General features: G+C 43.8%; 1 protein-coding gene, 1 non-coding gene and 1 pseudogene across 2 annotated transcripts; 1 reads left to right on the top strand and 2 right to left on the bottom strand.

Moving 5' to 3' along the window:
• Nucleotides 1-22307: 22307 nt before the first annotated feature.
• Nucleotides 22308-22425, top strand: LOC124796681 (annotated as a pseudogene).
• Nucleotides 22426-38625: 16200 nt separating this feature from the next.
• LOC124796399 (collagen alpha-1(III) chain-like) lies at nt 38626-241807 on the bottom strand. Its single transcript, XM_047260576.1, has 8 exons — nt 241739-241807; nt 125470-125556; nt 125247-125381; nt 96699-96996; nt 79935-82597; nt 64563-64841; nt 53367-54673; nt 38626-41114 (listed from the first exon to the last, which is right to left on the bottom strand). Exons 1-8 carry the CDS (start codon nt 241802-241804, stop codon nt 40691-40693), a joined length of 5259 nt encoding a protein of 1752 aa, XP_047116532.1. The 5' UTR covers nt 241805-241807; the 3' UTR covers nt 38626-40690.
• Nucleotides 223135-223241, bottom strand: LOC124796955. Its single transcript, XR_007016848.1, has one exon. It is a non-coding gene; the product is annotated as a U6 spliceosomal RNA (small nuclear RNA).
• Nucleotides 241808-257626: the final 15819 nt, after the last annotated feature.

Here is a 257626-nt window from a genome sequence, read left to right as displayed (position 1 = left end):
AGCTTGCACAGGATGGAGTAACATGGAGAGCTGCTGCAAACCAGTCTCTGAACTGAAGACCACAACAACAACAAAAACAAAAGCAACAACTTAATTTCTACTTGTGGCGTGTTTATTTCAGACAACAGAATTTCTGAAGTGTTAAGGCTATTTATTACAGTCACACAAATGGATCTCAGTACATCATGTTAATGGGGAGTATGTGAACACGTGCAACATAAAATTGTGCAGCTATTATCACTATGACCATTATGTTTGTCGTAGTAATGCTGAATTTATAACCACATCTCCATCCATGCACAACTATGTTCAACTGTCGATCATTTTCTAAAATGCACGCCCCACAGGATATTGGTTATTCTTGAAATATTTTTGTTGCTGATAATAAAAGTCAACTACAGCTGAACTTTTTATTTAAGCACTTTCCCCACCCTAGGATATTGGCTACTCTTGAAATATTTTTGTTACTGGTAATAAAAGCCAACTTCGACTGAACTGTGATTTGAAAAATCAAAATACAAGGCACAGAAGTAACTATCATTTAGACTTTACTTTCTTATCTACGATTCAGAATGGAGTTGTCTACTCTGATGCAGCAATACTCAGTAGTTCTTGTGTAACATAAAGCTTGAAATTGGGAATCCCAAATGAAGTTGAAAACAAGCCTTGTTATCCACTCCTTTAAATTATGTTGTTATATAGATTCAAGGATCGAGAATTCTTTTAACAGCATAGAGGGTATCAGTGTCCACTGTAAATGTGTGTGACGAGTAGTAGTGGATTATTAACAGGCCTCTGTTATGCAGATGATGTTAACTATTTTCTTTGCAAAATACCAATTTAATGAAGTGACCAACAGAAGATAAACAATAAATATGTAATGTTACTGAGAAAGCAGCATCTTTTTTCAAAGTAGTGTAGAGACTATGTTTCTAAGAGTTGCTTGTCCATTAATGTTGACTTTGACTTGTCCCATGTCCCTAGTCCCTAAAGATCCTCTATTTTGATGGACTGTGTGGAATGTGATAAATGTCTGAGTGAATAAAGATGTTTGCTCAGTTGAGAGTTAAGATTCCAATAAGCTGGCACAGCTTTTTCCTTCTTCTTTAGAAACAAGTGTTTCTATTGTGTGTTTGTTGATAGACAAAAAAAGGGTGCAGGCAACTATTGGTGCGTGAAGTAGATTACACTTTTCCTCTCCATACACACACACACACACACACACACACACACACACACACACACACACACACACAGCTCACCTCTGCTGCAGTATTCATGATAGGTGATGGTGGTGGTGATGATGATGATGATTGCGAGTTGAGCCAACGGGTCACAGTGATTTTAGTGGAGGGGAACAGGGAAGGGCTATGGGAGGAATGAGGAGTAAGATTTGCAGTGCAGGAGGAAATAATGAGAGTCAGGAGGAGGGAAAACATTACCTTCAACAGTGGTGGTAAAATGTAGGATACTAGTGACATCTTTCAATTGGGGTTGGATGGGGAATGTGTCTGAAAGGAAAGGAAGGAATATTAGAGCTTAACATCCATTGATGATAACACCATTTGGAGACTTGGCACAAGCTTATATAGGATAAGGTTGTAAATAGAAATTGTTTGTGTCCTTTTCAAAGGAACTATCGTGGTTTTCACTCTTAATCGATTTGCTGACATTTAGTGAGGAGAGGATGCAAGTAGGTACAGTTGAATGTTGGCCAAATATGTAGGTATACAGCTAGTTAATTGCAAGATCTCACGTTATGGCAGCCCTGTGTTATACACTTTCAGATACCTAACCAGTGTCTTAGGTTGTCTTGGCACAATATTTCAACAACATATTGGTAGGTGCTCCTGACTGTACATGAGAAATTGACTGCATACCTGAGAGATGGTCATGTATATTCTTAATTGTCGTAGCCATATAGGACGTAGGATAGTAGTTGCAGCACAGCTGGTAACTGATGGTTGCTTTCGTATATAACTATCTTTGATAGGAAATGAAATATTTGTGACAGAACTGAAATAGAAAAAGGTGTGTGGATGCATGGACAATTTTTCCACTGTGTGTATGTCTAGCCTCTCAACAGAGAATAATCCATGGGGAGGGGGAGTGACAGTTGGGAACAGGAATGGTATAGGAATGGACTAGGATACTGCATTGGCATGGTGGGTAATGGAATACCACTCGTGGAAATGAAGATAGAGTTTGGAATGTGATATCTCTCACTTCTAGGCACAGGGGGTACCTGGAAAATTATGATGCTGACTTTCTTAAGGTCTCTATAATATTCAGTGATAAAGGACGTACTTATCAGTGCCTTGTTACAGTGGCAACAGATTTGTTGGAGTTAGAGCAAGAAATGTTGCAGGAAATTGTTTGTGGACTACTTTGTCACAGTATTGTCCACCTGTAAATGCTGTAACAAGTTTAATAATATGTTGAAATAACTTCTACATGCCACTGCAAATGTATTCTTGCACTGCCTTGAACATTTTTAAAAATTTCTTCTATGCTTTGAAGGTACTGTTGGTGCTTGGTGAATGTGGTATGGACAGAGATTTTTAAAACCCTTACAGAGGTGGAGGTTAACATTCAGGAAAGTAGCTGACTGAATTGAAAAGGTCCTGGTGAAGCAGATTTGGGTGGCAAGGAAAGAGCAAAGGGTGCCCCTGCCAGAGTCTAAATCATGGAGATATCATCAGTGATTCATAACTAGGCAGGAAATATTTGTTTATTAAATGGTTTAGGTGGAAGTGATTAAAAAATAAGTTTACATAGTGCAATGCTTTACATATACTCATCCAAGTTTAGGGAACTCATGTTGTTAGTAGCTTAGTGCATTGAAAGGAGTAATAATTATAGGTCAGTTTTGGAAGGAGGTAGTCTGTTTGGTATTGGGTTTCACTGATAAAGTTCTGTTGAAGCATAGCTATGTATATGGGAGATGTTGTTTACAGGGACCTAGCAGCCAGAGAGATAAGAAAAGGGGCCTAGCAGTAATCAGTTAGGAAATGCGGAGAAGTCAGAAGAGGAGGTTATTAGTGGTCTACGGCTAGCATCTTTCACTAGAGATCAAAACGTCCTTGGTCCATGGTTTGAACCCTGCCTCTGTTTAAATTTTGAATGAAAAGTATCAGCAAAGGCAGCTGAAGACTTGTGGTGTACGAAGTCACCCTCATTCTGCGGACATTGTCAGCGAGGGCAGAGAAGTGGACAGAGGTTCACAGCACTCTCTTGCCCTTAGGGTGGGAAACTGCCCTGAAAGGTGCAAGAATTGGCATTGATGAAAGGCCTGAGATGCAGAAGGTAATAGAAATCACTGTATTAAAGACACACAATGTGTATCCACAGGACACAAGGCTAGTAACTGAAAAAGTGTCATGATGATCTCTCCATTGGCAAAAGATTCCAGACTGATTCCCTGTTTGGATCTCTGGAAGTAGACTGCCAACATGAGGTGACCATGAGAAAAAGATTGAATAACCAATGAAAGGATAACATTTTATGAGTTAGGGTGTGGAATGTCAGATGTTTGAATGTGGTAGGGAAGATAGAAAGTTTGAAGGACATAGTTGTGGCCAGTGAACTGAAATTAATGAAGATAAGGATTTTTGGTCAGATGAGTATAGGGAAATATCAACAGCAGTAGGAATAATTATGAATTGGAAGGTAAGGCAGAAATTGAGTTAGCAGATGAAAATCTAATAGTACAGGGTGTCCCACTCAAACCTCCCTGATTTCAAAGACCCAGGAAAAATACAACAACAACAACAACACACACACAGTAGATATGACAATGAAAAATGCACCACATTGTAGAGCATCTCAGAGAATTTATTTATTTATCATCAATACACCTCTACATGTCAACCATTTGTAGCACGAAGAATATAGAGTCTATATTCAATTTCTTTCCAAGTTCTTTGTAACATTTCCTTTGTTATTGCTGCAATCGCCTTAGAGATACGATGTCACAATGTAGGAATACCGTCCACTTCAGTCGCATACACGTGGTCCTTCATGAATCCCCACATCAAGAAATCAAACGGTGTAATGTCAGGTGAATGTGATGGCCAGGCTCCTCCGTGTCCGATCCAACGATTGGGAAATTTCCTTTCCAGGAACTTGCGAAAAGCCGTTGACCAATGTGGCGGAGCTCCATCTTGTTGAAAAATGATGTCGGGTTGCAAGTCTTCTATCTGAGGGTACTCAAACTGCTCCAACATGTCCAACACACTGACCCATTCAGTGTTTGTTCCGCAAAGAAGAATGGTCCAACAATCCTGTCATGCATTACCCCGCACCAGACGTTTAGTTTAGGGCTGTCACGAACATGTTCAATGACAACTTGCAGATTTTGCGAAGCCCAAATCCAAACATTATGCCTATTAACCCTTCCTGATAGATGAAAGGTTGCTTCATCTGAGAATAAACATCTTTCCAGGAAGCTGGCATCCAAATCAGTACACTGCAGCATATGCGCAGCAAATTGTTGTGGGCGTGATTTGGCGTCAGATGTTGCAGAATGTGCATTTTGTAAGCACACATACAAAGACGCTGGTGATCTACACGATGCAATGTTGATCGAGGTACATCAGGTTGCCTAGATGCTTGACGAATTGACTTACATGGGCTTCTGAGAAACATTTGTCTGATGTCCTCCACTGTCTCTTCTGAAAGTCTGTAATGTGCACTGCCAGAATGTTTCAGAACACTTCCTGTTGCCAGAAACTTCCTATACCATTCCTTAATTGTTTTCATATCAGTTGGATCACATTCATACACATGATGATAATTTCTTCGCACAGTAATCGCCGATTTTGTTTCTGCAAACCACACTACTGCTTGCGCGTGCTGCTGTGGAGTCACCGTTTTCACGTCATCAGACCATGCTGCACTCTGGTGGCGATACTTGGCACTTCTGATGTGGGAATATAAATTCTTTGAGGTGCTCTACAATGTGGTGCATTTTTCATTGTCATATCTACTGTGTTTTTTCTCTCGTGGGTCTTTAAAGTCAGAGAGGTTTGAGTGGGACACCCTGTATTGGGGGAACTGGAATGTGGTTGTAGGGGAAGCAGTAGAAGAAAGGGTCATGGTAGAACATGGGCTTTGAAGTAGGAATGAGAGAGAGGAAAGACTGTTTGAGTTCTGCAATAAATTTTAGGTAGTAATAGCAAATCATCTGTTCAAGACCTACTAGAGGAGGGGGTATACTTGGAAAAGGCCAGGAGATAAGAGAAGATTTCAGTTAGATTACGTCAAGGTCAGGCAGAGATTCCAAAATCAGATATTCAATTGCAAGGCAAGCTCATGAGCAGATATAGACTCATATCATAATTTAGTAATGATGAAGAGTTGGCTGAAGTTTAAACGACAAGTCAAGAAGAATCAAAGCACAAACAAGTGGTATTTGACCACATACTACTTAAGACTTATGGGTTTCTTTTTCGTCCATTCTTCCCAGTACTACTTCATTTTCTCTCCAACTGTTCATCTGTCCTCACTCTCTTGAGTCGAAGTTTTGGCTCATCTTCTTCATAGTTTGCGTTTTCTATCTGTAGCCTGAAGTGCTTCCTGTCACATATTATTTCTTCTGCAACCCCTGTTTTGTTGGCACCTTTCTTTACTGCTTCTCTCCATCCTAAAGTTGTTTTCAGCTTACTAATGTAATTAAAAATGTTCTTTGTAATCTGTGTTTCTTCCGTTATTTTTAAATGTCCATAAAATTTTAGCCGTCTATTCCTCATTGTATCTGTAATCTTTTCTGTATTTTTGTAAAAATCTTCCTTTATCCTTTTAATCCACCTGTTTTCGTTGTTTTTCTCAGGACCTAGAATTTTTCTTAGTATTTTTCTCTGTCTTTTTTCTAGTTATCTTAATTCGCCTGTCTTATTCAATGTTAGGCACTCTGATCCATAAGTTGCTTGTCTCCCAATTACTGAATTATAATGTCTAATCTTTGCTTGTATGGACATTGATTTCTTATTGTAGTAGTTTTGTGTTAATTTATTTGCAAATTTTAACTTTTTTATTCTTTCTTTATTTGTTGTGTTATCCAGTCCATTGGCTTGGATCCACTCCCCAAGGTATTTGAATTTATCAGCTCTTTTCATTTTTCCATACTTTGTTTTCATGGTCTTTTCTGTATTATGTTTGTGTTCTATATAATCAGTTTTTTCATAAGATATTTTTAGCCCAGTCTTTTCAGCAGTCTTGTGTAACAGATCAAGCATACCTGTTGCATTTGTTCGGTTTTCAGTTATCAATGCCATATCATCCACTAAGGCTAAACATTTCACTTCAAATTTGATCTTTCTTGGCCCATGCTTATACCCTGTGTGCCCCCGTTTTTTATGTGTTTTCCCATGTTTTTACTATTTTATCTAAAACTAAGTTAAAGAGAATTGAGGACAGTCGATCTCCTTCTCGAACTTGAACCCCGAAGTGGATATCCCAGCCAAATGCCATATAATCATTTCATTTCATTTCCTTTTTTGATTTTGAATGGTTCAGAAATTTCACCTCGAAACTTAATCCTTGATGTTGTATCTGTGAGTGTTTGTTCAACAGGTCTTCTGGTGTTTTCGTCTATCCCTGATTCATAAAGTATCTGGAATAGCGTTTGACTGTCAACTGAGTCGTAGGCCTTCTTGATATCTATGAAAGTAACTACTGTATTTTTATTTTGCATAGCTCTCACTCTCAAAATTGTTTTTAAATTAAGAATCTGTTCTGCACATGATCTATGTTTTTTAAATCCTGCTCGATAATCTCCTATATTAGAACCTGCTTGTTCTTCTATTCTATTTAAAAGTGCTTTAGACAGTATTTTGTATGTTACTGGTTACAAGGATATACCCCTGTAGTTGTTGGTGTCTGTTTTATCTCCTTTTTTGTGGAGAGGACGAATCAATGCTTGTTTCCAGTCACTGGGTATGATTCCTTTTGTCCAAATGTCTTTAATTAGCTTCTGAATTTTCTGATTCTTGCATTTGTCAGCTCTTGCAATCTTTTGAATTGTGTGGATGGCATTTTTCCAAAAGTCTAATGGTGTACCGTCACTCTCATACATGCTACACACGAACATGAATATCTGTTTTGTTGCCACTTCCCCCCATTATTTTAGAAATTCTGAGGAATGTTATCTATTCCTTCTGCCTTATTTGACCTTAAGTCTTATAAAGCTTTTTTGATTTCTGATTCTAATACTAGATCCCCTATCTCTTCCCTGTTGACTTCTGTTTCCTCTTCTGTCACATCATCAGACAAGTCCTGCTCCCCAAACAGCCCTTCATTATACTCTTTCCACCTATCCACTCTCTCCCCTGAAGTTAAAAGTGGAATTTCCATTTCCTCTTAACATTACCACCCTTGCTTATAATTTCACCTAAGATTGTTTTGTCTTTCCTGTGTGCTGAGTCAGTCCTTCCGACAATCATCTCTTTTTCGATATTTCAATTTTTTATGTGGTCATTTTGCTTTAGCTTCCCTGCACTTCCTATTTATTTCATTCCTAAGTAACTTGTTTTTCTGTATTCATGAATTTGCCTTAACATTTTCATACTTCCTTTTGTCAATCAACTGAGGTATTTCTTCTATTGCCCCTGGTTTCTTTGCAGTTACCTTCCGTGTACCTATGTTTTTCCTTCCCACTTCTGTGATTGAACATTTTAGAGAGGTCCATTCCTCTTCAACTGAACTGCTTATTGAGCTATTCACTCTATTCCTTAGTATTTTCATATACCACTTGTTTGTGCACTGTGTGATACTAAATTATGATACAAGTCTATATCTGCTCATGAGTATGCCTTGCAATGACTATCTGATTTTGGAATAAAAAGAGAGAGAGAATGGAAAAGAAAATTGTATTTCTGTTAGATGATGATCAGTTTGGCTTCAGGAAAGGTAAAGGTACCAGAGAGGCAGTTATGTTGGTAATGGAAGCAAGACTGAAGAAAAATCAAGACTCATTTATAGGATTTGTAGAGCTGGAAAAAGTATTCAACAGTGCTAAATGTTCAAAATTCTGAGAAGACTACGGGTAAGTTATTGGGAAAAATGGGTAAAAGACAGTATGTGCAAGAACCAAGAGGGAACAAAAATACTAGGAAACCATGTGCGAAGTGCTTGGATTAAAGAGGTTGTAAGACAGGGATATAGTCTTTCAATCCTACTGTTCAGTCTATTCATTCAAGAAGCACTGATGGAAATAAAAGAGAGGTTTAAGAGTGGTATTAAATTCAAGGTGGAATAATATCAAGGATAAGATTCACTGACGACATTCTAATCCTCAGCGAAACTGAAGAAGAGTTAGAGTATGTGTTAAATGGAATGGACAGTCTAATGAGTACAGAACATGGATTGAGAATAAATTGAAGAATGATGAAAGTAATGAGAAGTAGCAGAAATGAGAACAGCGAGAAACTTAACACAGAATTGGCGACCATGAAGAAGATGAAGTGAAGGAATTCTGCTACCTCGGCAGCAAAATAACCCATGACGAACGGAACAAGGAGAACATAAAAAGCAGACTAGCACTGGCAAAAAGGGCATTCCTGGCCAAGAGAAGTTTCCTGTGTGTTATAATAATTTTAATAAAATTTAAAGGATAATACAGTTGCATTATTAGACATGTTCTGCTTGTTTGAATTTATGCTATTTGGACTTCCTCCCTTACATTTCAATTGTAGATGCAGGCAGCCGACTTCTAGGACACCAGTGCATGTCAAAAAAATGAAAAAAATCCTTCTTAACTTGGCTCCACTTCACTTCCATAAAAATACTTAATACTGTTGTTAAATATACTTTTATTTATATACACATATGATGCGTAGCACTTGTAATACTTCATACCTTAAGTTGTACATCTTTATCATCCTTCTACATATGAGAGAGTGAAAAACAAAATCATGTACAAAGAAAAATGAATGATGGTTTTGTTTTTCATTTGTCTGCGCCTTACTGCACATTCATAATTAATGTCTTTGCCAACACTTATGCTTGATTAGTGTTTCATTTTTTGTTTTTAATAAATTTTAACTTTACGATACCCTGGGGGTCTTTCAGTATGTAACTACACATCTGGTATCAAACATAGGCCTTAGTCTGAGGAATATATTTCTGAGAATGTATGTTTGGAGCACAGCATTTTATGGCAGTGAAACATGGGCTGTGGGAAACTGGAACAGAAGAGAATTGAAGCATTTGAAATGTGGTGGTACATAAGAATCTTGAACATTACGTGGATTGATAAGGTAAGGAATGAGGAGGTTTTCCGCATAAGTGGCGAGGAAAGGAATATGTGGAAAACACCGACAAGAAGAAGGCACAGGATAACAGGACACTTGTTAAGACATCAGGGAACAACTTCCATGGTACTAGATGGAGCTGTAGAGGGCAAAAATTGCAGAGGAAGACAGAGATTGGAATACATCCAGCAAATAATTGAGGACATAGATTGCAAGTGCTACTCAGAGATGAAAAGGTTGGGACAGGAGAGGAATTCATGATGGACCACATCGAACGATTCAGAAGACTGATGACAAAAAAATGTGAGAAGGGAGACTGCAAATTTTGATACACAAGGCAGAGTATCTCTCTGTGGAAACATTGTAATCAACCACACAAGGTTAGCTCATTCCATCTTAATATTAGAAGTTTGAGTAATAAGGTAGAAGAGGTCCCTCTCTGTTCAGAAAATTTAGAGTGCTCTGAAAAGATAGACCTCTTGTGCCCATCTGAGCACCACATAACCACGGGGTTAGACAAGTTAAATGTAAAAGATTACACTCTAGCAACTTACTCAAGTAGAATTAATATGGGGAGAGAACGAGTTGTTCCTTATATTAAGACAAGCACAAGTTCAAAAACATTGAGGGAAGTAGATTTTTTAGTGATCAATACATAGAAGTACGGTATGTGCTTGTGAATTAACATTGAAAAATAATTCACTTTTTGTTGAAACTGTATAAACACCCATGAAATTTTGAATTGTTTATAAGGAATATAGATTCCTTACTGTGCTGTATGACAGACAGCACCAGGCAGTTCTAAAGGATTCTGATAGGAAAAATGACCGGGAACCCTATTTCTATCCTAGAATTTGATCTCGCCGATTAACTTTCCCACACGGATGGATAAAGACTGAAGGATCCTAATTGATAATGTTTTCTTTTGTGAAGCTCAAAGTAAGAAAACAATTGCATACTGGGCACCACAGTTTCTTCATTTGTAAGCACCAATCTCAACCGACAACTAAGACAGGTATAAGGTAACAGCCCTCTTACAATATTCCCGTGATGAAACTAGTTAATCCAATGGCAAAGCAGACAGACTATGAAATACTGGAAATAGTTAAAACTGATTCAAATGATCAAAGCAATTTCATTCACTTTAGGCTCTCAATAACTTATATAAAAAAAAAATCTGAATTGTCTATCCACACAACCTGACATTATCATCTTAACAGTGTATCTGTTCAAAAATAAAATTTTTACTCGATAAAAAATTAATTAATAAAATTGATCAAAAATAAATACAAAATTTAATTACTTTGGCTCTGTGGACAAGAATCACAATATACATAAACCAGATATCACACACACACACACACACAAACCCTGTGGACATCATCCAGTACAAAACACACATGTGCAACACAATTGTTATTGCCCACTGCACTGGCTTATCATGCCAGCATTGCAGTGTAACTCATTACTGCCAAAACACTACAACCCAAACAAATCACACTGTGATATTTGATGGCTGAGCACAGCTTAAGATAAAGTTATGCCAAAGAATTTGTGCTTAACAGTCTTACTCCAGATGTAAATTATCTTAAACCAAGAAGTAAACAACACTTAATTTACCATAGTGCACCACTTCTAAGATTAAAGAGGTGGCCCTTTGAGATATCGGTGATTCTAAATCTTTTATTTTTTAGAATTTGAATATACACTGACCAGCAGTGAAACAGCATGCTGGCATACCTTGTCTTAAGCCTAGATTTTACGTAGAACAATGTGGGAACCACTATCACATCCTTAATGTTTAATCCCTAAAATCCTTATGGCAAATAACAGCTTAACCAAGGTATGATTACAGATAAGACTTTCACTGCATCACCCACATGGGGCCAGAGTCAAATGCTTCAATAATTTAACAAACTTGGAAAGCTCTTTGCACGGACAACACACATTGGGAAGATGTGTGTAAACACATTCCCACGTAATGGTGTAAAGCAACACTGCTAGTCCACACGACAGTGAACAAAATAGAAAAAAAAATGAACAAACCACAACTTTCCATAACTTTGGGAAACTAGACCAGTAGCAGCAAGTGCCATGTCGATGACAGAACAGTTAAAAGGTCCACATTTCATGATATTGCTTCACATCAGTTTAAAACAACACCAACCTCATTCCATGCCACTCAGTGCTGCACAAAACCGTAGCATCCAGCAGTATCTGTTGTGTAGTGTCAACTTTCCAGCAGTTTATGGAATTCTCAATGTTGACTGTCGGTAATACAATCAGACCACCTTGCACTACCAATCCATATTCTACGTAAGAGGTGAACACTCGGAGACACATTTGGATATTTGTTGATTCTGTGCTTCATTAATTTTTCTATTTCTTTGGAAAATGCTGGAAGGAGGGATATTGGCCGACAGTTTTCTACCTTATGCTTGTCACCGTTTTTGAATAATGGCTTCACTTTTGACATTTTCATCCTTTCTGGAAACACTCCTTCACTAAATAACGGCCTTGCAATTTGTGCAGCTGTCATTGTTATGATATAAACAGGCACCTCATCTACTCCTGCTAACATTTTAGGTTTCGGGCTTTTTATTACTTTGAACACTTCATGTTCATTTGTTGGATCTATCCTCATGCTACAAGAAGCTTTTGGAAATTCTGGTTTTTCTTGGCTTGTAAATTTTGTGCTTAATGAAGTTGTTGCATTTATGAAATGATTGTTGATGTAATGTGCCAAATCTTGTTTTTTAATATTGACATTTTCTGTGTTTTTGAGAACGATATCCTGGTCTTCGCATCTCTTTCCTGTCTAGAGCCTTCATGAATTCCAGATGACTAGATGTCGGAGTGCCATGGAAAAACTTCAGGATAGCTGGCCATAGGTTAGCTGGGATGCTGGACAACTATTTCTATCCCATTGGATTATAGTTTGTTATATACAATTTCCCATTTATTAATTGTAATCTTCCTTTGGTTAGTTCCTCCTCTTTCAAGGCTTCTGTGGGTTTCAGCAATGCTGGATCTTCCCTCTGCTCAAATGTAATGACATTTATTGCAGCAATGACTGAGATTTTGTCCACACTGCTTTGTTCTGCCATAGGATTCATTGAAAGACTTTTAGCATCATTGTGTTTGTGCCTATTTTTGTATAACACTGTGAAGACATAATCCTGAAGCCTCAGTGTCCATCATGCCAGTGGACGTGATCGACCCATCAGGCTAGTCAGTCAGCACAGAGAATAGGGGTCCATCAGAACTATGAATGGTTTGCCAAATAAATGTGACTGGAACTTATTAATGGACCAAATAACTGCAAGGCACTCTTTCTCAGTTGTTGAGTAGTTCATATCAGATTTGGAGAGTACTTTGGAAACATAAGCTATCACCTTCCAACAAATACCTGAAGTTCTACAAGAACTCCTCCTGTCTCAAAACTGTTAGCATTGGTGTGAAGTTCTGTCTCAGCATTCTCATCATGCAATGCTAGGATTAGAGAAGATGGTAGCACCTCCTTAAGGACAAGGAAAGGTCTTTCTAGTACCTTGTTCGAAGAATATTTGGCATCGCCATGCAATAGTTCTTGCAAGGGGTGTAACTTGGTACAAAAGCCCTGTATGAACTGCCAGTAATACAAGCACAAGCCTACATAACTTATCACATCATGAATGTGCCAAGGGTTAAGAAAATCTATGAATACTCTTACTTTCCATGAATCATGATGGATTCCATCACCATTAACTTGGGGCCCCAACTTTTATATTTCTTGGGCAATGAAGAGGCACATTTATTCAGGCAGAGGCCTGCAGTCTCAGTGCATGTCAACATGGTTGTCGGATGGCTTAGATGTTGTTCAGATATCTTTGAAAAAATGATGTCATCGAAGTAGCAAACACATGTCGTTCATTTAAGGTGGCTAAAAGTATTAGATAGTCCAAATGGCATAACTTTGAAGTCATAGAGGCCATCAGGAGTTATAAAAACAGTTTCTTCTCTGTCAACCTCAATGTGCGAATAGCTTGTCTGCATGTCCACAGTAAAGAAATACTTTGCTCCTTCAAGCATACAGGGTGTCATCAATGTGCGGCAGTGAGTGTGTAGACATCTTTCTTTGTGATTTTCTTCAGTTGCCTGTAGTCATTGCAGAAACTCTATGTGCTGTCATTCTTCTTCGCTAGGGCCACAGGAAAGGACTAAGGATTCTCTGAACATTCACTGATGGTGTCACAGTGCAACATCTTCTCTGCTTATCCCTGAAGTATGTGTTGTTCCATCAGCAACAACCTATATGAATGCTGGCTAATGGGTGGATGATCCATGCTTTTGGCTGCTTGGCCTGTGTTTCCTCCATTTTGGATATGAAAGCATCCAAAAACTGCTGCGGAACTGCAAACATTTGCTAACATTGTTCTTCAGTGAGACCAGATCCTGTTGGCAGTTAGTAGCTTCCTCCACTGAGTTGTCTGTAATGATAGAAGAGCGCATAACTTCATCAGTGACACTGAGCTGCCTGACCTGGGCTGGTTTATTTGTTCCTGTGCACATACCTTTAGGGATGAGTTGTGGTTGCTTGTGATAGTTAATTATCCAAAGCTCTCTTTGGTCACTTGTAATGCATAACATACGCTGCTGTGTTTCTTCTCTTACTATCTTGTGTATGAGAAGGACGAGCTCGTGTGGTCTTCCACATCTGCTGTAGGGACCACATTTGGCAGTTGATCATACCTGATTTGACTAATTCTTTTCTGTTGCATTTCATGGATTCGCTGGCACCATTGACGAATTCCTCTGTCGTCACAAGATCCTTTATCAGAAGAGCTTGGTACATATCTTCTGTAACTCCTTTCATCAAGTGTGAGATCTGGCCTGCTTCTGTCATATTCAGAGTTACAATTTGACATAGGGCCAAAGCATTCTGTATGTACACTGATGTGACAAAAGTAATGGGATAGCGATACACACATATACAGACGGCAGTAGTATTACATACTCAAGGTATAAAAGGGCAGTGAATTGGTGGAGCTGTCTTTTTACTCAAGCGATTCACGTGGGAAGGTTTCCAACATAATTATGGCTAAATAACAGGTATTAACAGACATTGAATGCAGAATGGTAGTTGGAGCTACACACATAGAACATTCCATTTAGGAAATCGTTAAGGAATTCAATAATCCAAGATCTAGAATGTTAAGAATGTGCCGAGAATATCACCATTCAGGCATTACCTCTCACCATGGACAACTCAATGGCTCACGGACTTCACTTAATGACAGAGAGCAGCGGTGTTTCCATAAAGGTGGGGTCAGTGCTAACAGAAATGCAACACCGTGTGAAATAATCGCTGAAATCAATGCGGGATGTGTGACGAACATATTTGTTAGGGCGAAATTGGGCATTAGTGGGCTGTGGCAGCATACGACTGATGCCAGTGTCTTTGCTAACAGTATGACGTCACCAGTAGCGCCTCCCCTGGGTTCTTGACCATATCATTGGGATGCTATATGATTGGAAAACTGTGAGATGGTTAGATGAGTCCCGATTTCAGTTGGTGAGAACTGATGGTAAGATCTGAGTGTGGCACAGACTCCATGCAGGCATGGACCCAAGTTGTCAACAATGCTCTGTGCACACTGGTTGTGGGGACTATATTTACTTGGAATGGACTGGATCCTCTCGTCCATCTAAACTGATCATTGACTGGAAATTTCCATGTTCGGCTATTTGGAAACCAAATGCAGCCATTCATGGACTTTGTGTTCCCAAACAATGATGGAATTTTAACGGATGACAGTGCACATTGTCACCATGCCTGTTCGCGACTGGTTTGAAGATATTGTGTACTGTTTGAGCGAATGATTTGGCCACTCAGATCACGCAACATGAATCCCATCGACCATTTATGGGGTATAATCGAGTTCGTGCACACAATCCTGCATCAGCAACACGTTCTCAATTATGGAGGTCTACATATTTCTGCAGGGAGCTTTGAACAACTTGAAGAGTCTGTGCCGTGTCGAGTTGCTGCACTATGCCGGGCAGGTGGTGGTCCGACATTATATTAGGGGGTATCCGATGACTTCTGTCAGTTTAAGACTCTGTTATTTCCCCATGACCTTAATCACTGATCTTCAATTTTTCCAGCACACAGTTCTAGGCGCTTCAGTACAGAACCGCACTGCTGCTACGGTCGCAGGTTCGAATCCTGCCTCGGGCATGGATGTGTGTGATGCCCTTAGGTTAGTTAGGTTTAAGTAGTTCTAAGTTCTAGGAGACTGATGACTTCAGTAGTTAAGTCCCATAGTACTCAGGGCCATTTGAACCATTTGTTCCAGCACAAAGCGAACACTGCTGATTGTCACCTAACGTTTTCTTCAGTTCAGTGTGGAATTTGTCCGAGTTATTGAGCTTCTCTTTGTTGTTATCGAACCAATGCTGGACTGTGCTGTTCAGGTAAAAGAATACATTTGCCAGGCACGTCATGTCATCCCACCTAACGACTCAGTCGAATCCTTCTAGCATTTCGTCGAGCCTTGACCAGAGTCTCCAGAAAACACAAATGGATGCTTGATGTGCAGGTGGCATGCTGTTGTTTTGGAATCCATCCGTGTCCTGAACGTAATGATCTTAGGAACGATGTACTACTTGTGTTCCAATTCCTGTCCGAAAAAGCGACGCCTTTTATGTTGCTTATTTGGTGCAATGGTGGTGTAAGTGTATTGAAGTACTTGGTGCTTCCGCCAAACAATGTCATATCGTAACCACAATCAAGTCCAAATACGAAGGCAGGGTTATCAGTGAAGTTCAACACTTAGCACTGAAAGCACATTTATTAATGACACCTTCGTACAGCCAAAAAAGACCTGTCCCCTTGAACGGTGCTACATGACACAGTGGATAACTCTCTGGAGCTACCCAGATTTAGTTTTTCGATTATTTCCCCAAATCACTCTCGGCAAATACCAGGATCGTTCCTTTGAAAGGGAACGGCCGATTTCCTTAAAAAATAACGGGAGAGCTTGCGCTCCGTTTGTAAGGACCTCGTTGTTGATGGGCCGTTGAACCTTAACCTTCCTTCCTTCCTTCCTTTCCTTATACTGCTGGATGGAGAGTGGCGATATTAATACAGATATCGAATACTCCAGAACATATAAACATAACACACAATACATTTCGAGAACCTTGCAGAAACGACAGATAATAAAACATATTTTCTGGTGCTCAGCTTTCCCCTTCTGACACGGAGCGCGCCATCCAGCTAGCATCGTAACTTACGACAGTATGAACTTTTTTCGCATGTCGTCCGACATCCCATTTACTACTGCAAGTTGCTTAAGTTCACTATAACCTACGGTGAGTCTGAATTGTTATGTACTAGTACCAACAGACGCTGAGTTTTCAAATAGTTCAGAACGTTCTTTTCTGCATACGAAAGTCAGTGGAGGTAACTGTTTGTCTCACATCCGCTAAATTTTTATCCAGACCACAACAATACATTGCTCAAATCCAAAAGCTGAGGTTAGAAAACGTGAAGAAATTCTACAAACATGCTTAGAGGAAGTGCACTCTTTCTTTCGTACCACTTAGCGTTAATACAATGAACGGGAACATGAGTCTACCATCGATAATGCTGTGAGTGGCGTGCGCGAAATGCATTGACGATTAGGAACCTATAAGATTCATCTTGGTGGCCCAGTGGTGTACAGAACGCGTTCTCACGCTGGGAAGCTGGCACAGTCGCTATGAAATTGTACGTAGCCTCTCAGAATAACAACAATTAACGTCTTTGTGCATTTCAGTTCTAAAATTGAAATAATTTCGGAGATATTCCAAATTACTTAAAACCGATATTTTGTAAGTTCCCATTAAAGGCAATATCCTAACACGTTAATATGTTTCTGTAAATGCATTAGAGGATGAACTAAAATAAACACTTTTTCACTAAATAGTTAATTAAATAGTATTTTGTCCATAACAGTCTAAGTTAGGTAATATTTTCCGCTTTTACACAGTAATTATTATTTTCAGTTGTTTGACACCATTAATTTCATTTATTCTGCTATCAGAGTAAGTGAGGGGAGGTAAATGCAGCAAGTAGTGACGTATGGATCTTGAAATTTGCTAATGATTATAAATGAGCACGCGAATCACGCTGCGTAATCGTGCAGTCAGTCACATACATGCCATGAAATGCATTTGTTATGTAGCCAGTTTAAGGATTCGAAAAACAAAATCTTTACTTCCATCCTCAATACTTGTAAAGATGAGGTTCTTCTGAGTGTATTTTCTTTTCGAAAAATACAACGTTTGGGAAATAATTAACGAAATTCTGAGTTAGGGAGAGGTGCTTCCACGAAAAACTATGAAGCTGATTCGCTAAATTATATTCCATCCATTTTGAGAGGAGAACGATAGTCTGTTCTAGAAGTAGGAGAATTTGCAGCCGCTCGTCTCGAGGACTCGTGAGTGAGCCTCGGTAGCATGAAGACCTGTTATTCGGTGTTCTGATAAGTTTATAAAAAATATTGTAATTTGCTTTTGGTCAGACGATTAGTGGTTAGAAAACTGATGAGCTCTGTTGTAAATGGCGTTTCCAAAAGGTTCGTGATTTAAAAAAAAAAAAAATGTTTGCTTTCTTCCTACCGGCTATAGAATTCCGTGTAGCATGCTGTGTAGTCTTATTTCAGAAACTTCAGATTACTGAATATCGAGGAACTGCGTATTACTACGTGAACATACCAAACTGATGAACACTGTGTGAACTTCCCAACTGTTTACTGACGGGCAACAGTTGCTGCCCTAGAGAGAGAACATGCTATGTTAGTGAACGGAGTAGTGCAAAGTACGTGCAAGTATACGCTTTTGCTTCAGGAACTGTGTGCTAGGGTGGACTTGATAGCAGCACGTGTATTACTAAAGTGAGGGTACAGTACAGACATTTTAGTCAAGAACTTGTTTTATTTGGCGGCTTTAGTCAGACCAGATAGAACGAACCTTCTAAGTTATGCGACAGAATAATTGATCCAGCCTTTCTTTTAAACAGCTTTTCCAGGTCGATTCACACTATGCGGCTTCAGTGCAGAGCGTGGATGTAAGGAGCGGACTAAGGTATGAGAGTCACTTTCAGAAAAAGACCGACACCGCGGCGCTATCACATCACATGTGTACCAAGGAACATAGGAAACCAGAGCGCATTGTCGTTGACAGCTGTCTGTCGTCAGGTTGACGACGCGATCGCGCCTTGGTTTGGTGCCTAACTTCGAAGCGGTTTTGCTTTCCATGTTGGTATTCCGGTTGCTATGAGTTTAACTGTCGATTGTCATTTTTTATTTGTTGTTCACAATTATTTGAGTTAACATATTGTCATTTTGAGATAATGAGTGAAGCTGTGGATGTTAGAAAAAGGAGAAATCAGAACATTTCCGATGTGTTCTTCCGTTGGAGTTCTACAGAGGGGTGACAGCAGTGGAGGCAGTCAGAAGCATTTGCGCTGTGTGTGTGTGGGGGGGGGGGGGGGGATAACGCCATTGGACAGAGCACGGCAAGAAAAGGGTTTTCTCACTTTAAGGAGGAGCGTTTTGACACTAGTGTTTCTCCACGATCAGTAAGACCTTCGGGGTTTCATGAAGATCGTTTAAACTTATTAATCCACAATGATCCACGTCAGTGCGCTCAAGAACTTGAAAATGTGATGAACTGTGATCATTCCACCATCGTGCAACATTTGCATACAGTGGGGAAGGTTCGAAAATGTGATGCATGGGTACCAGATGTTCAAAAGCCAAAATCACAAAAATCAGTGGGATGCCACACGTCTGTCTGCTTGTTCTACATCTACATGGACACTCTGCAAATCACATTTAAGTGCCTGGCAGAGGGTTCATCGAACCACCTTCACAATTCTCTATTATTCCAATCTCGTACAGCGTGCGGAAAGAATGAACTATATCTTTCCGTACGAGCTCTGATTTCCCATATTTTTCGTGGTGATCGTTCCGCCCTATGTAGGTCGGTATCAACAAAATTTTTTCGTATGCGGACGTGAGAAGATTCCGTCGCAACGAAAAACGCCTTTCTTCTAATGATTTCCAGCTCAAATCCCGTATCATTTCTGTGACACTCTCTCCCATATTTCGCGATAATACAAAACGAGCTGCCTTTATTTGAACTTTTTCGATGTACCCCGCAGTCCTACCTGGTAAGGATCCCACACCGCGCAGCAGTATTCTAAAAGAGGACGGACAAGCGCAGTGTAGGCAGTGTCCTTAGTAGGTCTGTTACATTTTCCAAGTGTCCTGCCAATAAAACGCAGCCTTTGGTTAGCCTTCCCCACAACATTTTCTGTGTGTTCTTTCCAATTTAAGTTGTTCGTAATTGTAATACCTAGGTATTTAGCTGAATTTACGGCTTTTACATTAGACTGATTTATCGTGTAACCGAAGTTTAACGAGTTCCTTTTAGTACTCATGTGGATGACCTCACACTTTTCGTTATGTAGGGTCAACTGCACTTTTCGCACCATTCAGGTATTTTTTCTAAATCGTTTTGTAATTTGTTTTGATCTTCTGATGACTTTATTAGTCGATAAACTACAGCGTCATCTGCAAACAACCTAAGACGGCTCCTCAGATTGTCTCCCAAATCGCTTATATGGATAAGGAAGAGCAAAGGGCCTATAACACTAACTTGGGGAACGCCAGAAATCACTCTTGTTTTACTCGATGACTTTCCGTCAATTACTACGAACTGTGACCTCTCTGACAGGAAATCACGAATCCAGTCACATAACTGAGACGATATTCCATAAGCACACAATTTCACTATAAGCCGCTTGTGTGGTACAGTGTCAAAAGCCTTCCGGAAATCCAGGAACGCGGAATCGATCTAAAATCCCTCGTCAATAGCACTCAGCACTTCATGTGAATAAAGAGCTAGTTGTGTTTCACAGGAACGATGTTTTCTAAACCCATGTTGACTGTGTGTCAATAGACCGTTTCCTTCGAGGTAACTCATAATGTTCCAACACAATATATGTTCTAAAATCCTGCTGCATATCGACGTTAACGATATGGGCCTGTAATTTAGTGGATTACTCCTACAACCTTTCTTGAATATTGGTGTGACCTGTGCAACTTTCCAGTCTTTGGGTACGGATCTTTCGTCGAGCGAACGGTTGTATACGATTGTTAAGTATGGAGCTAATGCATCAGCATACTCCGAAAGGAACCTAATTGGTATACAGTCTGGACCAGAAGACTTGCTATTATTAAGTGATTTGAGTTGCTTCACTACTCCGAGGATATTTACTTCTACGTTACTCATCAACTGGCTCGTTAACAACACCGATCACCCCTACCGTGCGTCGTCACGGCGACGAGAAATGGTGTCTTTGTGCTAATTTAAGGAAAAGAAAGAAATAGTTGTGCCCAAACAAGGGAGCAACTCCCTATAAAAAGACCTGCACGCGTCCATAAAAGCCACGCGGAGTAGCCGCGCCGTCTTAAGCGCCTTGCCACGATCTGCGCGGCTCCCCCCATCGGAGGTTCGAGTCCTCCCTTGGGATGGGTGTATGTTTTATCCTTAGTGTAAGCTAGTTTAAGTTAGATTAAGTAGTGTGTAAGCCTAGGGACCGATCACCTCAGCAGTTTGGTTCCATAGAAACGTACCACCACCACCCCAAAAGATAATGCTATGCATCCGGGGGAACAGCAGTGGTGTGGCGTTCTACGAGTTGCTTCCCCAAGGTGTAAGCATCACTGCTGATAGTTATTGTCAACAATTGAGACGTTTGCAGGCAGAATCCAAGAACAACGACCAGGAAGAATGCGTGAATGATACTACTCCACGCTAACACCCACCCGTATTCTGATGGACTGACAAAAACGCTATACTGGAGTTGGGTTGGGAAGCCATTCCGCAGCTACATTATTCACCTGATCTTGCGCCGTCAGATTTTCATCTTTACCACTCACTATAGACCAAAATTCAAGGACCTTCCTTTCCGTATGAAAATGCGCTGCGAGCATGGCTCGATGAGTTCTTCGCTTGAAAACCACGAGATTTCTGCAGCCATGAAATCTAAAAGTTACCCCAGCGTTTGAAGATTGTTGTAAATAGTGAAGGAGAATATCTTATTGATAACCAAAATCTGTTATGTGTATCTGTTGCGTTTATTAAACTTATGGAAAAACGCTATGAACTTACGCACTAGCCTAATATTAGAATTGCGGTAGGAGCTGTGCCGAACACGTTACATGTGAGAACACAAAGGACCTAGATCGTTGCCTTCACAGAGGTCTCGCTCAGCCATTCAATGTACCGATACCGCGCACCGCGAAAAGCAGATACCTGTGGTAAAGGGGAATCTCGTTCGGGGTGGGGGCGGTTTGAACGCCGAAAACTTCCTCTTCCGTACACCCATACAATAGGGCCACATTGAAGGAAGTTATTTTCCACATTTCATAACTACTCTGTTAGAGCATGTAGCACGAAAAACAAAAATAACTATTCCTCTCGTAATCTTCTGCACAACGCAGCACGAGATCGACTACCGAAAAATTCCGGACGGTGTTTGGTGTCACTGCTTGGAAGGAAGGGGGTCTTTGATTGGGAAATGTTTTGCAGTTTTCTGCTGCTGTTGCGTCAAGGCCGATGTCTATTCAAGATTAGTACAAGGTCTTTGAGCCGAATTTGGCAGAGTCACTGAAGGCCTGGGGCGACGCACTGGGAGCGATAACTCCTGACCCGCAGGTCGCGCTCCACTCACCCAGTCGTTGTGCCGCTTCCTGTATGAAGGATTGCAACGAAGTTCCGAGAATATTGCGGTATCTTGGACGATACCGGTAGCATATTTTTATGCAGCTACCCAGCGCTGTACGGGCTGTAACAGTAGGCGGAAGTCTGTAAAACGTATTTTTATAGAAATAGAAAGTGTTACACCATGAAGCACCAGTCTGATATTAATCAAAGTTTTCGGAGATTCTCATGACATAACCGATATTAAATCATTTAATTTCATTCCAATATTTTATTATTGAACACTAAACCTTACTTGCCAATGGCCTTGCCGCAGTGGTAACACCGGTTCCCGTCGGATCACCGAAGTTAAGCGCTGTCGGGCTGGACTAGCACTTGGACGGGTGACCATCTGGTCTGCCGAGCGCTGTTGGCCAGCGAGGTGCACTCAGCCCGTGTGAGGCAAACTGAGGAGCTACGTGATTGAGAAGTAACGGCTCCGGTCTCGAAAACTGACATATGGCCGGGAGAGCGGTGTGCTGACCACATGCCCCTCCATATCTGCATCCAGTGACACACATGAGCTGAGGATGACACGGCGGCCGATCGGTACCGTTGGGTCTTCATGGCCTGTTCTTGAGGAGAGGAGGACAGGGAGGAGGAAACCTTACTTGTTGTATGCCCTGAAATACGATCGAGTCTGAGACTATCTGCTGTAAAATATCTAGGATGAATCCGTGATGTGTTACAAACTTTCAGAGATGATGGAGAATGGTTAATGTGTGTTAATTCTAAGATTTTAGAACAGGCAGTCCCGACGAGCACTTAAGTGCAGGTTGGGGCAAAACTCAACTATTCCAATGCAGATGGCGTACTTTGTACTGACATGAGCAATCATAGTATACAATGTCGGTACTGCAGTAGACCGCAGTCTGCGTTTACAAGTTGAAGTACTAAAGTCGATAAGCCCTAACTAAACGGAATTGTACCCAGTGGCGGAACTTGCAGAAATGATTTTCATGTATGGGCAAGCATATGGAAGCAGGAAACATGCGGAAAGGTTGTACAGGACCAAATATTCTCATAGAAGACATCCGGCTCACACCATGTTTCCAAGACTTGCAACGATTAATTGAAACGGGGCACTTGGTATTACAGTACAATGAACAAGGAAGACGATGAATCACACGAACTCCCGACTTACAAGATGCAGTGCGTGCTCGAGTGCGTGAGGCGCCTGCAATCAGCACTCGATCAGTTGCACGTGAAATGAATGCTTTGGAGAGTATTGTGTGGCGAGTATTACGGGAAATGCAGCTATACCAGTACTATCCACAGAAAGTGCATGCTTTGCCTTGTGCTGACTTTGGTTCTCTTGTCGTGTTCAGCCAACTTTCCTGCACAAGTAGTTCTCACGGATAAAGCTTACTTCGCCAGAGACAGAATGCTAAATAGTTACAATAGTGATGTTTGGGCCGATAAAAATCCCCACGCTACAATTATGAAGAGCCACCAACACAGATTATGAGTCAGTGTATGGGCAGGCATTGTCAATGATTACGTACTATGCCCGTTTCTTCTCCCTCCACCAGTGAACACAGTGTTTGTCAGAGACTTACTACCCATGTCCCTGTAAAACATCTTACTTGTTACTTGACAGCAGATGTGGTTCCAACATGATGGAGCCCCACCTCACTTTGGACCTTCTCCGTGAACACCTGGAGGATCAGACTTTCGCTGAAAAGGGGGTAGGAAGGTCGTGTTTTGTGGCCAGCGTGTTCACCTGGTCTCATCCCACATGATTTCTTCTTGTGGGGCCCTGTGAAAAGTCTTGCGTACGAGACACCTGTCGACACTGAAGGGGATCTCCTGGCACGAATTATCGCTGCCTGTAACACTCTTCAAACAATGTGCATATTACAAAGGTTAGAGCAGAACTTTGGTCCGTCACACTGCTTGATTACAGACAGATCACGAATGAGAAGCCTGTGCTGGTAGTAGTTGCCCACCGATAAAGACACGTTTAACGTCTTTGGAGCCAAACATTACGTAGGCTTCGGTCACGGCTTCTATGCACGGCCACCATGACTGGTGCGGGCAACCTATCCAGTTAGGCCGCGCCCGTCTCGTCCCGCATTTTGTGTTCGCTTACTCGGTCATCCGAGACTTTCATTGATTTCATATTGAGCTTGTGGCGTGTCGGGAAACCTTGGGCCCGTTCGAACCGAGAATATCGTTTTACCACCCTTAGTGTCAACAAGTGGATAACGACGAACCATTATGAAGCACTGGCACGAGTCAGTAGACCCAAGCGACTCAGCGGTAACTATTTACATTTACAAATAAAAAATGCTACAAAAAACAATAAAAGAATAAGCAGGACGAGTTGAGATCTCGTTTTACCAAGTCGTGTAGGTCACTATCCATAAGCTTGAGAATTTTTAATCTGCCATCCCAGCACATGTACTTCCTCATTAGATCGGGAGTTAACGGCACCGATGAGTTAAACACAGAACTGTTCCTGATTAAATCTGATCCAACGACAGAAAGCTAATAGCACATTTTAATATTGGACCTCAACGGCGTCAATGCATTAAACACACAAATGTCCCTGATTAAATCTAATCCAAACGACAGAAAGCTAATAGCACACATTAATATTGCAGCTCAAACGTCCTGAGAGCCACACGTGGATTTCCTCAGGGTTTTAGGTTTGGGCCTTTGCTGTTTATGATTTAAATAACTGACTTGCGCAATACTATGATGATAAGTCCATGCTTTATGCAGATGACTGTTTTTGATACAGCTGGAGGAGACTTAGAAGCACCGACGCAAGAAAGCGAAGAACTCCTTTGAATCTCTAATATACGGGATGTGTCTCCTAAGAGTCGTCAGGCGCATTTTCTCTAGTGTTTTGGCAGATACCTGCAATTTCGCTTTCGCACTGTGTAGCTGAATTCAGCCCAAACTGTTACCACTCATCACGCCCAGTATCGGCATAAAGTGTCGGCTTGTTTCCCATTACAAACAAAATTCTTTTTAGAGCGGAATTTTTTGTGCCCATTCGATATGGCAATAGTCTGGTGCGATATTTATTTTGTCGACATGTATGAAAAGGGAAAGTAAGACACGAGGAAAAAACAGTAGTCCAGCAGCGACTGGGTAGCGCTGCCTGTTCAGCGGCAGTAATCAGCGCGGGCCAGGGCGCCGCTGGAGTACTCGTTACTCTTCGAGTTTTACTGCCCCTGTTAACACATATCGATAAAACAAATATCTCGCTGGGCAGGTCTGGGACTGCTCTATCGAATGGGAACGTGAAATTCCGCTTTAAAAATCATTTCGTTTGTAATGGGAAGCAAGCCAACACTCTGCTGACACTGGGTGTCGCATAAAATAGATGATGAGCAGTAATTGTTTGGGCTGACTCGATCTGCACAGTGTAAAAACGAAATTACAAATATCTGCCGAAACACTAGAGAAAACGAGCCTGATGACCCTTGGGAGAGATACCTAGTGTATTCTTTGGAGTCAATTAATTTCAGTTTAACTATTCGGAAGTTATAAACACTCTTCTTAGTGCGTATAGTAATGGCAATGATGATAACTCTTCACCTTGGCCCAAAACTAACTTGAGAAAATCACACATACTGCATATCTGCTAAAGTAGCTCGAGTCGCCTATACGCTAACCATACTTAGGACTTATTTAAATGCGAGTGTTTAAATATTATACCTTTTTCGCAGGCACATAACCTTTGGGTTATTACTATGGCGCAATTTCTCGTAAGAACAGTATTTTTATTTTGTAAGAAAAGAGACAGGTACATCTGTCAAATGAGATATCAGGAACACTGCAGACCAAATTTAAAAAAAAGGAAATACTGATTTTTGTATTTCTACATACACTTAATCGTTAGATGCTGACCAAGGGAAACTAATAGAACCACAAACAGCGACAGTGTATACACAACTGTAACACACATCGCAAGCTGATACAATTATTTAACGTATTACGGACACGAGCGCAAGGAGTTTCACTGAATGCCTTAGAACCACTACACAATGATTACTTAAGAAGAAAGAATTTTACACAACATCAGAATTTAAACATGTGGTAAAAGTGATCCTCTGCATCTGCGTCTGTAACTCTAGTTGTTAGTATTACTGATACTTTTTTTTGTTTTGACATTTTAATACTTTACTGTACAATTTGATTCTTAATGTACATACTGTCTAGTACGGGACTGAACCGTGCTTCAGTGCGGATCTAGCTGATAGTCCTGGCAGCTTCATGCTATCACGATCAAGTTTTCCCCGATCTGTCACCGAAGCAGAAGTAATGTATTTAGGTGCTCATGCAACAGGCATGGACAGTTTAGTGGACTTGTGTACCGTTTGTATGTATGTATGTACGAAACCGGGGATCTAGAAACGACGGAGAGGCTTCGTCCGTCATAGCCCTCAGTGGTTCACAACCCCACAACAGGCCACAGCAGTTCACCCAACCCACCGCCGCCCCACACCGAACCCAAGGTTATTGTTTATTGTGTGGTTCGGCCCCCAGTGGACCCCCCACCCCCCCTCCCTCCCTTCCACTTCCAGGGGACGTCTCATACCAGACGAGTGTAACCCCAAATGTTTGCATAGTAGAATAATTATTGTATACGCGTACGTGGAAACAGTGTTTGGGCAGCAACAGTGTAACAGTGTAACTGAGGCGGACTAAGGGGAACCAGCCCACATTCGCCGAAGTAGATGAAAAACCGTCTTAAAAACCATCCACTGGCTGGCCGGCACACCGGACCTCGACACTAATCCGCCAGGCAGATTCGTATCGGGCCGCTGGGGAAGCAGCGCATTAGACCGCGCGGCAGCTAGGTGTGCTGTGTACCGTTTAGTATTCGTCCTACTACCTACGGTCAACTGTTTGTTCAGTTCCCCAGTCGTCTTTCGCACCTTTCGATGCAAGTGTTCGGTCGGACTTTTATGCACGCAGTCCTAAAAGTTTATTTGGTGAGAAAATTAAGCGTTGGCGGTACAGATCGCGGCTGAAAGTGGGAGCGATGTTGGTTTGTTCTACTTGGTTCACATTATTTGTTAACTTTTTTTGAAATGTGGAAATGCTGTTTAGCCTCGGTTAGGTCTACCAGCAACAGATTAGAGCTGTTGCCTTTGATTGGCAGCTCACTAGCAACTGTCGGTGTGCTTTTGTAGGGAGAGTAAAAGACTTGCGTGTTCGGGAATCGGGTATAGCTCCATGGGGAGTGTTTCGCTGTGATGTACAAGCAGGGATTGGGTACACAGGTATCGGGTGTACGTTGGTAGTCTAATGGTTAGAATCTTTCCTGCGGTCGGCACCCACAAGCTGTCGTTGGAACCGGTTTGCAGCAAGTATCGATAGCGTATGTGTTCCTCGTTTGTTGGGGTAGCGCATCATGAATCGATTATAGCTCCAGGACGAGTGGTTCCACTGTGGCGTGTAATCAGCAATGAGGCACACATGTGTCTTGTACAGGGTGACAATTATTGAACTATATGAAAAAAAATGTAAATCAGTTACAAACTACGGCGTGCACACACTTTATTCAACATGTAAACGTCACTGTAGATATTCAGATTTAGGTTATGACATGTTAAACATGCCTGTCATCATTGGCGATGATGTAGTGCAGAAGAATAGCGAAATTCTGCATGACCTGCTGAGGTGTCGGAACATCGATGCTTTCGATGACCTCCTGAATGATTGTTTCCAGCTCAGCAATGGTTTTGGGGTTACTGTTGTATACTTCGTCTTTAATATAGCCCCATAAAAAGGAGTCGCATATGTTCAGATCCGGCGAATATGGTGGCCAAATGAGGCCCATGCCAGTGACCTCTAGGCACCCCAGAGCCAGAATGCCGTCACCAAAGTGCTCGTCCAGGACATCAAGCAATCACCTACCTCGATGGGGTCGAGCTCCGTCTTGCATGAACCATATCTTGTCGAAATCAGAGTTACTTTCGATAATGGGGATGAAATCATCTTCCAAAACCTTCACGTAGCGTTCGGAAGTCACCGTGCCATCGGGGAATATCACACCGATTACTCAGTGAGTGGACACTGTACACTATGCAGTCACCGTTGAGCGTGAAGAGACTTCTCAATTGCGAAATGCGGCTTCTCAGTCCCCCAAATGTGCCAGTTCTGCTTATTGACGAACCCATCTAAATAAAAGTGGCCTTCGTCGCTAAATCAAACCATACAGCGCATACTAATTGCCATCATGCCTCGCGGCCAACCTTGCAGTTTGAACGTCCTAACGCAAACCGTTCAGAAGTTATGACGATTTTATTTCATGTAGTTCAATAACTGCCACCCAGTATGTTTCCTAGTTCAACCACGTGAAAAGTGGTGGCGTATAATTTGCCTGTCTGTTGTGTTCTATTAGCTTGTGCGAAGACCGTGTAGCTTCTGTCTGAAATCTAGCTGACTCGGTGTCTTAGTCATATGGCACGAGCAGTTTTTACTGTAGAGGTAATAGCACGTTTCGGAGAGGATGTACGGAAAGTATGACGTCCGTGTCCTGTGCGCAATACCAGTCACTAAAGAAAGACAGGAGGGTCCGTTAGTTGCATGATCTGAGGACATGTTGTTTGTGACAGCTATGTTGACACAACATTTTACTTGGTTGTATTTAGTTTGCTGTGATCTTGTTGTTCCTGACTGTACTTACGTCGGCGTGTTTAATAGCGTCGCTCTCGAGTTTCCTTGTACTGGTTTCGATTGTTCCCGCTGTAATTTTGGGATGACTTGTCTATGACATGTGGTCTCAGAGTTGCTGTCGTGCATTTTGAGTTTCTTTTTTTTTAAATACAAGGGCCTTATGGCTTGTTGTATGAACATTTTATGCTTGTCCATGCTGTTTATGTGGTGGCTGTCTCCACAGTTAAGTATGTGACCTCATGTAGTGCAAAATGAACAACGGATGTGTGTCTGTTGTTGCCGTAATCCGCTTCTTTCAGTGGCGACCTTACGTCTCTTTCCCAAAGTCTTACACCAAGAATGATTCTCACTTGGTGGTGACTGAGTAACCTAAGGTTCATCTTACTAGTGTAGCGTGTTTGCTTTTCAGTCATGACTAGTTCCTGTTTACTTTTAAGGGATTTAGGTCCCCGCCTTATATAGTTCGCTGTAAGGGCCTATTGACTTAGTTCTAAGTGGTGCCGAGCTAATTAAGGTACTAATTGTGAGTTCACCAGTTTGAGTAATATTGGCTTAGAGCCAACCTTGGCTTGGCTTAAAACTGCTGCTGTTTGCTTGTTATGTGTACTAATTTCGATTACCAACAGGGCACACAGAGAAACTTTAGCTCTATAGCTGTTTGATGGTGAACGCTCGTTTGTGTCCATTCTCCCCCCCCCCCCCCCTCTCTCTCTCTCTCTCTCTCTCTCTCTCTCTCTCTCTCTCTCTCTCTCTCTGTGTGTGTGTGTGTGTGTTATTTTTAATGTTAAAAATTTGCTGTGACCAGATTTTTATTAATGCATTTCCTGTTTACTTCTATGAAAATGCTTGACGGTTTGCTCAATACTAAATATGAGGTCAGAATTTGTTGAAGTTTTCCGACTAAATTGTGTGGTAATGCTTCAAGTAATGTTTCGCTCTTTCGCTTTTTAAAAAAATGTCGTCGGACAGTGGTGTTGTGCCGTGCAATGTGACATAGTTACTTATTCAGTCTCTATTACAAAGCAAGATTGTCCCGCATTCCCTGCGTCTTGCTCATGCGCGCCGGAACTGTCGGTACGAGTCCTTGCTTCAGGCACCCGGATCACTGAAGGGACATCGGGTGTTGAAATAGGCGCCACATCCAGCAAACTGCTGATGCACTATCGTAAAAGAGAAAAGGAAAAAACATTAAGGTAAAAGTTTGTTTCAGCTCTGAACAGTCTCAGTCGCAAACACGCAGATCTCTATCTCCTTTCCCACGCTCCCTGCTCATTTCGTACAGCTGATCAGCCTTCTCAGGCAGATATGCACTATGCATATGTTTAGACATCATCGTAGTAACTCTTACTTCTTACAAACTACTATGACATCAATAGCGTGAACAATACTAGAAGGTGGATAAATGAATAACCAGAAAAAAAGCTGTTAGACACTGAATGTGGAACGTTTCTGGCAAAACTGCAGTTGTTCAGTCACATAACGAATACATTAAACTGGGAGCATACTTTATTACGTGCTAGAAGGTAGAGACGAGATACCACAGCTGAATTCAGATTTTTCCATGTGGCAGGCAACCCCACCGGAACAGGTATTTTGACGTTTGTACATTAAGCCATGCGGATGAAACTTCCTGGCAGGTTAAAACTGTGTGCCGGACCGAGACTCGAACTCGGGACCTTTGCCTTTCGCGGGCAAGTGCTCTACCTTCTGAGCTGCCCAAGCACGACTCACGCCCCGTCCGTTCGAGTCTCGGTCCCGCACACAGTTTAAATCTGCCAGGAAGTTTCATACCAACGCACACTCCGCTGCAAAGTGAAAATTTCATTCTGGAAGCATCCCCCAGGCTGTGGCTAAGCCATGTCTTCGCAATATCCTTACTACCAGGAGTGCTAGTTCTGCTAGGTTCGCAGGAGAGCTTGTGTGAAGTTTGGAAGGTAGGAGACGAGATACAGGCAGAAGTAAAGCTGTGAGGTCGGGGCGTGAGTCGTGGTTGGGTACCTCAGATGGTAGAACACTTGCCCGCGAAAGGCAAAGGTCCCGAGTTCGAGTCTCGGTCTGGTACACAGTTTTAATCTGCCAGGAAGTTTCATATCAGCGCACACTCCGCTGCAGAGTGAAAAACTCATTCTGAAGCCTTGCGGATGACTCAGGTGCGAGAGCAAGTACCTAGCTTTCAATGACAAATTCCGAGGAGTGAGGGGGAGATCTAACAAGGAGAGGCCACGACGTTCAGATCGCGGATTTATTTCAAACTTTGTTCTCTTGTAGTAGTTCATTAGGGTAATATAATGTGCAAATAGTAAGGCGTACTACTTAGGCGGTTTCGAGAAAATCGTCAGTGATGCACCGGTGCGTAGCGACCCTGAGCACGAGTTGGCGGCGGTAGTGTGGTTAGCGTTCAAACTCCGTAATCGGTTCATCGCAGAATCGAATCTCGCTCGTCTCTTTCTATTTTATACGTTTTACAACACTACTCATATTATTTCGTACTTATTACGTTTGAAAGGTATTATGATGGAAAGACAAATGTATTTGCACGAACTTTTATTGGATTTCAAATGTTATATGGGTATCTACTAATTTTTATTATTACAACAAATATTTATTTCTAGGGGCAAGTTAAAAACTTCATCAGGTGCCTTCAGACTTGTTTGTACATGATTAACAATGAACGGAGAAACTGCTTCTCGTGAATATATTATAAAATACATTTAATCGTTCATCGCCAATTTTCGGCACCGATATTTACGAAAATGTTGCGTTAAACATAGTTCACATTCAGACTGTCGGAAGAAAGACTGTTTTTCCAAAATGTCAAAAATATGTGTGTGTGTGAAATCTAATGGGACTTAAATGCTAAGGTCATCAGTCCCTAAGCTTACACACTACTTAACCTAAATTATCCTAAGGACAAACACACACACACACACACCCATGCCCGAGGGAGGACTCGAACCTCCGCCGGGACTAACCGCACAGTCCATGACTGCAGCGCCTTGGTCCGCTCGGCTAATCCCGCGTTCCAAAATGTCAAGGAAATTTGTTTTTTCTTGGAAACTCTGCAGATTCCTTGTGCATGCGGGAAACTTGCGTTTATTTGATGTAGTACATCACATATTAATTTATCTTTCCTATGTCTGTAAGAAAAATTTCATCCTGCAGTTTTTACTGGCGAAAGCACTTCTGACGGCTGGTCGTACATTACCCTCATATTCTGACATACTGTAACTCATTGTATTATTGAATAAAGTTATTTATACCTTTATTTATCGATGTTTGACTTGGGCTTATCCAAGCCTGTCCCCGACCTTGAAATGTGTGTCTGTAGAACCAAGCAACCAAGTGGAAAGTAGTACTCGGTCCTTATCCTATTGCAGGATAAGGTGAGGTATCATAGATCGATAGCACCAGCATCTCACAGCAGGCAACAGAAACGCACGTTTCCAACAGACAGCGATAGCGGTCGTGCAGGGACCTGGCGGATCCAGTGATGAGCGCCCACTGAGCCACACCTTCAGTGGCTTGACTACGAGTGCCCTCTGTCACTGCGTTTAGGCTGCACGGCCAGTCTCAGTCGCAGTATTCGATAGTCTTCAGTCTTAGTCAGCCTTCGACAGTTCGCTCCTGTGTTAGTAGCACTAACCTCACACTGCGCGATGCGTATTAGTTTGTTTCTTGTAATAGCTGGACTCTGCTGCTGTTTGTTCTTTTGAGAAGTTTCTTCACAACGCTTGGAGAACGCTACAAGTTAAGTAAATCCTCTGATTACTGTATTTACGTTTCGCTCATCATTTCTGCTTCTGTCCAGCTTCCTAACGAAGACAGTTGTTGCATCATTCTGTGGCCGACCTCTCCATACTGTTGTGCGCAAAGTAGTACACAACAGAAGAGATTTTGGAAATCACAACAGACATACATTTTCAGAAAATCTTTATGTGTTTGTTCGTTTACTTGTCGATAGTTATAATATTTGTTGTAATAATGAAGATTAGCAACTAGCAAATAGCATTGAAAACAAAAGTTCATGCAAATACGCGTGTCTTTTTTCCATATTACCTTCCAAATGTAATACGTATGACATAATATGATTGGTGCTGAAAAAAATGTAAACTAAGAAAAAGATGAGTGGGACTCGATCCTGCGATGCACCGATTAAGAGTTGGAAGCTAACCACATGACCGCCAGCAGCTCGTGCTCAAGGTCGTAACGCATCACTGCATCATGGACGTGAAAATCTTGTGATTTTTTCGAACTCGCCTAAGTAATGTGCCTTATTACCTGCTTCAAACTGTGTTGTCCCAATAGACTTCTAATAGTGGACAAGGTTTGAAGCAAATCCTTGATCCGAATCTCGTGGCCTCCCCCTGTAAGCCTAGAATGTTACTGTTGCAGCGTATTAAAGACACAGTAAAATTGCTAGCTTATGAAACGACTGATATTCAAATTGTTTTCCGGAGTTGCTTACCTTGCTGCGTCTCTCTATGGTTCACTTGTAGACGAGTCGGCGCCTGGGTGATTTTCAGTCAAGTGGTACTTAGATCATACCTTAATGCTACACGTCAAACAGGTTCTGTTCAACTTGGTCTAGTGGCCACGTGAATCGTAGCATAGGCTACGAAAAGTGCTCTCTTGTAATTCTGGAGTGTTGTATTAAGTTGACTTTAACAATAAAACACTACATTTAAATTCACGAAAATGCTTACCAGATTTATAATTTGATCAAATAATAAGGCTGGCTGCACAACAAACTGCTATTCTTGAGACGATTGTTAATTTACGCATCCAGCTGCAGAGGAAAGGAGAAAAGAAGATAATTATTGAGACAACCGTTACCTGTTGTGCACCAGCTGAAGGGTAACATATGCTGTTAACAACATGCTACACCCAGTGAAACAAATCAATCAGGGCGATACTAAGGCTGAGTAAGCACGATCTAGTGGCAGCTGTGGGTCTAAGGGGAGAGTGGGAGGGGGTTGGTCATGAATCTCGCCGCTGCCACCATCACCACCGCCACAAAAAAAGAAACCTTTTAATAAATGTATTTATATTTTTATCTGCATAAGTTTCCAAATTTCTTTCGGAGAACAGAGTAGTCTGAAAACATCGAGTATCGAAAATGGCAAAGAATTCTAGGAGTTATAACCTACCGTTATGTTTAACATTGGATACCTTTAAGTTACTTGTTGAGGTCCTACACTTTTAATGCGATTGCTACTCGGCCTCCTGCAGAGAACATTCCATCCAGGAAAAGACGCACATTCACAGGGTGACAGTTTTTGTTTTCTCTAATACACACATCAAAAAAAGCTTTGCATCACCCCAGTTCCCAGAACTCCTGAAGATAGACGTTGACTGTGGATATTGTATCACAGACACAGTTCCTTTGTTCAGAGATGTCACTAAACCCGGCCACAGATGTAAACAACCATGCATGAGCAGCGCCTTTTAGACGGAGGGTGTCCGACAGCTGATCAGTTCCAGTCATTTCACCGGGAAGGAGGTACACGGCTCGTGTTGTCTGTAGTTCTACCATGCCGAGACGGTCAGTACCGCGGTTCTATCGCGTACGCATTGTTACTTTGTGCCAGGAAGGGCTCTCAATAAGGGAAATGTCCAAGCGTCTCGGAGTGAACCAAAGCGATGCTGTTCGGAGATGGAAGAGATACAGAGAGACAGGAACTGTCAATGACATGCCTCGCTCAGGTCGCCCAAGGGTTACTACTGCAGTGAATGACCGCTGCCTACGGATTGTGGCTCGGAGGAACACTGACAGCAACGCCACCATATTGAATAATGCCTTTCGTGCAGCCACAGGACGTCGCGTTACGACTCAAACTGGTCGCAATAGGCTGCATGATGCGCAGCGTCCATGGCGAGGTACATCTTTGCAACCACGACACCATGCAGCGCGGTACAGATGGGCCCAACAACATGCCGAATGGACCGCTCAGGATTAGCATCACGTTCTCTTCACCGATGAATGTCGCATATGCCTGCTGTTTTGGTGTGGCATTATGTGGGGCCGACGTACGCCGCTGGTGATCATGGAAGGCGCCGTAACGGCTGTACGATACGTGAATGCCATCCTCTGACCGATAGTGCAACCATAACGGCAGCATATGGGCGAGACACTCGTCTTCATGGACGACAATTCGCGCCCCTATCGTGCACATCTTGCGAATGACATCCTTCAGGGTAACGACATCGCCGCCTAGAGCGGCATAATCCCTATCGAACACGCCTGGGATATATCGAAAAGGGCTGTTTATGGACGTCGTGACCAACAACCACTTTGAGGGATCTACGCCGAATCGCCGTTGAGGAGTGGGACAATCTGGACCAACAGTGCCTTGATGAACTTGTGGATAGTATGCCACGACGAATACAGGCATGCATCAATGCAAGAGGACGTGCTACTGGGTATTAGAGGTACCAGTGTGTACAGCAATCTGAGCCACCACCCCTGAAGGTCTCACTGTATAGTGGTGCAACAGGCTATGCGTGGTTTTCATGAGCAATAAAAAGGGCGGAAATTATGTTTATGTTTATTTCTATTCTAATTTTCTGTACAGGTTCCGTAACTCTCGGAACCGAGGTGATGCAGAACTTTGTTTGGTGTGTGTAAATCAGCACAAACTGATTAATACATACTGCTGGAAAAAATGCAATACTCAGGGACTGCGTTCAGTGGCACCAGGGTATAAATATGCATTCTGAGGGATTGTAGTGTTAGTGGTTCATTTGACACGGTCATTAGCGATCATATGACACTCAGGAGGTCTATCTGTACACTGTGCGTTTTGACTCTAAAGGCAGTAACTGTTCTGAGTTTAGAGGCGAACAGTGTTTGCAACACTGATTCTATGATACAATCATGCCCCACCGATGAGTACATACTCCTGTTGACCATCTTCAGTCATCTAAAGGGTGTCACGTTGCGTGGCTGCGGGAAGCTGGATGGACGTATCGACAGACTGATGCACGTGTTGGACACGATGTATCGATGGTGTGTCGCTGCTTTCAACAAAGGTCTGTGGAACTTCCACTGCACCTGTAGACCACGTTCTGGGCGTCATGATCGATGCTGTGTGCGAGCAGCGGTCACCTACCGAACATCATCCAGGGACGAAATCCGGGCACGTGTTGTGAGTGCTGTATAATCAGGGACCATTGGCAAGAGCCTGCTTGCAGCAGGATTAAGGTCGTGTATGCCTCTGGCCAGGCTGCTAATGTCACCATGACACCTCCAAGCATTGTTATTCTGGTGTCGAAAGAATTGACCGGAAAGTGGACTAGTGGTCTGTTGTCTTCAGTGATGAGAGTAGATTCTGTCTGATACGGATGATGGACATACACGAGTATGGTGTAGACCGGGTGAAAAGCCTATTCCGGATTGCATTCGCCCTTGACACGTATGTCCCATCACATGCTTCATGTTGTGGGGAGCCGTCAGTTACAACTCGCGCTCACATTTGGTGTTACTGCTGGGTAAAGTAGTCAGTGGCCGCCACACTACATAAGCTGTTATCCTGGTGCTGCAATTATTTCTTCGACATGAAGATGATGTGCATTTTCAGCAGGATAATGCATGTGCACATACAACTGCTGCGACGCAACGTGCTCTTCGTGGTGTACAACAACTGCCCTGGCCAACAAGATCACCAGATCTCTCGCCAATTAGACACGAATGGGGCACGATGATGCGGGAACTTACTCATTCTCCGGGGCAAGCAAGAACCATTGCTGAAATGCAACAAAAGGCGCAAGATGCTTGCTTGGGGCAGTCTATGGCAAGATGCCATTCGGCTCTTTATGATCGTTTGCATGCGAGAATATGCACCTGTCTTGCAACGAGAGGGGAGTACACAGTGTACTGATGCGACTGTTTGGGCACCCTTTATTGTGACGTGTGTTTCGCTTGGTCTGAATTTGTTACCATATACTTCTACAATGATTAACTACCTCTCACCTCACTTACCAATAAAATCACCTTGTCCTCGAGGCCGTAGCATTTTTCCGGGAGTGTACAAGTAATTCCCATAATAATCAGTAGAGTAGATTAGTACCGGACTCGTATCTGGGAGGACAGTGTTTCAATACCTGGTTTGGTCATCCAGATTTCGGTGTTCCCTGATCTCCTTAATCGCTTAAGGCAAATGCTAGGACGTTGCTGATAATTTTTGTTTTAAGGGCATTAGGCCAAGGTCCAATGCATATTTATCTGCCCAACGTTGCGTCTTCCAGTCCTAGAGACGCTATCAGAGGCATTGGAAGACGAAACATTAGGCAGATAAATATGCCTTGGACCATGGCCTAACGCCCGTGAAACAAAAATCACCAAAAACACAAATGCCGATCTTGACAGCCTGCATTATATGATTATATGCTGGGATGGTTCCTTTAAAAAGAGTTCGAACGTAATTTTCCTTCCTTTCATTTTTTTTCTTTTCACCTTTGGGTATCACATGCTGTCGACATCTGTCCTTTTGGGAACAACTTATTGGCCTACAGAATCAGAGTAACGTTATCTAGAAACAACCCGACGAACTTGAAACAGAGCTCAATAGCAAAAGCTTCCAGGACCATTTTATAATACGAGTGTTTTGTGCTAATACGAAGGTACTTTTTGTTTATTGAAGAATTGACGTACGTGTGGTAGCCGACCTGTGAAGTCACTACTTGTGACGCTCAACGGGATGGCCGAATGGAAATTGCATTCACGTTCGCTGCCATCAGCCAACACGCCGAGTGTCATCTTGCATTCACTTCACTTGTCGGCTACCGTACGGGCATTAGTTCTCCCATAAACAAAAATTACCTTTCTATTAGCACGAAACACTCGTACCACAAAATGATTCTCGAGACTTTTGCTATTGTGCTCTGTTTAGACTGCTTGTCACAGTGTGTCTCTCCACAGAGTCATCGGACGCATTTTCCCTGGTGTATGGGCAGATATTTGCAAGTTCGTTTTTGCAGTGCAGAGATGGAGTCGGACCAAGCAAATACCGCTCACGTTATGTTTCATGCGACGCCCGTTCTCAAAGAAAAGTGTCGGTTTGTTTGCCGTTACAAACGAAATGATTTTTAGAGCGGAATTTTGTGTGATAATTCGATACGGCGGTCTCAAATTAGTCTAGTGCAACATTCGGGTTAGCGATATGTGTTAACGGGGACAGTAAACCAGAAGGTTAACAGTAACTACTCCAGTAATTACTGAGAAGTGCAGCTGCATTGCGGTAGCAGTCAACGCGAACCACAGCGGTACACGACTCGCTGATTCGCTGCTGGGGTACTGATTACTCTTAGCGTTTTAATATTCCTCTTAATACATACCGACAAAACGAATATCGCACTAGACTAACAAACAGATGCTTGTCACTGACATTGGGCTTTGCGTGAGAGATATGAGGAGCAGTGTTTGTTTGGCCTGTCTCTAGCTACACACTGCGAAAATGGTATTGCAAATACCTCTCGAAAGACCAGAGAAACTTCCCCTGACGACTCTTGGTAGATACATCCCATATAAGATTCGTTGTACAAATAGTATTTTGTCTAGCTGGCATTCGAGGTTGCTGGAAATTAACCACAATGGCCTAGTATTTTCGTGCCACATCGTGCATCTAATAGTCCATTACTGCGCAGGAACAATTATGTTCCCTCCCAATAGGCTTAACTTTATAGCGACTTGTAACTAACTTACTGAAAATTTGCAGGCAAAAATTCTATTGTAAGTGTTCAAAGGTCTTAAATGGTACAATCAATAACCTTACCTTCAATGAATCCAGAGAAGTGCTATTGTTTCCATGTCTTTCTTGCTTTTACAAATATGTACAGCTACAGTCACAAGATAAAAGAAGGTAGAGACAGTCGATCTATATTGATTCTCTGTACTAATGAAACTGCCAACAGCTGACAAATAAATACAGAACAATGGTAATGTTAATGCACAGTTTATTTCTTTACCTCAAATCCTGAAGCAATCCATGAGATTTATTGGTAACATATAGTTTTTGTTTAGTTATAATTCACAACATTAGACAAAATACTGCTTATTCATTACAAAACTGTGGACTGTTTGACATTTTAACGTCTAATCGATGTCACAAGTGTATTTCACTGCTTTATGCTATATGCATTTGGCAGTATTATAAATCACAGGACACTTAAAATTCTCTACTATAAATAACGCAAAGTGGCGCAAGTGTACGTTAGTCAGTGGGAGACTGGTACAAAACTCACTACACTGAATTATGTGGCAGTACTGAGTTCATAGTAAACAGACAGTAAAGTAGTTTAATATAAAAATGTACATTAACTACATTTCTATTCTATGTCAACTAAACTTTTATAAAAATGTTCGTTGATTTTCCTCTAGCTTTTATTGTGTGATGGACACAGAGGACGCTAGTCAGTATGATAATAACACAAACTAGTAACATGATTTCTTCCAACAATTCGAAGCGGAATCACAGATGACAGCACATATTTTATGAGATGGTCGGCTGCGTATTGCTATCAAATAAGCGTGCTTACCGTCTGGCTCTTTAACGGATTAGTAAATTATGCAGATGACTGTTCCACGATCAGAGTAAAATTATGTGGCAGAAATTTAGTGCTGCTCCGTAATGAGCTCGCACACGCACGAGACATTGGACAGGGATATGTGCCACTCTGTATTCCCATTTCTGAGTATTAAATACAAAATTAGAAAGAAAGCATATGCTACTTTCTGTAGATATGCTCTGCGCTGTTGCATGATGAAACAAAAGAGACGTGGAAGGAGATGGCATTTGCCGGAGACTGATTTTTCACTTTTAAAGAAGAATGCCGTACAGGAACTTGTAACGTTAATATGATGATACAATGTTTTTTCGAAAAGCAAATATCACGAGTTAATCAAAATGGAGATCAGTTAAATATTCAAGTGCAAAAAGCTTTCTTACAGAAACTTTCAACGATCGCATGCGTACAGGATGAAAAACGAACATAAAAAGAATATTGGAGCACCTAAATAATGAGATTCAGTTGGCATGTAACGATGTGAATCAGAAAAAGGAGACACTGCAATCAGACAAACGAAGAAACTAGTAGATTACGGTCCATCTGAATGTGTTACACGTTCTGGATCGTAGCACTAGTTAAGAAACGTTCAGAGAATCAGGCAAAAATAAAAAGAAGTGTAAGAATTATGCGCAGAAAAATCGATCTCTACGACACTTTTCAATGCGCTCGTGATAAAAATGATGACAAGCGAATGTAAATGAATGGAGCGCACTACTGCAACGAAAAATGCGATCTGCTGAGATCATTGTATGAAGATGACATGTAAGAGAGAAACAATGATAACCGTGCATGCATGTAGGTAAAATGTAGAGAGAGTACGCTAGAAAGCTATTGTGCATAAGAAAATGATAACAACTGTGTTCGACGAAGCCTGCGTCATAAATGTGATATCTTAAGTCTACGAAGAAAAATATAAAAAAAACAGAAGCACGAAAGGTGATTACAAGCGTCAAAATTAACGTCGTATAACGATTAATTCGTAACTGAATGTCTAAGAGATGCCAGAGTATTGATAAACTAGTTGAAAGGTAGTCAGATAACGTAATCCAGCTGAAAAAATAAATGTATTCGGTACCGAGAAAGGTAGGTATCGTTTCCCGAACCAGTTGCTTAGTGAATTGTTTAGTGTGGACACTATTGAACGTAACGGAGAATTCGTACTGAATATTCTGTTACATGTCCCAGATAGCAAAAATGAGATCATATACTTGTTTCCAAAGTATCAGTTAAGATGAAAGCGTCCGCATTATTTTTATATGTTTTTTCCGATAACGCAGATAATTCTCCGACTGGTGCTACAATTCAGCTAATGCAGTTACGTAATAGATTTGTAAGCATTGTTTGAGTATTGCCAGAACTAGTATGAAATAAGAGACAGGGAACAGTACAAAAGTGGAATCTCTCGAGCTGCGTTTAGTGGACGGCGGAGCAGGTGTCTAGCAGCAGCACGGCGTGCCGTCTGGGTTGGTGGGCGGGTTGGGCTTGCAGATCTTGGTGCGGCCGTTGGAGCCGTAGACGACGTTGCAGGAGAAGGTGAAGTAGCCGCACGTGGAGGACTTGGAGTAGTAGGTGTGGGTGTACTTGCCGCCCGAGGCCGCGGGCTGCCCCGCGCGCCCCCTGGAGGCGGCGCCGCCTCCCCCGCCGCCGGCCGGCGCCAGCTGTCCCGCCACACTATTGGTGACGGTCACGAAGCTGTCCGGCACGGCGTCACCGGAGCGCACGCGCGGCCTCAGCACGCGCACCGTCTGCGTCTGCGACCGACCGCCCCCGGAGGCGGAGGCGCGCGTCGAGTCGCCCGCTTGCGACGTCGCGCCGGAGCCCGAAGTGACGCGGCCTCTGAAGCCCGCCGGGATCACGTACCTGTTGGCAGGGGCACCGCTTACAGGGTGGTCGCGAACTCCTGCATCTGCATCTACACCTGTACCCCGCGAGCCACCTGGCGGTGTGTGGCGAAGGGTATTGTATTGTATTGTATGTTAACCCGGGACGTAGAAATGACGGAGAGGCTCCGTCTCCGCCGCAGCCCCACGACGACTAAAGCAGTCCACTTCAACCCTCCGCTGCCCCACACCGAACCCAGGGTTATTGTGCGGTTCGGCCCCCGGTGGACCCCCCAGGGAACGTCTCACATCAGACGAGTGTAACCCTTATGTTTGCGTGGTAGAGTAATGGTGGTATACACGTACGTGGAGAACTTGTTTGGGCAGCAATCGCCGACACAGTGTAACTGAGGCGGAATGAGGGGAACCAGCCCGCATTCGCCGAGGCAGATGGAAAACCGCCTAAAAATCATCCACAGACTGGCCGGTTCACTGGACCTCGACACAAATCCGCCGGGCAGATTCGTGCCGGGGACCAGGCGCTCCTTCCCGCCCGGAAAGCCGTTGTGTTAGACCGCACGACCAATCGGGCGGGCGTGGCGAAGGGTACACTGTGTATCATTGTCGCTTCTCCCCTTTCCTGTCCCAGACGCGAATACTTCGCGCTGTATTGGAACCGGCCAATACCGCTCGTTTGGTGACGTTAGTAGCACACGATAGTCGAAGTACTGGACCTTGCGATATTCGAAGTTTAGGACTTCACGATACAGAAGACATTTTTCCTGGAAATATACTAATTCTTTGTTTTTTTCTCCTAACAAATTATCTTGTCTACGTAAAAACGTAAAAAACACCTTTTAATTAATTTGCTCATTTATGTCTTACCTTTAAATGTCAACTACGTCAATAATCACTATCGATAAAGTTACTTATTTCACATTTAAATCTGAAGAAGTGACATAAAAATTGAAATGTAACATATACTTTTGTAAATGTAAGTTCGAAAATCGTTGTATCGCGTTATTATCTTTGAACTTGCGTATAACGCAGCTTTTTGTGTATCCGAGTGGGGAAACGCATGGCCCATTCTGTTGTTTGTTGGGATTAAAGGTGGGTGTATCGAGTTACTTGTTCATTTGTGTTTTTATTAACGAATGTGCATATACCAACTAGCTGATGGTAACAGAAGAATCAAATGAAATTTAAAAACGCGACTTACATCTGAGACAATTTTTTGTGTGATTGGTTGGTTGATTTGGCGGAGAGGACCAAACAGCGAGGTCTTCGGTCCCATCGGATGATCGAAGAATGGGGAAGGAAACCGGACGTGCCCTTTCAAAGGAACCATCCCGGCATTTGCCTGAGGCGATTTAGGAAAATCACGGAAAACGTAAATCAGGGTGGCCGGACGCGAGTTTGAGCCGTCGTCCTCCCGTGCTAACCACTGCGCCACTTCGATCGTTTTTTTGTGTGATTAGCATGACACAGGAACGCAATACCCATCAGTTTTTGCAACCAAGCAAGAATTAACATGCTCGTAGACAAAACGAAGCCAACATACTTCATGGAGATGATTTACAAGATTCGACCAGAAACAAGCTAAGTGAACTGATTCATTACTGTACAAATAGAATTACCGTGAAACTTTCGTGTACTACTAGGTTTTGCACGAATGTATTTAACCTAAAACTCGCTGTAACGGCGAATGTTGAAATATCGTGAATCTGATTAAATTTCACCCATTAGTAACAAACGAAATAACGACAGGAAAAGGACCCGGTAAGAGCGGGAAGAACGATTTCCGGTAAAGCCGTCGGCACATGGGACGAGTTAGTTAACTTTGACCTGGCGCTCTACGAGTTTTGTGACTTCACTTCCTGCTTTACGTCGTTGAGGAGCCATTTTGTCACGTGAAACACATAAGAAGTTCTGCGGTATTTCGGCAACGTGCCACATAAAGTAGAACCAATAGGAAGCAAAAACGCTCCCTCCGCCACAAGCAGAAAGCAAGACGCCATATTGTATTTTTGGTAGGGGGAAGCCGCATATTTGTTGACTTTTCTAGGAACGTACGCTCTCAAAACCTTAAGAATAAACCACAACGTGATGCAGAACGTCTCCCTTGCAATGTCTGCCACTGCAATTTGTTACTCATTTCTGTAACCCTTTCGTACTTGCTAGGTGAACTTGAAACGAAACTTGCTGCTCTTCTTTAGATCTTCTCTGCGCCTTCCGTCAGTCCTGCCTGGTAACGATGCTACGCTGATCAGCAATATTCAAGTATCGGTCGAACGAGTTTTTTGTAGGCTCCTTCCTTTTTGCTGATTGGACTACATTTCCTGAGAATTCCTCCAATGAAAGTCAGTCTGCCATCTGCCTTACTAGCGATTAATTTGATTCAGATCGCTCTGTACGAAGACTCCTTGATTTTGTAGAAGTAACTGCCTCCAGCGATTGTTCTGCAGTTGTGTTCTCATACAATAAATGATTTTCTGTCTATGTATTCTCAGTACGTTATGTTTCTTTATGTTGAGGGTCAGTTGCCACTTGCTGCACCAAGTGTCGACTCTCTGCTTGGCTTCCTGCATTTCGCTACAATTTTCTAGAGTTGTCGCTTCTTTGTATAAAACAGCATCATCTGCGAAAAGGCTAATGGAAGTTACGACATTTTCTGCTGGGTCATTTATACATGTTATGAAAAGTAATAACCTGTAACACTTCCCCTGGGACACGCCCGTAGTTACTTTTAAGACTGAAGACTTCTCTCCGTTCAGAGCGACATGCTATGTTTTATTTGCTAGAAACTCTTCAGTCCAGTCACGCAGTTGTTCGTGGTCTGATATTCCACACGCTTGTATTTTATTCATTAGGCAACAGTGCAGAACTATATCGACTGGGTGTGTTGGACTCAACCAAGTGCTGCCAAACTCATAATATTAAACAAATTTGTAAGAATCAGTGTAACAAAACAAGCTGGAAAGTATAAACTTTCCAATGTGGTAAGGCTCCCATGCTACAAAATGATATGTCCTACTACTCACATACGCTGTGGTCGCGAAACCCATAGGATAGCGATATGCACATATACAAATGGCGGTAGTATCGCCCTCACAAGGTATAAAAAGGGCAGTGCATTGGCGGGGCTTTCATTTGTACTCAGATAATACATGTGAAAAGGTTTCTGATGTGATTATGACGGCACGACGGCAATCAACAGACTTTGAACATGGAATGATAGCTGAAGCTAGACGCAAGGGCAATTACATTTCGGAAATCGTTGGGGAATTCAATATTCAGAAAATCACGGTGTCTAGAATGTGTCGATAATAGCAAATTTCAGACATTACCTCTCACCACGGACAACACAGTAGCTGACGGGCTACACTTAACGACCGAGAGAGCGGCATTTCCGTAGAGTTGTCAGTGCTAAAAGACAAGAAACACTGCGTGGAATAACCTCAGAAATCAATGTGGGATGTACGACGGACGTACCCGTTAGGACAGTGCGGCGAAATATGGCGTTAATGCGCTATGGCCGCAGACGACCGACGCGGGTGCCTTTGCTAACAGCACAACATCGGCGGTAGCCTCTCCTAGATTCGTGATCATATCGGTTGTACTCAAGACTACTGGAAAAGAGTGGCCTGGTCAGATGAACCCCAATTTCAGGTGGTAACAGCTGACGGCACAGACCCCAAGAAACCGTGGACCCAAGTTTTCAACAAGGCACTGTGCAAGCTGGTGGTGGCTCCATAATAGTGTGGGCTGTATTTACATGGAATTGACTGGTCGTCTCGTCCATCTGCACCCTTCATTGAGTGGAAATGGTTATGTTCGGCTACTTGGAGACCATTTGCAATCATTCATGAAGTTCGTGCTCCCAAACAATGATGGAATTTTTATAGATGCCAACGCGACATGTCACCAGGCCACAAGCAATTCGCGACTGGTTTGAAGAACATTCTGTAGAGTTCGAGTGAATGGTTCGGCCACCCATAAACATTTATGGGAAATAATCGAGAGGTTAGCTGGTCCACAAAATCCTGCACCGGTAACACAGTCGCAGTTGTGGACGGCTATAGAGGCAGCATAGATCAATATTTCTGCAGGCGACGTCCAGCGACTTGTTGAGTCTATGCCAGGTCGAGCTGCTGTACTACGCCGGACAAAAAGAGGCCCGAAAGGATATGAGGAGGATCCCGTGATTTTTGTCACCTCAGTGTAAGTCGCTGATGACAGTTTTTTTCGCCCGAGGTAGGGATTGTGTCTACCCTGCGTAAACTTTGATTTACGGCGAGATGTCACACAATTGTCATAGGTCGCTGACAAACTGACTGGAATGGTGTTTGCTCTGAGAAGCTTTCAGTGTCTGTTGTCACAGGTTGGGGCCAAGGGTTCAAACAAAATCTGCTTGGAACTGGATCTGCAGACAAAGAGTTTGCGGCACAATACGAGCGCCCCAGCTGACGTCACAACTGAAGGATCAGATGAGATTCCGTCTGACAACAGGACTGTGACTACAAGCAGAGGTTTACGGGAGATTACCGAATATCGGACCAAAATTGTGACTGGATTCAAGGCTTCCTTGCAGACAGAACTCAACACGTCGCTCATAGCGGAACAAAATCAATCGACGTAAAAGTAATTACCGGAGTACCCATAGAAATGTGATAGGATCGTTACTGTTTACATTGTATGTAAATGATTCAGTAGAAAGCGTCGGAAGCTCTTCAAGACTTTTCGCAAAGCAGCTGTCTGTAAGAGATTAGCAACGCCAGAAGGCAGTATCGATTTGCAGAATGACCTACAGACGATTGATGAATGGTGCAGAATCTGGCAGTTGCCTCTGAACATAAATAAATGTAACATTTGCGCACGTATGAGGAAAGAAATTCACTACTGTACAACTACACTACTGTAGACAAACTGCTGAAAATAGTAATCACCGTAAAATATCTAGGACTAATTATCCAGAGCGACCTTAAGTTGAATGACCACACAAAATAAGTAGCAGGAAAAGCAGATGCCAGACTGAGATTCATTGGAAGAATTTTAAGAAAGTGTAACTCATCCACGAGGGAAGTACATTACAAAGCGTTTGTTCGACCTGTTCTTGGGTATTGTTCGTCAATCTGGGACTCTTACCAGGTAGGTCTGGTAAAAGATACAGAGAAGATTCAACGAAGAACAGCGCGTCTCGTCAAGGGATCGTTTGGTCGGCGCGAGAGCCCTACAGAAATGCTCAACAAATTCCAGTGGGTGACGCTACAAGAGAGGCGTTGTGGACCACGGGAAAGTTTACTATTGAAATTTCGAGAGAGCGCGTTCTGGGAAGAGTCGGGAAAAATATTACTTCCTCCACACAAACGTCTCGTCCTACTACCACGATGAGAAAATTCGAGAAATTAAGAGCTGGTAGAGAGGCTTACCGACAGTAATTCTTTTCACGCGCCATCCGCGAGTGGGAAAGAGAAGGGGCTATCAGTTAGCGGGACCAGCCACACATCGTCAGATGGCTTGCGGGGTGTTGATGTAGATGTAGGTGTACGAAGTTGTCATCGAGACAACAGCTGAGAGAGGTGGAGAAACCCGACGAACCATCACCCAAAAGAGAGTGGGGAATATTTTGAAACCTCAGCTGTGTCTGAATACAGAACAAAACCCTGCACAGCAATCAAAAGGAAGAGGACTAATTTGAACTTGATATTTTGGACTCGAAAGTTCCTTTGTGGTTGTATCACTCTGGCTACTAAATGAGTTTCATGGTTTTCACCAGTCTCTCAGCGACACTGTGGTTTTCCATGCTCGTCGTAACACGCTCTCTTGTACGAAAGAGGAGTCTTTCATTCACCGCAACGGAGCTACAGGGAGTTGTGCAGTGAGTACCGACGACCCTGCGTTGTCTACAATGACTGCCAGATGATATTCGCTTTGCAGTTTCTTTCAAGCCATCACGACCGGAAGATGTAATTCTCTTACAAAACATGCTCCACCCTTCAGACCTACGCCAAATGCCTTCAGACAGAGTTCTCAGCTGACCTGCCAAACTCGTCATTAACTTTTCCTGTCTTGTAAATTATGTCATATTTTGATGGCTAACTGCAATTTCAGTTAGTTGAAATTTTTCGTTTTTGGAACAGACATTACACTAATTGAAAATGTTTCCTCAAAGATAACAATTATTTCCAGGACATCGCATAAAATTATGTTAACTGTTTTACCAACAAATGGCGCCTAGTAGTTCCATCATATTCACTATTTTTTTATAAATAAATTCACAATGTCGTGGGCTCTATATAATTATTGTTTCTTAATTGGATGGTCTTATCCAGCAGAAAACGTGTGGAAGTATTTGGAATGTTGGGTGAATCGTAGCAAACAACATCTCCACAATTCTGTTCCTGTACGGGATCTAATCACGAACGAGTGACTGCAGCTGAATATGACAACTACTGGACCCTTTTTCTCGTCGAACTGAAGCCATTATCAAGACAAGACGTGGTGTTTTACGTTATTAGCGCGGTACCTCCTCGTGATGCCTAATTTTTTCTTTGCTGTGAGTACATTAGCTTACAGATATTGAGGCATGGCGCCTTCGCTCGTGTCTAGAGCCTGTGTATCTGGAGGACGACTAATGCGTGCACAATGACAGATGGTCTGAAGCGGGTTCAGTCGAGTACGTAGTTCTAATGTTCATCCACTAGAGTACAGTAGCGGACAGACACAGTACAGAAACATGTCAAGAGAATGTTTTTGTGAATTGTTCTGTTTATTTCTTGAAGGTTTTTTTGCTTGTTTATGTTTGTACAGTTTTGTATATGCTTTTAGTAGTGTGAATGAAGCGTGAATGTGGTCTAAAGTAAATATGTAGATCATTGTTTTCATAATGAACACTGTAGTGTGAGAAAGTTTTAAGACAGTGAGAACGCAGACAACGGGGAATCTTGTGTCATAACATGTAAGTTTATGGTAAGAGAAAAGCTACTTCGACTGCAAATGAAAATAGTTAATAACGTAAAGTATAAATAAAATATCAGAATGTTAAATATTTATGTCGGAAAAAAGTACAGTTCGAAAGTGTGTTATTTTGTGATTGGTTAGTTATGAAAAGCGCGGACTAACGCGGGAGAATAATGTTTTTCTATTGGCCTTAAAGAAAACTGACCAATCAGAACGGAGTATTCTTCGCACGTCTTTTGTCTTGGAGATAGAGAATGCATACAGCAGCCCAGCCTTTCAATGGTATGGTCGTGTGTAGTATGAGCTCCGAAGGAAGTTATAGTTTGTCGGTTTCAGTTGTGTTACACGCCTCAAAAGTGCTTGAAAGTGAAGGCATATTTATTCCGGTGCGTTTTTTTAGAAAGTACATATTTTTTAAGTAATTTTGTGTATGAGAAAAGACAGTAATTCCACGTGGCATATTGAGCAGATCGGTGACCAAAATGTTGAGTGCATTAGACATCGATAAACTTAATAGTGTGGCGAGAATTTTCATTTAAGAACAATCAGTTTTTAGAAGCTGTTCAGATTTCGGAAAATACGATACCAAAAACTTGCTAACGTGAATGAAAGGGTTTGTGCATGACTCTGTTAGGATTAGCACGGGCTTGGCGGGGAATGTATAATTCTCAACTTCAGAATATACCGAAATTATGCCAGTATTTCCACCTTTCATTCAAAACTGAGACTTTTTCCCGATTCTAAGAACGATTACGATGTATGCAGCCTGGTGCGAGTTGCAGTACAGTAGGTTCCTGCTCGGCTTCCTTACCGGCGATGGAGTTCGCCGGTAGGTGCTGGTAGATAGCACGAAAGGAACCGCTACGCCGCAACCTGATGTCACGCTAATATGCGATGTTGTTCATTGTAATCCAAAGGTTGGATAAAGTCAGAGGTGAGTTCTATTCGTACAACAGGATGTACCAGTTTCTCTATTTCTATAGATAATCTTTGAATTCAGATGGTGCAGTATTACTCGTAAACTGTACCATACCCAAAGAGTTTCAGTAAATCAGGTAAAGCGGTGTGGCGAGGTACCGTAAATAGGAGTAACTTTATGACTAGCGTGGAAACTTCATGATGGTAGCACTGCAATACATTTCAGATTTCGCCTCGTCTCGCTCTCGAGTTTTTCAAGGTTTCCGCTATGTGTGGAAGAGCCCTAGAATGTGCTGCAATCTGGTGACGGGTATTTGAGTTACTTGCATTTCTAGTGCCGTTCTGCATCGCAATTGTTGTGAATAGAGCCGAAACTTCCATCTACCTATAGGCATACAAAAGCAACAGGACAGAGGCAAATAAATATTATGAATTGGCGACCAGCTCCGACTTCGCACAGGTGGCTCAAAGTATCTATGGCTGGATGACTTGTTCCTAATATGTAGTGAGGAGCGGAATAATGCATGAAGCTGTAGATAAAGAGTCACGTGATTCCTCGCTTTTGGAAGGAGTTTCCAAAGAGCGAATTAAAGTCTGATATCTTCGAGCCCCAACAAGTCTCGCCCCAAGATTTTTATTGGAGTCTTAAGACGCATAGTCCTCATTGTTTTAGCAGTTGTAGTGTATCGATAACGATTCGACTGTTTTCTAGACATTTTTATTTGTAAACAACGAAATCAAAAAGTAATTAGTACGCACTAAAAACACAAAGCACACACAATAAATTCCGTTTTCCTAGCCAAGAAGTCAAATACAGATAAAACCTGTCGAAAGATGGAAAGTAATTTCGTTAAGTTTCTAACACACAAAGCGAAATCGATAAATCTGAACCATCCTATGCAAGTAAATTCAGTGTTACTTTGTATTAATAAAGATAAGATTGCGGCGCTTAATTCTGTCACTGACATAGACCTCCGAAAAGACTTCCGTCACTGAGGAAAAAAAAAAAAACTAACACCGCCGTCTAATGGTTCTTTGGTGTACTACATCACGACGATCCTGTGACTACGGGAAACATCCGAATTATTAAGCTGAGCAGACTTCTGAAACTTCAAATTAATATATCTTTTTTACATGAACTGATACTGATGAAGAAAGCCTCTTTGATGCCCCACACTGCACTCAAGTTACGTGTGAAAATCCCGTGAAAATTCGTCTAATAGTTTCGGGGATCGGCGTATTCAGACAGACAAAGTTTCTAAAAATAGTCTCATTGTATCCACTTACACTCCCTACGTGACCTCCAATCCGTTTATGGCGAATATTTTCAGTTAACAGATACGGTGGTTTTACAATTTAATTATTAACATAAATATGGAAGGTACAACATATTTAGGCGTATGAAACTTCCTGTCGGATTAAAACTGTGTGCCGGACCGATACTCGAACTCGAGACCTCTGCCTTTCGTGGACAGGTGCTCCAGCAACAGAGCTACCCAAGTACTCGCTCTCGCTCGCACATAACTGAGGTTCGAAACCTCCACTGGTGTTGGAGTGCTAGCGCCTCTGGGGCGCTTCTCCTTCCGGCTTGATGTGGTGTGGGGGAAATTGCACGGTGGTGCTGAATTGGACTTGGCTTTGTGCTGGAGCTACCCAAGCGCGGCTCCGGTCCCGTCCTCAGAGTTTTACTTCCGCCAGTACCTTGTCTCTTAACGTCCAAATCTGCCAAGAAGTTTCATATCAGCACACACTCCGCTCCAGAGTGCAAATTTCATTCTGGATATTTAGGCGGACGTTTTCGTGAACAAGAGATACGTGTACGCAATAGTTATCGATACACACGTACGAAAGCCATTTTTCATAGATTTGCTCTCACAAAGTTACTCCATACATAATTTCGAAGTTTTAAAATTCCATCTAGTTTTACTTTGACAAGAGACAAAGATTGTACAAGCTTACGAATGCGGCTCTTGCGTCCGTACCAGCCAAGAAGACGATTCCACGGCGTAACCGAGAGTGCTATTGGTGATGGGCAGAAATATGGAAACACCAAAAACGTAACACATTACGACGCCTAACACGGCGTAGGAAACCCGTCAGCATTCAAAACAGCTTCCAGTCGTCGCGGAATGGAAAAATACGGGTCCTGTCTGGTGTGCGAGTAAATCTTGTATTATTAGTCCGGAAAAAAAACGCTGTAGTATGTTCAGGTAACGATGGTGGAGATGGGTAGCATTCACGCACCCTACTCTCCCAAATGGAATTCAAAGGTTCAATAATATTGATGACTGTTGACTGTGGTGGCCAAGTAATATGCGGAAATTCATTCTCGTGTTCAGAAAAGCAGTCCTGGACGATGCGAGCTGTGTGAACATGGGTCCTGTCGTCTTGGAATACAACACCACTCTTGGGGAAGAAACATTCCGCCTCGAGATGACCCTGTTAACCAAAATGGTCGAATAACCCATGGCAATAATGTAACTTCGCAGAGTAACAATGGGTGCCAGGGAAGGGCACGATATGGCTACCCAAATTATCACCGAACCTCCGCCATGTTTCACTTTTGGGACGTAAAGACGGCCAGAAGCCGGAAACAGTGTGAAGCAACACTCATCCGACCACATGACATTCTTCCATTGCTCCATTGTCCAAGTTTTATGGCTTCGGCACTACGTTTCCCTGTTAAGGGCGTTTGCATCGCTGATCAGTGGTTTTTGAATTCCAGATCGCCCTGCAGTTTCCTGCTCCTGGAGCTCCCTTCGTGTTGTTTTGGTGGTCGGAGGGTTCGCGAATGCGACGTTCGGTTCTGCGGTGACTTTTTCAGTGGTCGTCCCTTTTATTGTCCATTACGATCGTTCAACAGACACTTACGTCCACCGTCTGACTTAGCGGATTATGTTTTTCTGCTTTTCCTGAACGTGGTACAAATGCTCGTTACGGTACCACTCGAAACGCCAAACATTTCAGCTACCTAGATTAGGGATGCACACACCATACGACCTTGTATCATTGGAATACACATAGCTTCGACGTAATGCACTCATAACTAAACAGAAAACTCTTTTGAGCATGACTGATGCATGCAACGTATTGAGGGCATTGCACAGGTGCCGTTAGTGGTAAAATACAACAGCGTAACCTGCAGGTTTAGCTAGGATCTACATTTATGTTCAACCGTGCATTTCTTGCTGCAGTGTTTCCTATTTTTGTCCAACCCCTGCACACTGAGATGACAAAAGTCGTGCGGTAGTGATATGCACATATACAGATGGCTGTAGTATCCCGTACACAAGGTATAAGAGGACAGTGCATCATCGGAGCTGAGAGTGATTCATGTGAAAAGGTTTCCAGATGTCATTATGGCCGCACGACGGGAATTCACGGTCTTTGAATGCGGAATGGTAGTTGGGGCCAGACGCATGGGAATCGTTAGGGAATTCAGTATTCCGAGACTGACTGTGTCAAGAGTGTGACGAGAATACCGACTTCCAGACATTACCCATCATCACAAGAACACAGTGACCGACGCCTTTCACCTAACGACTGACGGCGTTTGCGTAGAGTTGTCAGTGTTAACATACAAGCAACACTGCGCGATATACCCGCAGAAATCAATGTGGGACTTAGGACGAACGTATGCACTAGGACGGTGCGGCGAAATGTGGCGTTAGTGGGCTGTGGACGCAGGCGAGGGCGTTGCCTAACAGCATGACATCGCCCCAGCGCCTCTCCTGGGCTCGTGTGATCACATCGGTTGGACCCTAGACGACCGTGGAGTGGTTAGGTGAGTGCCGATTTCAGTTGGTAAGAGCTGACGGTAGGCTTAGGGTGTGGCGCAGATTCCAAGCAGCCACGAACCCAAGTTCTCGACAAGGCACTGTGCAAGCTGGTGGTGCCACCATAATGGTGTGGGCTGTGTTTACATAAAACGGATAGGCGCTCCGGTTCAACTGAATCCATCACTGACTAGAAATGGCTCTGTTCGACTACTTAAAGACCATCTGCAGCCATTCGTAGACTCCACGTTCCCAAACAAGGACGGAATTTTTACGGATGACAATGCGCCATGTCAACGGGCCACAATTTTCCGTAATTGGTTTCAAGAAGTGGAAAATTCGAGTGAATCATTTAGCCATCCAGATCGTCCGACATGAATCCCGTCGAACATTTATGGGACGTAATTGAGGCGTCAGCTGGTACGCAAAATCCTTCGCCGGCAACACTTTGGCAATTATGGACGGCTATAGTGGCAACATAGCTCAATATTTCTGCAGGGGACTACCGACGACTTGTCGAATCCGTGCTACATCGAATTGCTATCACAATGCCGGGCAAAAGGAGGTCAGACACGGTATTGGGATGTTTTCCTTGACCTTTATCACGTCAGTGTATGTTGGACAGAATAAAGGCTTACCCTGGGGAGCCAGGCACGCTCTGTCCCGGCTGCAGCAGCACCTCCTTGCCCGACGACGAGGACGAGGAGGAGGAGTCCTGCCTGACGAGCACGGCCTTGCCGCCGGAGCCCGCGACGTAGATGCCCTGCGCCTGGCTGGGTGCGCCGCCCCTGCCGCCCGCCGACACGACGGAGCCGCCGCCACTGCCGCCTCCCAGGTGGACGTTCTGCGTCTGGCCGCCGGGCGGCGCCTGCACGCGTCGGCTGCCGCTGCCCGCCGTCACCGTGCCGTGCGGGCCCGCCGACAGCGTGCGCTGCCCGCCGCCGACGCCGTCTCCGTTGCGGAACAGGTGCCGCGAGGGCGCCGACGGCCCCGACGCCACGTCCTCGTCCTCGTAGTCGCCGGAGCCGTCGTAGTCGCTACCCTCCCCGGCCCCCGACTCGGGGAAGCCGCCGCCGGAAGGGGGCATCGACTGGCCGCCGCCAGACGGAGGTACGGCGTGTCCACCGCCCGAAGGAGGCACGGCGTGCCCGCTGCCGGAAGGAGGCACGGCGTGTCCGCTGCCGGAAGGAGGCATTGCGTGCCCGCTGCCAGAGGGAGGCATGGCGTGGCTCCCACCAGAGCCGGAGGGCCCGGAGTAGCCACCGCGACCGGAAGGAGGCATGTACGAAGAGTCGGCCCCCGACGGCGCAGAGGTCCCGAAGCGGTAGCCGCCCCCGCCGCCGCCCCCGCCGCCCCCAGTAGTCCCCACCGTGTGTCCACTGGCACCCCTCACACCGCTCGTGTCGAGGTGCGCCCCGCCAGCGTGCCTACCGTTTCCTGCACCCATGCCGGCGCCGCTTCCGCGTCCATTACTGGTCGGCATTCCCAGACCACTGCCTATACCGCCTCCGCCGCCTCCAACTCCTCCACTGCCTCCACTCATGCCGGCTCCAACTCCTCCACCGCCTCCACCCATGCCGCCTCCGTTGAAGCCACTGCCACCCATGCCACCTCCACCCGTGGTGCCTCCGCTCAAGCCACTGCCGCCGCCACCCATCGCGCCTCCAGTCGAGCCAGTGCCACCTCCGCCACCGCCGCCGCCAGCTAGTGCTCCGCTCCCGGCGTCACTACCCACCGCTGCACCTCCGAAAGGCAGCTGTCCACCGCCGATGGCGCTGCCGAATGGCCTCCAGCGCTGCTCCTCGGGCGCGCCGCCTCCGCCTCCGCCTCCGCCTACAGCCCCGCCCCCGCCACCGGCGCCGGCGACCGCCGCCCCCTGCCCTGCATTGGATCCTGCTTGCGCGGCTCCAGAGTAGCTCAGTCCCTGGCGGAACGAGCCCTGCACCTGCACATCATATAGGGCGTAAGCTGTGGAAACTAAATTACGATCAGTATTACAAGTATAGCCGGCCGAAGTGGCCGTGTGGTTCTAGGCGGTGCAGTCTGGAACCGTGAGACCGCTACGGTCGCAGGTTCGAATCCTGCCTCGGGCATTGATGTGTGTGCTGTCCTTAGGTTAGTTAGATTTAACTAGTTCTAAGTTCTAGGGGACTAATGACCTCAGGTGTTGAGTTCCATAGTGCTCAGAGCCATTACAAGTATATTAATGCGTGGTGTTTGCCATTTCGGACACCACGTATACATAGTGTGTTTGAAAAAGAACTCCTTAGCTTTAATGTGTCCTAGAATCTGTGCAAAGTGGCATACACTATTCCAGTTCGTAATGTTCGATTCATTTACTCTCCAAGTTTGTCTCCCCTGCAGTTGGTAGGTCTGCTTCACCTTGAGACGGCACCAGAGCTGTTTTTTTCCTCTGTTCCCGCAGTTCAGTCCAGGTGTGCGTGCAGTGCGGTGCAGAGCAACTCAGCAACAATGTGTACTCCGCAACATAAAGTACAGTGTGTTATATGGCTTGTGAAAACTGAGTCAGTTATAACAGTACAACGTAATTTTAGACGCCAGCATAGTGGTGAACCACCTACAGCATAAACTATCCGTCATTGACTAAAGTCTTTTAAGGAAACCGGTAGTGTTTTATAAGGAAAATCACCAGGTAGACCGAGAACTTCTGAAAATGTTGTTGAACAGATCCGTGTTTTGTGTGTTCAGAGCCCGAAGAAGTCATTGGCCAGACGTAGTCTACAATTAGGAGTGCATAAGGTACTGTGTGTGATGTTGTGCGTAAAAGACTTTAGTTGCGTGCCTATAAATTGCAAGTGTTACATGAAACAAAACCTACTCATAAAATCGAAAGGTATGACTTTGCTGTTAACTTTCTGCACAGAATTGATGATGATGTCATTTTTCTGAAACTATTCTTTTCTAATTAGGCTACATTTCATTTCAGTGGAACAGTTAATCGACATAACTGCAGAATTTGTGGGGCAGAGAGAGCATCCACATGAAATTAATCGGCATCAACCCCACTGGACTTCTTCTTTTGGAGCCACATAAAAAAATGTTGTGTGCAGTGAAAAGATCAGAGATATCAATCATTCACGGGAAAGAATCGTCGAGGAGGTTGGGACAGTTACACATGAAATGTTGGTGAAACGTGGCGAGAAGTGGAATATCGTCTCGACGTGTGCAGGGCAAGAAATGGATCCCACGTTGAAGTCTACTAACATTAAACAAAACTTGAAGGAATTCTCTTTCATGATATACTCATTGATGTAATTTTTCATTAATTTCCCCATTAAATTTGTACTTAAAACTAGGAGTTCTTTTTCAAACACCCTGTATAATTGACTCGCTACGACGGGCAGTGAATCCACAGTCTTCAGTGTGGGTGCACATGGAAGTTCCACCTCCAGCGGTAATCTAAAATTAGCGACCACAGAGGACACAGACAGGCTTCAAATGGCTCTGAGCACTATGGGACTTAACATCTGAGGTCATCAGTCCCCTATAACTTAGAACTACTTAAACCTAACTAACCAAGGACATCACACACATCCATGCCCAAGGCAGGATTCGAACCTGCGACCGTAGCAGTAGTGCGGTTCCAGGCTGAAGCGCCTAGAACCGCTCGGCCACCCCGGCCGGCTCGGACACAGACAGGGACTGAGGATGGGTGGCTCTGGGTGGGAATGTGAGTCGATAGGGGAACTTGCCGAAATAATCCGCGCATTTGCCATAAACACGGTGTTTGGGTGGTGCAGTGGTTAACGCAACTGCCTAATACGTAGGCCCAGTCTGGCACACATTTCCACTCGTCGCCGCTGATTTCACATAAAGTCTCCATGAAGCTGATATCATTAGTTCCTTTCCTTTCCTTTCCTTTCCTTTCCTTTCCTTTCCTTTCCTTTCCCTTCCCTTCCTTTCCTTTCCCTTCCTTTACATTCCTTACCTTTCTCCCCCCTCCATCTTCTATTTACATAATATTACAAGTCCATTGCATGTATGGAACCACCGTCGCTGCAAATTTACTGAGGGAAGTGAAATAGCCTCACTGACCGTGGGAGTATTGCGTGTAATTGTTCGTCGAGCTGGCAGAAGACTCGGAAGATACAGGTCTTCGTTCCATACGTATATTGTGGCAATTTTGTGACTCAACCTCGTTCTTGTTGTGTTTTGGCTGGCTCTTTGCTCCCTCACACACGTAATATGCGGCTTCACCATTCGCTGCCTTCCGTCAGGAATTTTTAAAGCTTATCTTGTCTCCGATATAAGAATATGTCACTTACGAGATTTTCTGCAGAGCTTTGAGTTTAGGCATAGGTAGTAATGACTTTGACCCAGTGTTTATTACTTTTGTTTGAACTACTGTTATCTCTCTGAAGACACAATCGAGTTGTTAAATTCGCTGACATGTATGCCATTTGATTTTTAGACGTTGATCGTGTGACGTGCAGTTTTATTGAAATGTGAACTAAAGGATTTTAATTTAGTTTACGCTAGCACAGTGACAAACCCGTAGAAGGTTTTTTTTTCATTTTACTCACGAAATTCACGTCTGTGAAACTACGTTTCAATGTCATTTGACGACAATGCTAAATGTAATTCATATTTTAACGTTTTTTGTGCTCACTGCTGTTGTACGATGTCTATTCAAAAAATTCTAGAGTGGTGTGTTGGAGAGAAATGCGGTTGGCATGCCTGCACACGTCTGTGTATAATGTGTAACTGCCGGAAGTTTCATTGTTGTACGTCTGTTAGCTATTGTTCAGTGTTGTACAGTGTAGAAAATTGTATCGCACAGTTTGCGAATTTCTAGGTGGCAGAGTAAGACGGGCAACGCGTCTGCATTAAATTTTGCGTGAACCTCAAGAAAACCTTTACAGAGACACACCAAATGATGCAGGAAGCTTACGGTGATGAGTACTTAAGCCGTACTCGCTCTTAAGAATGATTTACACGGTTTAAGAATGGCCGGGTGGAAGTTACAGATGATCCTCTTTCAGGATGCCCTTCAACGTCTACCGAAGACGCTCATGTCAGGAACGTCAACGGAAGTGTGCGTGCCAGTTGGAGAATGGCCCTCCGAGAGATTTCACAAGAATGTAACATTTCAGTTGGATCGTGTCATGAAATTCTGACACAGCATCTTGGAATGCGTCGTGTTGCCGCCAAGTTCGTCCCACGGCTCATGAATCAAGACCAGAAAGAAGAGCTTTTGGATCGCGAAAATGAGAAGGAGATGTTCCTTAAGTGAATCATAACTGGTGAGGAGACGTGGGTCTGCGGTTATGATGTTGAGACTAAAGTTCATTCTTCACAATCGGCCGAGAAAGGTTCTCCAGGTCCAAAAAAAGCTCGCCAAGTCAGGTCAAATGACAAAGCCGTGATGATAGTTTTTTTTTTTTTGAAGGATTAGTTGGTCATGAATTCGTGCCACGGGAACAAACTGTTAATCGATGGTACTATCGGGACGTTTTTGCGTCGCCTGCGAGAAAATATGAGAAGGAACGATCTGAAATGTAGCGGGACATTTCACGGCTCTTGTATCACGATAACGCACCTTCACATTCATCCCTATTGGCGTGTGACTGTTGCACGAAAAACGAAATCACTGTGCTGCTCCATCTTCCGTACCCTCCAGACCTGGCCCTGGCCCCCCTGTGGAATTTTTAATATTTCCAGAGCTGAAACCCCCCCCCCCCCCCCCCCCGTCGATAGGACGAAGATTTGCGACGATAGACGAGGTAAAAGAAAATTCGCAGACGCCGCTTCGCGCGATTAAGCAAGGGGCGTACAAAGACTGCTTCCGGTAGTGGAAACGGCGTTGGGAGTGGTGTAGCAATTGTGGAGGAGAGTATTTCGAAGAAGACCATGCACAAGAAGTAAAAAATAAGAGTAGAAAAAGTTTCTGGATGAAGTTCCGGAATTTTTTCAATAGACCTCATATATAAAAGTTGTATCCCTTTCCACCATTTTCATAAGTAACCTTTATTGGGTATGCCATTAGATGGTGCTTCTTTCTCGCAGTAATGTGCAGAAGATATAACACGAGAACACAGTTTTGCACTCTGACGGAGGTGTGTAAAAAGTTTTATGTACATTTCTGACCTTATTTTTCCAGTCTTGAAGCTATTGTATCTTTTGTCGTTTGCTTCACTACCAGGTGGCGTGTAAATTCCCAAGGGGGTGAAATTAGCTAATTGTGCGAAAGCATGAAATAAAGTGTTTATTTCAAAAATGAAAACGGTCTACGCGGGAAGTGCCTTCCCTCAACAGATCAGTGTTACGTTGATCATACAATGTAGTACGACATCATATCTACAGTGCGATATTACAGTTATTACGAATTACGATGCAAACAACGACAATGAAAATATGTGCCGGACTGAGACTCGAACCCGGATTTCTGCTTATTGCGAGCGGTCGCCTTACAATGTGGCTATCCGAGGACGACTCGCAGCCAAACCCAAACTTTGATGTATCGTCAAGCAGATGTCTACAATCTGTACTGGTACATCCATTTTGTATCTTCCCGTGCACGACAGACATTTTACTAGAAGGTCGCTGCCGGGTGTCGGCGGATAAATACGGTATTGCAGTGCCTGTGTCACGATGTAAAGTTCCGTCGGACATGTAAGCATTGTATTAATGTTTTATACTGAAACGTATCATTTCCTGCCCACGTCGATTGATTTCATCGTTGGTTATCTGGTTTCTGATACCTGAAGCACGGAGGTTCAGGCTTTTGCCCTGCCTGAAGATGATGAATCGATATTTCTGTAATCTCCCTAAATGGATTGTGACTGGGGCCTACTACGCTGCCTTTGAGATATTAATTAGGTGGTCGTGATTCAGTGATACAGTTGTAAATGGATTGATTTCTTTGTCCCTGCATATCAGCAACGTTGACTGGATATGCCAGCCGGAGCCGTGTGGGATAGCCGCGCGGTTTAGGCGCCTTGTCACGGCCCGTGCGGCTCTCCCCGTCGGGCATGGGTGTGTGTGTGTCGTCCATAGCGTAAGTTAGTTTAACTTAGATTAAATGGTGTGTAAGCTTAGGGACCGATGACCTCAGCAGTTTGGTCCCATAAGACCTTACCACAAATTAAGGCCGACCAACAGGCTACAGCAGGATAACCGGCGAGCTCGCACACTGACCCACAAACACATCGCAAACATCACCCTACACTGTGCATCTGATATATGACCTATCGGACACAAAACGATGATGAACCTAACTGTCATGTTCGAGTATAATGACTGTTCTGGAGACTGGAAATCTTCTCTGTAGGAAGCAGCATGGGTCTCGAAAAAGACGGTCGTGTGAAACCCAGCTCGCGCTATTCACCCACGAGACCCAGAGGGCCATAGACACGGATTCACAGGTAGATGCCGTGTTTCTTGACTTCCGCAAGGCATTCGACACAGTTCCTCACAGTCGTTTAATGAACAAAGTAAGAGCATATGGACTATCAGGCGAATTGTGTGATTGGATTGAAGAGTTCCTAGATAACAGAACGCTGGATGTCATTCTCAATGGAGAGAAGTCTTCCGAAGTAAGACTGATTTCAGGTGTGCCGCAGGGGAGTGTCATAGGACCGTTGCTATTCACAATACGCATAAATGACTTTGTCGATGACATCGGAAGTTCACTGAGGCTTTTTGCAGATGATGCTGTGGTGTATCGAGAGGTTGTAACAATGGAAAATTGTACTGAAATGCAGGAGGATCTGCAGCGAATTGACGTGTGTAGCAGGGAATGGCAATTGAATCTCAATGTAGACAAGTGTAATGTGCTGCGAATACATAGAAAGATAGATCCCTTATCATTTAGCTACAAAATAGCAGGTCAGCAACTGGAAGCAGTTAATTCCATAAATTATCTGGGAGTACGCATTAGGAGTGATTTAAAATGGAATGATCATATAAAGTTGATCGTCGGTAAAGCAGATGCCAGACTGAGATTCATTGGAAGAATCCTAAGTAACTGCAATCCGAAAACAAAGGAAGTAGGTTACAGTACGCTTATTCGCCCACTGCTTGAATACTGCTCAGCAGTGTGGGATCCGTACTAGATAGGGTTGATAGAAGAGATAGAGAAGATCCAACGGAGAGCAGCGCGCTTCGTTACAGGATCATTTAGTAATCGTGAAAGCGTTACGGAGATGATAGATAAACTCCAGTGGAAGACTCTGCAGGAGAGACTCTCAGAAGCTCGGTACGGGCTTCTGTTAAAGTTTCGAGAACATACCTTCACCGAAGAGTCAAGCAGTAAATTGCTCCCTCCTACGTATATCTCGCGAAGAGACCATGAGGATAAAATCAGAGAGATTAGAGCCCACGAACAATACGAGACTGGAATAGAAGGGAGAACCGATAGAGGTACTCAAGGTACCCTCCGCCACACACCGTCAGGTGGCTTGCGGAGTATGGATGTAGATGTAGATGTTACAGGTATGCTGACGCTGACCGACATATCAACACTGGCACCCAGCGGCAGCCGCCGAGTAACAACACCGCATAACGTCAAAGGTATCGACCTTTTTCCCTCTGCCCTTCAAACGGCTACCCTTCGTTCGACTTTCGACCAAGTCTATCTCCAGATGAGTGCGTATTAAAGTTCAACCTTGACCAGACGTACACAAACATCGCAGTACCCACATCCTGCGACACCTCACTTTAGTGAAAACCAACCCTTATGCATAGATGGCAGTAGAGACTTTGAGTCGGCCGTCGTGCCGGTGTGGGCGTGGAGGGGCTCCACCTCTATTTATTGGATTGATTTCTGTTACTATTGGTTTTACCCTTTTCATATTTAGAGATGAGGTTGTGCTAGACCTGTACACTCGTAGAACGTACATAGCGGACAATGAAACACAACAAGATTGACAATGAAGTCTGGTAGTAAGAAAATACTTTTCCCGTCGCCAGTAACACAGAGCATGGGCTACCAGGGGGCAAGCAAAAGAATATACACCGTTCACCCAACAAGTTACGACATTTTTATTCCTGGCGTAAAAGCGGCGTTAGCGCGGCAGCCTCGGTGGCAGCTTGAACTAACAACTGTAACAACAGATATGCATTCGACCACTCAGTTGCGAACAGGCGGTGTCAACTAGTGGACTTGCGATCATTGCGTATCGACGTTATTGTGCCACAAATCACAACGGAGCAATATCTGTAAATGAATTGTTCAAGACGTTCTCTGGAATGTCTGAAGAAGATAAAAATGTGTGCAGAGATTAGCCTGTACACCTTCACTAGCACACGAAAACAACAATGCTTGGTCGGCTGCCTACTATGACTTGATTGAAATGGAAATCTCGCAAAATTATTTTCTGAAAAAAAAAATCATCAGGGTTGAGAAGACTTGGTGTCATCCATCAGCGTACCACAGAACGACAAAGTGCAGAAACTCGAATGAAGACTTTGACGACGTAACTGACATTCAACGCCCCAAAGAAAAACTTCCCACAGTTTTACAAGTTTCTGTGCCTCGTTCTGTGTATTGGATTCAAGTGGGGGGGGCGGCTGGAGCGGGGGGGGGGGGGGGGGAAGGAGACCATGTAGAAGCATTAATACCACCATTTTAACTCTTACCTCAATCCAGCCTTGATACGTTTTGGACTAGCGGGTATGAGAAGTGAAATCTGTTCGTCTATTCGTACGTGTCTATACAGGGTGGTCATGAACAGGCTGAAAAACTGTGAGGGTGTTGAGGATAGGCTATGCTGAGGAATAATGGTTGCACCGTTTCCGAGGTAAATAGCGTCGAAGTTACCCACGCAAATTCAAGCGGGCCGCTAGATAAAATTAGTGTCAGTTGTCCGCATAGCGTAGATGAGTGCAAGAGACTGCTCAGCCTTTGGCTCGGGTTCGATCCTTACCACCGTTCCGTGTCCAATCTCTGTACCGCTCTCTAGTTCGGTTGTAGGAAACCAAAAGAAGAACACGTTAAGCGACTCAGTTTCTGGCAGTCTGCTTGAATTTGCGAGTGCAAAGGCCTGCTTGGATAACTTTAATGCTAATTAACTCGGAAACGGCGCAACACATCGAATTTTTTTCTTAACAGTTACACTACTGGCCATTAAAATTGCTACACCAAGAAGAAATGCAGATGATAAACGGGTAGTCATTGGACAAATATATTATACTAGAACTGACATGTGATTACATTTTCACGCAATTTGGGTGCATAGATCCTGAGAAATCAGTATCCAGAACAACTACCTCTGGCCGTAATAACGGCCTTGATACGCCTGAGCATTGATTCAAACAGAGCTTGGAGGCGTATACAGGTACAGATGCCCATGCAGCTTCAACACGATACCACAGTTCATCGAGAGTAGTGACTGGCGTATTGTGACGAGCCAGTTGCTCGACCACCATTGATCAGACGTTTTCAATTGGTGACAGATGTGGAGAATGTGCTGTCCAGGGCAGCAGTCGAACATTTTCTGTTCAAATGGTTCAAATGGCTCTGAGCACTATGGGACTTCACATCTGTGGTCATCAGTCCCCCAGAACTACTTAAACCGAAGTAACCTAAGGACGCCACACACATCCATGCCCTAGGCAGGATTCGATCCTGCGACCGTAGCGGTCACGCGGTTCCAAACTGAAGCGCCTAGAACCGCACGGCCACACCGGCCGACAATATTTTCTGTATCCAGAAAGGCCCGTACAGGACCTGCAATATGCGTTCGTGCACTATCCTGCTGAAATATAGTGTTTAGCAGGGATCGAATGAAGGGTAGAGCCACGGGTCGTAACACATCTGAAATGTAACGTCCACTGTTCAAAGTGCCGTCAATGCGAACAAGAGGTGACCGACACGTGGAACCAATGGCACCCCATACCCTCACGCCGGGTGCGCCACTATGGCCATTACGAATACACGCTTCCAATGTGCATTCACCGCGATGTCACCAAATACGGATGCGACCATCACGATGCTGTAAACAGAACCTGGATTCATCCGAAAAAATGAAGTTTTTCCATTCGTGCAGCCAGGTTCGTCGTTGAGTAGACCATCGCAGGAGCTCCTGTCTGTGATGCAGCGTCAAGGGTAACCGCAGCCATGGTCTCCGAGCTGATAGTCCACGCTGCTGCAAACGTCGTCGAACTGTTCGTGCAGATAGTTGTTGTCTTGCAAACGTCCCCATCTGTTGACTCAGGGATCGAGATGTGGCTGCACGATCCGTTACAGCCATGCGGATAAGATGCCTGTCATCTCGACTGCTAGTGATACGATGCCGTTGGGATCCAGCACGGCGTTCCGTATTGCCCTCCTGAACCCACCGATTCCATATTGTGCTAAGTCATTGGATCTCGACCAACGCGAGCAGCAATGTCGCGGTACGATAAACCGCAATCGCGATAGGTTACAATCCCACCTTTATCAAAGGCGGAAACGTGATGGACGCATTTCTCCTCCTTACACGAGGCATCACAACAACGTTTCACCAGGCAACGCCGGTCAACTGCTGTTTGTGTATGAGAAATCGGTTGGAAACTTTCCTCGTGTCAGCACGTTGTAGGTGTCGTCACCGGCGCCAACCTTGTGTGAATGCTCTGAAAAACTAATCATTTGCATATCACAGCATCTTCTTCCTGTCGGTTAAATTTCGCGTCTGTAGCATGTCATCTTCGTGGTGTAGCGATTTTAATGGCCAGTAGTGTACTTCTAAGCACAGCGTACCCTTACAAGCATTTCAGACTTTTTCTGATGACCCTGTTTACGCGAAAGTAATATCTGCTGATGACCCTTGTACGGTTACATTCATTAGAACAATATCATTAATAAATTAGTAAGAGCGGCAGCAGCGCAGTACCTGCGTCTGACTCTGGCCGGAGAGCGCGCCGGTCTGCGCGGAGGCGCTGCCGCCGCCCAGGAAAGGCGAGCGCTGTCCGCCGCCGTTGCCGCTGCCGGCCTGGGCGCCGCGCGGCGAGAAGCCGACCTGCGCCTGCGAGCTGGTGGAGCCGGCGCCGCGCGCCTGCGCGTCGGCCAGCCCGCCCGCCTGCCCCGCCTGCACCTGCGACGATGTGCCGTGGCCCCAGCCGCCGCTCTGCGCCTGCGCCGCCGTCGCGCCCGACGACGACCCCACCTGCACCTGCCACACCTCTCCCACGTCCAGCACTGCTTTGTCTAAAAGCCTAATCGCCGCAACAAATCTGATCTAAAGTATTCGGACTCCAATTAGTGGACATTAATATAGGGTGTGTTCACCTTTCGCCTTTATGACGGTTTGAACTCCAAGCCGACATTTTCAATTATGTGTCTGGTATGTCTGAGGAGAAGTGGCAGCCCATCCCCCCTCAAGAGGCGAACCCAAAGAAGGTAGTGATGTTGGATGCTGGAATCTGGAGTGAACATCCTAACTGATCCCAAAGGGGTTCCTCTGGGTTCAGGCCGAGACTCTGGACAGACCAGTTCATTTCAGGAATCTTTTTCTCCGCAAACCATTGCCTCACCGATGCTGCAATACGACAGAGTGCACTGTCCTAACTGTTCGTCTACTGTAGGCTACATAGTTCACAATGCTGTAAAATGTGTTCATATCCTTCCACAATTACTGTTATCTTAAGCGTAGCATAGGAACCGTACTCTATCCACGAAATACATACCTACACCATAAGACCACCTCTTCCGTAGTTCACTATCGGCCCTGCACCTGACGGCATACAACGTTCTCCAGGCATTTGCCACCGAGCGAGGAGGCACAGTGGTTAGCACACTGGACTCGCATTCGGGAGGACGACAGTTCATTCCCGCGTCCGGCCATCCTGCTTCAGGTTTTCCGTGATATCCCTAAATCGCTCCAGGCAAATGCGAGGATGGTTCCTTTGAAAGGGCACGGCCGACTTCCTTCCCCGTCCTTCCCTAATCCGATGAGACCGATGACCTCGCAGTTTGGTCTCTTCCCCCAAAACAACCCAACCCAACCCAACCCAGGCATTTGCCACACTCACACCCTTCCATAGGACTGCCATAGGATGTATAGCTTGATTCATCACTCTAGGTCACTCGTTTCCGTCATCCACAGTCCAGAGGCGTCGCTCTATGTAGTATCTCAAACGTCGCTTAGCACTGACTGTAGAGATGAGCTGCTCGACCATTGTACCTTTGCACTACCTAGCCATAGTCGTTGTGTTAGTTGGACCGCTGGCAGCACTTTGAATTCGCGACTGATTAATTCCACTGTTTTTAAACCACCTTCCGCAATGTTCGAAGGTACGAGAGGTCTGTCTGGTCTCGGTTTAGCTGTAGCTATTTGTTCACAATTCCAGTTCACATTCACATCGCCGACGTTGGACTTGAGTGGGTTAAGCAGGGTTGAAATTTTCCTGTTGGATTTGTTACTCAGGTCACATCCAATTACTAGTCCACGGTCGGAGTCACTGATGTCTCCTGACAGACCCATTCTGCTGTCACTGCCTCTCTATTGTGTGTATTGAACTGGGGACCTAGAAACGACTGAGAGGCTTCGTCCAGCCATAGCCCTCAGTGGTTCACAACCCCACAACAGGCCATAGCAGTCCACCCACCTCACTACCGCCCCACACTGAACCCAGGGTTATTGTGCATTTCGGCCCCCAGTGGACCCCCACCCCTCATTCCCCACCCCCGGGGAACGCGTTTCATTCCAGACGAGTGTAACCGAAAATGTTTGCGTGGTAGAGAAATTATGGTGTACACATACGTGGAGACAGTGATTGCGCAGCGATCGCCGACATAGTGTAACTGAGGCAGAATAAGGGGAACCAGCCCGCATTCGCCGAGGCAGATGGAAAACCGCTTTAAAAACCATTCACAGGCTGGCCGGCACACCGGACCTCGACACTAATCCGCCGGGCGCATTCGTGCCGGGGACCGGCATGCCTTCCCGCTCGGCAAGCAACGCGTTGGACCGCGTGGATAGCCGGGTGGGCTAACTCTCTATTGACAACACAGTACTCTGTCTCTCCTTTTATACTGGCAGGCCCGCCTCTCATGACATCTAGTGGTCAATTCCGCATGACAGAGGGGATCCGGATTATTTTTTTTTTTTTTTTTATCAAGTGGTGCACGTTTAAGGTCAGGCTACAAGAGTACTGCCTGTAGCAGTCAGATTCGATAAACTGTATTAATGTTTTATTCTGAAATGTATCATTTCCTGCCCACGTCGATTGATTATATCCTTGGCTATCGTGTGCGCCATAGATAGTTTCTAATACCTGTGGTATGGAGGCTTTCCTCCTGTGGAGATGGTGGATCGGCCTTCTTGTAATCCTCCCAAATGGATTGTGGCCGACGCCTACTACGCTGGATTCAGACTGGGCGATGTTCTCTTGATAGTAAGCATTTTCGAGCTGCCGTTGGAAATAAATTTTGAAATAGTGTGGTAGAAGGCAGCTCTTTGCGGTAGAGTAGCAAATGGCCAACGGAAATACCTGAACTCTGTTTTGAAGCTGACAGTGTGAAGTGGCAAAATGTTAAAACAAATAAGTCGGCCGACTGTTCTTGCGCGGTGTATGAGGCAACCCTTGTGGCCTTCAGGCGAAGGTGGTGTTTCGAAGTGTATTTCTGCAGTCAGCGATATTTAGTGATCAATGAAGTTGTTTTTAAAATATAGAAAACCTGCAAGAATCCGAAATGCTTTCCATAAGCAGCCGTGGAACTCTGACTGGGGCACTTCCAGTATTTTGAGTGAGTTGTGTGGTTTAGTTCAAATGGTTCAAATGGATCTGAGCACTATAGGACTTAACTGCTGAGGTCATCAGTCCCCTAGAACTTAGAACACATCCATGCCCGAGGCAGGATTCGAACCTGCGACCGTAGCGGTCGCGCGGCTCCGGACTGTAGCGCCTAGAACCGCTCGGCCACCCCTGCCGGCGTGTGGTTTAGTGAATGAGTATACGCTCAATAGAAAAAATTCAGATCCGATCGCAGAGCCAGCAGCTAGTTTAATGTGATGTTGGATAAAAGTTATGGACTCAGGGAGATTCAGTTGAGGCCAGTAAGTTTCTTTGTTTCTGTGGAAACTTCAAATGCGGTCTCTTTTGAGCAGTTGACTTTGAACTGTATTCCTGTTTTATTGTCGTACAGGTAACCAGCAAAAGTCGCTAACAACCAGCTGAAGGCACTGTATGAAATGCTGCTGTGGCGTGCAAATAAGAAGGTTAGTATGTTATGTTCTGAGGAGAGAGGGGTGGAGAAACTTTGTGGCATCTCCAGTGTGTTCTCTGTTTTTGTCCTATGCCACACTTTCCAGGCTTACCTGCCACACTGTTTCTGCTTCTGACTCTCCCAAGACAGATTTACACTGAAGAGCCAAAGAAACTGGTACACCTGCATAATATCGTGTAGGGCCACCGCGAGCACGTAGGAGTGGCGCAACACGTCGTGGTATGGTCTCGACTAATGTCTGAAGTAGTGTTGGAGGGAACTGACACCATGAATCCTACAGAGCTGTCCATAAATCCGTAACAGCACGAGGGGTGGAGATCTCTTCTGAACAGCACGTTACAAGGCAGCCCAGATATGCTCAATAATGTTCATGTCTGGGGAGTCTGGTGGCCAGCGGAAGTGATGAAAATCAGAAGAGTATTTCTGGAGCCACTCTGTAGCAATTCTGGACGTGTGAGGTGTCACATTATCCTGATGGAATTGCGTAAGTCCGTCGGAATGCACAATGGACATGAATGGATGCAGATGATCAGACAGGATGTTTACGTACGTGTCACCTGCCAGAGTAGTATCAAGAGGTATCAGGGGTCCCATATTACTCCAACTGCACACGCTCCACACTATTACAGAGCCTCCACCAGCTTGAACAGTCCCCTACCGACATGTAGGGTCCATGGATTCATGAGGTCATCTCCATACCCCTACATGTCCATCAGCTCGATACAATTTAAAACGAGACTCGTCCGTCCAGGCAACATGTTTCCAGTTATCAACAGTTCAATGTGCCCAGGCGAGGCGTAAAGCTTTGTGGCGTGCAGTCATCAAGGGTAAACGAATGGGCCTTCGGCTCCGAAAGCCCATATCGATTATGTTTCGTTGAATGGTTCGCACTGTGACACTTGTTGGTGATCCAAAAATTAAATCTGCCGCAATTTGCGAAGGGTTGCACTTCTGTCACGTTGAACGATTCTCTTCAGTCGTCTGTGGTCCCGTTCTTGCAGGATCTTTTTCCGGCCGCAGCAATGTCTGAGATTTGATGTTTTACCGGATTTCTGATATTCACAGTACACTCGTGAAATTGTCGTACAGTAAAATTCCCACTTCATCGCTGCCTCGGAGATGCTGTGTCCCATCGCTTGTGCGCCGACTGCAACACCACGTACAAACTCACTTAAATCGTGATAACCTGCCATTGTAGCAGCAGTAACCGATCTAACATCTGCGTCAGACACTTGTTGTCTTATATAGGGGTTGCCGACCGCAGCGCCGTATTCTATCTGCTTACATACCTCTGTATTTGAATACGCATGCCTATACCAGTTTCTATGGCACTTCAGTGAATATACAACCGTTATCACTTAACATAATACGTGTCACGTTTATGTTTTATGCCCCCCCCCCCCCCCCCCCACACACACACTCAATAATGAACACCACAGCTTTTAAATACCCTCGCAATGGCTACCTCGCTTGAAAGTCAATGCTAAAAGTGGTGTGCGCCCTCTGCAGAGCACCGTAGTCAGACGCAGCAGAATGACGCTGTTGGTTAGAGCGTCACACAGTACACTGCCCCTTGCCTCTGCATATCACCCTCTCATCATCCTCGTTACACGCACACCACCAGAGCGACACTTATTTTCCAGTCCAATGGTGAGATCTCAGAATATTTTTGAAAGTAGGTAGAGCGCTACAGGGACTTTATTAGTAGCATGTGAGGAGTGAAAATTTAACCATGTCTCGTGGATGAAAACGAGCCTGGCGAGCCTTGTTTATATCGATTCAATGGTGTAGCAGTGTAGAGAATTAGTCCGGCTCTATCAGTACACGTATCCGAGTAAATCTGCCGATCTGATGTACACTCCTGGAAATGGAAAAAAGAACACATTGACACCGGTGTGTCAGACCCATCATACTTGCTCCGGACACTGCGAGAGGGCTGTACAAGCAATGATCACACGCACGGCACAGCGGGCACACCAGGAACCGCGGTGTTGGCCGTCGAATGGCGCTACCTGCGCAGCATTTGTGCACCGCCGCCGTCAGTGTCAGCCAGTTTGCCGTGGCATACGGAGCTCCATCGCAAGTCTTTAACACTGGTAGCATGCCGCGACAGCGTGGACGTGAACCGTATGTGCAGTTGACGGACTTTGAGCGAGGGCGTATAGTAGGCATGCGGGAGGCCGGGTGGACGTACCGCCGAATTGCTCAACACGTGGGGCGTGAGGTCTCCACAGTACATCGATGTTGTCGCCAGTGGTTGGCGGAAGGTGCACGTGCCTGTCGACCTGGGACCGGACCGCAGCGACGCACGGATGCACGCCAAGACCGTAGGATCCTACGCAGTGCCGTAGGGGACCGCACCGCCACTTCCCAGCAAATTAGGGACACTGTTGCTCCTGGGGTATCGGCGAGGACCATTCGCAACCGTCTCCATGAAGCTGGGCTACGGTCCCGCACACCGTTAGGCCGTCTTCCGCTCACGCCCCAACATCGTGCAGCCCGCCTCCAGTGGTGTCGCGACAGGCGTGAATGGAGGGACGAATGGAGACGTGTCGCCTTCAGCAATGAGAGTCGCTTCTGCCTTGGTGCCAATGATGGTCGTATGCGTGTTTGGCGCCGTGCAGGTGAGCGCCACAATCAGGACTGCATACGACCGAGGCACACAGGGCCAACACCCGGCATCACGGTGTGGGGAGCGATCTCCTACACTGGCCGTACACCACTGGTGATCGTCGAGGGGACACTGAATAGTGCACGGTACATCCAAACCGTCATCGAACCCATCGTTCTACCATTCCTAGACCGGTAAGGGAACTTGCTGTTCCAACAGGACAATGCACGTCCGCATGTATCCCGTGCCACCCAACGTGCTCTAGAAGGTGTAAGTCAACTACCCTGGCCAGCAAGATCTCCGGATCTGTCCCCCATTGAGCATGTTTGGGACTGGATGAAGCGTCGTCTCACGCGGTCTGCACGTCCAGCACGAACGCTGGTCCAACTGAGGCGCCAGGTGGAAATGGCATGGCAAGCCGTTCCACAGGACTACATCCAGCATCTCTACGATCGTCTCCATGGGAGAATAGCAGCCTGCATTGCTGCGAAAGGTGGATATACACTGTACTAGTGCCGACATTGTGCATGCTCTGTTGCCTGTGTCTATGTGCCTGTGGTTCTGTCAGTGTGATCATGTGATGTATCTGACCCCAGGAATGTGGCAATAAAGTTTTCCCTTCCTGGGACAATGAATTCACGGTGTTCTTATTTCAATTTCCAGGAGTGTATTCGCGCGCTTCATTAAGAGCGTGTTTATGTCGTACGTGGTCGCGACTGGCACGCAGCGCAGCACGATGCATGATGTACAGAAGAAGGGAACGTTTCAGCACAAATGTAATGTTCAGCTCTGTATTGTCTACTACATTTTCCAAAATTTGCCTAAGATGTTATAAGACGAAACTCATCATTATCATCATCATCATCTACATTGATGGATTAGGTTCGAGGAACCATTCCGGCCTTAGCTTCTTAGCTCCGTCGTTTTGTGGGCCAACCTACGTCCGTGACGCCTTTGGGTATATATGACAAAACTTTTTAGAGTATCTGCTTGTTGCATTCCGTTTACATGTTCGTTGCATGTCTTTTATATGCATGAATTTTTTCTGTTATTGCAAATATTGTAAGCTCATTTGTAATATCTTCTTTCTCGATCTATCAATTGATCTGAGAAATTTCATTTCTGACACTACTATTCGATTTATGTCTTCCTTGTTTGCTATTCATTCTGAAATTATGATTTTGAGCAATTTGGTTTACTTTAAACATGTTTCTTTGTAATTGTTCTTCAGAAATGGCTATTATAGCATAAGTTAGTGTGTTTATACAGGGTGATTTCATGATGACGTTACAAACTATCAGGTATGATGGAGAAGAATTAAAGTATCAATTTGAGGTAAGGGACTCTATTCGGAAACGACCGAGTTGAAAGTCATAAGCGAAAATCTACTCAAATTACACCTTAGCCTCGCGCAGTGCTCGAACAGAGGGGCCCCAACTTCGGAGCCCTGATAACGACGTACAGAATTCCCGCTGAATACTTCCCAATACCATCAGATAATTTCCCCTGTTGATGGACTAGTAACGGTGCACGTAACTTGATGTCAGAGGGCTCGAAAATGCTACGACTTCGGTACAGTAACACTGAATTCCATTTACCTGCACAAGTTTCAAAAGCTGCAATCCTTTACAACAGTTGTTCAAAATGGCGACCCCAAGTGCCAATGCAGACGTGGAGTTGTCACACAGTGTTCTGCCGTACCCGTTTTAACATCGCCAGTGTCGTTTGACAACGGGAGTTTTTGCCAGGAGATCCTTCTTCAATCTAATCAGGTGTCTCGTATACAAGAGTTGTCACATGGCCCCGCAAGAAGTGGGGTGAGTTCAGGTGAACGTGCGGGTCACGAAACTGGGCCTCCTGTGCCTATACACTCTTCAGGGAACGTCTGATCCAGATTTTTGACGACCCTCAATCTAAAGCGAGGTGGGGCTTCATAATGTTGGGACCAAATTCTTGACAAATAACAAGTGGGATATGTTCCAGGAAACCTACAGAATTAGTAACGACAGCATTGGTATATGTATTCCACTGTCAAAATTGTCGCAACAATTTTCGCTTATAATTTTTACTCGATCGTTTCCAGACCAGGGCCTCACCTCAAATTGATACATTTTTCCTTTTCCATCGACCCTGGAAGTTTGTAACACCGTTGAGGAATCACGCTGTATCGTAGCCCCTATTTAGTTTTATTCCTTTATTATTGTTGTTTCGTCGTTTCACTACCTCATTTATATATGAACTGAATAGAATTGGGGAAAGACTGGAAGCTTGTCTCACTCCTTGGTTAGTTATATTGACATTCTTACTTGTTTTGTTTCCTTTTTAGGGTTTCTTACCTCAGTCGGTAAAAACGGAACCCTTACTGGATCACTTCGATGTCCGTCTGCCCGACTGTCTGTTCACCTGTTAAAAACGCTTTTTTCTCATGAACGGGTAGACGCTTCACGGTGAAATTTATGTCGCTTATTAAGGTACACGGTCCGTAGGCACTATAATAAATGTACGCTTCTAAGTCAACTCAGTTTGCAGATACATCTATTTATATCACATATTTTGACACTTGCAAACTCACTCATCAAAGCATACAGGGTACTTACTTTTGATCTGGAATCATAAAATTTGGCAAGAAACACGGTTTCACAGTACAACTAAAGGAAAAAACTCAGAAAGTTGTTAGAATACAAGAAAATTTTTTTCTCATTTGTTATCTGACAGTCCGACCGTTTGTTAAGACCCCTTTTTCTCGGGAAAGTGTAGACATAACAAATTTAAATTTATGCCACATACTAAGTTGTAAGGTCTCTTGGCATTGTGATAAATGTAAGCTTCTAAGTCTGTGCAATTAAAACATACGACGAATTATATCACACATTTTGATACTCACAAACTCGCTCATCAAAAAGTGTAGTGTACTTCCCGGTGACCTAGAGTCACGAAATTTGGCAACAAGCAAAGCTTCACAGTACAAGCAAAGGAAGAAATCCGAAAGTTATCAATTTTTTATTATGTCAAATAAAAATATTTCTTTTGTTATTTATTATTTGACTTCAGATTTCAGATTGAAACATTCTCGAAAGTCTTGAAATTCCTGGAAGTGATGTCTCGCCAGTATCAAAGACGATAACACGCAAAAATTGTCGATATTCTCGATTCCTGGAATGGATGAACTCTCTCTATATTGCCCCCTGCGTGCAAGTCCTAGTTCCACCTCGCCAATTTTTTGTTGCAAATTTAATTTCATTATTTGTCTCATATTAAGTATCACCTTGGCGTTGATAGGGAGGCTTGCTTGCCCCAGCGATAGAGGTAACCGTACCGCAGGTGCAACCACAACGGAGGGGTATCTGTTGAGAGGCCAGACAAACGTATGGTTCCTGAAAAGGGGCAGCAGCCTTTTCAGTAGTTGCAGGGGCAACAGTCTGGATGATTGACTGATCTGGCCTTGTAACATTAACAAAAACAACATTGATGTGCTGGTACGGCGAACGGCTGAAAGCAAGGGGAAACTACAGCCGTAATTTTTCCCGAGGGCATACAGCTTTACTGTATGGTTAAATGATGATGGCGTTCTCTTGGGTATAATATCCCGGAGGTAAAATAGTCTCCCATTCGGATCTGCTGGATGGGGGGGGGGGGGGGCTACTCAATAGGACGTCGTTATCAGGAAAAAGAAAACTGGCGTTCTACAGATAGGAGCATGGAATGTCAGATCCATTAATCGGGCAGGTAGGTTAGAAAATTTAAAAAGAGAAACAGATAGGTTAAAGTTGCATATAATGGGAATTAGTGAAGTTCGGTGCAGGAGGAGCAAGACTTCTGGTCATTTGAGTACACGTTTATAAATACAAAATCAAATAGGGGTAATGCAGGAGTAGGTTTAATAATGAATAAATAGATAGGAGTGCGGATAAGCTACTTACAAGTTTATATGCCAGCTAGCTCCGCAAATGACGAAGAGATTGAAGAAATGTATGATGACATAAAAGAAATTATCCAGTTAGTGAAGGGAGACGAAAATTTAATAGTCATGGGGGACTGGAATTCGATAGAAGGAAAAGGAAGAGAAGAAAATAGAAGTTTGCACAGAGCATAACTTAATCATAGCTAACACTTGGTATAAGAATCGTGAAAGAAGGTTGCATACGTGGAAGAGGCCGGGAGACACTAAAAGGTTTCACATAGATATATAATGGTACGACAAAGATTTATAAACCAGGTTTTAAATTAATAGACATTTACAGGGGCAGATGTGGACTCTGATCATAATTGGGTATCAACTGTAGATTAAAACTGAAGAAACTGCAGAAAGGTGGGAATTAAGGAGATGGGACCTAGATAAACTGAAAGAACCAGAGGTTGTTGAGAGTTTCAGAGAGAGTATTAGGGAACGATTGAGAAGAATGGGGGAAAGAAACACAGTAGAAGAAGAATGGCTAGCTTTGAGAGCAGAGGCAGCAGCGGATTAAGTAGGTAAAAAGACGAGGGCTAGTAGAAAGCCCTGGGTAACAGAAGATATATTGAATTTAATTGATGAAAGGAGAAAATATAAAAATGCAATAAATGAAGCAGGAAAAGGAATAAAAATGTCTCAAAAATGAAATCGACAGGAAGTGCAAAATGGGTAAGCAGATAGGGCTAGAGGAAAAACGTAAGGATGTAGAGACATATATCACTAGGAGTAAGATAGATACTGCCTACAGGAAAATTAAAGAGACCTTTGGAGAAAAGAGAACCATTTGTATGAATATCAAGAACTTACATGGAAACCTAGTTCTAAGCAAAGAAGAGAAAGCAGAAAGGCGGAAGGAGTATGTAGAGGGTCTGTGGAAGGCCGATGTACTCGAGGGCAATATTATGGAAATGGAAGAAGATGAAGATGAAATGGGATATATGATACTGTGTGAAGAGTTTTACAGAGAACTGAAAGACCCAAGTCGAAACAATGCCCCAGGAGTAGAAAAAATTCCATTAGAACTACTGATAGCCTTGGGACAGCCAGCCCTGACATAACTCTACCATCTGGTGAGCAAGATATACGAGACAGGCGAAATACCCTCAGACTTCAAGAAGGATGTAATAATTCCAATCCCAAAGAAAGCAGGTATTGACAGATGTGAAATTTACGGAACTATCTGTTTAATAAGTCACGGTTGCAAAATTCTGACATGAATTCTTTATAAACGAATGGAAAAACTAGTAGAAGCCGATTGGGGAAAATAGGTTTGGATTCCGTAGAAATATTGGAACACTTGAGGCAATACTGATCCTATTACTTATCTTAGAAGATAGATTAAGAAAACGCAAACCTACGTTTCTAGCGTTTGTAGACTTAGAGAAAGATATTGACAATGTCGACTGGAATACTCTCTTTCAAATTCTGAAGGTGGCAGGGCTAAAATACAGAGAGCGAAAGGCAATTGACAATTTGTATAGAAACCAGATGGCAGTTATAAGAGTCGAGGGGCATGAAAGGGAGGCAGTGGTTGGGAAGGAAGCGAGACAGGGTTTTAGTCTATATCCTATGTTATTCAATCTATATATTGAGCAAGTAGTAAAGGAAACAAAAGAAAAATGTGGAGTAGGAATGAAAATACATGGAGAAGAAATAAAAACTTTAAGGTTCGCCGATGATACTGTAATTCTGTCAGAGACAGCAAAGGACCTGGAAGAGCAGGTGAACGGAATGAACAGAGTTTTCAAAGTAGGATGTACACTACTGGCCAATTAAATTGCTACACCAAGAAGAAATGCAGATGAGTAACAGGTATTCATTGGACAAATACACTCCTGGAAATTGAAATAAGAACACCGTGAATTCATTGTCCCAGGAAGGGGAAACTTTATTGACACATTCCTGGGGTCAGATACATCACATGATCACACTGACAGAACCACAGGCACATAGACACAGGCAACAGAGCATGCACGATGTCGGCACTAGTACAGTGTATATCCACCTTTCCCACAATGCAGGCTGCTATTCTCCCATGGAGACGATCGTAGAGATGCTGAATGTAGTCCTGTGGAACGGCTTGCCATGCCATTTCCACCTGGCGCCTCAGTTGGACCAGCGTTCGTGCTGGACGTGCAGACCGCGTGAGACGACGCTTCATCCAGTCCCAAACATGCTCAATGGGGGACAGATCCGGAGATCTTGCTGGCCAGGGTAGTTGACTTACACCTTCTAGAGCACGTTGGGCGGCACGGGATACATGCGGACGTGCATTGTCCTGTTGGAACAGCAGGTTCCCTTGCCGGTCTAGGAATGGTAGAACGATGGGTTCGATGACGGTTTGGATGTACCGTGCACTATTCAGTGTCCCCTCGACGATCACCAGTGGTGTACGGCCAGTGTAGGAGATCGCTCCCCACACCATGATGCCGGGTGTTGGCCCTGTGTGCCTCGGTCGTATGCAGTCCTGATTGTGGCGCTCACCTGCACGGCGCCAAATACGCATACGACCATCATTGGCACCAAGGCAGAAGCGACTCTCATCGCTGAAGACGACACGTCTCCATTCGTCCATCCATTCACGCCTGTCGCGACAACACTGGAGGCGGGCTGCACGATGTTGGGGCGTGAGCGGAAGACGGCCTAACGGTGTGCGGGACCGTAGCCCAGCTCCATGGAGACGGTTGCGAATGGTCCTCGCCGATACCCCAGGAGCAACAGTGTCCCTAATATGCTGGGAAGTGGCGGTGCGGTCCCCTACGGCACTGCGTAGGATCCTACGGTCTTGGCGCGCATCCGTGCGTCGCTGCGGTCCGGTCCCAGGTCGACGGGCACGTGCACCTTCCGCCGACCACTGGCGACAACATCGATGTACTGTGGAGACCTCACGCCCCACGTGTTGAGCAATTCGGAGGTACGTCCACCCGGCCTCCCGCATGCCCACTATACGCCCTCGCTCAAAGTCCGTCAACTGCACATACGGTTCACGTCAACGCTGTCGCGGCATGCTACCAGTGTTAAAGACTGCGATGGAGCTCCGTATGCCACGGCAAACTGGCTGACACTGACGGCGGCGGTGCACAAATGCTGCGCAGCTAGCGCCATTCGATGGCCAACACCGCGGTTCCTGGTGTGTCCGCTGTGCCGTGCGTGTGATCATCTCGCAGTGTCCGGAGCAAGTATGGTGGGTCTGACACACCGGTGTCAATGTGTTCTTTTTTCCATTTCCAGGAGTGTATATTATACTAGAACTGACATGTGATTACATTTTCACGCAATTTGGGTGCATAGATCCTGAGAAATCAGTACCCAGAACAACCACCTATGGCCGTAATAACGGCCTTGATACGCCTGGGCATTGAGTCAAACAGAGCTTGGATGGCGTGTACAGGTACAGCTGCCCATGCAGCTTCAACACGATATCACAGATCATCAAGAGTAGTGACTGGCGTATTGTGACGAGCCAGTTGCTTGGCCACCATTGACCAGACGTTTTGCATTGGTGAGAGATCTGGGGAATGTGCTGGCCAGGGCAGCAGTCGAACATTTTCTGTATCCAGAAAGGCCCGTACAGGACCTGCAGCACGCGTTCGTGCATTATCCTGCTGAAATATAGGGTTTCGCAGGGATCAAATGAAGCGTAGAGCCACGGGTCGTAACACATCTGAAATGTAATGTCCACTGTTCAAAGTTCCATCAATGCGAACAAGAGGTGACCGAGACGTGTAGCCAATGGCACCCCATACCATCACGCCAGGTGATATGCCCGTATGGCGATAACGAATACACGCTTACAATGTGGATTCACCGCGATGTCGCCAAACACGGATGCCATCATCATCATGCTGTAAATAGAACCTGGATTCATCCGAAAAAATGACGTTTTGCCATTCGAGCACCCAGGTTCGTCGTTGAGTACACGATCGCAGGCGCTCCTGTCTGTGATGCAGCGTCAAGGGCAACCGCAGCCATGGTCTCCGAGCTGATAGTCCATGCTGCTGCAAACGTCGTCGAACTGTTCGTGCAGATGGTTGTTGTCTCGCAAACGTCCCCATCTCTTGACTCAGGGATCGAGACGTGGCTGCACGATACGTTACAGCCATGCGGTTAAGATGCCTGTCATCTCGACTGCTAGTGATACGAGGCCGTTGGGATCCAGCACGGCGTTCCGTATTACCCTCCTGAACCCACCGATTCCATATTGTGCTAAGTCATTGGATCTCGACCAACGCGAGCAGCAATGTCGCGATACGATAAACCGCAATCGCGATAGGCTACAATCCGACCTTTATGAAAGTCGGAAACGTGATGGTACGCATTTCTCCTCCTTACACGAGGCATCACAACAACGTTTCACCAGGCAACGCCGGTCAACTGCTGTTTGTGTATGAGAAATCAGTTGGAAACTTTCGTCATGTCAACACGTTGTAGGTGTCGCCACCGGTGTCAATCTTGTGTGAATGCTCTGAAAAGCTAATCATTTGCATATCACAGCATCTTCTTCCTGTCGGTTAAATTTCGCGTCTGTAGCACGTCATCTTCGAGGTGTAGCAATTTTAATGGCAGGAGTGTAAAGTGAACATCAACAAAAGCAGAACGAGGATAATGGAACGTAGTGTAATTAAATCACATGATGCTGAGGGAAGTAGATTAGGAAATGAGACACTTAGAGTATTATATGAGTATTGTTATTTAGGGAGTAAAATAACTGATGATGGATATAAAATGCAGACTGGCAATGGCAAGAAAAGCGTTTCTGAAGAAGATAAATTTGTTAGCATCGGGTACAGATATAAGTGTCAGGAATTTTTTTCTAAAAGTATTTGTATGGAGTGTATCCATGTGTGGGTGTGAAACATGGAACATAAATAGTTTAGACAAGAAGGGAACAGAAGCTTTCGAAATGTTGTGCTACAGAAGAAGGCTGAAAATTAGATTGATAGATCGTGTGACTAATGAGGAGTACTGAATAGAATTTGAGAGAAGAGGATTTCGTGGCACAGTGTGACTAGAAGATGAGATCGGGTGGTAGGACATGTTATGAGGCATCGAGGGACCACCAAGTCAGTATTGGAGGGCAGTGTGGAGGGTAAAAATCGCAGAGGGAGACCAACAGATGAATACACTAAGCAGATTCAAAAGGATGTAGGGTGCAGTAGTTACTTGGAGATGGAGAAGCTTGCACAGGATAGAATAGCACGGAGAGCTGAATTTCTTGTATTGTTGAGCAGAGTTCTTGCCTTGTTTAAACTATTAAACGCCTTGACAAAGTCTATCATGGCCACGTGTGTCTTATTATTAAATTCTCTTTTCAGTTCTGCAAAGTGAATATATTGTCCACTGTTGTACGTCCACATCTAAATACACTCTGATCATCAGTTAAAATTGTTTCACCTATCGGCCATAAACTTGGAGTTAAGTTATTAGCACTCACCAAACTAAAACGATAACTTAGCGAGATCAGTGTGGCGTACCTGCGCCTGCGCCTGCCCGCGGCCCGCGCGGCCCTGCGCCGTGGAGCGCGCGCCCTGGCCGGCCGCCTCCACCTGCCCCTGGGCGCCGGTGCCGCGGCCGCGGTCTCCCGTCTGCGCCTGCGCCTGGAAGCTGCCCCCGGCGCGGGCCGCGCCGCTCACCTGCGCCTGCGCCTGCGCCGCGCCGCCCGCCAGCGCCCCCTGTGCTGACGCCGCCGCGCGCGTCTCGTTCTCCTTGCGGTCCACCGTCGTCTGGGCCTGAGCGTCGCCTCCCGCCTCTCCCGGGTAGCCGGGGACGCGCGCCAGCTCTCCCGGTACTTGCGGGTAGCCCGGAACTCCCGGTACGACTCCCGGGGGATACCCGGGCGCGCCGGGGACACCCGGAACTTCACCCGGCCTTACTCCCGGAGGGTACGCTCCCGGAGGGTAACCGGGTACGGCGACGCCGGGGGGATAGCCCGGAACGGCGGGAATACCCGGGTACACTCCGGGCGGGTAACCAGGTGCGCCCGGAGACACTCCGGGTGGGTAACCGGGCGCCCCCGGAGGCACTCCGGGAGGGTATCCGGGGACACCAGGTACTCCGGGCGGGTATCCGGGAACGCCTGGAACGCCGGGAACGTAGGAAGGGATACCGGGTACTCCGGGAGGGTAACCGGGGACACCCGGTACGCCGGGAACGAGTCCTGGTGCGACGCCGGGAGGGTAACCCGGCACGCCGGGTCCGGTCGGTACTTCTCCGGGTCGTGGAGCTGCGGGGTATCCCGGGACGCCCGGTCGGACACCCGGCGGGTAACCGGGTACTCCCGGTACTTCACCGGGAGGATAAGGTGGGACGCCGGGTCGCTCGGCGGGAGGTGGCCGGATACCGGGTGGGTATCCCGGAGGGACACCGGGTACTCTTCCGGGAATGTCGGGAATTCCCGGTCGAATTCCGGTAGGGTAACCGAAATCTCCCGGTCTGACGGGAATGGGCTCTCCCGGACGGTAGCCCGGTAGCTGACCTGGGATTCCGGGCACTCCCGGATAGACTCCTGGTGGTACTCCGGGTGCTACACCTGGAACCCCTGGCACAATTTCTCCCGGATACATCCCTGGGCGGTCTTCGGGTACCCCTGGTGGTGACGGAACTGCTCCCGGCCTCAATCCCGGAACACCCGGAATCCTCTCTCCGGGAACAGTGCCCGGATATCCTGGAGGATAGCCTGGTACTGACGGTGGCCGCATTATGTCGCCTGGTGGGTAAGGTGGCTGTCTGGGGGGACCAGTCGGATATCCTGGCACTCCTGGAATTCCGGGGATATATCCTGGCACTCCTGGTAGACCTGGGACAGCTTCTCCCGGTCGGACACCTGGTGGATATCCGGGAACACCTTCTCCTGGTCGAACTCCTGGAGGATACCCAGGTACACCTTCTCCTGGTCGAACTCCTGGAGGATACCCAGGTACACCTTCTCCTGGTCGAACTCCTGGGGGATACCCAGGTACACCTTCTCCTGGTCGTAATCCTGGAGGATAGCCAGGTACACCTGGAACAGCCTCTCCTGGACGGATTCCTGGTGGATAACCGGGCACACCTGGTACAGCTTCTCCTGGTCGAGCTCCCGGTATGTAGCCAGGTACTCCAGGTACAGCTTCTCCCGGTCGGACTCCTGGTGGGTATCCAGGTGCACCCGGCACAGCTTCTCCTGGTCGTCCTGGTGGGTACCCGGGCACGGCACCTGGCACAGTTTCTCCCGGTCGAACTCCTGGTGGGTATCCAGGCACACCTGGCACAGCTTCTCCTGGTCGGAGTCCCGGTGGGTACCCAGGCACGGCACCTGGCACAGTTTCTCCTGGTCGAAGTCCTGGTGGATATCCAGGTACACCTGGTACTGCTTCTCCCGGTCGGACTCCTGGTGGGTATCCAGGTACTTTTTCTCCTGGCCGAGCCCCCGGTGGGTATCCTGGTCTACCTGGCACCATTTCTCCTGGTCGTACTCCTGGTGGGTATCCAGGTATACCTGGAACATATTCTCCTGGTCTGGCACCTGGTGGGTATCCTGGCCTTCCTGGCACTACTTCCCCTGGTCGAACTCCTGGTGGGTACCCAGGCACACTAGGTACAGCTTCCCCTGGTCGGACACCTGGTGGGTATCCTGGTACACCTGGTACTGCTTCACCTGGTCGGACTCCCGGTGGGTACCCAGGTACGCCTTCTCCAGGTCGAAGGCCTGGCACAGCTTCTCCTGGTCGAATTCCTGGTGGGTATCCAGGTACTCCTGGAACTGCTTCTCCTGGGCGAACTCCTGGTGGGTATCCTGGTACAGCTTCTCCTGGTCGGACTCCTGGTGGATATCCAGGTACACCTTCTCCTGGACGAATCCCTGGTAGGTATCCTGGTGCTCCTGGCTGAACTCCTGGTCGTACGCCTGGAGGATATCCAGGTACACCTGGTACGACTTCTCCTGGTCGAACTCCTGGTGGGTATCCAGGTACACCTTCACCTGGTCTGACGCCTGGTGGGTATCCTGGTACTCCTGGTACACCTGGTATGGGTTCTCCTGGGCGCAGTATTTGTGGCTGTGGAGGGAAGAGCCCTGGATAGCCGCCACCGAGAGGGAAGCAGTCTGCACAATCGCCGGTGCCAGACTGGCTCTGGGCCTGACCCATGCCGCTGCTTCCACCTGCAGGAATAACAGTAATGAGTTTCCAGTATATGACTGTTGCAATCTATTATAGATTTACATATGATCAAGTTATCATATGACATAAGACTTTTGCTATATTGTATAATGATTTGCAAATACTTCTTTTCATTATAGTTCCTGAGAGCCATGAACACTTACGTATGATAAGACAAATCATGATACACATTGCCAATAAGTTTACTGAACATGGCATACATTGAGAGACAAAATAACATCATTCTTCTGGTTCAACTTGTTCCTCTGCCGTCATCACCAACATCCACTGTTTGTGTGGACATATAGTTGAATGGTTCACTAGAATTAGGGTCTATGCCTTGTGCAGTTAGGTTAGAGAAACAAGCAATTTTTCTAAATTTCAGTTTTCATCCGACACGCAAGTTGAACAGAATTTAGTTTTGGTACAGCACTACTGAACTCGACAACAAATCCGTGGGAATTCGTTTTGAAATTGTCCATCGTTTATTGTCACCTTTCAAACCTCTCACACATAAATTTATAGTTCAGAGATTCTGTGAAGATTTATAGTTTGATTCAGGGGTGGCTGAAAACTTCACGAAAACCACTGTCGTGTCCACTTATAAGACGATGTTTCCTCGCGCTTTTCTGGTGAAGTAGAGTTATTGGGTAAAATTCCATCGTTACTGGGTCGGAGCTGATAGCCGGAAGTGAAAGTTTTCAAAATAATGTCGTTATAATGCCGCCTCATTAGCTTCCTAACAGTTCTTATGAGAACCACAAATCTTTTCAGTCTACATAAACAGTTTATCAGGAGAAGCGTAAGCTGACCTCAGACGTTTCGGGTTTAAATAAATGATTTACTACACGGGTTGTAAATAAACATACGCTGCCTGGCAGAAAAAGTGAAGTTCCTGCAAGACGTTGTCAGATTGCAACTTCGTACATGCGCACACATTCGGCTCGTTTGTCAATGGTTAGAACTGTACCTCTCCACGTCAGGCAGAACTACCCCCACAGGGCACTGGAGCTGTTCTTGTTCAGCGTTGTTATCAGTCGTGGTGGGGCGTATAAGGGGCGTGAACAGCGTTAGATGTTGAGCGATCACTGTGAAGTGGGAAGAAGTGCTATCAGCAACTGACGCAGTTTGAAAATTGTGGGTCTGTTTTTAGGTGGCTGGTCGAATCGTGCACTATCGACGTTTGTGGGGCGTCCGGATGTGACTTTTCTTCACTTTTTCTGCCACGCAGCGTATGTTTATTTACAACCACTCAGTGGCGTCCGTCAACAACCTAAGATGGCTGCTCAACCCGTGTAGTAAATCATTTATTTAAACCCGAAACGTCTGAGGTCAACTTACGCTTCTCCTGATAAACTGTTTATGTAGACTGAAAAGATTTGTGGTTCTCATATAAACTGTTAGGAAGCTAATGAGGCGGCACTATAATGACATTATTGACTGTGTACGAAATTGAGTACAGGCATACATGTCGTCAAGGTTCCTTTGACCATCGTAAGGAATGTTACACCGTCGTGTCTGTGTCTGCAGTCCGAGAACAAGTGATGGACCGAAACTTTCTGGCAGATTAAAACAGTGTGCCTAACCGAGACCCGAACTCGGGACCTTTGCCTTTCGCGGGCAGGCGCTCTACCATCTGAACTACCCAAGCACGACACACGACCTGTCCTCACAGCTTTAATTCCGCCAGCACCTCGTCTCCTATCTTCCAAACTTCACAGAATCCCTCCTGCAGGGGAGCCTCTGTGAAGTTTGGAAGGTAGGAGACGAGGTGCTGGCGGAATTAAAGCTGTGAGGACGGGTCGTATGTCGTGCTTGGGTGGCAAAGCGCTTGCCCGCGGAAGGCAAAGGTCCCGAGTTCGATTCTCGGTCCCGCACACAGTTTTAATCTGCCAGAAAGTTTCGTATCAGTGCACACTCCGCTGCAGAGAGAAAATTTCATTCAAGTAATGGACGCCTCGCAACATTCTGTATCGTTCCGCACCATTGAGCAGAGGCTATCAGTAGCCGGATTAGAGAATTACCATACCATATGTGGTTGCCCTTAACAGCAAAACGCATACGGCGGCGTTTAGAGTGGCGCCGTGATTGCGTAGCATGGACTGCTAATAACTGGCGTTGCACTGTGTTCATCGATGAATCGCGATCCTGCACTACTCCCGGATGACCATCGTCGGTATGTATGGAGGCAAGGTCACGTTCTGCCAATGTTCTCGAGAGGCGCAGGGGCTTTACTCCTGTCCTCATGATGTGGGAAGCCATGGCATATGACTTGAGGTCACGGCTGGTAGCAGCTGAGGGAACTGTGACGTCACGGACACCCTGCGTCCTCATGTACTACCTCTCATGCGACAGTATTGTGTTGCCATTTCTCAACACGACAATGATCGTCCACATATGGCACGTGTCTCAATGAACTTCCTACGTGATGTTGAGGTACTGTTTGTCCCAGTGCTAATGCACAGGATACCAAGAAACAATTAAAACAGTTGTGGACCAGCTCGCCTCGGGGGAGGATACGACAGCTTATCACACACTTCCCAAGCGAATCAGTGTATGTATCGAGGTCAAAGGAGGTGCAAGTTGCTTTGTAAACTCGACTCGATGCTGTAATCACTGGAACAACATCACATACCCATTTCAATCTGATAGCTTTCATTTAGTTTCCTCTTTGCCTTTTGGGTGCTTCGCAGTTTTGTCCGACACTGTAGAACAACTTGTTGTATCGCATAGAAACTCACCTTAAATATGGATGAATAGTAGAATGATTGAACATCAAAGTATTCAGATAAATATGTGGACCCTCTCACAGCGTTAAAATACCAAGGGGTAACACTCCAAATCGATATGCAATGGAATGGATAGGTGAAATAGTTGGGTAGGAAATGCACGTGGAAGACATATTTGTTGCAAGACTGCAATACTTGGCGTTCTCACCGTGTCAGCCTGGAGAAAGACCAGCTAGGGCCGTAAAGAATCGAAATAGTTCATATTACATTGTGACATAGATGCTCAGGGATCTTAAGTGTGAAATTTTCTAAGAACGGTAACATAGCTCTTGTGAAAGTCTGCTAGTTAAATTTAGATAACTGCTATTCAAAATGAATTGTACAATATTATTAATATTTTTATTGATTAGAATGAAATTTTCACACTACAGCGGAGTGTGCGCTGATATGAAACATCCTGGTAGGTTAAAAGTGTGTGCCGGACCGAGACTCGAAATCGGAAGCTTTGTCTTTAGCGGGCAAGTGCCCTACCATCTGCGCTACCCAAGTACGACTAAGGCCTCCTCCTCACAGCTTCACTTCCGCCAGTACCTCGTCTCCTACCTTCCGAACTTCACAGACGCTCTCCTGCGAAACTTGCAGAACTAGCACTCTCACTCTGCAGCGGACTTGCCGGCGAAAGGCAAAGGTCCCGAGTTCGAGTCTAGGGCCGGCACAGATTTTTAAATTGGCAGGAAGTTCCATATCAGCGCACACTCCACTGCAGAGTGAAAATTTCATTCTGGAAACATCCGCCAGGCTATGGCACAGCCATGTCTCCGTAATATCCTTTCTTCTAGGAGTGTTAGTTCTGCAAGTTTCGCAGGAGAGCTTCTATGAAGTTTGGAAGGTAGGAGACAAGGTACTGGCTTAAGTAAAGCTGTGAGGAGGAGGCGTGGGTCGTGCTTGGGTAGCTCAGATGGTAGAGCACTTGCCCGCGAAAGGTAAAGATCCCGAGTTCGAGTCTCGATCCGCCACACAGTTTTAATCTGCCAGGAAGTTTCATCTTCATTGTATGTTTGGCGTAGAAATCTAAGATTATGAAGATTAGGGCGTGTAAGGAAACGTACCGACACTGCTCGTTTACCTTAGCCCTATTTCACAAGGGAACGGAATATGACCGGGAATAGTTAATAATAGTGCAGTGTACCCTCCGCCATGTTATATACGACTGTACTAAGTGTACTGAAGAAAAGAAAAGAAAACACCGACGACGCTTAGTGTGCTTTGCTGGAATACTTGACTAACTCGTCGCTGTGTGGCGCTGCGTGGCGCCGAAGTTCGACGGCTATGGCGTCAGTGTTTCATCGGACTGTTGGTGGTAGCACAATTCTGACCGCATCCCTGCCCATATACGGCATCTTTTTTGTTCTTCATTCCCGCCACAGCTGGTTAGCTGAGCTGTGTACCAGTGCAGTAGAACTGTGGAGAACATTAACACGTGTACCAACGCATAAGTACTGTAACAAGCAAACGGCAAAGTTGATAGCAATGGCAGAACTGCAGCGCTATTGTATAAGGACTGGTTTCCCCAACAGAAACATTCCGCATCATTGGAAACCCTCAGCAATTGAGAGAAGACTACGAGAGATTTGAAAGTTGCAAGTTGATACCGTGTTTTTCACTAGATCCTTCTTTTACAAAACTGAAGCATGTGAGTGCCCAAAAATGCGTTTTCTGTGCTTGTTACGCTGGGCCTTCGGCAAGTAATACAACACTTTTTTTCTGGAAGCAGGTTTGTTTTACTCAGGATTCCAATACACCATATTATTTCCCACTCTTTTGGCTACGAAATCCTACTTTTAAACATAATCGCCGTTCAGTGCCTCGGCCTTACGTGACCTTAGTGGGAGGGCCTGTGTGCCCGCATGGTACCACTCTGCTGTTCGGCGTCGGAGCCAACATCTTATTGCATCAATAACTTTCCCATCATCCAATCATCCACGTACTGCTTACCGCGAACTGCATCCTTCATTGGGCCAAACAGACGGAAGTCGGGGGGGGGGGGGGGGGGGGTGCAAGAACCGGGCTGTAGGGTGGATGAGAGAAACAATCCAATGAAGTTCTGTTACCTCCTGTCACGTGCGCACACTTGTGTGAGGCCTTGCGTTGTCCTGGAGAAGAGAAGTTCTTTTGCATTTTTGTGACGACGAACGCACTGAAGTCGTTTCTTCCGTTCCCCGAGTGTAGCACAATACACTTCAGAGTCGATAGTTGCTCAATGGGGTAGGACGTCAAACAGAACAACCCCTTCAGTGTCCACGAAGACCATCGCCATGACTTTGCCGGCTGAGGGCGCAGCTGTGCACTTTTCCTTTGGGAGAGACTTGGTGTGGCGCCAGTCAGTGCACTGTCGTTTTGTTTCCAGTTAGAAGTGATGAATCCATGTTTCATGGCCTGTGACGATGTTCGGCAAAAATTTGTTACAATCAGCCTCGTAACGCTCAAGCAATGCCACGCAGATGGTCCTTCGTTGCTCTTTATGGTCTTCTGATAGCCGGCGAGAAACCCAGCGGACACATACCTTCGAGTACTCCAACTGGCGACGAGTGTGCCAGCACTGCCGAAAGCGATATTCAGTTGTGCAACGAGGTGTTTTGATTGTGATCCGTCGATCACCTCGAATGTGAGTGTTCACACATTCCAACACACGAGGAATCACAGCTGTGTGCGACCAGCTGGCGCGCGGAGAATCGGACAGGTTTGTGCGACCTTGCTGCGATGATGACAGACGCCTCGCCCAACGAATCACCGTGCTTATTTTCACTGCCAGGTATACGTAGACATTTTGCAAGCGCCTTTGAATATCTACGATGTCCTCGTTTTCCGCCAAGAGAAACACAGTAATAGCCCTCTTCTTGGAACGCACTTTCGTTACAGACGCCATTTTGAAGGCTACGCCCGGTATAGGATATTTATATGAAACTATAAGGGCTGAAGCGGCGATATTCCACGACGGTCCACAACAAATTCCGCAATTCTTCAAGCGAAACTGGCCGAGAAAAAAATATGTTGTATTTCTTATTGAACGCCCCTCGTACTGTGCGTTAATGAAAAATTTACATGTTCCACAACCCTTGGCAGGCAGCCTCACGGTTTGTGCCGAAGGATACTTCTGGAACAGTTATTTTTTGCCCACTTCTGTCTTTCATTCACGAAGATTAGAGATTAGATTAGTACCTGTTCCATAGATCATGAATACGACACTTCGTAATGATGTGGAACGTGTCAGGTTAATAAAAGGTGTCTATACAAGATATTACATTACACAAAATATTACATGACACTTAATATTTTTAATTTTTTTGGAGGGGATTGGGGAAATTACCCACTTACTATATCCAACAATTCATCTAATGAGTAGAAGAAGTTGCCATTAAGAAATTCTTTTAATTTCCTTTTAAATGCTATATGGCTATCTGTCAGACTTCTGATGCTATTAAGTAAGTGACCAAAGGCATTTGTGGCAGCATAATTTACCCCCTTCTGAGCCAAAATTAGATTTAACCTTGAGTAGTGAATATCATCCTTTCTCCTAGTGCTGTAGCCATGTACACTGCTACCACTTTTGAATTCGTTCGGATTGTTAATAACAAATTTCATAAGTGAATATATACATTGTGAGGCTACAGTGAAGATCCCTAGCTCTTTAAATAAGTGTCTGCCGGATGATCTTGGATGAGGTCCTGCAATTATTCTGATTACACGCTTTCGTGTAATGAACACACTTTTACTCAATAAAAAGTTACCCCAGAATGTGATGCCATACGAAAGCACAGAATGAAAATAGGCGTGGTAAGCTAATTTACTGAGATGTATATCGCCAAAATTTGCAATGACCCTAATAGCATAAGTAGCTGAACTCAAAGTATCGGCAAATCTTCAGCGTATTTTTTACAGTTCAACCCCTCATCAATGCATACACCTACAAATTTTGATTATTCTACATTAGCAACCGATTTCTGATCGAAGTCTATATTTATCAATGCCGTCATTCCATTTACGATGTGGAACTGTATACACTGTGTTTTGTGAAAGTTTAATGAGAGCCCATTTGCAGATAACCACTTAATGATTACCTGAAAAATATCGTTTAGAATTACATCGCGAATGTCGAGTGGGTAAAAGGGATTGTGAATGAACCTCCGTATGGACTCTCATTTCCCTTATTTTTTTGTCATGATCGTTTCATGAGACGTATACTGATACCTGGTCGCCTCCACACCTACGACGATCGTGTCACCTGCACTCGTTCTTGAAGAGAACCCGACGCCATTGATTCAGTTTCCACTCCAGCTTTTCCCCAGTCCACAATTTCCGCACACTGCAATGTGGGGAGGGGTGGAGGTTTCTCGTACATTCTTCTACGAAGCATTAATTGTAGGCAGCGGTTATCAACTGGCGTTGTCGGACAAAGGCGATGTTTTGAGCTGGTGTGGCGACTGGACGTTCTAACGACAGCACTGCGGTATACGCCGGTTCAGCAGCAACTTCCCATGCTGAGTACCCGTCTTGCTATAAGGTAATAATGAGCATACGATCTTAGATCGAATTGACCTTTCAAGTCACGTTGGCAGATTAAATAACGAACACAAAACGCATTGCCTCGTTCACAAATCTGAAAATTTAGCGTGGTCTAGTAAATTCTTATTGAAAATGTTGGTTTCACGTTTACCTCCATCACACAGCGATTTCCAAAGTTCAAATGAGTACTGACGAAGAGGTTTCCAGTAAGAGAAAAAGACTAACTTTGCAAATAAAGAGGGTGGAATAATTCGTTTTTTTAGATACAGGGTGTCCACATTAAACATTCAATAATAAAAGTGTAATAGCTTAAGAAGTAATTGAGGAACTTATTGACGGCACGTTTCTACAAGTATGTTAATTCAAAAAACTTTTGACACCTAATACACCTCGATATACGCACTATTAGTGTCGCGACAGACATCTAATCTGTATTCTACTTCTCTCCAAGTGTTTTACAACATTGCAGTCATAAGATTTGCGATAGCTGCACGACAGCGATGGCGCAGATATTGCGGATCACGAACTGGTGTCTGGCACACGTGATTCTTGATTAATCCCCCACAGGAAAAAAATCAAGTGGCGTAATGCCTAGGGTGTCAAGCCATCGACGGATTGCCTCTCCCAAGCCGACGATATAGGATCTCATGATCCAAGAAATCTCTCACAACATTTGCAAAATGAAATGGTGTCCCATCTCGTTGAAAGATCACGTCACGAGGAAGTTGTATGAGGGCACACAGAACATCTTCTGCTGTGGAGCCAACATGGCACTGACGCACTTTTACATGAAAAAGCAGTTACTCACTTTCCCGCGTCTTACCAACTGCCGAAAGCAAACGCAGAAAACATTTTGAGTTACCACACTTGTAGAAGCAAACCGCCAGTAAATATCTCAATTACCTCTCATTTGTTGCATTTTATATTATTGTATTTTTAACCCGGACACCCTGTATTTAGAAGCGACGAATGATTTTTACTAGTGTATAACATTCTCTTGGAGATTTTGCCGAATTGTTATGTCTTCTTGGTGCAATATTTCGACAACGTAGCTCGTAGTCATTGTCAGGTACTATCTGACGTACTGAAGCTTTTTGGATCCGCGCTGGTTACCTGTCGGTACACTGCTCTTTCTCCTACCCCTCCATTTGCCTTTCGGCAGCCGTGGCTCCGCTGCCCCTCGTTCCTTGTTCCATCCTATCCACAGCCTGTGGCGCTTCGCACGTAGTCCTCTGTCACTGGCGGTGACTGCTGTGCATGTGATGCGTCAATGGCTGACTTCCCCCTTTGCAGCCTGAACTGAGCTTCCTGGTGCTCTTTTGCTAATATTAAGAAAGGGTCTCAGGTCTTGCTCCGATTGTAACCGACATTTCTGCTGATAATATTTCTTCCAATTTAATATCAACCGTGCTGCTAATAACACTGTCCCAGAACTTAGGCAGCTGCATAAGGATTTTTGTAATACTGTATATTAACACGTAGGAGTGATTAAGTTCTAGGAAGTGCTAGGCGACTTACTTGGTTGTACCAGATGTGTGTGGTGTTCGTTTTTCCGTTATCAAATCTCCACTATGGTAATTGTTTCACCGATGTATGATATACTACACTGACATGGAATGCTGTAAATTCCTAGCTTATGTAAGCCTCGAAGAAAATCCTCTGCTGACACATAACCAAGAGGGATTCCAAAAATATTCTTCTTGTGGAACACAACTGACCCTTAATTCAAATTAATTTATTATTGTTTTCGACGAGGGATCTCAAGATGATTTCATATTTCTAGATTTTCAGAAGGCTTTCGGCACCGTCGCTCAGAAGCGGTTTCTAATTAAATTGCGGCCTATGGAGTATCGTCTAAATTGTGCATGATTTCCTTTCAGAAAGGACGAGGTAGTAATTGATGGAAAGTCACTGAGTGAAACAGAAGTGTTACTTGTCATTGTTTTCCAAGTAAAATTTTGCTATTTTTATCCATATGCAAAAGATTTGAGAGACAACGTGAACAGCCCTCTTCTGTTGTTTGTTCTTTCGTTTACCGTCTCGTAAAGTCATCAGAAGATCAAAAGCAAACGCAAATTGACTTAGACAAGAGATGTGGCAGTTGATCCTGAACAACAGAGAGTGTGAGGTCCAACACACGAGTATTATAATATTTCGTTAAATTTCGGTTACACGATAAAACACACAAATTTATAGGTTGCAGGTTCGACTAAACACGTATAGATTGCACCTACAAACAACTTAAATTTGAACCATCAAGTAAAAAAAAACTATTCTTGTCCTTCCTTCTGCCGGCCGCGGTGGCCGAGCGGTTCTAGGCGCTTCAGTCGGGAACCGCGCGACTGCTACGGTCGGAGGTTCGAATCCAGCCTCGGGCATGGATGTGTGTGATGTCTTTAGGTTAGTTAGGTTTAAGTAGTTCTAAGTTCCAGGGGACTGATGACCTCAGATGTTAAGTCCCATAGTGCTCAGAGCCATCTGAACCATTTTTCCCCTTCCTTCTCTAGAGTACTGCTGTGTGGTATGGGATCCTTACCAGATAGGATTATTGGATGACCTCAAAAAAGGTCACAGAAGAGCATCTCATTTTGTATTACCGCAAAATTGGAAAGAAAACGTTACCGCAAAATTGGAAAGAAAATTTTAATGATGTGATACGCTAGTTAGAGTGGCAATCATTAAAAGAAAGGCAATTTTCGTTGAAGTGAAATCTTTTCATGAAATAATAATCATCAGCTTTCTCCTCCGAATCCCTGAATATTTTGTTCCCTTGCGTACTCTTAGAGAGCGGAAAGGTCAAGGAAGAGTTTGAAATTGAATCTGTGAATCCTCTGCCAAACACTTAAGTGTGAAGTGCAGAGTAACCATCTAGATGTAGATTTAAATGTGGATGTAGTAGTCATCTTTAGAACCTGCTGACAATGCACTACACTTTGGAAATATTGTGCCCAGATAACACAACAACCCGGCAACATACTAGCGAGAACATTATACAAGAGGCATTCATTAAGTTTTACTCAAAGTTTCAAATTAATTTTTTGGCTGTTTGCAGTTACATGTGTGCAGTTGTGGTACGCAATGGACTACCCGCGCCACAGTACCGTAGGACGGCACTAGAGAAGCCAGAACAAAGCTGTGCAGCCCATTGATAAACTGGAGTATCGGGTAGTAATTAGCCTGGGTTTGAAGGGGAACAACGCAGCTAAAATCCATACTCATCTGATGGAAGTGTACGACAACAATGCACCCTAATATGACACAGTAGTTAGATGACGCCGACGCTTCCATTGTGGTCAAACAAGTCTGAATGACGAAGAACAATATGGCAGACCAGCGCTCTAAGAAGAACTGGGAATTACAGGAGACGTGAATGCCCAGCTACTCGAAGACCGCCGTATCATAATCTCGAGGTTAGTGGAAAAAGTGAAATATCAGTCATGGGCCAATTTTTAACATCTTGTACGACATTTTGATCATGGAAGATGTCGCCGCCCACTGAGTTTAGTGGCTGCTCACACCCATTTCTATAAAAGACCATCGAAACTAAGAGCAAGAGAAATGTTGCAGCTGTGTCTGGTCAATACAGACGACTTATTTAGACGCCTTATCACCACGAATAAGTACTGGATTTATGACTATGACCCCAAGACAAAGGAGCAAAGCAAGCAGTGGAAGTATGTGAATTCATCGCTACTCAAAAAGGCGAATTTCCAATCCTAGTTTTCGTATGTACCAAACGTTCACCTGGTACCCAGTGACGCGGTGTCCCGTGGAACAAACGGCAGTTTTGAATGGTTGACATGGAAATGGTTGACTTAGTGAACAGCTGCTTAGAAACGGGGGCCAAAACGCGGCACAGTCGTCGTAAGTGTACAAGAGCAGAGTGAATACCGAAAGAGAGAAAACACACAGGCAATAATTTGACACTATATCAAATGGTACGGTCTGAAGGCTTTACGTGGTAAAATGTAAGTGAGAACTGTGCCGCAGGATAAGCCCAAGGAACTCTCGGCTACTGCCGTCTGCAGAGCCACGAGGAACTACATCTACTAACCAGTTGTAGTATCTGAAACTCGATATTGGTACTGCAGCTTGTCGGAGGATAGAACTCTAACATCATCGGGCGAGGTGACGCTATTTTTTGGGAATGCCATTGTGTGGTGCTAGCAGATAATGCTCGCACGGGACAAACCTTCACAGGAGCATACTATCGAAATCTCTTGACGAAGTTACCGGAGGCTGACAAGATGAAACATAGGTGGATTCTGTCCAAGGCAGAGTTTCTGCTTCACGACAGTGCCCCAAAAGACATGTTGCTTCTTTTGACTCACATTGTGTCCCCACATCCAATATTCTCCTTTCATAACACCCAGTGACTTCTTCCTTGAATGAAGAAATCATAGCATGTCAGGCATTTCCAGAGTAACGACAAAACGATATTGGAGGTGGAAAGGCTTGTGGACGACCAAAATCCAAATTTATACAGTCAATGTCTCCAGCAAACCAAACAACGTTGGAAAATATGAGTCTCATTGACGGATAAGTATGTGATGAAGGACAAACATCATCATAAAGTTTCACAGTCGATGCTTGATTCTTTTCCGAAGTGAAACTGTTGCTCTATTATCATCAGCACCGTTAAAATATGAGATCTTACATTTGTTTTTCATAGCGAGCACAAATATCGCCTGCAGAGTGTCCAACGACCATTATAAATTAAAACTGTAGAGCAGCCACAAGTCGCACGCCAGACGTAAAATTCTATTTCTGACGTCGGAACTACATACAAAGGCAGAGTCTTTGCGCCAAACGTCGGGGCTCATAGATCACGTCATGAGCAACAACTTTTCTTACTGACAAAACTTTCACTGAACCTTTTCAGCGGCGCTAGGTGTCTTTTATAGTTGACTAGCGTTCTACCTGCACCTTCATCCATTTACCCGTGTGGCATATATAAAGCACACATCTCCTCCTCTCTCCTCTCTCTGTCCACCTCCCTCTGTCTTTCCGTCTCATTCGCCCCTAATTTCTCTGACCATCTCCTCCTCCATCCCTACATCTCCTCTTCCCTTCTCTCTGTCCCTTCCTTGCTTCCCCTCTTACCGTATCTTCCTTCCCTCTCCCTCTGTTCATCTCCTCGTTCCCACTCACCCGACCATCTCATCCTCCCCCTCTCTGACCATTTCCTCCCCCCTTCCTCTGTCCAACTCCTCTTCCCCAATCTGCCCCTCTCCTGCTCCTCACTTTCTCTACCCATCAACTCCTCCCCACTTTCTGCCTCTCCATCTCCTCCTCTCATCTCTCTCATCTCTCCATCTCAACCTTCCCTTTCTATCTGCCCATCTGCTCCCTCTCCATTTCTCTCTGTCAATCTGCTACTCCCACATTTATCTGTCCATCTTCTCCTCCTCCCTTTCTCTGCCCATCTCTTCCTCTCAGTCTCCCAATCTGTCCCGTCCTTCTGCCATCTGTCACCACTTTCTGAGACTAGCTCCACAACATGCCAGTCGTGTGGGGCAGCCTAGATATCAGCCATTACCAACGCTTTTTCACCTCCACTCTCACCCCTATGGGAGCTAGGTGGTATTTACCCCACCAGACAGTAAGTATTTTGTGTACCAAATATCTCTGAAATTGATCCAGTGGCTTATGAGGATACACACATACAACGATATTTCTATATATACACTGTGCAACAAAATTGAAGAATCACTTTTTCGAAACCGCATAATTATCTTCCATTGTGCTGCACAAGGTTGAAACTTGGCTCAAAATGTAATGGTGAAAATGCTTGGTGCCTGCAACGTCACCTTTTGGCTCTGTGACGATCCAAACAGCAAGGTGTCGATACATGCAAAAAAAAAAAAAGAAAAAAAGGCCACAATTCAGAAGTTCACGTGAAGTGAACGGTGATTTACTGATGCCGCATTGGCACCATATTTCATCACAGTTATGCCCAACGCCAACGTGGATATCTCACACGATGGGAAGGTCGTTACAGCCCGTCTTACTAACATTTCACCCATTTGTTTTGGACGTCCCTTGACGGAGGTCAGAACCGCGATACCCAGCGTTGAAATCACGTAGTTATAGTATGGGTGGGTGAGGAAAATGTTTCAAACACACTGCCGCTCAAAATCGACACGAAGACGCCTCAGGCGGTGGAATAAGGGGCGTCAATGAAACCAGCCCTTTCCTTGGATTGTTGATTCCCAAACATTTTGCTTTCGAAAACGACAGTTCGTAGTGCTATGAGCAACAGGAACATGTTCTTTACAAACTTTGTCATTGCTGACACCCTCTGATGGTTCAACCTGTCTCTAAGGACATTACGGTGCTACATCCATATTGAACGTGATGGCACCTCTTTGGACTGCAGCATAACCGCAATTTTTGCTCTCGTGTACAGGCTGGTACAACTAGAGACTTTTCAAAACCCTTCAACGAAATTTGAGTGTGATCCGAAGTAGCAAAGGGTACTCATGATTTTTCATCCCTCGTTTTTCGCGCCTTACTATGGCGTGATCATGGGGAGGAGGGTGTAACATTAACATGCATATGAATAAAACGGCAATGGGTCCCTCTAAGACCCCCCAGTTCGACAACATCTACGATGCCGCCCAAGAACCTTTGTTGAACGTGTTACTTCCGATTGGTGTCGAAAGGGTTGCCTAATCATCAGGCGCTAGAGCAGCCGGACTGGTGTCAATGTTTCTGACAGGAAAGTTGTATGCGATTAATAGCAGCTCTTCAATTGCATTTGGGCTTGTGTCGTTAACAAGTGGACGATATAAAGGAGGGTGGTACCCACCGACGAAGGCCCTGGACAGGTCGGGCTTGGACTCGGCCTCGGCGCGGCCGTCGCCCTGACCGCCGTTGGTGTGCAGGTACTGCGACTGCGTCTGTCCGCGGTGGCGGCGCGGCGGCTGCTGCGGGGCCTGCCTCCTGGTGCGGCCGTGTGGGCGCCGCAGGTCCAGCGCCAGCGCGGCGTCCAGGGACTGCTTGCCGGCCGGCGGCGGCAGCGAGTTGCCGCGCCGGGCCGCGCGCACTACGAACACGCGCAGCCCCGCGCAGAAGTCGTACAGCCGCGGCCCGGCGAACGACAGCGCCTGCGTATATATTAAAGTAATATTACATTTATGTTTTTACTACGCGTAACAATATTATTTAGTTTAATTCTTTTGTTATTTCGCTGTCAGAGTGCAGCACAAGCCAGACACTGTCTCCCACATAGCGTTCTTTAATTTAGCTGCCACCGGGCGGAAGTGCTTCCGCTTTGCCTTCGATTCTGGCCCACAGATGGCATAAGCGTCCGCTTTCTCTACCATTGCGCCTTGACTAAGCCTGGCATTCACTAGACGTCCCATTGTCACATTACACGGTCTTATGCCACCTTACTGGAAGGGCTTGTGTTCTGTCATTGTACCTCTCGACTGGCCGACGTTGGAACCAATGTTTGCTGTATCAATTACCTCCCCATCACCCACATACTCCGTCCCACGGAGTGCAACCTCCGTTAGGCCAAAGAAATGGAAGTCTTCGGTTAGGCGGCGATGATCCCAGTGGGCACACAACTTTGAGTACCCCAACCCGTGGACGAGTGTTTCAGCACTACCAAAGGAGACGGCCAGCTGAGCAGCGTGATGTTTGATTGCAGTTTGTCGCTGACCTCGTATGAGAGTGTCCGCACATAGCAATACTGCATAAATCACAGCTTGTGTGCTGCCAGCGGGCTCCAAGGGAGATCAAACAGGTTTGCGCGGCCTTGTTGCGATGATGACAGACGTCTCGCCCAACGACTCAATGTGCCTTTTTTCACAGCCAGATCTCCGTAGACGTCCTACAAGCGCCTATGAATATCTGCGATGCTCTGGGTATCCGCTGAAAGAAACTCAATGACAGCTGTTCACTTGGATTGCAACTCAATTACAGACGTCATTTTGAAGGCTACATATAGTGCTGCCATCTATCAGCACTTCGTGAAACTGCTGCATAGGGGCTGAAGCGAGAATCTTCCACAATGTACACAACAAATTCCGCATTTTTTTCAACCGAGATTGGCTGAGAAAAAAAGTGAGTCACGTTACTTACTGGACATCTTGTGGAACGCCCTCATACTTAGGCTCGAATCATATGAGCCAGTTATGCGTGTGCTTTCAGCCAGTTGGTGGGTTGATTTGGGGTAGGGGACCAAACAGCAAGGTGATCGATCCATTAAGTAGGATGGCAGATATAAAGGGACAAACAGCATAAACATCAGGATAAGGTAAGGGGAAGGGATAATGTTCAAACAGAGGGGGGAAAAGGATGTCAGGGCAGCAGGAAGAGTAAAGAACATAAGGGGACTGAGCAGGGGTGTCCCAGAAGTGCTACGCCTGGTGAGGCACCAGCATTGCCGCTGAACGATCCCGACACACACCGTAACACGCCATTATCACGATATAAGGGGGACAACACCAGGGGAAGAAGACACAAGAAAAGGGGAAATAAAACAGCACACAGAAAAGACGAAATGTAGTGAAAGGTGGGGAGAAGCTGGCAGGTAGGGACGCAAGGTTGAGGCCTCCATAACCAAATCCTACACTCACTCAAATTCTGGATGAAAATTCAAGAACTTATTTCTGAGGTACAAACAACTTTCGTGAAGAAAACTAAGTACAGATGTAACCATGCAAGGGCCGTCCGTTAAAACCCCAGACAAGGAAGGTGGGAGGACATATTTAGTGCAAAGGTCGAAAAGGCGGGGGCAGTACGGCAAAATATGGATTACTGTAAGTAGAGCCCCACAACTACAAAAGGAGGGGGAGGGGGCATGGGGAGGGTGCCCCCCATCCCCTAGCCAGATGATCAGTAATTTCATTACCCAGGATACACACACAGTCAGGAACCCAAAGGAAGTCGACCGAATAAGCAACATCACTAAGATCAGCGAGAAGATCGTGGGTGGCAGAGAGCAAGTACAAAATGGTTCAAATGGCTATGAGCACTATGAGACTTAACATCTGAGGTCATCAGTCCCCTAGAACTTAGAACTACTTAAACCTAACCAACCTAAGGACATCACACACATCCATGCCCGAGGCGGGATTCGAACCTGCGACCGTAGCAATCGCGCGGTTCCAGACTGAGGCGCCTAGAACCGCTCGGCCACCATGGTAGGCAGAGAGCAAGTGATACTGGAGAAAACAACAAGCGATAGCCTCAAGGAGACTCATTGAGTCCGTACATAACAAATTAGGGTGAGGGAGGATCATTTAATAAAACGAGGGGACCCGATAGGTGGCCATCAATTCCCCAGTAAAAAACTACACATGGCAGGCGAGAGATGGCGTTCTATGCCAACAAAAGATGTGAAGGCATATTCCACATGATCAGTGGATTTAGAGTCATCAGTGTAAAAACAATAGCATTTTGAGACTGCCATAAGAGCATTCGGAACAAACAATGGAACAGTGTTGGAACGACTGAGGCTTTCAAACCCTGGAAGAGATCCATCTGAATCCACGCTTGAGGAACTAATCAAGGGGGGGGGGGGGGTAGTCAGGAGGGAATATGAGGAAGAGGGCAAGGAGGGTAGATAGAAATCATGGGAGGAAAAAGCGAGGTGGAGCCAACAGGTGCACCCACCCAAGAGTGGGCAGCAGACAAGTGAGGCCCAAAGCCATGAAAAGAACAGAATAGGAGGAATGAGTAGGGGAAGAGTGGATAATTATGGCATAGAAAGCCAGGTTCTGGGATCGCTGAATCGAAAGGGGAGGGATTCCAGCGTCAACCAGAAGACTATCAATAGGGATAGTGTGAAAGGCATCGATGGCTAAATGGATGCCATTATGGTGAACTGGGTCGAGGAAGAGGCGTGTAGTAGGGGCAGCTGATCCATAAACTTGACAACTACAGTCCAGACGAGACAGAACTAACGTCCATCAAAGGAGAGGAAGGCTCGAATGATCTGTGCCCCAAGAGGTGTAGGCAAGGAAGTGAAGAACATTGGATTCCTGCAAACAGCCAACCATCAGGTGACAGATATGGGGCAAACAAGTAAACTTGTTGTCAAAGAGAAGACCCAATAAGCGCAACTGGGGGACCAGTCAGGCGTGGGGCATCGAGGTACAGCTCTGGATCAGAATTGCCCATAGTACAGCGACAGAAATTCACTACCCTCAACTTAAGGGGAGAAAACTGGAAACTGTGCGAGAGTGTCCACATGGAAAATCGCCAGATGGCACCTTGGAGCTGTTGTTCCACAGTGGCCACTGAGTGGGAGCTAGCCCAAACACAGAAACTATCCACATGTGGAGCATGGGTGACCAATAGTCTGGAACAGGCCATAAGTCCATTAACAGAGATTAGGAAATGAAGAAAGGCACTTAATACACGAACCTATGGACTTCCATTCGCCTGGGTCGGCTGAGAGCTGAGAACAGTGGCGACCTGGACTCTAAAAGACCGGTGGGACAGGAACTGGCGAATAAAAACTGGAAGAGGGCCCCAAAAACCCCACTCATCGAGCGTAAGGAGGATACGATGGTGCCAGGCTGTTTTGTGGGCCTTACAAACATCAAAGAAAACTGCAACAAAATGGCGATGCTGAGAAAAGGCCTGCCAAACTGCGGTTTCCAGTCAAAGCAGATGATCGATTGGGGACATCTGTCTCAAGAGCCACACTGGTAAGGAGATAAAAGGTCCTGAGATTCAAGGACCTAAATTATGCTGATGAGACACCATCCATTCTAGTAAGTTTCAGGGGACATTGGTAAGGCTGATGGGCTGGTAACCAGCAAGGGACATGGATCCTTGCCACACTTAAGGATAGCACCCACAATACTGTCCATCCACTGAGAGGGGAAAATGCCTTGGAGCCAAATACTGTGAAATGCCTGGAGGAGATATTGGGATTGTGGAGGACTGAAGTGTTGAAGCTATTGGCTATTGATGGAATCAGGGCCATGAGCTGAATTAGGGGAAGAAAAGAGGGCCAGAAGAAGGTCCCACTCCATAAAAAGTTCATTGTAGGATTCTACCTGACAAGGTGTAAAACGGAAGCAGAGCCCAGAATGGAAGACAGCTGCTAACAACCTTGGAGGCTGCAGAGTGTAGTGCACACTCGTAATGGAGCAATAGCAGAACCTAGAGAGGAGACAAACTGTTCCCAACACACCTGTTTGTTCCATCTGATTAAGTAATGGGCTTTGGCGCGAAGATGTTTAAAGGTAATAAGACAAAGGGGATGGAAACATGAACTGGAAGGTATATAGAGGTCAACATGATGGAAAGCCCAGTGGGGTAAACTGGTCAGTGGAAGGTGGGAAGTGCACAGCAGAGTCAACAGGGAAGTGGCCACTATCACGGAGTTCATTGTGTGGTGACCAGTGTAAGGAACAAAGAAGAGGAGGCAAAGGGAGTGAAAGATTAGTAGTAGAAAAAGTGCCATATGTGACACTAAAATGAATAGGGGAACCCTCATTAAGAAGGCACAGGAAATTGGTCAGTGAGGAGCCCCCGACTAGGTGAGGAAGCACTCCCCACAATGATGATGGACATTAAAAACTCCAAGGAGGAGGACCCCACAACAGTGATGGACATTAAAATCTCCGAGAAGAAGGATGGGAGCGGGGTGGGTTGCTGAAGGAGGTCAGTTAGGGTGGCAGATGTATGTGGCCTGCCAGGAGGGGACAGAGACTGTGAACCATGATGGCAGAGTCTAAGTGTACCCGAGCGGCAACCGCTTCCAATGGGATACAAAGTGAGATCAATATACTAACAATATCAGTGTGGACTTAAGTGCAGACGCCACCAGAAGCCTTCAAAGGGTTGACCCTGTTCCAATAGAAAGCACGTTATCCACAAAAAGATCCTTGAGAACAACACAAGCTGCCAAGTAAAAGGCAATAAGGGATTGCCACTCTGGGAAGCGATGGTACTATCCATTACAATTCTACTGAATAATCATGAAGCAGGTATCCAAATAGGAGGAGAATGGGCTGGAGCCAGTCATGCCACCTGGTCACCATCCATCACAAACGATGACGGGGTAACATCCATAAATAAGAAAGATGTCAGATTTCGAGGGGGAGATGGCTCCTCTGGGGGCACTGGGGAGGCCTTGTCCTCAGACTTATTTTTCTTTTCTTCTCTTTCGTAAGTTAAGAAAGACATGGTACAGAGGGAGAACAGGACCAATAGAGAGCAGGCACACAGACTGTGTGTCTCATGGCTGAGTTGAGGTAGCAGGCCTCTGGCTTGAGAGACACCGCAGGAAGGAGTCCCAGGGGAGAGCCTCATCACCGGAGGGTGCTGAAGAAGGAGGGAACTTCTTTGGTTGGTGAGGAGGAGCACCAAGCAGTGGAGAGAGTGTGGCAACTTCTGGGGAGAGGGAGATGAGAGGGGGATGGATCTGGGGTAAGGCAGAGGAAGGAGGGGAAAGGACAAAACAAAAATCATCGACACAGGATGAAGTCGGTCAAATTTCTGACAAGCCTCAGTGTAAGATAAACGATCTAGGGACTTACACTCTTGTATCTTCTTTTCTTTCTTATAAGCCAAGCAGTCTGGTGAGCATGGAGAGTGATGGTCATGACAATTTACACACATGAGTTGCGGAACACAGGGGCTCCTCTCACGGAATGGGTGTCCACAGTCACCAGTAGAGGGTCGGCCGTACAGTAGGAAGATATGTGCCTGGAAGGCAAGCAGTAAAAGCACCTCACAGGTGGCAGGACACACAGCTTCACGTCACACCGTTAACACATAACCTTGACCTTATCTGGGGGGGAATCTGCCTTGAAAGCCATAAAAAAGGCGCCAGTATCAAAGCGGTTGTCCTTACTATCTTCCTGCACACGACAAACAAAATGAACGCCCCAGTCATTACATAATGGCCCAGAGTTCCTCATCAGTTTGAAGGATATGGTCTCTGTGAAAATGACTCCCAGGACCATATTTAAAGGCGAGAAGGGTGTAATGGACACCAGGATATCGCCAATATGATCACAAGCATGAAGAGCTACGAACTGGGTGTCAAAAGAAGTTTTGATCAACAGGGAAACCGACCACATCTTACTGAGGGACTGCACTTCGCCAAACTTACCTTCGATATTTTCCTCAAAAAATAACGGCTCTGTGGCGGTGAAAGTGTCTCCATCCGTCCTAGTACAGACCAGGTAGTGGGGAAAGTGTTTCATCCCATGCCGGAGAGCCTGGCCCTCCTCCAGGATGCAGCCAGGGAAGGAAAAGCCACAAGGTCATAAGAAGCAGTATTCAATGATCCGTTACGACTCAAACAGACGGCCATAGGATATCGGTCAGATTGTTTGGGCGCTTAGGCAGGAAAGCAAGAGGGAACAGAAGAGGGGGGGGGGGGGGGGAGGAATCCACGCAGTTGACATTAAGGAGGGAGTTCTCCAAATGGCTCACATTACAGACAGAAAATCTAGAAGTGGAAGTCAAATCCCAAAGCGACCAAAAACGCCAAAAAGGAAGGTTGAAAGAGAAAAGGCAAGGTGAACAAAACCTCGAGGAAGACAGGAAACTAGGTGGAGAGCCAGGTGGACATAAGTAAGAACACCGAGAGAGAGGAAGGAGGGGGCAGAGGGAAAGGAGCGAGAATGGGGAGGGAAGGGCATGGGGAAGGAAACGCACCCCAGGATGGAAGAATGGGCCGCAACAGCTCGGGGTCCCGTGGGAACCATGCACAAACTCACGAAAGAACCGTGAGCCCCCTGGGGGCCCTCAGTAAGTTCACAGCGCCAGAAATCGTTTCAGTGCACGCAAGGTGACATGGCAGCGATAATCGTACAATAATACTAGATTCGAAGGGAATCAGTATTGACGTTGGCAGAAGAGAACAGGTGGTGATTGCACTGAACTAGCTGAAATAACAGAGTGTACACTGACCAAAAAAAGTGAAATATCCAGAAAACATTGACCGACGTCTATGTGACTTCGTACATGTACACACCATTGATCATAGGATGGCAACAGCAGGACTAGGTCATTACCACTCCACGTGTAGGCTCGCGGTAATAGCAAAACACAAACGGCTGCGTTTGGAATGATGCTGTGACTGGGAAACATTGATGAACGGCGTCGCTTTGGTTTTCAGTGACGTATCGCGGATCTGCACTACCCTGAGTAACCACTGTTGGCGAGTATGGCGGCGTCCTTGGGAGATGTCCCAATCTTCAAATCTTTTGGAGCTGCACGGTGCTATTACCGCTGGCGTCAAAGCGTCGGGAGATATAGGGTATGACTTCAGATCATGGCTATTAGTGACTGATGGGATACTGACAGCACAACAGTACGTCGCGAGCATCCTGCGTCCTCATTGTTACTTCTTATGCAATAGTATCGTGGTGGCATTTTTCAGCAGGACAATGCATGTCCACACACGGCATTGGTCCCCAAGAACTATCTTCCTAGTGTCGAGGTACTCCTAGGGCCAGTAAGATTCTCAGCTCTGTCTCTTAGAGAATGTATGTCAGACTAGCTCTGACGCCACTTTGTCCCAATGTCAGCATCCAGGATATCAAGGACCAGTTTCAACACCTGTGGCCCAGCTTGCCTCAGGAGAGAGTACAATGTCTCCATGACAATTTTTCCAACCGAATCAGTGCATGCATCCAGGCAAGAGGGGTGTTACGTCATGCTAATAGGTGGGCTCATACTTCCAAGCACTTAGTAAATTTGGCTCGATAGTGTAATCGCTGAAATAACTTCACATATCCTCTGAACCCATGAAGTTTCATTTCGTTTCCTCTACCCCTTCTGGGTGCTTCACTTTTTTCAGGCAGTGTATTTTAAATTATTATTGACTGAAGATTTGTATATTCAGATGAAAGGGCTCTAGCCAGGAAACAAAGCATTTGCTGGTTAGGGCTAAGTTTGAATGGCCACATTAGAGCAAAAACCGCTCTACTACAACATAAACGCAAAATTGTTTAACAATGATACTTTTCTACATCATTCATCTCCTGATCCGGTTTGGCAGTAAAAACGTCACAAAACTTTTCACACATTTGAAACTTTGTGGCTCTGTTTTTTGTTTTATCGTGGTAATTCTTGCGAGATGTGTCCCCCATTTCATTTTACTTCTTCACCTCTTTAACAAACAATTTCACATCCAAATCGGCTACATCCAAGGAACATGACGGCAGTATTGTTAGAGCTAGCAATACATGTGCACTCACCAATTCTCCGACAACGACTGCTGCTTCGCTATGATCGGCTCGATTGCTGCCAAAAAGCAGTGGTTGGCGAACACAGTTCTATCGCTGCGTCCCGGCTGCGAGTTAGAAGCTTCACTGCCATAGTGTATGCGGCTCCATTGTTTCACGTGTGCTGCTAAAATGCGTGTGAAAATGAAGCTGCGAACTCGCGGGAATAAATCATTCGTATGCATCTAGCCTTAAAGCCAGTTAAAGAGGGGAGAAACGTTGTTAAGTTGGTACTCCATGTTATACATTCTTGAACGCAGCGTGTTTCCCCCAAATCGCTTCAGGCAAATGCCGTGATGGTTACTTTGAAAGAGCACGGCCGACTTCCTTCCCCATCCTTCCATAATCCGATGGGACAGATGATCTCGCTGTTTGGTCCTCTCCCCCGAAATCAACCAAACAACCACGGGCGCAGCACCGTTCAAACTGTATATCCCGACAGCGCTGCAGAGCGAGACAATTGGGTGATGTGGAGGGTCTTGCTCTCGCCATAGACAAGGTGGGATGGTACACACCGCTCTTAAACAGTATTCCGCTGGGGTTGGATTGTATAGCAAGCTGGCCGCGCGGGGTAGCCGTGCGGTCTAATGGCGCCTTGCCACGGTTCACGTAGATGCCCCAGTCGGAGGTTCCAGTTCTCTCTCGGGCATGGGTGTGTGTGTTTACCTTAGCGTAAGTTAGTTTAAGTTAGATTAAGCAGTATGTAAGCTCAGGGACCGAAGATCTCAGCAGTTTGGTCCTATAGGAACTTACTACAAATTTACAAAAAAATTTATAGCAAGCTGGAGGCCGGGGTTCCCAACCAGTTGTGACAGATAGCGCGAGATGCGTTCACAGACTAGACGCTGCAGACTTACAGGTGCCTACGATGCAGCCACAGAATGCTGTTGGCGTTCACCCGTGACATTTACTCGTATTACGGTTCGTTTGTTGGGAGTAAGACTATTGGTTAACTAATTTCCGTTGTGGCATCAAGTCACCAGTTACAGTGCAGACACAAGCAGCAGTTCCTTGCGTTAATACAGTATTGGTAAAATTCTGTTTATGTCTTTGCTGAAATTATTTTATAACGACTGTAATTAGGCTGTTTCCCGAGCTAATCTTGTACATTAGGTACTTGTTGCTGTTACAAGAGGGTGCTAATTCGTCGCTAGTTAATGAGACGAGTCGTCATCATTAAAGCAGTGGTTTCATTCTGCGTGTTAATCCTTTTAAAATTAAATTTTGGTCTTCAAATATTTTTATTATCATAGAACCCATTACTCTTGAATGGAAATTGTCATTCTAGCAGGGATGAATAAGAGGGCGTGCTGAAAAATAATGCCGCAGAATTTTTTTATTCTGTTCTCAGTATCGACTGAGATATTACACGCCATCCATATTACCCGGTCGATTTGCTGAATTCAATGGAGCCAGTTGCAACCTTTGCCGCTAGAGGGCTTCGAATTGTAGAGTGTAACACTGCTGTGGGTAACGCAACTATACTGGTGTTTCAGAAACTGCTCAGAAAACTGAAAGCACGGGTTCGAAGAGTTCGTCCACACATGAAGCACCCCATCCTTCAACATGGCAATACCGGAGCACACACGAGAATTGTGACATCTGCAACAGTTCGACGCCTTGGGTCTGTCATCGATCATCCTCCATACACTCACGACCTGGGCCCATCCGATTTTCACCTGTTTACAAAGCTTAAAGAACACCTTAGTGTACTTTACTTTGGCAGTGATGAAGGCTTGCAAGCAGAAGTGAGGTCGTGGCTTCCTCAACAAAGTCAAACCCTTTACAGCGCTGTAATCAACAAACTGGTCTCTCGGTGGGAGAAGATGTTCGTCGCCAGAGTGACAATGTTGAGAAATAAATATGTAGGCGTTAGGAATAAGGATGTAGAATGTTAATAAAGTTTTTTTTATTTAAAAAATTTCAAGAGTTTTCACATAAAAATTCAGAGGCTTAGTTTTCAGTACGCTCTCGCATGTTAATTTGTTTGAAGGTTACGATTTTGAGCAAAGAATGCCATCCAGCATAAAAATATTATTAACCATTTGTATTGTTTAGTGCTTAATGAATCAGTTATTGTACAATATACTGCTTGCAATCACCCCCCTTTCACACTGTATCGATATAAACATCCTTTTAATTGATATAGATTCCTCGTAACCGGAAAACTACTACAAACTCGTTTGGTCTTGTGAATGTCAAATCATAACAGATACTATTACAGTGTGCTTGAATTCATTACTGCTCGGTCCTGTCTCAGGTTTGCTTCTCAAGAAATGTTATCGTACGTTGACATTGGAACCCAGCAGTTTTGGTGAGGGCGTATTACAAGATTTCCCACTGTTGTGAAGATATTTCCACAAAAAGAAGAGTAATTGAAGTAACAAACAGAATAACTGTAATTACATTATTATTCTCTGGGCCATCGGTGACCACGAATCAGGATGTTGATTAAAACTCGGAACTAATAGCCGTGAAGTTTTTGGGGACATTTTGAGTGCATGTGGAAATGATAGGCTAATAGGAAATGGAGATGGCATATTTGTTGCCGTAGATAAGAAACTCAAATATACACAGAAAGAAATTCGAACTGCATGCGAGACTGCTCGCGCAATACTCAGCATCAACGATGGGCACAAACTTATAATGGGGATCTTCTGTCGTCCACCATTCTTACCTTGTGGTGTAACAAAAAATTTCAGAGCAACTTTCAGTTTGCGAGTACTTAAGTTCCCCAATCATACTGTCATCATCGGAGTACATCAAATCAAATGGGCGTGACAAGACGTCGTGCACCCTGCGTCAAAAACTGCCTACAACAGGTAGCTTGCAAAGCCCACTCAAGACGAAAATATGTTGGATCTAATGGCAACAAATAGACGTGACTTCTTTGAATATGCCTACGTTGAAACAGGTATCAGTGACCAAGATGCAGATTTTATAACAACGACTACCAAAGTGAAAAAAAGCAACGAAAACAAGTAGAAGAATTTATATATTCAGCAAACTAGATGAAGAGGCAATTGTGGGGTACCTCAGTAAACAATTTGAAACACTTAGCTCTGGAGCGGAGCGTTATAGAACTGTGGCTCACGTTTAAAAGAATAGTTGACTCGTGGAAGAGGGTCACATAGGTGCTGAAAGAACTAAGCTGACAGATGCTCAAAGATAGACGCAAACTATCCCGCGAAGCCCCACTTACAAAGTTTCAAGAAGTAGCTTGAAGTGATATATCTAGGGATAAAATGCAACCTCTTACGTATCACTCCCTTGGGATCGTAGGACAAGATCAGGCTAATTACAGCTCACACAGAGACGTAATCGTTATTGCTGTGCTTCAGTCATGAGTGGAACGAGAAGAAGGTCTAACAACTGGTTCAATAGGAAGTTCTGTCGTTCATGTAAAATGAAGTTTTAGACAGAACTGTTCCCTATACGTCACGAGAAGTTTCGCATATCAAAAACGTCACACTAGAGCTATTTCGCTACACCAGTGTAATGTGATTTGAAAGGAAGGTGACGTGTCCGATTCATGTTGGACGTCTGTCGGGCCACTGTTCTGACTCATACGGCAGCCAATAGGCGGAGCCCGACACGGGCGGCTGAACACAACACTCGCTGATGGAAGACGGGCCGCTGGCCTCATTCTTTGGCCCGTCTGAATACCTTCGGGCGTCCTCTCGCGCCTCCATGCCTGTCACAGTGTCTGTGCTGCGTCGTTTAAAGGCTAGTTCACGTGACAACATTAGATTTCACGAAACTGATTTCGTATATGACGGAAGGACACAACGACACCAGACTACACTTCAGTATCATTGTATGTGAGTGCCAGAGTCGTCTCCGAAATGAAAGTTTTGGCAGCTGCACGAACAGTAGCGTAATTAAGTCGTGTCTGTATGAAACCGATACATAAGTATAAGAGTCGTGTTTGGATACATGATTGTATAAAAAGACAGGTCAGCTGGGTTCCTCAGCGACCTTGCTGCAAGAAGTCGTGGTGGAAGACTAGAGAAATCATTTCAGCCACCTGAGACCAGGTCAGACTTAATACTGTTAATGATGAAACAAGGAAGGAAGATACTATAGTGCCTGATGTATTGTCTTCAGAACTGAAATTACAGATTACATTGCGGTTTTTTTATTATTTTATTATTTTTTTTTAGCACGTGGAGATTCATAGTCGTCTTTACAGCCAGATGTTTTATTTGTTTATATTTTTCGCAGCTCAAATATCGTAAATCCTTCCACGTTCAGATCGTGTATGACTGCCCTCAAGTTCAGCAACACATCGCTACTTTTTCTGCAGTCCCCTAAACTACTATGCATAGCATTGATGTCCTGGAAATGAACGATTTGCTCCGTTCCTCACTCCACATTTAAACTTCGTTGGCACGCTATAGACGCAACACATAACCTCAGGCCCCATGCAACTACTAGTTTCGTGTCGCCAAAGTTGTAACAAGCCGAAACTGTTTAACTTCGCCAGCGACTTGCGCAAGCATCCTCCACACAGGCGCTTTGGTCTGTAACGCTGTTTCGAAACTCAGATTCGTAACGTAGTGTCGTCATGTAGCCGTAATATAACCTCAGAGGCTTCATCGAGACGTTTTTGCATATTATGCCGTATTGATACACGGAAAAGGAAGGAAAGCACGGCTGTTCTGGCCACAAACGGACCAGTCGGGCCCGAATGAACGCCGTGCCTTTCTCTGCCAATGGCGTCATTGGGTGCGGTATGGCGGGACATGTAGTCACCACGCCGCTCTCACGGTCGTTGTCGGGTTGCTTTACCTTGGAACCGCTGCTGAATTACTGAACGCCGAATTGCACACTCCTGTCAAAATTTACGAGATGATTCAGGATGTGTTTAACGTAATTTCTAATTCAATATATAGACGAGCCAAATATTACATCAAATATTTAGGTTAGAGCAACATCCTCTTGCAATCAGTTATGAACAGCTTGCCGAAATCGCTGATAAATCACCGATAATATTCTCAGACAACGTTCATCGTCGCAAATCATAAATAGAAAGTAACAATGTGACATTACTAAACTTCAGGAGTATCCACGGTAAAGTGCCAGAATTAGTATGGCTTATTAAACCTAATAATGCCCAGATAGTATTAGGAACAGGATGTCTGTTGAAACCTTTAATGAGCAGCAAAGAAATCCTGAATATAGACTGCAAAATATATGGCAAGGATAAGTTAGACGTCTTTGGTGGCGACGCCTTTATTGCAATAAAGAATTGTATAATATCTAATGAGGTTATTACGGATTCCGTATGTGAAGTAGCGCAATCTGGGTCAAACATGATAGTCGGATATCAGAATGCAGTGTTTCGCGGTAGTAACATTGAATAAAACGTTCACGAACTTCCAGCCGCGTCAAGTACTTCAAAAGCCAATAGCTTTCGATCGAACACATCTTTGCCGTTGCAAAGTGGAATGACTGATGACGGCCTGCCGATACGACCTTATATACCCTTGCTGCTGAGTGTGACGTCACTGCTGTTCACGGTATCGCCATATATGGGCATACGTTGACTTCGCCTTCGAAGCGCTGCTTCAACTTCGCGATCGCTGGATCCCACGCCGCGCAGAACTGCAGGTTACATCAGTACCTACTGTAGTGATTTTTATTTCGATAGCTTCTTTAATTACACAGTCCCAGAAGCCATTAGTTCCAGTCACGACAAAGGTTTCGCCAGACTTGATCCGGTAACAGTTTCCTAGTGCATGCTCAGCTGAAACGGCTTTTTCAGGGTAGCGTAGACAATAAAACTTCTCATGGTCCTGCCTGAGTTGTTCTGCAATGCGTATTGTTTGCCCGGTGTAAGAATGGCTACACTTGAAAGGTATCTTACGCACTCCAGGTGCTCTGAGATCTACTACTTCTTTATCTAGTCCCAGCAATTGCCGGACTTTTGACGATCGATTTGATTTTGTGTCTTTCAAGCAGGAGAGTTGCCTCCTTTAACGCAACAAAAAAGAAAGCTTCTTTTCCTCAGTGTCGTCGGTGGTCTTGCTTGAGTTCCCTATATTTAATTGTTGATCGTTGCGCTCGTTGTTGCTGAAGACCTGGCGTTGGTGGCTCAACTCTTGGGGTGTGTTGCTGGATTTTGATACCTCTCTGCACGATGTAACAATATTCGTAACACAGCACGCCTCTGTGCCGAGAGTTGATGGCTGATGGCGTGCAAGTACAGATCCCCGTACGTAGGTTTTCTTTACACGCTGTGGCCAAGGCAACATTTTCGTTTGCGGCGGACGAAGACTTCGAGAAAGACCAATGTATCTTCTTTTTCTATTTCCATAATTAATGGGATGTTACTTTTAATACTGTTGAGATGTTCCAACAACTCTTCAGGTATTTCAAATCCACGGGGTCAAATGACGAGTGTGTCGTCAAAGTATCTAAATAAACTAGGCTTTAACGCGTCCTTATCCAAATTCCTTGAAATTCTCCATAAAGATACGAGGGCTGGAACTGTTTATTCACAACCGATACAAAAGAGTTACATGTTTTCACCAGTTACTGTCCTTCAAAGTAGTCACCAGCGTTGTGTAGAACCCGTTGCCAGCGATGTGGAAGGCGTAGTATACCGTTAGCAGAGCCTGTTCTATTGATGGTGCAATAATTCTTGATGGTCGGCCACTTGGTAGCTTCCGGTAAGTACTTTCGTCTAGTTGCGAGTACATCTTCAGACCGTTGTCCACGTATGTCATAATTAAGGCTGCTGTCAACAGGAAGAATCTCAGCGCTTTCACCAATGCATTCAGCCCTGCCATGTTGGGTGCTGGTAGCATTACTTTCTCGAGAATACGGTTCGTTTGACGCCGTATTTCGTCCGCCGTTCACCGTGGAACTTCCGGACTGCCTGTTCGAAGTCACTTATTATTGCACTGACGGGAATGTCCTGTGGTGAAGGTGCGAAGTTAAAGTCCTTTCTTAAGTACCGACATGGCACTTGAGCCTGTGAGACTCTCGCCGTCATGTTGATGACGGTGACTTCGGAGGATCTGTGGTCCGCACCATGTTGCTACGAGATCCGGCTGTACTTCCGTTTCCGCTTTTCCGTAGATCTGTGATAACCTTTGTTGGGAATACAAGAATATGTTCGTGACCCGGGGGGAGGGGGGTGTCCCACCTCATACAGCTGTTATTGACGGGCAACAGCTTCGAATGTAAAGGAGTTTAATCATTTAATACACGTAGAGTAACGAACATCTCCATGAAGTACGATAACTATCGGACTACTGCTGTAACACCTATCGCTTCCGTTAGTATATCCATGTGATACTGAAAAAGAAATTTATTTTAGTTGAAGGACACCTGAGAATGTGAGTAACTGCTCGTGTTTCACCTGAGGCTCTTCCTTTCTCAGAACCTATATAACATTGTGGAAGGGAACTATAACTTCCCACTAAACGTTCCAGCTTATTTCGATGATGCTTTCGCAGATCTTGCCTTGTAAATATCGACATTTAAATGCTTCTGTACTTTATGCCTTGGTTCGATACGCAAGACATATTCTTATATCGCGTATATTTGGTTCCAGCAGACATGGTTTATTACAGTAAGTACCGTAGCTCAGTTAGTCCTTTGTATGGAACAAGTCACATTTTAGAAAAATATTATCTGGTCCAGGTGTCACACACACACACACACACACACACCTTCTTTTTCGACAGTTAATCCTCATATGTTGCAGGTAGTTCGTGTCGCCTGGGATTGTCACACTGTTCCTTGATAGCTGCCTCACATTCGTTCCATCAAACTGATGAACTGTCGTAAGGGGTGAATGAAAAGGCCTACCTTAGCTTATGTTCAGCTCTGCTACCCTTTTGAAAAAAATCAAGAAAACTAAAATTGTCCTTGTAATCTTTTTCTTTTCGACTGTAATGCCTTTCTTTTCGAATAATCTGACCAGGTAGTTGTTGCAGGTAGTTCGTGTCGCCTGGGATTGTCACACTGTTCCTTGATAGCTGCCTCACATTCGTTCCATCAAACTGATGAACTGTCGTAAGGGGCGAATGAAAAGGCCTACCTTAGCTTATGTTCAGCTCTGCTACCCTTTTGAAAAAAATCAAGAAAACTAAAATTGTCCTTGTAATCTTTTTCTTTTCGACTGTAATGCCTTTCTTTTCGAATAATCTGACCAGTTGCCTTGTTTAAAATTCCATTTATACGAGGCGAAAGCTATACCTCTGACTTACAAAACTATGCATATTACAACACGTAGTTGAACAGATGTATGGTACCATGTATATTAAAATATATAGTTGAACAAAGCTCTGCATCAACCTCCACATGATGACTGTAATTCACAGTCAAGTGCCTGGCAGAGGGAATAACCTTCAAGCTGTTTCTCTACCGTTCCACTTTCGAACAGCGTGCGAGAAAGACTAATACTTAAATCATTCCGTGCGAGTGCTGATTTCTCTTATTTTATTACAATGGTCATTTCTCCTTATATAGGTGGGCGCCAACAAAATATTTTCGCATTCGGAACAGAAAGTTGGTGATTGAAATTTTATGGAAACGTTGTACGGCAACGAAAATTAGCTTTGTTTTAATGTCTGCCATCCTAACACGCATACCATATCCGTGATACTGTCTCCTCTACTTTGCGACAGTACAAAACGAACTGTCTTCTTTGTACTTTTTGGATGTCCTCCGTTAAACCTGTCTCATGCGGATACCACACCGTGCAGCATTATTTAAGAAGACGGAACACCGTAGCGTAGGCAGTCCCTTTTAATAGGCACGTCCTGTCAGTAAATCGCAGTCTTTGGTTCACTTTCCACACAACATCATCTATGTGGTCGTTCCAATTTAAGTTATTACTAATTGTAATCCCTAAGTATTTAGTTGAACCCTCAACCTTTAGATTTTTAAGATTTATCGTGCAACTGAAATTTAGTGGATTCCTCTCATGAGAATAACTTCACGCTTTTCATTATTTAGCGTCAGCTGTCGCTATTCGCAGCATAGAGATATCTTTTGCAATTGGTTTTGATCATCTGATGACTTGACCAGATGTTAAATACTAGCATCATCTCGCGAATAATCTCGCCATGGATGGGGACTCAGTTAAGAGGTAAATCTACGTCCACTGACTCTGCCGGACCACCCAGCACCGACGAGCCGCTGTATCATCCCCTGCCACTGGCGTTCTCCTGGTGTGGCAGACATACTGGTTAATGAGAAAACTGGATGCTTTATTGAAACTGAATACAGAATGGAGATTACCAGTGTTCACGTCAACCGCGGCGACCGTTATTGGAGTGCAGGGTATTATGGATTACAGGGTTGCCGTTTGTGTGTATCATCAGAACAGCGTGTGTTGACATTTATCAGTTTACTTGGCCTGTGTTGAGAGCAACCATGGACAATCTGCAAGACGGAGGAGTGATTCTTTCACATTGTGTCTGAAAGGATACGTTGCCCTACGTGCGTGAACATAACACTGACTTTGATTACCATAAAACTTACAGTTTTAATCCAGTTTTATTACGCAGCCAGAGTTTCGTTGTAAGATCTCCATTTTCAAAACCGATTATTCTTCCCCATTATTCACGGTCACCAAATATCGTGATTTAGGCTTTAGGCTGCTTATTTAATTGGGAATGGTACATCTTGCAAACGATGACTGAACAGAAGAATTTTTCTATTCACTCCCGTGAGACATCAAAGCAACCTTTTCAGTCTTCTGTGGAACGATAATTGGATGTACGGTGTTTCAATCGTAATAAAATTCGTGTAGAGAGAGGCATGATGTGAATAAGTAGCCTCCTGTAGTTCCTATTCAAAATTACCCATCCACACGCCCTTAACGACGTTATAAATTGTAAATTATCCTGACTAACACTTTAATGCAGCTGTTCTCCATTGCAGTGCCATCATTGTCAAGTGACTAATTTAATCAAGATTTATAACTATACAGTACACCACTCTAATCAGATTCGACATTTTAAAGCACAGTACAACCTACGATATTTTGCTGGATATGGTATAACGAATTTTCGATGTGCAAAATATGCTCCTTCTTAAAGTCGTTAGGTTCCTGTAAGATCACAGAACGATTTATGTTTTCTCGCTAATTAGCCTTCTCGGCATCTTTAACAAACAGGCTCTACTGGAAGTGCGTACCAAGGACGGAGGACGATACATGAAAGTAGCAACGGCTGTTGAATCGCAAGGTCGAACTGTTCAAAACACGATATGTCATTTTATCAATGAAAAGCTATGGCAAATAAACAGGAGAAGAACAACAAACAGGGACCACTTCGTCCGATGTCATTAATCACACTTGCAACAACACATGAGGCCCTACTTCTGAGGCGACCAATTTAAAGCACTCCTAGAAACTTAAGACACATTGTTACAAGAAAAAATACCATTTCGGTAGACAATCAGCAGCAACAGGAATTCGAAAACAAATAACGTGATTCGTTTCATACACGTGTATGCACAACTTAAAGAGCTGAAATAAATTATATACCTACGCTGGAAATTAATATGACTCTTGATGAATGAAAGAATAAATAAAGGCTACCCTCATCTGAAAGTATTTAATAACAGATATGTGAAACATGTTGGCTCTCTCTCCTTTCTTCAGGTATTTTTATACACCAACAGGAACAGGTCTTGTTTACCTTGCTTTCAATCGCTAAACTTTATTATCACGAAGAAATTTCTTTATACACTAAATGAGGGGCGCGTGTTATAGGAAAATTACCGAATATTGACATGTTCAACATTCCAGCTGCCACTGTCCAAATAGTGCAAATTTTAAGACTATTAAAACAAACACAGAATTCATTTTTGTGTGTACCCTAAACTCACATGAGATGGCCTGTTAACCCCTTGTGCTGGACAGGTAGCTGGGTGGCATTCGCAATCTTTCTATGGTGCTGCGTTGGTGGCACTACTTGGAATACGTAATTAATTCGGTACAATTTTGGTATCATACATACACGAAATAGCAGCGCCTGTGTTCGTACTGCTTAATAGCAAAGGCACTGTTATACGTCAATACCAGGGCCTCGACCCTCAATAAATATGTCCTTCCTGGACTCACAACGTACGAGTGCAGGTTGTGACACATGAGCGACGACAAACGGAAGTTTGTCTCTGTTAGTGATTCGTTCACGGATAGCCAAAGCTGTTACGGCGACCACCCGCGCAAAGCAGAAATTCCGGATTCGAGCCCTGGACCGGCGAAAATTTTTACTATCGTCATTCCAGTATACACTAGTGGTGTTCATATTCGCAACTGCGAATACATTTCTTATATATCTGCATCATTTCTATTGGGATGCAATGTCTACTGCTTCGGAAATTTTGGCACAGCTACCAAACTGAATGTGGTAAGTTTATCACCATCCTTGGCAGTAACCGCTGGTCTGAGTCTCTCATCTGCCAGAGACACAGAATTTGCAATCAAGGAAATAAAAAGCAATGTGCAAAATACGAATTGTATGTATAAGCACTACCACCAACATCTACTCTTGTTTTCAGCAATAATCTGTTCTGACAGATCACTGGTAGCTCATTGTTCAACGTGGGCATTGATAAGAATGAAGCCAGTAACCAAGAATACGTGGAAAGAAGTTTACAAGCAACATTGAATGATGTACGAGCGATGCGCTGGTTATATCCATATCTATATCAAATTAGTTCAGTCAGTTTAAAGTCGGTTGTTGCATAACGTACAGCAGCCTCAGAGGTCGTTTAAATAAAGAAAAAGGAATGAATATTGTCCCTGCAGCGGAGTGTACGATGATTTGAAACTTCTTGGCAGATTAAAACTGTGTGCTGGGGCGGAACTCGAACCCATAACCTTTGACTCCCGCGAACAAGTTCTCTACCGACTGAGCTATCCAAGTACGACGCAGGATTCACCTCTCAGCATTACTTTCACCAGGACCTCACTCGGATCTTCCAAATTTCAGAGAATCTCTCCTCCATATTCTGCGGAACTAGCAATCTTGAAAGCAGAAAACTGCGCAGATACGACTTATCCAAATCCTAGAGCACTTGCCCGCGGAAGACAAATGTTCCAAGTTCGAATTCCGGCCAAGCACACAGTTTTAATTTGCCAGAGAGTTTCAAATCAATGCATACTCTGTTGCAGGGTGAAAACAATTCTGGAAACAATCCCCTTGGCTGCGACTAAGTCATTTCTCCGCAATATCGTTTCTTCCACGAGAGCTAGTGTCTCAAGGTATGCAAGAGAACTTCTGTGAAGTTTAGAAGGTAGAAGAAGTAGTGCTGGTCGAAGCGAATCTTTGAGGAAAGGTTGTGATTCGTGCTTGGAAAGCACGGTCAGGGGAGCACTTTGTCGCCAGAAGCAAGTGTACCTGGTTCGAATCCCGACGCAACACACAGCTTTAACCTACCAACAACGAAAAAATTAGAAGTTTTTCAGTGTATTGCTAAAGAAGCATAGTCACCAAACCATAATGAACCGATATTCGTCGATGTCGGTATGCAGTTTCCACAGTAGCAGTTATATTGAAGTGAGGCTTATTCTATTAAGATGTCAAATGTAATGAAACAATTCTCTTTGTTAAGTATTTTGGTGGAAGAGACTATAAATTAACTGTCAGATCTGCAAAACGTTCATTTCGCATATTCACATACAGTTTTAGTTTCTAGTTGCAGCCAGTTTCTGTGCTTATTACTACGTGTGCTTTATTAGCTTTGAAAAGCTTTAATAACGTCGATGTTACGGTGTTACCTCAAATCACTTTTCAAGTATGGAGGACAATTTTCAAAATTAAAATCGATATGCTATAATTTTTATGTTATAAATGAGCTTCCCTACACCTCTGAAATGATGTGATACATAGCGAAGGTCAATTAACATTATCTACTGAGCCTTAAACTCAGTTGCTGAACAGGGGATGCGTCCTACAACATTTATCTAAGACTCGTCCGACATCGATTGTGTCCTTGAAACATTCACCGTCTAAGCTAATCTGTTGCATTCAGCATTTCGAGTTCGACAAGCCATCGATGTACCTCGATATCCAATATAAGCGTACTTTCACTCACTGACGACGTGCCGATTTTTTTTTATAACACTTCGAGAAGATGTGTCTCTGGTTTCTAAATCTACATCCATACTCCGCAAGCCACCGAACGGTGCGTGGCAGAGAACACCTTGTACCACTGCTAGTCATTTCCTTTCCTGTTCCACTCGCAACGACTGTCTATATGCCTCAGCAAGAGCCACAATTTCTCGTATCTTATCTTCGTGGTCCCTATGCGAAATATATTTTCGCATTAGTAGAATCAGCCTGCAATCACTTTCAACTTTCGGTTCTGTAAATTTGCTCAACAGCGGTTTTTGAAAAAATGTTGCATTGAATCCAAAGATTTCTACTTGAGTTTCCGAAGCACGTCCGCGATAATTACGTTTGTTCAAACACCTTTTTTTTTCTTTGGGTGATCAGTCTTTTGACTGGTTTGGTGCGGCCCCCACGAATTCCCCTCCTGTGCCAACCTCTCCATCTCAGAGTAACTCTTGTAACCTACGTCCTCAATTATTTGCTGGATGTATTCCAATATCTGTCTTCCTCTACTGTTTTTGCTCTCTGCAGCTCCCACTAGTACCATGGAAGTCACTTCCTGATGTCTTAACAGATGTCCTATGATCCTCCTTGTCAATGTTTTCCACAAATACCTTTCCTCTCCGATTCTGCGCAGAATTTCCTCATTTCCTATCATAACAGTCCACCTAATTTTTAACACTCATCTTTAGCACCACATCTCAAATGCTACGATTTTCTTCTGTTCCCATTTTTCCACAGTCCACGTTTCATTACCATACAATGTTGTGCTCCAGTTGTATATTCTCATAAATTTCTTCCTCAAATTAAGGCCTGTGTTTGATACTAGTAGATATCTCTTAGCTAGGAATGCCCATTTTGCCAGTGCTAGTCTGCTTTTGATGTCCTTCTTGCTCCGTTCGTCATGGGTTGTTTTTCTGCGTAGGTAGCAGAATTCCTAAACTTCATCTACTTCGTGACCATCAATCCTGAAGTTAAGTTTCTCCCTGTTCTCATTTCTGCTACTTGTCATTACTTTCATCTTTCTTCGCTTTACTCTCAGTCCATATTCTGTACTCATTAGATTGTCAATTCCATTCAGCATGTCTTGTAATTCTTCTTCACTTTCACTCAGGATAGCAATGTCATCAGGAATCGTGTCATTAATATCCTTTCACCTTGAACTTTAATTCCACTCATGAACCTTTCCTTTATTTCCATCATTGCTTCTTCGATCTACAGTCTGATCAGTAGGGGGGAAAGACTACATCCCTGTCTTACACCCTCCTTAACATGAGCGCTTCGTTCTTAGTTTCTACTCTTATTACTCCCTCTTGGCTCTTGTACATATTATATTGTATATTACCCGTCTCTCCCTATAGCTTATCCGTATTTTTCTCAGAATTTCAAACACCTTTCACCATTTTACATTGTCGAACACTTTTGCCAGGTCGACAAATCCTATGAACGTGTCTTGATTTTTCTTTATTCTTGCTTCCATTATCAACCGCAACGTCAGATTTGCCTCTATGGAGCCTTTACCTTTTCTAGAGCTAAACTGATCGTCATCTAGCACATCCTCAATTTTCTTTTCCATTCTTCTGTATTTTATTCTTGTCAGCAACTTGGCTGCATGAGCTGTTAAGCTGATTGTGTGATAATTCTCGCACTTGTCAGCTCTTGCAGTCTTAAAAATTGTGCGGATGATATTTTTCCGAAAGTCGTTTGGTATATCGCCATACCAATACATTCTAGACACCAACGTGCATAGACGTTTTGTTGCCACTTCCGCCAATGATTTTAGAAATTCTGATGGAATGTTATCTATCCCATCTGCCTTATTTGATCTTAAGTCCTCCAAAGCTCTCTTAAATTCTGATTCTAATACTGGATCCACTACCTCTTCTAAATCGACTGCTGCTTCTTCTTCTATCACATCGCCGGCCGGAGTGGCCGTGCGGTTCTAGGCACTACAGTCTGGAACCGCGAGACCGCTACGGTCGCAGGTTCGAATCCTGCCTTGGGCATGGATGTGTGTGTTGTCCTTAGGTTAGTTAGGTTTAAGTAGTTCTAAGTTCTAGGGGACTAATGACCTCAGAAGTTGAGTCCCATAGTTCTCAGAGCCATTTGAACCATTTTTTTTCTATCACATCAAACAAATCTTCCCCCTCATAGAGGCTTTCAATGTATTCTTTCCACCTACCCACTCTCCCCTCTGCATTTATCAGTGGAATTCTCTTAATGTTACCACCCTTGTCCTTAATGTCACCGAAGGTTGTTTGAACTTTCCTGGATATTGAATCAGTCCTTCCGACAATCATTTCATTTTCGATTTCTTCACATTTTCATGCAGATATTTCTTCTTAGCTTCCCTGCAGTTCCTATTTATTTTTTTACTCAGCGACTTGTAGTTCTGTATTTCTGAATTTCCCTGAACATTTTAGTATTTACTTCTTTCATCGATCAACTGAAGTATTTCTCCTGTTACCCATGGATTCTTCCTAGTTACCTTCTTTGTACCTGTGTTTTCCTTTCCAGCTGCTGTGATTACCCTATTTAGAGATGTCCATTCCTCTTCAACTGTACTGCTTACTGAGCTATTCCTTATTGCTGTATTTATAGCCTTAGAGAACTTCAGCGTGTCTCGTCATCCCTTAGTACTTCTGTACCCAACTTCTTTGCATATTGATTCTTCCTGACTAATCTCTTTGAACTTCAGCGTACTCTTCGACACTACCACATTGTGATCTCAGTCTACATCTGCTCCTGGGTAAGCCTTACAATCCAGTATCTGATTTCGAAATCTCTATCTGACCACGATGTAATCTAAATGAAACCTTCCCGTATCACCCGGTTTTTTCCAAGTATACCTTCTCCTATTGTGATTCTTGAACTTAGTATTCGCTGTTACTAGCTGAAATTTGCTACAGACCTCAATTAGTCTTTCTCCTCTCTCGTTCCTTGTTCCAAGCCCATATTCCCCTGTAATCTTTTCTTCTACTCCATCCCCTACAACTGCATTCCAGTCCCCCACGACTATAAGATTTTCATCTCCCCTTACATACGGTATTACCCTTTCAATATCCTCGTATACTTTCTCTATCTCTTCATCTTCACCTTGCGACGTCGGCACGTATATCTGAACTATCATTGTCGGTGTTGGTTTGCCGTCGAATCTGATAACAACCCTATCACTGAATTGTTCACTGTAACACAGTCTTTGCCCTACCTTTCTATTCATAAGGAATCCTACTCCCGTTATACCATTTTCTGCTGCTGTTGATATTACGTAGTATTCATCTGACTAAAAATCCTTGTCTTCTTTCCATTTCACTTCACTGACTTCTACTATATCTAGATTGAGCTTTTGCATTTCCCTTTCCAGATTTTCTGACTTCCCTACCTCATTCAAGCTTCTGAAATTCCACACCCAGACTCCTGGAACATTATCCTTTGGTTGATTGTTCAATCTTTTTCTCATAATCACCTCCCTCTTGGCAGTCCGCTTCCGGAGATCCGAATGGGGGACTATTCCTGAATCTTTTGCGAGTGGAGAGATCATCATGACACTTCTTCAATTACAGGCCACATGTCCTGCGTACACACGTTAAACGCTGTTTCCATTGCTTTCTGCGTCCTCGTGCCGTTGATCATTGCTGATTCTTCCGCCTTTAGGGGCAGTTTCCTACCCCGACAAGATAGTGCCCTAAACGATTGTCCATTCCTCCGCCCTCTTTGACAGGGCCGTTGGCCTTACCTACCGGTAACAAATCTAGCAGCCCACTTCAGAGGTGCTTCGATGTCTTCTTTTAATCGGACCTGCCGCGGATCCCAAACACTCGAGCAGTACTTAAGAATAGGTCGCGCCCGCATCCTATATGCGGTCTCCTTAACAGATGAACCACACTCCCGAAGTTCTCCCAAAAAATCGAAGTCGACCATTCACCTTGCTTACTTTTACTCTACAGTTTGAGAAAATAATTTACGTTAACTATATACTGAGGTGACAAAAATATATGGGATAGCGATACGCACATAAACAGATGGCCGTTTGTATCGCATATACAAGGTATAAAAGGGCAGAGCATTGGCAGGACTGCAATGTTTGTGCTCACGTAGGTCATATGAAAGGTTGTCCGACCTGATTATGGCCGTACGAAGGGAATTAACAGACTTTGAACGCGTAATGGTAGTTCGAACTAGACGTATGCGACAGTCCATCTCCGAACTCGTTAGGGAATTCGGTATTCCGAGATCCACAGTGTCAAGAGTGTGCCGAGAATACCAGATTTCAGGCAGTGGCCGACGGCCTCCACTTAACGACGAGAGCAGCGGCTTTTGCGTAGAGTTGTCAGTGCTAACAGACCAGCGACATTGCGTGAAATAACCGCGTAAATCAATTTGGGACGAACGAAGAACGTACCCGTTAGGACACAGCGGCGAAATTTGGCTTTAATTGGCTCCGGCAGCAGACGACCGACTCGAGAGCCTTTGCTAACAGCACAGCATCGACTGCCAGACACCTCCTGGGTTCGTGACGATGTCGGTTGGACCGTAGACGACTGGAAAACCGTAGCCTGGTCAGTGCCAATTTTCTGTTGGTAGGAGCCGATGGTATGGCTCGAATGTGGCACGGAGCCCATGAAGTCATGGGCTCATGTTGTCACAACAACTGGTGGTGGCTCCATAATCGTCTGTGCAGTGTTGACATTGAATGGACTGGGCCTCTGGTCCAATTGAATCGATCATTGGCTGGAAATGGTTATGTTCGGTTACTTGGAGGCTATTTGCAGCCATTCATGAACTTCATGTTCCCAAACTAACATCGAATTTTTGTAGACGATGATTGTTCGAAATTGATTCGAAGAACATTCTGAACAGTTCTAGCTAATGATTGGGCCACCCAGATCGCGGAACTTGAATCCCATCGAACATTTATGGGATATAATCGAGAAGTGAGCTCGTGCATAAAATGCTGCAGCGGTAATTATGGACGGCTACAGAGACAGTATCGCTCAGTATTTCTGCAGGGGACTTCCAGCGATTAGTTGATTCCCTCCCACGTCGAGTTGCTGCACTGCGCCGGACAAAAGAGTGTCCGACGCGATGTTAGGAGGTATCCCGTGACTTTTGTCACTTCGGTGTTTTTGAACTATCAAATTTTGCCTCAGGTCCAACACTCCTGACATTTCACGTAGCGACTTTTTCCTCTTTCCTCAATGGAGAGAAGTCTTCCGAAGTAAGAGTGATTTCAGGTGTGCCGCAGGGGAGTGTCGCAGGACCGTTGCTATTCACATTGTATATAAATGACCTTGTTCACTGAGGCTTTTTGCAGATGATGCTGTAGTATATCGAGAGGTTGTAACAATGGAAAATTGTACTGAAATGCAGGAGGATCTGCAACGTATTGACGCATGGTGCAGGGAATGGCAATTCAATCTCAATGTAGACAAGCGTAATGTGCTGCGAATACACAGAAAGAAAGATCCTTTATCATTTAGCTACAATATAGCAGGTCAGCAACTGGAAGCAGTTAATTCCATAAATTATCTGGGAGTAGGCATTAGGAGTGATTTAAAATAGAATGGCCATATAAAATTAATCGTCAGTATAGCAGATGCCAGACTGAGATTCATCAGATGAATCCTAAGGAAATACAATCCAAAAACAAAGGAAGCAGGTTACAGTAGACTTGTTCGCCCACTGCTTGAATACTGCTCACCAGTGTGGGATCCGTACCAGAGAGGGTTGGTAGAAGAGACAAAGAAGATCCAACGGAGAGCAGTGCGCTTCGTTACAGGATCATTTAGTAATCGAGAAAGCGTTACGGAGATAATAGATAAACTCCAGTGGAAGACTCTGCAAGAGAGACGCTCAGTAACTCGGTACGGACTTTTGTTGAAGTGTCGAGAACATACCTTCACCGAGGAGTCAAGCAGTATATTGTTACCACCTACGTATATCTCGCGAAGACACCATGAGGATAAAATCAGGGAGGTTAGAGCGCACACAGAGGCATACCGACAATCTTTCTTTCCACGAACAATACGAGACTGGAATAGAAGGGAGAAGGTACCCTCCGCCACACACCGTCAGGTGGCTTGCGGAGTATGGATGTAGATGTAGATTTAGATGAAGAAAATATTGCCTAGCCGGTATTTCCAGAATGACGAGGGTGTGGGGGTGGAGGGGTGATTCTCGGTGTGAAACGTTTCCTGAAAATGCAAAATGCAGAATTCTCAACCAAGGTCTCTGCCAAGTCATCCATCTTCGCGTAAAATGTGTCACATAAGAGGGTGAATTCGTAGAAGTGGACTAGTGACAAGTTTCATGATTGCTGGTTGACTTTTTTGTGTGAGGTGATAATTAGAAAGTGCCGCCACAGCGGCAGTTTGCCAGTCAGTTGCTCCTGCCAAAGACGATGCAGGTAATCATCGAAACATCAGATCTTACGATCAACTGACGCAGTAATATGTCCGAAAATGTTTTATATAACAGAGCCGTCGCGGAAGACTGCGCTCTCAAGACGTCGTTCTGGTGATATAAAATGGAAATGCCGTATGGCTAGGGCCTCCCGTGGGGTAGACCGCTCGCCTGGTGCAAGCCTTTCGAGTTGACGCCACTTCGGCGACTTGCGTTTCGATGAGGATGAAATGATGATGATAAGGACAACACAACACCCAGTCCCTGAGCGGAGAAAATCTCCGACCCAGCCGGGAATCGAACTCGCGCCGTTAGGAATGACATTCCGTCGGCTGACCACCCAGCTCCCAGGGGCGGACAATGGAAATGCTGTGTGGCTAGGGCCTCCCGTAGGGTAGACCGCTCGCCTGGTGCAAGTCTTTGGAGTTGACGCCACTTCGGCGACTTGCGTGTCGATGAGGATGAAATGATGATGATAAGGACAACATCAGTCCCTGAGCGGGGAAAATCTCCGACCGAGCAGGGAATCGGACTCGGTCCGTTAGGTATGACATTCCGTCGCGCAGACCACTCAGCTGCTAGGGGCGGATGTTCTGGTGATGATTAGAACTTTGTGACGACCCCTCAAGTTTCCAATGCGGCTGTTGCCCGGCTGCTCACCTGCCACTTGCTGAGCTGCCAGTGGGGTACGAAGAAAAACCGGTCCGCCGGATCTGTGGGTGCGACGGGGTGCCGGCCTCCCAGGCGGTGTAGGTAGCAGCGGCCCGCCGGAACATCGCGGTACGCCACCAGCTTCTGCAACAGCAGGCAGCGCCCACCCTTCAGCAGACCGGGTCCCTACGCCGCCCTCGGCTCTCAGCAGTGGTGGGTGTTCAGTACTTACCCTGTCGTAGTCGAACAGCGACCGCGTGGCGACAGCGCGGGGCGAGGCCGGTGGCCGCGCGTAGTACAGCACGCCCTCCAGCCGCTCCTGCAACACCAGTACACGTGCCGCTGCAGCCACTCCAGTCCCAAAACAATTGCTAAAGGTGCGGCCAGACAGGGAGCTGGTAGTCTGCGCGTCAGTCCCTGGTCTGCATAATATGCTGTGGCACCGACTCGGTTAAACAGGCCGCTCCCGCCCGCGACGGGCAGCCGGCAGGTTGTGAATATTTACAGAAACCGCGGAGGCCAGGTGTGAGAAATCTCGGAATAAATCGAAAGCTTAATTGATTTGGTGTGTGGAAACGTACCTGGTGGCTATAATTAAAAATCAGCAACTCCAGTGTGTGCTGTAATTATCGTATGGCAATGAAACTTGGTATATATGCTAATACATTAATATGGAACAGATTTACGCTGGGAAAAATTAGTTCCAATTTTGGCCACCAAGTGTAAATCTGGCGCTGTACAGCATCTCGTCGACGTCTCCGGTACTAGTATTGAACGAACTCTGTAATAATAAAATCGACATTATGTTTTTCTCTCTTGTTTGACCTTTTCTGCCCACGTCCCGTTCCTAACCGTTACATTATGCAAACATTTCTATACGTCTTTCTTGCATTCACAGCGTCAGATTTGCACCCGAAGGCCAAAAAGCCGGCCTCTGTGGCCGAGCCGTTCTAGGCGCTTTAGTCCAGAACCGCGCTGCTGCTACGGTCGCAGATTCGAATCTTGCCTCTGGCATGGATGTGCGTGATGTCCTTAGGTTAGTTAGGTTTAAGTAGTTCTGATAACCTCAGATGTTAAGTCCCATAGATCTTAGAGCCATTTGAACCATTTGAACCGAAGGCCAAAACAGAAACGATTTTTTTTATTTTTATTCCTGGCCTAGATCGGATTCGTATTGACGCATCAGCTCATCTACCACGTTTCGCTACCGTATGATGATTGCAACACTGGTCCTCTTTGAGTAGCTGCACTTTAAATATATCCACCGGGTACTTTTGAAAGATACCGAATATAAAAACGTGTCGAAAAGTTGTGAAAGAAATATGCGCTAGTCTGCATCAGGTAGCTATTAGTTTATTCCATACTAGCTGTAGTGCCCGGCGTCGCCCGGAATGTTTAATATCTGCCACACAGAGTAATTGGCCCTGTGCCTTGATACTCTTAACAAATGCAAGTCGCACGGGAAACTGCAATCAGTTTAAATCGAAGAGCATATTTGAACCACTGGGTGTCAACGAAATGCAATGAATTAACATGTCCTCACCCGTGACACTCATAAAACCAGGTTCTACGCTGACAGTTGGTAATCCAAGCTAACACCCACGCTTCGTAACGTCCACACTAAATAAGCGTCATATAATAAAAGCTGATTTAAAGGATTTTAAAACTTGTGCTTTCGGAGCAAGTTGAGTTGTGCTTTGATATCAATATTTGATAAACTGAGCTTCGATAATCCGAGCTTTGATAAACTGAACTCGATATTTCTGCTGAACTTCGATAGGAACAAAATGATTTTCTATTACCATTTTTAATTCATTTCTTCGAGCAAATTTTTCCTGAACGAGAAGATGATTAGTTTCATCGTCTGTTGTTACATTTTGCGGGAAGTATCTCATTGCGTTTTTGGAGAATTTGTTTTCTGTTGTACCGCTCAGTTAAGAGTCTTTCAAGTAGGACTGTATTTAAGCACGACACGAACTGTTCGACCAGTTTACGTCACGCTGCGGGAAATTTCCAGCCCTGTCCGATCTTTCCATCAGTCCGCGATCTAGTGACTTTTGTTGGTACTTTACCACAACCTGCCATTGCGTCTGTATGGCACTGGATTTTAATGATGAAAACAAATGTCAAACACGGACTAAAATATCTTCTAGGTTATATGTCATGTGTAACAACGGAAACTAATCAATAAATAAAAGTCTGAAATATTGTTTACGCCAAATTCTCTAGCTTTCGCTGGTTCAGAAATTAAGTGACGTCTGATGGTACAATCTCGAAGACGAGTATTATCGCTGTAATTTATTCTCGTGATAGAAATTACAATTAGTTAACGCGCTGTATTTCATTCGTTAGGCATTTATTTTCTTAATTGTTTCACCTGAACGCAAAAATTTGAAGTAAATCGATCAAGTACTTTTCGAGATGTTTGGCATTAATGTTTCTCCTTTATATGTTTTATGTATATGTAGGTACTGTGTGTATTAAAAATGTATAGCCTCTGTCCGCCCAAACGGTCATTAGGGGATCGTGTAAAAATTTGAAGTAAATCGGCCAAGAACTACTAGAGAGTTCTGGTAACAACATTTCCCATTTAAGTATTACATACATACACGAGTCAAGTCAGATTACCGAATCCTATGTAGACAGTGATCTTCCTCTTGTCTTGAAGGTAAAGTATGTACAATTTCATCAAGATCGGGACAGAACTGTAGATCTGTATGAATTACAAACAAATAAACACACTATTCTTTATATATACATGTTGTTGTTGTTGTGGTCTTCAGTCCTGAGACTGGTTTGATGCAGCTCTCCATGCTACTCTATCCTGTGCAAGCTTCTTCATCTCCCAGTACCTACTGCAACTTACATCCTTCTGAATCTGCTTAGTGTATTCATCTCTTGGTCTCCCTCTACGATTTTTACCCTCCACGCTGCCCTCCAATACTAAATTGGTGATCCCTTGATGCCTCAGAACATGTCCTACCAGCCGATCCCTTCTTCTGGTCAAGTTGTGCCACAAACTTCTCTTCTCCCCAATCCTATTCTTCCTCATTCCATTCATATACTTCCTCATTAGTTATGTGATCTACCCATCTAATCTTCAGCATTCTTCTGTAGCACCACATTTCGAAAGCTTCTATTCTCTTCTTGTCCAAACTATTTATCGTCCATGTTTCACTTCCATACATGGCTACACTCCATACAAATACTTTCAGAAATGACTTCCTGACACTTAAATCTATACTCGATGTTAACAAATTTCTCTTCTTCAGAAAAGCTTTCCTTGATATTGCCAGTCTACATTTTATATCCTCTCTACTTCGACCATCATCAGTTATTTTGCTCCCCAAATAGCAAAACTCCTTTACTACTTTAAGTGCCTCATTTCCTAATCTAATTCCCTCAGCATCACCCGACTTAATTCGACTACATTCCATTATCCTCGTTTTGCTTTTGTTGATGTTCATCTTATATCCTCCTTTCAAGACACTGTCCATTCCATTCAACTGCTCTTCCAAGTCCTTTGCTGTCTCTGACAGAATTACAATGTCATCGGCGAACCTCAAAGTTTTTATTTCTTCTCCATGGATTTTAATAGCTACCCCGAATTTTTCTTTTGTTTCCTTTACTGCTTGCTCATTATACAGATTGAACAACATCGGGGAGAGACTACAACCCTGTCTTACTCCCTTCCCAACCACTGCTTCCCTTTCATGTCCCTCGACTCTTATAACTGCCATCTGGTTTCTGTGCAAATTGTAAATAGCCTTTCGCTCCCTGTATTTTACCCCTGCCACCTTTAGAATTTGAAAGAGAGTATTCCAGTCAACACTGTCAAAAGCTTTCTCTAAGTCTACAAATGCTAGAAACGTAGGTTTGCCTTTCCTTAATCTTTCTTCTAAGATAATATATATACATATATTCGTAAATAAATGCATACTCGTATAGCACACATAGTTATTATAAATATATCTGCGCTTCCAGAAGAAGACTGCATGAAACACGACAGACAGAAAATAGAAGCATGCCAGTGGATTGAGCGTCTCTACAATTTTTTAAACTTACATTACAGGTAATCAATGTGGGCACCTTTTGTGACGCGACAAACGTTAATAGGTGTGTGCAGTTCATTGAAGTCGCTGCTGCTTTCCTGGGAAGTGCAACAGCAAGCAGCCTGCTTTGGAAATCTTGCATCGGGTTGCCTGTCTGCAGCCGTGAACTCATTACGTGGGGAAACAGGGAGCGAATGTTTTTTCTACATGTTCTGGCAAGCCTGTCGCTAGTGGGAAGCTCGGCAACTACGCCACGGCGCGTATCACGAATCGAAACATGGAGGGATTGATGTGTGTCCATTTATTGAGTGTCTTGTAGCTTTCGCGTAGTCATATTCGGAAACCCGGTAGGTACTTTTGGATACAAATCTGTTTTGACACTGTAGTTTTATTTATATACGGTTTGTAACGGATATAAGTGCAGATAATTTTATATGTGATACCTTAATATGTGCACACATCAGTGTGTTGTTTTCTCCCTGCATCAAACACTCTTCCCATACATTGACGATATTCTACCCTCCGTTTTGTTGCCTTTCATGGTAAGCCATCCTGGGCTTACACTTCAGCAAGATAATGCACGCCCGCACACGGCGAGAGTTTATGCTATTTGTTTTCGTGCTTGCTAGCCTCACCTTGACAGAAATGTCGCCGGATCTCTTCCACTGTGAGAACGTTTGGAGCATTGTGGCCAGGACTCTCCAACGAACTTGTTATTTGGAGGATCTAACGCATAAGTTGGACAGAATTTTGCACGATTTTCCTCAGGGAGATATCCAACAACTCTATCGATCAAAGCCAAGCCGAATAAATGCTTGTATAATGGTCAGACCTGTATCAACGTGTTATTGACTTGGGTAATTTGTGAAGCTATTGCTCTTGAATAAATCATCCATTTCTTATAAATTTGTAATAATTTGTTTACCAGTACATTTACAGAGCGACAATTATTGAACTACATGAAAAAACATATATTAGTCACAAACTACAACGTGCACACACTTTATTCTACATGTAAACGTCACTTTAGATAACTGAATTTAGGTTATGACAGTTTAGATTTGCCTACCATCATTGGCGATGATGTGGCAAAGACGAATAGCGAAATTCTGCATGACCTTCTGAAGTTTCGGAACATCGATACCGTCAATGACTTCCTGAATAGCTGTTTTCAGCACAGCAATGGTTTTGGGGTTATTCCTGTACACATCGTCTTTAATATAGCCCCACAAAAAGGAGTCGCATGTGTTCAGATCCGGAGAATATTGCGACCAATCGACGCCCATGCCAGTAGCCTCTGGGTACCCCAGAGCCAGAATACGATCTTCAAAGTGCTCCTCCAGGATATCAAACACTCTCCTGCTTCGATGGGCTCGAGCTCCATCTCGCATGAACCACATCTTGTCGATATAAGAGTCACTTTGGATAATGGGGATGAAATCATCTTCTAAAACCGTCACGTACCATTCGGTAGTCACCGTGCCATCAAGGAATTTCGCACCGAATATTTCGTGACTGGACAATGCACGCCGGCCGGGGTGGCCGAGCAGTTCTAGACGCTACAGTGAGGAACCGCGCGACCGCTACTGTCGCAGGTTCAAATCTTTCCTCGGGCATGGATGTGTGTAATGTCCTTAGGTTAGTTAGGTTTAAGTAGTTCTAAGTTCTAGGGGACTGAAGACCTGAGAAGTCCCGTAGTGCTCAGAGCCATTTGAACCATTTTGACAATGCGCAGCACACAGTCACCCGTTGACGGTGAAGAGACTTCATGATCGCGAAACGCGGATTCTCAGTCCCCCAAATGCGCCAGTTTGGCTTGTTGACGAACCCATTCAAATGAAAATGGGCTTCGTCGCTAAACCAAACCACATTCACATCAAAATCTTGTTCGTCAGTTCTGTGGTCAATAGTGTTGGCGAAACACAACCGCTGCTCCATGGCCCTTGGGCTTAATGGCTGATGGGTTTGAATTTTTAATTGGAAAAGATGCAGGTATTCAACAACAATTTGTCACAGTGTCTCTTGGTTTACTCGCACTTGTTCTGCAGCTCGTCTGGTCGATTTTCTGGGGCTAGTTTCAAACACAGTGCGTGTCTTCTCCATGTTTTCAGTCGTTTTCACCCTTTCGGACGACCGAATTGCCAACACTGTCATCACAAACACTACCCGTTCTCTCAAACTTGTGAATTAAATTCTTGATTGCTGGCACACTCGGACCGGTTGTCTTCAGCTTGAAGTCGGTCGCAAACTTTCTTTGACCGCAGTTAGGCTGTTATTTCTCACATAGTAGGCCTTCACAAGCGCTATACGCTCAGGCGGGTGTACCGTGACATTTTCACGTGCAACCTTCGTACATCCATAGTTGAAATGGAGGACCGTGCGACATAAGCTGATATAAATGTATATTAAAAATGAAAAAATTCCTCCAGCTGTATTTTAAGGGTCGATTTTATTTTGGCAATTAGTTTCAACGTTGTAACAACGCCATCTTCAGGCCCATAAACTGTTGACGTCAACTGCGTGCGGCTGATAATAGAAGTTCACGTGCATGTGGCCGACAAGACGCGTGTGCATGCGCGTATTAATTCCCATCATGCCTTGCGGCCAACCTTGCCGTTTGAACGTCCTAACGCAAGCCGTTCAGAGATTATGACGATTTTATTTCATATAGTTCAATAACCGTCACCCTGTACATCACATCTACCGATTTTCGTCGCATTTGGGTAATTCATTCGTGGTACCTCGCTTTTTTTTGTCTTAGAATGTATTTTGTTTGGTACAAATGAGTACTTATGCCACCTTTTTGGAATTTTGACTATCACTCCTGACTGAATCTCCTGCTGTTCTTGTGTCACATTCTACATGAGCCACCCATGCTAGCTGTTGTTAGTGAATGTGGGAGAGACAGACGGTGCTCGAGTGAGAGGGAGAGATCAGGTCCAGTACTGGCTGTGTATGAGCGTGGGAAACCGCCTAAAAGTGACGGCGTGCTAGTCTGCATCCGGCCACGCCGGGGTGGTCGTCTGGGGCCGAGTCACCGCGGCGATTCCCGGAAAGGTGCCTCCTCCCGACCATTGGCCGGCTGTGGACTCTGGCCAGCACGTGCGGCCGCTGGCCGCTGCCCGCCGTTGCCGTAATTGGCGGACGGAAGGCCGCGACGGCCACTAATTAGCCCACAATGCTCGCAATTACTCTGCTGCACTGAGGGGGGAGGGGGCAAAGTGCGCCGCAGCTCGACGCCCGCCGCCGGCTCCCACACTCCCGATCCATGGGCAATCTACACTACTGGCCATTGAAATTGCAGCACCAAGAAGAAATGCAGATGATAAACGGGTATTCACTGGACAAATATATTATACGAGAACTGACATGTGATTACATTTTCACGCAATTTGGGTGCATAGATCCTGAGAAATCAGTACCCAGAACAACCACCTATGGCCGTAATAACGGCCTTGATACGCCTGGGCATTGAGTCAAACAGAGCTTGGATGGCGTGTACAGGTACAGCTGCGCATGCAGCTTCAACACGATACTACAGTTCATCAAGTGTAGTGACTGGCGTATTGTGACGAGCCAGTTGCTCGGCCACCATTGACCAGACGTTTTCATTTGGTGTGACATCTGGAGAATGTGCTGGCCTGGGCAGCAGTCGAACATTTTCTGTATCCAGAAAGGCCCGTACAGGACCTGCAACATGCGCTCGTGCATTATACTGCTGAAATGTAGGGTTTTGCAGGGATCGAATGAAGGGTAGAGCTACGGGTCGTAACACATTTGAAATGTAACGTCCACCGTTCAAAGCGACGTCAATGCGAAGAAGAGGTGACCGAGACGTGTAACCAACGGCACCCCATACCATCACGCCGGGTGATACGCCAGTATAGCGATGACGAATAGACGCTTCCAATGTGCATTCACCGCGATGTCGCCAAACACGGATGCGACCATCATGATGCTGTACACAGAACCTGGATTCACCCGAAAAAATGACGTTCTGCCATTCGTGCACCCAGGTTCGTGATTGAGCACACCATCGCAAGCGCTCCTGTCTGTGATGCAGCGTCAAGGGTAACCGCAGCCACGGTCTCCTAGCTGACAGTTCACGCTACTGCAAACGTCGTCGAACTGTTCGTGCAGATGGTTGTTGTCTTGCAAACGTCCCCATCTGTTGACTCAGGGATCGAGACGTGGCTGCACGATACGTTACAGCCGTGCGGGTAAGATGCCTGTCATCTCGACTGCTAGTGATACGAGGCCGTTGGTATCCAGCACGGCGTTCCGTATTACCCTCTTGAACCCACCTATTCCATATTCTGCTAACAGTCATTGGATCTCGACCAACGCGAGCAGCAATGTCGCGATACGATAAACCGTAATCGCGATAGGCTACAATCCGACCTTTATCAATGTCGGAAACGTGATGGTACGTATTTCTTCTCCTTACACGAGGCATCACGAAAACATTTCACCAGGCAACGCCGATCAGCTGCTGTTTGTGTATGAGAAATCGGTTGGAAACTTTCCTCATGTCAGCACGTTGTAGGTGTCGCCACAGGCGCCAACCTTGCGTGAATGCACTGAAAAGCTAATCATTTGCATATCACAGCATCTTCTTCCTGTCGGTTAAATTTCGCGTCTGTAGCAAGTTATCTTCGTGGTGTAGCAATTTTAATGGCCAGTAGTGTATTTTTAATTACTCGATTGTACACTGAGATGACGTAAGCCATGGGAAACCTCCTAGTATCGTAGCGGATCTCCTTTTGTCCGGCGCAGTGCAGCAACTCGACGTGGCATCAACTCAACACGTCGTTGTCAGTTCGCAGAAATATTGAGCCATGCTGCCTCCGTAGACGCTAATAATTGCGAAAGTGTTCGTGGTGCAGGATTTTGTGCACGAACTGACCTCCTATGTATGTCCCATAAATATTTGGTGACATACATGTCGGCCATTGCGGATGTCCAAATCATTCACTCGAACAGTCCAGAATGTTGTTTAAACCAGTCGCAAACAGTAGTAGCCCGGTGACACGGCGCATTGTCATCCATAAAAATTGTGTCGTTTTTTGCTGCAAATAGCCTCCAAGTAGCTGAACATAACCTTATCCAGTCAAAGATAGGATCAGTTGTATTAAAGAACCCAGCCCATTCCATGTAAAACAACCCACACCGTTACGGACCACCACCAGCTTGCATAGTGGTCCGTTAACAACTTGTTTCCATGGCTTCGTGGGGTTTGCGCCGTACTCGAACACTGCCACCAGCTCTTACCAACTGAAAACGGAACTCATCTGACCAGGCCACGTTCTTCAGTGTCTGGGGTCTAACCGATATGGTTACGAACACAGGAGAGGCGATGCAGGTGATGTTTTGCTGTTAGCAGAGGAACTCTGGTCGATCGTCTGCTGGAACAGCCAATTAATGCCAAATTTCGCCGCTCTATCTAACGGGTACGTTCGTTGTACATCTCACATTGATTTCTGCCGTTATTTCACACAGTGTTGTTTGCCTTGAGCAGTGATAATCCCTACGCAAACACCGCTCTTCTCAATTGTTAAGTGGAGGCCGTCGGCCACTGCGTTGTTTGTCGTGAGACATAATGCCCGAAATTCGGTATTCTCGGCACACTATTGAGACTGGATCCCCTAACGACTTCCGAAATGGAATGACCCATGCGTTTAGCTCTAACTATCGCTCCTCGTTCAGTGATTGTTAATAACCATCGTGTGGCGCTAACCACATCGGAAACGTTTTCACACAAATCAGCTGAGTACAGATGACAGCACTGCCATTTTATATCTTATATACGCTATACCATCGCCATCTGTATGTGCGCATGTCGCTATCCATGACTTTTGTCAACAGTGTATTAATTACTTGTTTATTGAGCCAATCGCATATCTGTAAAGATACTCCGTTTGCCTATGAGCATCTTTTCCCATCCTTTGTTGAAGAGATGGTAGACAGAACTTTTTATTTCGAATTTTAAGCGGAAGTCAACATGTGACTCTCGATATTTTGGTGCAGAAGTGATACAAGATGTAGACTACGGGCCATAAAAATTGCTACACCACGAAGATGACGTGCTACAGACGCGAAATTTAACCGACAGGAAGAAGACGCTGTGATATGCAAATGATTAGCTTTTCAGAACATTCACGCAGGGTTGGCGCCTGTGGCGACACCTACAACGTGCTGACATGAGGAAAGTTTCCAACCGATTTCTCATACACAAACAGCAGCTGATCGGCGTTGCCTGGTGAAATGTTGTCGTGATGCCTCGTGTAACGAGGAGAAATGCATACCATCACGTTTCCGACATTGATAAAGGTCGGATTGTAGCCTATCGCGATTGCGGTTTATGGTATCGCGACATTGCTGCTCGCGTTGGTCGAGATCCAATGACTGTTAGCAGAACATGGAGTCGGTGGGTTCAGGAGGGTAATACGGAATGCCGTGTTGGATCCCAAAGGCCTCGTATCACTAGCAGTCGAGATGACAGGCATCTTATCCGAATGGCTGTAACGTATCGTGCAGCCACGTCTCGATCCCTGAGTCAACAGATGGGGACGTCTGCAAGACAACAACCAACTGCACGAACAATTCGACGACGTTTGCAGCAGCATGGACTATCAGCTCGGAGACCATGGCTGCGGTTACCCTTGACGCTGCATCACAGACAGGAGTGCCTGCGATGGTGTACTAAACGACGAACCTGGGTGCACGAATGGCAAAACGTCACGTTTTCGGATGAATCTAGGTTCTGTTTACACCATCATGATGGTCGCATCCGTGTTTGGCGACATCGCGGTGAACGAACATTGGAAGCGTGTACTCGTCGTCACCATACTGGCGTATCACCCGGCGTGATGGTATGGGGTGCCATTGGTTACACATCTCGGTCACCTCTTGTTCGCATTGACGGCACTTTGAACAGTGGACGTTACATTTCAAATGTGTTACGACCCGTGGCTCTACCTTCATTCGATCCCTGCGAAACCCTACATTTCAGCAGTATAATGCACGAGCGCATGTTGCAGGTCCTGTACGGGCCTTTCTGGATACAGAAAATGTTCGACTGCTGCCCTGGCCAGCACATTCTCCAGATCTCTCACCAATTGAAAACGGCTGGTCAATGGTGGCCGAGCAACTGGCTCGTCACAATATGCCAGTCAGTTCTCTTGATGAACTGTGGTGTCATGTTGCAGCTGTGTGGGCAGCTGTACCTGTACACGCCATCCAAGCTCTGTTTGACTCAATGCCCAGGCGTATCAAGGCTGTTATTATGGCCAGAGGTGGTTGTTCTGGGAACTGATTTCTCAGGATCTATGCACCCAAATTGGGTGAAAATGTAATCACATGTCAGTTCTCGTATAATATATTTGTCCAAAGAATACCCGTTTATCATCTTCATTTCTTCTTGGTGTAGCAATTTTAATGGCCAGCAGTGTAAATATAGCGTATGCAAAATGCTGTAACTCCTAAAAGCATAGCGAATCACTGAGAAGAGTTATGTAAAATGTAAACTTCCAAAATCTCTGTAGTTGCGCAAGAGCATTTTGAAATCAATATCTTCCAAACAGTGGGATATGTCATAGTGGACATGACGACTGTGTGTTCTGTTTTTGGTCACCTAGATCTCCGGACCTGATAATCACAGATTTTCTTAATGGTGTTACGTAAAAGAGATTACATATCTCCTTTGCCGAACGCAATTCCACATCTACATTATACTCCGCAAGCCACCTAACGGTGTGTGGTAGAGGGTACTTCTGGTACCACTATCTGATACCCCTTTTCCTGTTCCACTCGCGAATGGTGTGTGGAAGGATGATTGTCGGTAAGCCCGTGTATTGGCTCTAATTTCTCGAGTTTTCTCGTTGTGGTCATTTCGCGAAATGTATGTGGGAAGAAGTGCTCTCTCTGAATTTCAGTGGTAGACCTCTCTGTGACGCACAACGCCTTTTTTGTAACGTCTGTCAATGTATGCCGTGAAGAACCACGCTGCTCTTCCTTGCAACTTCCCTGTTACTTCTATTAGTCCTGGTAAGTATCCCATATTGATGAACAACACTCAATAAGTGTCGAGCAAGCGCCTTATAACCAATTTCCACTGTGGATGATATACATTTCCTTAAGAACCCATTTAAATTGTGAATGATTTACATTCTTTAAGATTCATCTTACGAATCTCAGTCTGGCATCTGCTTTTCCTACTATTTGTTTTATGTGGTCATACGACTTAAGATCACTCTGGATATTGTAGATACTGTTTCCAACAGTTTAACATCAACATTGTAGTTGTACACTGGTGGCTTTTCTTTCCTATGTATGGGTAATATATTACGTTTATTTACGTTCAAGGTCAACTGCCAGAGCCTGCACAATTCATCAGTCCTGCAGGTCATTCTGCAAATCGATATTGTCTTTGGGTGCTGCTACTTTGTTAGATCATTTATACAGGGTGGTCCATTGATTGTGACCGGGCCAAATATTTCACGAAATAAGCGTCAAACAAACAAACGACAAAGAACGAAACTTGTCTAGCTTGAAGAGGGAAACCAGATGGCGCTATGGTTGGCCCACTAGATGACGCTGCCATAGATCAAATGGATATCAACTGCGTTTTTTTTAAAATAGGAACCCCAATTTTTATTACATATTCGTGTAATTCTTAAAGAAATATGAATGTTTTAGTTGGACCACTTTTTTCGCTTTGTGATAGACGACACTGTAATAGTCACAAACATATGGCTCACAATTTTAGACGAACATTGGTAACAGGTAGGTTTTTAAATTTAAAGACAGAATGTAGGTACGTTTCAACATTTTATTCCGGTTGTTCTAATGTGATACATGTACCTTTGTGAACCTATCATTTCTGAGAACGCATGCTGTTACAGCTTGATTACCTGTAAATACCACATTAATGCAATAAATGCTCAAAATGATGTCCGTCAACCTCAATGCATTTGGCAGTACGTGTAACGACATTCCTCTCAACAGCGAGTAGTTCGCCTTCCGTAATGTTCGCACGTGCATTGACAATGCGCTGACGCAAGTTGTCAGGCGTTGTCGGTGGATTACGATAGCAAATATCCTTCAACTTTCCCCACAGAAAGAAATCCGGGGACGTCAGATTCGGTGAACGTGCGGGCCATGGTATGGTGCTTCGACGACCAATCCACATGTCACGAAATATGCTAATCAATACCGCTTCAACCGCACGTGAGCTATGTGCCGGACATCCATCATGTTGGAAGTACATCGCCATTCTGTCATACAGTGAAACATCTCGTAGTAACATCGGTAGAACATTACGTAGGAAATCAGCATACATTGCACTATTTAGATTGCCATCGATGAAATGGGGGGCAATTATCCTTCCTCCCATAATGCCACACCATACATTAACCCGGCAAGGTCGCTGATGTTCCACTTTTCGCAGCCATCGTGGATTTTCCGTTGCCCAATAGTGCATATTAATCCGGTTTACGTTACCGCTGTTGGTGAATGACGCTTCGTCGCTAAATAGAACACGTGCAAAAAATCTGCAATCGTCCCGTAATTTCTCTTGTGCCCAGTGACAGAACTGTACACGACGTTCAAAGTCGTCGCCATGCAATTCCTGGTGCATAGAAATATGGTACGGGTGCAATCGATGTTGTAGCATTCTCAACACCGACGTTTTTGAGATTCCCGATTCTCGCGCAATTTGTCTGCTTCTGATGTGCGCATTAGCCCCGACAGCAGCTAAAACACCTACTTGGGTATCATCATTTGTTGCAGGTCGTGGTTGACGTTTCACATGTGGCTGAACACTTCCTATTTCCTTAAATAACGTAACTATCCGGCGAACGGTCCGAACACTTGGATGATGTCGTCCAGGATACCGAGCAGCATACATAGCACACGCCCGCTGGGCATTTTGATCAAAATAGCCATACATCAACACGATATCGACCTTTTCCGCAATTGGTAAACGGTCCATTTTAACACGGGTAATGTATCACGAAGCAGATACCGTCCGCACTGGCGGAATGTTACGTGATACCACGTACTTATACGTTTGTGACTATTACAGCGCCATGTATCACAAAGCGAGAAAAGTGGTCCAACTAAAACATTCATATTTCTTTACGTACTACACGAATATGTAATAAAAAATGGGGGTTCCTATTTAAAAAAACGCACTTGAATCGGTTTGACCTATGGCAGCGCCGTCTAGCGGGCCAACCATAGCGCCATCGGGTTTCCCCCTTCAAGCTAGACGAGTTTGGTTCTTTGTAGTTTTTTCGTTTGATGCTTATTTCCTGAGATATTTGGCTCGGTCACTATCAATGGACCAACCTCTATACATGGTGAACAGTAGCGTCCTATCACACTTCCTTGGGGTATTCCGGAAATTACCTTTACATCTGCCGACACTGTTCCGCTGAGAGCGACGTGTTGAATTCTATCTGCAAGGAAGTTTGGAAACCAATAGCAAATCTGCTCAGATACTCGATAAGCTCTTATTTTTTTCACTAACAATAAATGATAGTGCAGGACGGTGTTAAATGGCTTCCCGAAATCAAGGAACACGGCACCATCCCGAGCGCCGTTGTCTACAGCAGTACGGATCTCATGTAGGAAAAGAGCAAGTTGAGATTTGTAAGTTCTGTGTCTGCGGAATCTATGTTCATTTTTAAAATTCTTTAGCATAAAACACGCGCCATAATTTTATAACAGGTTGAAATCAACGATATGCGTGCATCTGTCCTACGGCCCTTCTTGAAAACGGGAATGACCAGCGCTTTTTTCCGTCTCTAGGTACCCTTCGTCGTTCCAGCGATCTACGATAAACGGCTGCTAGAACGGGAGCAAGTTCTATTCCGTATTATTTGTAGAATCTTATAGGTATCTCATTTGGTCCTGGTGCCTTTCTACTACTAAGCGATTGTAATTGCTTATCTATTCCGCGATCGGTTATCTCAATAAGTGTCATTTCGACGTTTGTACGATGACTGAAAGGGGGTACAGTACTAAGATCTTGCGCGGTCAAACAACTTCGGAAGACCGAATTCAATACATCCGATTTCTCTATTACCTTCCGATTCGATGCCTGGTCTGAGTGAATGAACAGATGATTTCTAATCGCTTACTGATTTTACGCAAGACCAAAAGCTCTTAGAATTTTTATTGAGATCAGTTGACAAAGTTTTACTTTCAAAGTTACTGAATGCCTCTCTCATTGCTCTCCTTACGCTGAATTTCGCTCCGTTCAGTTTTTGTTTGTCAGCTAGGCTTTGACTTCTCTTTGAGACGAAGCTCTCATTGTTTACGAAGCAGTTTTCTAACACTGCTATTAAACCACGGTGGATCTTTCTCACTCCTTAGGACGTTACTCGGAAAATACTTCTCTAAGGCGTGTTGAACGATGTCTTTGAATTTTTTCATTTGTGCTCCACATCTTCTTTCTCATGAAGGATGCTGACTATTCAGATACTCTGCAATTTGTGTCCCGTCACTGTTACTAAGAAAAATATCTTACTACTTTTCTTAACATTCGTTGTAAAGCCCGTAGTCATAGTTGCTTAGTTGCTATCACTGATACCTTCGACTACGTTAATTTATTCGATAAATTCAAGTCTGTTTGTTGCTAAGTAGTCTGTTACCTTCACGGGTTGGTTCTCCACTTGCTCAAAGTAATTTTCCGACAAGACATTTAGAATAATCCTTGTCTTTGGCACGAGTTTTGATCGCATGACTCTCTGAATCTATACACAGCAAGTTGAATTAACCCCAGCCTGTCCCATTGCAATAGCATGGGGCGGGGAGGTGACTTCATCAGCTTTCCACGCATAGACTGGGAGAGTCATTCCTTTGAGCAGATTCCAGAACTCGAAGTGCGCATTTATAATGCTTTTGTGTCCGTTACTCCACGTATACTTCGGAATGTATGGAGTGAAATAGATTATCGCTTAAATGTTGTCTATGCTACCACCTATAAAGTGTATAAAAATTGATCTGAAGTATGTAAAAAAATTAACCTTTTTTACATTCTCCATAATTCTTATCGATGTAGCACTATGCATTAAAGAGTTACAGTCGTCTGAATTCTCAAAATTCATTTTGAACTGCATTATAGTGGACGGCGTATATTCAATAGAAACGACTTGTATAATGACCTTTGCTCCTCTGGATGTTCTGGGAAACTATTGCAGATACGCGCCTAGGACATGTTTTATTAGATTCATAAGACCAATAACAACAAAATAAATGGAAATCGTGCTTTACTTTAAGCTCGTACAATTTTGTGATGATCTCATATTGGCGAAGTTGCTAAATTTCGGGCAAAATCTTTTATTAGCCATAACTCTGTAAGTAAACATTTGTGGACCTATATTTATATGAACTTTTTCTTTAGTCTTACTTGTAGAACAACATATTAAAATATTTTCTTATCTTCGTGACTCACCCTGTATACGTACATACGGACAATGCTTTCGAGTGGATAACACCATCGCCAGCGAACTACCTGACCCTATCGGATCAATCGTTTATATAAACATAAATGACTGATCCGATAGAATCAGGTTGTTCACTGACAATGATGTTATTCACAGGAAATCTATTGTCCGCGGACGATCGTCAGAAAGTGCATAAAGCTTTGCGCAAAGTTTTCACTTGGTGAAATTAATGGCAGCTCTGTTTCAATGAAGATAAATGCAAGATAATGCCTGTATGAACAATATCCGTCAATTTCAGCATGGCAGTGCTTCATACGCTGAGACAAGTTACTTGGCAAATATACGCTATGTCTACTACATCGTCACCTCAGGATGCGTGCATCTCAGTACCTCGCATCACAGATTAGGCGCCTGCTATCTCATCATAATCGAAACACCATATCTCACTTATCTAGTTTCCTCAGCTGCGCCTATGTAAAAAGTAAAAACATTCGCAAACTCCTTCCCTGTAACCACTGTCCGTCTTTGGAACAAGCTACCTGCATTACGAGCACAATGCAATGCCCTGTTGCTTTTAAAAAGAAGCTAAAGGGATACCTTCCCTGAACTTCATAACTATTCCACAAAATTTACGTATGTGGCAAGTTTCCCTGCGTCAAATAGCAAGGTAAATGCTTCCATGTTCTCCCAGTAACTCTTCTTTCCGTTTTTATTCCTCAGTCGGGTAGGCGAGTCACTTCTCCCCCATGTTCTTTACTTGTGTTTCATCACGTTCGTCTTCCTAACCCTCTTCCACTTCTCTCAAGTCTATCGGTGCTAGTGCTCATAGTTTAAGTCTAGCTGCGTGTAATTTGTCTTTATTGTTGTATTTGTCATGGACGACTACAATTTTTTGCACTATTTTTGTCAAAGTAATTTTTAAATTGAAATAAATGGTTGTACCTCCGTCATTAGTTGCATTAAGAAGTTTCATTTTTTGTTGTTGATGGTGACTAATTTCTAACACCTATGTCCATTTTCAAACCATCCTAAGTTACAATTGGCATGACAATTTTACACAAACGAGACATTCATATTTGTAACACAAATATTACGCTAATTACAAGTAAGATATACAAATTTGTCATGGTCAATTCGTTTTATGAGTTGACTTACTAGTTAAGTTACATATCGTTCCGTAAGCGTTACAATACAGGCGGAAGCCTATATACAAAAATTACACCTGAAGTGAAGATCAAAGCGGCACTATGGCCGACTCAATAACACTAAATAGGCCACATAGGACGAGCATAGGGCAACTGGTGTGCAGAGACTCAAATGGTCGCCAGCTAAAATCCTAGAGGCTGCTGACAGCCGAGTGCATCGAAGATAAAATGTTTATTGACGAAACAATACATTCTTTTTTATTTCATTAACCTAACATAGGCTCAAAAGCACTACAATGTCAAAGAATGTTTTGCTAAGACCACTCACTGGTCTCCAGTGGATCGACTTACATAAAAGTGCTATGGATTACGTCATGACACGTCATCTGCAGAAGACGCTGCAGTTTCGTGAGCTACGCCCAGTAGTAATACTGTTATGAATTACATATAATTTATGTCCGGTCCTAAAAAAAATTATATGACTTTAAAGCAACGCAAAACCAAAAAGTGTGGCAGCCCCCGCTCCAAAAATAAATTAACCAACCAGTTTCAAAAAGACTGCGCCCTAAGCAGATCAACTCAACAGTAATATATTAGTTTATATTCAATCCTCTAATTGAGAAGAGAAGTGTCTTACTTTTATATAAAGCGTAGTAAACAGTAGTAAAGTGAGCAAAAGTTACATTTGGACTATAATAACCTAAAATTACAACGAGAGGCATTATGCACAAATACTAAAAAGTAGGAACAAACAACCAGTGTACAGTGAATCACACATATACAAGATATTTATAACAAATATACTTAGTTTTACATTCTTTGCAGTAATGAGCAAAAATTACATTTCATTTTGTTACAAATTAATTAGTGTGACAGCACATCCAATACTGAAACGATAAGCACCGACGTCTGGAGAAAACCAGATGAAATAGCAAAATAATTTTAAAAAAATTAAAAGTAAATTAGAAAAATAACGAATCTTTTCTTTTTACAGATTAAGCTTCTTATTACGCACAAAGTCTAAAAATAACAACCAGCATGCCACGCATAGTTACTTGTTTGTTTCTGCTTTTTAATCTTTGCGCGTAACGCACGTTGTGATTTTAAGTTATTGTAGTTAAATATAATTTTTGATCACTGTATGTAAAAACATTTACAGCGCTCTATATGAAAGTAAGACACTTCTCTTCTCCATTGGAGGTTTGTATTTAAACTAATCTGTTATTGTTGAGATGATCTGTTTAGGGCGCACTCTTCCTGTAAATTAGCAGGTTAATTTATTTTTGAAGCGGGGGCTGCGTTGTAGTAAAGTCGTGTATCTTTTAGGGACTGGACACAAATTACGTATAATGCATAACAGTATAACTACTGGGCGTAGTTCATGAAATTGTAGCGTCTTCTGCAGATGACGTGTCATGACGTAAAGCATAGCACTTTGGTGTGATTCGACCCAATAGAGACCAATGAGTGGTCTTAGAAAACAATTTTTTTTATATTGTAGGCTTTTCAAGTCTACATTAAGTTAATGAAATAAAAAAGAATGTATTGTTTAGGCAGTAAACATTTTATCTTCGACGCAGCTTCTAGGGTTTTACCTGGCCGACACTGGTGTCTCTACACAACAGTTCTGTTATGTTCGCCCTATGTGGTCTGTTTACTGTTGTTGAGTCGGTCATAGTGCCGCTTTGATCTTCACTTCAGGTACAAATTTTGTACATAGGCTTTCGCCTGTACTGTTACACGTTACGATACGTAACTAGTAACTAAATAACCGTGACAAATTTGTATGTCTTACATGTAATTAATGTAGTATAATTGTATTGCAAATATGAATGCCACCTTTGTGTAAAACTGTCATGCCAATTGTAAGTTTCTTTGTAGGATGGTTTGAAATTGGACATATTTGTCAGAAATTAGTCACCATCAAGAAATAAAAAAAGGATACTTCTTAATGGAATTGTGACGGAGCTACAACTGTTTACTTCAATTATGAAATACAAAGTGCATTTACTGGCCTTCAAAGCAATCACCGTTGGTTGCAACACACTTCTGCACCTGTCGCAAACGTGTTGGAAATTGTCAGCAAGCGCTTCTTGTTGATCGCTGGAAGCATCGTTGTCACGCGTTTTGGATAGCCGCATCATTACAGGAGATGAGACCTGCTGCTACCATTACGTTCCGCAGACCAAGCAACAATCTATGGCATACTGTTCATCGTCTTCCCCGTCTCGCTCGGGTAGAAATTCATGCTGGATCATGCCCTTGTTGTCGAAAAAGGCGATCTTAAACTTGAATTTTGTCAATCGACCTTTTTTTTGGGATCTCGTTTCAAGGAAGATCGTTTTGACGCGAATTATTCGCAATATTCACAAAGACAAACGAGCTTTGATGAAAGACGTTTTTGCGGCTTATCACATCTTCCATCCAAATCCTGGCAAATCTGATGAAGTACGATCATTTAATCTTCGTGAGACACTGCATTCAGTGGACGATGTTGGGTTATACCATCCTCTCGACAACGAGGTGTGAGAATGAAGCAGTAACTAGAAACTACCATTTGGAAGGACGGCTAGGGGAATCAACTGAGACCATTCAAGGGAAATATCCCAGCATTTGCCTTAATCGGTATAAGGACATAACGGGAAATTTAAATCAGAACGGTCAGATACGTATTTGAATCACACTGTGCTAACTCCACAAAAAAGTATGGTTAGTCAAATAAAAAATATCTGAATCAAAGGCTAGAGCGAGTTCACAAAACGTAATGTTCAGCATATGGTGACACTAGGAAGGTGTTTTGTGTTACGAACTGCATTCGAGTGGTGAGTTCATCGCAGTTGGAATTTTTTGTCAACAAGTGAGATGCCTTGCGATCGCAATAGAAGAAAAATACCAAGGAATCTACGTCAAGTATTGCTAATGTGCTAAAATCGTCCGTCTGCACTCTGCTCGTTCCACTTACATAGAAACTGGTGCAAATAATTAACTATGTTATCATTGTCAGTTACAATTCACAAGATTCATGCAGTAATAGTATGCTTGTACATGTCTCACTGGGCCAACTAATTATAATTATACAGCAGTTGTATTATACCTACATGAACAGTTACTGACCATCATCACTATCACATTCCAGAAATCAAACAAAGACTATAATTGTAACTAGAATAATACACATACATGGAGTGATTTTGCTCCTTATCAGTGCAGCACCTGTGTCGATGATTTGTGACAGGCGCAGATTACGTTCACAGCTGATTACGATTTTCAGTCCAGCAAAGAGATATGTTACGAATGCCTATATCAGGTGAGATTATAACCATAGACTGACAGAAAAGAAACGTTAAACGGAAATCGTTCAGAAGCTGTTCGTGAAGCTCATGAAGCACCAGCACTTTGGTATATTCCAACAGTAAAACTCACATATAAAATTCCATAATTCGATTTTATGAAACCATATGATATAGGTTGCAGTAGGTATTGGGAGATGAAGAAGCTTGCAAAGGATAGAGTAGCATGGAGAGCTGCATCAAACCAGTCTCTGAACTGAAGGCCACAACAAATACAACATGATAATTTCAAAGTCGAAAAAACATTAATGACACATAATGGAAAAACGTACTCTGACTTACACCCTCCACATACGAGTACCAGGATTGTGCGGTCATTTGTCACACTGGGAAGTTCAGTATTTCTGTGGGGGTCTGTCATTACCTGATGTAAAATCTACCTTGCCAGGTATTACGTACTATTAGGCTTAAAAGTATCCGAATGACACCCGCCAGATTTGTATGCTACCCACATAACGTAGCATCCTTGCAGGTCGTTTAATCACCTTTCGGTTCAGTCTTTTGAACATACAAGATAGTAACTACAACAGACTATTAGCGAACAATGCTCTGTAAGGCTATCAGTCCAGTTACAAATTAATACCAGCTTAGCTGGAAAGCAATCCATATACCACTTATTCTTCCGACCTTGGAGCTCAAACTTCACGTTTCTCGCTCTTTATCGAACAAGCAAGAAGAAAATTTCTTTGTGGATGAAAACGTACATTGATGTCATCTTTATGTCTGAACCAGTAGCTTTCTATAGGAGTAGCACCCAAAAACTCTCTGATCATTAATTTCTCTCTTATTTTTGTCTATGTAGTATTAAAATATGCACTCTTCTAATACTAACGAATATAACTTATCACGAAAACATTACGACTAATGTCTAATTTAATAAAATAAATAGTAACGGTAATACGAGACTGTCTGAGACTTTACTCATTAGTAAGATATTACGCAGTTTTGACCTCGATAGGTTCTCTGTTTACATGAAGTCCCGTGTCCTGCAGAAGAAGCATTTTCAGACTGCCATGTAAATATGTTAACGTGGCAGTGAGAGTAAACCAAAAACGAAAAACAGTTAACACATTGTTCAATGCCACACATAAATCAATCAATTTTTATATTCACAAAAAACAAAAATTACGTCAGTATAAGCAGAAAAATGCCGCAATTTCTAAACTTTTTTACCTTTGTTTGTACTGGGTATTAAAACAAAGTTTTGAGAAGAGTTGAAGATAGATTAGTAAAGATTTCCTTACTGATTTTCGATCTGGAAATTTGAAGCTCCGTAAGAAAAATGGTAAGAAGATGAATAATTGTCTATATTTCCTGGGATACTGCAACGGTGGGCTAGGCTAGTAATCTCCCCTTTCACAAAGCAGCCACATTACCTCTTAGTACTGCCTGCAGCACGCCTTTACGGCAATTTTATCGTTAACAGATAATTTGCAACATAAGATGTGACACTAGTTGCAGGTTCTATGTGGAACGACGCTCCTAGAATCAAGTCAAAATTTTGATAACCCAATTTACATCTTAAGTGAGAATCATTCGGATTACATATTGCAAATTACAAGAAAATATCAAGTTAATTTAGCAGAATAATTCTGTACCACTCCAGGAAATAAATGAATGGTCACATGATTGTCAAACATATTCTATAAAGTTGCCGATTCTCCATTAGACGACCGACAATGAGGAATACGTTTGCTCAGCCAGCGTGTTTCTCGAGCCGGCTAACACTCGGGAAGCTCGGAGTCGATGATGTGGCAGGCTCTGGTGCCACCACATTGACTGGAGCCAAAGTAACCAAGGTACAGGCCAATGAGTTTATTCACATTTCTGGAAATATGATTTTGGTCTAAAGTTTAGTTACAAATTATATACAGGCGCACCGACTCATTAACCGGAAGTGACTCGCTTTTTTATATTCACCAGGTGCTGTCAACATTATTAGTTAATGGCCTTCGTTTTAACATTATACACTTAAAACAGTTTTCCTCAAGAATACTTTCGTTACAACCCCCTCTAACACACAATAACACAATTGAAAAGAAGACATAACACTGATTAAAAAATGCGAACATGCACAAGGTCCATTAGGACCTTGCCTACTACAGCGGTGCGGGTCTCCAGACGCTCTGTCAAGAAGCATGCGACTTCATTTCCATTCCAATTTTTCAAGTTGAAACTTGCTTCCTGAAATGTCATTTATTGTAATAAATTTGAGTTTACTAGTGTTAAGGATTGTGTTAGATCAAATAATAATGAACGATTTTCCTGAGATCTGCATCATCGTGGTATTAATTTGCATCTGGACTGATTGCCATACAGAGCAATGTTCTGTAGTGGTCTGTTGTAGTAACTATTTTGTATGCTGAAACGAGTGTACGGAAATTAGAAGACCTGCAAGAAAGTTACGTTATTTGTGTTGCTTACAAATCAGGTGGAACGCAATTCATGAATTCATGTCGTTCGGATACCTTTGAGCATTATAGTACCTCTAAGACAACTTTTGCCCTGTTGTGGCAAAACAAGCGCGGTATCATTTGAGCGATGCAGAGGCGAAAGAGAGTGCCGGGACTTACCACAGTTCACTGCTACTAGAGCCACGTCATCATAACGCGCTCGTGCGTAGCATACAAAGTATTGTGCCATAATATAAGGATGAAATTTAAAAAATTAAGGTAGCTTTTCCAAACTTTGTTAATACAGGCTTCTGTATATTAATGTTTAAACTGTTAAATCTCAGAGTGATCAGATGAATATATTTCCCTAAATACATCGTTTAAAAAAAGTGGCGCTAAATAATAAAGCTAGAGAGCCAAGAAATGCTCAGAATGTGCATACGTATGTCGCAATCAACTGTGAAAAGTCTCAACTTGATCGGAGCAATATTTCGGTCGAAATCGGTGTTTTTACGAAAACTTGAGGGCGCTAAATATTAGACTCAGAAATATGACAATTCGTATGAAGCTTCAGTTCGACATAAAAAAACATTAACTATGTGACCTATTATGCCACCTCCAATAGTTTTCAAGTAATCTACCGAAAACTAGATTTGGGACAAAAACGCAGTAGTAGATTAAGTACCAGTAATATTAACGATAGACAGTTCTGGTTACAGCACTTGATTACATCCATTAAATAATAAATCTATAGCAAGTTTCAAGACTTTAATCTGAATACCAATCAATACAAGGTCTCTTAAAGTTGTAAATCAGAGGTCATGTTCTACTTTCAGTTCGGTTCTGAAAAATCTAGGCGGCAAAGTTTTAATGCAGTCGAGCTGAAACATTTTCTGTAATTAAAGCCAACTTTACTCCATTCATATAGAAAATACGAAGCCTGAAATTTATACACAACAGTGTTATGAAACAATATGTGTCAAAAAAGCGGCAATTTAGATGATGCTACCTGGGTATATAGCAATTATTTTGGAAATTTATGGTAAGTTCCTATGGGATCAAACTGCTGAGGTCATCGGTCCCTAGGCTTACACGTTACTTAATCTAACTTAAACTAACTTACGCTACGGACAACACACACACACCCATGCCCGAGGGAGGATTCGAACCTCCGACGGGGGCAGCCGCGTGAAGCATGGCATGGTGCCTCTGAGGGGGTATAGAACAGATGACGACAGACGATCCCTTCGGCCGTCCGCAGCGCCCATATATAAATAAGGCCTGAGAGGCAGTGACACACACATTTCGCACCGAGCTATCACTCTGTCTGCGTCACTCAAACGGCTGGGTACGCGCTGCCTCGGATGACGTCACAGCCAGGCTGCTGGTAAATGCATGTTTTCGGTACACATAGGAAGTGAACTTGCGATGACTGTACACCGTCTTGGATCGCTTAGATTTCGCGGAAGTAACTGTTTGTGTGCCGCCCGTGATGTTAAAAACACCGCGTGGCAAGTGGTGAGATTAATGGCTCTGAGTACTATGGGACTTAACATCTGAGGTCGTCAGTCCCCTAGAACTTAGAACTACTTAAACCTAACTAACCTAAGGACATTACACACATCCATGCCCGAGGCAGGATTCGAACCTGCGACCGTAGCGGTCGCGCGGTTCCAGACTGAAGCGCCTAGAACCGCTCGGCCACGCCGGCCGGCGGTGAGATTATTTTCCACCTTTGTGGCGAGCAATTAACTTCTATTATTAGAAGTCAGGGTGAAAGACCATTAAATGGGAGCTTACCGTAGAGGTCGTCTCTGAACTGCTCATAGTGCTGTTTATGGTAGAGGCACTATTATTATTATTATTATCGGGAATATTTCTATGATGTGCGTGTGAAATTTTATCAGATATATGAATCAGTTACAACTCAAACTTTCATTTGTAATCTTAGTTCCTCATCCCGTTGAGTAAATAGAGAGTGGAAACATTTCTTTCACTGAGTACAAGAAACATATGGACTTGCAGACTGGAAATTATGGTCATTATGTTCTCCATCGCTTTCTGGCTGACAGCAAAAATAGATTTCTGGCTGTCGTGAAAGATGGCGACGAATGAACAAATACAATATTTCTTATTCCATTGTTCCACCAGCCAGCCCACACTGTGAGAATGGTATCAAAATAAAAAGTATTTTTAACATACTCCAATCACCATTCACAAGTTGTTTTAGCTCTTTTTGTTAAAAAAATAAATAAATAAAAGTAAACAGTGTTTCCGTTTTCTGGCTTACATAATTTTACATTCAAAACGTATGGTGTGTAGTCAATAGGTGTGTTGTGGTAGCGCATGCAGCAACTATATTCATGAGATGTGTAATAATGATTATGAAATTCGAGATTGTGATAGAAATTTATGCTAGAGTAGAATTTACGTGATATGACTGCTGGAAATTTTGTTTCAAAGTTTTTCACCAATTACTAACATTCACATTGTTACTGAAGCACGCACAATTAGACACAGTATTCCACATTCTTCAAGACGATTCCTCAACAAAAGCTCTAGTTGCTTAACCTACGGTGACACATCTGTAAAACAGCGTACCGTCCATTTTAAATGTAAATGAGTGTAAGCCATGTGAGATGAATTTTGTCAATTGGAAACAGGTACAGTGGTTTTAAATTAAAATAAAATTAGATTGTGTCTGGATGCTGCTGTATGTTATAAACATTATGTGCCACACAGCAGCCAACATTTTTCAAAAATGACCACCCTTCGCAAAATAGAAACAGTGCAAGTATTTCAGTGTCGACGAATACATATCACGACATCACAGACATCCTGCGTCCTCATGTGTTACCTCTCATGTGAGTGTATGACAGTGTCATTTTTCAATAGGTTAATACATGTCCACATATGCATGTGACTCTATGAACGATTTGCGTGATGTTCAGTCATTGCTTCGATATGGCTAGAGCCCACCCAAGATCACCTTACAGACACTTATTTAAGGAACTAGGGCTGTTCACAGTACCTTCGCAATAGAGGGGCCAAAATATCATGATCACCTGCTTAATATCTTGTTTGCCGGACGGGGTGGCCGAGCGGTTCTAGGCGCTACAGTCTGGAACCGCGCGACCGCTACGGTCGCAGGTTCGAATCCTGCCTCGGCCATGGATGTGTATGATGTCCTTAGGTTAGTTAGGTTTAAGTAGTTCTAAGTTCTAGAGGACTGATGACCTCAGCAGTTAAGTCTCATAGTGCTCAGAGCCATTTGAACCATTTGAACTTATGAAATTTGTTCTTGATAAGCCATCACTGTTCCCCAAAATAATAGCGAAGTGCATAGCTACGACACTAGACGAAAGGATGATATTCGCTATCCAGGGTTAAATCTCACTTTGGCACAGAAAATGGTGAATTATGCTGCCACGAAAGTCTTTGCTCATTTGACAAACAGCATTAAAAGTCTGACAGCCAACCATTATTTAAAAACAAACTAAAAGAATTTCTGAATGACTATGACTACTTGTTCTACTCAATAGATGAATTTTTAGATACGAAGTAGTAATTGTAAAAAAGAAAAGTTTGATTTAACCTACACTGTGTAAAGGAACCTTATGCTAAAGTGTCACGTTCTACATCATTGCGAAATGTCTTATTCGTGACGATGGAACAAGTATGTAACAATGAGATATTCCCATTGGGCAGCAAGATCCCCTGGTCTCTCCCCCAATTGAATACGTGTAAGACCAGCTCGGAGGTCAGCTTATTTCCCAACCAAATCAGTGCATGCTTCCAGGCAAGAGGGGGTACTGCATCAAACTGATTAGTGGGCTCATACTGCCAAGTTATTTATAAATTTGATTCGATTCTGTTGTTAATGCAGTAACATCAATTTTAAAACTCCCATCATTTACCCTCTCAAGCAGCCAGGTTTTATCTCGTTTCCTCCTCCCCTTCGCCGTGCCTCACTTTTTTTGCTAGGCCACTCTAATCAGTTTGACAAACCGTCAGCTGGCATTTCTCCGATCTTATAATATCCGCCCGAAATTTTCCTGGACAAACAATTTAAAGAGTTCAACGGTAATCGCTAGGAAATGGCCAGGAAGCCTGTTAGGTAATAAGATGACCCGAGGAGTAGACAAAATTGCTCGGGCCGGTGAATCGGCTTCGGCTTTGTGCCACAGCGGACACGGGCAATCACAACTGCAGCCAAGCGGGACGCCGCCCGTGACGTCACACCGCTGCTGGCAGCTCCGCGCGACTTAAAGAAGCTGATGCCAGACGAAACACGTCGGTGCGTCCAGAGTTTGAGAAGAGCTGCTACCGCGACAACGTCTTCACTCTATAGTAACCATTCCTTGACACATGGTGTAATTTAATTTTAGGCATTAATATTCTCCTGAGTAGACAGTACCGCAGCTAAAAAAATAATAAAATCTATTATGAATACAGGGTGGCTCAGATAAAGTAGCTCCCGTAAATTCAAAGGAAATGCAGTTAAACTGAAAAATACAGTGATAAATACATTTATGGAAGATGCTGAAAGTGACACCCTACAACATCAATACACAGCTATGCACGTCTACGTATTCAGATACTCGCGGCGAGGGTTCAGATACTGATGGCGGCAACTTCACAGCTGATGTTTCTTTCAGTTCCTCTATTTTGTGTGGGTTTATTTTATAGACCTTGCTCTTCAAGAGTCGCCACAGGAGAAAATCACATGTTGTTACATCCGGCAAACCTGGTGGCCATAAATGTTTGCTGACAGTAGTACGTTCCTCAGTGAGGACATCACGGAATTCTTCCAGGGATACCTCGGACGTGTGGCATGTTACCCCATTTTGCTGGAAGATGCAGTATTGTCTTTCATATTCAGTGACTTGAGCACAAAATGTATCAAAAATTTCCGTATATGCAACCGTGTTGAGAGTGGTGTTAAAAACTTCGGTCCAATTATGCGTGTTCCTTTTAAACCGGACCAAACGCCGATTTTTTCATCATGCAGTTCCCCGTTGCCCAGTGCTTCGTGTTCTGTGAATTCACCTCACCAGAAAGATGAAACCATGCATGATGTAATGGAAAGGGTCTAACAAACATCGTTGTATGTTATTCAAAAGCCACGTGCAGTAATGTACACGTTTCTGCCTGTCATCCTCCCGTAATTGCTGCACAGTCGTCAGACGGCATGGCTTCAGATTAAGACTTTTCAATTTTCGCTGACAACACCCCCTACTTACATGCGCCTTTTGGGCAAATTTACGAGTAGACTTCCTTGGGCTCTGAATAATTCTTCGGTGAATGTCTGCAACAACTTCTGTTATGAGAACTGAAGGAATTCTTTGTCATTTTACATTTTGCACAGATCCATAGGTGAGCCAATTTTTATACAGACGCTGTATTGCTCTCTTTGCTGCTAGTCCTCTATCCGGGTGCTTGACTCCGAAAATTTCGCGAGTTTCCTTAACCGAACCTGTTTTCACATATGCTTCCACAATTTCAGTTCTTTCTTCTATCGAGAAAGTCATTTTGCCGACCGCAAAAAGAAACAACAAACTTCAGTAATGAAATAAATTGAAATACTGATAATCGATTACTGCATGAAACTGTCCATTGTTGTAGCTGTTTATTCTGTTGCAGAACTGTTTATCCTATTTCAAAAATCGAAATATTGCTTTTGCATTAAAAGGCGTGATGGGCCATTTTCAACTGCGTCACACGGTATAATAAACTGTCGACAAGGATGAAGATGTCACAGCCACATTCTTAGATATTTCTAAGGCTTTTCTTGCTATTGCCCATAAGATTCTACAACATCCTCTAGGACCCTTATGAAAAATAGATGGAGCTAACTACTTGTTCCGACCATACCTTGCATACTGGATACAAATGGTAATGGTAACACAAACCGCAAATTAGGTTAAACCTTTAATGAAACACTTACTACTACCAAAATACCTTAATATGGGAGTTTATCAGGGTATTATGTTAGTGGCATTCCTATTTCTGACATAAATCAATGACTTTCCTAATAGTGTTAGTCATGAGGAAAAATTCTGTTCGCTGATGAGAGAAATGTTACAGTCACTGAGGAAACTTGAAAATTCCTTGCAGAGAAAGCAAATGAAACGATGAAGGGCCATTACAAGTAAACAGAATCCAATAAAGATACGTTGACCACGGAGAAAACAAATGCTATAAACTTCAGCTTGAAGAGGGTAAGTGACACTGTAAATTTAAATGAAGATGTTACACGTACAGCCTGCGTTATAAATACGAAATTTCAGGGAATGAATGTTGATTCTCATTTGAAGTGATGCGAGCAGCCGGCCGTGGTGGCCATGCGTTTCTAGGCGCTCAGTCCGGAACCGCGCGACTGCTACGGTCGCAGGTTCGAATCCTGCCTCGGGCATGGATGTGTGTGAAGTCCTTAGGTTAGTTAGGTTTAAGTAGTTCTAAGTTCTAGGGGACTGATGACCACAGATGTTAAGTCCCATAGTGCTCAGAGCCATTTGAACCTTTTTTTTTATGCGAGCGCAGGAATAAAACTACGAACAAAATGTCAACAGCATATCACACCCTTAGAGTCCCGTCATCAGCGTGTTATAGCCAGTCTACTCACTTCTAACATGTACGCTCAATTCGTAGGTGTGGAATTCTGTCTAGGAAACAAATGTAGAAATGCACAAAATATGAACATAAGATTCAAACTACAGAAAAAGGCTCATAATGGGAGGCCGTGCAAAAAAGTAATGCCTTCGAATTTTTTATGTGAAAACTCTTAAAGCTTTTCAAATAAAACAAACGTTATTAACATTCTATATCTTTATTCTTCATGTCTACATATTTATTTCTCAAAATAGTCACCCTGGCGACGAACGAGAGACCAGTGTATTGATACCGTCACTGTAGAATGTTCGACTTTTTTGACGGTTTTACAGCCTCACCTCTGCTTGTACCGCTTCATCACTAACAAAGTGAAGTTCTCGAAGGTGTTCTGCAAGATTTGGAAAGAGATGAAAATCGGATGGGCTCAGGCCGGGAGTGTATGGAGGATGACCGATGACAGTGGGCCCAAGACATCTGATTGTTGCAGACATCGCAGCACTCGGGTGTGGTCTGGCATTCTAATGCATGAACGAACTCTTCCAATTTGAAACTTGATAACAGCACGCTGTTTCTCACCCACCGACCTAATTACATTACACACCGCCATGTTACACGCTACAATTCGAGGTCCTCTAGCGGCAATGGGTTGCAAATAGGTAGACATGAAGAATAAACATGTGAATGTCTATAAAGTTTGTTTTATTTAAAAAGTTTTAAGAGCACTTTTCAGCATGCCTTCGTAACAATAATAACAAATATAAATCGCGTTCATTGCAAACATCTGTTCAAAATATTGGAATTTTGATTACGCCGTGTGAGTATATTTGCCAGTCGATTATATACATAAAAATGACCTTGATAATTATTACATAAACAGCTCTGTCCCTGACCATGTGACGAAATATCAACTCAATTTAGATCCATCAAGTGAGAATAAACATAAAGCCTAAAACAGCATTTACCTTCAAGGAATGAAATTGCACAATAAATTACTCAGGAAGAGTAAATAGATTAATAAAATGAATTTATTTAAATAGGTAGTTAAAAAGTGCTTGTTAAGCAATCTTTATTATACAGTGAAGGATTGTGTAGATAACAGAGAGTAGGCGTTTAGTGAAAAAAATGTTAAAACAAGTAAATAGTGACAATATTCTCTGATATTTCACACCACACTTCCGCACAATATTTTTTTCTTTTCTTTCCTGGAAAACCTTGGTCCAAAACTCTGTAAAGGATAATACTAAGTCGTGTCCTCTTTCTGAGCTCAAGCTCTCACTCATTATGGGCAGATGCTGACTGAGTTTACAGGGAAGCAAATAAGAAGGACACAAAATGGAAACTAAATACGGCCGCCATGGTTCTTATGTAAGCTGATGACGAGTGTAGTGTTACATTACCAAAATGTGCGTTCAGTATTAAAAATGTATTAAGAGGGTACCATTAACTTATTACGTTATTAAATATTTTTTTTGCAAAACAATATTGTAAACTAGAGATACATCGAATGAGGTAGCGGCGTTTTACATAAACTGGCCTTGTATCGAGACGGTGGACGAAAGTAAGCTGATTTTGTGTCGATTTCTTGACGACACCACTGTGGCTTCATTGCATTAGGACACGTAAAGAGATCTGAAGATGGTCATCGCTGACCGGAACTGGTAGTCTAAGGACCCCAAAAGTTTCGTGACGTTGACGGAAAGAAAAGAAATTTATTTCCACTCTCTGTTCGGCCTTCCTGAATTAGGTTTTCCTTGGATTTCCTTTATTTCTTCAGGCAAATGTCTCGATGGTTCCTACTATAAGGCTGCAGTCGGTTAACTGTCTCATCCCTATGGAACTGGTCGCATTCGGGAGGACGACGGTTCAATCCCGCGTCCGGCCATCCTGATTTAGGTTTTCCGTGATTTCCCTAAATCGCTCCAGGCAAATGCCGGGATGGTTCCTTTGAAAGGGCACGGCCGACTTCCTTCCCCGTCCTTCCCTAATCCGATGAGACCGATGACCTCGCTGTCTGGTCTCCTTCCCCGAAACAACCAACCAATAACCTATGGAACTGGGCCTTTAACACACATTTGCACTATTTGCTTTTTATTTTTATATAATTTTACTTTTGACAAACCTGTGTATAATATGCTATGACGATAGGGCATGAGTGATAAACTTATAATGGAACACGATTTATAACCAAAAATTTTTTGAAGGTCAGAAGATGATAGTTTCAACTGTCGCAACTGGTCGTAATTATTAATTACGAATAATACGACCTTTGCCACAAATATTGTTTTCATGACAGAAAAGATCTGCGTGATGTCCAAGATTACAGCAAACAACTGAGTTATGATGAAGCCCATGGAATAACATTTCACATACTCTTTATTTGATACATAAAATTTCTAAGACTGAACAAGTACTCTAAATAGATGGCACTAGAGTATAGTATGCCTTTCTCTTAACGGATTCACTACATTTTCCTGGAACCATTCCAAGAATTTAAATCACTATTAATTTCACATTTTCATCCCATGTCACATCGCTTTTTAGTCGATCTCTAAAATAGAGTAAAAGCCGTTCTCAAGACTGTAGATATGAGCACCTACTAAAATGCCTTACTAGGGAGTTTCCTGTTGCCTTACACTTTGAACTACTTTGCAGAGCAATGTACTAGGGGAACCTACAATTTGACATGCATTTGAACCAAACTATCACCTTTTCCCCACATAAAAAACAAACGCCGTCCGAACAGGCCTTGAAGGGCCAATGTTACCAACCGGCCGCCGTGTCATCCTCGGCCTTAGGCGTCACCGGATGCGGATAGGGAGGAGCATGTGGTCATCACACCGCTCTCCCGGCCGTTGTCAGTTTTCGTGACCGGTGCCGCTACTTCTCAGTCAAGTAGCTTCTCAATTGGAATCACAACAGCAGCCGGCAGACCTGGACGGTGACCCATCCAAGTGCTAGCCAAGCCCGATAGCGCTTAACTTCGGTGATCTGACGGGAAACGGTGTTAACACTGTGACAAGGCCGTTGGCTATTTTTTCTCCGCATATATCAACCATTTCCAAAAGCAAAAGAAGCAACAAGAAACGGCCTGAACGATGTGTAGATTCCAAATGTTCGCCACTCATAAAGAAATCTGATACTACAGAACTATCATTGTTGCTGCGCATTACCTTGTACAGGGCGTTTCACATGTGACAGAAACGCTGTGTCTGGCTTTGCTCAAAAGGTTCCGCTAGCTGCATAAGGCTCGTTCCTCTGTCCTGGTAGTTGCCATCTCGTTATCCGGAGATCTACATCTACAGCTACATGAATACTCTGCAAATCACATTTAAAAGCCTGGCAGAGGGTTCATCGAACCACCTTCACAATTCTCTGTTATTCCAATCTCGTATAGCGCGCGGAAAGAATGAACACCTATATCTTTCCGTACGAACTCTGATTTCCCATATTTTATCGTGGTGATCGTTCCTCCCTATGTAGATCGGTGTCAACAAAATATTTTCGCATTCGGAGGAGAAATTGGTGATTGGAATTTCGTGAGAGGATTCCGTTGCAACGACAAACGCCTTTCTTTTAATGATGTCCAGCCCAAATCCTGTATCATTTCTGTGACACTCTGTCCCATATTTCCCGATAATACAAAACATGCTGCCTATCTTTGAACTTTTTCGGTGCACTCCGTCAGTATTATCTGGTAAGGACCCACACCGCGCGGCAGTATTCTGAAAGAGGACGGACAAGCGTTTTGTGGGCAGTCTCCTTAGTAGGTCTGTTACATTTTCTAAGTGTCCTGCCAACAAAAGGCAGTCTTTGGTTAGCCTTCCCCACAACATTTTCTAAGTGTTCCTTCCAATTTAAGTTGTTCGTAATTGTAATACCTAGGTATTTAGTTGAATTTACGGCTTTTGGATTAGACTGATTTATCGTGCAACCGAAGTTTAACGAGTTCCTTTAGCACTCATGTGGATGACCTCACACTTTTAGTTATTTAGGGTCAACTGCCACTTTTCACACCATTCAGATATTTTTTCTAAATCGTTTTGCAGTTTCTTTTGATCTTCTGATGACTTTATTAGTCGATAAACGACAGCGTCATCTGCAAACAACCTAAGACGACTGCTCAGATTATCTCCCAAATCGTTTATATAGATAAGGAACAGCAAAGGGCCTATAACACTACCTTGGGGAACGCCAGAAATCCTTCTGTTTTACTCGATGACTTCCCGTCAATTACTACGAGCTGTGACCCCTCTGACAGGAAATCACAAATCCAGTCACATAACTGAGACGATATTCAATAAGCACGCAATTTCACTACGAGCCGCTTGTGTGGTACAATGTCAAAAGCCTTCCAGAAATCCAGAAATACGGAATCGATCTGAAGTCCCTTGTCAATATCACTCAACACTTCATGTGAATAAAGAGCTAGTTGTGTTTCACAGGAACGATGTTTTCTAAACTCATGTTGACTGTGTGTCAATAGACCTTTCCTTCGAGGTCATTCATAATGTTCGAACACAATATATGCTCAAAAATCCTGCTGCACATCGACGTAAACGATATGGGCCTGTAATTTAGTGGATTACTCCTACTACTTTTCTTGAATATTGGTGTGACCTGTGCAACTTTCCAGTCTTTGGGTACGGATCTTTCGTCGAGCGAACGGTTGTATATGATTGTTAAGTATGGAGCTAATGCATCAGCATACTCCGAAAGGAACCTAATTGGTATACAGTCTGGACCAGAAGACTTGCTTTTTATTAAGCGATTTGAGTTGCTTCACTACTCCGTGGATATTTACTTCTACGTTACCCATCTTGGCAGCTGTTCTCGATTCGAATTCTGGAATATTTACTTCATCTTCTTTTGTGGGGGCATTTCGGAAGGCTGTGTTTAGTAGTTCTGCTTTGGCAGCACTGTCTTTGATAGTATTTCCATTGCTATCACGAAGAGAAGGCATTGATTGTTTCTTGCCCCTAACATACTTCGCATACGACCAGAATCTCTTTGAATTTTGTGCCAGGTTTCGAGACAAAGTTTCGTTGTAGAAACTGTTATAAGCATCTCGCATTGAAGTCAGCTCTAAATTTTGAGTTTCTGTAAAAGATCGCCAATCTTGGGGATTTTGCGTCAGTTTAAATCTGGCATGTTTGTTTCGTTGTTTCTGCAACAGTGTTCTAACCCGTTTTGTGTACCAAGGAGGGTCAGCTCTGTAGTTTGTTAATTTATTTGGTATAAATCTCTCAATTGCTGCTGATACTATTTCTCTGAATTCAAGCCACATCTGGTCTACACTTACATTATTAATTTGGAATGAGCGGAGATTGTCTCTCAGGAAGGCGTCAAGTGAATTTTTATCTGCTTTTTGAATAGGTATATTTTTCGCTTATTTTTCGAGGATTTGGGGATTACAATATTCAAGTTCGCTACGACAACCCTATGTTCAGTAATTCCTGAATCGGTTTTGGTGCTCGTTATTAACTCAGGAGGTCAAGTGTGTTTTCACAACCGTTTACTATTCGCGTGGGCTCATGAAGTAACTGCTCGAAATAACTTTCAAAGAATGCATTTAGCACAATTTAGGATGATATTTTATGCGTACCTCCAGAATTAAACATGTATTTTCGCCAATATATCTAGAGTAAATTAAAGTCACCACCAACTATTATCGTATGAGTCGGGTTCGTGTTTGAAATCAAACTCAAGTTTTCTTTGAACCTTTCAGCAACTGTATGATCTGAGTTGGGAGGTCAGTAAAAGGATCCAATTATTATTTTATTCCGGTTGCCAACAATGACCTCTGCCCATACTATCTCACAGGAACTATATCTACTTCAATTTTGCGACAAGATAAACTACTTCTGACAGCAACAAACACGCCACCGCCAACCGTGTTTAGCCTATCCTTTCGGAACACCGTTAGGTTCTTCGCAAAAATTTCGGCTGAGTTTATATCCGGCACTAGCCAGCTTTCAGTGCCTATAACGATTTGAGCATCAGTGCTTTCTATTAGCGCTTGGAGCTCTGGTACTTTCCAAACACAGCTACGACAATTTACAACTGTTATACCAATGGTTTCTGTATCTGTGTTCTTCCTGTGTTCAGCCTGAGCCATTTGTGACTGAAGCCCTTTTTGTGTTTTCCCGCGACCTTCGAACCTAAAAAACCGCCCAGCCCACGCCACACAGACCCTGCTACCCGTGTAGCTGCCTCCTGCGTATAGTGGACACCTGACCTATTTAGCGGAGATGGAGAAGACAAGCCTGTTGCTCGGTACTCTCTATTGACAAACCACCAAAACCTATGTGTGTGTAATGGAGGTGTCTTGAAATGCCTCGACGAAAAGTTCGATGCTGCTCGTCTGTCATTTGCTGTATATAACTCACAAATGTGTTTAATTCAAGTCCTCTTAAAAAGTGATAAATACTGCGGCGATACTGTAATGTTCCATGATAGGTGCTTTCGAAAGCTTTTGTGATAATTTATTTTTAACGAAAATATTTTTCAGCTAAAGACAGCGCATTGGGAACAAATCTGCGTTTCTATTTAACTACTACCAACACACTGCTCACCGTTACCAGTCCGTACGTGGACTGCAGGCGCGAATCCAAACACCGAAATCATTTCCGATGTTTTGTAACAATATGAAGGGGACGGCTTGAGACCGGCTTCAGGCTCAACAACTAGCTCTTTTGCTAAAGGTAATTATAGTAGTAGTGTTATGCAAATGACATGACCCTAGAAAGAGTTAGGACAGTACATATTTGTCCAAGTAATCAAGCGATAGCAGTTACTAAAAAATCTAAGAAGAATCATTAAAGTTGTATGTCTTCGGTATTCATGAACGATAATGATGACCTTCAGTCCATTATAGGCAGCTAAGTTTTCCCAAGTAATTTCCAACGGCTCCAGATGAAGTGGGTCGTCATTTGCAATCTATTCATTGCGATTTCAAAGAAAATGTTTTCAATCCTTAAAATTAAAAACTTTTATGCATAAATCATAAAAACAGTGAATTAAAAACAGCTGGGGCTTGTTACATAGATTTCAGGTAGCTCAACACGTTAGTCTACCCAACTGCGAGAAATCTTACTAGACTCTCCGCTATGGAAATGATAAAATGTATGCTAGGTGAAAAATCAGCAAAATAAATATCTAAGATCCCATCTTCGAATGAAACGGAAGATCATTGTATCAGAGAATTCAGCAGCCACTTCAAGGGATAAACCCAGATTTTCGTCTCAAATCACGCATATTTTCATTACAAATGACTGACTGTGACGATGTAACTGGACGTCAATATTAATTGTAATAGTTAGGCATCAGCTCAGCAAGAAAACGCCTTACTGGAAGGTCTTATATGCAAATTCTCATCAAACATACTACTGGAAGTGAAATTTTAGGTCTGTTACGTTCTTGAAGAGAATGAAATACCTCGGGACAAGCATATTGACGTCTATGCCGATGGAGCAAAGGCCATGAGTGGAATAAGTAATGGAGCTCTGTAGCTTGTTAAAAATATCGTCAAAAACGGTTCTAGTAGCCACTTTATGATCCACAGGCAGGCATTTGGTGCATAAAAGTTATCACGAAAGAATGATCTTAATCAGGTCAGCAGTGTAATTAACTTCATAAAACCGCAGCCAAAAATATCGTTTATTCAAAATACTACTTAAGGACATAGGAAGCTTCATCGGTATAGACAAGTAAACCTCTTCTTCTACGTACTAAAGGCAAGTAGCTTTCTCAAGGAAAGATACTAAGGCGAATTTTATCTGAGGGACGAGGTTCTTGATTTCTTTCAAGGAGAAATTCGAATTGAAATGTCGATTATTTGATAGAAAAAGATTGCCTCAAATTTCTGGTTTAAGGGAATTTTAACAAAGGTTAATGAATTTAATTTAAACTTTCCAAGCAAACAAGTAAATGTGTTTACTGTACACGAAAAAATTTGCTTTCAAGCAAAAGACAGAATTTCGGACAATTTGTTTTTTTTTTCTCTCATGAATCTTACTGCTCCCCCCCCCCCCCCCAAAAAAAAAAAAAGGAAAAAGAGATTTTTTTAGAAAGGGAAAGGGCTGAAACAGACATTCATAGAAGAAGCGTTTGATAACTTGGAAGATTTGAACGAAGTTTTTAATCAGTATTTTCAAAAAGAAAAGCAAATTTAATATCAAAATGAACTGTGAATTAAAAATCCATTTATTATGAATGCATGAGTTTCAGTCATGTAGGAAATATTTATTGAACTGGTCTCATTTGTCATTGGAGGACAAATTTAAATTAAGGCCGTCACGGGAATTGTGGTGTACTTTTAAAGATGAATATCCTTGTCGCAAAATGCTTCTAAGTTCACGTGTAAACAAAAAATAAATATCGAAACTGACTTGATGCCGAGCCCATCTTGAGAATTCAGCTTCTATCCATAAAGACTAACATTAAACATATCTGCGAATAAAATAAGCAACAACAGTTATCACTGAAATTTGACATACTTTAAGAACGGTTGAGTTAATTTTGTAATTAGGTTTGAAGCAAACTAATATTTTTTGGAATAATTGTTATTTTCGTTGTACAAAATTTTTTACGGAATGTTGTATTGAGAACACACTAAAGAAAAGATCCATAGGTTCCACAACCTAAATGGATACTAAAAAGGGGTCCTCGTATGGAAAAAGTTAAGAAATACTGCTTTAGATGTTAATTATGTGTTGTAGCAGTACAAAGTTCGAAACAGAAAGATGTTTACGAACGGTATAAACTGAATACGCATTGACTGAGATCGCCGGCCGCTGTGGCCGAGCGGTTCTAGGTGCTTCAGTCCGGAACGGCGCTGCTGCTACGGTCGCAGGTTCGAATCCTGTCTCGGGCATGGATGTGTGTGATATCCTTAGGTTAGTTAGGTTTAAGTAGTTCTAAGTCTAGGGGGCTGATAACCTCAGATATTAAGTCCCATAGTGCTTAGAGTCATTTGAACTATTTGACTGAGATCGGCGTAATTTGATTCACAAACAGAGAGCACCAGTAACACAACGCAGTATCTGCGTAAACCTCATCGTTAGATACTTGCTTGTTTGCTTCCACCGCAGCAGCTGAGCCTCTTTCGACCGAACCGTGGGAAGAAGTTACTGGCGAGGTCACTGCAGACAGGGCATCTCTGTTTGTGCTGAGGTCACGCTAGGCGGAGCAACTTTGTTTTTAAGGACTTACGTTCCAGGAAGAACTCATCATTCCGCACTCTTGTCAGATCCACCAAGAAACAAGCACAAAGAGAGGGGTTAACACGAGATGTCAGATGCAATTAAAATGCCGTGCTCAAGAAGATTCATTTCTGTGTAACTGTCCATGGACACGTCGCATAGACATGTAGAGTGTGGTTCTTTCCTCAATGCAGATCAGAAATCTACTTACACAGTCGTTTTTGCTAATTACAAAAACAGAACCTTGATAGTGGCAACTTTGTAATAAGATCTCCGAGATCTCGCGGAAGGCTGAGAACTGTCGATGGTAGAGAGAGGAAACAAATGCTCACTGTTCTTCCTTACCGCATAATCACAGTTAACCACACAGAAAAGACGACGATAATTATCAGATGCAATACCAGTTTGAAAGAATATCTGGTTTTGGAATTAACTGGTCATGTGAATGCGATACACAGGACTGAAGCAAAATAATTTAAGAAAATAAGAAACTCAGTTAGTTAGTTAAATATTTTTGTGTTCTATGAATTATACACTGCTTGACAGTTGGAAAGGGATAGAGACAATGAAGGTCAGTAATAATCACAGACTATGTAGGACGACATGAAACACTGTATGTACGAAGTGTAACGAAAAATGGTAAACATTTTACCACATAGGAAAGCAAGATAACATACATAAATAACGTTCATGTTGGACACCAGTCAGATTCGGAACATAAAGGTCAATATCGGACTCTCAGTAAGAATACGCTCTCCTCGGGCACTAACGCACATTGTGCACCTGTCGACCGAACTGTTGGGGAGTCCTTGGGGGATGATATCCAATTCCTCCCTCAAGGCCGTTTTCAGTTCTTGCACGGTCTGCGGAGGGGATGTTCGCTGAAAAACACGTTTGCCAAGAGCATCCCAGATATGGTCTACAGGGTTAGGTCCGGGGAGTATGCAGGCCATTCCATACGTTCAATATCTTCACTTTCCAGTGTGTCCGACATCTCATCGGTCCCGTGTGGTCGGGCATTGTCGTCCATAAACAGAAAGCTGGGACCCACTGTTACCCTAAAAAGACGGACATGATGCAGAATAGTCTCCGTGTAATACCGCTGTGCTGTAACGGTAACTCACGCTTTAGCATGCAGCAGTTTTCGGCCACTGTGCATAATGCCTGACACCACCATAACGCCATAGGCCACATCGATCACACTCGTGAATATTCTGTTGTGTTTATTGTGTTCTCTCTCTCTCTCAACGCTAACTGGCAGCGAGAATCACTCGAAACAGTGATGCGGGTCATGTCGGAGAACATCACTCTGGGCCATTGTTGCTGATTCCGAAACAACACGCTCAATATACCGACGAACTCTTTCTCGACGATTGCATGGATGAAGTGAAACACATTTAACAACCTCCCGGGCATAGGCAGCAGCGTGAGTTAATAGCCGCGAAGTGGTTCTGGCAGAGATTCGTATACCGGTAGCGGTCGCAAAGTTTGCAACGATCAGCCTAGGAGTGACATACCCGTTACCTTCAGCCACTACGTATCAGTCCTCTTACGGTGTGGTGATCCGTCTACGATCATTGGCATGCTTCCGCATTGCATTTCCACCTATTAATCACTTGATGATACTTTCGGACACACCAATTATTGTGGCCACAGTACTGACACTTTGATCGGATTCGAGACGTTCAACTACTCTGCCATTATCGTAATCACTCAAGTGCCGCCGTACCACACGCAGTATCGCACTACGTGAAACACCGTACTGAGAGAACTGTTGAATACATACAGAGCTTCGCTGCCGTTAAAATGTCTCGCTCTCTACATTTCCGTTTACTAACATTGGTAGGGTATTCCGTAGCAGTTGTCGGTTGTTCCGCAGCAACTAGTGGTCGTTCCTTAGCAAGTGTCAGTTGTCCCTTAGCAACTGTCAAGCAGTGTAACTGAAATTCTCGACATAATTTAGAACGAGTCAGTTTACATTTATTATAAACTTCCTCGGTGAAAATAATGGCAACATACTGACGATGTAGACTGTTTACATTATTGTATTTAACATTAATTTCAAGTCCTGTTCCTTATTTTCCTTTTTTATTTAACTATCAAGACGACCATTAGACCTGTTAATAACGGATTTTGAGATATATATATATATATATATATATATATATATATATATATGAATGATCAAATACATGTGTGGTTTTCATCGTAGTTGCTCGAAAAAAGTACACTCATATAGAATTTAAACTAACTGTATACACACATCACTTTCGGAAACATCGTGCAATGAATTTAATGGGGGAATTCGGAAATTTTTTTACATCAAAAAATTTAGGAGGAAAATTAATAAAGACAACTTGGATAGTGAACTGGCTAATTTGTTCAAATATTTGTCTTTTGGACCTATATAGTAAATATGGATAACCATAAACACGTTCAAATCTTCGCACATTACTCGCTTAATTACCAACTATAACCTTCAAGAATCCTTTGCAAATAAAGTAAAAAAATTAATGTAATTCATTCATATTATTTTGAATAGTCGTGGTTGTTACTCTAGCAGCAGTAAGTAACAACCTTCGACCATAGATATTGGTAGACTGGTCATGACGTATATTTCGTGGCACCAACATCTCTACTGCTATACCACGTGACTATTGGCAAAACAATGGTGGTATCCTGTTGTGCTTATGGTTGTACCGAGCGTTTTGTGAAGGGAAGTAACATTAAATTTCACGTGTAAGTATTATTAGTTTAATTTAGCGGCATTTCTTGAATACTGATAAGCTATTGTGTGTATCATATCCTTACCCAGAACGCCACAGTTACGTAAATTGGCGGTTTGAAGTGCTGTGTGTGTTTCCAGGCGCACATTGCAATCGTATATATTTCTTGAAATGGTAAGCTACAAAGCTGCTTTTTCTCTTTCGTATAGGTTTCCAAATGATGGAGGGCGCAGGCAGATGTGGATACAGGCAGTGAAACGAAAAGATTTCAAGCCTACTGCGCACACACGCGTCTGTTCGAAGCACTTTGAAGAGATATATATATGTATATATTGTGTGTGTGTGTGTGTGTGTGTGTGTGTGTGTGTGTGTGTGAGAGAGAGAGAGAGAGAGAGAGAGAGAGATTTATTACCAATAACCCTTCCCACTCCAAAAGCAATGGCAATGTGCACTGCTACTACATAAGAAGAAAGGATGATTTTTACTATCCTGGATTAAATCTGACTTTGGTACAAAAAGGGGTGAATTATGCAGGTATTATTTTAAAGAACAATTTGCAAAAACATGTTAGGGGTTTGATTTCTCATCAGGGTTTAGTTTTATTTTGTACTTCCCAGTTACAAAACATACGAATATCAGAAACAGATACTTAATACCATTTGCAAAAAGGTAGTTGTATGGCCTATTTTAGTTTCCAGATAATAAGCTGTAATGTTTGGGATAAATAATATGCTGCTACAAAAATCTTTGGTCATTTACCAAAAAGCATTAAAAGCCTGACAGATAGCCAACCAGCATTTAAAATCAAACTAAAATAATCTCTGAATGACAGCTCCTACTCAGTAGACGATTTTTTTAGGTATAAATAAGTGATTGGAAGAATTATCATGTAATGATAGGTCTACCTTTCATTAAACTGACACATCTTTGCGAAGTATCGTATTCATGATCTGTGGAACAAGTATTCATGTAAGTAGGTACTGATTTTGTAGATATCTTATTTGATACATCTACGAAACAAACTGTTTAAACCAAAAAAGAGCTTTCAAATGAAACTGCTTTACGTTTTGTGGGTGAACGACACAATTGAGTTCGTTACATTCGATGTGAACACGTGTGTTTACGTTACAGGTTTCGTTGTTTATGCCGATTTATGAAGTCTATAACACTTTCTACAACCAGGGCACTAAAACACACACACGCAATATTTACATTTTATGCAGTGCGTAACGCGTATTGTTAGTAGAGAATGCATCTCATAATTGGTAACACTGAAATATTCGCGGCGAATATATTGCCGAACATCGAAAGTGTTTCAGCAGTTCACAAAGTTCATTGTGAAGTAATGGCTGTAAAACTAAATTTGTACAGTCGTTACGCAATAATTTATCACTTCTAGCTGTGTTTACATAAGCTACATTTAATGTGGTGAAGTTAGCAGGAAATCCACTGAGAAATACTGGAAGTGAAATCAGGAATCAGAATGCTGCCTTGAACTCCCGCCGACGTTCTGCCAACAGTCACGTGATTCTATGTTGCAGCCACGGCAGATGTATAGCCGCTGCACTGCTTGCCCAGTCTATTAGTATCTATGGTCGAAGGTAACAACGTAAACTCAAATGTAATCCACTAAAACAGAACATCTTTGACTGTATACAAACTCTTTGGAAAGCAATACTGTCGCAATATCTTTAGACTGTGTTACGAGTTAGCGTAAAGCAAACAGTGCAAATGACGCGTTGCATGATCGTTAATTTCTGGCTAATGTAGGAGCACAATACGTGTAAGTTGATACACAAAAATTTTATTTCCTAACAATGGCACAAAAAATTCGGTAAAATTTTACTTTCGGTCACGGCGGCTTAGTATGCTCATGTTGGCAACGACCGGCCTTAGTAAATAATTATGTTGTTCCTGCTCTATGGTTGACAGATTCTTGTATGTATCCTTGTCCACTCAGTAAATTAATTATCCTCGTAAACAGACTATTTCATACGGAAACGTTTACGTTAGACCATTTCATAGGGAAACGTTTCCGTTAGTATGGAATACACATAATATCCAACGTTCAAGGGTCTCGGCACACTACGTTGCCGCTGCCGTACGAAAATTTTAAAGCCAAAAAAGGTAAATTCAGAGACGTATGTTTTCCGATTTCAGTGAGACTATAAACAGACAACTGCACAGCCAGATAAGCGAAACAACACGCTCGCAGACGTAAGATCCAGTACTCCACAATGGGATTAAATTCCTGAAACGCGTCATGGTGCATTTGCGAAAACGCAAGTGTTGCAGTACTTTGTTATTTAAATCATAAAGTGAATTTATTTTTTCGGTATTCCGAACGACAATACGCAAATATTTAACTTTCTAATGAGTAGTCAGAAAATACAATATTTTGCGTCCTTTAAGGCGCATATGTCACGTTTCATCGTACTGAGATTCACCAGCAGATCTTTGTGCAGGTAACCTGCACGTCTTCCTACTGTGATGTCCCTATATCCCTGTGGGAAAATACAAAGATAGTCTTTGAGATTCTGACGGGCTAGAATTTGCTCAGGATGTTGAGGTCAACTGCTAGAATTTATGCAATACAGTCTCATTTAAGGGATGTGAAACTTGATTTCGATCATAATATGTTTCCCGAACGAATAAAGACACTTGTGCCAATTTATCCGATCGGTACGGACGCAAAAAAACGCAAGTTATACGTATTGTTTATATCTAACAAATTGGGTAGCAAGTCATTAACTGTGAATCACCTGCTGCACTCATTTTAAGTATAGCAAACTTGTTGAGGCCATTGCTTAATACAGGTGTGCATTATTTGGAGAAATCAAATCTAAGTCACCACTGGAGCTGGTAAATGAAATTGTGCCGTTTTGACAGTTTTGTTCTGTTCTTATTGTTAGAAGAAAAGAAACATTATCCCCTCACAGTCGACATTTTATTACATCACCATTTTCTCTTTTTTGTGGGAACATAACAAATGCGCCGTAATGGAACAATTTTTATAACAATAAATTAGTTATACTGCTGACTTTTGATACGATTTGTTTAAATAATTCACATATTTATGCAAATAATTGACTCATCGAGTTTGTTTTATTTAATATAATTCGCAACAAGTCATTCAGAGTTATTGATTTTGCAATACAATTTGTTAGTCATTAATTGTACTTGGAGTGTACGTTATTTTTGGGTCAGTACTGATTGAATAAAGCTGCAGAAGTGGTTTTATTCGTTCAGGAAACATATGATGGCTGAAATTAAGTTTCAGGTGTCAGGAATGAGACCACATTGCAAAATTTCAGCGATTGAGCTAATCGCCATAAGCAAATTTTAATTCGCCGAGGTCTAACAGACTGTCTTACGGTGATATTACGTTAACTGATTTGCATTCCCATGAAGATGTGGGGACGTCACATTGCCGATACCACCATACTGTCATAATGAATACAACGTCATATGTGGGCAATCACAGAGGATGCTGTATTGCGTTCTCTGTGGCATGATGTTGTCTCTTTAGACACACATTCAAACAAATATACCGAAAATAGGTATTTTGTTTACTGCCCTGTTAATAGTGAAAAGTGTTAAAGGTTTTCAGGAAGGTAAGACCCAGCGAGGGCACCCTTTCTTCCGTTACTAATTACCTTCGAATTTTAACAAAGCTAGCGTGGATGGTAGGCATCGTGTAAAACAGAATAATATTTGACTTTCGGCAAGGGAATGTTATAGGCCCTCTGCTCTACCTGATCTACGTATACGGTTTAGGATACAACCTGAGCAGCGATCTTAGATTGTTATGATGCTGTCTTACTTTCTTGTACAGCCATCAGATAATCAAAACCAATTGCAAAATGATTTATATACGATATCCGTATGGACTGAAAAGTGACGATTGACTCTAAACAATGAAAAGAGTGAAGTCATCCTTATCAGGAATCCGATAAATTTCGGTTACACAATATATCACACAATTCTAAAGGCCGTAAATTCAACTAAGTACTTAGGGATTACAATTACGAATAACTAAAATTGGGGCGACTACATACATAATGTTGGGAGAAAGCAAACCGTAAGACTGCGATTTATTGGCAGAACGCTTAGAAAATGCAACAGATCTACTAGAGAGACTGCTTGCGCTATGTTTGTCCACCCTCATCTGGTGTACTGCTACGCGGTGTGGGGTCCGCATAAGATAGTCTTGACGGAGGACACCGAAAAAGCTCAAAGAAGGGCAGCTCATATTTTATTATCGCGAAATAACGGAGGGAGTGTTACGGAAATGCTGAGGGTGACAATCATTAAAACAAAGGCGTTTTCCGTTTCGCCTGGATCTTTTCACGAAATTTCAAACGCCATCTTTTTCCTCAGAGGGCAAAAATATTCTGTTGGCGCCAGCCTATATAGGGAGGAATGAACATCATAATAAAATAAGAGAAATCAGAGCTAGCACGGAAAGATTTAAGCTTTCCTTTTTCCCACGCTCTGTTCGAAAGTGGAATGCTAGAGAAATATCTTGCAGGTGGTTCGATGAACCCTCTGCCAGCCACTAAATCGTGAATTGCAGAGTAATCATGTATATGCAGATGTAGATGTTTGAGTCAACCGGGAGAGTCGGAGTACTGACGCGAGGCGCTTGGTCTCGTTGAAGATGTGTAAGTGGATGTAACGCAATTATTTAACAGGGGACCGACGAAAAGATATCGTGAGTGGTTTATGTAGAACGTATCTTAGGCTAATTACTTCAAGTAACAGAAAGAACTATCGCTGGTAAAATCCTGAAGTATGTGAAAAGTAGAACTGTGATTTCAGCGGGGTGTGTGCAAGAGCTAGAAAGTATACGGTTCATATATGGTAATAAATTCCAGCGTCGCTAAACATTATTTCAGCTGTTATTAATCGGTAGCATCTCAGTCATTAAGAGTACACACTCTTAATAATCACTTTAACCGTGTTCGTTTGGATAGAACATGCTCTCATTGTTAGAATGCAACCAACAGAAGTGAATTCAGCTGCTAATTAAAAACTCAGACTGCCGGAAATTAATTAAAGTGTGGTAACAATATATTCTACACTGAAGAGCCAAAGAAACTGATACACCAGCCTAATATCGTGTAGGGCATCCGCGAGCACGCAGAAGTGCCGCAACACGATGTGGCATGAACTCGACTAATGTCTAAAATAGTACTGGAGGGAACTGCAGGGCAGTCCATAGAGCCGTAAGAGTACGAGGGAGTGGGGATCTCTTCCGAACAGCACGTTGCAATCCATCCAAGATACGCTCAATAATGTTCATGTCTAGGGAGTCTGTTGGCCAGCGGAAACGTTTAAACTCAGAAGACTATTTCTGGAGCCACTCTGTAGCAATTCTGGACGTGTGGGGTGTAGCATTGTCCTGCTGGAATTACCCATATCTGTCGGAATGCACGATGGCTATGAATGGATGCAGGTGATCAGGCAGGGTGCTTACGTATATGTCAGTTGTCAGAGTCGTATCTAGACGCATCAGGGGTCCCACGACGCTGCAACTGCACACGCCCCACACTATTACAGAACCTCCACCAGCTTGAACAGTCCCCTGCTGACATGCAGAGTCCATGGATTCATGAGGTTGTCTCCATACCCGTGCACGTCCATCTGCTCGATACAATTTGAAACGTGAGCCATACGACCGGGTAACACTTTTCCAGTCATCAACAGTCCAATGCCGATGTTGTCCGGCCCAGGAGAGGCGTAAAGCTTCGGCTTCGAAAGCCCAGACGCTTGTTGACGGCCCAGCACTGAAATCCGCAGCAATCTGCGGAAGGGTTGCACTTCTGTCACTTTGAACGATTCTCATCAGTCGTCGTTAGTCCCGTTCTTGCAGGATCTTTTTGCGGCCGCAGCGATGTCGGAAATGTGATGTTTTACCGGATTCCTGATATTTACGGTACACTCGTGAAATGGTCGTACGGGAAAATCCCCACTTCATCGCTACCTCGGAGATGCTATGTCCCATCGCTCGTGCGCCGACAACAACACCACACACAAACTCACTTAAATCTTGATAACCTGCCAATATAGCAGTAGAAAGTGATCTAACAACAGCGCCAGACACTTTTTGTCTTATATAAGCATTGCCGACCGCAGCGCCGTATTCTGCCTGTTTACATATCTCTGTATTTGAATACGCATGCCTATACCAGTTTCTTTGGCGCTTCAGTGTAGTAGAGAGCATACAAAACGAAGTTGACATCAGTCTTAGCGCTGTTTTCTGTAATCTTCTGGTTTCAACGAACAAATATAGTGAACAAATTTTGCGACAGTCTCATAAGACTGGTTGTTCCTTCTGTGATACTGCAGAAAGACTTGGCTGGAATGTAGTCATTGCACATGATGGTTAGCAGCGGTGGGCACGAGAACGTAAGAAAGACAGTAGACGAGGCTCTGGGCGGTCACGTGACACTACCGATAGGGTAGGACCTTGTGTTCGGTATATGGCTCAGGCGCATCGTAATGCATCTGCGACTCTTTTTGTTCCGGAATACTGCAATTAATTTCTAATTATGCCTGAGTCTTCATGAGAGAGTAAATGTATTGTCAGGTTGTTGCCGGTATGCCTAATTTTTTAAATAGTTGCGTACCAGAAGTTCTAGCATGCACACCAGCATCATAATAGTGCATTTCTGACTCAGGAAATTTCTCCATACACCATGAATAAATGGAAGTATGCAAAGTAATCTAATTTTCTAATGGTACGAACCAAAATCGGAAGTTATGCGAACAGCAAATATTGCTAAGTTCCAACATTTAAGAATGTTTGTAATAAGTGATTCCTAATTTAGGTACTGAGCGATCTGCACATCCAGGAATTTTGAACAACCTGTTTTTCATACATCCTTTCCACTATGCTGTATTATTATTGATGATAATATGCCTTTTACAGAATGGAATGAACTGTGTTTTTCTAAGTTAAGCGATATATTGTGTATCGAGAATAATTAATAATGCTTTTCAATATCTCATTTTTGCTCATTTTGTTGTTGTAGCTCTGTTGAACTTGATTATGAAGCTTGTATCATAAGCAAAGAGCACTATTTCTGTTTTATCACTGTAAGATGGAATGTCACATATACACAGCAAGAACGGGAGTGGTACCAAAATTGAATATTGTGGACTGCCAGTAATAGCTTGTGCCAAAGATTCGTAAAGAGAGCTACATGAGCTCAGCAACATGACTCTTCACTCCCGAGAATTTATAAACGAAGTCAACCACTTACTCATTACACCTCAAAAGCCATAAACATTGAACTTATCTAAAACGATGTGATTCGCTCAGTCAGATTTCGTAAGCAGATCACAAAAGATGTTGCTAGGATATAACTCGTAATTCAGATATTTTAACACACCGCCAGGGCGACAGTAGACCGCATGTTCATTGGATAGCGCTGGAATCTAAATTGTAACTGACTCAGAATCTCATGTTTGCAGATACGCAACTGAAATACATTACCTGTTCCAAAATATTTGAGGAGGAAGTTAGTAGTGGGACTTGATGATAGCTCTATTAATAACTGTTCTAATACGTTTCTACCACTAGAACAGACTACTAGTGCGCAAAGCACTAAAACAAATTTCTCTGTTGGTTATCACGTTATCCCAAAATCATTTCTGTGTGAAAATTTCAATCTAATTTTCTTCAAAATCATGGCTCCAACATATCGAAAATCTATTTAAAACAAAATGTAGTTATTTTCAGTTGAAACTCTCTTATCGAAACATTATGTAAACTTATACTATATGCAAATGATATATGTTTCAATGATTTGCGTCATTCACTACGTGTATTCGTGCTGTGAGTCAGGAATAGTACAACTGAAGGCTGCTGAATTTCGTTTGCTTGTTCTCGCAGACATTACTTTTACTTTGTGACCAATAATTGTATTCACTGACACGTTTTTCTTAAAACTATTCCAATGATGCCACTCCATTAATGAAAGTCACGGCTTCAACAATTGTGAGGACGTGATTTGGTTCGCCGACATGAACCGCGGCCAGTGTCGCGTTTGTTCGTGGCTCGCCGTATGTTATTCGTTTTTCTGCCGACTCATAATGCTGAGGAACATATGAGACGAAATATATTATGTAGTTCAAATGGTTCAAATGGCTCTAAGCACTCTGGGACTTAACATCTGAGGTCATTAGTCCCCTAAACTTAGAACTACTTAAACCCAACTAACCTAAGGACATCACACACATTCATGCCCGAGGCAGGATTCGAACCTGCGACCGTAGCAGCAGCGCGGTTACGGACTGAAGCGCCTAGAACCGCTCGGCCTATTATGTAGTACCGTATTTATTTAAACGTGAGAGATTGTTTGACATCTGCGCGTGAACGTAAGTATACTGAATCTACATACACTGCTATCGTTGTAAGTTTAAGAACTCTTTTGGAAAGAGAAAAATATGTAAATATTGTTGCGATTATTCTATAAGCAAATTATTTTTTTCTCTGAAATGGGTATGTTTTGTAATATAATGTAGCAGATTTTTACTGCGCGACCGCCGTAGTGTTTGAGTTGCCTCTATACTATTTGTTTTACACTCCCAGACTGTTACCAAGAAGCAACTGACACTTGCTAAGGAACAACTGACAACTGCTACGGAACACTCTACCAATGACAGTATAAGGAAATATAAAAGGCGAGACGTGTTAACTGCAACGAAGCGTGTTCTCTGTAAGTGTTCGACCGTTCATGCAGTACGGTATTGTTATGGAATCGATCAGTGCGACATTCCATGGGTACGGAAACACGTCTGCAAGACATCATTTGAGTACTTGCGATGGTGGATGAGCAGTTGGACGGCTCGAAGCCGGTCAAAGTGTCCTTATTGTGGACACAATAATTGTCCAAAAGCGTCATCTACTGCTTGAAAAAGTCCGCTGAAGTTGAAAATGCTATGCGAAAGGTTGCCGGCGGTCGTAGATGGACCACTACACCACAAGAGTGTCGATCCGTAGACCTAGTGGCTGAAAGTAACAGATTTCTCACTCCTAAGCTAATCGCTGCAGACTTTGCAACCAGTTCCGGCAGGCCTACACGTGACTGCCAGAACCACTTAGCGGCGATTAACTCATGCTGGTCTCTGGATTTGTTAAATGCATCCCACTTCATCCACACAGTCGTCGATAAAGAGTTTGTCGGTATACTGAGCATGTTGTTTCGGAGTCAGCAACAGTGGCCCAGAGTAGTATTATCCGACGAATCTCGCTTCACTGTTTCAAGTGATTCTGGCCACCAGTTAGTGTGGAGAGAGAGGTACGCATTAAATACCACAAATATTCACGAACGTGATCCGTAAGGCCTAGGGCGTTATGTTGGTGTCAGGCATTATGCACAATGGCCGAAGACCGCTGCAGATCTTAGCGCGAGGTACCGTTACAGCACAGTGGTATTGTAGGGAGATTATTGTAAATCATGTCCATCTACTTACCACTGAGCTAGGCCGCGACTTTCTGTTGATGGAAGGCAATGCCTGCCCACACATGACCGCTGAGGTGTCGGACACAGTGGAAAGTGAAGATATTGAACGTATGAAATGGCCTGCATACTCCCCGGACCTAAACTCTGTAGACCATGTCTGGGATACTCTTGGGAGACGTGTTTCTCAAGGAACACCCCCTTCCCGAGCTGTGCAGAAGCTGAAAATCGCCTTGAGAGAGGACTGGAGAATATTCTACAACGACTCCTCAACAGTTTGGTAACCACCATGAATAACAGGTGAACAGTGTGCATTAGTGCCCGAGGAGCGTATATCTCTTACTGAGAGTTCCGATATTACCTTTATGTTGGGAGTTTGATCTATGTCAAGCATCAAAATGGTTCAAATGGCTCTGAGCAATATGCGACTCAACTTCTGAGGTCATCAGTCGCCTAGAACTTAGAACTAATTAAACCTAAGTAACCTAAGGATATCACACACATCCTTGCCCGTGGCAGGATTCGAACCTGCGACCGCAGCGGTCACGCGGTTCCATACTGAAGTGCCTTTAACCGCACGGCCACACCGGCTGGCTGTCAAGCATTAATGCTATTTATGTATGTTATCTTGCTTTAATATGTGATGAAATTGTACTATATATCGTTATAAATATACTACTGCACCTCTACTACGTATGTACAGTATTTCATGTAGTCCTACATTGCCTGTGATCATTCCTGTTCAACAGAGTCTCTGTTCCTTGGGACTTGTCAAACAGTATTATAGAAGGTATTGCGTTAGTCTTGAATTCATGTTTCGATATGCGCTGGAGCGTATGCTGTGAGGCTACTTCCTGGTGTGTTGTAACTTCCACATCACCCTTGAAGAACAAGGATCGCAGTCAGGCAGAGACGGTTAATGTTTCTGAAACTTTTATTTAATTCTTGTTTGTTTCACTCTCCATTTTAATTGACCATATCAATAGACATAACTTACAACAAACATTGTTTAAATGTTTTTACTTTCTCTGACATTGATCTGACAAACATTCAGCCAAATTACGTATTATACTATAGTACCATTGTTGACTACATAAGTTCAAAATAGTTTAGCTCGCTAACTTCTCTCATACAGCTAACCCTTTCGACCTTGAGAATATTCGCCGATTTCCATATATTATGGCCTGTAGAATCAGGTAAAAATACTGAAAAATTCTCATGGTAATGGTTCGTTCAAGAAGTCACTAGCATGATCATACTACTAAACAAACAAACATGAACAAAATCAAACTGGCACTTCATGCATATTTTTGACACGTTTTATATGTAAAATGAAACATTTCCAGTCCAAACATTTGAGTTATTTCCTTGAAATACACACCTCAAAACAAGTTTTGCATCATTTCGGTTCCGAGAGTTCCGGAACCTGTACAGAAAATTGGAATAGAGATCAACATAAACATCATTTCCGCCCTTTTTATTGCTCATAAAAACCACACATTGCATGTTGTACCACCATACAGCGAGACCTTCGCAGGTGGTGGTTAAGACTGCCTGTACACACCGGTACCTCTAATACCCAGTAGCACGTCCTCTTGCGTTGATGAATGCCTGTATTCGTTGTGGCATACTATTCACAAGTTATCAAGGCACTGTTGATCAAGATTGTCTCACTCCTCAACGGCGATTCGGCGTAGATCCCGCAGATGGGTTGGTGGGTCACGTCGTCCATAAACAACCCTTTTCAGTCTATTCCAGGCATGTTCGATAGGATTCATGACTGGAGAACATGATGGTCACTCTAGTCAAGCGATGTCGTTATCCTGAAGGAAGTCATTCACAAGAAGTGCACGATGGGGCTGCGAATTGTCGTCCATGAAGACGAATTCCTCTTCAATATGCTGCCAATATGGTTGCACTATCGGTCGGAGGATGGCATTCAAATATCGTACAGCCGTTACGGCACATTCCGTGACCACCAGCGGCGTACATCGGCCCCACATAATTCCACCCCAAAACAGCAGGGAACCTCCACCTAGCTGCACTCACTGGTCACTGTGTCTAAGGCGTTCAGCCTGACCGGGTTGCCTCCAAACACGTCTCCGACGATTTGTCTGGTTGAAGGCATATGCGACACTCATCGGTGAAGAGAACGTGATGCCAATCACGAGCGGTCCATTCGGCATGTTGTTGGGCCCATCTGTACTGCGCTGCATGGTGTCGTAGTTGTAAGGATGGATTTCGCCATGGACGTCGTGAATGAAGATGCGCATCATGCAGCCTATTGCGCACAGCTTGAGTCATAACACGACGTCCTGTGGCTACACGAAAAGCATAATTCGACATGGCGGCGTTGCTGTCAGGTTCCTCCGAGCCATAATCCGTAGGTAACGGACATCCACTGCAGCAGTAGCCCTTTGGCGGCCTGAGCGAGGCATGTTATCGACAGTTCCTGACTCTCTGTATCTCCTCCATGTCCGAACAACATCGCTTTGGTTCACTCCGAGACACCTGGACACTTCCCTTGTTGAGAACCCTTCCTGGCGCAAAGTAAAATGCAGACGCGATCGAACCGCGGTATTGACCTTCTAGGCGTAGTTGAACTACAGACAACACGAGCCATGTACCTCCTTCCTGGTGGAATGACTGGAACTGATCGACTGTCGGACCCCCTCCGTCTAATAGGCGCTGCTCATGCATGGTTGGGTGAATTTAGTGACATCTCTGAACAGTCAAAGGGACTGCGTCTGTGATACAATATCCACAGTCAAAACACGAGCCATGTACATCTCTGAACAGTCAAAGGGACTGCGTCTGTGATACAATATCCACAGTCAAAACACGAGCCATGTACCTCCTTCCTGGTGGAATGACTGGAACTGATCGACTGTCGGACCCCCTCCGTCTAATAGGCGCTGCTCATGCATGGTTGGGTGAATTTAGTGACATCTCTGAACAGTCAAAGGGACTGCGTCTGTGATACAATATCCACAGTCAACGTCTATCTTCCGGAGTTCTGGGAACCGGGGCGATGCAATACTTTTTTATGTGTGTAATTAAAGGTAGGAAAATATACCTCGGGGAGACATAGTTATGTCTTCTCGTTGAAGTTTGAGACGATCTGTAGCGCTCTGGTGGTCACAATATGAAACAAAACCGCTGCCAAACGGTAGCAGAAACTCGCACAGCCGTTGCAGTCGGGAGTTGCGCAGAAACGTTATGTAGTTGAGCCGCGACAAATTTAAAACCAAACCCAAATGGTTGTACGGGCCAGGGTGGAAAGCGACACATCCCCTCCCCTTCTCGACCTACACACACACATATATCATAATTCTTATTGTTACATTTCTTATACGTAGATTATCAGAGACTTTTATAGGGCATCTATCCTCAACCTCTGTAGTGAGAAAGTTCGGTAGCTGTTTTAGCAGTTTGAAGACCCTTACACCGTGTATCCGTAAGCCTTGTGATTCCGTGACGTTTCCTTTATGCCAAGTTCAGCAATTGACCAAGTAGGATACAGAATGAATTTTCACTCTGCGGATTACGCTGAGGTGGAGAAAGTCATGGGATACCTCCCAATATCATCTTGGATTTCCTTTTACCCGGTGTAGTGCAGCAACTTGACGTGGCATGTACTCCCCGGCAGAAATATTGAGCCACGCTGCCTCTATAGCTACCCATAATTGTGAAAGTGTTACCTGTTCAGGATATTGTGTTCGAACCGACCTCTCGCTTATGTACCACAGATGTTAGATGAGATTCATGTTGGGTGATATGCGTGGCCAATTCATTCGCTCGAACTGCTCAGAATATTATGCAAACCAATTGCGAACAACTGAGGCCCAGTGACAATTCAATCGTTGTTTGGGAATATCAAATCGATAAATGGTTGGAAACGGTCTCCAAGTAACCGAACATACACTTTTCCAGTCAATGATTGTTTCAGTTGGACCAAAGGACCAACTGAATTCCCTGTAAACTCAGCCCACATCACCGTGAAACGACCACCTGCTTGCACAGTGCCTCGTTGACAACTTGGACTGCGCCACACTCAAACCAACTGAAATCGGGACTCATCTGACCAAGTGACGATTCTCCAGTCGTCTTGGGTCAAACCGATGTGGTCACGAACCCAGGAGAGGCACTGAGGCGGTGTCGTGCTGTTAGCAAAGCCACTCGCGTCGGTCGTCTATTACCATAGTCCATTAAGGCCAAAGTTCGCAGCACTGCCCTAACGGATACGTTCATCGTACGTCCCAGATTGATTTCTGCAATTCTTTCACGCAGAGTTGCTTCTCTGTTAGCACTGACTACGCAAACCCTGCTGCTGTCGGTCGTTACGTGAAGGCCGTCGGCCATTGCGTTGTTCTTGCTGATAAGTGATGCCTGAAATTTGGTATTCTCAGCACACTCTGGACACTGAGGATCTCGGAATATTGGATTCTCTAACTATTTCCAAAATGGAATTACTCATGCATCTAGCTCCAACTACCGTTCCGCGTTCAAAGTCGGTTAATTCCCGTCGTGCGGTCATAATCACGTCAGAAACGTTTCCACATGAACCACCTGAGTGCAAATAACAGCTCTGCCAATGCACTGCCGTTTTATGCTTTGTGCACGCGATTTTACCGCCATCAGTATATGTGCAATTCGCTGCCCCATGCCTTTTGTCACCTTAGTGTAAGTTTGGAACGTAGGAGAAGAGTTTCTGGTGGAGGTGAAACTGTGTAGCGGGTGGCGCTTGGTGCTTGCATAGCTCGGTCGGTAGATCACTTTCTCGGGAAAGGCAGGGGTCCCACGCTCGAGGCTCGGTCCGGTATAAAGCTTTAATTTCATCACGTTACCTTCCATTCAGATGGCTGTTGCATGCAGCGACTGTTATATTGACTTGTAAACAATAGATTTCAGCTATCAGTCGTCCTTTTGAAATTTTATTGGCAGCTCTAGATTTCAGCTAGAAACTAGCCATTCTCAATGCACTATCATTTTTGATCAGTGCATATAATGCCTGTTGGTCGGGCTTCATCCACAGATCATTGAATTCAGTGCGGATGAAGCCCGACCAACAGGCATTACATGCATTGATCAAAAATGATAGTGCATTGAGAATGGCTAGTTTCTAGCTGAAATCTAGATCTGCCAATAAAATTTCAAATGGACGACTGATAGTTGAAATCTATTATTTACAAGCTTTAATTTGTCAAGTAGGATTTCAGCTGCTGCCAGTCGAGCTCATGCTGGTTTGTGTATTGTTGCGGATCGGACATTGCAGTTCCGTGCAGATGTTGCTTAAGACGTCCATGACTGAAGTTTAGGCGCGTCGTTGTTACTCGAAATCTTCGTGGTTCGTCTGTTTACTAGACAGCGGAATGCAGGTAGGGAATAGTTGTGAGTGTAGATAGTGTCGGAAGTTCCATGCGGCTTTTCGCGGATGATGCTGTAGTATACAGAGAAGCTGCAGCATTAGAAAACTGGAGCGAAATGCAGGAAGATCTGCAGCGAATAGGCACTTGGTGCAGGGAGTGGCAACTGACCCTTAACCTAGACAAATGTAATGTATTGCGAATACATAGAAAGAAGGTTCCTTTATTGTATGATTATATGATAGCGGAACAAACACTGGTAGCAGTTACTTCTGTAAAATATCTTGGGATATGCGTTCGGAACGATTTGAAGTGGAATGATCATATAAAATTAATTGTTGGTAAGACGGGTGCCAGGTTGAGATTCATTGGGAGAGTCCTTAGGAAATGTAGTCCATCAACGAAGGAGGTGGCTCACAAAACACTCGTTCGACCTTTACTTGAGTATTGCTCATCAGTGTGGGATCCGTACCAGGTCGGGTTGACGGAGGAGATAGAGAAGATCCAAAGAAGAGCGGCACGTTTCGTCACAGGGTTATTTGGTAAGCGTGATAGCGTTACGGAGATGTTTAGCAAACTCATGTGGCAGGCTCTGCAAGAGAGGCGCTCTGCATCGCGGTGTAGCTTGCTGTCCAGGTTTCGAGAGGGTGCGTTTCTGGATGAGGTATCGAATATATTGCTTCCCCGTACTTATACCCCGCGAGGAGATCACGAATGTAAAATTAGAGAGATTCGAGCACGCACGGAGGCTTTCCGGCAGTCGTTCTTCCCGCGAACCATACGCGACTGGAACAGGAAAGGGAGGTAATGACAGTGGCACGTAAAGTGCTCTCCGCCACACAGCGTTGGGTGGCTTGAGGAGTGTAAATGTAGATGTAGATGTAGAGTACATGTGGATGTACACGTCTTGCACAAAAACGTGGAAACACAGCGATAAATGCTTGTTTAGACATAAAAGCAAATACCAGCCAAGCCTCCAGGTTGCGGTGTTGTGTTTGATCATGAACGACACCTACACAGTGTCCTCAGTATGTCCAAGTGTAGTCAGAACAGTGCCTCGCGTAGTTGTGAGTGTATTACGTCGGAGCTAAGTGAATTTCAACGTGGGCAAGTTTCTGGTGCTTCCATAACCGAAGGAGGCGAAATGCTTGGTGTTTCAAGAGGCACAATAGCGAAGATTTACACCACATACTGGGAAACAGGAGAAACATTATCCTCCAAATCACAACGCAGACGAAAGTGGGTGTTGAGTGATGGTGACAGACGGTCATTCAAGAGGATTTTCATGAATAAGAGGACGATACTTGCAAAACTCACTGCAGAACTGAATATCGTCCTCGCGAAAACTGCCAGCACCAAAATAACACGAAAGGAGCTGCATAAGCAGAGATCAGGGCGAGCTGGAATTCCAAAACCACTCGTCAGTGAAGCAAATGCCTGTAACAAAAAAACTGTTTGCATCTTGTGCCTGAATTTCCGTTCCAAGTTTTGAAACATGACAGGGGTTCGATGATGATTTGGGCAACCACATCGTGATACTCCATGGGCCCCACTGTTAACCTGCTAGCTTGCATTACTGCCGAGGATTACGTGAACATTTCCGATGGTCAGGTCCATCCCGTGGTACAATATTTCTTCCCCAATGGTGATGCTGTGTTCCAAGACGACTGGGCCTCTGTTCACTCAGTTCGCATCGTCCAAGAGATCGCATCGTCCAGTTTTAATTTCGTGAGGGGACTTAACTACTAAGGCCATCAGTCCCTAAGCTTACACACTACTTAACCTAAATTATCCTAAGGACAAACACACACACACACACACACACACACACCCATGCCCGAGGGAGGACCAGCCGTACAGTCCATGACTGCAGCGCCCAAGAAGGCTCGGCTAATCCCGCGCGGCCGCGAGGATGAACTGTCGCATCCTCCCGGCCACCAGAGTCACCAGATCTCAATATTATTGAGCCTTTGTGGTCTATTTCGAACACAACGGTTGGTGATTGCTCTACACATCCAGCATCGTTACATGAAGTTGTCACTACTTATCATGAAAAATAGTAGAAGTTTCTCTTGAAAACCATACGTGATCTGTTTTTATCCATTCTGAGACGACTGTTCTGAATGCCAACGGTCTTCCTGCACCGCGTGAGACATAGCAGTGTGTTGTGTTCCTTGTCTTTCTATATTTTGGGCCATTCCCTGAATCTCAAAAATGGGTCAAATGGCTCTGAGCACTATGGGACTTAACTTCTGAGGTCATCAGTCCCCTAGAACTTAGAACTACTTAAACCTAACTAAGCTAAGGACATCAGACACATCCATGCCCGAGACAGGATTCAAACCTGCGACCGTAGCGGTCGCGCGGTTCCAGACTGTAGCGCCTAGAAGAGCTCGGCCACTCCGGCCGGCCATGAATTTCACTCCAGCAAAATTTTCTGGTAGTGCTCTATCTTTCTAGTCACAGTATCATTTGTTTCTTAATGCTCCTTCGGATTGGATTACAACATTTTGTTGCGCGAGTCTGTGGTGTAACCGACGCCAAGTAGTGAAGTACTTGGCGAGAGATAGCGCGACAATGTACGGGCAAACACTTTATTACGTCCGTGTTTGAGCAATTATGGCGTGAGTGAGACCCGAGAAACTGCACGTTCTCGATTAGCGGAGCATTTGGTGGTGCAGAGTAGCAGAAATAGCTGTGTGTGGCGCCCCGGCCGGCGGCAGCTGCGGTGGCCGCTGACCGCCACTTGACCTCATCAGCGGGCCGCGCCCTCCCGCCGCCGCCGCCGCCGCCGCCGCCGCCGCTCGTGCGCCGACCACCACGATTCGGCAATTCCATCCACCGCTCTCTGGGTCACACAGCCAACAGAGACGCTAAGGAGCACTGCAGCTGCGAAACTATTCATACTCGAAAAAGAAAAGATCATGTTTCAGGCTTTCTCCGCTGATCTGTTGGGGCGCACGCGCGGAAGGCGTATCTTCAGCTTTCGGGTGGCGGCACTATTTTCGTCCGTCGAACAGGGATTTCACACACGGGGACATATTGCAAAATTTCGTTGCCATGGCGCGCGATCTGTCTGTGAATCACAAGGTCCAGTCATATTAACGTGACAGTCGCCTATGTTCAACGTCAACTTGCAGTAACCACTCACAGAAGGCAAGTGGCAGCATTAACAGCGAAGGGTCTGTAAAGCGTGCGGAGGCGGGGCGGTAGGGAGAGGATGGAGGGGGAAACACGGAGAAGAGGACAGTCACCGTCGTGGAAACGGAGCGATTTATGTGAAGTCAAAAACGGCATTATCATTAGCTTTTGTGCCAAGGGTGGGAGCATTTCTGAAACGGCTAAGGTTGTAATCTATTTGCGAGCTGCCATAGTTAAAATATACACTACTGGCCATTAAAATTGCTACACCAAGAAGAAATGCAGATCATAAATAGGTATTCATTGGACAAAATATTATACTAGAACTGGCATGTGATTACATTTTCACGCAATTTGGGTTCATACATCCTGAGAAATCAGTACCCAAAACAACCACCTGTGCCGGCCGGAGTGCCCGAGCGGTTCTAGGCGCTACGGTCTGGAACCGCGCGACCGCTAAGGTCGCAGGTTCGAATCCTGCCTCGGGCGTGGATGTGTGTGATGTCCTTAGGTTAGTTAGGTTTAAGTAGTTCTAAGTTTTAGGGGACTGATGACCTCAGCAGTTAAGTCCCATAGTGCTCAGAGCCATTTGAACAATTTTGAACAATCACCTCTGGCCGTAATAACGGCCTTGATACGACTGGGCATTGAGTCAAACAGAGTTCGGATGTCGTGTACAGGTACAGCTGCCCATGCAGCTTCAACACGATACCACAGTTCATCAAGAGAACTGACTGGCGTACTGTGACGAGCCAGTTGTTTGGCCACCACTGACCAGACGTTTTCAATTGGTGAGAGACCTGGAGAATGTGCTGGCCAGGGCAGCAGTCGAACATTTTCTGTATCCAGAAAGGCCCCTACAGGACCTGCAGCATGCGGCCGTGCATTATCCTGCTGAAATGTAGGGTTTCGCAAGGATCGAATGAAGGGTAGAGCCACGGGTCGTAACACATCTGAAATGTAACGTCCACTGTTCAAAGTGCCGTCAATGCGAACAAGAAGTGACCCAGACATGTAACCAATGGCACCCCATACCATCACGCCAGGTGATACGCCAGGATGGCGATGACGAATACACGCTTCCAATGTGCGTTCACCGCGATGTCGCCAAGCACGGATGCGACCATCATGATGCTGTAAACAGAACCTGGATTCATCCGAAAAAATGACGTTTTGCCATTCGTGCACGCAGGTTCGTTGTTGAGTAGACCATCGCAGGAGCTCCTGTCTGTGATGCAGCGTCAAGGGTAACCGCAGACATAGTCTCCGAGCTGATAGTCCACGCTGCTGCAAACGTCGTCGAACTGTTCGTGCAGATAGTTGTTGTCTTGCAAACGTCCCCATCTGTTGACTCAGGGATCGAGACGTGGCTGCACGATCCGTTACAGTCATGCGGATAAGATGCCTGTCATCTCGACTGCTAGTGATACGAGGCCGTTGGGATCCAGCACGGCGTTCCGTATTACCCTCCTGAACCCACCGAGTCCGTATTCTGCTAACGGTCATTGGATCTCGACCAACGCGAGCAGCAATGTCGCTATACGATAAACCGCAATCGCGATAGGCTACAATCCGACCTTTATCAAAGGCGGAAACGTGATGGTACGCATTTCTCCTCCTTACACGAATTATCACAACAACGTTTCAGCAGGCAACTCCGGTCAACTGCTGTTTGTGTATGAGAAATCGGTTTTTTTTCCTCGGCACGATGGCATGTCACTAGGACTATGCAACGTGTTACACAGCTCGCCGTGTACGTGCGTCGTTTGAAGCGCACCAGGATGAGTTTACCAAACTCTCCCGTCAATCAAACTGTCCAATCAACCAAACACCCCGACATCACACCTTATCGAGAATCTGTGGGACCACCAATATCGTGCTATTAGCGTATTAGGTCCTCGACCGAGAAACCTAGTGCAATTGGCCAAGGTGCTGGAGACGATATGGCACCGCGTCCCTGTCGGAACCTTCCACAACCTCATTGACTCCCTTCCTGCCCGTTCTGCTGTGCAAAAGGTGGTTAGTCAGGCTTCTGACAGGTGGTCGCATTAATGTGACTGCACAGTGTAGACGTCGCATGGAACTCGTGGCTGTCAAATTCCTCAAGGTCGGGTTCAACCCGCCAGGGTGTTCTGCCTCCGAGCACAGTGCTCCCTTTCCTTCCGGATATATGGGAGTTACGTCGTTTGAGTATTCGTGGAATATACGTGAGTGTGATGGAAGCGTGTATAGTATGATGTGTGTTGTATGATGATGAGAAAAAGCAGAAGGCGAAACGTAGTGCCGGCACATAGTCTAGACCTCTAGAAGAGTACGAAGGGCGCCGACGAGGTTAACGACTCTATCCCACAGACAGATCACCATCACCAGTACTACAAGTCGTCACTCACACGAGACCCTGCGGAGAGGTCTCTAATTAAATCCAGGACATTGGTGCAAAGACTGGTGACCAAAAACTTCACGCCACTATGTCTCATCCCCTTTTCACCCAAATACTGACAGTGAAAATATCATCCACCACCACGATGCGAACTGGCCTATCTCCGAGTGGGCAAACTGCAGATCCCACCGATTAATCGTTGATCGCCCGCAGCTCCCATCAAGTCTGATGAAGCCTACAGATCGGCGTTGTCTGGCAAATGACTCGTTTGTCTGGTAATTAACCATGGTTCTCTATTTTTGTTTCGTTTCCCTTTGTGCGTGTGGAGCAAGAACTTTATACATTAGATTTTATATTCAAGAAGTATGACCCGCTCTGAAAAGTGAAGCTGGAGCTAGAGTTGTCGCTTTAAGTTAAGAAGTAATTTAAATAGAAAACCACTGATATCGTCAATTTTTGCAGTGATTGGCACTTTGAGGCTTGTGCGGTAAAAGCAGAAACTCGTGGGAAGTGCGTAGTAAGAGTGACAATATACTGGGCCCCATCTGGTGGTTTTGAGTTACTTAGAAATGACAGTGGCTATGGTGGTCTAGCGGGTAGAGCACTAGACTCCTGTCCTCAAGATAACGAGTTCAGGCCTGGATAGTGGTGGGGACTTTTCCTAGTTCCGGTCCCTCCAGAACAGCCTCGGGTCCACTCATCCTGTTATCAGACTGAGTACCGGGCAAAAGGTGGTCGGGGTGATTGGTCCGCCACCAACCCCTCCTAGTGCTGTGGCGAAAAAAGTTTTCACTGCAGACAGGAAAAATATCGTGCACAGATTTTACTTTGCCTATGAAACAACTACAAGCGTTATTAAAGTTTTTGACTTTTAAACAGAATGAGATAATTCTGAATGAACACTTTAATTTAAATGTTTAGGCCATACCTTTTCTGCAGCTGTACTAAATTCCTTTTTATTACATCTAATCTAACCCTGCCTAAAAGAAAAAATACTAAACTCCACCCGAACAAGCTTTGAAGACCCAACGGCAAGGACCTGCCGCCGTGTCATCCTCGAGCCACAGGCGTCACTGGATGCGGATTTGGAGGGGCACGTGGTCAACACACCGCTCTCCCGGCCGTAAGTCAGTTTCCGAGACCGGAGCCGCTACTTCTCAATCAAGTAGCTCCTCAGTTTGCCTCACAAAGGCTGAGTGCACCCTGCTTGCCAACAACGCTCGGCAGATCGGATGGTCACCCACACAAGTGCTAGCCCAGCCCGACAGCGCGTAACTTTGGTGATCTGACGGGAACGCTGTTAACCACTGCGGCAAAGCCGTTGGCCCAACGGTAAGTAACGTACAGGAAAAGCTGCAACTTCTACACCGATTAGCCAGAATATTATGACCACCCATTTACTATTGATATAAACCCGTCCAGGCGATAGCAGCCTCGCCTGGCGGGGATTGACTGTTAAGTCAGACGCATGCACGGTGCGTATAGTATCAATGAACGTGTTATCCGAGTGCAGAACGGGGAAGGTGCCTGATGTATCTCCGTTTGATCGAGGGCAGATTGTTATAGCCCGGAGGCTCGGCACGAGCATTTCGAAAAATTGCGCGACTTGCCCGGTGTTCGAGGAGCGCTGCGGTGAGTGCCTTCAACACGTGGCGAAACCAAGGCGAAACCGCGTCCAGACGTCATGGGTGTTTGGCGACCACCCCTCATTACAGATGCTGGACGTCGTAGGCTGGGCTGACTGGTAACACAGGAGGCGGCGAATTGTGGCGGAACTATCATCAGACTTTAATTTTGAGCAGCGACAAGTGTGTTTGAAAATACAGCGCACCAAAAACTCGTAACGAAGGGCCTCCGCAGCCGACGACTCATGAATGTGCCAATGTTAACAACACGACATCAGCAACTACCAATGAAATGGGCACTAGACCATCGGCACTGGACATTGGCGCAGTGCCAAACGGGTATCTTCAACCTGTTGCATCGTTGGAGTGATTGCCTCATTGTTCACAGCGATTTTACCTGATTGACGTACCGATTCTGAACTGTGTGGCCATCCAGTGAAAAATTTCTAATCGCCTCTTGACGTACCGATTCTGAACTGTGTGACCATCCAGTGAAAAATTTCTAATCGCCCCTTATACTCCATCTAAACCACAAAACAGTATTAAATCTGCTCATATCTATATTTCAGCTACAGAACGCAGAGTAACATCAGTTAAATCTAGCATGTGTAGATTTTTTAAAAAAGAAAAAGGTAGTGACAAGTATTTAATACGGAAGAGAAAATGCAATTCTATTAACACTTTTCTATGCCGCTCTGTGTGTGATTCCTCATATTAATCTCCACGATAAAACCAATCCCAATCAAAGCTACAGAAAATACACTCGCACCTCCAACCTGTAGCTAATACTTCAACTGCAAATGTATGGGTTGCTGTTATCTGAACAGCAGAGAGATAAACAGCGATTATTGACAATATGTAGGACAGTGTTAATAATTGACCCCATTCGCTAATTGGAAGTCTTCCTTATCGGTGTACTTATGACATAGTTTCGTTCATAAACGCAGGAAGGCAAGAAATAAAACTCGCGTATCCCGTAACACGGACTGGCAAGAACCGCACTCTCCTGAATGATTGCCTCATTGTTCACAGCGATTTTACCTGATTGACGTACCGATTCTGAACTGTGTGGCCATCCAGTGAAAAATTTCTAATCGCCTCTTGACGTACCGATTCTGAACTGTGTGACCATCCAGTGAAAAATTTCTAATCGCCCCTTATACTCCATCTAAACCACAAAACAGTATTAAATCTGCTGTGGGGAAAGTGGTAGAAGAAAAACGGAAGATGAGGTTATTAGAGTTGAGCACTAGCGCGCATTATGGATGAATAAGGAAAAACTATCTCGGCTTTCGGAATAAGTGATTTAGGAAAATGACGATGGAAAATCTGCATTGCCTGATGGAGACATGAATAGCCACACCTCCGAATGTGACCCCAGCGCGCGCGACCGCTACGGTCCCAGGTTCGAATCCTGTCTCGGGCATGGATGTGTGTGATGTCCTTAGGTTGGTTAGGTTTACGTAGTTCTAAGTTCTCGGCGACTGATGACCTCAGAAGTTAAGTCCCATAGTGCTCAGAGCCATTTTTTTGGTTTCTGAATTCATATTGCTACCGAGTGCAATGACAGAGTGGTAAATAAAATAAAATAAAATAAATAAAACCGGACTCCCATTCGTCGAGATGGCTGTGGGTCATGACCCCATCCGTCCATCCAGATTTAACTTCTCTGTGGATTCTCAACATCAGTTAACGAAAATGCTATGATGACTCCTTTCAAAATCTCATTGCGGAGTTCCTTCTCTGCACATTTTCAAACAGACCTCGTCGTCGTTTCTCTCTTTTCTAATCTTCTTTCCGACTTAACACCATGGAATTTTATTCTGTACACTTACGTGAAGGATTTAGTGTTATGACACATTTGTCATCAGACGTGATATACCTAGGAGCATCAACAGTGCTTTCGAACGGACTGATACGACAACGTTGCGTGAGAGTGGGAGACTCCATATTTGTGGACTCACCAAGGCACATTACAATGGGCACTTCTAGTAAAAACTTTATGAATTTTCCTGAATGCGAAAATTTCCTAATGTTTCAAGAAACAGGGCTGCGGTGCATTAGTAAAACATTTACTGTCGTATTAATTAGTCCGTATGTTATGCAGCGTGTGTAACTGGTTACGGCAAGAGTTTAAGCTATGAAGAAGAAATGGGGCCATGTATGTCGGCAGAATATTCCCTACAAATTAGTCGGAATCGTGCGGAGGCCTTTGGCAGTGCACTCTTAAGTGGCCTCCCAGACTCTTCAGTTCAATTGCGGCCGTTGAAAAAGCGGCCTCGGCGGCGGCGGCGGCGGTGACGTCACGCGGTGCCTCACGGCCGCTTTTAGGCAACGTCTGCCCTGCCGCTGCCCTCATCGTCGTCTGATGGCCATTCCGTTACGCCAGCAGAAAATCCTGTCGACGCTTCGTCTGTTCCACTACGGGCTCTTCGTCTGTTCCATTACGGGGCACTCTAAAGATACGTTGTCAGTGATATTCCTTACCCGGTGTTCTCACCATCAAAACTCTGAGATTTGTTTATGGTTAATTGGGGAGACTTGATTCGACAAAAATCTTGTCAGATACTTGGCATAATAAATATTTTCCTCTCGAATCAGTACTCATATCATGCTCTTGTCTGTGTCTCGCCTGAAAATCGTCTTATTGAGTCAATTACCGTGGTACTCTCACTTTGATGTGAAGTTGAAACCACTCCCGTTTTCTGCTTTTTCCACTAACATAAAGCTTAGTCAAAAGCGAAAGTGACTCCAGGTTCCGTACAAAATTCGAGAAGTTACCAGAATCGAAGCTCATTCAGTGACTTTGTAGTACGACATTTACCAAACGAACTTTTAAGTCCTTTCATCGTACAATAAGAAAATAAAATGAACGCAAAACTGGACTAGAAAATTCATCTTAAGAAAAACAACAAAAGCAGCACGATTTGAGTCTAAAATTGGCAATAACAAAGTATTCTGAGGTACAAAATTTAAACTCTCGGCTGAATGGATCACAAAATTGTAACAAAAAAGAAAGGTTACAGAATATAAACTTCAAAAAGTAGAAACAAGATATCAGTTAAAAAAAAATATTTATGGTGAAGTGGCTTCCCTGGAACTGTAGCGTCTAATGTTAAACAACGGGCACAAAAAGAGACGCGTTGTATGACTCAGTGATATTTCCTCTTCAGTATGAAACACTAGAATAGCAATTAAAATTAACAGAAAGTAAGATTATGGATACTACTTAGGCCAAGAGCAAAATCCTTAAACAAAACGTGATGTATGTATGTGTGTATGTATATTTGTATGTTCAGCATCTCCTCCCCTCATTGGATCGGCTTCAATGAAATGTAGTACACATACTGCTTGCTACATGAGAATAATCAGTGTGGGCAGAACCTCTTTGCTCCCACAGGAACAGAGAGCCGGCCGGAGTGGCCAAGGGGTTCTAGGCGCTACAGTTTGGAACCGCGCGACCGCTACCGTCGCAGGTTCGAATCCTGCCTCGGGCATGGTTGTGTGTAATGTCCTTAGGTTAGTTAGGTTTAAGTAGTTCTAAGTTCTAGGGGACTGATGACCTCAGAAGTTACGTCCCATAGTGCTCAGAGCCATTTGAACAGGAACTGAGATATTGGAGAAAGAGTTTTTTTTTAACACCTGCCATATAGGCTGCGCCAGTGGCCTTGCCGCGGTGGTAACACCGGTTCCTGTCAGATCACCGATATTAAATGCTGTTGGGCGCGGCTAACACTTGGATGGGTGACCCTCCGGGTCTGCCGAGAGCTGTTGGCAAGTGGGGTGCACTCAGCTCTCGTGAGACAATTGAGGAGCTACATGATTGAGAAGTAGCGTCTACAGTCACAAAGAGGTCAGGAGAGCGGTGTGCTCACCACAGGCTCCTCCATATCCACGTCCAGCGAGGCCTAACAGTCGAGGATGACACGACAGTGGAGGGGTACCGCTGGATCTTTTCAAGACCTATTCAGATGGTGAAATGTAGGCTGCCCTGCACAACAGGTTTATTGTGTGGGTAGTACTGACATATCTTTTGGGGCTACATCTAGAGATGGGCAGGGCTGAGAATAAAGAGGGGTAGGAGATGGACATAGAGGGAGAGGATTAGATGGATGGATAGAAAAAAGATGAAGACTAGGAGATGGGCAGAGAGAGCGGAGGAGGAAGAGATGAATAGGGAGAAATGGGACGAAGAGGTAGGCAAGGATACGGGAGAGAAAGCGTTGGATAGAGATAGGTTGGAGGGACGGTTGTCCTGAGAGGGGGGAGAGGAGATGGACAGTGAGAGAGCAAAGAAAGACAGCTGTGATGAGGAGATGGACAGAGAGAGGGTGGAGAAAGAGTTGGACAGTGATAGGAACAGGAGTTGGAGATACAGGCAGGGAGGAGATGGACTGAGTGGGGGGGGAGGAGATGGACAGTGAGAGAGCAGTGGAGGAGATGGCCACAGAGAGGAGTGAGTAAGAGATGTACAGAGAGAAGGGGAGGGAGGAGGCAGACAGAGAGAGGGGGATGCAGTGATGAACAGAGAGATGGGACAGGGTATGAGCTCTAGAAGGCCAGAGGCGGACATGGACGTAGAGGGGGGTGAGGAGGAGATAGACATAGAGGTATGGTAGGGGAAGATATACAGAGAGAGGGGGTAGGAGGAGAGGATCGGAGGGCGGGGGACAATGACAGAGCACAGGAGAAGATGTATGCAACATATGTGCCACACACGTACGCGAGCGAATTCGTGAGGAAAAAGGCTATAAAAAACCAAATGTACCTACAAAATTATGCCACTGTACAACACGTAGTTGAGCAGAATGACGTCATAAACACTGAGATGCGTGAAAATCTGCCGCACCAGACTTGACGTTTCAATTTATTACTTATTTATTATTAACTCTACTTGTCACATATTTCGCAAAATATCCACATACACCACTGAATCTAACTGCAAAATTATATCAGTGTATGACACACAGTTCACGAGATCTGATGCCATAAACACTACGATGCGTGAAAACCTACGTTTCCTTAAAACGCAGCGCAAACTACACAGCTTATATTTATCCAGTGTTTGATATGAGAGCACTTAGCGACTTCCAACAAACTTTAAACATTATTTCAAACCTTTCCTAAAATGTTTCTCATTTACATTCTTAACGTCAATTATTTAACGTATTAACTCATTTATTAAGTAATCAGACTTTTGAAGCTTTTTTTTATATAGGGAAGTTAAATTCTTTAAAGAATATTGAGTTTATTAGTTACTTACCATTTGGAATGAAACATTGTGGATTTAAGAACCACCTACATCCTTTAGGGATGGGAATGAAAAGGGGGTCACACTGAAGCATATGTCAGGTACACGTGGAGCGATTGCAGCCAAATTTGTTAGGTACACATTATTTGTACAAAAATTCCATAGGGGTAAGATTGCCCACTACAACTAGGGCTGAGGGTGGATATGTGACAGGGTGACGTGAAGAAGTCCGAAAACGACCTGCTCGTATTTATTCTATGTATTTAGTTGGCTTAGAATAGTTATAAAAGTATGAAATAGAATATATCCATTATTGTGCTGTTCAGTGCGTCAGCCAGGTCGCGAGAACGAGCACTGCAGCAAGCCAATAGTTTGCTTGCGTATTTCGTTACCTAAGATCAACACACGCGTCTGAATACCACATTGGGTGGGGTTGATGATGGGGCGACGCACAGAGAAGGGGTGGAGAAGGAAGTAGACAGAGAGGGGGGCAGGGTGGAGAGAGACGGAGAGAGGGGGCAGGAGGAGATGGACAGAGAGGGGAGGGAAGAGGAGATGGACTGATAGAAGACTGCAATAAGTAAGTACGCGAGCAGCGCTGCGTCTCTCAGCTAGGATGGAATATGTCTCTCAAAACCGCACAGACAAATCCCTTTAGAACGTATGCGATGAATTCAGCTCACGGGACGCGTAGAAAGTGTGCTCTGAATCCAGCTAACTCTTCACATTCTCATATTCTTTAAAAATAAGATTACTAGACTCCACCGGGGTGCAAACAGGAAACGCCTTAAAGAATTAGGATTGTCAAATTTGTAGAACCGAGATGCAAACAGGAAAGTAAATCAAACACGGGATTACGAAGAAGAGAATAGGGCGCGGACGGAGCAACGGAAACTCTCTCACTAGAGCATGAAGGAGTACTGGGCTAATATGAAGGCCAACAAGCGTCGATTTCACGTGGTTTAAGAGACCGATTCTCGAAACAACAAGAAGGAGAAATATTGATGTGAGGCACAATTTAGTCGCAAATCGATGAAACAGCTAGTTTGGTGTTCCGGAAAATCATTTAGAAAACACTTTTGTAAGTATGGAGGCCCGGAGATAACACTATCAGCGGTAAAAAAATATTCTACAAAAAGTTTTAGAAACAGTGAAATATAAATTTACAACTCAACAGATACTGTTGCAATCTTCGTTGTTAGACAGTATACTGCAATTTCAAGAGAAATTTCAATGAAATTAGATCAGCTCCAACTGTTAGCGGTGGCCAAATTATTCCTGTTTTCACGAGTATCAAACGAAATGTCATCTTCAGTTTTATTTTAAATTTAAAGCTGAAGTGTTATATTCAGAAATAATAGTCCTTCTAAATCTTAGAAGTAGATATTAAAATCCAATAGTTTAATATGCAAACCAATCGGTGCAATAACCCATTAAAATTTCTTCTTCCAGTCATTTCTAGCTGTACCTAAGCCTTTCGAGTTGTGTTAGGCACAATTGGATTCAGTCATTTCAATAAGTTCAAGCGCATTTACTTCAAATAAATAATACTGTGTGCCCTGTTGAATTAGCACTCATACGCGGAAAGAAAGCTTGTCTGCTGCATACAGCGGGTTCATCAGAGTTTGAGCGACTGCAGTACTTTGTTCTCCATGAACACTTACAAAAATCTGGATTCTGGAGAAAGAATCGAGACGAAATTGCGCCTGTGCCGAAGCTATTACATGTTAACTGAAACCTTCACGTCACTAGGCTCAGAAGAGATAAACTAGAGCAACAGCCGTGTGCTGCATTAATTAATTACACGTGGGTAGACAGACACAGAAAAACCAAAAATAATCTCAAGAGTAGATAAATAAACACAACTGTGTTCACTCTGTCTTTTTGCGTATGTGATACCAATATACAGGGCGCTCAGAAACAGACTAAAAATCTTGTGAGAACGTTCCAGGGGAGACTGTGCTGAAAAATAATTGTTAGGGCAAGGAATGGATACGGTGCGCCGTTTCCGCATTATTTAGCACTGAAATTAGGCAACCAAGCCTTTGCACGCTCAAATTCAAGCACCTGCCCGCACTAAAGAGTGCTAATGCACAGACATCTGTGTGTCTGTGACCTATCAATTGTTAAAATGCTCATTGCCTTTTTCGGAAATGATAGATTTAAGCTAAGTGAGCTTCAGTACTTCGTCGAGGTTATATAAATCATGTTTCTGTTATTCAGAAACAACTTTCGCACTTATCAATGACAACAGGAAACTCTTGCCTTTGAACATGATGAACATTCCATGAAGTACAAAAGTAACGACAATAATTATGTAGACTTATTTATTTTTGTGTATGTAAACTATACTTGCATCAATAGTAATCACTTTGGTTGCATAAAAAAACAGAAGTTACGCTATCACCCAATTTTTATTACCTATAAAAGGCATGCCGGGATGGTTCCTTTCAAAGGGCACGGCCGACTTCCTTCTCCGTCCTTCCCTAATCCGATGAGACCGATGACCTTGCTGTCTGGTCTCCTTCCCCAAGCAACCCCCAACCCCTATAAAAGGCAATTTATAATTTGTAAGGACATAAAACACGACTGACTAACACTGAGCGATATGCGTTTCTAATTATGTGCAAAAGGAAATCTTCGGCTCCCAGTTACCATCTCACACATTCATTTACGTTTGTTTTCCTACCAATACTGCCGGTACTGCTGTTAATCCTACCATTTACTACACCATTTATGTGCTGTACCAAAACTACCGAATCCTAGGTATGGGAAGACAGACATTCGAACATATTCAGCAAAGAGGACGTCTTGTTAAATGTTACTATCCGATGAAGAGATTGACTCAAGAGAGATTGGGTGGCCACGTCAAAGAAGCCGCAAGACTGACGACAAAGAAACGTTTTCTTCTCGGCTGAGCAGTACTGGGCATTGAGGGGATATGCTCATTGTACAGGGTGATTCAAAAAGAATACCACAACTTTAGGAATTTAAAACTCTGCAACGACAAAAGGCAGAGCTAAGCACTATCTGTCGGCGAATTAAGAGAGCTATAAAGTTTCATTTAGTTGTACATTTGTTCGCTTGAGGCGCTGTTGACTAGGCGTCAGCGTCAGTTGATGCTAAGATGGCGACCGCTCAACAGAAAGCTTTTCGTGTTATTGAGTACGGCAGAAGTGAATTGACGACAGTTGTTCAGCGTGCATTTCGAACGAAGTATGGTGTTAAACCTCCTGATAGGTGGTGTATTAAACGTTGGTATAAACAGTTTACAGAGAATGGGTGTTTGTGCAAAGGGAAAAGTTATGGACGGCCGAGAACGAGTGATGAAAATCTAGCACGCATCCAGCAAGCGTTTGTTCGCAGCCCAGGAAAATCGATTCGCAGAGCTAGCAGAGAGCTGCAAATTCCACAACCAACTGTATGGAGAGTCCTACGAAAAAGGTTAGTTATGAAACCTTATCGTCTGAAATTGGTTCAAGCACTGTCTGCAGCTGATAAGATTAAAAGAATCGATTTCTGTGATTTTATCCTTGCTCAAATGGAAACAGATGAATCTTTCGTTTCAAAGATTGTGTTTAGTGATGAAGCAACTTTCCACACTAACGGGAAAGTCAACCGTCACAATGTCTGTATATGGGGCACTGAGAATCCGCGGGAAACAACTCAGTATGAATGTGACTCGCCTAAGGTGAACGTTTTCTGTGCCATTTCAGCCAATAAAGTTTTTGGTCCCTTTTTCTTCGAAGGTGCTACTGTAACTGGACTACAGTATCTGGAGATGTTAGAGAATTGGCTGTTCCCTCAGCTCGAACAAGAAGCACAACAATTCATATTTCAGCAGGATGGAGCGCCACCACATTGGCACTTATCTGTCCGTAACTACCTGAACGTCAACTACCCGAGGCGATGGATCGGCCGCCAGGCAGCCCGTGACAGAGCACTTCATCACTGGCCTCCAAGAAGCCCTGATCTTACCCCCTGCGATTTTTTATTATCTGGGTATGTTAAGGATATGGTGTTTTGGCCACCTCTCCCAGCCACCATTGATGATTTGAAACGAGAAATAACAGCAGCTATCCAAACTGTTACGCCTGATATGCTACAGAGAGTGTGGAACGAGTTGGAGTATCGGGTTGATATTGCTCGAGTGTCTGGAGGGGGCCATATTGAACATCTCTGAACTTGTTTTTGGGTGAAAAAAAAACCTTTTTAAATACTCTTTGTAATGATGTATAACAGAAGGTTATATTATGTTTCTTTCACTAAATACACATTTTTAAAGTTGTGGTATTCTTTTTGAGTCACCCTGTATTTAGACCGGTGGCTCCCAACCTTTATGAGACCATTATCCCTGAGTGTAAATAGAGACTGTACGATGTCCCCCCTCCCCCTCCCCCCCCGTCACCACCCCCCTTACACACACACAAATCATCAACATTTGGCCTAACTTAACTTTATAAAGAAAAGAAATCTGTGACTTATACTTTTAAAATAACGAAAGTTAATGATATTTACTTTTTGTATGTGTTTTATTACACCGTGAACTAATGAATATATGTGACAGTTACTACTGCTTGTATCTAAAAATCATTTCTTTTTTTTAGAATGATGACCCAGTTCTCAGTGCTTCGCGGGTGCTACCGACAGCTCCTTCTCAGAAAAGAAAATCAACTATCCACAATGAGGGTAGAGAATTGTTACGAAACATACTCCCTCTGCACCACTCCTCTCCCTAGCGACACTTGCTTCGCCCATGTCTACTATCCCTATGTAAAATAAACCAACTTAAACTGTGAGCACTATACTTATTGTCTGTAAATCGTCATTGCCACCAACAATAATAATAATAATAATACAGTGTGGGCCCTACAGCCGTGCGGTAACCATCACTGGGTTACTGTTGCGTTTTTCTGTCAATTAGTTCGTTTGTCTGCTGCGAAGTGAGTAATGAAATAATTTTTGGTTTATTGCGAGAAACAGAGCTGAGTCGCACAGTGGTTAGCGTACTGAGCTCGCATTCGGGAGGACAACGGTTCAAACCCACGCCCGACCATCCAGATTTAGGCTTTTAGTTATTTCCCAAAATCGCTCCAGGAAAATTCCGGGAGGGTTCCTCTGAAAATGCATGGCTGATTTCCTTTCCCCTCTCTCATGACCTTGAGGTCGACGGGACTTTAAACCCTAATCTTCCTTCCTTCATTGCAGGAACTATCCACGACTCCGAGAAGGCACTTTAATGAATCGTTTGAGGATATGTGACGTGCATGTCTGATTTTTATTGTAACAGACGGTACGAAGTGTAACAGAACTATGGGAAGAAGATATTCTTCATACATTCGTTTTACAAGCTGCAGTCTCCAGCACATTTTGTCACACGTTAATGTTAGTATTTGAAAAAGAAAAGTAATTGTTGGCAACTTACGTAATCGGTATTATAATCTTATGAAGTAGTGATGATCTTTTAAAAATAATTTAGTTTTGTGATCGAAACATAACTGAATCCTTTTGTTTTTACTGCTCACAAAATTTTCTTTTCTCCGCAAGGGGTTACAGCCCCCAGGTTGGGAACCACTGGTGATACGAAACACTAATGTGCTGCCGGTTGCAGATATCGTAGGTGCTCCGGTGAACTCTTGCAAGCTTATTACATCGATGTTTAATTCCACAAGAAACTGAAGACATCAGAGACCGTTATAGATGTGTCAGTGGGATATAGTTGATTGAGGGAAGGTTTATTAATGACAGTACCACGTCACATACGAAGCAAAAGAAAATAAAATTCTGACGCTTTAGGAAATTATCGAGCATCCAAAACTAAACGAAACTCGACTAGCACGTTGTCCTGCCGAACAACTGCTACTTCATCCTCTCCCTAGGGCAACAGTGGTCGACAAAACAGAACACTCGGTTCAGTACGCTGTTATCCCGGACGTTAATATCGGATTACGGAATCGGAGTTACTACAGAACTGCATAACAACACTCATTATGAGGAAATTATATCTGTCGGTGTGAGGGTCTGCGGTGTCTGTGGTTGCTGTGGTGTGGCGTGCGAGATCAGCTGCGAGGTAGAGATAGCCCAAAGGACGGATCGTTGTCTGTGCGCAGCGTGGGATACTGTGGAATCTGTCGTAAGCTCCGGTAGTTTTGTGAACCTGTATAGTGAAGGTGTCATCTCCTCACCTCTTCCCATACATTCTTACAGAAAATTTTCGTATGTGCGAACATCTGCGAGTGTAATTGACGGTCATTGGCAAGCTTGCGACTCGTTAGCAGTCTTAATCCACCAGACGGAGTTGCACGTTCCGGGAATTGACTTGCTTCACACCGAGTCCAGTACAGAAGAATATAGCGCTGCTATATATATCAGCTAGGCTTCGGACAAATAGAGCCAAAGAAACACATTTTACCGAATGGCTCGCTTATTGTAGTGCTGATTTTTATAACTCCCCTGTAAGTTTTCTTAAAAGAGATTTCAGCTAGTTTCACAGTTTCAAGAAACTTTAAAAGTGTAACTTCCTTATTAATTTTTAAATTAAAGTTCGTGATTTATTACAAGAAAAATAGTAATAAGCGACCATTATTTGAAGGAACGGCTGTTTCTCAGTTTGCTCCTGAGAGGCGCAACATGACTGCCTCCGTGAAAGATCAAGCGCTGCTGGTAAGGCTCTTTTACAAGAACGGTGACTGTGTGCCAGTGGCCCTGTATAAGTTCCAGCCACTCCACGGTATGGAAAAATGGCAATGGCCCGACGTCTGCTAAAAGCCTGGAGATGATGATTAAAAATTTCGAAGAGACAGGTTCTTTTGAAGTGCAGTGTGGCAGAGTGAAAATGTGACCCAGCACTGCAGGAGGGGTCGAGCAGTGGTGCGCAAACGTGGAGTGCACGGGGAATTGCCCGAACGTTGGACACGGCAGCGAGCACTGCGCGTAAAATCCTACGAAACATCCTGCATTGCTGTCCATGCAATATCATCCGTGTTCAGGAGTTACTTCCTACTGATCTTCCAGCAAGACAAACGTCCGCTCAGAAATTGCTTGCTCAGATGGGAGTGGACAACGAATGACCATGGAACATTCTGCGGACCGACGAAGCCCATTCCATCTCCAAGGACAAGTCAATACACACAACTGCAGAATATGGGCAACAAAAAACCTGCACCCACATCAACCGATACCATTTCATTCTGCAAAGGTGGCTGTGTGGTGTGGGTTGACGGCTTCGTTTATCGCAGGGCCATATTTTTTCGAAGAGATGAGTCCTGCGGGTCCTGTTACCCATACCATCACTGGTAAACGCTATAAGAGTCTTTTGCGAAGCAACATCATTCCTACCCTTCAACAGCGTGGATGTGTGGATAGGATCATTAGCATGCAAGACGGCGCTCCTCCGCACATTGCACAGTGAATCGGCTGCTGCAGAGGCATTTCGTAAGTACTAGAATTGTCAGCCTTCATTTACCTACAGCCTGGCCATCCATATTTCCTGATCTTAATCCGTGTGCCTTCTGGCTGTGCGGTTATCTGAAACGTATTGTGTTCAGTGCTCTAGTTACGAACGTAACTGAATTGAAAGCATGCATTGTGCAATGTATTCTGAACGTGACCCCTGCGAGACTCTGATGTAATGTGGAACATGCTGCTTCTCAGTTTCAAGTTCTGGCATGAAATGATGGACAGTATACTGAACATGTCTTACATCAGTCACACGACAGTTAGAACCAATTTCATTTTTGTTTTTATGCGGTTTTTGGCCCCAGGACAATTAAAAACCGATATCATTCTGCTTTTCACTCGGTTTTTGGCCTCAGGACGATTAAAAACCGATTTTTCCCTTTAAATATGGTGCGACATTGCCGAGATGGATGGGCTTACCTAAATGCCGAACTTCTGCAGTCATGCACTTTGAACGGTACGGATGGTGTAATGTGCAATTCAAATCATCACTGACATACTGCGATTCAAGTGTCATTTGTAGCCGACCCCATTTATGTTAAGACGCTTACAGCGCCATCTAGTGATAAGATTTTCGTTAATTTTTTTTTGTTCCTTGGCATTTCCCCGTGGTTCATGGCGAGGGTTCCTGTTGTCATGTCCTAGTTCATGAACCACGGGCAACGTATGCGTGGCCAAGTAAGTGGTCCTGACAGTCGGGATACCAGTTACTTTGGAATAAGGCTGGGCATCTCGGACATATTCTGAGTCGTGGTCACCTTTGTGGTCAGACGGCAAAGACTACCAAATCCACCGGTTAGTCCCTCAACCGTTAGGGGTAAAACTCAATGGGACCCGGAGCAAGTAAGGCTAGCAACCTTTTCCCCTGGTACTTTAAATATGATGCTGGCAACAATCAGAGCAAAATGCCTCCGATCTTTGGAGGTGACGGAATCCCACCTCTAATTGACAAACCAGGGACTCCTAAGATACGACTCAGCAGACGAATGGTAACGAGATGGGGAACTAATAATATCAATGGGGGCTACTCTGGAAAGAAGATAGAGCTGGCAGAGGCCGCAAGTAAGATGGGGTTGGACGTTTTAACAGTTAGTGACGTTTGGGTAAGGGGTGAGAAAGAAGAGGAAGTGGGAGAATACAAGGTCTACCTGTCAGGAGGCAAAGCAGGAACAGCTCAATGGGGTGTAGGGCTTTACATCAGGAAAGAAATGGAACCCAGCGTAGTCGCAATAAGGTATGTAAACGGACGACTGATGTGGATAGATTTGACAGTGTCTAGCAAGAAAATTAGGATTGTGTCAGTATATTCACATTGTGAAGGGACAGATCAAGATAAGATGGATAGTTTTTATGACGCACTTAGTGGTGTAGTTGTTAGAGTAAAGGACAAGGACAGTGTTCTGCTCATGGGTGATTTTAATGGCAGGATTGGAAATCGAACATAAGGGCATGAAAAGGTTATGGGTAAATTTGGAGAGGATATGGAGGCCAACAGGAACGGGAAACAACTCTTGGATTGCTGTGCCAGTATGGGCTTAGTAATCACAAACTCCTTTTTTAAACATAAGAACATTCACCGGTATACTTGGGAAGGTAGGGGAACCAGATCTGTCATCGACTATATAACAACAGATCACGAATTCAGGAAGGCTGTGAGGGACACACGTGTATTCAGGGGATTCTTTGACGACACTGATCACTATTTAATCTGCAGTGAAATTGGTATTGTGAGGCCGAAAGTGCAGGAGGTCAGGTCCATATGTAGGAGGATAAGAGTGGAGAAACTTCAGGATAAGGCAATCAGGCACAAGTACATAACAGTGATCTGAGAAAGGTACCAGTTAGTTGAATGTAGTCAATTACAGTCAATGGAAAAGGAATGGACAAGAGCCGGCCGGAGTGGCCGAGCGGTTAAAGGCGCTACAGTCTGGAACCGCACGATCGCTGCGGTCGCAGGTTCGAATCCTGCCTCGGGCATGGATGTGTGTGATGTCCTTAGGTTAGTTAGGTTAAAGTAGTTCTAAGTTCTAGGGGACTTATGACCACAGCAGTTGAGTCCCATAGTGCTCAGAGCCATTTTGAATGGACAAGGTACAGGGACACAGTACTAGAAGTAGCTAAGGAATGTCTTGGAAAAGTAGTGTTTAAAGGTAGGATGAAGCAAACAGCTTGGTGGAATGACAAAGTCAAGGCAGCCTGTAAAAGTAAAAAGAAGGCGTATCAAAAATGGCTACATACTAGAACTCAGATAGACAGAGAAAGTTGTGATGAAAAAAGAAACAAAGCCAAACAGATAATTGCAGCATCCAAGAAGAAATCTTGGGAAGACTTTGGAAACAGGTTGGAGACTTTGGGTCAAGCTGCTGGAAAACCATTCTGGAGTGCGATTAGCAGTCTTCGAAAGGGAGGTAAGAACGAAACGGCAAGTCTTTTGGACAGGTCAGGAAAACTGCTGGTGAATCCTGTTGATGCCTTGGGCAGATGGAGGGAATATTTTGAAGAGTTGCTCAATGTATGTGAAAATACGATCAGTAATGTTGCAGATTTCGATGTACAAGGGGATAGGAATGATGATGGAAATAGGATCACATTTAAGGAAGTGGAGATAATGGTCAATAGATTGCAGTGCAATAAAGCGGCTGGGGTGAATGAAATTAAGCCGGAACTCATCAAATACAGTGGAATGTCAGGTCTTAAATGGCTACACAGGATAATTGAAATGGCGTGGGAGTCGGGACAGGTTCCATCAGACTGGACGAAAGCAGTAATCACACCAATCTTTAAACATGGAAACAGAAAAGATTGTAACAACTACAAAGGTATCTCTTTAATCAGCGTTGTGGGTAAAATCTTCTCAGATATTGTTGAAAGGAAAGTGCGAGTATTAGTTGAGGACAAATTGGATGAAAATCAGTGTGGAATTAGACCTCTTAGACTAGGTTGTCAGGACCAGATCTTTAGCTTACGGAAAATAATGGAGAAGTGTTACGAGCGGAACAAAAAATGGTTCAAATGGCTCTGAGCACTATGGGACTTAATTACTGTGGTCATCAGTCCCCTAGAACTTAGAACTACTTAAATCTAACTAACCTAATGACATCACACACATCCATGCCCGGGGCAGGATTCGAAACTGCAACCATAGCGGTCGCGCGGTTCCAGACTGTAGCGCCTGGAACCGACGAGTGGAACAGGGAATTGTATCTATGCTTTATAGATCTATAAAAGTCATATGACCGGGTTCCTAATAGGAAGTTATTGTCTTTTCTACGAGATTATGGAATAGGAGGCAAATTTTTGCAAGCAATTGAAGGTCTTTACATAGATAGTCAGGCAGCAGTTAGAGTTGACGGTACATTGAGTTCATGGTTCAGAGTAGTTTCAGGGGTAAGACAAGCTATAACCTGTCTCCACTGTTGTTCATATTATTTATGGATCATATGTTGAAAACAATAGACTGGCTGGGTGAGATTAAGATATGTGGACACAAAATAAGCAGTCTCGCATATGCGGATGACTTAGTTGTGATGGCAGATTCGATTGAAAGTTTGCAAAGTAATATTTCAGAGCTAGATCAGAAATGTAAGGACTATGGTATGAAGATTAGCATCTCCAAAACGAAAGTAATGTCAGTGGGAAAGAGATATAAACGGATTGAGTGCCAAATAGGAGGAACAAAGCTAGAACAGGTGGACGGTTTCAAGTTCTTAGGATGCATATTCTCACAGGATGGCAACATAGTGAAAGAACTGGAAGCGAGGTGTAGCAAAGCTAATGCAGTGAGTGCTCAGCTACGATATACTCTCTTCTGCAAGAAGGAAGTCAGTACCAAGACTAAGTTATCTGTGCACCGTTCAATCTTTCGATCAACTTTGTTGTATGGGAGCGAAAGCTGGGTGGATTCAGATTACCTTATCAATAAGGTTGAGGTTACGGATATGAAATTAGCTAGGATGATTGCAGGTACTAGTAGATGGGAACAATGGCAGGAGGGTGTCCACAATGAGGAAATCAAAGAAAAACTGGGAATGAACTCTATAGATGTAGCAGTCAGGGCGAACAGGCTTAGATAGTGGGGTCATGTTACACGCATGGGAGAAGCAAGGTTACCCAAGAGACTCATGGGTTCAGCAGTAGAGGGTAAGAGGAGTCGGGGTAGACCAAGGAGAAGGTACCTGGATTCGGTTAAGAATGATTTTGAAGTAATAGGCTTAACATCAGAAGAGGCACCAATGTTAGCACTGAATAGGATTCAAATGGTTCAAATGGTTCTGAGCACTATGGGACTTAACTTCTGAGGTCATCAGTCCCCTAGAACTTAGAACTACTTAAACCTAACTAACCTAAGGACATCACACACATCCATGCCCGAGGCAGGATTCGAACCTGCGACCGTAGCGGTCTCGCGGTTCCAGACTGTAGTGCCTAGAACCGCTCGGCCACTCCGGCCGGCTACTGAATAGGGGAACATGGAGGAATTTTATAAGGGGGACTATGCTCCAGACTGAATGCTGAAAGGCATAATCAGTCTCAAATGATGATGATGATGATGATGATGATGATGATGACGATGATGATATTTCCCCTTGCGTCAATAATATGTTGTTCAAATTTGACGTCTTTCTGAAAATTAGTTATCCTTGTACAGCGACTGAAGCTGGAACCTTAATTATGGACACCCAGTATTTTCTCAGTTAAGTTTTAACAGTTTTGAAGTATTTCGTACTGCTATTAGTTCTTAGCTATGCAGATAAAGTAGCAGTCACACACCATTGCTCTCCTACAACACACACCTTATGTTTTTGTATGGCGACCGTAACTTTTGTGCCAAATTAACTTCGATGAACTCGGTGGCAAGAGTAGTTCCCATGAGTTGGGTTGAAAAAATAAAAGATAAATATTCAAAATAACAGACTGTAATAGGATTCGTGCCGGCTTACGGCAATCGCGCAGACAAGAAGTTTATGTCATTCTGAGCGATAATTTTTCAGGCATCCTATATAACAAGGTACCAAATTCAACAAGATTTTTCATTCTTGTGAAGTAGAAATCGACGCCACTGCGAGATTTTGAAGGAAATTGTATTACATATCTGTATATAAGCCAGTGAACAGATAATTCATGTTACTAGAAGAATTTCATTGACACAAAAGTCAATAAAAGATTTTTCATTTCAAGAAGGTATGTATTTATTCCACAATTGACGTAAACTTCAATTATGTTCTATTAATGAATACCAGCTCGAGAACATTTCCGACGGGAGAGTTCAGTTCTAATTAATAGTTTGATGCTTTCTTCGGAAAAGGAGTAATTTCACGGATCATTTAAATCCAACAGTGTTAGAACTGAAAGCAAATCTGATTGCTGTGCAACAGAGCCCAGACGAATATTTCCCCGCAACTTCGATTAACACCTTCAGCTTCAATACAGCGTCTGCAGCAGTTGGAGCAGATCGCTACAACAACGGAAGCGTGTAGTGTGAAAGCGGTTTCACACACAGCCCTGTATCAAACCAACGGTGTGGGTATTCGACACAACACAGCACACACAGTCACTCATATATATATCGACAAACACAAGGCGGTGTGAGAAACATATAGAGAGAGACACTCACTCAATAGGTGCTCATCAGAGAGACTTTACAGTTGGTCTTCTAAACATGACATAGTAGACAGCCCCAGTGAAAAATGGTTCAAATGGCTCTGAGCACTATGCGACTTAACTTCTGAGGTCATCAGTCGCCTAGAACTTAGAATTACTTAAACCTAACTAACCTAAGGACATCACACACATCCATGCCCGAGGCGGGATTCGAACCTGCGACCGTAGCGGTCGCTCGGTTACAGACTGTAGCGCCTAGAACCGCACGGCCACTCCGGCCGGCAGACCCAGTGAACTTTGAGATCAGTGTGGTTTGTCAGTACCCAAGTGGATCGTGCACTGTGGGATCGAGCATTACCCGACTGCGAATTCTTTCCGGGATTTGTAGGAATAATTATGGAAAACAAGGGAATACGCAATACAATCGCGTAGTCGTATCAGTTTACATTTAAGGAATCATCCACAACCAGTAGAGTGATTCTAGAGCCTAAACCGATAGCAACCCAAAGCATTGCTCTTGGTAAGCTAAAGTACTTCACTGAACAGTATGGATAAGAGAATCATTTTGACCAGCTTACTGTGAGGTTCTGGTACATTCACTCTTGCAGTCTATCGTGAAATCTGATTCATCTGAAACTGCAATGCAACGCTGTTACTACACCACACAAGAGGCGCTTAAAAGACGGAGTGGAAGGGGACCTGTTCAAACGGGAGAGTGTTCGTAGCGTAACTTCATTCACTGACGTTCTCTGGAATACACGTGACGCAAGTATTGACTACATCGACTGTAGACGTTCGTAAGAAGGAGTAGATTAATCAGTTCTGGCAAATAGCCAAATGTGCTCCTCTTTGCGATCTGTAATGCGAAGATAGAGCCCGGAGCCTTGCTGGCGTGACTTCCTTGTCTCACATTCTAAGTGCCCCGCTAGTTTGGTCAATCTATGTACACTATGACACGCTGTTCTAAACACACACCAACCGTATTCGACCCTGCCCACTGTAAGTCGCTTCCCTAACAAGTTCGTATGTGTATAATCTGAACTTTAATAGCGATCTGGATTAATCTGATGTTTGACACAAAATCTCCTACATCCATCTCCCGACGGGTCATGGGACGACAGCTGTTACTATATCTACGGAGTATAGATGACACCTTCAGTTGCGTTTTTGTAGGTCTTGTTTCATTTGCAATCTATTTTTGTGTTACATTAAACCACCTTTTTGCCCTCTGTGATATCAGATGATCGCTACACATGTTGCAGAGGGTACAAAAGATCTGTGAATGCTGTGCTGAACGTTCTTTCCTGCTTATGGTGTAAATGGCGGCACCGTTCACTCTATAAGAGGTAAAGAATGTTCAGCAAATTTCATTTGATTTATTGCACATTTAAAGACCTGCTAACTAATATTTTAAAAGAATATCATACATTTTTCAGTTTTACATGTAATAATACATTGCTCCACACTATTAGCAAAATCTGTTGTGAGCAATAAAAAGTAGAGTAATAACGAGTCACAAAGAAACTTAAATAAGTTGAAATAAACGAAGGGTGTAAAATAATAAATATTAGTGCCGTACTTTAGAGGGAAATAATCGGAATACAGGAAAGGGACGATCTGTAGATTTTTTTGCTGTTAAAATAAAACATATAAATTATGGCTCGTGTTATTGCTATTGCAGGTGGGTAGGCCTCGGCAGAAACATACAGCGTGTCCCACCTGAAGTAGTGAACAAAATTATGTTTTCTTATATTATTAAATGAAATACATCATGCCACAGGTAGAAAGTGAGCCTCGGAATGTAAACTTTGAGATTCTCATCCTTGTACTGCGTATACCCTAGATGTAATGATTGTCTTACTGCTTACGTTAGTTATTATCCTATACATTATTTAGTTATGATATTTAAAGTGCAGTTTCGATACTTGGACCAATACTTGTTATGTGAAGATGGTATCTGTTCTTTCGGCAGCTCTCGAAGAATGAAATCCCGATCATTAGCTGCTTACAGGTGTTGAAATGAAATGATCGTATGGCATTGTTGGCCGGGAGGCCCCATTCTAGGAAGTTCGGCCGCCAAGTTGATGAATATCAACGGGGACAGTTGAAAATGTGCGCCCCGACCCGGGATCTCCTTCTTACACGGCAGACGCTCTATCCGACGGAGCCACGGAGGACAGAGAGAATAGTGCGACTGCAGGGTCTTATTTCTGGCACGCTCCCCGTGAGACCCCCCACATTTCCAACTTGCTGTCCACATCTATATTTGTTGTGCCCCTGCCCACTATAATCGCGGCAGTCGATCTACCGATTCCCGTAAGAGTTTGAGCAATGTGACTGCATCTGCACTGAAGATGATCATTGGACAGTTAGCCTTACTTATATGTCGACGGTATCTGTTCTTTCAGACGTGTCCGAGCTGTCGTTCTTATTCTGCCTTGGCTCTTTGCAGTGTTTTCCTTTATCACGTGAATCTTTCGGTAGTCTTGTGTTACTCTGTAGGCCATGGTAGTTTATGTTACCGCCCGGTGTTCGCTAGTGGAATGGCTGCTGGCCGCGCTCTTTGGAATGAGTCTGTCAAAACATATGTTTTGTAGCCTATGCTACTTTGGACAGCGTATAGCGGAAAACCTTCTGCTATGACTCCAATTTTCTGTCAGTTGACCCTACCTAGAAGTAATTGCTGATGTTGTGAGGTCCTGCTGTGCGTTCATGCACGTGCCTGTGTTAATGATTGTGGCATCGTGGTCACTGTGTGTTGCTTTGTCCAATATTTCCCACATTTTATGTGTGCTGTTCAAATGTGTGTAAAGTCTTATGGGACTTAACTGCTAAGGTCATCAGTCCCGAAGCTTACACACTACTTAACCTAAATTATCCTAAGGACAAATACACACACACACACACACCCGTGCACGAGGGAGGACTCGAACCTCCGCCGGGACGAGCCATACAGTCCATGACCGCAGCACCTTAGACCACTCGGCTATTCCCGCACGGCTTTTATGTGTGCTAATGAGTTTATGTTTGATAGTGATATATCTAGATTACTGACTCCTCCAACGTTGCCACAATATGTTGTTGCTTGTCCTGCTATGTTTAATAAAAAGAGTTGGCACTCATTTATGATGTCAACTAGTATTTGTCCTCTGGTATCTTCTATCAGCTTAACACAGTACTGACCGGGTGTTAATGTCTGTGGGTATAAGTAATCTTCTCTCCATAGAAAAGTGTGCAACATCTCTTATTAGGTCTGCGAAAGGTTCAGGGTTGTAATATTATTGTGAGTACATCGACGTGGTTATCCACATGAGGGACTGTAGCTGTCGCTGTGTGCTCCGACCAAAGCAGTGTAATCTTTGTTAACGTGAAGGTCGTGTTTATTATCTCAATTGCAGCCTTTGTGCCTTTTGTCCCATGTGACTGTCATGTAATATTTTGGGAGCTCTGGAATTTTTCCACCACTCATATATTTTCAGCGAGACAGAGTAGGTCCCTACATCGGCTCATACCTCGTGCAGAATCGTACCAAGTTCTATGCCTGCTAATGTACTCCTTACACAGTTCAATTGTATTTTATTCAGAATGCATATTTAGTGTAAGCGAACCCTTTGGTGTAGTCTCCTTGGGGTTGAAGTAGGCACGTCCGTGAGCTCTTAGAAAGTCCTTGTAGACTTTCTCTAAGTTTAAGCCCTCTGCGCTTCCTGTGCACGCTACTCCCAAGAGATTGGAGAATTTCACGTTCGTCGATTTGAAGGCTTACGATACGGAGGATCATACGGTCTGTCTACTCAGTGGTCCGTTAGCAAACTGAGTGTACATTTGGATGATTGAAACGTCTAACTAAGCCTAGTGCCGTTTGAAATATTCGTATAACTTTATTTTCGAGCTTAATAATACGTAGGTTTCTCTCAATGTCATCATAATCGATCACATTTACGTATAATCCCACGTCCGTGTTTCTGGTCTTCGTCAAGTGATGTGACTTGATGGTTGTCTTTATTATTGGTTTGGTGCATAAGTTCGTTGCGTTTTCCTATAAGTCTAATAAATGCAACAGATACACATAACAGAGACTTTAGTCACCGATAACATACTCCTAGTCACTATTTACAGTAGTCTGCCAACGCTGCGGTACTTCTCGTTTCTGCGACTATAAAATCACGTGGTTTTGAGGTGAAGAACTCCTCGAGCCATGTTCTGAGATCATTTGTTCGATAGGGACCAGAAAAGGCGAAAATCTGAGGGCGCAAGATCAGCTGAATAAGGAGGGTGCGAAATGACTTCCCAACTCAGCTCTTGTATAGTGCTTTTTATCAGTCTAGTAGAACGTGGGCGGGTGTTATCGTGGGATAGTATCACTTCACATAACATTCCTGGTCGTTGTTTTCGGACTGCGTCTGCAAGACTTCTCAGTTGTTGATAATAAATGTCAGCTCTGATGGTTATGTCTTGGCGAGGCAATTCTTAGTACATCACACTGTTGGTGTTCCACTCGATTCATAACATTATCTTTTGTGGACGCGACCAAGCCTTTGTATGGGGAGTTGCTGCTTTGTTCGGGCTCAATCATTCCTTTCTTTTCCTTATATTAGCATAAAACACCTTTTCTCGACACCAGTAACGATATAGAATAGGAATAGTCAGTGTTGTTTACGAGCCAATTGATGACAAGCAAGCAGAGATGAACACCTGCTGATTTTTGTGATTTTGGTTTAGAGCAAGAGGTACCCATACACTCAATTTGCGAACCTTCCTATTGCATGCAAATGTCACACGATGTTGGAATGATTACAGTTCATCACATTTGCCAGTTCTTGTGAACACCGACGTCGATTGTTGTGGATTAATTCGTTTAAAGGATCTTCATCGAATCCCGGAGGTCTTGCTGAACTTGGAGAGTCACTAATGTCAAAACGATCCTCCTTAAAAAGATTAAACCATTTTCTTGCCATGCTCCGTCCAATGGTAATATTCCCAAACACGGTACAAATGTTTCTGAACGCCGCAGCTGCTGTCACCTGTCTACTGAACTCAAACAGAAAAATATTGGAAATGTTCCGATTCCTCCACTTGGTATTCCATTTTCTACCTTCCACAGCTCCGCTCACTATCTACATATGACAAAATAATAATGTGTAAACTCAAATAGAAACAGTGAACTACAAATAAAAAGTGACGCTCGATAAATAAACCCGTAGCAACCGGAATACCAATAAGAAAAATAAAAACGCTACGAACCTAAGCGCCAACGTAATAGTTGTGAGTGGGTCTGCGGAATTTATGACTGCTTCTGGTTCAGCATAGCCACCATTTTGTTATGTTGGTGAACGGATTACTATTACAAAGTGAAAACAGATACCACGAGAGTGTCTCATTTTTTCTTTCAGCGCTGTAGAAACGTTGCAGTGCTACGTAAATAGCTTGCTGTTGTGTCGTGACGAATAATTGACTGCAGCACCGTCTGGGGACGGGTCGCTTCCGCGTACTACGCCGCCCACACTCAGGGAGGCGCCCGTCTGCAGCTTCGCACATGTTTTTTTTTCCCTCTTCCTACGCACGAGGGTCACAGTCTGCGGCACTTTTCGCGTACATAAACAGCAACGAACCTCAAGTAGGCCAGACGTCTGTACTCTTTTTTTGGTCGTACGTTGCTCCACTTAGCCACTAAGAGACGAGAAAAAGAGCAACGCTTGCACTTTGCACTTGCCTGCCCCTGAGATAATCCGTTCTGGGCAGTTAATAAACAGATAGCGCCGCATGTGCTCCTAATGTAGACCTACGTCTGTCGCCCGCATACACGCGCGGCCATGCGTCCGAGAGCAGACTTCCGCCTATGACCGCCTTACGTCAGTTTACGGGCTGACCGCAGAACGGCTACAGAGCCATTCCCGTACATGTTACTTCACTCGCGGCTGGCACATGGATTTTATTGCAAACAGACTGAAGAAAATGGTTAGACGTGCTGTCCTCCTTTGACTAGAGCAAGAGGAACAAAAAAATCAATGTTAAGACCGAATTCAATGTCACACACGTAGAACAGAAAACACCGAGATGACAAAAGTCATGGGATATCTCCTAATATGGTGTCGGACCTCCTTTTGCCCGGCGTATGACAGCACCCCGACGTCGCCTAGACTCAACAAGTCGTTGGGAGTCCCCTGCAGGAAAGTTGAGCCGTGGTGCCTCTATAGTCGTACATAACTGCGAAAGTGTTGCCGGTGCAGGATTTTGTTCACGAACTGACCTCTCGATTATGTCTCGTAAATGTTCGATCGGTGGCCAAATCATTCGCTCGAATTGTCCAGAATGTTCCGCGAACAATTGTTGCCCGGTGACATGGTGCTTTGTCATCTTAACAATCCCATAGTTGTCTTGGAACATGAAGTTCATGAATGGCCGCAAGTAGCCGAACATAACTATTTCCATTCAATGATCGATACAGCCGGGCAAGAGGACTCAGTACATTCCATGTAAACACAGTCCACACTATTTTGGAGCCACAGCCTGCTTGCACAGTACCCTGTCGACAACTTGGGTCCATGGCTTCGTGGGGTCAGCGCCACACTGGAACCCTACCATCAGCTCTTACCAGCTGAAATAGGGACTCATGTGACCAGGCCACAATTTTTCAGTTGTCTTGGGTTCAACTGAATTGGTCGCGAGCCCGAGAGAGGTGCTGCCGGCGATGTGCTGTTAGCAAAGGTACTCGCGTCTACATTCTGCTTCCATGGCCCATTAACGCCAAATTCCGCCGCACTATCCTAACGGATAGGTTCCTCTCACGTTCCACATTGATCTCTGCGGTTATTTCACGCAACGCTGCTTGTCCGTTAGCACTAATAACTCTATGCAAGCGCCGCTGCTCCCGTTGTTAAGTGAAGGCCTTCAGTCACTGCATTGTTCGTGGTGAAAGGTAATGCCTGAAATTTGGCATTCTCGGCACACTGTTGACACTGTGGGTCTCGGAATATTGAATTCTGTAACGATTTCCGAAATGGAAAGTCCCACCCGTCTAGCTCCAACTACCATTCCGCGTTCAAAGCCTGTTAATTCCCATCGTACGGCCATTACCACGTCGGAAGCCTTTTCAAATGAAACATCTGAGTCAATGATAACTCCGCCAAAGCACCGTCTTTTTATACCTTGTGTACGCGATACTACCGCCGTCTGTATATGTGCATATCGCTATCCCATGACTTTTGTCACCTCAGAGTACATTTTTTATATATAGGGTAACTATATAGTGCATGAAACGTCTGTAAAAAAAAAAAAAAAAAAAAAAATCTGTACAGATAAATGGCAAGTAAAATGTAAGAAATGATACAGTATATGAAACAGAAAGTCTCAAAGTTTTTTTTCCATGTTTATAAACATTTTATGCGTCCACCCTTCGTCAGATGGCACACGTCTAATTCTTCTACTGCCGACCGGAGTGGCCGAGCGGTTCTAGGCGCTACAGTCTGGAACCGCGCAACCGTTGCGGTCGCGGGTTCGAATCCTGCCTCGGGCATGGATGTTGCGATGTCCTTAGGTTAGTTAGGTTTAAGTAGTTCTAAGTTCTAGGGGACTGAAGACCTGAGAAATTAAGTCCCGTAGTGCTCAGAGACATTTGAACCATTTAATTCTTCTGTTCTACCCGGTCCTGCATATACGGAGTACGAACAGCTGCTGCGATATGGAGCTGCAAGTCTTCGACGTCGTGCAATAGGCGCGGAACACTACGCTATCCTTGATGTAACGCCATAAGGAAAAATGACAAGGCGTCAAGTCTCGCAAGCGCGGCGGTCAATGGAGTAGCACAAACTCAACGGCTGCAACACGACCTATCCAGTGGCATGGCAACGTCTCATTCAGGTTATTTTGTACACAATCTGTTGGCTGAGGGATCTTCAATTCTGTACTAACTTCATAAGTAGGCTTTTAGGGACTTTGTAACATCACGTCCCAAAAGGGGTCCATTATCTTTTCTGACTGGCCCGATCGACTCGAACGTTTTACATCGCACAATCATCATCCTCGAATTTCTTGTAATACTTCGCCACACTGTTGTAAACTGGTGATGTCTTGTGAAAACTTGTCACGGACAACTCTTCGCACACTCACTACCTATTGGCAATGAGAAAATTCTAGCACACAAATGATTCTCTGCCTGGTTCGTCGCCATTTTCAGCAACTACGATCGATGGTTGTCTAGACTAACTTGTCGGCACTGTGAAAAAAAATATTTGAAAGTTTTTCTTTCACTTAGTGCGTGATTTTGCTACTGTATGTTAGACATTTACCTATACCTAATTTTTAAAAGTATTCTATAGACTTTAAATACCCTATATAATACCACAAATCTGCTAAAATGTTTATCACGCTGCAACTATTTTCAACAATACTTCACCATGTGACAGACTTTTAGAGTTTAAAATTGTTTATCCCTAATCTTAACGACAGCACTGGACAAGGGAGTTGCAACACTACATCTTTTCAGAGGAGTTCTGTGTAGAGTATCACAATGGACGCATCTGTGTGTGAATTCTCTCTTCAGGACGAGCACTGTCAGACTGCATTCGTTATCATTCGGGTCCAGCATCTGGCGTGGCGGTATGGGGTACCACTGAGTATGTAACATGCTCACCCTGGTTCTGACGTGGCTATACGCTATTCTGACTCTCAAAATTTGAAAGTTAAACCTTTTCGTGATGCATAACTCCTCTTGTAGCGACTGCCACTGGCGTTCATCACCGTTATGCTCTCGCCCTTGTTAGAGTGTCACATGACGAATCGTGTAGTTGTTCTTTGGATTTTCTCAAACACCTTCTTTATTTCTACGTGGTAAGCTCCTAAAAATGGTTCAAATGGCTCTGAGCACTATGGGACTTAACATCTGTGGTCATCAGTCCCCTAGAACTTAGAACTACTTAAACCTAACTAACCTAAGGGCATCACACACATCCATGCCCGAGGCAGGAATAGAACCTGCGACCGTAGCGCCTAGAACCGCACGGCCACATCGGCCGGCGGTAAGCTCCTAGACTGAGGAGAAATACCCAAGATCGATAAAGCGATTGTTTTATACGTACTTATTTTGTGGATGAATTACATTTTCCTAGCATTCTTCCAATGAATCTCAGCCTTTTACTTTTACAGTTACTTTTACATTGTCATTGTACTTTAAGTCGCCTAGATGTCATTCCTTGTTACTGTTTCTAGCGACTGATAATAGAATAATAATGGCTCTTTCAACTATTTATGCGTAACACGTACATTTATTTATGCTGCGTCGCAGCTCCAAATTTCGATCCCTTACAGATCTTCCCGCATTTCGCTGCAATTCACTGGCAATGTGATTCCCATACGTGTAAGAATCACATCCGTGAACAGATTATTGGAGTTTTCTGACGTCAGCCACCAGATCATTTGTATATATCATGAACAGTAAATGATCTATAACACATCACGAAGGACTCCTGAGCTTCTAGGTGTTCTAAAGAGTTATAGTTTCCATTTTACGCACAATATTCCGACAACTATCCAGCCGCCACTTCAGGTGCTGCGAAATTTTCTGTCATGTTTACTAGCTGCATGGACTGTTTGCAGCCCAGGCAAACAGTACATGCAACAATAAAACTCACAGGACCTGACGAGTGCGGCTGGATCGGTTGTCGAAATATTTGCATAAAATGGAAACACCGTCTTGGCAGAACACCTGGGGACACACTAAATCAGTCACGCTGCGAAAACCTAAGAGGTCACAGCACTCCTAAAATCATTTTTACATCTTTCGATTTCATCCAGTTTAGAACACTGTGTTAAGTTACATATCTGTTAGAAAGCCCTGAATCCAGGAACAAAGCTAGACCGATATTCCATAATTTCGTATGACTTCTCTAAACGGTAATTAGAAACTGTGTCGAAAACCTTCTGTAAGTCAAAGGCCAAATGTAAGCAGCTTGATTTTATTCACCATCTCAAGTGTTTCTCAGTTCTGTTATTGGAACACTTATACTACTTTCCTCTTCGTATTCTGTTGAGAATTGACCAGTGAACGTCGTCCATATTCGTAGCACTGCTGACTCAACACTGCACGCTATGTTTCCTTGTGGCATGCTATACTGGCTCGTAGCCGGAGCTTGCTCTTTGAGTGCACTATCAGTCAGTTACAATACACGTTCTTCGCGTTACAACTTGATCTTAGCACCTCATCTAAGCAACTGCTTTGCTGAAGAAGGCCTTGCATAAATTTCTTTTATTTTCTTCAATGAACACAAAATTTTTGGTTCTGAGGCTACCGGATTTGGTTAGCAATGACCAGCTTCACATCTGTTCTGCAACATGTCCCAATATAATGAAGCCATAGGGACATCTTCATAAGATCCAACGATGCCACTTTGGCTTCATTATATTAGGACATGTCGTAAAACATTACTGAAGATGGTCACTGCTGACCGAAACCGGTACTTCAGGACCAAAAGTTTTGCGATCGTTGACGGGAATAAAAGAAATTTATTCTACAGTTCCTGGATCACTGTTTTAATCAGCGACTATGTCGCAGTGTGTGAAGTCCATGCACTTGTCGTAGGTAGCACATCTGATAATTGGCCCTCCAAGTGGAAAATAGACAAAGACTAAACGAAAAATTCCCTATACCCAAGTAGCTACACGTCTAGCCATTAAAACTATAGCACAATGAAAACGGAATACAACAAACTTCAAATTGGCATAAAGTGTGCTACATACTTGAATACGCAAATCATTAGCATTTCTGGGCATTTTTTGCAACCGCACAAAGAATGTAGGAGCAATTCCTCCTATAGGGAGTAAACGACAACTGTTTACAACGTATCATAGACGTGCAGGGGAAGCCGAGACGAACAGCTTTAATATAGGACATTCGCGGTCTATCAAGCCGTGAAGTAACCTCAAAGTGGGCTGCAAAAGCCGCCGAAGCTGTAGCGCAAAAGCGTCTCAGATTTTCAATATCCTCTCGCTCTCTTATGCCACCGGATTAGTCGGCTGTTTCATTAACATTATTAATTTAAACTATCCCTTGAGGGTAATGAAAGAAAAGACTTATGTAAATATTATACAAAAACTAATTACTTTTAGCTACAGTTTGTATAAAAACACAGTGAGACACAGCGGCCATTGGATACACTTAAACACTTTGTGATATCTTGATCATAATTTTATTATTCCAACATGCCTTACCCGCTTCGACGTCTGTCATTAACAAAGACTAATAAAACACAAAGACAAAACTGGTATCAATGCGTATTACATCTTCACCATTAAATAGAATCATGATACGGAAAGTAAAATTTGGTTAAAGCTAACCGAATATTTAATGTCATTATTGTCAGACGAAACTTGTCCCAATGGAAACATGGTATCTAGTCAACATGCCATAACAACTAGCTCCTTACTCGCATGAAGTGTTGAGTGCCATTGACAAGGGATTTCAGATCGATTCCGTATTTCTGGATTTCCGGAAGGCTTTTGACACTGTACCACACAAGCGGCTTATAGTGAAATAGCGTGCTTATGGCATATGGCCTCAGTTATGTGATTGGATTCGTAATTTCCTGTCAGAGAGGTCACAGTTCGTAGTAACTGACGGAAAATCATCGTGTAAAACATGGGTGATTCATGGCGTTCCCCAAGGTAGTGTTATAGACCCTTTGCTGTTCCTTATCTGGATAAACGATTTGGGAGACAATGTGAACGGCCGTCTTAAGTTGTCTGTAGATCACACTGTCGCTTATCGACTACTAAAGTCATCAGAATATCAAAACAAATTGCAAAACGATTTAGAAAATATATCTGAATGGTGCGAAAATTGGCAGTTGATCCTAAATAACGAAAAGTGTGAGGTCATCCACATGAGTACTAAAAGGAATTCTTTAAACTTCGTTTACACGAAAAATTAATCAAATCTAAAGGCCGTAAATTCAACTGAATACCTTCCTTAAATTGGAAGGAACACACAGAAAATGTTGTGGGGAAGGCTAACTAAAGACTGCGTTTTATTGGCAGGACACTTAGAAAATGTAACAGATCTACTAAGAAGACTGCCTACACTACGCTTGTCCGTCCTCTTTTAGAATACTGCTGCGCGGTGTGGGATCCTTGCCAGATAGGACTGACAGAGTACATCGAAAATGTTCAAAGAAGGACAACACGTTTTGTATCATCGCGAAATATGGGAGAGAGTGTCACTGAAATGATACAGGATTTACTCGGTACTCGCAAACTCACTGATCAATACCGGTAGGGTACTTCCTATTGATATAGAATCATAAAATTTGGCAAGAAGCAGGATTTCACTGTACAACTAAAATAAAAAATCCGAAAACTGTTAATCTGTAATTGTAGTACGCGAAAAAAATATTTTTTGACTTTTGTTCTCCGTTTGTCTGCCTGTACTTTTTTTTAATAACTGGGAGAGGTATCAAGTTGAAACTTATGTCAAACACTGATATCTATGTTTCCTTGGCGGAGTAAGTAATTTAAGCTTCTAGATCAGTGCAGTCAAGCGGTAAGGCCATACAAGTCTTTTTTTTTTTTTTTTTTTTTTTTTTTTTTTTTTTTTTTTTTTAGTGTGTACTCAATTTAGCCATCGGCAATACATAGTGACAATGTACACATAATTGAATAAACAAACACAGAAATGCATATTTATAAGAATAAAAAGTTTAACTGTTACAGTTTTGTACATACTGTTTTAAAAATTGTATTGAATTGAATTGGAAAATAATTAAAAGTGTCTTGGCTTACAATTCACACCAATTCTGAAATATCTTCATCAGCAAGACATATTTATAATTGGCGTACACCATTAAAACCTACAGATTGTGACCAGTACTCTTGATGAAGTTAACGATCACTTTATATAGACGAACGTCTTTAGTACACAAAAGAGAAGAAGCTGATTGAGGAAGATGGTAGCCCATACTCACCAATGTCTTCAAAAAGACCAACCATTCACGGTCAAATTTTGGGCACATAAATAAGATGTGGTTGACATCAGCTTCCGACTCAGGATCACACTCACATGCTGGTGAACTGTAAACGTTGATCCGATGTAGATGTGGGAAAGAGGCATGATTGAAGCGGAGTCTTATGATGGTAGAAATCGTGGATCGGTCCAGATGTGTCCTCATGAACCACGGCTGTGAAGGAATCCGAGGTTGTAGCACTGCGTAATAACCGCCTTTTGTCTGTTGAGAAACGTTCCACATTTCCTGCCATTGTTGTCTTGCGTGATCCTTGACTGCACGTAAGTAGTCTGTATAAGGAAGGTGCAGATCCAGGACGGTGCCTAACGTTGCCGCTTGTTTGGCTAATGCATCAGCTTCATCATTATAGAGGATACCAGAGTGGGAAGGTACCCACAACAAATGGATCGTCCGGCCCGTGCGTGTGCTGCTAATGTATTCAGATATCACATCCAAGATATAACTGTTGGTCGTTTTGTTCCATCGACTGTACTGAATGTTTTTAAGAACGCTTTGCGAGTCAGATACTATCAATATCTTGGGGAAGGAAGTGCTAGAGACAAACTTAAGTGCTTCCAAAACTGCCACTGTCTCCGCCGTAAAAATAGAAGTGTTCGTAGGCAGTTTGAAGGTTTTGCGGATCTGGATCTGAGGGCAGAAAAAAGCGCATCCTGTACACTCTTCTTGCGGAATTTTGGAGCCATCAGTATATACACAAAGAAAACCCGGCCATTGTGCTTGAACGAGACGATTGAAGCCAACGTTGACATTAGCACTGTCCAGCCAGGTCGTACTTAAATAATGGACTGGGATCTGGGAGCAGAGCGTTTGAAGACTGTCCGTAATGGCCATGCCTTGAATGTAGAATTTGTCCGATAACATTTGGCGCCTAATGCTCAAGGGCATCTCCCCTGCTTCTATTAAAAGGGCGTTGGTGGGCGTCGATCGCATGGCTCCAAGACAGGTACGAATGGCGCTCTATATTGAAGAGTATCTACTTTGGAGAGATGAATCTTTGACGCAGTGTTGTAGAATTGACAGCCATAGTCTAGTCGAGGTCGAATTATCCCTCGGTACATGGCGAGTAAAACACTCTGGTGCGCTTCCCACCAGACACGAGTGAGTGATCTGATTACATTTAAACCTTCTTCACACTTGGTAACGGTGGATCGGATGTGGGGCGCCCAGCTTAACCGAGAGTCAAAAATCATCCCCAGAAATCGAACGTGAGATTTTATTTGGAAGGTGCACTTGCCACAGGTAATGTGATCTTCAGTGCGAGCTGTCGTCGACTTGGAGAAGGGAACGACTGCTGATTTCTCAGCCGAAATCTCCAGCCCATTGATAGAGAGCCACTCATCGATGTGTGCGATGGTTGTGGTTAATGCCGTTTTGGGCTGAAGATATGAAGCAGCAGTAGAATAAACACATATATCATCAGCATACTGTAGGATTTTTGTGGGGGGAGTAAGTATGCGTTCTAGGTCGTGCGTATATAGAGTATACAGGAGAGGACTTAAAATTGCACCTTGCGGTAAGCCCTGGGAGACATAAAAAGGTCCGATCATGGTACCTTTGAAACGGACGTAGATCGTTCTTTGAGTAATCAGGGTACTGATACCGTAGATCATCCGTGAAGGAATTCCGAATCCTGCCAGCTTGTCCAAGAGTATCGGTATTTGTACGTGATCATTTGCACCCTTAACGTCAAGAAAAGCTGCCACTACTGTCTCTTTCGTTTGAAAGGCTGACGTGATATCCATATTAAGCAAAAACAGGTTATCCATGGTCCCTTTGCCTTTTCTGAAGCCGAATTGACTCCGAGGCAACAAATTACTTTTTTCAAGCCACCATTCTAGTCTCCTTTTTACCATTCGTTCCAGTGTTTTTGCAACACACGACGACAAGGCAATAGGTCTATAATTAGTACCGACATTTGGATCTTTACCACGTTTGAGAATTGGAATTCTTACTTGCGTCGTCCGTGTTGATATGAGGTCTTTCTTCATCCAGTACTGATTAAAAATGCTCAAGAGAAAGTCTTTCGCTTCTATAGGCAGGTGTGCAAGCATAGAGTAATGTATATGATCAATGCCAGGGCAACAACTGTTGCTCGATACGTTAATAGCTTCGTTGAGTTCTTCTATAGAGAAAGGACGAAGGAGAACATGATAGCGATGGTTTAAAAATGGCACCGTGGGAGGAGCGATTGTATCTATGAATTCCTCTAACCAGGCCGTGGTAGCAGGAGGGGAGGAAGACAGTATTCTTGTTCTAAAAGCTTTTATTTTATGCCAGATGCTTGCCATACTGGTTTCATTATTTAGGGACAGGCAAAATTGTTTCCAACTGTCCTTCTTGGTTTTCTTCAGGAATTTGGTAACTCACGCATTCACTTTTTGTACAGCCAAGAAGTTGTCCAATGAAGGATTCTGACGATAGGTTTTCAAGGCGAGTCGTCGCTTCGCAACTTCCCGAGAGCACTCAGAATTCCACCAAGGAGGAGAACGGTGCTTCATTACTGTAAACTCTTTTTCTCTTAGAGATGCTGATGCCAGCCGCGACGTTCATAGCATTGAGTAAAACTGGGTATGCATTTTCGTCCCGTAAGTCACGTCTCGTATTTGCGAGTGCCCGCCGAACCGTTTCCTTATAAGAGGCCCAATTGGCTTCCTTGATTTTCCACAAAAATGTGGAACGCTTCACGATTTTGCGTGTCATCCTTGCGCAGGGGCCATGCTAATCTTCTCTGTATCGTTCCAATTTTAGTATATGTACCGCCAAAGCGAGTACGACGTGATCCTTGGAAGCGAGCACTAGGGGTGCACGTCGACTGCAGTCGGGCGGCGCGTCGACATGTGTGTGTGTGGCGCGTGGCCGTCGGCGTGTTTGCGTCCTCTCACAGAAATTATCAAAGCGAGAGGAACCTTGACCGGCGGCTTGCGTGGTCCACACTGCCAAAATAGCCAAATATCTGTCGTTATGTAAATGCATCTCCGGCTAGGGCGGAGGTGGGAAGCGGTCACGTGCTCGACTTCCTTCGCACTGTCTGCAGGCCAGGCTGCTGCTGGTGCTTTCAACGGCTGCAAAACATGTCCAAATCGTCTCCTGACAGTGATGGCACGTCTCAACGGGAGGCTCGACATCTTTTCGGAAAAATAACAGTAGGAAGTATTTTTATGTGAAACTTTACAACAAGCTCTCGGCACATTCGAGCACAAGTAAAGCGTACCCGAAGAGTTCGATTGCAAAGTTGGAAGATTATTAACGGGAAAAGTTCTTGCAAATGTTTAATTTCGTAGTCGCCGACAGGTAACTGATGATTTTAGAAAATCGGACTGTCTTATTACACACAGTACGTTATTTTGGAAAATGTCGTTGAAGCTGTTTTGCGCGCAAGCAAATGCGTAAGTTACCTCTGCACGTTAATGACACTCAAAACGGCCAAGTTTTTCACGAATATAGACGACGGCTTCGACAAAGTGGACAGCAGTTCCTTCTGGAGTGATAATCAGCCTCGTACATCACTCACAACAAGATGACTAAGCAAATTCAGAGGCTTTAGCTCGAGATTGGATGGCGCTTAAGGCGTTGGTCGATCCCTGGCAATCCAGCAACGTAACTATGGAAAAAAATATATATTGTACGAATAGCTCCGTCAACGTTTTTGAGAACCTGGTCATAATGTATTGACCACTGTGCTATCTCAACTGGTGAGGTCCGCAGCTCGTGGTCTAGTGGCTACCGTTGCTGCCTCTGGATATCACCGTCCAGGTTCGATTCCCGGCCGGGTTGAGGATTTTCTCTGCCCATGGACTGGGTATTTGTTTTGTCCTCATCACTGCATTATCATCAACATCAGTCGTAACAGTGGCTGGATTGGACTGTGTAAAAATTTGGACGTCGTACGGGCGCTGATGACCGCGCAGTTGAGCGCCGCACAAACCAGACATCATCGTCAGCTGGTGAAGCATGAACACGACCTACGTATGCTAATATTAACTGTAAAATGACACGACATTGGAACATCTCCTTTCAAAATTACAAGCTCAATTCGGCTATTTTCTACTACCCTTCACGCTTGCCGAACTAGGTGACGCAATGAGAAGACATTGGACTCGTATTCGGGACGACAGCGGCGCCCTCCTATCTACAGTTGTTATTTTACTGATTCCTCTTAATTGTTTAACATAAATGTCAGGATGGTTCCTTCGAAAGGACAGGGCCGACTTCCGTTCCGAGACCGATATTGTATCCCGTCTTTAAAGTTCTCCTCGTCCAACTGGATGTTAAACTCGTTTCTCCCTTTCTACTTCCTTTCGTTCCATTATAAATTTCAGAGAGGAACACTTCAGTAAAATTACGCAGCTTTTATATTTCCACTTAAGCCTATCTTACAGAATTATATATGGAGTGAATCACATTAATGAAACAAAATTTTCATTCTTCAGTAGCGCATCGTAACATTGACTTGTAGTCCACTATGTAACTCTTTTAGTACCATTGGTTTCTGCCTGCAACCACCATTTTATTATTATTTTTTGATTTACCAGTGCCTTTTAGTATGAAACCACTGTTGTAAGATAGAGACATCAAATGTTACACTGACGTACTCCTGCGAATATATTGCGTTGTAGTAGTCATTTACAGCGTTTAAATCGACAGTTGCCACGGAGGTTGTTTCAGGTGATTGTAGGAGTTTGTGACATGCGGTTTTTTTTACCGTGGTTACATTGTGGAGATCATTGTCAGTGAAAGGAACTATATTGTAACGTAAATTTGAGTTTGTACTCTCGATTTTATGAGTGGTCTCGAAATGAAACCACTGAGACAGTATATAGTTTTCATACAAAATTTATTAAATTTCAGGTCCAATTTTTGATTTTTATTGAAAACTAATTTGTATCAGGCGTTATGAGTTCATGGACATTTCTAGATGTGGACTGTGTCTGGCAAAAAATTCTAATTTGCATTCAAATATATCACACGAAATGATGAGTGGTTGAAACTTGTATGTCCTAGTGGTTCCAAAGAGAAACCACCTCTTTAAAGCAATTGATTGTTTACTTTTTGCCCGTTTCTTCTTGTATACGTTGCCTAATACGATAGTAAGGTTAATTTTGCGAAAAATTTTAAAATTATATTTTACCAATTCATTCTTGTATTGATTGGTTAGTACGGTAATAAAGGATACTGTTATGTTTTCATATTCTTGCGACGAAAATGGTCGAGCAGTATCAGAGGTTCTCGATTCGCATTTGGGAAGAGCGTGGTTCAAATTCCAAACGGACTTCAAGACTTGGGTTTTTCCCAGTTTCCCTAAATCGCTTAAAGACAGCGCCGGGATGGCTTATGAAGAGAACACGTTCGACTTCTTCCTCATCCTTGTCGATGGAACGTTAAATCATAATCTCCGTTCCCTGATGTAAATTGGAAAGCAAATGCATCGAGGTAGTTCCTTGCTGGATACTAAGAACTAAATAAGACGAAGACTACAATCTGTTGGATGGAAAGTAATATACAAGGTGAAAAAAAACTACATTTGAAAAATTTTAGAGTGTTGAGAGGAGATAAAAAGAAACATCATTGTTATATGACAAATGTCACAAGTGTATCGTTTCCCCCCCCCCCCCCACCCCCACCCCCCACCCCCTTGGAGCCCATAAGGATTTTGATGCTAGTGATGTTCAGGGACAGACTTCAATATGCCGTGTGTCTATCGGCGTCTCGCACACCAAAGCTTCACCCCCCCCTCCCCCCTACCCACCCTCCCCTACCCCACATGAAGGTAAATCCATACGAGGGCAGAAAAATCTCTAAATGTTCATCACACGGTAGTTTGAACACTTTCTCTGAACATCACAACCGTCAAAACCTTCGGGAAATGATCCTAGTGTGACATTTTTGTCACGTAAAACATGTTTCTTTTTATCTCCTCTAATCACTCCAATAAAATTTCGTATACGTAGGTTTCTAACATCCTATACAGGGTGAACAAGATCTCTACTGAAAAACTGTCAGAGGTGCTACTACGGACCTAAACAAGAAAAAAAAAACAACTGAACATGGGCTCTAAAATGCGTACGTTAAGAGCTATGAGCAGTTGTTTATCTTTGCTACTGTGAAACACCTCTCTTCTGTTGAACAAGTGCTCTTACTTGTTAAGGAATGCGTATCAGAAAAAATTTTGCTGGACATTTTTCTTGTTTTGGTCCATACTACCTCCTCCTGAAATATGACAAGCAAAAAGCTAGCAGTAGAAAAGATGTGTTTCGCAGTATCGAATGAACAGGCACTCTTAGCTCTTAAGATATGGATATTAGAGCTCGCGTTTAATATACTTTTTTTCTTGTTTTGGACCATAATACCATCTCTGATAGTTTGTCAGTGGAGCCTGGTTCACCCAGTGTACGAGAATATCTGGAGTTTTGATCTAACCGTCTTTACTTTGACTCTACAGCTTTGGGCAATCACCGGTCATTAGATCAGGGAGTTGTCTTCGCCTATGGTAGTCACATCAGTCCACTTTGCACTGTTGTGACGTAAAGACGGCCGCGCCACTGTCTGTTTGCGCCATAGAAGAATAGCGTTACGCAATCCGTTGTTTTGTGATGTAAAGGTGCACCAGAGGGGGAAATTCATAGAAGATTTTCAGCACGTACGAGGACAATGTCTTGTGACAGCGAAGTGTTTATCGTGGGTCTGAACAGTTCGAAAGTGGACGAACGAGTGCGAAGGGAGAGAAAAGGGTGGGTCGTCAAGCCGTGTCCACAGACCGCCGAGAACACCACTCAGACGCTTCAGACGCAATGTTCCGGCGTGTAGGAACATCCTGCATAATGTCCCAATCTCGCTCTGTCGGACGACCATCTGTTTGGTCCACTTAAAGATGCTTTAAGAGGCCATCTGTTCAGCTTCAGTTAACAGATGAAGGAAGCGGTGGGTGCATACGTGGCCTGCTGCGCAACAGAAAACATTTTTGCAAAGGGTATCAGAAAGACTGTGCAGCGGTGGACCAAGTGCATCGAAATGCGGGGTCACTATATTGAAAAATGATATCAGTACTGATTGTGTACTCCTGTTGTAATAAATTATAAATTCATTGCAGATACATATTGACTTACCCATGTATATTTATCAATAATCCACTACTGTTCCGTAAGGAGAAGAATGTCTGTAAGTATTAAGGCAGAAGAAACGATAACCATTATTCTCTAAAACTGCCTTCCCTTCGAATGTATAAGTAAATCTATTTAATCTTTGATATCTTTTCCAGTTACATAAAATGCCTGACAGAAACAAAGCTTACATTTGCAATTTAGTAAAATTCTTTCACTGAACTAAATATTTTTACTGTAATGGTCAGAAGCAGTAATACAGGGTTTTTCAAAAAGATCCATCCGATTTCACACGACATCTTCTACAGGAGTGGAAATATAAACTTGGTGTAAATTTTGACGTACACGTCGAAATCAAAAGTTTATGTTGGTTATTTTTATAAGTTGTTGGTTCATGTGGTTGCCGGCAAGGATTTACGTGGTGCAGCTAGCTCCTTCATTCACAGCTCAATGAGCACCGACTTGGGATGGCGACAGCCCAGAAACAGTGTTTCGCGTTCGCTGTTCGTCAGGTGCAATGCACATACAGCTGTGCGTTGTTTTTGCGGAAAAGACGTCTATAAGAATCGGGAACCTAGTTACGCCGGATATGTGCCTTTTCACAAAACTGCGAGACAACGCCGAAAATTTTTCAGTAGCACTGATCTTCTCTTAACGATGAGCTACGTCAACGATAGATATGCTATAAGGGGCACCATTGTCCCATCGACGAAAGGTAATTGTAAAAACACCTTCTACTTTACTATTAATCATGCTGAATAGCCTGTAAGGTAATTCATTCCATGTCATTACGATCTACCGTACAAACTGATCCCTGGAACACGAAACAAACTAAACCGAACCAACCAGCGAGACGAAAACTTCTTTGAAAACGGAACTGTTTTGTGCGACCCGTCAGTTGGGTGGTGAGTCCTGCAGTTGTCTCTGCGACAGTGTTTACGATGTTTTTATCTACCATTGAAGAAGAGATCCGAGGAGGCTGCGCCAGCGACCCGGAAGATGGCCGTGTCCTCTGCTGGCCCTGATAACAAGTCGCCCACTGCCGCGCCCCACCAAGCAGCTAAAGCCTTTCATCCGTCTTCTAGGTCCACGTGTTTCATCTGGCCGCCAACTACCGAGTTTCTGCAAGACTCTTCCCGAAATTATACATACTTCTCCATTACTGGAATTCTCTTCGTGCCACCCTGTTCAAGATTAACCCTTTCCTGCCCAGTGAGACTTAAAAGTCTCTTCCTCTTTACAGGCTCATAAAACAGTATGGAGTCGAATTCATGCATCTGAATCCTGTCTGGACACATGTGCCCCTTTGCTGCAGCACAGGAACTTGTTCGCTGTGATAGCTCAACATCTCTGCCCACAGATGGCAGTAAAAGATAGTACTTGTCCATTATGCCGTAATAAATTTTTCGTACCTGAGTCCTAACAAAGTTTCAAAACCTTTTTCCATATTTATTTATTTACTTTCGTACGATTTTTAAACACAAAATTAAATATAATACAGACAACAACACATTTAATTTACAGACAGACATCTAAATTTTTAATATAATCAACTGCGTCATTCGTTGCATCAGGAAGTCGTCGAAAGTACCACGATAGACCCCAGCACTTTTCAGGAGGAGTCGGACAACATATAACTTCCCCCTACATACATCACAAGTATTGACCACGAGGAGAAAATTCGAGAAATTAGAGCTAATAGCTAGCTTGTGAAGTATGATGTAGATGTAAATGGGACCATGTGGCAAACGGTTCTCCTGGCTGCTCCACAATTATAATTTGGCGATAGAGCCTTACCCTATCCATGAAGAGAGTCCACGCTTCTGTCATGACTGGTGCGTTTTCAGTTAAACATTGTCCGTGTTCTGCGAAACTGGTCAAACGCAGGGGTTTCTTTTCTTATGCAGGACAATTTCTGGTAATGTGGAGGGACAGCTTCTGTCCAGTCTCGTTCCCATAAGAAATTAAACGTGTGCAGTTCCATGGCTGTATCCATGGATGCTTTTCTTGATTGAAGCCGGTTTCTTTCTAGGGTAGCCGAATCTTGATGGATAGGGAGTTGCGGGCTGTCTTATAAGCGTTTAAAAGCACAGAGCAGAACTGCTTTTCGTCAAAGTCCAGGGACGGAGTGTGGCTCAATATGGACAGCCATTCGACAGTTGTTGATCTTAGCGTATCGATGATAATTCTCATTGTGTTGTTCAACTGTACTTCGAGAGTTTATGTATATATCCACTGTTGAGCCATACAGGAGCATCACCGTATTCCTCAGAGGAGTCCAAGTGCTGAATTGCGCAGCATTTCGGCAGCGGAGCCTCAGATTATTTCGCACAGCTTATGTAGGATGTTGCTCCTAGTTCGTATCTTCGCAGCGGTGTTTTCCAAATGCTTTTTGTAGGGTAGTGCCCGGTCCAATGTAACCTATTTCCATAAGCGTTACGAAGTAATGCATCTGATCAGAAATGATGATTATATCCTGATGGCATTCAGAAGTCCCACTTGTGTTTCGTACATAACTTTAAAAAATATATGTATGACAAAGCACTATTCTATTTTCAGATTCTTTAGTAAAATTCTCCCCAAATTTTAAATATTTTGACACAGTATTTTACAATTTGGGTGGGAAAGAGTTCAGTGTAATTTGAGCTCCATTAGATAGGGGGCTTAATCGAAAAATTTGCATTTCAGGTACGTGTGTACTAAGACGTTTCACAATTATATCGCAGAAAGCTCGTTTGGGAACACATTTTTACTGCACCGCTTTTACTTCTGTAGTCTTATTACTTTCATCCATATCAGTATACGCCCTGAATATCGTACAAAAGTGAATTTTTTACTACTTTATTCCCCAAGACCAACGTTTTAGCAAGTATTAGCTTTTTTGAGTCATCAGTATTCTGACTGGTTTGTCGCGGCCCGCCACAAATTCCTCTCTTGTGCCAACCTCTTCATCTTAATGTACCATTTGCACCTTACGTCTTCAATTATTTTTTGGATATGTTCCAACACCTGTCTTCTTCTACAGTTTTTACCTTCCACAGCTCCCTTTAGTACCATGAAAGTTATTCCTGACGTCGTAACACACGTCCTGTCATCCTGTCATCCTGTCCCTTTTCCTTAGCTTAATGCGGGTAATTTCATTTAGATCAGAATGAGGATAGAAGCAATATAGAGCATATTAAAAGCTAAAAGTACCGTTTTTCCGATTTTGTCAGCAGAAACTATAGTTAACTGCAACTACCAACTTTTAGAAAGAGATCAACACACTACTCAAGCTGCAGTAGACTCTATTCCGGTAAAAGATTTCTTGGAACAGGCAACTTGCGAAAGAGACTATGTGGAGAGTAGACAACTATTGCCGTGTAAAAACTTTCAGAATCAAGCTGAAATATGAGATTGAACGATGTCCTAGAAACACAACTGTATTTGCAGCTGGTCTGTCTACTCAATGGAAAAGGGGCCTCAGATAAAATGTAGCTTTTCATGTCAGATGCTGTATAACTGAGTTAAGTTGATCTATTGCTTTAAAAAAATTACGCAGGACCAATAAGTTTCATAAAGCTTTTTCGCTGCTTGCGTGAACAGAACCAGTCAGGGAGCAAATCCTGCTAGCATCAGCTGCAGATAGCTGTCGCATGATGGGCTTCATCGCTAAATATAGTGGCAAATCGTTTGCCTCAGCTATTTGGCCGAAAAGGGAGAAGTAGGTAGTGGTGCACAATTTATGATAAGAGTAAGTGAGCCAAGTGGGACTGTTGTTGGATTTGCTCAGAGGTTAAAGGCTATGTAGGTACTTCATGCAATTTGTGTAGCCATTCATAAAATTATAAAGACTATAATAAGCTATCGGTCATCAATGACAAACGCCTATAGTGTTTCCCATCTTACAACTATATCTACCTTCCGCAAGACACCGTGCGGTATGCGGTGCAGTCCACTTCTCGTACTTCCTTCTTCCAGTAGCAACGGTGCGTAGGGGAGAAGGAGTGTCAGTAAATCTCCATATAAGCGCTAATTTCCCTGTGGTCTTTTAGTGAGTCTTGCTGTTGTTGTTGTGGTCTTCAATCCTGAGACTGGTTTGATGCAACTCTCCATGCTACTCTATCCTGTGCAATCTTCTTCATCTCCCAGTACCTACTGCACCCTACATCCTTCTGAATCGGCTTAGTGTATTCATCTCTAGGTCTCCCTCTACGATTTTTACCCTCCACGCTGCCCTCCAATACTAAATTGGTGATCCCTTGATGCCTCAGAACATGTCCTACCACCCAATCCCTTCTTATAGTCAAGTTGTGCCACAAACTCCTCTTCTCCCCAATTCTATTCAATACCTCCTCATTAGTTATGTGATCTACCCATCTAATCTGCAGCATTCTTCTGTAGCACCACATTTCGAAAGCTTCTATTCTCTTCTTGTCCAAACTACACTCCTGGAAATTGAAATAAGAACACCGTGAATTCATTGTCCCAGGAAGGGGAAACTTTATTGACACATTCCTGGGGTCAGATACATCACATGATCACACTGACAGAACCACAGGCACATAGACACAGGCAACAGAGCATGCACAATGTCGGCACTAGTACAGTGTATATCCACCTTTAGCAGCAATGCAGGCTGCTATTCTCCCATGGAGACGATCGTAGAGATGCTGGATGTAGTCCTGTGGAACGGCTTGCCATGCCATTTCCACCTGGCGCCTCAGGTGGACCAGCGTTCGTGCTGGACGTGCAGACCGCGTGAGACGACGCTTCATCCAGTCCCAAACATGCTCAATGGGGGACAGATCCGGAGATCTTGCTGGCCAGGGTAGTTGACTTACACCTTCTAGAGCACGTTGGGTGGCACGGGATACATGCGGACGTGCATTGTCCTGTTGGAACAGCAAGTTCCCTTGCCGGTCTAGGAATGGTAGAACGATGGGTTCGATGACGGTTTGGATGTACCGTGCACTATTCAGTGTCCCCTCGACGATCACCAATGGTGTACGGCCAGTGTAGGAGATCGCTCCCCACACCATGATGCCGGGTGTTGGCCCTGTGTGCCTCGGTCGTATGCAGTCCTGATTGTGGCGCTCACTTGCACGGCGCCAAACACGCATACGACCATCATTGGCACCAAGGCAGAAGCGACTCTCATCGCTGAAGACGACACGTCTCCATTCGTCCCTCCATTCACGCCTGTCGCGACACCACTGGAGGCGGGCTTCACGATGTTGGGGCGTGAGCGGAAGACGGCCTAACGGTGTGCGGGACCGTAGCCCAGCTTCATGGAGACGGTTGCGAATGGTCCTCGCCGATACCCCAGGAGCAACAGTGTCCCTAATTTGCTGGGAAGTGACGGTGCGGTCCCCTACGGCACTGCGTAGGATCCTACGGTCTTGGCGTGCATCCGTGCGTCGCTGCGGTCCGGTCCCAGGTCGACGGGCACGTGCACCTTCCGCCGACCACTGGCGACAACATCGATGTACTGTGGAGACCTCACGCCCCACGTGTTGAGCAATTCGGCGGTACGTCCACCCGGCCTCCCGCATGCCCACTATACGCCCTCGCTCAAAGTCCGTCAACTGCACATACGGTTCACGTCCACGCTGTCGCGGCATGGTACCAGTGTTAAAGACTGCGATGGAGCTCCGTATGCCACGGCAAACTGGCTGACACTGACGGCGGCGGTGCACAAATGCTGCGCAGCTAGCGCCATTCGACGGCCAACACCGCGGTTCCTGGTGTGTCCGCTGTGCCGTGCGTGTGATCATTGCTTGTACAGCCCTCTCGCAGTGTCCGGAGTAAGTATGGTGGGTCTGACATACCGGTGTCAATGTGTTCTTTTTTCCATTTCCAGGAGTGTATATATCGTCCATGTCTCACATTCATAAATGGCTACACTCCATACAAATACTTTCAGAAACGACTTTCTGACACTTAAATTTATACTCGATGTTAACAAATTTCTCTTCTTCAGAAACGCTTTCCTTGTCATTGCCAGTCTACATTTTATATCCTCTCTACTTCGACCATCATCAGTTATTTTGCTCCTCAAATAGCAAAACTCCTTTACTACTTTAAGTGTCTCATTTCATAATCTAATTCCCTCAGCATCACCCGATTTAATTCGACTACATTCCATTATCCTCGTTTTGCTTTTGTTGATGTTTATCTTATACCCTCCATTCAAGACACTGTCTATTCCGTTCAACTGCTGCTCCAAGACCTTTGCTGTCTCTGACAGAATTACAATGTCTTCGGCGAACCTCAAATTTTTTATATCTTCTCCATGGATTTTAATACGTACTCCGAATTTTTCTTTTGTTTCATTTACTACTTGCTCAATATACAGATTGAATAACATTGAGGAGAGGCTACAACCCTGTCTCACTCCCTTCCCAACCACTGCTTCCCTTTCGTGCCCCTCGACTCTGAGTCTTATGTGGGACGAAGTAATGTGTTGCCCTGTTCTTCTTCGAACGAACGATTTCGGAAATTCAATTCAGCAGCGATATACAGCGTCTCTCTTGTAGGTCTGCCACTGGAGTTTCTTAAGCATCTCCGTAACGCTCTCGTGCTGAGCAAACTACTCCGTGACGAAACGTATTGCTCTTCTCTCTCCTCTGTCAATCCGACTTGGTTCCATACTGATGAGCAATACTCAAAAAACAAAGAGTTTTGTAAGCCAGTTATTTCGTGGATGAATTGCACTTCCTCGAAATTCTTCCAGTAAATTACAATCTCGCATCAGCTTTTCCTAGAACACAAACAAAAATCGATGTACGCATGTGAGTATTTCCCACATCTTCTCATAAACCAGTGTACCGTTTTCAACCAAACTTGGTACACATATCTCTTACTCTCAAGCAACAATCGCTGTGGAGGTAAGAACCACTTACATATCTTCGTTCAGGAAAAACGACGTCATATACAATGATACGCGTGAAAAACTGCCGCATCACGCATAATGTTTAAATTTATTACTGCTGTGCTCCTAACCCGGTCCGCAATAAATTTTCCAGACTGAATCGAAACAGGCCACTAAATGCATTACAAAATTATATCATGGTATGGTACATAGTTCAGGAGATCTGACGTCATAAGCAATGATATGCCTGAAAAAGTGCCGCATCATGCATGACGTTTAAATTTATAACTTCTGTGCTACTAACCCTATTCGCAACACATTTTCCGCGTAGTATCCACATCTGCCGCTAAATACACCTACAAAAATATATCATTGTACGACACGAAGTTCAACATATATGACGTCGTAAACATTAAGATGCCTGAAGAAACGCCGCGTCATGCATGACGTTTTAATTTATTATGTCTTTACTACGAATACCACTCGCAAGAAACTTTGAAGACAATAGCGAAAGGAGATGGACTCAGATAGTTGGAGCAGGAAGTGAACGGAGAGAGGGGGAGGGGGAAATGAATAGAGAAAGGAAAGAGGATGAGATGGAACGAGAGAGGGGCGATGGGGAAATGGACAGAGGGGGAACTTAGTTAGTTTACATGTGTATTCCACTGTCGACCATTCCGGATGGCTAGTCATACGTATTTTACGTTAGTTGCTATATCCTGCGATTTGTCGCTAATAGCGCTATTGAATAATAATGGATCACTTCGCTTGTTTTATCCGCAGTACGCTACATTTATCTGCGCTCAAGGCCAACTGCAAGTCCCTGTACCTACCGTCGATCCTGTACTGGTCTTCAGGGACTTCGATTTCCCTGCATCGTCCACGAATATCTTCATGGAGCCTATAGCGGTATCCGATATATCATTTATGTACAGGTTGATTCATAGGCCCCTATCGATGTCGTTTTATGCAAACCGTAATCTTATACCTGGCCTTCAAAACCCACGCATCGGATTTTCATATTCCCTCGTTCGCTACGCGCAAACTATTACTTGTACAGAAAGATGAACAGTACATTTCCTAGGAAATTTAATTTAATTAAATTTTGTACTTGGATACATTTCGGGGTGAGTCTGTTGTTTTCGATTTATTCAAGAGAAATGTACAAATGTGATCTTCAAACGCAGCCTGACTCCCACACTCAGCCCCACCCCAGCGGGTCAGGGTTTCTGTTTGTTGTCCCTCTACCACTGCACAAAAGTTTGTGACAGCACGAATTACACTTTAAAACAAAAAAAAAAGACGCAACTAGGAAGAATTATCCGAATACGACGGAAACCGGTAGGTGTGATATACAAGTACAGGAAAATAAATTATTACAATTTTAGAAAAATTGTATGAGTTATTCAAAGGAATGAGCTTTGCAAATTGAGCAAATCAACAACGCGTTAGTCTACCTCTGGCCCTCATGCAAGCAGTTACTCGGCTCGGGCATTGACTGAAAGAGTTGTTGGACGTCCTCCTAAGGCATATCGTGCCAAATTCTGTCCAATTGGCGCGTCAAATCATCAATATCGCGAGCTGGTCGGAGAGCCCTGTTCATAATGCTCCAAACGTTCTCAATTAGGGAGAGGTCCGGCGAACTTGCTGGCCAAGGCAGGGTTTGGCAAGCAGGAAGAGGCTGTACAAATTCTTACTATGTGCGGGCGGGCATTATCTTGCTGAAATATAATCGTAGGGTGTCTTGCTATGAAGGGCAACAAAACTGAGGTCAGAACATCGTCGACGCACCGCTGTGCTGTAAGAGTGCCGAGGATGACAACCAAAGGGGTTCTGCTATGTAAAGAAATGGCAACCCAGTCTATCACACCTGGGTGTCTGGCGGTGTGGGGGGCGACAGGCAGGTTGGTATCCCACCACTATCATAGGGGTGTCCAGATACGTCTTCGGCATGGAATCACATTGACTGGAGTATAATTATCTTCACGGAAGAGTCCCGCTTCGAACTGAGCCCTGATGATCAGCGAAGTTGAAGTTAATTTGTCAACAAGTGTCAAAAAAGACACACAAGTATCTTTTGAAAAAACAGTTATACGGTCAGTTGAGAGTCTGAGGTAGGTTGACGTTCACACTCACAATTTTTGTTTATGACCTAAATTTAAAGATATATTTGATGATTATTGCCTATTTCGGGGAGCAGAAATAAATAACGGCTTAGATAATAGAAGTCTTTTCCTCAAAGATGTGTATTTACACAAACGACGTTAGTTGGAGACAGCGCAGTGAGATCACAGGTTTACGCTATCCAACAGCAGTAGTCGGCGATTGTAGCAAATCCTTTCTCGTGACGACGAATTGCGGAAGATTAGTTAGTCAGTTTGGAGAAAACAATTCGAACATTTACGCTACGCTTACCTGGAAGACTTTCGAGCAGTTTTAATCTGAATTTTATCTGGTGTTTCTATTTTGCCAGGAATAATGTCTATATGCAACAACGACTTTTGATTTTTATTTTATCTTCATACTCTACTGTTGCATGGAGCAGAGGTTCCCACACTTTTCTTCTGGCGAAACTCCCGGAGAATGCTGGTACTTATTGGAACGCCTTGCTTATTTTGAAAGTTAACAACATTTTAAAAAATGAGAAATAATTGTTTTAATCAGAGATTAATTCAATTTCAAATAATAATAATAATAATAACACAGAAATCATAAAATTAAAAAACGCATCAGTTTCGTCAAAATATCCAAAGAAAAGACTCCATGCTATTTGTAGTTTTTCGTGTAGCATTTACTAAACGCGGACCAACAGTGTTCTGCGGAACACAGTTTGGGAAATCCTGCCATAGAGTATTTGAAACTTAAGACGAATGCCATAATTACATTTTACAGGGTGTAGATACAAAATTTACAAATAAAGAAGTGAAGGGATTAGTAAATTAAATAATTTACTAGATGCGTTTCTTATGCATAATACTATACATAACAGGGAAAGTGTTGTCCTTCGGGACACCCTTCAGACTTCCTCCTCTAGTCAACTCTGCAGTAAAAGTTTAATTGTAATTCTTATTCCATTTTAAAATCGCTGCATTCACTTTTTACGTGCTGCAAATTTTAGAAAAATTTCAGGAGTTTCTCCAGAAAATAAATGTTTTCCCAAATGTAAAAACGTTCCAAGATATAAAATGGTCAAGCACCTACGAGAAATAATCTACTGAAATTTAAAAGCGTTTCAATCGAGGAAATCTCGTCACTATTTAGTCTTCTATTATTACATCATTAATCTATCGTACACGAAAAATCAGTAAGTGAAATCAAATTAAGCGCAAGTATTATCAAGAACTAGTTATGGCCTGCCAGGGTAGTTGAAAGCGCAAATCCACTACTTCCTGGACTCAGGTAGGTGCCTCGGCCCCAGATCGAATCCGTCCGGCTGATTAACGATGGGGCCGTATGCCGGCCAACCTGGATGTGGTTTTTAGGCGGTTTTCCACATCCCGCTAGGTGATTACCGGGCTGGTCCCCACGCTCCGCCATAGTTACACGAATTGCAGACATTTGAACACGTTCGCACTATTCCATAACTTACACTAGATGCAGACAGCTGGGGTACACTAATACCGTCCAAGGGGGTTCGGGGTGGCGGCAGGAAGGGCATCCGGCCACCCTCTGCAACTAACACTGCCAAGTCAATAGTAACAAGGCCAGCCCCACGTTGTAGCAGGACAAATGCCTCAAGAAAGAATTATCAAGAACTAGTGACAAAGTAAATACATTTTGAAATCAAAGCTACTGGAAACTAACAAAAATTTTCATTTCCAAGAGAAATGAAACTGTTTAGACATTAACGAAAGTCAATTAATTTGCAAATATTCCATGTTTCATAGTAAAAGACTTTCTTCCGTTTCAAGGTACAAGATGGCGTACGACCGACAATGTATAATTTTACCATCCACATGTTATGGATTAATTTTTAAAATATGTAGAAATTTACTTACCATAAAACGCTGTGACTGAAGAACTAATAAGGTTCTTCACTTTCTCCCGGCATATTTCTTGCTCGAACAGTCCACGGGTGTACTGCCGGTCCATAGTTTTCAACGGGCACAATATTTCGGTGATCACACATGTCGCCATCGTCAGTGCACAGACGACATGTCTGATCGCCGAAATATTGTGCCCGTTAGACACTATGGACCGGCAGTACACCATGGACTGTTCGAATTAATAAGATATTCTAACTAGCTTTCATATTTTATACAGGAATGCGTAGAGCTCAAAATATTTACAAGTGCTGCACAAAACACAAGCTCATGCCTACGAACAACAAAAACTGTAGAAAATGGCTTAAACTCCTTATGGCGATTTCTAGCGCGTATTCCCTCATGTGATTCTGAAATCAGTCACTAGGCTAAAGTACCGAACAGGGAAAATGTGTTCCTGGGTACATTACTCTCTAGGTACAATGCTCTCTCCTACGGAAATTCAAAATTTTTGCGTAAATGTAAAATACTGTTTTGCTGACGGTACCAGTTACCACTCTTCCTTAGCAGAACAGTGCCCCAAAGAAATTGTAAAAATGTCCTCTAAACTTACTCGCTTATTCGACGTATGTAATACAGATTTTTTAAAGCCTGCCATTTCGATGAGATTACGTATTTCCTAACTGACCGTACCTTGCCCTTGTGGCCCTTTCACAGAGTGTACTAAATAGGGAGAAGAATAGGTTTGTATCTCGCCGAAATTTAGACTATCTAAATTTACGTGAAAGCGTTCCAAAGAACACCGTAGTTTTCCCATTTAGATTCCTTCGATGACTGCCATAATCTTGTATTTGGACTAACCAATTAGACAGTACATTTTAGTATTTTACTATCGGTCTGCCAAATTCAACACTGAGGAACTAATCGTACACGAAGCTTCTTTGAGGTCTACTGAACAGACGTGGTGCATTTTCCCCCTAAATCGATGTCTTCCATTCGTTCTGTAACCTAAGGCAACGGTTGGTGCGGGCTCTGCCTATTTCATGCCCGGTCGGTTTCATTATTGTCATCCATTTATACAGCTAATGGTTGTACATATTTGTATCTGCGGATACATTTAATGTATTTCATAATGGCTGTAGTCGCCGCAGTGCCTGTTCCTTCGGACAGTTCCAAAGGAACATTGCATCATAATTCAGACTAATACAGGCACTGAAATATCGCAATTTGTGGTAGTTTCCCGACTTGATAGATCTGGATCGAAGTTCGTCTCGAATTTCTCTACACTGCTATGGTACCGTGTATATCCCATAAAGAATGTATTTCCGTAAATAAATTCGGTATGGAGCTGTGTCAAAAACTTTTCGAAAGTTAAGAATCAACGCATTCGTCCGGTTGAATCAATCCATAGGTCGGAATGCTAGTAGTCAACAGCATTCCTGAACGACCGAAAATGTCTTATGTTAACACTCCCGAAAGAGTTTTGCGTCCCTTTGGAGTGTTTGACTGTAACACTAAGTCGTACAACTTCTAGCAATGACTATCGATATTACATGACTCGAAGCAGCATAGTGCCACAACATGACACAAGCAGCTGGTTCCATCTCAAATCAAACAAATTATAGGTTATAAATTTCAGAGTTTATCCCCGTTTTCACAATTTTAAGGTGAAAACTATTCGGCTTGGCACAGAGATGGCGTTTATATCGCTGAAACATTGCGTTTTGCTTTTGATATATCGTTGCATGTTGCTCACTAACTTAAGTCAACTGTTAACTTGTATGGAATAGCTTTGTTTATGCCCATGTTTCCGTTAGTGGTGTAGTACGTGATATATGCAGACTACTAAACTGGGAACCCAGTCATCATATAAGATAACTATTTGTTTTGGACGCTTTATTGCCACTACAGTCGATCTTGCTTTAGTGAAGGTTTTACATCGGTTTTTCTGCTTCGATTTCAGCAGCTACGAAACAGACGTCTCAGTTAAGATTTTCGCATCTATCTTGAAAGTGAGCCACGTGGATGACGTTCCAGAAACTGCAACCACAAATGGAAACATCGTCAAGTCGCATAATATGGAATTGCAGGGTAGGTATACGCAATATTTGACGTCCTGGGCATATCACGGGACAGCGTGCTGTACGTTCCCATGAAGAACTGAATGTGAGAAAGCTTTCTACAAGATCGAAGTTATATTTGTCGAATGCTGGCCAAAAGCAGAAGCGAGAAAATCTCTCAATAATTTTTAATCGCTTTAGAAAGAATTCAAAAGATTTAATGTTAAGAAAGACACCATTTCCAGAAAGGCTGTTCAGGTAGATGAACAATTTGAAATGCACTTTATACGCCGATTTGTTTTTTGTAGATGAGGCACGGACCCACCACTTCACTCTAGAAATGAAGCAACAAGCAAAGCAATAAATGGAAGTCGACCGCGCTGCTCCAAAAAAGGATCACCGGTCGGATAGATTAAGACAGCGGGTCACGGGAAACAAACGGGATTCTTGGATAAATGTTTGTCGATTTTCCAGGCCCGTCTGACTTGCTTGTATACTGAAGCTATCAATGATTTCCTACGCTGTCATCGTCAGTACTGTCGTACTAATAGGCCGTGTTTTACTTCCGTATGTAGTTGGTCAAATTGTATCATGGAGACGTCACAAACTGACGGAACCTCTATATGCTACTACAGATTATGTCTATGTCTGTCATGAAGGAATATTAATAGCATATGGAAGTTTCGCGGCTTCGTGACGCCTCCATGAAGTAATTCGACCAACCATATACGAAGGTACAACAAGGCCTATCAGTAAGACAGCACTGACGATGACGGCATAGGAAATCGTTTATTGCTTGCGCATATAAATGAATGTGGCAAGGCAGAAAAGTCGAGAAACATTTATCCAAGAGTATTGCTTTGAGAAACTACCTAGTGATACCCAGATACTTCTTCGACAACAACTCACAAAGTATTCGAGACGAATGGAAAAACAAAAGACTTGAAATATGTGTTCCAAAATGACAAAAAGTATTCTTGCGTCGGTACTATGAAAAGTGCTTTGGCAAATGGGAAAACTGAGATGTTCAAATTACAGTAACTTCCAACTGCACCTCGTAACATCTAGATATTCCCATATCTAAAGAAATTTGTGACTGGACAGCTATTAGAGTGCAGTGTGGAGTTATGGAAGTCGTAACTATATTTTCCAGAGGGAATTACTGACAGGGGAACCTTTCGACACAGTACTCGTACATTGATTCAGTTGAAAAATTAAGTGGCTTTTTTTTACGTGGTGTTGTGTTTCGGTGGAAGCAGCCAGCTTGCGGACTCACGTGCGGGTGGGCGGCGCGCGCCAGCAGCAGCAGCAGCAGCGGCAGCAGCAGGGGTGTCGGCGCCATGGCGTGCCGGCGGCGACTGCGCTCGCGGTTGGGCCAGCCTGCGCTGCCGGCCGAGCGACACTGTCCGGGTAGGAGTGGGGGGAGCAGCACGATAAGAGACAGGCCAGGGGCGGCGGGGACACTACAGATCTGCTGCCGGCCTTGCCTTAAGTAACAGGGATTAAATAGTAGCCAGCGGAAAAATGCTACTATCGGAGCAAAAACAAAAAAAAGCGAATGTGCTCCTGTTTAAAGCAGTCTGAGGGTGAAAAATGGGTAGCAGCTACCTCACTCTACCTTCTTCAGCACCTTTAAAAAAAATTTCCAAAATTTTGACATGCGAACATATTCACGCTGTATTTAACATGTAACTCACCTCTGACTCCCACAGCTCTCTAAACTATGACGTACATCAATTAGTCCATCGCTTTAAGCTGCTCATCCCCGTCCACTCCCACATGCTCTTTCCCACTTATTGATTCAGCCCAACGCATCTTTGACTCTCTTCAACTGTCACTGCCTCCTGCCTCGCAGCCTGGGTCACTGTTCTGTCCTGTCTTACTGCTACTACCTCACTCATTCCTGCCCATTGCTGCTCTCTCTTCTCACTGTCACTACCTTTGTCACTGACTGTCACCCACTTCCACTTTCTCCTTCTCTTTCTTCTTCTCTCACTTGCACTGTCTCCAACACTCTTTTCGTAGCACTGTTCTGTCACTGTGAACTATGTTCCACTGCCGTTGTGTCCCTCTCTTTCTCGCAGACTGCCATTGTCTGTCATTTTCGCTCTTTCTATACCACAACCACTGTCTGGAATTGTCCAGCACAGCATGTATTACTTTTCCCTCTCTTTCCCATTGCACTGTCTCCTCTCACAGCATAAACAGCACGTATACGTTCGCATGCCAAGTATTTGATAAAAATTTTAAAGATGCTGAGAAAGTAGAGTGAGTCACTCTTTTAAACAGGATCATATTCGCCTATTTTGTGCTCCGATATGAGCATTTTTCCGCTGTTTCCCTTCTTTTCCCTGCCAGAGCAGGACATGTCACTCACATGAAAGAAACTTTATGGATCACTAAAATTTTGATTGTTATTATGTGAAATGGAAATAATGCCAAATTAATTTTACACCTGGGACCGGATCAATAATGCGCAAAAAATTTTCAATACTACAACACGGTTCCCAGATGATAACGGAGTCCTTTTACAACATATTTCTCCGTGCTACTTCAGTATATAAACTACGTTTTCACCTCACACCGTATTTTACGTGGACAAGTAGGGTAAATTCGAACCTCTGTATCTCAAAAACGGATAAAAATATCAAGCGACCAACCGATTTGCTCCATTTGCCCAAGCAAATCCTGCACTGTAGGACACTAACACTAATGCGATTCTTCTGTTGAGCATACAAATGGTCCCTAGCCCAAGGACTTTCCAACACACTTGACCCTGCCTTTCTATCGTGAACAGAACCCGAGGTACGAGTCCTGTAAGGATCCAGTTTTTATGCGCGGAGATTTGGAACATACTGGTAGCGCATGCTGTCGCATGCTTACTGATAAGCACCGGGGGCAAATAATTAATCACCACCTCTAGCCTTGATAATAACCTCATTTTGGCGAGGGACAGAGACCACAAGTATCTTCTGGTATACCAAATTCAGTAGAAGCTGCTCTGTGGCCCCGTTCAGCCGCACAGCTATCAAGCTGCAGGAATGCTCGAATAGCCCCAGACATTACCAATGGGATTAAGATCGAGTAATCTAGCAGGCCAATCGCCGTTTCGTAGGGTGCCTGAGTGATGTCCAAACCAGGAACGGATGCGTGCAGACCAGTGATCGCTGCTGTAGTTGTCTAGAATATGAGAAAATCCACAGCGTGGTCACCATAAAGATTGTAATGTTATGTGAGCCTCAATGCCCCTTTTTTTAACCAATTTGTGTCTGATTTTATTCTGAGAAGCTCAGTAATGTATGTAAATACTGTAAATGTAAATTTGATTCAAAAAGTACTTGAAGTGAAGTGAAGCGCAGCTGGACAGCAACAAACTCTTTAGCGCGCAATCCCTGCAACGATAGTAGTTGTGAATCTTTGAGTATGGACTCTAAAAGAAAAGACAATTGATTTATTAGAAGACAAAGACAACTGTTAATCTGTACCTTGTGGGAAGAGGGCGTGTTGCTGGGCCGTCGCTCAGAACGTATTGGTACATTTAATGAAAATTGATATTTTAGTGATAAAACCGAGTAAAGTATGTGTATGAGTTGCCAAACATTTCTGTATACAAATTATCTGGAAGTGAAGAATAGAAATATCTTGTTTTTGGAAAAGGAGGTGAACTTCATTGTCGTCACCGTCTATCAATCGACAGAATTGTAAGTGTACAAAGGTCACTAAAATACAGGAAAAGAAATGCATTCTCTATAGTTTTCATTCAATAAGTAACAACCTGTCATAATTTCTTAATTACAGTAATTGGATTACGTTCTTGTACAATAGTATGGTACTGAACTCCACTGACCAATTTTGATGTAGCTGGACGTGTAGTTTGAAGGAAGTTTGTGAGCTAAGCAATCTCCTTTTCTCATGAAAACCAGATTGCTGTTTGATCTTATTTACTTACAACAGTGGTCCCTTAGGTATGAAAAGCTACGGAAACTTCGGCTGAAAGCTATCCGCAATACGGCCAAGTAACTATTTTAAACCTTAAAGAACAACAGCTTCCTCCAAATTGTAATACGTAACCAACTGGTGCAGAAGCTAGCTGATCATTCAAGAAGGCAGCAACCAAAATTCAGGTACCAGTTACGACTTAAAGTAAAAATCTCAATCAAAAATCTCTCTCTCTCTCTCTCTCTCTCTCTCTCTCTCTCTCTCTCTCTCTCTCCAAAAAACATATATAAATATTCATATTATTGAAAAGAAAAAGTCATTTTTATAAGATGCAAAAGAAAGGGCAACGTTTAGTCACCGAGAAAGTTGGGATATACATTCTGGTCCATGTTCATGTTAATATAATGCCACAGCCCAATGTATGGCAGAAAAATACCCCCCTTAACACCACAGATGTAAATCTAACAACAATCTCAACCAAACCGTTCACACACACACTGTGGATTAAAAGTCTCATTGTGTCGTTTGCGCACTCGATGCCTTACCTAAAGAGGGAAAATCCCCACCGCACTGCACGCCTCCAGTCAGCTACTGTCCAGTTTCGGTGTTGTTTCGCTGGACCGTCGAAGATGCGCTGGTTCATGTGTTGCTGGGAGCAATGTTTTTTATCGAGATACTAGACCTCAAATTTACATTGCATGCAGACGCTCACAATGAACACATTGGGCTCTTCATGTGTTAAGCGCGTGCCGTGTGTGCGTTACCGAGCGAGGTGGCGCAGTGGTTAGCGCACTGGTTTCAAATTCGGCAGGACGACTGTTCAAATCACCGCCCTGCCATCCAGATTTAGGGTTTTCGTGACTTCCCTAAATCCTTCCAAACAAATGCGAAGATGGTTCATTTGAAAAGAGCACGACCAGTTTCCTTCCGCATCCTTCCATAATTCGAGCTTAAGCGCCGTCTCTGATGACCTCGCTGTCGACAGGACTTCAGTTCTAATAGTCCTTCTTTTCATATGTGCCTTGACCAGGGCAAAACAGAGGCAGCTGGAGAGCCATGAGAAACGGCATTTTAATGACAGGAATAAAAGAAAGGAAGAATAGGACTGAATGTTCTGTGGACGATGACGAGATTGTCAAAGATGAAACACTATCTCAGATAGCGTATAGGTGGGGCGGTCAATTGATCACATTTTCTTCAAAGGAACCATCTACCTTATAGTCTTAACCTTCTCTGGGAAACCACGAAAAATCTATTCTGTCTGGACGGGAATCTGAAGGGCTCCAAATTATGACTTGCTGCTTTTCTTAATTCACCAATTCGCTCGATGCGGGTTGCCATTTACTGCTGCGAATTCTAAAAGCGGATATATTTTCCAGAGTGCAGCACTTCGGTCGCTATTTCAATAATGGACATGAAAAACCAGCGAGCTGTCATATCATCTGAACCACATCTTTGCTGCCGCGGAAAGAAGCCAACACCCCATACCTGTACGTCTGCTTACTGCTTTATGATTAACAGGGGTCAGTCAACGTCTGCAGTATGGACGAAGTCATCTGGTCTGATGAATCAAGAGGCATGTTGATATATGCCGATAGTAAGGTACGAGCATGTTGAGAACCAGATGAGTCGATACATCTCACTTGCCACTGTTCAGCCCAGTGGTTTTTCTTTTGGAGAATATTCACATGGGAAGAGATGGCTCTAAGCACTATGGGATTTAACATCTGAGGTCAACAGTCCCCTAGACTTAGAACTACTTAAACTTAACTAACCTAAGGACATCACACACATCCATGCCCGAGGCAGGATTCGAACCTGCGACAGTAGCAGCAGCGCAGATCCGGACTGAAGCACCTATAACAGCTCGGCCACAGCGGCCGGCGGATGAGATGGAACCGCTGACAGGTTTATCATAACCTCTCTCTGGCGAAAGATACAGTTACCTTCTTGTGACATATCATTACAGGCCCCACCCAAAAGAATGTGTCAATTTGGCTATTGTAGGCGTTAGAACTGGGCTCCAGTGTCTGGGAGAATGTGGCCTTGCCCATCCTGGAAAGGATAATCTTACGAAATAGATGTTAGTCTGTGACCAGAAAGCAGGCTTTAGAGCGATCGGTTTTCTCCTAATGGCACCTGTTGTCCAGTGCCTGCAGGAAATAAACTTTCAAAAGCCTTTGAGAAGCTGCATCTGGAAGAGTAGTGGTATTAAAGTGAGTGTGAAATAGCCAATGGAACTGCCTATATTCTGCTCCTGAATCTGATTGGCAGAGAGGCCTGGATGTTAACACAATTTGAGGCTCACGACATGGGGAGTCGCCCGGCAACCGTCGTTGAATGTAGGATACGAGTTTAGTGTCCTCTGGGCTGGAGGTAGTGTTTCGAAGTGTAATTCGAGAGGTGGTTGCCAGATATCCTTGATTTAATTTTGTAGAAACTACATTCCAATATTAGAACCTTTGTCTCAACAACGGAACAAACTAGAAAAATATACAATAAGATGCACTAGTCGAAGTTTTAATCATCACCTCGCAAAAATCAAGATGCAACCATGAGCCCTGGTGATGGCGCTAGTCCTCCTCCATGTATTCAGCCCTCAACGCGACTTATTTTTATCAATGATAGATGATTTGGTGGACACCTTGGTTGTAGAAGTCTGCGTTTTAACTGTTTGGGAAACGTCTAACCCTGAAATTCCCCTAGTCGTCTTTCTGGAAATACCTGCAATGTAAAAATTTCCTCATCCGAGGAAAGAGGAAGAACTCAGTGGCTGCCGTTCAAAAAGAATACTGTATAGGGACGGAGGCAAAATGTGACAGCCAATGATGCAGCGCATTATGAGCTGTGCCGTTGACGTAGAACAAAGCGCTTCAGTTCACTTTGACAACCTCACATAACCTCATCAGGAGATTTCGGTAATACACAGTCCAGTCACATCAACATGACTGCTACTTATGTCAAAGTACAATAACCACTCACAGACGACAGGTGGTAGCACTAGCAATGGAGGGTATATAAAGCATGTTGGGGGGGGACAGAAAACAATGCAGTCATTGTCGTGATGTGGAAACAGAGATTTTTATCTGATGTCCAAAAGGGCATGATCATTGGATTTTGGGCCACGGAAGGAAACATCTCTGGAACAGCTAAGTTTGTAAACTGTTCGTGTGCCACCTTGGTTAAAGAATACTGTTGTTATTGTTGTGGTCTTCAGTCCTAAGACTGGTTTGATGCAGCGCTCCATGCTACCCTATCCTGTGCAAGCTGCTTCATCTCCCAGTACTTACGGCAACCTACATCCTTCTGAATCTGCTTAATGTAGTCATCTCTTGGTCTCCCTCTACGATTTTTACCCTCCACGCTGCCCTCCAATGCTAAATTAGTGGTCCCTTGATGCCTCAGAACATGTCCTACCAACCGGTCCCTTCTTCTTCTCAAGTTGTGCCACAAACTCCTCTTCTCCCCAATTATATTCAATACCTCCTCATTAGTTATGTGATCTACCCATCTAATCTGCAGCATTCTTCTGTAGCAACACATTTCGAAAGCTTCTATTCTCATCTTGTCCAAACTATTTTTCGTCCACGTTTCACTTCCATACATGGCTACACTCCATACAAATACTTTCAGAAACGACTTCCTGACACTTAAATCTATACTCGATGCTAACAAATTTCTCTTCTTCAGAAACGCTTTCCTTGCCATTGCCAGTCTACATTTTATATCCTCTCTTCTTCGACCATCATCAGTTATTTTGCTCCCCAAATAGCAAAACTCCTTTACTACTTTAAGTGTCTCATTTCCTAATCTAATTCCCTCAGCATCACCCGACTTAATTCGACTATATTCCATTATCCTCGTTTTGTTTTTGTTGATGTTTATCTTATATCCTCCTTTTAAGACACTGTCTATTCCGTTCAACTACTCTTCCAAGTCCTTTGCGGTCTCTGACAGAATTACAATGTCATCGGCGAACCTCAAAGTTTTTATTTCTTCTCCATGGGTTTTAATAGCTACTCCGAATTTTTCTTTTGTTTCCTTTACTGCTTGCTCAATATACAGATTGAATAACATCGGTGAGGGGCTACAAACCTGTCTCACTCCCTTCCCAACCACTGCTTCCCTTTCATGCTCCTCGACTCTTATAACTGCCATCTGGTTTCTGTACAAATTGTAAATAGCCTTTCACTCCCTGTATTTTACCCCTACCACCCTACCACCTTTAGAATTTGAAAGAGTGTATTCCAGTCAACATTGTCAAAAGCTTTCTCTAAGTCTACAAATGCTAGAAACGTAGGTTTGCCTTTACTTAATCTTTCTTCTAAGATAAGTCGTAGGGTCAGTATTGCCTCACGTGTTCCAATATTTCTACGGAATCCAAACTGATCTTCTCCGAAGTCGGCTTCTACCAGTTTTTCCATTCGTCTGTAAAGAATTAGTGTTAGTATTTTGCAGCTGTGACTTATTAAACTGATAGTTCGGTAATTTTTACATCTGCCAACATCTGCTTTCTTTGGGATTGTAATTATTATATTCTTCTTGAAGTCTGTAAAGCATACTAGAAATGGTAAAGTGGCGCTACCAACAGAGACGCCGAGGCAAGGATGATGCTCAAATGGTTCAAGTGGCTCTGAGCGCTATTGTACTTAACATCTGAGGTCATCAGTCCCCTAGAACTCAGAACTAGTTAAACCTAACTAACCTAAGGACATCACACACATCCATGCCCGAGGCAGAATTCGAACCTGCGACTGTAGCGGTCTCGCGGTTCCAGACTGTAGCGCCTAGAAGCGCTCGGCCACTCCGGCCGGCTAAGGGTGGTGCACTACAGACCATAGATAACAAGTTGAACGACGGCTGTGGAGAAATGTACAGGCGAACAGTTGTGGAACTGTCGAGCAACTGACCGCCCAGATGAAGCAAGGCTACCAACAATGTCTCGTCAACGAACTTTCAGCGAACGGTGGTGCATATGGGCCTCTGCAGCAGACGCCTGGTTCACGTACCCATGCTGAATCCTCTTCATTGGCACTAAGGCTGAAATTTGCACGCCAATGCCGCAACTAGATGTCTACTGAATGGCGACAAGTGGCGTTCTCAGATGAATCACTTTTTATACTCCATCGTGCAGACTGCCACTGGCGGGTATAGCGTGAAAGCCTGAAAACAAACAAAGAGAGGCCCTTATGGTCTGGGGAGTGTTTTGTGGCATTCCCTGGGAGATCTTGTCATTATGGAAGGCACACTGGATCGACACAAGTATGCATCTATCTTTGGGGACCATGTCCAGTCCTACACGCAGTTTCTTTTCCTCTGGACGATGGCGCCTACCAGCAGGACAATGCTACGTGTCACACAGTTTGCAGATTATGTGCGTGGTTCGAAGAGCACCAGGATGAGTTTACCATGCTTAACTCGCCACCAGACGCCCCATATTTAAAACCAATCGAGAATCTGTGGAACACGTCGATCGGGCTGTTCGCTCCGTGGATTCTCAACCGAGAAACCTAGCGCAGCTTGCCACGGCACTGGAATCAGAATTGCTCCACACCCCTGTCGATACCTTCCCAAACGTCACTGACCCTCTTCCTGCACGTCTCACGGTGGTATGCGCTGCAAAACGTAGCTATTCCTACTTTTGACAGATAATCGTATTAATGTGATGGGACAGTGTACGTTCATTTTACAATTTACCCCTTGGGCCGGCATTACAGTATCATATTTCTTCGACAAAGAAATATGATCAAATATTTGTCAAATTTCTTTGACAAAGATCTCTGACGTGGCACAGTCGTTATATTTTTTGTCAAATTTCAAGATGGCGTATAACAACTTGTTATTATGCGCTGCATTTGCTCGTACCACAACTGCATTGTGTGTGTATTTGGAATAAAAGTGATGGGAAAAAAGGAAACATACTTGGATGAATCCATAGGTGTTACCCCGAGATAACAAAAGCATTCAGCAAAAATTGTTATGAGAGCTGCAAATGGAGGATGTCAATTACTCATGAATGCATGAAAGTGTATTTCAGTATTTACACAGCAAAGTGGCTTCCCATATTACTGAACAGAATGCTCTCTTGAGGAATGTTATACCTGCAGAAGACAAGAAAACTATGACACTGGTATTTCTTGATACAGGAGAGAGCTGCTCTAGTTTACAACACAGCACCCGAATATCACACTTCACATTAAACAAAATAATTTCAGAAACGTGTGAAGCGATTTATAAAGCACTGAAGGGGGAATATGAAAAGTAAATAAATGTTTAATGCACTATATGGACAATAAGAACTATTTTTAATTTTGAATAATTTAATTAATGGAATTAGTGTTCCAACAACTGCATAATTAATAAGAAGTACGAAACACATGAATCGCTTTTTAACTTGTGGCGTCTAAAGTTCAAAAAAAGACAAAGTAGAATGCAAAGTTAAGAAGAATTTATTATTTTAGAGTGTGACCACATCCTCTGTTCTGGGTTGCTGTAAAGTTGCCTCGATGTTTTCAGAAGTAGAGATGGATGGCTGTAGCTGTGATTGTGGACATATGTCGCCTGCAGCACATTCCACCTGCCCATCAACACACAATCAATAGCATGCGCTGTGCCCCTTGCCATCCTAGTCGAAGCAAGCTTATTAAAAATAAATAAATAAATAAAAAATTTTAAAAAGAAAGTGTCGAAGGAACACACTAACTTTGAAGCCATGTTTACACACTCCAGAGATGTAAAACAGCTGTAGCGACGCCAGCGCTCCAAGTGGTTACATTTCACATTGCAGTGAACAGAAGACGAACGGCTTTTATTATCAAATCTACGGCGAGGCCCTAGATTTGATCATATTTATTTGACGACAGGCGAGATTTGACAAAGTTCCCTATTAAACCATCAAATTTCTTTGACATAAGTATTTGACATATCAACTATGACAAAGACATATGATAGTGTAATACCGAGCTTAGAACCATAAGCTATCAGCGCCACACCACGGCAGTCCTGAAAACACTCCGCAGCCCCTAGACCTATTATAGTTGGGCCTTCGCCTCTTTCAGCAGTGGTTAAGGTAAGCTCCATCCACAGGCTCTGGTGAGCCCACCGGTACCGACCGACAGACGTGTTATCCTCTGCCAATGGCGTCACTCGATGCTGTATGGAGAGGGGTGGGGTCAGCACACAGCTCTCCCAACCTATGTCAATGGTAAATCTACGTATCTCTCCTGCTTGCTTTTTCAATGGGCAGTCATGGGACCTTGCGGAGACTGTCACACTCGAAATGTAGTACACGATGCCCTATATGTGACTAACTCCCACCTTTTCCATTATCGTCTCGATTGTGATACACCTGCTTTCTAGCTCCAGGACGTCTACATCTTCCACGATTCTCGGCTGTTCACAGAGAGATGGTCTGCCACTTTGGCCTTGGTCAGTCAGACTTGGTTGACCACACCGAAAGCGCCCATGCTGACTAATTACAGTGTCATATAATGGTTGTTATTGCCGTACACTTATATTAACTTCTGGAGCGTTGTTCCTCTTCAAATACAGAAAACAAAGGACCACACGATACGTCACTATGTTAATGGTATGCTCTCTTTTGTTTCAGCTCCTCTAGCAGCGTGCTACGGTACTGTGCCACAGGGATTTCAGCGTGCACCAGGACTGCATACATTACCTGCTAACAAGCAAAATATTTATTTGCGTGTCGTTATTTTTTCGAGGTGCCAATTAAAACTTTATGACTACCGCTCGTATAAGCCTCACAAGCGTAAAGAAACTTTATTTTTTCAACAACTTGACGACATAGTTCAAGCTAATAGTCAGAATATTATTGCTGTTGAAGATGCCAGTTTTTGATCAATCAACTGCAAACAGTGCCAAGGTTCATGCATGGAATCGATCAACAGTTACACTACCGGAAAAAATAAGAACGGCTTGAAAAACGATGTCGATTTTCATCCGATGACAAAATGTGCTACCTGGAGGACTGTAGGTGAAATGATAAGAGTTTCAGCGTTGTCCGCCAGCAGGTGACGTAGTGCTGTCGCTACCAAAGCGCCCTCTGCGTCTACACTTTAAAAGGCATGCAAATTAGCCGCAGTGTGGAGCAGACGTAAAGCTCGCAGGCATCATGGCGCAGGGACACACTAGTGCTTCTTCCTACAGCCAACTTAGACAGTCTGAGACGGGTCAGATGGTGGCCTTTCGAGTTGTGCGATGGTCGTTTCAGAGAACTGGCACCCTTGTATTGCAAAGGCAGCAATGGCAGACCGTACAGTTTCCATACTGCAGGTAAGAGCAAATATGAGCCCACAAGTATGAACACGAACTGTTCCGTACTGGCTAGTAGCAGTGGGACTACGGGCGCACACATCTCTCGCTCGTCTTTCTCTCATGCCACAGCATTGCCTGGTTCCGTCAGAGGATCACTTGAAAGTTGGAATGGCGTGCAGATTCCACTAGCAGGCAAGTGATAGTCATACAGCTTCCCTCTCCATCACCATCGCCGTAATTGTCTCCAACCGAGCACGTGATGGTAAGAGAAGTGACGCGCGTGAATCGTCCTCCCACAACTCTTACAGAGCTTCGCGAAAGATCGGGCAGCTGTAGAATAACGTATTCCAAGGCAGTATTCTACATCTACATTTATACTCCTCAAGCCACCCAACGCCGTGTGGCAGAGGGCACTTTACGTGCCACTGTCATTACCTCCCTTTCCTGTTCCAGTCGCGTATGGTTCGCGGGAAGAACGATTGTCTGAAAGCCTCCGTGCGCGCTCTAATCTCTCTAATTTTACATTCGTGATCTCCTCGGGAGGTATAAGTAGGGGGAAGCAATATATTCGATACCTCATCCAGAAACGCACCCTCTCGAAACCTGGCGAGCAAGCTACACCGCGATGCAGAGCGTCTCTCTTGAGGAGTCTGCCACTTGAGTTTGCTAAACATCTCCGTAACGCTATCACGCTTACCAAATAACCCTGTGACGAAACGCGCCGCTCTTCTTTGGATCTTCTCTATCTCCTCCGTCAACCCGATCTGGTACGGATCCCACACTGATGAGCAATACTCAAGTATAGGTCGAACGAGTGTTTTGTAAGCCACCTCCTTTGTTGATGGACTACATTTTCTAAGGACTCTCCCAATGAATCTCAACCTGGTACCCGCCTTACCAACAATTAATTTTATATGATCATTCCACTTCAAATCGTTCCGCACGCATACTCCCAGATATTTTACAGAAGTAACTGCTACCAGTGTTTGTTCCGCTATCATATAATCATACAATAAAGGATCCTTCTTTCTATGTATTCGCAATACATTACATTTGTCTATGTTAAGGGTCAGTTGCCACTCCCTGCACCAAGTGCCTATCCGCTGCAGATCTTCCTGCATTTCGCTACAATTTTCTAATGCTGCATCTTCTCTGTATACTACAGCATCATCCGCGAAAAGCCGCATGGAACTTCCGACACTATCTACTAGGTCATTTATATATATTGTGAAAAGCAATGGTCCCATAACACTCCCCTGTGGCACGCCAGAGGTTACTTTAACGTCTGTAGACGTCTCTCCATTGATAACAACATGCTGTGTTCTGTTTGCTAAAAACTCTTCAATCCAGCCACACAGCTGGTCTGATATTCCGTAGGCTCTTACTTTGTTTATCAGGAGACAGTGCGGAACTGTATCGAACGCCTTCCGGAAGTCAAGGAAAATAGCATCTACCTGGGAGCCTGTATCTAATATTTTCTGGGTCTCATGAACAAATAAAGCGAGTTGGGTCTCACACGATCGCTGTTTCCGGAATCCATGTTGCTTCCTACAGAGTAGATTCTGGGTTTCCAAAAACGGCATGACACTCGAGCAAAAAACATGTTCTAAAATTCTACAACAGATCGACGTCAGAGATATAGGTCTATAGTTTTGCGCATCTGCTCGACGACCCTTCTTGAAGACTGGGACTACCTGTGCTCTTTTCCAATCATTTGGAACCTTCCGTTTCTCTAGAGACTTGCGGTACACGGCTGTTGGAAGGGGGGCAAGTTCTTTCGTGTACTCTGTGTAGAATCGAATTGGTATTCCGTCAGGTCCAGTGGACTTTCCTCTGTTGAGTGATTCCAGTTGCTTTTCTATTCATTGGACACTTATTTCGATGTCAGCCATTTTTTCGTTTGTGCGAGGATTTAGAGGAGGAACTGCAGTGCGGTCTTCCTCTGTGAAACAGCTTTGGAAAAAGGTGTTTAGTATTTCAGCTTTATGCGTGTCATCTTCTGTTTCAATGCCATCATCATCACGGAGTGTCTGGATTTGCTGTTTCGAGCCACTTACTGATTTAACGTAAGACCAGAACTTCCTAGGATTTTCTGTCAAGTCAGTACATAGAATTTTACTTTCGAATTCACTGAACGCTTCATGCATAGCCCTCCATAGCTGACTTTGACATCGTTTAGCTTCTGTTTGTCTGAGAGGTTTTGGCTGCGTTTAAACTTGCAGTGAAGCTCTCTTTGCTTTCGCAGTAATTTCCTAACTTTGTTGTTGAACCACGGTGGGTTTTTCCCGTCCCTCACAGTTTTACTCGGCACGTACCTGTCTAAAACGCATTTTACGATTGCCTTGAACTTTTTCCATAAACACTCAACATTGTCAGTGTCGGAACAGAAATTTTCGTTTTGATCTGTTAGGTAGTCTGAAATCTGCCTTCTATTACTCTTGCTAAACAGATAAACCTTCCTCCCTTTTTAATATTCCTATTAGCTTCCATATTCAGGGATGCTGCAACGGCCTTATGATCACTGATTCCCTGTTCTGCACTTACAGAGTCGAAAAGATCGGGTCTGTTTGTTATCAGTAGGTCCAAGATGTTATCTCCACGAGTCGGTTCTCTGTTTAATTGCTAGAGGTAATTTTCGGATAGTGCACTCAGTATAATGTCACTCGATGCTCTGTCCCTACCACCCGTCCTAAACATCTGAGTGTCCCAGTCTATATCTGGTAAATTGAAATCTCCACCTAAGACTATAACATGCTAAGAAAATTTATGTGAAATGTATTCCAAATTTTCTCTCAGTTGTTCTGTCACTAAAGCTGCTGAGTCGGGAGGTCGGTAAAAGGAGCCAATTATTAACCTAGTTCGGTTGTTGAGTGTAACCTCCACCCATAATAATTCACAGGAACTATCCACTTCTATTTCACTACAGGATAAACTACTATTAACAGCGACAAACACGCCACCACCGGTTGCATGGGATCTATCCTTTCTAAACACCGTCTGTGCCTTTGTAAAAATTTCGGCAGAATTTATCTCTGGCTTCAGCCAGCTTTCTGTACCTATAACGATTTCAGCTTCGGTGATTTCTATCAGCGCTTGAACTTCCGGTACTTAACCAATGCAGCTTCCACAGTTTACAATTACAATACCGATTGCTGCTTGGTCCCCGCATGTGCTGACTTTGCCCCGCACCCTTTGAGGCTGTTGCCCTTTCTGTACTTGCCCGAGGCCATCTAACCTAAAAAAACCGCCCAGTCCACGCCACACAACCCCCGCTACCCGTGTAGCCACTTGCTGCGTGTAGTGGACTCCTGACCTATCCAGCGGAACCTGAAACCCCACCACCCTATGGCGCAAGTCGAGGAATATGCAGCCCACACGGTCGCATAACCGTCTCAGCCTCCGATTCAGACCCTCCACTCGGCTCTGTACCAAAGGTCCGCAGTCAGTCCTGTCGACGATGCTGCAGATGGTGAGCTCTGCTTTCATCCCGTTAGCGAGACTGGCAGTCTTCACCAAATCAGATAACCGCCGGAAGCCAGAGAGGATTTCCTCCGATCCATAGCGACACACATCATTGGTGCCGACATGAGCGACCACCTGCAGATGGGTGCACCCTGTATCCTTCATGGCATCCGGAAGAACCCTTTCCACATCTGGAATGACTCCCCCCGGTATGCACACGGAGTGCACATTGGTTTTCTTCCCCTCTCTTGCTGCCATATCCCTAAGGGGCCCCATTACGCGCCTGACGTTGGAGCTCCCAACTACCAGTAAGCCCACCCTCTGCAACCGCCCAGATCTTGCAGACTGAGAGGCAACCTCTGGAACAGGACAAGCAGCCATGTCCAGCCGAAGATCAGTATCAGCTTGTGACAGAGCCTGAAACCAGTTCGTCAGACAAACTGGAGAGGCCTTCCGTTCGGCCCTCCGGAATGTCTTTCGCCCCCTGCCACACCTCGAGACGACCTCCCACTCTGCCACAGGTGAGGGATCAGCTCAATGTGGGCAGTATCCCGGGCAGCCACAGTCGTAGTCCGATCGGGGGATGCGTGGGACGAGCTGGCCGTCCCCGAAAAACCCCCATCCGTACCCCCACAGTGATGCCCATTGGCAACAGCCTCAAGCTGTGTGACCGAAGCCAACACTGCCTGAAGCTGGGAGCGAAGGGATGCCAGTTCAGCCTGCATCTGAACACAGCAGTTGCAGTCCCTATCCATGCTAAAAACTGTTGTGCAAAGAACGTCTGAACTAATCTACAGAGAACACAAACAATTCGACACAAAATTTAAACGGTTATTAAAATACAAGATTGCCTAGTAAATGCAGTAACGCTGCTACTTGCGCACTGCTGACACACTACTCGGCGACGGAAGGAGACTACGCGATTTTACACTATTCAGGTACTAAAACGCGATGCTACAACTCTCAAATACTTTTATGACCGACTGCATACCAGGATCAGCGTCTTCATTGCGCCCGTGGAGGCTACATTGCGCACTAAAATGGGTGTTTCAGCTTGGGTCCATACCTTGTACCTTAGAACTGCTTGAGCTATTGGTCTGTAAAGTGTAAACAATTCGTGTACTCCATATGTATTCTTTCTATAATAAATTTTCGGCTAACTGGAAACTATCAATTGGTATTCTAATTTACTTTTTTTAAACAGTATATTTGAGAAAGACACAACTTCTTCTGAGCGAGTAGAAAAAGCCGTGAAGAAGTGAGAGTGAATCGAATATGAGATTCAATAATTAATTAAGATGCGTGTTTATGTACTTGTAGTGTATACCTTATAAAAAATATAACTTAAAAATAAAATAAAAGAGATCTTCTACTGATTAAATATGGTATATTTTCATTTATTTCGTTCGTTTAACTTGCTACATAAAGGAGGAGGTACAATTTGTGTCTAGAACTCTCGATGAACAGGACTTCTGTCCTGTGTTAA

Source organism: Schistocerca piceifrons, chromosome 4 (genome assembly GCF_021461385.2).
Source record: "Schistocerca piceifrons isolate TAMUIC-IGC-003096 chromosome 4, iqSchPice1.1, whole genome shotgun sequence".
Classification (NCBI taxonomy): domain Eukaryota; kingdom Metazoa; phylum Arthropoda; class Insecta; order Orthoptera; family Acrididae; genus Schistocerca; species Schistocerca piceifrons.
This window is presented reverse-complemented; position numbering and strand designations above follow the sequence as displayed.

What these genes read in the sequence shown, in the direction of transcription:
- LOC124796399 (XM_047260576.1), bottom strand. Translation starts at nt 241,804, where the DNA reads ATGGCGCCGACACCCCTGCTGCTGCCGCTGCTGCTGCTGCTGCTGGCG. An exon ending in GGCAGCTCAGCAAGTGGCAG is followed by an intron (nt 96,997 to 125,246) that starts GTGAGCAGCCGG and finishes ATATATACGCAG; the next exon opens with GCGCTGTCGTTCGCCGGGCC. An exon ending in CCTGTCCAGGGCCTTCGTCG is followed by an intron (nt 82,598 to 96,698) that starts GTGGGTACCACC and finishes TTATTCCTGCAG; the next exon opens with GTGGAAGCAGCGGCATGGGT.